Source organism: Pecten maximus, chromosome 18, assembly GCF_902652985.1.
Source record: "Pecten maximus chromosome 18, xPecMax1.1, whole genome shotgun sequence".
Lineage (NCBI taxonomy): Eukaryota > Metazoa > Mollusca > Bivalvia > Pectinida > Pectinidae > Pecten > Pecten maximus.
Genome location: NC_047032.1, coordinates 1981942 through 2270299, shown reverse-complemented (window position 1 = coordinate 2270299; position 288358 = coordinate 1981942). Strand labels below are relative to the sequence as shown.

At 36.9% G+C, this 288358-nt stretch overlaps 8 protein-coding genes and 7 non-coding genes across 16 annotated transcripts; 3 read left to right on the top strand and 12 right to left on the bottom strand.

Moving 5' to 3' along the window:
* Positions 1 to 2480: 2480 nt before the first annotated feature.
* On the bottom strand, positions 2481 to 2551 carry Trnag-gcc. Its single transcript has one exon. It is a non-coding gene; the product is annotated as a tRNA-Gly (tRNA).
* A 2237-nt stretch (positions 2552 to 4788) lies between these two features.
* Trnag-gcc lies at positions 4789 to 4859 on the bottom strand. The gene has a single exon. It is a non-coding gene; the product is annotated as a tRNA-Gly (tRNA).
* Positions 4860 to 6799: 1940 nt separating this feature from the next.
* On the bottom strand, positions 6800 to 6870 carry Trnag-gcc. The gene has a single exon. It is a non-coding gene; the product is annotated as a tRNA-Gly (tRNA).
* A 2669-nt stretch (positions 6871 to 9539) lies between these two features.
* Positions 9540 to 9610, bottom strand: Trnag-gcc. The gene has a single exon. It is a non-coding gene; the product is annotated as a tRNA-Gly (tRNA).
* A 6800-nt stretch (positions 9611 to 16410) lies between these two features.
* On the bottom strand, positions 16411 to 16481 carry Trnag-gcc. The gene has a single exon. It is a non-coding gene; the product is annotated as a tRNA-Gly (tRNA).
* A 3383-nt stretch (positions 16482 to 19864) lies between these two features.
* Trnag-gcc lies at positions 19865 to 19935 on the bottom strand. The gene has a single exon. It is a non-coding gene; the product is annotated as a tRNA-Gly (tRNA).
* Positions 19936 to 21498: 1563 nt separating this feature from the next.
* On the bottom strand, positions 21499 to 21569 carry Trnag-gcc. Its single transcript has one exon. It is a non-coding gene; the product is annotated as a tRNA-Gly (tRNA).
* A 22117-nt stretch (positions 21570 to 43686) lies between these two features.
* On the bottom strand, positions 43687 to 46053 carry LOC117317072. Its single transcript, XM_033871859.1, has 2 exons — positions 45351 to 46053; positions 43687 to 43948 (listed from the first exon to the last, which is right to left on the bottom strand). Exons 1-2 carry the CDS (start codon positions 46011 to 46013, stop codon positions 43946 to 43948), a joined length of 666 nt encoding a protein of 221 aa, XP_033727750.1. The 5' UTR covers positions 46014 to 46053; the 3' UTR covers positions 43687 to 43945.
* Positions 46054 to 46984: 931 nt separating this feature from the next.
* On the top strand, positions 46985 to 59929 carry LOC117316749. The gene is made up of 3 exons (XM_033871511.1): positions 46985 to 47816; positions 55065 to 55214; positions 56022 to 59929. Exons 1-3 carry the CDS (start codon positions 47624 to 47626, stop codon positions 56285 to 56287), a joined length of 609 nt encoding a protein of 202 aa, XP_033727402.1. The 5' UTR covers positions 46985 to 47623; the 3' UTR covers positions 56288 to 59929.
* A 6971-nt stretch (positions 59930 to 66900) lies between these two features.
* Positions 66901 to 86224, bottom strand: LOC117317169 (perlucin-like). The gene is made up of 6 exons (XM_033871968.1): positions 86101 to 86224; positions 85066 to 85157; positions 83971 to 84067; positions 82688 to 82796; positions 80830 to 80958; positions 66901 to 66989 (listed from the first exon to the last, which is right to left on the bottom strand). Exons 1-6 carry the CDS (start codon positions 86138 to 86140, stop codon positions 66956 to 66958), a joined length of 501 nt encoding a protein of 166 aa, XP_033727859.1. The 5' UTR covers positions 86141 to 86224; the 3' UTR covers positions 66901 to 66955.
* Positions 86225 to 99488: 13264 nt separating this feature from the next.
* LOC117316946 (uncharacterized protein K02A2.6-like) lies at positions 99489 to 102590 on the bottom strand. Its single transcript, XM_033871725.1, has one exon. The coding sequence runs from the start codon at positions 102588 to 102590 to the stop codon at positions 99489 to 99491; it is 3102 nt and encodes a 1033-aa protein (XP_033727616.1).
* Positions 102591 to 113881: 11291 nt separating this feature from the next.
* Positions 113882 to 121245, bottom strand: LOC117316705 (perlucin-like). Its single transcript, XM_033871457.1, has 6 exons — positions 121112 to 121245; positions 117930 to 118039; positions 117448 to 117541; positions 115815 to 115929; positions 114307 to 114435; positions 113882 to 113958 (listed from the first exon to the last, which is right to left on the bottom strand). The coding sequence occupies exons 1-6, from the start codon at positions 121149 to 121151 to the stop codon at positions 113934 to 113936; spliced, it is 513 nt and encodes a 170-aa protein (XP_033727348.1). The 5' UTR covers positions 121152 to 121245; the 3' UTR covers positions 113882 to 113933.
* A 20069-nt stretch (positions 121246 to 141314) lies between these two features.
* LOC117317093 (perlucin-like) lies at positions 141315 to 188938 on the top strand. Of its 2 annotated transcripts, none has more exons than XM_033871881.1 (6): positions 141315 to 141435; positions 146378 to 146469; positions 147510 to 147606; positions 151605 to 151716; positions 156721 to 156849; positions 157933 to 158018. In XM_033871881.1, exons 1-6 carry the CDS (start codon positions 141390 to 141392, stop codon positions 157970 to 157972), a joined length of 516 nt encoding a protein of 171 aa, XP_033727772.1. In that variant the 5' UTR covers positions 141315 to 141389; the 3' UTR covers positions 157973 to 158018. The 2 variants fall into 2 exon arrangements, 1 of the variants encoding a protein (XP_033727772.1); XR_004530093.1 differs by lacking the exons at positions 146378 to 146469; positions 147510 to 147606; positions 151605 to 151716; positions 156721 to 156849; positions 157933 to 158018 and adding exons at positions 168987 to 169075; positions 174607 to 174697; positions 175525 to 175632; positions 177214 to 177342; positions 188796 to 188938 and having other exon boundaries at positions 141339 to 141435.
* Positions 175849 to 214701, top strand: LOC117316945 (sporozoite surface protein 2-like). The gene is made up of 5 exons (XM_033871724.1): positions 175849 to 176266; positions 177214 to 177342; positions 209597 to 209649; positions 212691 to 213179; positions 213481 to 214701. Exons 1-5 carry the CDS (start codon positions 175849 to 175851, stop codon positions 214699 to 214701), a joined length of 2310 nt encoding a protein of 769 aa, XP_033727615.1.
* A 405-nt stretch (positions 214702 to 215106) lies between these two features.
* LOC117316548 (DNA mismatch repair protein Msh6-like) lies at positions 215107 to 280896 on the bottom strand. Its single transcript, XM_033871186.1, is given in 36 exon segments — positions 215107 to 216507; positions 218021 to 218088; positions 219324 to 219458; positions 220064 to 220218; positions 221425 to 221514; positions 222602 to 222689; positions 224228 to 224359; positions 225000 to 225098; positions 226564 to 226696; positions 227969 to 228198; positions 228902 to 229002; positions 229478 to 229532; positions 229810 to 229900; positions 230600 to 230676; positions 230678 to 230696; positions 231118 to 231198; positions 232062 to 232224; positions 238530 to 238638; positions 241087 to 241213; positions 244638 to 244707; positions 245666 to 245870; positions 250949 to 251020; positions 251171 to 251239; positions 252113 to 252255; positions 252837 to 252972; positions 255770 to 255844; positions 261925 to 261984; positions 263535 to 263622; positions 265462 to 265550; positions 266549 to 266722; positions 267195 to 267328; positions 271237 to 271354; positions 271668 to 271747; positions 276397 to 276596; positions 277206 to 277374; positions 280662 to 280896. Coding segments are annotated over 36 exon segments (4101 nt in total). The 5' UTR covers positions 280861 to 280896; the 3' UTR covers positions 215107 to 216440.
* Positions 280897 to 288358: the final 7462 nt, after the last annotated feature.

Sequence of the window (288358 nt, the reverse complement as noted above, 5' to 3'; positions counted from 1 at the left end):
TGTACTGGTGTGAGATGATGTTGTGTTGGTGTGAGATGATGTTGTATTGGTGTGAGATGATGTTGTACTGGTGTGAGATGATGTTGTACTGGTGTGAGATGTTGTGTGGGTGTGAGATGATGTTATGTTGGTGTGAGATGATGTTGTACTGGTGTGAGATGATGTTGTACTGGTGTGAGATGATGTTGTGTTGGTGTGAGATGATGTTGTACTGGTGTGAGATGATGTACTGGTGTGAGGTGATATTGTACTGGTGTGAGATGATATTGTACTGGTGTGAGATGATGTTGCGTTGGTGTGAGATGATGTTGTATTGGTGTGAGATGATGTTGTACTGGCGTGAGATGATGTTGTGTTGGTGTGAGATGATGTTGTGTTGGTGTGAGATGATGTTGTACTGGTGTGAGATGATGTTGTGTTGGTGTGAGATGATGTTGTATTGGTGTGAGATGATGTTGTACTGGTGTGAGATGATGTTGTACTGGTGTGGGATGATGTTGTACTGGTGTGGGATGATGTTGTGTGGGTGTGAGATGATGTGGTACTGGTGTGAGATGATGTTGTACCGGTGTGAAATTATGTTGTATTACTGTGAGATAAAACAAAGATGATGTTGTACTGGTGTGAGATGATGTTGTGTTGGTGTGAGATGATGTTGTACTGGTGTGAGATGATGTTGTACTGGTGTGAGATGATGTTGTGTTGGTGTGAGATGATGTTGTACTGGTGTGAGATGATGTTGTGTTGGTGTGAGATGATGTTGTGTTAGTGTGAGATGTATTGTGTTGGTGTGAGATGATGTTGTGTTGGTGTGAGATGATGTTGTACTGGTGTGATATGATGTTGTACTGGTGTGAGATGATGTTGTGTTGGTGTGGGATGATGTTGTGTTGGTGTGAGATGTTGTACTGGTGTGAGATGAGGTTGTGTTGGTGTGAGATGATGTTGTGTTGGTGTGAGATGATGTTGTGTTGGTGAGAGATGATGTTGTACTGGTGTGAGATGATGTTGTGTTGGTGTGAGATGATGTTGTACTGGTGTGAGATGATGTTGTACTGGTGTGAGATGATGTTGTGCTGGTGTGATATGATGTTATACTGGTGTGAGATGATGTTGTACTGGTGTGAGATGATGTTGTGTTGGTATTAGATGATGTTGTACTGGTGTGAGATGATGTTGTGTTGGTGTTAGATGATGTTGTGTTAGTGTGAGATGATGTTGTGTTAGTGTGAGATGATGTTGTATTGGTGTGAGATGATGTTGAACTGGTGTGAGATGATGTTGTACTGTGTGAGATGATGTTGTGTTGGTGTGAGATGTTGTACTGGTGTGAGATGGTGTTGTACTGGTGTTAGATGATGTTGTACTGGTGTGATGTGATGTTGTGTTGGTGTGAGATGATGTTGTACTGGTGTGAGATGATGTTGTGTTGGTGTGAGATGATGTTGTGTTAGTGTGAGATGATGTTGTGTTAGTGTGAGATGATGTTGTACTGGTGTGAGATGATGTTGTGTTGGTGTGAGATGATGTTGTACTGGTGTGAGATGATATTTTACTGGTGTGAGATGATGTTGTGTTGGTGTGAGATGATGTTGTGTTGGTGTGAGATGATGTTGTACTGGTGTGAGATGATGTTGTGTTGGTGTGAGATGTTGTACTGGTTTGAGATGATGTTGTACTGGTGTGAGATGATGTTGTACTGTGTGAGATGATGTTGTGTTGGTGTGAGATGTTGTACTGGTGTGAGATGGTGTTGTACTGGTGTTAGATGATGTTGTACTGGTGTGATGTGATGTTGTGTTGGTGTGAGATGATGTTGTACTGGTGTGAGATGATGTTGTGTTGGTGTGAGATGATGTTGTGTTAGTGTGAGATGATGTTGTGTTAGTGTGAGATGATGTTGTACTGGTGTGAGATGATGTTGTGTTGGTGTGAGATGATGTTGTACTGGTGTGAGATGATATTTTACTGGTGTGAGATGATGTTGTGTTGGTGTGAGATGATGTTGTGTTGGTGTGAGATGATGTTGTACTGGTGTGAGATGATGTTGTGTTGGTGTGAGATGTTGTACTGGTTTGAGATGATGTTGTACTGGTGTGAGATGATGTTGTACTGGTGTGAGATGATGTTGTGCTTGTGTGAGATGATGTTGTGTTGGTGTGAGATGATGTTGTGTTAGTGTGAGATGATGTTGTGTTGGTGTGAGATGATGTTGTGTTGGTGTTAGATGATGTTGTACTGGTGTGAGATGATGTTGTGTTGGTGTGAGATGATGTTGTACTGGTGTGAGATGATGTTGTGTTGGTGTTAGATGATGTTGTACTGGTGTGAGATGATGTTGTGTTAGTGTGAGATGATGCTTTGACAAAAAAGTGTTGATAACTATTATTTCAATTCTGAAAAAAAAATCGCACATTTTTCGTAATTTGACTTGAAATACATATTTACAAAATTTTGGGGTATTTAAATTTAATAAAACATGCATCGGCCGGGAATCGAACCCGGGCCTCCCGCGTGGCAGGCGAGAATTCTACCACTGAACCACCGATGCTCGATAACGATTCGTTCGACTTCATATGACAACATGATTCAATCTCGTTTACATTTTTAAACTGTGTTAATTATGCATTACGTCAAATGTCTGAACAATGTCTGATAATTAACATAACTATATTTGTCATGAATAATAATCAATGATTATTTAAATCATTTTAATTTGCAATTAACGTGAGATGATGTTTTTTTACAATTAATTTCAATTTACAGTTGATGTCGGACATTGAGTTAAAGCAGATTTAACACATTAATTTCTCATTACGAAGAGTTCCCTTATCAATCCGACATAGGTCATGATGATATAAATACTGGTCTGTCGTCTGCATATTAAATTCATTTGATGATATTGCTGTACTTAAACTACTGTAGGTATAATCGTAGATATTGCTATACAGGTAATCTTATATCGAGGGCGGGAGTGACAGTAAAACTCAGGGATACACGAACGGACATGCAGTCACGTGACAAGACATTAACATGACAATACAATACAGGTGATATATACTCAGGTGGACATGTGAACTGGACAAACAGGTTTGACGGCTACATTTATTAATATAGAAAGTGGTCGTAATACCTGTTATAAAATGATGGTAATTACAACTTTGGTAATATACAGAAAGTCTGGAAGGTATAATCAAACTGTATGGTGTTAAACACTTACTTAAACATTGTTTTATTCTCAAGTTATATCTGGACAATTTCAATACCTAGAGCAACGTTTCGGTTCATCCCGTCCAGAATTCCGAGCATTGCCGGAAATGCCCGAGATATAGCAATATTCCTCCATAGTTCTTCATTTCGATAATTCGACATTTTTTCATGTTAGGCATACATTCGAATTCAGTACATTGATATTTTTCCAGCATTTTTGTAAATATTGTCAAAATTTGATGTTTTTCCGACCTGCATATCTGAATTAATCGGGGGAAATGTTACCTTTTACTACTGATTTTGAAATGCAAACCAGATTCGATTTGTTTGTTTACTGGGTTTATCGTGCCGTGAACTGCCAGTGTCCATTTTTGAGGTGAAGTCCCCTTGTAGTAGCTGGTGGCTACCTCACTAAACAACATACCCGTCACGTTCAATCCAAAGCAATAAGGATAAAGCGTATTGCACAAGGACATAACCTTATCAGCATTACCCTGTCCATTACTCAGCTTCCAGAAAAAAACACAAACCGCCACGGATAGGGAGCGTCGAACCCAAACTGTTATATGGTACATTCTGATTGGCTGTGGACTATACTGTACATTCTGATTGGTTGTGGTCTATACTGTACATTCTGATTGGTTGTTGACTATACTGTACATTCAGATTGGCTGTGATCTATACCGTTTGTTCTGATTGGCTTTGACATATACTGTTTGTTCTGATTGGCTATGGCCTATACTGGACATTTTGATTGGTTGTGGCCTGTACTGTACGTTCTTATTGGTTGTGGTCTATACTGTACGTTCTGATTGGTTGTGGTCTATTCTGTACGTTCTGATTCAATCTATAATATCCATGTGACATCCGTGTCTAACGTTTAAATATTTATTAATTTGGCACTGTATGCATTCATAACAATCATTGATAGATGTCTATCACTTTTTAAAAAAAAACATCTTACCATGACACTAACGAATTCTCGTCACCCATGATTTTTCTTGTCTGGTTCTTTAAAAAATTCAAATTTTCCGCGAAAACAAACGTATCGGATTAAATTGCATTGTCACATTCGGAACGTCTCTAATCAGGGGACGCCACTCTAATCGCTCTCCACTGGGACGTTGCTTTCGCTGTCACAAGTTAGTAAGTGGCGGTAATTTTGAACTTAAATGTTGCGTTGGACTATATAGACATCGTATATATGCGATTGAGTGATATGTGCATGATAATGGATTATCAGAGGACTGACATGTCACTGTGACTCAAGGAAAAAAGGTATACTATTGCGAAAAAAATAACTTTATTCGAGGCGGGGGTAAAAATTTCAAAATGGCGACTGTCGTCCCTTTTTCTGTTTTATTAGTAATTATCTCGATTTTTTAATAATTTTTTAAATCTCGATTTTTCTAAAAAAAAAATCATATGGTCGTTAAGTATATTGACCAGTCCATCCAGTAAATACGAAATATGTATGGTAAATTCCATTTTCATTGAGTTAGCCCCCTGTGGTATATATATGTTGAAATGTATTAAAATTGAATCCATTAAAAAAAGACGATATAATTATAAAATAGGTGCATCGGCCGGGAATCGAACCCGGGCCTCCCGCGTGGCAGGCGAGAATTCTACCACTGAACCACCGATGCTTGATATTAATACCGAACAATTTTCTGAGGGTGTCGTTTTATACTTGATATATTTTGATACGTACCAGATTAAAAAGGCAGTTTTGAAGTTAAATGATTTTGTCGACTACGTAATTAATTGTTGACGGAAAAAGTCAAAAGGTAAAAATAAGCAATTTTCATTTTATTATTTCTTTACCGGATGTTAGCCATATTCTGACGTAAATGTCGAGGTTTGTCCTAGGGGTCTTGTTTAACTGCAGACAAGACAAGAGACAAACATGTTTCTATGGGAGTCAGGTCAAAAGGAACCACCAGTACGCCATGTTTTACTACCCTTCCTACGCTTTTATAATCTCGATGTCTTACCAACGTTAATAGTTTAGGGTTTTCTCACAAGCCTTGACATTAAATTATCACTATCTTTCCGACAATCTGATTAATTCCATATCTTGATATATGGTGAAAGAACGCGAGATAGAGTTTCATTAGGAATGACGTTTAAAATCAAACTCCTTATAAACAGGTTCATGAAAATGCAAAAATTTATTGATCTAACACCAACAAGGTTTATTATATCGTGACATGCATCATCTGGGTGTCTTCGGCAGTATGTTTCAGTGAGATTGCACTATAAATCGGCAAAAGTTCCGGCCTATCATAAGGAGACATAACACGAACATACCGCAGCCTCCCAAAACACACATACGCACTCACCACACGCATGCATGTCGCACACACGGGAGGCCGTCCTTAAATGACCTTAGCTGTTAATAGGACATTAAACAAAATAAACTAAACCAAACCAAACCAAACTAAACCAAACCCAAACTGAACCTGATCATTCTCTGTTCTGGGTAAAGTGAATGACATCACAAACATAGGAGCGTAAATAATATATTAATATATTTTCGAAAAACCTTAAATAGGCGAAATACACGGAAAGTGGCATCATTAGATTATGGAGCTCGAGTATATGTTTCCCAATAGATTCAAGGTTGTTTTGTTTTATATGAGATTTACAGAAGATATTCTGGTTACGTCAGTGATAGTGGGAAAAAACTAACAGCACATGGTTTCGAATGATGACACACGTTGTTTAAGACCATAGTAAAGTCTCATTGTCGACAACGTGATCTCATCTTGGAATATTCTGTGTCCTTGTCAAGTCAGACATGTTCGATATTTGTTATACCTAGTGATTCCGTTGTCACCACCCTAGTTTTGATGTAAGAATATGACGTAACTCGGATTTGATCTAGAATTTATTTGGTCGGTGTCGTCGGTGAAGGAGAAGAAGCTGACTTTACAGGAACATTTGGCCTTACTCTATTTATTTATTCATTTATTCATTTATTCATTTATTTATTTATTTTTATTTGTTTTTGTTTTTTTGTCCTATACTTTTCGTTTTTTTCCCCGTTTTGTCGTATTCGACTTCAAATTATTATTAGTTTCTTTTCGATGTCGGTATTCTCCGCTTTTAAATAGCAAGACCTTTATGTACATTGCGATGGTATAAACCCTTCGAAATTTCAATTTGATGGATACTTTAGAAGAACTGCTAAACCAAATATCTCGTATAACCTGAATCTGATCTATCTAATAACACTAATACATTAGTACGTATATATACTTGTTTATTCCATACAGCAAATTACATGTTAAAAAATATATGCTTATCTTGATATTCGAACGCTTATAAACAAAATATAGTTACATTAATGTTTGAGTTAATCCAGGCAGCTACTAATTGCCAATATTGCCAAGATTTAGACACAATGCTGAAGTATCAGCTTGAGGCAAAACAAGTGTAGATAATTAAACACCTCGAATGTGATGTAAGAAATCTGTTTGCATTAACTATCAACAGTTCTCCCTTATCTTCCGTCTGGTAATATTGATATTTTATACATTTTCGTTTAACAAAATGAAGTTATGAAAAAAATGGAGAAAAAAAGTGCATCGGCCGGGAATCGAACCCGGGCCTCCCGCGTGGCAGGCGAGAATTCTACCACTGAACCACCGATGCTTGATATCGGTATCGTTTTTAAATTTCCATGATCTATTTAGTCGACGATGTAATAAATGATAACAGGACAAAATATTAAAAAGTAAAAATAACCAATATTAATTATTTCTCATCCGGAAGTAAGCCAGATATCGATGTTTGCCCCGACAGAAGCGATCGAGGGGTCCGGGTTATACTCGGAGAAAATTGTTTTAATACTCACTCCTGAAATGATCTTAAGACGCTTCCCAATCTCTACAGCTTACAGCTGGAGTGATCAGCGGCACTGAATGTGTACTAATGTAATAAGAAGAGTTTAAGTTCTTCATGGACAAAAGGAGTAAAACGAACGAACCATACAGTTGATTACATTGTATCACGTACATCGATAGAGATAAACAAATTTGTCATTGAAAACTGAACGTAAACAAAGTGAATATTCAATTAGGATGACAAAATGATGAGTTTTTACGTTTTATGTGTTATTGAGAAGGATTGACATATCACAAGCCGGCTCTTGGTACATTATGTATCTTCATGCAAATCTAACCCCTCTGCTGAGGTGAAATTCTCACCAGCTGGTAAGCCAACATGTTCACTAAACTTCTACACTGTAATTCAAATATCAGTGTAAGTCACCCACGAACCAAACGAAATACACGGAAAGGGGCATCATGAGATTACGGAGTTCGACTATGCATTTCCCAATAGATTCTAAGTATTCCAATTCGAGCATTTGGTTGTCTTGTTTTATATGAGATTTACAGAAGACATTTGGATTACGTCAGTGATAGTAGGAAAAACTAACAGCACCAATTTTCCAGTGATGACACACATTGTTTAAGACCATAGTAGAGTCTCATTGTCGACAACGTGATCTTATCTGGGAATATTCTGTGTCCTTGTCAATTCAGGCGTGTTCGTTCCTTGCTATACCTGGTGGTTCCATTGTCACTACCTTAGTTCTCACTTTGGGAACGTGACTGGACCTGGATTTACGATGAAACTGAAGACTTTATTCAGGAACATCTGCCATTATTCCATTTGTATATTTAAAGGATCCGTGTATTTTCCCCTGAATTTGACGAATTCGACTTAAAAGAGTTAAGATTCGTTTAAAGTCGATATTATCCGGTGTTTCTAAAAAGCAAGCACTTCATTAACATGGCGATGGTACGAAAATTTTGGAATTTCAATTTGATGGATATTTAGGAAATGAACCACGATACCACAAAGCTCTATTACGAACTACCGTGTAACCATCATCTGAATTATCTAGTTATAACACCAATGAATGAGGACGTGTATACATGTTTCTCCAGACGGCAAATAACATAGAGCAAATGATATGCTGACCATGACATTCCAATGCTTATCGTGACATTCTTACACTTATAAACATAATATTAATGGTCAGTGATCGTCGGGGCAGTTTCTAATTTCCAAGATTCGGCAAGGTTTAGGCAAAATGCTTAAGTAACAGGTTTAAGCTAAAACAAGTGCGAATCGTTATACACCTTGAAATCTGTTTGCATTTCTCCCGCATCTTTGGTCCTATAGTTTTAAACGCTACCTAACCATCCTTCTGTGTTACCATCTTTCGGAATGTCATGAACGTTTACAAATTAGGGTTTAACTCATAAACTTTTACACGAAATTATCACTATCATTGTAACAGCTTGATTAAAAATCTTATCTTGATCCGTTACACTCATGCTAAGTGGTCATTAAGGTAGTTATTACGTTCGAACATTTTGCAAGGTGTAGGCGAAATCCTGAAGTATCAGTTTTAGGCAAACCAAGCGGAAATTATTTTAACTACGAATAAAGTAAGAAATCTGTTTATATTTTTACCTTTCTCTCCCAGGTCGTTCGTCCTAAAATTTTGATAGTTTATGCATTTTTTAAAAATTAAATGTAATTTCAGGGAAAGAAATAAATGGATTGAAAAAAATGGAAGCGAGCGAGGAGTCAATGTTCAACGACTGGATTTGTTCAAGGATGGATTGATAGGGATATCACGAAAAGGTTTTTAATTAACCTTCTGTGTTACAATCTTTCGGAGTATCATCAACTTTCACAATTAGGGTTTAACTCACAAGCTTTTACACGAAATTATCACTATCAATGTAACAGCTTGATTAAACATCTTATCTTGATCTACGTGTTCCCATTCCGTTAACTACCCACCGCTACATCAAACCGAGTGTTGTTTAAGGAACGGGAGGTCATATCAAGATATGATGTTAATCAGACTACCACTGTAATTATATTAACTATTAAGACACCAGGATGATAGAATGTGTGGTACAGTTTCATTAGGACTGGCCTTTTAATCAAATTCCATAGAAATAGATTCAAATAAACATCATGTAGTTACATGAATACTTATTGAAAATCAAGTCAGTAACTAATGTCCAAGATTACAAAATTCTGAAGTACCAGCTTTAGGCAAAACAAGTGTACATTATACACGTAATATAGTTACATTAATGCTCAGGGATCGTCCAGACAGTTTTTAATTTTCATAATTTGGCAAGGTGTAGGCAAAATGCTTAGCAAAGTGAAGTAAGAAAACTGTTTGCAAAAATTTTAACATCTCTCCCTTATCTTCCGTCTGATTATTTTGAAAGTTAATATATTTTTTATATGAAATAAAATGATGGAAATAAAGAAAATGGGAGAAAAAGTGCATCGGCCGGGAATCGAACCCAGGCCTCCCGCGTGGCAGGCGAGAATTCTACCACTGAACCACCGATGCTTGGTATTAATACAGAACAATTTACTGACCGGATCGTTATTAATTGTCATAATCTATCGATAGCTACCAGAATGAGAAAGGCAAATTTGAAGTTAAATGACTTTGTCAATGATGTAATCAAATGTTACAGGGAAAATTAAATAGAAATCAAAATTAATGAATGTTCAATTAACTATTTCTTTAAGGGAAATTAGTCATATTCTGGCGCAGCTGTCGACGTTTTGCCAGGGGTCTTGTTCAGCTGCAGGCAAGACAAGAGACATACATGTTTTTATGGGACTCAGGTCAAAAGAAAACCACCAGTATGCCTTGTCCTACGCTGACAATGCCAAATTTCTTACCACTAAGGGCAAATACGACATTCACTCACAAACATACACTGTTATAGGGGGGGGGGGGGGGGGGGGGTTAGCTAGTACTGCCTGTAGTAGAAAGGACTATTTTTTTGGGGGGAAATTCTTTCAATAAACTACACCCTACTACCACATCCGAATGTAGTTTACGGAAAGGGGACTTATATTAAGATATGATTTTAATCAGACTACCACTGTAATTAGATTAGCTACTACGACACCAGTGTTATAGAAGGTGTGAAAATATTTTTCAGAGTGTCATCAACGTTTACAATGCAGGTTTTCTGATTAAACAATCTGATTAAAAATCTTATCTTGATCTGCGTTCCAGAAAAACACGGAAAGTGGCATTATGAGATAACTGAATTCGACTATATATTTGCCAATAGATTATAAGTATTCCAATTCGAACATTAGGTTGTCTTCTTTTATATGAGATTTACATAAGTACGTCAGTGATGATGGAAAACAAACTAACTCCACAAGGTTTCAAGGTTTCTGGTTTCGAGTGACGTTGATGACGACCATATGAAAGATTCTTTGTCGACATTATGATCACATCTGGGAATATTCTTTCTCCTTGTCAAGTCCGACGTGTTCGATCCTTGCTATACCTGGATGGTCACTACCTTAGTTCTCACTTTGAGAACGTAACTTAACTGGATTTGACCTAGATGTGTAACTGGCCAGATGGCTGCGCCCTAAGCGGACTGGTTATGGTGAGCTCCGTATTCGATTGACATTTATATACATTTCTGCTTTACATTTTGTGTCTCGATTCGGCAGTTAGGGAGGGTCAATCTGCAATGATGCTATGACACGATAGTGGTGTAAATTTGGATTTGTGAACGTTTGAAATTTTCAAATACATTGTATATATATTGCATTACACCTGTGTTAAACTTTGACCCTCCACTTACCTGTATTGAGCACTTGTACATGACGTGTATGCTATATATAGACTGGTCATCGCCAAAATCTCGTCACGCTCTAGCGATTTGACAAAATGACTGGTATTCGTCGGCGTATTCGCACGGTGTTGAATCTATACCCCATTTCTACAGTATGGGCAGTATTGTCTTTTCGTGTAGTAACGGCTGTGGAAGCCGTGTTTACGCTGAACTTACACCTGTCTACACCTTATTCACTTGGCAGAATGGTCAAAGTGAAACTGAGGAATCATTCATATATACACCGAATGATCATGAATGTTCCCAAACATCATTTTACGAACCCCCCAGTAATCATTCTAATGACATACCGGGGTACCTCAATGAACTGAAGTTCGTTATAGCCAAACACAGGTCATTATTGTTGGAACAAATTCGAAACATAACCCCACGACAACGAACCTGATCTTGAACAATTAGGATATGAACTATTTAAGCTAGCTTCCAGTAAGGACGATTTTCCTGTCAAAGAAGGTGTACTTCATAAGAGGCTCAGAGCTCGTAAATCTAGCGATCAGCCAATACAGTCTAAATTAGCCGGAGATTGTTTTGTGCTTCTTCGCGCTGCCGTCGGTAAATTCACTGAAGAACTTAATGAAGTTGTAGCCACCCGGAAAAAAATACGTGAACAGCCTCCTATACTACCTTCCATTGAAGGACAAAATGGCATAAAACTCTTCAAGAAGCAGTTGCGGCTCTGAAAACTGATGTCCATAACTTAAAAGCTAGTAATATTTCATATGTTTCTGATCTTGAGTACCTTGCTACACAGTTGAAAACACTACACAAATACAAAGATAACACAAGGGAGAGTGCAAAGAAATAAACAGATCAGATATACCGGCGAGACAAAAAATAGTCCTACACAATTGACTCTTTAAATTTATTCATTTCGTTAAACACAGAACTTACAACAAGCTTTTCCCATTTAATTTATAATAGAAAAAAATGTCCATAATGATTTGAAACAATGTCGAAATTATTTTAATTTGGCAGAGCCTTGGCGACTTATTTTGATGTGACGCTGTCGTGACGTCATGTGATATTGGATAATGTAGGTTTGATATCATATCTCCGTAGCTGTCGCGGATCCTCATGCCTCTTCTCTTATATTTCCTCCAAATATCTTTTTTCCAGTCGACCTGGTTTTTCTTTTGTTCTTTTTCTGTTCCTAATACATCTTTGCTTTTCTCTTTTCTCAAATTTCTGTTATCTCTCCATCTCTTCCTACCCAACAAAACTGATTAATCGGATGGTGCATTACCCTTATGAATATGTAGCTACCTCTGGCCACCTTCACACGTATTTCTCTAGTTATTATTTTTATCCTCCTTAGTGGGTTGTTGCACTGATACGTGGAGGTGTTCCATTGGTACCTTTTACAGTAAAACACATGGTATTGGTAAACGGTTATACTTTACCGGCAAGTGTGATTCTTTTTTTTATTTGTTTAAAACAGCTGTGTATTCAAGTGTACTTTTCGTTTATCTAACATGTATGCAAGTCTTTGTGAAGCAGAACAGTATAGTTTTTCTTTTATTACTTAAATTTGTGCTGTCATGTGATGACTTTGACAGTCGTGGTCCGACTGTAAGTAATTCTACACCTCCTTATTCAAGTAGATATCAAAGTCAAACGGTTAACTTTGACCATTTAAAAAAGTGCATTAATTCACTAATTATGTTTGTGTTTTTATGCTTTCGAAATACCCAGTTCTCCTTAACTCTTTTGCTTCTTTTATTATTATGTATGGATATCGAATCTAATCCTGGCCGGGTTTTGACGAGCTTTCAGTATTTCACTTAAACGTACGAAGTATCAGAAACAAGTTGAATTATATTGAAGATATTGCAGGTGAATACGATATTTTGTGTCTTACCGAAAGTCACTTGCATGACCAAGTTTGTACAGAAGATTTACTCATTTCAGATTTTCACACTCCTTTTAGATTAGATAGAAATTTTGCGGGTGGTGGTATTCTTGTCTATGTAAATGACCTATTAAAAGTAAACCGCTTAGTAGGATTAGAACATCCGGGTGGTGAAGTAATATGGATACAGGTCAAACTAAAACATACTGATTTTATTATTTGTGCCGTATACCGGCCTGAAAATTCTGTTTTACCATTCTGGGATAACATGAGAGTATCTATATATGACGCCTTCGACATTTCACCAAATTTGATCATCACAGGTGACTTTAACGTTGACTTGCTAACTGTTGCACCGAATCATGTTTTCCTTGACATCATTAATTCTTTTAGTTTATCTAATATTATACGGGAACCTACACGGATAGGTCAAACTAGATCCTCTTTGCTTGATCTAATATTGTTGAGTGATTCTGTACTTTATATTGATGCGTCAGTCTTAAATAATGATAGATCTATAAGTGACCATGAAGGTTGTGTAGTTAGTGTTAAATTGCCATGTGGATTTGGATGTATAAAAGAGCTGATTTTATAAAGTTAAATACTCTTATATCTCAATATGATTGGGAAGGTTCCTTACATAATGCTGATTCAGTACATATCGCATGTGAGATTTTTACCAAACTTTTGATTGATTTTGCAACTCAGTGTATACCTACTAAAGAGGTTGTAATCAGGCCAAATGACAAACCATGGATGACGTCAGAGTTAAGAAAACATATCAGAATTCGAGATCGATTACACAAAGTATCAAGAACATCTGATCATCCTCGTGATATACAAAAATTCAAAAGTCAGCGCAATAAGGTCAACAATATGAAAAAGTATAGTCGTCAAATTTTTTATGACAATGTCCATGGCATCATCGATAATTATTTTTCTTCTGATCCCAAGGCTTATTGGAGATTGATCAAAAGGCTTATGAAATCATCCCTACCCTCATTGATCCTGCGAGTGAAAATTTAGTTAATAGTCATGAAGATAAATCCAATTTGTTGAATGATTATTTTTGTAGTATAACTCGTATTGATGATAGTAACACCCCTCTTCCCGAAGTACTACCCAAAACCAATACAACTCTTAATTTTGTCAGGTTAGATTATAGTGAAATTAAACATGTGTTAAAAACTTTGAAACTCGGCAAGGCCTCGGGTCATGATGAAATAAGTCACTATATGTTAAAGAATGTTTGTAACACTATTTGTAAACCACTTGAAATATTATTTAATATGTCACTACCTAAGGGTGTTTATCCCAGGGAATGGAAACTAGCAAAAGTTATGCCTTTATTTAAGAAAGGTGATAGGCATTCTCCATCAAACTATCGTCCAATCTCTCTATTATCCACTGTTGGTAAAGTTTTTGAGCGTGTTATTTTTAAACATATCTATAACTATTTTCTAGAGAACTCATTGTTTTATAAATACCAGTCTGGTTTTCTACCTGGCTATTCCACCGTATATCAATTGATAGAAATGTATCATAATATTTGTTTAAAGCTTGAAGAGAAAAAACATACCTGTATTGTATTCTGTGATATTTCCAAAGCTTTTGATCGTGTCTGGCATGAAGGTCTATTAATAAAATTAAAATCATATGGAATAGGAGGTGAACTGATCGTTTGGTTAAAGGATTACTTACATCAAAAGCAGCAAATGGTATGTATTAATGAGTCCGTTTCAAAATTGAGCTCAATTGATGCCGGGGTTCCGCAAGGTTCTATCTTAGGGCCTCTATTATTTTTGATATACATTAACGATATAGCAGATATTTTTATTCAGCTTCTCGTCTTTTCGCTGATGACACCTCTCTTCAATGTTCCTCCTCTTCTTGTATTCAAATTCAAACTATTCTTAATAGAGATCTGGAATCTCTTAATACCTGGGCCAAAACCTGGCTGGTCACTTTTAATCCTGATAAAACCGATGTACTTTTTATCTCGAATAGAAATGAAATAGATGAAATATTAGAGCTTGAATTCGACGGAAACATTTTAGACTTTACAGATAGCCATAAGCATTTGGGTGTTACTTTAAACTCTAGTGTAAAACGGGGTGATCATGTAGAAGCTATATACACTTCTGTTATGAATAAAATAAATGCTCTGAGAAATATTGAAATTTATACTAAGACGAGACGCTCTATTGAGAATTTACCTAACTTTTATTTTACCAATCTTAGAGTATGCTTGTGAATTGTTGTATGGATGTACTAATTTAGAATCTGAAAAGTTAGAAAAAGCCCAACGCGAAGCGGCAAGAATTATCACGGGTCTTCCATCATATGCAAGTGTTTACGCCTTACAATTTGAAACTGGTTTAGAAACTTTGTCTGTTAGAAGAAAGAGGAGAAAACTTCAACTTTTGTATAAGATGCATAACGATCAAACTCCAGAGTATCTTTCTTCTTTACTTCCCTCTACTGTTCAAGATATTGTTAGGTATCCATTGAGAAATGTATATGATTATAAAATCCCATATTGTAGATTATCGTCAACTTCCTCTTCATTCTTACCGTCTACGCTTCGTTGTTGGAACTCCCTTGAAAATTCTGTCAGATTGTCAGCTTCTCTTAGCATTTTCAAAAATTCTTTGAAAACTAGAAATCAGATTTCTCATCCTCCCTTCTTTGGTATCGGTGACCGCAAAATTAACATTAGTCACACGAAGCTTAGAAACCAGTGTAGTTCTTTAAATTATGATTTATTTCGAGTGAACCTTGCGGAAACTCCGAGCTGCTCGTGTGGACATTTGTGTGAGAATGCTTATCACTTCTTCTTTGAGTGTGGCCGTTACATTATTCAAAAAAACATTCTCTTTCAGAAGTTAAATGATTTAAATTTACTTAGATTTAGACTTTCTGTTATATGGTAATCAAGAAATGTCTTTTAATATTAATTCTGAAGTATTCTTATGTGTTCAACATTTCATAAAGGACAGTAACAGGTTTTAAGAAGTCAATCGATTTATATTTTAAAGTAAAACGTGTATCCATTGTGTCTTAAATGAGAATGTTTATCCTTACAACTTGTTTGTTATATGCGTTTTACGTTATTGAATGTATTCCATTGTTGCTTGTGTACATTTTTGTTATTGCCCATCCATTAATTATCTCTCTCTCTCTCTCTCTCTCTCTCTCTCTCTCTCTCTCTCTCTCTCTATAAAAATATATATCTATTATTCAATACTAAATATGTATTTTATAGCATTTTGCAATTATTTATATGTCATTGTGTTAGGAGAGGGCGTTAATAAGTTGTAATAACTTGTGCCCAATCCTGATGTAAATGTGTTACAATAAAATACGTTTAAACTCAAAAGCTGTCGCGTGAGAGAGTGTGGGAGTTGTCGTTATTGTTTATAGTCTTTGTTGTCTCGTTATTATTTAATAAATAGTATCTAACTGTTTAACTTCATCGTTTTCAGTTCACGAGTTCTTTCAATTTCATCCAAATCCTCGGGTCCGTAATGGGTTTATTACACGATGTATCTCGGTAGTAATATGATTCATGTAAGTTATGAAAAGATTAAAATAAAAATATCAAATAAAAAACGAAAACAAAAACAGTGCATCGGCCGGGAATCGAACCCGGGCCTCCCGCGTGGCAGGCGAGAATTCTACCACTGAACCACCGATGCTTGATATCTGTTCTTTGCATTTATGTATTCAAAACACTCATGTTATCACCAAAAACTAAAAGAATGCAGAAATTTGTAAGCAAAAGCAAAATACGTGTGTTAGTGATAAGATAACCAAAATATAACAATAAATGTCACATCTAAATCAATATATAGATTCATTATTCTTTTCCCGATATCACAAGTATTTTACTTTACCGGAAGTAAGTCATATCCTGACGCAAATGTTTGTTTGGCCCAGGGTCTTGTTCAGCTCCAGGCAGGACAAGGGAGAAACATACTACCGTGGTAGTAAGATCACAGGAAATTCACCAATATGTCATGTTATATCCTATGAATATTAACAAAAAGCATTCCTGAAATGTTTTTTATCATTCCATTCGCACCACACTCCGTATTTAAAAATAAAACGTTTTTATTTATTTAAACATATTTTATCGCGTATACATGTATGTGTATCAAATGGATCAGTTATTTCAACAGACCCTTTCCACAAAGAATTGTATATCAATTACGAAATAGCGTAACTTGATCACAATATATGTCATATTTCCTTACAATATTTAAGGATTAACTTGAATATAAACTTGATGTTATGGAAGTTTAACAGACAAATAAATAAACTGCGAAGCGGAATGTAGTCTAAAGTGAAAGGGAACCGGGTTTTTTTAATGTGTTATATCATAAGAAATGTATTCAAGCTAATCCTTATAATTAAATCTATACCCAACAAAACTGGACTGATAACATAAAGGTAGGGTTTCCGACAATGTTATTTACCCCTAGGAGTCGCCCTAAAGATTTTGTTATACTTAAAAACCACTCATCAATACATTACTTTGTGTCATAAAATTTGGTTTTCCTTGGCTATACATTTAACCCAAATTAATTGATGATGCACTTGCCTAATTTACTAATTACGTAACTTAATTACTAAACTGAGAAAGCAGATTGTCACAAAACAGAAAAAAAAAATATATTTTAACAGAATAGGAAAGTTTAAACCAGTTAGTATACCGCCGATAATAGATATTTTAAGCATTTTTGTGAATATTCAGTCCATTTGAAATTATTAAGTGTATAGAGGCTTTATCACTTACCTTTATCCTGTCCAAAGATCAAAGCTTCACCATTGGTGCAAAGTGTTAAATGTTGGCTTTGATGTGTGTCACCCCAATGACTTGTTGAACTATATCACGCATATCAGTAATACCGAGGTATAGAGGCCACGTCTTTAAATGATCATTGTTGTTTATTATATTTAGGACGTTAAACACGATATATTGCACGACTCATACCGACTAGACAAATCTTACAACAATATATCCCATATACCCCAATCTCATTGTTCTTTTGCCATTACTTTTTACATTTACTTCATAATGAAAAAATGGCTTCTATGTCAATGATTTGAAATATTATAATATTAAAGCGCTTCTATCCTGGTAATAAAATCGCGTTTGACGGGTTCTTTAAACATCTAATACGTCACCGTTCCCACAATGAGAGAAAGGTGTGTAGGTTCGGGTTGTAAAGTTGTCTTTAGGAGAGACATCAAAAACCACAACATTTGCTAGAAACCTAAGACAGGGGTGATTTTCCTCAACTCTGTGTTTCACCTCTCTGGAGCCGCGGTGGTCTAGTGGTTAAGGTGTCCCGACACTTTATCACTAGCCCTACACCTCTGGGTTGCGAGTTCGAATCTACGTGGGGCAGTTGCCAGGTACTGACCGTAGGCCGGTTGTTTTTCTCTGGATACTACGACTTTCCTCCACCTCCAAATCCTGGCACGTCCTTAAATGACCCTGGCTGTTAATAGGACGTTAAACATAACAAACCAAACCAAAGCCTGAAAAGGTTGGACAAGAACACAGCTTCAAGAAAGCATTTCACATTGTTCTTCCTCTATTGACACTGGTATTTACACTTCAAACTAGAGGATTCACTACTGTTTTTCTTTGTAAAAGTGAAGATAGACATTTTACCAAAACATTTTAGTTTCCAGTATATCGAAAACATTTCATTCCATAGTAAAAGCTTTACACATAAGGATTGTTCCGTTGTTCCTTGGGCATGAACATCTTACAAGAGAAAAAGTTCTGGAGCACATCACAGTGTTCTCCGAAGCATTTCTTGGCAAGCGGGCGACGGTCATGCTTGACGGTACATATATTTTTATTCCTAAGAGTTCTGATCAAAAGCTCCAGAGAATATGTGGCCTGAAGAAGCGGAACTATCTGAAGTTCATGAACATAGTCCTGCCTTATGGTTTCCTTCATGACACATTAGGACCTTTTCCTGGAAGCAATAATGAGGCAAACATTACAAAAGAATCATGGATAGTCTTTCCTGGCTGGAGAAAAATGACAATATCACTGTTAAGCGAGGGTTTAGGGATTTTTTTCCAAAATATGGAATCATGTGGTTTGCCAACAAGGATGCACTCCTGCCTAAAACCTGGCCATGAACATGAAAACCTGCAAGCTAATATTGATAGACCCATACCTGATCCAGATGGGTAGTGGAGTCATATCACGGACACTTCAAACAAAGACTGATTTTCAACACACAACTTGCCTTCAACCATTTCATTGGTGTTATTTAGGCAGTTGCCAGAATAGTAACAGCCTGCCTAAATGGAAAAGATGGAATGGATAGAGTACTGGCTGACAAAATAATAGCGATTTAGTGTTCACAACACCTTAGCTCAGCGTGTTAAAGATGAGTCAGATCTTACCAGAAAGGCCAAGTCACTATTTGTCAAACAAGGTGCAACTGCGATAAATTGTGACTTTTCAAAGTTAGACATGGAATGCCTTCGGACAATCTCCTGTGACACATACCAAATATCAGTGGCATCTGGCTACATCAGTGAACACCTCAGTGATGATGGTGACAATGAGATCTCGATCCATTGGCACTCACGGGACATTGAACGATGTCAGGTCCAGGCCAGGTATAAGAGCAATGTAAAACCTGTGTTTGGATTCAGCATGACAGCTCCGACATCATTAATCCCATAGTCTTTACACGGTGATCTACAGAGACGGCCCAACGTTATGCCTTATGATATTGATGGAATACGCTGTTTGATACTAAACTTTGATTCCTAACCTGTAATCAGATTGAAGATCAAATAGCTATACCTACTTTCATGATTTTTGTGAAATATGTCAACCTTACTGGGATCCCCGAGATAAAATTCCATTTCAACATATTCCTCGTCGTTGAAAAATGTCATATTTTGATGCTCGTGAAAAGAGGGAAATATGAAAAGGGAAACTGTTATAACATAAATATGTGTATGAGTGTTTAATCATAGCATACACCTGGGATGATAAGTGTATCAATTTCATTTTTTATTTTAGGAAAATTAAAAAGAGTGCATCGGCCGGGAATCGAACCCGGGCCTCCCGCGTGGCAGGCGAGAATTCTACCACTGAACCACCGATGCTTTATAACGATAACGTGGATTTATTGATCCAACAGCACATAATGCTTATCACCAAGATTAAAAAAAAATAAAAAAAAAAGGTAAGCGAAGACAGGATTCGTATGTTAGCGACGAAATAATCAAAATATAACAATAGATAGCACACACATATATATATATTCAAACATTCATTATTCTTTTTCCGGTATCATTACAAGCAATATTTTACTACACCGGAAGTAAGTCATATCCTTACGCAAATATACCTATGTTTGGCCTGAGGTCTTGTTCAGCTCCAGGCAGGACAAGGGCGAAACATACTACCGTGGTAGTAAGATCACAGGAAATTCATCAATATGTCGTGTTATTTGAATGTCTTGGCCTTTCCTATCCTATGAATATTATGAAGAAATAGTATTCCTGAAATTGTTCATTACTTCATCGTTGTTTCATTCGCACCTTGGTATAAACAAAGCTATTTTTCTGAAAATATCACGTTTTTATTTATCTAAACATATACTTTAGCTGTCATAATAGATTTTTTACATTTTGTGAAATATGAACCCTATAAAATAAATGTAGTTTTTTCCCTATTTTTGAAAAAAAAAAAAAGTTTAGAAAAAAAGTCATGATAATTTTATACTGTAAACAATCTATTTTTAGCGTATAATTGATTGTAAACAGAATAGTTAACTTATGGATTAGCGCACACAAAACACGTGCCGTAGAAAACAATGGAGAGAAATTTTAATTAGCGCCATTATAAATTAGCAGAATGCTTCCAACGCGAAAGAGGGCCGTAGTGGTTAAGGTGTCCCGACACTTTATCACTAGCCCTCCACCTCTGGGTTACGAGTTCGAAACCTACGTGGGGCAGTTGCCAGGTACTGACCGTAGGCCGGTGGTTTTTCTCCAGGGAATCCGGCTTTCCTCCACCTCCAAAACCTGGCACGTCCTTAAATGACCCTGACTGTTAAAAGGACTTTAAACAAAATAAATCAAAAACGCGAAAGCACAACAATAAGTTTATCGCTGATGTAAGTTTAGAAACATAATGTTTGAATTGGTAAATGTAACGGTTCCATTCTTATGAGATAGTAGGTATTAAAGAGTTAATCATGGCTGGTAACAAGGACATGGTCAATTCTTGGTGAAATTTCAGATCAATCGATAACGTGTTGTCTTTAAATTAGACATTTTCTGTCGATAACGTCGGCCACATGCCGAGCCCAAATAGGTCCTATTTAGTATTTATTTCCTTACACAGTGACGGCCCGCCGCAGTGCCATAGTAAATTTTGATTCTGATGTTTACCTTGCGTAAAGCATTTCATGTTGCAGATCAAATTGTCATCACGATATACATGAAATAAGTTAACCTGAACGGGATTCCAGAGATACAGTTTCATTGTATCATATTCTTCGCCATTGGAAAATGTCATATTTTGATGCTCGTTTGATGCTCATAACACAAGAAGGAAATGTGATCTGGAAAAATACGTGTATGGTGGAGGACTCATTTTCTACATCTGAGAATATCGGTGTAATCATTTCAATTGTAATTAAAAAAATTAGACAAAAAAAGTGCATCGGCCGGGAATCGAACCCGGGCCTCCCGCGTGGCAGGCGAGAATTCTACCACTGAACCACCGATGCTTGTTTACGGATTACGATATTTACCTTTAGCACCCAAAATTATACATTAAATCTTGTTATGAATATGTACAAGAAGCATTCCATCACTAAATGACAGTTTACGAATCATACACACGAGACAGGTGTCTGACGGAATCAACCATACAATTTCGTTTGTTTTTGTTTAACGTCCTATTAACAGCAAGGATCATTTAAGGACGTGCCAGGTTTTGGAGGTGGAGGAAAGCCGGAGTACCCGGGGAAAAACCACCGGCCTACGGTCAGTACCTGGCAACTGCCCCACATAGGTTTCAAACTCGCAACCCAGAGGTGGGGGGCTAGTGTTAAAGTGTCGGGACACCTTAACCACTCAGCCACCGCGTCTTGAGTTTGCAAGGAAGAGAAGATTAGAAGGGCTTAATAACCAACAATTGTGTATAGTGATATAATGTTTCTCACACATCATTTTTATTACTTTATTAGTAGTCGATCTGTCTCTATGGGCGATTCCAGTACAGATCTATGATATGATACTGTTTATGATGTCAATAGTAAATTAATTGTTATATACATGTACAGTGTATATAATATATATGAATATGTGTGAGGGTATATATGCATACAAGTGTATATGTATATATGAGTGAACAGGCACATATATATTAATACATGTGTGTGTATTGGATGAAGATATAATTAATATACCTACATGATGTCTACTTGGTATTTACATTCTGAGAATTAACAAAATACCAGTTAATGTATCAATATTGTAATTTACTATAATAATGTTATGGTCATTCTCTCCACTAAACGTTTGATATCACGTTCATTTGCCGGTGTGGGTGTGGTGCGAAAGTGATCAACGATTTTCTTATAATATGAATATTCACATGTCTACAGATGAGCCGAAAGGCTTAAAGTAATAAAGAACTTGAACTTGAACTTGACGCGCCTCTGACTTACATACGATGTGTATTCCTGCTAGCCTTAGGCTATATCCAGCGTCCAACATGTACTTTAAGGTGTTTAGGTAAACTGCCATAGTATATTTGCTCCCGGCAAGACATAATCCGATAAAACTGACCATAATCGCAGGTTCCAAAATCCACATTGGTCGCCTCTTTACGAAATCTAAACAGACATGTGCTCTGGTGCAACTTATTGATTAGATACAGTAAAGTAAACTGAATTAATTCAATCATTATATTTTTATTTCTTTGTTTTCTTTGTTTGTTTGTTTGTTTGTTTGTTTAAACGTTCTCGTACTAGCCAGGGTCGTATTATGGGGGTTGTCAAGGATATATGAGTAAAGGACACTTAAGCAGGAATAAGATCATACGTTTTGCAATACCGGCATACTAATTTTCTTACTTTGTAATAATTAGAACTCACAAATAAATCCATCATAATAGAGAAACCAACTTAACTGTCCCTTACGACCACAAACACTTATATAGAGTTCTCGCGTTCTGTCCAACCCCCCGTCCACTGGTCGCCAGCTGAGATCTATGTGTTTGATGTTAAGGGACAGTGTCGTCACAGTGACGTCACAGTGCCATAACAACACGGCCGCGGACACTTTATGGCTACTATACATATATATATGTACAATGATATATAGATATGTGGTATTCTATGTTCCGTTTCATAAATACCTGTTTATGCCAAGACTATGTAAATAACAAATATTTAGAAATAATGGATAACCCGAATTTCTTCAATGAAGTCATACCAACAGATTTGGAGAAACCCAGCCGCGGAGCTAAGAAAGAGTAGTGGTAGCAAAACTAGGCAATATTTGCCACCCTCATGGTATCTCAGAAGAAATAACCCACTTGATGTATTTTCTGATAGGACGCTAAGCGCCAACTGTTTACTAAACCTTTAAACACCGACCCACTTAGATCACTGGTTACTATCACAAAGGTTTGACCCCTCCCCACAGGGGGAAAGGGTCCTATCGGAGAGAAAAGGAAAAAGGAAAAACGAGAGGCCCAGAGGGCCTGTATCGCTCACCTGGTTACATTTGACCAAACATCAAAATAATCTTTATGTTCAATTCGTACAATCCTGCCTATGGTTTAGCGTGGGGATCTTAACTGCTTTAAAGGCATCACCTAGAAATGAAGTCCAGACTCCCTACAGGTGTGGGGGGAAAAACAGGGATTGTTTTTACAATATGATTGTATTTAAAGAAACTAAATCCCTTGGGGTGGGGAAAGACCTCTGGGGTCTATTTTAACATCAGTATTGTGTTTGTCTCTTAATTCTCAAAAATGCTATACATGTATATAGTTATGGGATGGGAATCTCAATGGTATCAAAAACACAAGTAGATTTTGAAAGAACTTCTGTTTCCCCTACTGGGCCCCACCCTTCTCGCCGCAGAGATTCAGAGTCCCCCAATTATGCAAAATCTGTTCCCCTGCCCCTAAGAATGTTTCTGATCATATTTGGTTCAAATCAATTCCGTACTTTACGACAAGTAGCGATTCAAAGGATTTGCTTCTATTTCCACTATTGGGCCCTGCCCCTCTGGCCCCAGTGAGGTCAGAGTCATCATTTATGCACAATCTGCGAGAATGCGAAAACGCGACGGCAAGGGAGCGAAAACGCGAGAATGCGAAAGACCGAAAACTCGAGAATGCGAAAACTCGACGGCGAGAATGCGAAAACGTGTCGGCGAAAACGCAAGATTAATCTCGCATTCTCGCCGTCGCGATTTCGTTCCGTCGCCGTCGCGTTTTCGCATTCTCGCGTTTTCGACCGAAGGTCTGATTCTGTGGTGGGACTTTTAAATACCAGAGATAGCATCAATTCAACGTCTACAAAAGGCCACAAGGGATATCACCTCACACGCAAAATTGAGTCAGAGCAGTAGCGAGTGTAACTCGCCTAGTGGCACTTTTGTTACCAATAAAAGATTCTGAATTGGTTTTATTAGTTCATATATCATTCCCCTAGGTAGCCTCATAACCATTTCAACAGTGTTAAGTTTAACTCCCCAAATTCCAAGTGTGTACTAAGCCCCACAGTTTTGTCTTCAGATGATAGAATCCAAATCTCTTAATATTATCCCTGAATTGTACAAGCTAAAACACGAAGAAAGCAATATTAAAAACAAAAAATTATCCGAAATAATCAGAATTATATTTGGATTTGAGAATACTTTAACTATCAGACAGTTGACAAATGTTCTAGGGTTTAAAACATCGCAGAGCTCCTCAATGCCAAAATGCTAAGCACTTGTCAAAGTAATATTTACACATGTACCTTCAAAACAAAAACCAAAGAGGTCAAACTCACTCGGTGAATTAGGAAGTCGCGTAAAAAAATGATTTAATATTATCCTGAACCTCAGGTGAAAATAACACTATAATAACACTTAGTGCGATTTTCACCTAGGGCCGGGGATGATTAAATATCTGATTTGGCGAACATAGACCCTTGTCCCAATCTAATTAAATTTAGATGGTCATTCTCACTACGTTACATGAACATCTAACAACATCCCATAATGGATCACGCTCTGATGACCTTTGAGATGTGTATATTTGACTTTCAGTGCGAATTGTCAATTTGTCGATGTCATGGAAGCAAACCAATTCGTCACAGCATATATATGTCTATATGCTTTGTGGGACGAAATGACTTTAAACAAATTGACATATTATACCAGATATGCAGTCTAGTCGTGCTGATGCGGACATATAAATTCACTTCAAAGATTCTGGAAGTAGTCATTTGATTGGCTAATCCAAAAGGTCTCACCCCGACGTGACCCCTTATGTAACGTAGTGAAAATGACCATCAAGATCTTAATTACATTGCCCTTGTCCTTGTATCAATATTATCAGCTCCAGAGTGAGACACTTTTCAAAGGAAATCGTTGGCTGGAGAGTTGTTCTCGGTATGACAAAGGAAGCATCATATACAAATCCATATCTTTTAAGATGATATTTGTTATAGCGCACGTGGGGGGGGGGGGGGGGGGGGGGGGGTAATGACCTGGTATCTGCCCAGCTGTTGATTAAATTTTCAGAGTTTTTGGGTTCTTCTTCGTGCAAATAAAATCAATTTAACGACTTGGGGGGACTAGTCTGTTGAAGATAGAAGCCATTTGTAAATCTCATTTCAAGGTTTATACCTCTAGGTACATTTCTTAAGAAAACTGAAAAGTTTGGACTACATATTTCGGAAGTACCCAGACCAGAGAATACAGACTACCAGCCCCGAGTACCTTATCAGGCCATTTGGGTACATATTGGGAAAGATAAAAACAACACAGAGAAAAGGGTGGTGTTGAGAATTCGGGGAGTTATCTCCTCTGATTGGAACCACCTTCCGTCCCGACATCTTGACTACTGACCAAACCTTTGCCCCTCAAATGTCCAGTTTAGAAGCCAGAAATAATTAGTCGAAGACTTGTGATCTTAACAGAGGGGAAAACATGTAAAACCACTTGCATGTAAATAAAGGATGTGGCTGACTGTTCCAGACAAACCGGTTTAACGTCTGAAAATCCTCGGTAAAGCCTCTTGGTGGAGTCTGATACCAGAGAAAATTATGTGTCCATGTCTATATCAAGGCCTGCAATGAATTCAACATTTATCGTATACCCATCATTTAACCACGCCAACGTCGACATGATAAGGAGGACGGCACACACCGTAATATTTACCCGGCAGACATGTCGTAAACAGGTATTAGTGACAATTATTTTATTATTTCCTTTATTCAGAATCGATGAACAAAAAAACGAGCAGATAAAACCCTGCGGGCTCCAGAGTAGCGATCCATCATTGCTATTTGTCCAACTAAATCAAAGACAATAAATCCGGCAGTGACATTTATCGCATTACGTTCGCGATAGGATGAGCTGTTATTCCTCTGTGGGAGTGAGCTGGCCATTTTATGGATTAACTACCTCATAGATAAAGAAAAGTTGTTTACTCAATAGATATATAAGACAGTGGAGTTATATATGCATGGAAGTGGTGTAGGTATCAACGATAAAAATAGACAGATGGACAGGTGATGTAGGTATTAACGATAAAAAAACAGGTGATGTAGGTATCAACGATAAATATAGAGAGGATATTGAACTGTGATGTACAAGTGATGTAGGTATTAAAGATAAAATACCAGATATGTAGGTATTAACGATAAAATACAGGTGATGTAGGTATTAACGATGAAATACAGGTGATGTAGGTATTAACGATGAAATACAGGTGATGTAAGTATTAACGATGAAATACAGGTGATGTACATGTAGGTATTAACGATAAAATACAGGTGATGTAGGTATTAACGATGAAATACAGGTGATGTAGGTATTAACGATAAAATACAGGTGATGGAGGTTTTAACGATAAAATACAGGTGATGTAGGTTTTAACGATGAAATACAGGTGATGTAGGTATTAACGATAAAATACAGGTGATGTAGGTATTAACGATCAATATACAGGTGATGTAGGTATTAACGATAAAATACAGGTGATGTAGGTATTAACGATAGAATAAAGATATGTAGGTATTAACATTATTCGTATTGAATCTACAATGGTAGGCGTGTGTTTTCGATTCAGCCAACAAAAAAATGAAGCCCAGAGGAAAGTTTGCATGTAATTAAGCACATTAATCAAACCATGACCTTTAAATGTTATTGTTACGCTGTCTTTCCGTTTGATGCGTTGGTTTTTCCCCAATAAGATGCCTGTTTGGGATTAAACACTATCTGGTATTGGTTATAGTCTATTTCTGAAATCGCTCAAAATGACAATCAGTTGACGAACGTGGATATTTAACATGAAGAGGATAATTTTTAAACGGAACATTTAATCAAGATAAAATCATTGCACTGCTGTGACTGGTTGCTATGGGCACTACTGAATTGATGTTTTGGGAGTGCTCAAACATAGACAGCCTGATTTTTGTTAGATTAAAGTGCAAATATCGACAAAAACCTTCAAAAGCTACGCTATATTTTCTGTTTCATCTGGACGCAGCCATGTTGGATAAATTCAAACACACGAATCCGTTGCAGATTCAATACAGTGTTAATAATGAAGCCCGGTACATGTATGTAAGATGTCGGTGAGGACGACAAACGCCAAACTAAATCAATATCAGTCAAAACGTGTAATTATTCTTCTGTTTTATTTCTTTCTTTCTTGTCTTTCTTTTTCATCTATTTATTTATATATTTTTTTGTGTTATTTTTCTATATATATATATATTTATATATTTATTTTTAACAAAAAAAATTACCCTGGCTGTTAATAAGACGTTAAACAAAATAAACCAAACCAAAATAATTTTCAACTGGTGTTCAAAACGTGTTCTGGCGATATATTTTCTTTTAATTATGCCTTCAACAAGAATAACTGTCTTTGAGATTTGCTGATTGTTTGATAAACATGTACACCTGCCTCAGCCCGAGGCTGTCTAGACGCTATTAGAAGAAAGCTGATGTTAAAATGGTGGTCTAATGAAGCGACGGCTTACGTCGAGTTAAACGATTCGCCTTTGTACGACAAAGAAACATAATATACCGTATCACGTGATTGATGTCGGAGACAACAGGAAGTGACGTCAAAAACAGGAAATTACCGCTGGCTGTATACCACTGACATATCAAAGCGATTAAAGAGTAAAGGCCTTTTTGGAATAGACTGTGTGTCTGGTCTCTCATTGGCAATTATGTGAATGTTTTGATGACCCCTCGAGAATCTGCAGCTTCCGGTCAAGTCCCAAGGCCCCTTGGGTAATTTCCAGCATTTATTCATATCACGCTATGTACGTGTGCAAGACAATGCTTTTAAATCAACCGTAGAATTCCTATAGTAGTCAATGGGGAATTACTAATAATACTATATAATATAATTTTAGGCATGGCCTATGTGAGAGCGCAGCAATCCCGGTGCCCATGGAATTCGAGAAACAAGCACACATAATCTAGTCTACTAGAATAGTAAATCCCACGTGATTTGTTTCATCTATGCGGAACGTAGTACAGTTTCCGATGGTGTGAAATGTAAAACAGACTGGTCGTATCACTGCCTCAAATATCATGTGAATTTAAATACATGCTTTATTTAGCGTAAGATATATATATAAGATATATATAATATTGTAATGTAACTCGAGGATCAAGGCCGTGATTTCGATGCTAATCTATTTACGGTGGTCACGTGACTCCTCGAATACCGCGAGATCTGCCGAAGTTTACCGAGTCCTCACATCACGTGGTATGCAACTCGAACGGACCGGAGCTGCACTCGTAAAACACCGGAAATATTTTCGTTGAAAATTATACCGTTACGTTTTGAATATAAAAAATTAAGAAATTGTTCGAGATAAATTTTATTAACAAATTCTAACTAGTGTGAAGTCAAACATTTGCATATTTTTAAAATGTTGATATTTTGTAATCTCCCGAGAATGTGACTTTGAATACAGTCTTGCGCAACACTGGATCTTGTCGTGACTTCCTGTTTCCGGTTACTGAGAAAGTTTTTGAACTCTAAGTATATTGGGGGGGAAAGGGGGGGGGGGGGGGGATTCCGAGACATCTCTACCATTAAGTTCGCTACGCGAACGGGCGAAGCTCTCTATTAATACCGGAATAAACAATTGTAATTACACGCATACTCGAATCTGATTGAATAAAACATGGACATATAAAGAGTTTTTTAATTAATACTATCACAGAATATCGGTCGTTTAAAAACTGATTTACGTTGTAGTAGATTACGGCATGACGGTTTGGGAATACATCACACAAGAACTCGATCTAAGCTTGGCAGTGACAGATCAGACAACCGTTTTCTTTCCTTTGCAAACTTTTACTAACTTGTTTACAGGAGAGTTCCACAAAGGGAGACATGTACACATGTGGATGTTATAAATAATATATGTGTATTTATCCTGCAACTGCCAGCGCATTGTCGGAATACACCCACCGTATATATTTTCGCTGTATACGGCAGTGACGGGAAACAGCTGTATTTTGGAATCTTAGCACGTGCGTCAGTTCGACTGACCTACATCAAAGTGCAACTACGTTTAAAAGGCGAACATTTTTCTGTCATACTTGACAGCGTTTCACTTCAAAATGATTATTTTGATGATTATTTTTATGACTGTTGCAGGATAAATAGAATACACGCCAAGGCTCGCCACTTTTGTTTTTCTTTACCCTCGTCAAAATACAGCTTATATTTTAAGACACTGACCATGTATTCTCTATATATATGTCAAATATATAACAACGTCATTTCTGATGCGCGCTGAAAACTAGGCAGGTGGGATCGCGAATTTCTCCAGCAACCAGCAGACCAGGGCCGAGTTAAGTGATATGAGTCGGCCTCGACCAATCAACAATAAAATTGGTTTGTGTGTGTATTCTTCATACGCGCACGTATATATATATGTTTTAATTTAGTTATTAATATGAAACGTTCTTCAAAAAATATTAAGAACTGAATCAAAGAGTTTTCCGGTGTTCGTACAGATAAACAGCCATACAGAGCGGGCTAATACAAGTCTCAGGCCTGTATGGTAGGTCAGAATTGTCTACTTTATAGACATGTTACATATTTCAGGAATATTTTAATGATAGAAGACTATATATACTTGTCCTTGTGACTATACTTTAGAACTGTTCGAGATTTGTAATATTTACTTAACAAGACGTATGAAGGACTTTCTATGGAACGCGAAAGCCGCCTTATATGACAAATGTTACATGGTATATAAACCAAGGATCAGCAGGCGCGGATCCAGGAATTTGAAAGGGGGGGTCCAGTAATTTAGTGGTAATGCGAGCGCCGTAGGCGCGAGCTGATTTTTGGCGAGGGGTCTGGGGGCCAAAATTTCGGAAAATGAAATGATTATAGCAAATTTTGCAATCTTTCGGGGATAAGATCTTCGATAAGCCGGGGGGGGGGGGGGGGGGGGGGCATAGGCGGTTTTTTTAAGGCTATGAAAAAATTTTCCTCATCCGAAAAAGAGGGGGTCTTGACCCCACTCAGACCATAACTTTGTCAATTTAATCAAAATTAGTCTTGTTATTTCCATTTATTGCCCCGTGAGCTGCCAGTCATTTTGAGATATTTCCATTTATTGCCCCTATACGTTTGATGAAGTCGTTTTATTTTGAAATACAGGCAAATACAAGTAGTTACCATTTTAAATGCAAATACATGTAGATTATATATGTATATATACTTGTAATTAATTAGAGATTTTGTATTCAATATGTATCTATATTTACATTTGCAAACTTTTTTTTCTTCTTCTTTTTTAATGAAAGATAAACTTTATATAAATTTTTTTTCTTATCTTTTTTTTGTTTACTCTTACCTGCTAAAATGCTTTTTCGCAATGCATCAAATGGAACGAAACTAATATATTTGGGTTATTTTTGCCGTTGTGTTACAATAACAAAATCTATATCGATACTGTAAAAGGTCATGAGTCACTTATCGCTGGCATATTGGGGTCTGGAACCAAATACCGTAGGGTGTTACGGACAATGTAGCTTGTGCTGTATGCGCAGGAAATATGGACATTTTTCGGCATAGCCATATAATATTCTTTTGGCCCCAGATATGACGCGACAGGTTGCGTTACTGGTCAAGATGAAGTATGTGATTGATCAATGTAAAGGTAGATGCAAAATGTAGATATGCAGTTAAAAACGAAACTAAGTTAAGATTGAATGGAGGCTGAATAAGTACATGCATATTTTCAAATGACACATTAATAAAATCATATTCCTGATTCAAATGCAGTCTTATTATCACCAAAAATGATTCAAACCGATATAATTTTGTTATCCGTGCTGAAACGCATTAATTTATTTCAACAGCAGATTTACATTATAATCACCAGCATTAAAACTATGCAGTTTATCTTTTTTAAAGATATTTCTTGTTTAGTATTATATAACCCGCGTTGTGATTGGTTGACTGAAAGGAGTTCCCTTCCTATTTTGGTCTCGTAATAGATGATTGGTTGGGAGCTGTTCATCTTGTTTCATTGCGTCTCGATGTAGCTATAGGACACACTTAAGAAATTCAATTGTTGAAAACGACATTGTGTACATGTTTGTAATAATTTTGCATTAATTTAAATCTATACATGTAAGATATTATCGGCAAGTCCAAACAATGTTAAAGATGTAGTTACGAAGAATGCTAAAACTATCACAATATTTATGGGAGGAATTACCCGAACTGTGGCAAGAAAGAGAATTACAAAAGTAATTTAAATAACAGAAATATTATCATTTTTTGTCAGGGTGACGCTCTTCTGAACCCTACCATATTCCCAAACATAGCGTGGTCCTTGTAAGGGTTAAAAAAAATTCATCCATATAATCTTCAAAGGAGATCGCTAATTTCGATGTAACTGATGAAAACAATACCCTGTTGCTCATTTGAACCGTGAGGTTTGGGAGCCAGAGATCGTAAACAGAAACGCTAATTAACATACAATACATTAATCATTTATTGTAATCCATCAAAGTGGCGTGATGGCAATTTTAAATTTGAGTGTTTAGATAATCTCGTCAATTTTGTAATGAATGTTTCATGTGATCGACGGAATGGATTCATAAACACAATTCTCGTCATTGATTTATGGGGTTGGATGCATTTCTACATATTAATGAAGATAATTTATGTGTTTTCTGTTTTATTTCCTTTCCTTTCGTTTTATATATAAATAATATATGCTATTTCGGAATGATTACAGGCGCTCCCATCACCTGATGTTAGGCGACTTCCCGGAGAATACTGGTTACTGGGTAATAATGGTTATTTGATAGCCTCTATCCTCTGTGGTTACTGTGACGTAACAATCACACGAGCTTTCATGGTCCGTCACACATGGAATGTCCGAATGATTTATTGACCTTAAGGAATAAAGGCCGATAAGAAGGACCTTACTCGTTAAGGCGCCATTTTTTTTTTTTTTTTTTTTTAGTATTGTTTCTTGGTGTGTTGTTTTTTGAGTGCATTTTCGTCTATTTGTAAATTCAGTTTTGTTTGCTTGATTGTTGTTGTTTTTTTTCGTTTTTGTTCTTTGTTTGTTTTTTTTGTTTTTTTTCTTTCTTTTTTTTGTTTTTGTTTTTTTTTTTGCTGACAAAATTCTAATGCATCTTTAATAACACGATTACTGACAAAATGACAACGTTTGACGTTAGCCATATACCCAAAAGACCGAAATCATTCCAATTTCTTTCATATCAATTTGAATAATCAAAACATTTAAACAAATGGGGAGATCAGCTTAATCAGTTGCTCTATTAATGAATCAATCGATCAATTAACGTAATTTGAAATAAACAATTGAAGACATGTGTTCCTATTTTACTTATTTACTTTTCAGCACCTGTTGTATATTGACAAGGTCGGCCAGATATACCCTAAACAACATGATAACTTAAGACACTGCCCTATAGATTCTTCAATGTCTGCCACTTATAAACCACTAGGGGCCGCGGTGGCCGAGTGGTTAAGGTGTCCCGACACTTTATCACTAGCCCTCCACCTCTGGGTTTCGAGTTCGAAACCCACGTGGGGCAGTTGCCAGGTACTGACCGTAGGCCGGTGGTTTTTCTCCGGGTACTCCGGCTTTCCTCCACCTCCAAAACCTGGCACATCCTTAAATGACCATGGCTGTTAATAGGACGTTAAACAAAAACAAACCAAACAAACCAAAATCTCTGTACTATTGCCACTGTGAGATAGTTTAATAATTATTAATTATTGTGGGGCCGCGATGGCCGAGTGGTTAAGGTGACCCGATACTTTATCACTATATCCACCTCTGGGTTGCTAGTTCGAAACCTTTGGTGGGCAGTTGCCTGGTACTGAACATAGGCCGGTGGTTTTTCTCCGGCTTTCCTCCACCTCTAAACCTGGTACGTCCTTAAATGACACTGGCTGTTAATAGGACGTTAAACAAAAACAAACCAAATTATAAACCACTTATTTTAATGTTTTGCGAGATTCACTTACAAACATCTTTCATACAGCAGGTTGATGAGTATTTACATAATTAAGACGGGTATCCGTCCTAATAGAGACTGATCCTTGTTAGATATGTATGACGTCACTACCGTGTTAACCTGACGCGGCAAGGGTCAATAGAGGAGGGTGGGTTTATATCTACTGAATCTAGTTTAATTTCAATTTTGATGTCTGTCTAAACTTTCCTATTAAGGAAATCCCAAGAGTGGCATATCCTTAACTTCTGAACCGGCGTTATCCTTATTCTTGACCGGATAGCCGCAGAGGTTTTGTTGTTTTTTGTTGTTGTTTTTTTTCATTATATATATTTATATATATGTCAAGTAGTAATAACGACAGTACATACAAGTAAATTGTCTCCATGACGTCATGGAGACAATTTACTTGTCTGTACTGTCGTTATTACTACTTGACATTTATATGTTGTCGGAGATATACGGCAGGGCGGGGGATAAGGGAGGTAACTCGTGCGGAACAGAGAGGTTTCTTCTGACCAGCCAGAGTTACTTCCCTTCAGAAGGCAAGAAGTTGACTTATTGATGTTGTCAGCAAAACAGACGTCATGGAGAGTTTCATCAACATAAACAACGACGAGTTCCTACAAACCATTCTTGGCGTCTTTACACGTTAACTGTATTATTTGTTTCCCTTGATAAGTTATTTTTTTTATTTTTATTTTTTTTACAAATTACAAGTTCTTCATTATATTCGACTCTCTCAACTGATGATGATGATGATGATGATGATGATGATGATGATGATTGCGGCAGAATGTGTTGTGACGTCATATTGTATTTGTTGTCATATTAAAATGATTAAAAATTAAAAAAATTAAAAAAATCAAAAAAATCAAACATATATAATATAGACAATTGTCATAACAATGACAATAGCAATACAATAATAAAATTAAATTCACCCTCCTCTCAAGCTTCCATCATATCGTGGTATATTGTATATTCAGAATCAGTTGTTACGTTACGCTGAAACAATACCAGTCTCATGTTCTATTGATAATGTAGATAATATATAATATATGTCTGGTGTAGGTTTATGGTGTCTGGGTCAGAGGAAACTCGGGCTAGTGCTTGTTGCGCGGGCAATGACACGTGAGAATAAATTAATACCGATAGCTTACTTTAATCAGAGGCGTTTGTATCTCCGGACATCTGCTGGTCAATTAGTCATTGAATGACCAAAGTTGTCGGTAGGATGGTAAAGATTACAAAACCAAACCTGACCTAGACTGAAACTATGTTAAAGTCACACCGAGTGACAGAGACCGTATTTAACACTATGTACAAGTCAAACCGACCCGGTCCCTCAGTTGAGTGACAGAGACCGTATTTAACACTATGTACAAGTCACACCGACCCGGTCCCTCAGCTGAGTGACAGAGACCGAATTTTACACTATATACAAGTCACACCGACCCGGTCCCTCAGCTGAGTGACAGAGACCGTATTTAACACTGTGTACAAGTCACACCGACCCGGTCTCTCAGCTGAGTGACAGAGACCATATTTAACACTATGTACAAGTCACACCGACCCGGTCCCTCACCTGAGTGACAGAGACCGTATTTAACACCATGTTCAAGTCACACCGACCAAGTCCCTCAGCTGAGTGACAGAGACCGTATTTAACATTATGTACAAGTCACACCGACCCGGTCCCTCAGCTGAGTGACATAGACCGTATTTAACACTGTGTACAAGTCACACCGACCCGGTCCCTCGGCTGAGTCACAGAGACCGTATTTAACACTATGTACAAGTCACACCGACCCGGTCCCTCAGCTGAGTGACATAGACCGTATTTAACACTATGTACAAGTCACACCGACCCGGTCCCTCAGCTGAGTGACATAGACCGTATTTAACACTATTTTCACTCATTAACAAGTTCCGTATAACGGCCTTTGAATACAACACCATGTTTCAGAATTTGAGTCACCTAACTTATAACTTGAAGTGAAATTGGCTTAATTACCATGACATGACGTTTACACATGTACTCGTAATTATAAGCAATGTTACAATACCTGGGTTTATTATCATAAACCACAGCACCAATACACGTGTACCTTTAACGTTCACACAAAATAAAAAGTAATTATTATCAAATTGTACATAAATACCAGTCAATTATATTTCACCATTGAAAATCACGTCATTTAAAAGAAATTGGATTTAAACAATAATTCTGCTATTGGTTTTAAAGACCTGTTTCCCATGAGTCTAGATGAATACATGTACGTACATACATGTACTTGATGATTATCATATACACATTGGGCGTGGACCCAGCATTCAAAAGCGCAAGTGTCGTACACAGAGATTAAGTGCGCATGCGTGACACCCGTAGTGGCTTCACACCTTCTAACCGAACCTTGGCCCAATACACAGCGGTAATGCGGCCTTGATCGAGAGTGACGTCACAGGCCAGATATGTACCTGATGATTATATATATGTAGACCAGAGTTTTACTGGATGAAAGAAACCAATACAGTGTCAACACCGGCTCGCCGTTCACTTTAAATCTGCCTACTAGGTGAGGACCAGATTTCGGGGGACCCCGAGGGGTGTTCGGTGGTATATGACGAAAGTACTCGAATACATTTGATACCTGTAACAAACTATGTCTGGATTTACCAATCAATATGTTCTTTTTCAAGAGATGAAATAAAGAGTCTGGTTAAAAGTAGATTGCAGGATCAGTTTATACAGAAAGGGTTTCATGATATTGATAATTCTTTAAGACACAATTTGGCATAGAAAAGTATTTGTTACAGCTAAATGAAAAAGATAGAAAGAAAAAAAAAGTGTAAATTTCGATCCTCTAATATTAAACTACCAATAGAATCAGGACGATGGCTTGGTATACCTCGTCACGAGAGAATATGTAATTTGTGTATATCAGATATTGGTGATGAATTTCATTATATATTTAAATGTGAACATGAATCTGTAATACGTTTGAGGAAGAAATATATTCTAAAATACTACTATATTTATCCGAGTCGAGAACAAATGCAAGGGATGTTCACTATATTAAATCGTAAAGTTTATATAAGAATGTGTAGCTTTATAGAAAAACTAAGTAAATTGATTCTAAATTGATTTTTGTACCAAGCAGTGCTCCTCCATTCTTTAAAATTCTTTGTAATTATCACATCATTGTTATTTATGTATATGTGACCTCTTGTTCCACACGTTAGTGTGTCAGAGTGATATCAATAAAACCTTGAAAACCTTAACACTATACTGCCACATATACATGTAGGTAATAATTGTCCCGTAAAGTCAGTTTTTATCATCTTCTTTTTTAATTTTAATTTTAATTTTTTTTTATTTAATTTTTTTTTTTTTGTCAATAAGTTAATCAATTTTCTATCAACTGTAATTTTTTAAGAATTAAGTAATATGGGCAATTTTTTATACCAAGCATCTTTGCTACGTTCTACTCTGATGGCTTCTAGTAACTAGTAGTTTGATCCATACTATTCATTTAACGTTATTGAATCATGTTACATATATATATACAAGCTAAACTGTCATATGCCAGTGCATTGCTCTACCCGAGCTGACTTGAATTATGTTCTAGTATAATGTCGGTGAGATATATACTCTCAAGACTAATAAAGAATTGAATTGATAGATATACATGTACATGTATATGCGTGACTGTCATTTTATGAGCTGTAGAAACTTTAAGGAAATGTAAAACTATATTATCTATTGTTATTTTTCTTGTATTACCATGGTGTCATGGTTAATAACATGACGTCACCATCACTTCAGTATATTTCATCGTATTGTATTTTATTGTGGTGCAGGATGTTGAGTGGCGTCGCATCGCATCGCATAGCATAGCATCAGTTAGTATTGTATTGTTTTTTTTTTTGTATTTGTTTTATTTTTTCAGAGATTTTCATACAGTGTAAAGTACATAGTATTCAATTGTATTCATAATAATCATTATTACAGCACCATAGAATTGTAGATGATCCAACACAAATACACACATCTTAATCCAGATTCATAAAATCATTTACTTTTGATGAATTTTCTAAATGTTACTTTCCCACTGTATTTAAAGAAAGGAAGAAAGCAGAAGAAAAGGTGTAGAGCAGACAGAAAAATCATAGCAATAAAGCAATAGGGACGAAACAAGAAACATGGACAAAGACATATATATAGTAACAAAGACAGACATAGAGACAGAGACAGAGGGAGAGAGAGACAAAGAGAGGTGTCAGAAAATCAAATATTTACAGTATGGTCTGTAGTCTAACCCAGATGTACACAGGATAAACAGAATTGCTGGTAAGACAATTTAGGTCTGACTTATAATTAGACCAGCCTTACTGTATATGAATGAAGACTGGCAAGGGAAAGACAAGAGGATTTAAACATGTATTGTCGTCAGCAAGTGTCACCACATATGATTATAGCAATAAAATTTTATTTTGAAATCTTATAGAAACAATAATATGTATTAACTTTGGTTACATATAACATTACAAAGTATAGCAGTAAACAAGAATCTAAGAACAATAATCAGCAAATTGAAGTTCTAAGAGATATTAAGTAATTTTTGCCATTTTTTCCATTCATTTTGAAAATTTTCCTTATACTTGTCCCCTTTACCCATTGCAATATATTTTTGTGTAACATAATGATCTTTAATAGTTTTTTTGAGACCAGTCAAAGATAAATTAATTTGTAGACACCTTGTTGAATAAATATACTGTTTAATAATTAAAATGATTGTACTGTCTATTGGTGTTCTTATTCCATCTTGATTATATAGTCCAAAAATAAAAGTTTCCTTATTATATGCGAAAGGTATCATTAAAGAATCTAATAAAAACTCAAAATTTTGTAACATAACTTGCACCTTATCACATTCCCAAAGTGTATGTTCTATTGTTTCAATATCAGTTTTGCACCAGTAGCAATACGGATTTTCTGCTATTCCTGCCTTAAATAGAAATGAATTTGTTGTTAAGATGTGTTGATTAATTCTATATTGTAGCCACTGTAGTTTTGAATTTTTGGTTATATAAAAAGGCAATTTGTATATTTTCCTCCATGTTTCATTATCAAAGTTGAAGATATCCCATTTTTTTCTTCCAGTGGATATTATGTTATTTTTACTGAGTAAATAGTAAAAGTCTTTTGTTCCCTTTTTACTGCGAAAAAGAATTTCCATATCAATTGGTATAAATGGGTAGATAGGAGATGATAATTCCTGTTTCTGAATATGTTTTCTAATAGCTGAGATAAGTCCTCGATATTTAAGGATGTTTGTATTAATATCAAAGACCCATTGAAATTCTTCGAAGGAGTAAAATGAATTATTGTTTTTGTTAATTAAGTCACTAATTACAATAATTCCTTTATTGTACCAATCTTGATAAAAAATATTCTGATTATCTACTTTAATTAATTTATTATACCAAATTGGTGTTTTAGCCAACATATCTGGGGATTTATATAAGTAGTTTTTATTAGATAGTTTTATCCATGCTTTAAAGACATCTTTCCAGAATAGATTTTTACATTTATTGTGACATATTGAGATATATTCCATCCCACAGTTAGCCATAAGGTGATCATCAACAAAAGATCTAAGAATTAACTGCCATTTACTTGAACTTGTAAAAAGTCTCCTTAACCATGTTAGCTTCAAAGATTCAATGAATGACTTCACATGTAACATTTTTAGCCCCCCATCAATGTATTTTTTAATAGTTACATCTCTTTTCACCTTATCTATTTTACTTTTCCAAAGAAAACAATACAGTTCTGTGTTTAATTTTTTCAAGAAATTCTCATCTGGATTTGGCAAAGAGATAAAGAGATGATTGAACTGAGAAATTAATAAAGCCTTTATAATATGAATTCTACCGATTGGAGTTAAGACTCGTCGTTCCCAAATTCTAATAAGTGCCTTTAACTTTACTAATTTCTTATCATAATTTAGTTTAGGTATTCGATGAAGGTCAACATGAAATTCGATTCCTAAAAGTGTAAATGTTTGATTTCCCCACTGTAGATTCAGTTCAGGGTAGACAACTTCATCACTATATTTTTTGCTTCCAATCCAAATAGCCTGGGTTTTAGATATATTTATTTTCAATCCTGATATTTTTGCAAAAGATTTTAATTCATCAATAGATTCTTTAAGGGATTCCTCTGTTCCATCCAAGATCAGTGAAGTGTCATCAGCATATTGAGACAGTAAAATAGGAATATTATCAACATCAATACCTTTTATATTATTATTGTTCCTTATTCTAATAGCTAAGATTTCAGCACACATTATAAATATATATGGTGCAATTGGGTCCCCCTGCCTACAGCCTCTCTCTATTTCAAAAAATGGAGACAGATTTCCCCCTTGATTAATCGCTGAGCTTGAATTGTTTTGTAGAACCTTCACCCATTTCTTAATATCTTCCCCAAATTTAAAAAAATCAAGAACTTTATCAATAAACTTCCAAGAAACAGAGTCAAAAGCCTTTTCAAAATCAATAATCAACAACATTCCAGGTATATTTTTATCTTCTGCATATTGCATAATATCATAAACAATTCGAGTGTTTTCCCCAATATAACGTCCTGAGATGAAACCCGTTTGATCAGTATGAATTAATTTGTTCAAAACTATTTTTATTCGGTTAGCTATTGATCCTGATGCAATTTTATAAATAATATTGAGTAAAGAAATTGGTCTCCAGTTTTTAAGATATTGTCGAGGCTTATCTCCCTTAGGTATACATGTTATTATGCCCTGTCTTTGTGTAATTGATAATTGACCCTGATTGAACCCATAATTAATTGATCTGACTATAAAAGTACCTAACTGTTTCCAGAAGCATTTAAAAAATTCCACAGTGAACCCATCAGAGCCTGGGCTTTTATTATTTTTCATAGCTTTTAAAGTATTTGATGCTTCATTAAGAGTAATTATACCTTCTAATTTGTTAGATTGTGCCTCTGTTAATTTTGGATAGTGGTGTGCAATATTACCGGCAATACCGGTTATTGCGGTATTATTGTCGGCGATGATATATCGCGATATTTTTTTTAAATACCGGTATTTTCACTTTATTTTTAAACACTTACATAACGAAAGTACATCGTAAAAGGACATCGTTTTTTTCACTTGGCATGTTCGCGTCAACCGGAAAAAAACATAACAGGAAGTATCTTAACCTATACTAAATTTAAAACCAGCTGAAGACTATAATGCTACGTTCCGGTAGGATTAAAAAAGATATTATCTCCCCGAAAATTATTTAATAAATGTAGTTTAAAATCTAATTATTTCTTCTTCTAAAAGATCGTTTCACGGTTTGTAAAAAATAATGATCCGGCCGTGAACTGTTCGTGAGAGAAATATTCATCTATAGCACAATTTTACGAAATCCGGAATTTTGTCCGCCATTTTTTCTACCTTTATTATATGCTTTCAAACATCCGTCAAGCATGGCGGAGAAAAACAAGTTTGATATTGTGACCAACCGAAAAGCAAAATCAACGGTTTGGGAACATTTTGGACTGAAAAAAATTGAAGGCAAGCTTGTTGAAAATGTTGCCGTTTGTAGGATGTGCATGGCATCTGTTAAATACTCAGGTGGAACGACAAATCTGTCGTCCCATATCAGAGCCCGTCATCCAAATCTACGTGAGCGTAGTAATGACGACACTGACAGTAAAAATACACAACAATCTGGTTCCAGTGGCTTAGCTTCTACTACAAAGGAAACTCAAGTTCACGACAGAAAGACGTCTCAGTGTACCTTGCCAACAGTAATAGCAAATAAAACGCCATATCCTCCAGGCTCAAGACGTGCAACAGAAATAACGGAAACCATTACCAATTTCCTTATTAATGACATGAGGCCATTTAAAACAGTTGACACAGACTGTTTCAGGAAGATGCTACACACATTAGATCCAAGGTACAAAGTTCCAGGTCGGAAGCATTTTTCACAAATTGCAATTCCAAAAAAATACGAACAAGTAAAGGGTGTTGTGAAAGGAGAACTCCAAAGGGCTGATCAGGTGAAATTATTTTTTAAAATGGAAATTACATGATCATAAATATTTAATTCCAGATTTTAATTTTTGAAAATAAAATTAAAAGTATTTGATGAATTATGGAATATAATAAATTAATAATGTATATTGTATCAAAATAAAATGTGATCTAGTGTTAAATTTATATTATTTTAAATTGTTTTTATTTCATTCAAATTAAAGAAGAAACTAATCAAATTACTTGATTAATGGTCAGTTGTGATTTATAAACAAACCGAGATTTGTTAGGTTTTTTTTTAGAATCTAGTCCATTTTGTACTTACCTGTGATCTCAAAATTTATTTTTTTCAAAGCATAATATGCTATGTTTACCCTTGTTTTGTTTTGTTTAATGACTTGTGGAAGTCTATTAAAGTTATTGCTACATACCCTTGTCTTCTGTTTTTATATTCAGGCTAGCAAATAATTTCTGCAATATATCGCAATATATTGCAATATCAGGTCAAATATTGCAATATATCGCAATATTGAAAAAGGTGGCAATACCCATCCCTAATTTTGGAATATCAATATCTTTTAAAAAATCACCTAGGTGAATATCCTCTATATAATGATCAGTTGTATACAATTTTTTGTAAAAATGTTTTACCTCATCGAGAATTTCTGCTTGTTTAGTTATTTTATCACCATTTTCTTTCTCTATCATTGGTATTAACTTTGAGGTGTAATTTCTGTTTTCTAAATTTAAGAAATAATGTGTTGGTTTTTCACCCTCTTCTACCCATTTAGCTCTAGATCGAATTAAGCTACCTTTTAATTTATTCAATCTTATATTTTGTAATTCTTGTTTTTTTTCATTCACCCTGTCTATATCAACCTCATTACTATCTTCTAGTTCATGTATAGTTTCTATAAGTCTACTTTCGTTCAAATTCTGTATCTTCTTTTTATATGACGAGTGGGAAATGGTTTTGCCTCGAATTTCTATTAAAAGTGTTTCCAAAAAAAGTTGATCGCTTATCATAAATTGTATATCAGAATCAGGTATATTGCTGATGTTTTCTAAATGATAAACTGGAAGAGCATATTGTCTTTTAATGTCTAAAATAAGTTTATTTATAAGTTCTAAGTAATCTAAATCATGTAAAAGTGAATTGTTAAACTTCCATAATCCTTTTCCTTTTCTGAATTCGTTAAACTTTAAAGCAATTACAGGAAGTGAATGATCTGTTCTATAGCCTGGTTCAATATTTGAATAATGAATGCTTGGTAATAGATTGTCCGAAATAAGAAAAAAATCTAGCCTAGCTTGTTTAACAGGATTACTTCTCCTCCAGGTGTATCTTCTATTTTCTGGATGCTGTTCTCTATATATATCTACCATTCCAAATTCTTCTATAAGTTCAATTATTTTATCCCTGGCTTTTGGGTTATTTATATTTTTATAGCTTTTATCATAATCCACTGTAGGGTTCAAAACTAAGTTAAAATCACCACATATTATAAAAGAATCATTGCCAAATAGATTAATAGTTTCAGTTAAGTTTTCATAAAATTCTGGATTGTCTGAATTAGGGCCATATAGTGTAATTAATGTTACTTTTCTACCTTCTATCCTCATATCAAGTGCCAAAAAATTACCAGACAACTCCCTTTTTACCTGCAATACTTTTACTTCAAAATTGTTATTGAGTAAAATTGCTACCCCCCGTGCATTTGATCTGAATGAATTAAAATAGCAGTCATAACCCCATTCTGCTCTAATTATATTTTCAAGTTCAGGAGTGAAATGTGTATCCTGTAAACAGAAAATATTATAATGCTTATTTTTCAAGTAAGAAAAAACATCTTTTCTTTTATGTCTATCTCCTAGACCTTGACAGTTTGCTGATATTATCTTTATACACTCAACAAGTTACATATCTAAACCGTTTATCTTATTAGAATCATTGACCATATATGTGACACAGCCTAAGACAACGCGAGAGGGCAGGAGCTCTAGCGGAGCCCTTGCCAGCAGTAGAATAGTAATAAATCTGACACTCAAGAAGAAAAGGAAAGGAAGCAGTGATAGACATAAGGAAAAAACACAGAAAAACATAGATGAGATCAAACAAAAAATAAGAAAAAGATAAAGAAATGACACACTATCGACTATACCTAAATCATATTCTACTTGCTTTACCTGTACTCTTACACCTTGCACATTTGTTTCCTTTTCATCCATGCATACTTTCACAATATTCCACTCCGCATAAATAAAGCAAGAAGTGAAACCGGAAGTCAGCAGTACTACTATAACATAACCAGAAAAGAAACCTGGTGTGGCGGATCATATTATCCGTCTTGCTATATGTATTTAAATATACTATTCATGTATGTTCAGTTGCATTGGTTAGTAGGATATATCATAAAAAATTCCTAACAGGGTGGCGAGTATTTCCCACCTACACCAGGTGTTACAAGTATATTTTTATACCGGTACTATTTACAGGCCTATGATGATATACAAGTGAATTCGGAATTCAGCAGTATTACTATACCATTACCAGAAAAGAAACCATCGATCATATCATCCGTCTTGCTATATATATATATATATAAACATATATATGTGTCCAGTAAGCAAATAATTATAAGATATATGTGGAATATTGATAAAAAAAAAAAAATTTCTTTGGGTCATACATAAGTGATGTAGATTCAACCATATATATGTTATGGTGATGCACTATAATACATTGATATAAAATACACACTTTGGTCATCCGTATGTGCATGACCATTGATATGTACGATATATATGTGAGCATATGTTGAGATTTATACAGAAGCTTATCTGGGTGGCGGGTAGATTCCCACCTACACCAAGTTCTTAGTAAATCCCTTATGCACAAGGAGGCACAAATACATAAGAATGGTCATTTACACATACGCATGTAAATGTGTTTTAATTATGTATTATATGTAGGATACTAATAATGTCTGGGTGGCGAGTATTTCCCACCTACTCCTGACATTTATAGATATCCAGCATAAACAGACAAATAAAAAGGTGTACAAGTAAATGTGAATATATATAATAGGTATTAATACACTTGATTACAATCTTGTAGCCTTCTTATTATTGTTGTGAAGATAAATTAATGAAACAATATTTGCACTGTTACACTTTCCACATGTCAGGAATGGTAATCTATTACTGCAAGCAACATATTATTTAATTTATCTTGATTATAATGTCATGTAGGAAAGAGACCCAGCTTATATGAATATTATATACATAATTCATTATAATATAAAAAAAAAAAAAAAAAAAACCGCACTCAGTATTATAGAATTGTAATAGCACCATGTAATTACAGGTGCTAGCACCATACATCACAAAGTATCATAAGTAGTTTCATCTTTCATTCACTTTCGACTCTTTCATGCATTTATTAATGTGCAGTAAATATCTGTCAAAATTATAACACTGCACCTAATAATAATCAAATAGAAAATATTAATAATACTAATACATAATCTAGACACATATAATATTCCGAGTCGGTTAATATTTCATTGTCAGATATAAAGAAAGTCAATCAATACCTGATCAATCAACATGTACAAAAGTATCAAAGGGTTCACTATGTATGTCAAATGAGATCATTTGTACATATAAAGTCACTGATTATCAGATATGATTACTTACGCGGAAATTGTTATCGTCCATCAAAAAGGCCTCCGACAAAATTGTATCAGCATAAATTCTCCTTTTTTTTCCAGATTTCAACAACACAAACAGTTTTCCATCCATACTCCATGAACGCTCAACACATTGGAGTTCGAAAGCAGCCTTTAGTCTCTGTTGATTTATTCGAGTCAAGTCCTCTGTGATGTATATCCCAGATCCCTTCAACACTTTCCTTCCCTGGATAATCTCTATCTTCTTCCTTCTGTGAGTGAACTTGCAGATAATGCTACGTGGTTTACCTCGCTGAAAAGGCCCAAGTCTGTGTGCAATGTCTATGTCAGATTTGCAGATCGCAACTTTCAACTTGTCCTTCACAAAACTCACAATCTTTCCAACACAATCTTCTACAGTCTCATTTCTATTAGAATCTTCCAGTCCAACTATCCTGATAGAGTTTTTTCTCCCGTGCTGCTCCAGATCATTTTGTTTGATTTCCAATTCTATCCTTTTATCTTCCGAGTCTGATAAATGTTGTTCAAGCTTGGTAACTGTTTGTTTCAAGTCCTCATTTTGCTCCTCTAAGTCGAACACACGACCCTCCAATCTCTCTATCAGTTCTCTGTTTTCTCGTCTGATTTCTTCTCTTAAACTTATCATCTGTTGACACATATCCTCCTTCATCGTTGACAGTATAGTGAATATATTGTCCAGTTTCTCATCAGTAGACATTTTCCCTTTGGATATATCACTGAGTCTTCCAGAATGAAAACCCTTGGATTTATCTTTACTACTACTTGTACTCATACTCCTAGTTGCAGCCATTTCAAAGTAACAATTGTCAGTCCAGTATTGTATTGTATTGTATTGTATTGTATTGTAATACGATTTCCTCTTTATGAGATATAATTTCATTATTTTGTTTATATCTTGCCTTTTCAATAGCAATTTCATTCATAGGGCTATGAACTCTTTTCTTCCTGACTCTTAAAAACATTTAGAAAATGTTTCGCTACTCTTTAAAACATTTAGAAACATCACAAACTCAGTTAATCAAAAATTGATAATTAAGAGTTGTTCATTTTCCTGAATTATCTGGCAAAAAGTTTTATTTAATAGTCCGTTTGAATCCAAGTGAATTTCAGTGTATTTTTTTTAATTGATTGTAATTTAATTACTGTACCTACTTTTCTACCTAATCATTCCAAACCTGTTAATTTTTAACTAGTTAGTAAACAGACTTATCACGTGTAAACATGTTAGATTAGTTTACAAACCCGTCAATACTTTATTTTATTTTATTCATTATCTACGAGTTATCAAATATGCATAGTTCTGCAGTCCCCCTCCCACACTCTAGACGTTCGATAGAATTAGATTTTTAACATGACATCTGTATTTCTCCATTTAAATTCTGTTTAAGTTGTGGAAATACTTTATCGTGAATATCTACGAATAGATTTAAATCCATAAACACGTGTTTAAACTGAATAGACATTAGCATAATTCAATCAAATGGGTTAAATACCTTTTTCGACATATCGCTGATATACACACTGTACTTTGACCTAGAAATACCCCGTTTGGGCCCCTCTCTGATCAGGAAAGGAACTTGGCACGATTTAATGTTTAAATACCTATACACCACTGCCAGACATGAGCTGTCATCGACTCATTGCGGCAAATTTACGTATGAATACCCACGGACTAAAATTTTAAAACTTGAAGATTACAGACAGGTTTTATAATGATACAATTCAAATCGGGGATAATAAATTTGAATTTTAGGACCATTGAAGTTTGGTGTGGCTACCTGGACATTTAGATTCTGACCACCCGGACGGTTGGTTGCCGAACTAGTCCAGGTTTCGAGGTGTGTGCATTTCACTCTCTCCTTGTGCCACAGTTCGGCAGAATGACATTGGACAAATATTGGTGAAACACTTCAATCTTAAGTCGGAAAGCAGTCATTGATTTCGACGGGGCTATATTTCATACAGACACGTTTGTGAATATGATGGAGTTTCTTAAGGAACCTACTTAGTTTTAATTGACGACCGATGTGCAAAATCTTTTTAAAAATATGTGATGGATTCAAAAATTGGGGAGAAATTGCCCCTCGATTCGACATCGGCTTGTGATTTTAACCAGCACTGGATAAACCAGGCATCAAACAGGTGACTTGGAGACGATCGGTGATATTGGAGTTTGAAGACATTATCCCGGAAACTGTTATAAGGCGTTTTGTGTCCGGCTGGTCAGTAAGTGTGTCCTGTAACTGAAGCTGGACAATCATGCCTTGTCGTGTCGAAATCGACTGGATAGCATGCCTGATAGAACTGTTAGGAACAGTATTTTTTATCATTGGACTAGCAACTGACCACTGGTCAGTTTCGGACGATGGCTCGGCTCACTCCGGCCTCTTCACGTCCTGTACAAGCTCCGGACTATGTTACGACACGCATGTGTTTTATGACCAATATGCGGGTAAGTGTTTGACCATTATGACGTCATATTTGTGCATTTTGCATTCCCTGTCAGAGAAGTTTCCTTATCGAAGTAAAATCGTGTAGTCTTACATCTATATTCAAAAGACCACAAAAACCGATCCTCCCTAAATGCGGATCATTCATATTTAAATATCTCTATTTATTTATCAGTTTAATCATTTATTTCTTCATTCATTTTTCTATTTTACTATATAAAATACTTGTATATTGAAACGTCGTAGTTTCCGCATGGACACAAAAGCCAGGAAAAAATTACAGTGGAAAATTTGTTTAGTTTTTAATTTCATATCCAATTTTAAATAAATATTATAAAAGATTGAATTAGATACACACAAGTGAGAAAAAGTTTTAAATACGAACTTATTCAAACATGTAGCTACATTAACTGAGAAATATTGACCATGGAACGTTTGACCTACTCCGTCCATCTCGGAATCGTCAGTAGGGACGAAATTTAGGGGGGGGGGGGGGGGGGGGGGGGGGTGAAAGCCGGAAAAAATAAGTTGTAATACAGATCTCCCACACAATCAAATAGAACATTTCTGATATAAAATAATCGTGATGTTTAAATGGAAATTGTGTTGATCTCGAATATTTAAACTCAATACCAGGCAACGATTGATTCAGGCATTAGTGTTCGAGTGCCATATTTTATCTAGCTCGGTCTGACAGCAAAGTTGTGTCACCTTAAATTTGCCGTGATATGTAAGCTTATCTGGCCGTCTGTTTGTCTTTCCTATGACGTTTTCTGATGGGTTATTTTCCATATTAAACATTTTTTCCGATCGGTCTATTTGATCACAAACTATCTCCCGTCATCAAATATAGCTAAGTATACAAAAAAAACAGTTTAACGGCGTCCTGTCTAGGGACACAGATGTTTTAGTGCAAAGACATTTTAAAGAAAACCAACAGACAGATTTCAATCTTAATCTAAATCTCCTGTTTTCTCTGACTGGTAAGATGTCCTTAAAACATTGTCTGTTTGTAACTGAATGAATATCTCAACGTTAACTATAAAATGTTAATGCTTATCAGTTTAATCGACCCCCCTCCACACCCCATCAAAATGTCTCAGCCTCTCCCATTACAGCTTGTATATTGCAGCTGTATAATTGTTTATAATGTATCTACACATGGATATGAAATTGTATCATATCAAAATTTATAATTAACATCTCAGATTCAGAAACAGGTTCCTTTATTTCCTTGTGTTTTTCAACACATCAGAGAGACATTACCAAACAATACAATGTAATATATTATAACACAATACACAATTACAAAAGTGCATGTCCATTACGTTTAATATACACATATATGTATACGTACACTTTAGTATTACTGAGTTAAATAACAACTGGTCTTTGTTATCAATAAACAATCATGATAATTATAATGATATACAAACAAAACTATTTAATTCCGTGGGTTGGAAATTTACTCAGAAGGTAATTTTTTTTTACATACAAAAGCCTCGTATGCTTTTACCTCTTGCTTATTCTTTCTCGCCAAGGCGGTTCTATAAAATGGGAAAATACGTATAGGATGGCTGACTTCTGTAAACCCTCTATATACATGAAATAGAAGACTTCCACAATGATCATGTCAGGGTATCGGGCCGACCATCTCTGCGCCATTGAAACGTTCTTTTTTCAGAACGCCGAGGTGATGCAGCGGTATAAGCTGCGGGTAGTTCTGGCTAGGCGATTGGGTACCGTAGATCGTGAGTTCGAGGCCCGGTCAGGGCACGAGTCAAAAAGTTGTCTTCCTTCGTCATTTGTGTTGCTAAGTTATACATGAAATAGAAGATATATATATATTTAATGCCTAAATTATGCATTTCTACACAAATACATTTATATGATTAAACTATTTATTCAATTTCGTTAAAACGAACTAATTTTAGTCAGTAATATGGGATTTGCCACCCGATATTGTCACTGCTACCCGCTGTTTGGGCCGAGATTTGCGGGACGAAATGAACATACCGCGTAGAAAAATAAAAACAAAAACATTCACTACATAGCACGAGCTTCCATCACATCGATTCAATTCGAGATGTTACTTTTTTAAACCTTTTGGTTATATTATTTATTTATTTATTCATTTACTTTTACCATCTGTACACCACCTAAGATGTTTTCTAGTTAATCATAATGGGCCCTCGGCGAATTAATTATCGGTCGAGGGGGATCGTTTTCACAACATAACGATACTTATTGTTGTTTATACCCACTATATTTGTGTAACTATTCCATGTTCTATGTCTATATGTGATCGTTTGTAATTTACCTGTGTCTTGATAAGTTGATAAAGGGGCAGATTGCCTCGAAAATTCGACAATTTACTTGTCTGTACTGTCGTTATTACTACTTGACAATTATCTATTTCTAGTAATACGCATCCAACGAACATCTGTTTGTTAGGATCCAGTACCTATATTGGATTATACCGTCGTTATTACTTACTAGACCCTATACAACACTATGTTAGGATCCAGTACCTATATTGGACCATACCGTCGTTATTACTTACTAGACCCTATACAACACTATGTTAGGATCCAGTACCTATATTGGATTATACCGTCGTTATTACTTACAAGACCCTACTTATATATAGATAATATATACCTATATAAACATCATAACACGAACCTGTTGTGGCACCATTCCTATTCAAACCACTAATTAATTAATTACCAATAAATTATAATTGGCTCTGAAATCGACCTCCTGTCGTAAAGGTAACCGATGATTGACATGTGTATATTATCTTATATTTACATATGTTCCTGATTTAATACTCTGATAGTATCGATACAGAATTCCAGACCTTGAGGACGCTGGCCAGGGTTTTAAAAAATGTGTGAAAATAAATCAATTGTATATACTGTATTTTTACACGTAGCCCCGAGTACAGAATATGTTGGGTTTTTTTTAATTTAAACCTTCCTTGTGGTCATAAATACGGATTGATTTCACACCGTTTTTCTTCTGACAGCGAGGAAGTGTTTTAAGGCAATCTTTCCTATTTCAGCCTTATGCGATGTTTTTTTTTTTTTTTTTTTTTACCTTGTGTTAGTAAACCTTAACCTTTTCAAAATCATGCTTCTGAAGAAATATGAAATGATGTCAGACAGTTCCCAAAATATTCATATTTAAAAGTAGTCCAGTACATTATCAGTCTGTTTCCCATCCTAATACCAGGCGTTGAACAGGAGGCAGCATGTCCCATCTCAATGACTTTGGTATAGCGAAGTCTGGCAAAAACGCAAACGCCCAAACAAAGTTTAAAAGTGAGACCTTGTCAAAACAAAAGAGACATAAAGAAAACCAAAAATAGAAAAGATAAAATGGGGACTTAAATTTGGTCGCCCCTCAAGAACCATGCAATTGTGCCAACAGGTAAAATCCGTACGCCTCTCCTTTCTTGGCTGACTAGAGCGAACATATACGACTTCAGATAATTTTCACAGTTTAAATCATTAAATTTGTTAAATGGAAATGACCTTCATTTACTCATCTAATTTTGAAACTACGTAGAATTGATAAAGTAAATCGCTGTCATGTGACACAGAGTTCTGTATAATTAGAGAGTATAGGTTTGCGGTTTCTATACTGGTCAAGGCAAAACTGCTTATAAACCAATCGGACCAACGTGTCATCGTCATTAGGCCTGGAGAGCTCCAACCCAATACACCTCGCCAAGACATCGTGGGGTGTAACTTTCATTCAAGATTTCAAGATTTCTTTATTCACTCTGACACACAGCGTGTGTAACAAGAGGTCACATTTTTTTTTCATGTTGCAAGCATGACAGGCAATATTAATACATGTAGTGTTCTTACAATATTGGAATCATTTAAAATATTATATAGATAGAACAAAATACTGAATGCAAAAAAGGAAAACAGTACCACTAATTATTGTGATGTCATAAACTATCTTATTATTATACATGTAATATACTTGTTCTATTGACATCTTCGTATTAAATCTAATATTACGCTATTTTTTCTGGTTATTTCGTTATCTGGTTATAAATAACGCATGGAAACTCCGTTTTATATGGTGTTGACCCTATTTCTCTTTATATAATGTATATTTTTGGCTTTGGGAGGGCCAACGTGACTTTCGCTCACGTGCCTGTACAACTATAATTAATTATTATATAGGTAACGTTTATCTATTAGGAATGATGTAGATTTAAAATTAATGCGCATTTCTGTTATTTTACATTAATAGACCGATTTATTTTCTAATCAATTCCTTTAAAGGCAAATATGATATAGATACATGTAAATCGAAATAAATATGTTTTATATTGAAATGTAAGCAACATTTTATTTCTAAATCAATTAAACATCCAAGCAAAATAATAATTAACCAAACTATAGTCGGTTTGTAATTGTTGGTGTGAGCCAAAATAATAATTAACCAAACTATAGTCGGTTTGTAATTGTTGGTGTGAGCCAAAATAATAATTAACCAAACTATAGTCGGTTTGTAATTGTTGGTGTGAGCCAAAATAACAATTAACCAAACCTGTAGTCGGTTTGTAATTGTTGGTGTGAGCCAAAAGTGATTTGTTATTTATGAGAAAACCAAGGAAGTTCGTTAGTTATATAAATTACAATCGTATATATATATATATTTTAGAAAATCAGGCAATCACTGTTAATGCTATTCGATTCGCTAGTAGAACCGATTTTGTTACTGTATACGGAGCTGAAATCTAGGGATTTGATGATCTGAAATCTCAATAACAAACCTTAAGTTTTGCAAGATTTCAAGATTTTTATTGATACACTCAGACACATGAATATGTGTAACATGAGGACATTTGTGACAAACAATAGAAATAAGCATGACAAGATGGATACATACAGTGCATAATACAAGTAACTGCACATGTAGATATAGATTTACATTCAAATCAAAAGCATCACCTTTCTTAGAAACAGTGCTAGATTGTTCATAATTTGGATATTGCAATTTTCAATCAGACGTTCTAATTTCAACATAGTTGGTTTTTTGAGAAAGTAGTGAGGTACATGTTTTTCCCTAATACAAGTGATTTCTTCATTTTGACATTTAAACAAATAGTGAAATTCGTCCCCGATACTACTAAAACATAAATTACACAGCCTATCTTCTCTTGGAATACCATGCAACCGTCCAGTTTCAATGGGAAAATTGATATTTGAAGTATGCAAAAGAATATTAAATGATTTACGGAGAGTTGGGAAGATACCCATTAGAACTGAAAGTCAAGGTAAGAATATTGAATTTTTAGAATCAACTTTCGACAAATTAAATTGAATTAAGCAAAATATTATATAGGCAAATGTCGAGTTTGAATCTCAATAGACAGATGAGGTTTAAGCGGTTAGATAATGAGATACATATTTTAACGATACTTGATATACATGTACGTGTGCTTTTATAAACATGAAGTCAGACAATGTCCACGTGACACATTTATACAAAAATTGTTTTGTAGATCTAGAAACTTCTTCGAAGGGTAAGTTTTATTCCAAATTTGAAAAGGGAGTTTACATTTCAAAGTTATTTAACAAAGTTATCAGATCAGAATAGAATCACTATTATAAAACTGCATACTTCAAAGATTAAATTTCCCGTTGAAACTGGACGATGGCATGGTATTCCAAGAGAAGATAAGCTGTATTATTTATTACATTTTTACCAGTGAAATATCAAAAAAAATTCATTCTATAAAAGTGATATTTTTCACTTGTGAAATCTTGAGTGCGATAAAGTGATTTGTTAGTTAAATGAATTACAATCATATATATATTTGAGTAAGATAAAGTGATTTGTTATATAAATTACAATCATATATATATTTGAGTAAGGTAAAGTGATTTGTTATATAAATTACAATCATATATATATTTGAGTAAGATAAAGTGATTTCTTACTTATATAAATCACAATAGTATAAATATTTGAGTAAGTTAAAGTGATTTGTTATATAAATTACAATCATATATATATTTGAGTAAGATAAAGTGATTTGTTATATAAATTACAATCATATATATACTTGTAAACATGAATCGAGTTGTGGTATTGCATAAGGTATTAAATAAAACGTTTTAAGCATTAAACACTTTTTATCAAATCGCTTTTGTGTATCCTATAAGCTTTAAAACCTGTCCTGGTCGCGTTCTGCTCTAACATTTAAAAAACAATCTCCGTCGTTATTAAAATCTTAAATTAGGACATGGTTCTTTTAAGTTTAAACTACAACCTGTATGTTCGTTCTAGGTGATCTTTTGATGTGAATAGTTTCAGATATAACAGTTTGTACAAGTAAACATGATTGGAATCCAAAGATTAGCTATTGTGTGTTCCTACTCTGACATATAAATATCATTCCGTGGTCCATTAGTCTAGCTAATATTTGTCCTTTATGCTTTAAAATGTACCTACCGGAGGTGAATAGGCCTACATATTGAAGCATATGAAACATTTGGGGAATTCCTTTAAGCGTTAAAATGTCACAAAGCACTGAATCACATGTGTTACCAGATTTTATTCATTTATTTACTTTAGAAATATATCACGGTACACATCCTTGCGATTTAATTTCTTTCTCTTTATTAAGAGGAAAAGAACTTTACGACGAGAATAGATCGTTCACAATATAGTGTTAATCCCTAATTAACTTTGTTAACTGTATACTGTAAATCCCATTTTCGATTGTCAAAATTTCAGTTCGCCAAAACATTTTTGTGTTTGAAGAGTTGAATTTAGCCTGCTTATATTACGTATAATTGCATTTTACTGAACGTTTTGTAATCAGTTATACTTTGTTGGTGTGATTGATAGGTATTGATAAGATGACGCTTAACATTCCTAAACCTGGTCCTGTTCTCCTGGTAGCTGTTAAAGTGTCTCTGTATAAACCCGTATTTTCCCCTCGTTTTGTTGATCTTTATTTAGAAATACAGTCTCGTTTGCATCTTGTTGTCGTTGTTTTTGTCGTCGTTGTTTTTTGTCGTTGTTGTTGTTGTTGTTGTTGTTGTTGTTGTCGTCGTCGTTGTCGTTGTTGTTGTTGTTGTTGTTGTCGTCGGCGGCGGCGGCGGCGACGGTGATGGTGGTGTTGTGGTGTTGTGGTTTTTGTAGTTGTGGTTGTTGTTGTTCATTTTTGTGCCGATTCCAGTATCTTACCTATATTTATGTTTCTGTTCCAGAAAAGGGCCAGATTATTTTTGCGGCCGTCTTCATTCTCCTGGTAATGGCGGGTTTCTGCCTAGTTTTGCTCTTCATGCTTCTGTACATGTGTGGCCTTTTCGAGGAGAAATCAGTAGGATTGTTGGCCGCTATTGCCTCCTACGTATCAGGTACGTTCAAACTCTATGTGTAATTTGTTCGCTTAAATATTTCCCGATCGAAGTTTTCTTGATAAGACTCATTCCTACTCTAAAGAACAACATATTCATCTTTATTTCAAAACTTGGTCTGTACCACTTCTTGATTTCAGCTGTCGCCTTTAGGCATTTTTTAACGAGAAAAAGATTTTTATGTTGTGTACGCCAGTCTTTTGATATTCCAGAAAACGTGTTAAAATTAACTTTACGTTAAATATGACATGTCTGGTAGCTGGCAACCAGTACTACACGCAGACTTTTAATACTTTGTTTATTCTATTAACTAGCTTATATCAGTAGATGCTGGCGGTTTTTTTACTTTAATTATTAAAGTAGCCTTTGTCATGTAATTTAAATATATAAATGGAATATTTAGCTGCGCTTCATTATGATATCACATGACACCTAAGACAACTGTAAACCAGTTTGCAAAAAAATCACATCACTTCAATAAAATTGTAACAAGGAGTTAAATTTATAATTGATGTGTATAAAAGTGGTCGGGTGGCACAGTGGTAACACACTTGCCTTTCACCTAGGCAGCCGGGGTTCGATTCCCCGATCGGACGTGAAAAGGTATGGGGTCACCTGCCCGACCACGTGGGTTTCCCCGGGTACTCTGGTTTCCTCCCACAGATAGACCCCTCGCGCGCTTCTATCCGGGCCAACAAGCGTGATTAATATAAGTTAATATAACTTGTTTCGCAATTGTTTTAAAATAAATAAAGTTTACAAATGTATAATTTGTATTAAAGTAAATGTATTTTTTGTCTGTTTCAGTGTTTTTCGGTTTCATTGGGATTATTGTGTACGGATCCGCTATAAACAAGGTGTCCCAATCGGTCAGTTGGTCGTGTGGTATGGTGATAATGGGACTACTTATAAACTTGGCTGGTGGTGTACTGATGCATGTCGGGAGTCAGAGATTCAAACCTAACCCTCCACTACTGCCACCCTTCCCAAAGAGAAGGGGACAGCCCTTTACGATATCACAACATCGACTAAGTCGGAGACTGATTAACAAACGTGCAATATTACCTCGATAACAATTTCGTCGTTTTACAATAAAACTTAACTTCTAACATGTGGAGAATCAGAGGTGCAAGGAACATCTGAAAGGACCGGAAGTACTTCAGAAGTGAATATCAATGCGAACCGGAAGTCGTATTAGGAAATGTGTCTTATTGGACAATTTCAAACAGTTGTTAATTTCAGCTGTGACAAAGGTAACTTTACCCACAAGTGTTCATGAGCAGCAGACGTCAGAAACCAGGAATATACATAGCAGATGTCCTGATTATAGAACTTAGACTGATCAGGAGTCACGTGACATCTATTTCGTTGAATAACAATTTGATAAAGGTTAGAAGAGTCATTGCCAAAACATTGAACTATAAGAAGTGGGTTTTTTTCATCTTACTGCAACATTACAACAAAAATGTCGTCTGTTTTTATCGAACAACACACCCGTCCTCAAGTAAATTTAGAGACGTATGTTTACTTTATTTATCGCCATGTCATGTTGAAGTGTGCCACGTCTTCTTTCGTAAACCTGTCTCACCTTCAGCATTATCAACACCACAAAAAAAACTACCGAATATTCTTCTTCTTCTTCTTCTTCTTCTTCTTCCCCATGGTGTGGATGACCATATATGGGCCTGTTTTCAATGGAAGTATATATCGTAAAATATAAAATACTTAGATACACAGTCTGTTTGAGGCCATCCATCGTTAACAACTGTATGTTAACATAGGAGAACATTTTATTAATCACTGCCATGGTCAGCTGTTCAGCCAAGATGTCCATTCTACTTCGATGTGTGTTTTGCATCTGTTTAGCCAAAATGTTCATTCTAAATTACTGTGTGTTCTTATACATGTTCAACAACACTGTTCACTTTACTTCAACTTAGTATGTTCTTATAACTGTTCAGGCAAAATGTTATATTGAACATAAATGTAACTCTTAATAATGATGTGTTCTAATATATGTTCAACAAAACCTGTTCGCTCTAAATTACTGTTTGCTATCGTACTGAAACTGTTCAGCGAAATGTCCAGTCTAAACTTACCGTGTGTTCTAAATTATGTTCAGTGGGATTTTCATTCTGTATAAACGTGCGTTCTGGAATCAAACGTGTTTAACTTTAATATAATCATGTTTTTTTTCTACTTTAATGTGATCATGATTATTTTCAACTTTAATATGACCATGCACACAGAACTATTTAATATCACCATTAAAACATACTCTACAGTTTGTGTCCAATTCCTGCCAGTCATACACGATTAATATACGTGTTCTTAACCCCGTTCAGTCGTCGTTAATGTGTTTAAACTAACGATTAGGTATACGTGGCGGTGAATCTCTAAATCCTATTATACTACAAAGGATTTATTTTCAAAGATTTTCTTTCGGATTAAAATTTATCGAAACGAAAGTATTACAACACTTTAAAACGGCTTAATACCATATACCCTTGTCACCTGTAAGACGTTTTTTATGAAAGCTGTTCCAGTAGAAAATATGTTCATAAAATGGAGAAAAAAAATATGGTTTTTATTATCAATATCTCCAAGAATTTGATTACTCTCTTGTGTTAATTAGTCGTTGTATTTCCTTTTAAGATTAATTATAAATGATGTTTTAAAACTAGAATTTTACAAAAAAATAACTCATAATCTTATAATCAATATACAGATGCTCTTATGCCTCGAGCTTAAACACCGTTCCCGCGTAAAAGAAACGTAATGGTTAATAAGATAATGGTTAATTTTTCTTATTTGTTATTCTTCATTATCTTCATCATGCTCGATAAATAATCATGCCTTAATATTTAGACTATTTTGGTTTTTGATTAAGTGCTCATTGAACATAAAAACCGTACATGCGGCTGTCTTTCAGAGAGAGAGAGAGAGAGAGAGAGAGAGAGAGAGAGAGAGAGAGAGAGAGAGAGAGAGAGAGTATGTAAGTCAACATCGATGTGATGTATCACGCCATTTTTTGTGACTTGACACTCCATCCTTTGTGATAGATTCCATTGTTTTTATTTGTTATTATTGTATATTTCTGTTGTTATTGTGATAAACAACACTGTTTTCTGTGATATATCGCTGTGATACTGTGTTAGTTAAATGTGATAGACAACTAAGAGAGCTACGACATCAGGTATGAATTGTGTATAACCATGTTCTCGAGATTTGAATACTTCTGTAATCATACGCTGGACAGTGGTCAGTTTGAATACTTCTGTAGTCATCATACGATGGACAGTGGTCAGTGAACGAGTTGATACTGTCAGTGTTAATAGCAACTTGTCAACACTCAACCAGGCTCAAGTAAAATAAAACTTTCAGAATTAAGTTTTCTTACTTCTAACCTTTTTAATAGCTTTTTATTTGTATAAATTAATGTTACAAAAATATTGATAGTTTAAAAATCAGTGAAAATCGGAATCTTGTTAAACAATTTAGAAAAAAAAACATGATTTTGAACATAGTTTTTTTTCGAGATGTTTGAGCTGCGGTTACAATTGTGGTATATCTCAACTTCTCGATCGGCTGTTCTCGGCTGCTTTCGGCTAATTCCGGTACTTTTCATTTATACGGAAGTAGTTCCGGCATCACCCGAGTTATGACGAGTGATAAACCCCTATGTTTCGTATGTATCCGGTTATTACACGGAAGTTTTCGTAGGGTGTTATCTCGATATTGACTTAACGTGGTAAGTCACATCAGTTTAGCGTACTCACATAAATATACTTGTGGGGGAGAATTAACGATTCGTTAGGTGCAAATATCTTCTTCGCCTATAGCAGATGACATTTAAAGTAATTTTGTGTTTTTCCCAAATTCGTCATCAAACCTCACTGCGCATGTGCTTTTTTGCGACGGAATGAACGGAAATTAAATGCGTTGTACATAGCTCATTAAAACTTGTGCGTTGCACCCCACAAGTTCACGGACACAAGACTACACCCCATAACTCAATCTTGTCTGTACGTCCGAGATGTTGACCCCCTACTAAGTAGCTGGATTAATGCATTATATATTTCACTCGCCGAATTGTGCGAAAATTCTGTAGCCCTGCCAGGTTTATAACAGTATATATATAGTATATATATGGGTGTATGTGTAATTAGCATATAAGCAATCCACAACCGACGTTTGTTAGAGAAAACAAACTGAATTTAAAGACAACTCGTATTTCATCTTAGTGTCATATTTAATTAACTTTTTTTATGCAGACAGTGATAAGTGTTTGTTTAAATGTGCCAAAGTAGGTTATTGTTATAGAAATGTTATTGTTCAATCATTATGCTATCTCATTTGTATGTATCCCTCCGCCATCATATTAAATAGGCTGTTTGTCGTACAGGTAAAGTTACAAAGTGTATTTATAATTTTCGTTCTACGACGGAAACGTTTATAGTTTAAAAATAGTATTTATTTGTAGATCTATTGTGTTCCATTCTAGTATATTAGTTTGTTGCAGGACGTTGTCATGGCAACAAATGCTCATAAGGAGACCATTGTGTTGTTCCACACTTTTCACCTAAAGTCTATATTACCTGTTTGTCACTTTGTAATATTATTTATTAATATTTACTATACCTTCTGTAAACAAATATAGATCCTTGTTTTGTTAAATTTAATATTACACAATGAAAAAATAAACAAATGTTATCTTTGATTTTGTTTGTGTTGACCTCTTACTTCTTTTTCTTTTTTTTTTGTGGTTTTTTTTTTGTTTTTGTTTTTTTTTAGGAGGGGGGGGGGGGGTTGTTTGGTTTTTTTTTTGTTTTTTTTTTGTTTTTTTTTTTATATAATTACTTTGTATATTACTTACTTTAACCAATTATTCCTACATTGATGTTATTTCTAACATACCCCATATAGACGAAGCTAATTTTGATACCACGGACTTTAAATAATACATGTCATATACACAAGACAGGACGACGGTTTTAAGGGGGTAAATGTATGGGTGTTAACACTGACGATCTACACTGTATTCAGAGTTCACTACAAACACCGGGACAAATTCGTTATAAGTAATTATAGACTCATAAGTACCCAACAATGGCATTCATATCGCAATGAAAGCAAACAGGGACCCCACTGGACTGTGGGAGACACCGAGGATGTGTATCTACGTGTTGGTGGTACATCACAGGGTATTGATGCTATCGTAACAAATACCAATTGTTTAGTACTTTGTCAAGCAATGAATTAGTTTGTTGTTTCTTTATTTAATTTAGCTGTATATTTGAAAGGTGTTAATCGGTTTTCCTATATCGGCTTATCTTTTGGTCTAAATGTTTGTATCCCACACAATAATGGTAGCCGTACTTAAGTCTGATTTAGATGCTTTACTGGGAAGGTACTCATTGTCAGCTTACCACCTCGCTAAGCAGTAGTTTTATCATTAATTCACATTCTTTTTCTGCCAGAATGATCATTTCGAATCATTAAACATCCTTTTACGGCATAACCGTATAATATTCTTTTGGCCCCGGATATGACGCGGCAGGTGGCGTTACTGGTCAAGATGAAGTACCTGGTATGTGGTTGGTCAATGTAGCGGTAGATGCAAAATGCAAATATGCAGTTAAAAGCGAAACAAAGTTAAGATTGAATTCAAGCTGAATTATTGGATGTATCTTTTTAAATGACACATTAATAAAATGTTATTCCTGATTCAATTGCAGTCTTATTATCACCAAAAATGATTCAAACTGATATAATTTTGTTATCCGTGCTGAAACGCATTAGTTCGTTAATTTATTTCACCAGCAGTTTTACATTATAACCATCAGCATTAAAACTATGCCGTTTATCTTTTTTAAAGATATTTCTTGTTATATTTGTTTTCCTTTTGCAAGGAGAACCCTTTCCACAACATAGGCATTCCGTTCAAAACTAAATGATGTATTAAATCGTTTTCCAAACTTGTACACCTAACTGTTCATGTTAACGATGATAACTCAGATATGTAACTCGGATGTGTAATTCTTACTTCTCGCAAAAACGCGGATAGGACGTGGCATAGGAGCATTGGGTGCGGGGAGAATAAAACCACGGGTTTCTTGAGATATATTGTTCGGTTTCGAAACTTTCAACAATTAAAAGCTCAAAGCATTTTGAAAACACATCAAGCCTTTCCATTTAAAGTGTCATTTTGACATGCTTATAATGGTTATGAAGAGTGACCTCAGTTTAACTACCACGTGTCCTCGATCTGGGTACCACTGAATACTTTTATAAATGAATTTATTGATATTATAAGTTACAACTTCTCCTAAGGACCGCCTTGGCCGAGTGGTTAAGGTGTCCCGACACTTTATCATTAGCCCTCCACCACTGGGTTGGGAGTTCGAAACCCACGCGGGGCAGTTGCCAGGTACTGACCGTAGACCGGTGGTTTTTCTCCGGGTACTCCGGCTTTCCTCCACCTCCAAAACTAGACATATCCTTAAATGACCCTGACTGTTAATAGGACGTTAAACAAAAACAAACCAAACCACACATCATTTTTATCCTTCAAAATGACTTTAATGTTTATATTTGTCCTTCACCATTGGTATACGAGACATTTATATAAGTGTATAGAGATGAAAGTCATATAAACAAATTAATTATCATTTTTGAGACAATAGAAGATTCTATACGATCAGCTGTTCTTCACTGATAACAATTGTAAATTGAGGTCGTATCCAAACTTTAGACCATTTCTATTGTTCTGTCTTCGCGGAAGTGATGAAAGTGATCCACGCAACATTCAGCGCACATTGTAGAATTATTTATCAAAGGGTTTTATAAGTTTAACTTTTTTTTTTAAAGGGGCATTCCTTCGTTCGGACATCAGAAACATGCAAAATTTCTATTGATGAAATCTATGTCCGAACGATGATAATATGAGTGTTTGTGTCTACAGGTAATGAAATCAATACCGAAACGTACAGGGAAAGGGCGTATCGTATACAAATACCGAATGCTTTTGCGGTAATTAGTGATACTTCGGGTCGAATTAAGAATGTTCAGGACTTAATACTCCCAGAACTTTGTATTAATGTAAAAATTATAACTTTTACTACTTATATACGTATTTTCCATTAAGTTTATTTTTGACTACCTAAACTTTATTCAAACGAAAAATGCCCCTTTAAGTAAAGAATAAATTCGCGAAAGAAACAGATGGTATATAGGTTTGCATGGAGATCATTAATAAGTACAAAGAATATAGGATTAGGGGTTCCAGAGAGTAAGCGTTTCCTGTTTTTGATAAAGTCACATCTTCAACACGAGACACTCAGTGGTTTGTTTAAAAGTTATATGTCTCTCTCTCTCTCTCTCTCTCTCTCTCTCTCTCTCTCTCTCTCTCTCTCTCTCTCTCTCTCTCTCTCTCTCTCTCTCATTAAATATGTATTGAAAGTTGAAAGTGCTTTTGCGAAATGAAATAGCAATGTATGATATTACATAACCTCATAAATCAGACACGAAAAAGGACTATTAAAATCTATAAGGTGTTGGTTTATAAGTCACAACAAAGAAACTATTCTTTTCCGAGTAGGTCTAGTTTTGTATGTATAATTCTAGTACGTTTCAAATGCTCCACAATGCCATTAAGCTGGTCAAAGCCATAATTACGGTAACATAATACCTGACTTTTTGTGTATTGTCTGTCATGTTTGGCTTTTGTGAATTCAGCGTGAGATGGCCTTGGCTGATATTTAAACAACAGACACATAATTCAATAAAGATTATATAACCTACATTCACGATGATTGATCGCACTTTGGACGTTGAAACTTTTCGAGGATTTGTATTATGATTAATTAGGGGAAAAACAGCATTGTATATCATGTCTAAGGAAATTCAAGCTTAAGACAAATAATTTTACAGACCTAAAACAGATTCTAATGCAGCAAAAGTATGGCTATTTCAATCACCTATCATTGGTTTGGTTTGGTTTATTTTGTTTAACGTCCTATTAACAGCCAAGGTCATTTAAGGACGGCCTCCCGTGCGTGCGACATGCATGCGTGTTGTGAGTGCGTATGTGTGTTTTGGGAGGCTGCGGTATGTTCGTGTTAAGTCTCCTTGTGATAGGCCGGAACTTTTGCCGATTTATAATGCTACCTCACCTATCAACAGGAATTGGTAATAATGTAAGTAAATCAGGTCTCCCCTGAATCGCTCTTCATTATCTAGCGATTTGCTTGATCCTTACGGAATCGCCGTTCCGATGACCTGTCCTAATTACCATACATATGTAGGTCATTGCATACAAGGTACAAATTAATTCATCGGTGTATAAATTGGTACATATGTTGTGGTCTGGTCTTCAAAGGCTAAACGACGGAAGTGACCATTTTATCCTAATATTTGCGACCTTGAAGGGGCCGCGGTGGCCGAGTGGTTAAAGTGTCCCGACACTTTATCACTAGTCCTCCACCTCTGGGTTGCGAGTTCGTAACCTACGTGGGGCAGTTGCAAGGTACTGACTGTAGGCCGATGGTTTTTCTCCGGGACTCCGGCTTTCCTCCACCTCCAAAACCTGGCACGTCCTTAAATGACATTGGCTGTTAATAGGACGTTAAACAAAAACAAACCAAACCAAAACAAATTGCGACGTAAATCCGACATATTGGTTGAATAAGAAACTACCGCTCGATACTCTCGGATAATTTTTAAGAGTATATGCGATCCATTCCGATTTTTTTTTTTTCACTAACCTTGCACAGGTACATTATTTTATATATATATGATTGTTCCCTGTTTTTTACGAAAGTTACATTCAATTTTCAACAGTTTACGAGGGAGTATAATTTATAGTATGACAAATTCATACTATGAATGTATGAAAGTATATAAAGCATATTATGACAACATCATACTTTGAATGTATGAAACTATATAAAACATAGTATGACAACTTCATACTTTGAATGTATGAAAGTATATAAAACATAGTATGACAACTTCATACTTTGAATGTATGAAAGTATATAAGAACATAGTATGACAACTTCATACTTTAAATGTATGAAAAATATATAAAAACATAGTATGACAAATTCAAAACATAGATTACATACATTGCTTATGAATTGTTGACGTAACTGAGCCGGTTTCAAGGAAATTAAACGAAGATAAACCCATATGGGATTATGAAGTTTAACTTGGTAAAGTTTTATACATACGCCTATAAAAACACAGAGAGGCTTAACGTGTCAAACTAGCTACATTTTCATTAGTATCTTTACGTAATACAAGAACACTTTAAGTTAACCCGAAACCCCTGACATAATACTATGTATACAGATGTTTTTTGTCTCGAAACTTAGTTGTTGTAGACGGCTACAATCTCTCACAGAGTGCATTGCGGTTCCCTTCATGGAACCGCAATGCACTCTGGGGGAGATTGAGACGGCTAGATAGTGTTTAACTTAGGCGATTCAAGGGAAATAACTCCAATATAATCGGCGAAGCTATACCATTTGATTTTTCTCATTTTATACAGTTAAATGGGAGTGAATTAGTTAATGTGAAACTTGAGAAGTATAATAAATTCTAAGTTTAGAAGCAATGTGTTAAGTGATCACGTTGAAATGATTTAAATCCCGCAAGGCCATTCAATGAACACAAATAAAATGTCGTGACAACCCCGTGGTTAAAGGTCTGTTCAAGGCAAAACTGGTCACGTATGGCTTTCAACATTTTGTCTTTTGTAGTAAACATACAATTCTAGTGTTTCTAACCATAATGGTTGGCCTCGAACCTTAAATTATCTTAATCCTTTAGAAATAAGTTGATGATTCCAAAAACATGTATTAAACCAAAAAGAATTAAAATTACAATACTTTAACAAACTCTCAAGGACTAGTCGGTTAACAGTAAAAGTCTGTTAATAATCTCACACACATGCATACTAAAGTTTGTTTTTTTTTTTTTTTTTTTTTTGTAATGATTTTATTTTTTAAGTTTCAGATATTCACGTTAACCTAGAATCTTCAGCAATTCATAGTATTTTTTCGCGGAAAGTATGAAAAATAAAACGGCCCATATTTGTTTTATTAAATCAATGATACATTATTTTATTAATTTGTTTTGTGTTTATACCGGAAAATTGTTATCAATTTTTATGTCAAAACTACTTCTTAATAATGTCGTAATTACAACTTAGTTATATCGTAATTACAACTTAGTTATCTCCAAGTTACGACTTAGTTGTCTCGTAATTACGACTTAGTTATCTCGTAATTACGACTTAGTTATATCGTAATTACGACTTAGTTATCTCCAAATTACGACTTAGTTGTCTCCAAATTACGACTTAGTTATCTCGTAATTACGACTTAGTTATATCGTAATTACGACTTAGTTATATCGTAATTACGACTTAGTTATATCGTAATTACGACTTAGGTATCTCCAAATTACGACTTAGTTATCTCCAAATTACGATTCGTGATATCGTAATTACGACGTAGTTATGATATAATCTGCGGAATCGTAGAAGGCCGTGGTGGTTTTCCGGTACGACCGACAGTGGTGTGTCTGGAACCAAATCCGACCATATGTATTAATCAACTGGTCATTAGTTATCGAAAGTGTCCAGTAAGGAAACCACACGTAATCTCACCTTCCTCCAGGATTATACGGCGGTTCTAGTGTCAACACTATTGAGGATTTAAACCACTTATACAAAACAGTTAAAATTAGGGTTTGAGTTCAGAGAAAAAACACAGGGTTTAAACACACTTACAAAGATGTCTTTTGTGCCTTGCTCTTGTTTCAGTGACACACGATATGGGGAGGGGGGGGGGGGGGGGGGGGGGCACGTGAACATTTTTTTTTTTCATAAATCATTGCCGATATGGATCCTTTTTGGCCTTAAACACACATTATTACCTTATTACATTTGTGAAGTAAAAGGAGGTTGTGTAAATGCTATAAGAAAATATATAATCAAAAGTTTATTTAAAACAGTCGCTTATAACGGCCCGTATCGGAGATTTTGTTTGTCTTTTTGTCCATCCGTCCGTCCATCCGGAGGAGGCCGCGGTCGCCGAGTGGTTAATGTGTCCCGACACTTTATCACTAGCCCTCCACCTCTGGGTTGCTAGTTCGAAACCTACGTGGGGCAGTTGCCAGGTACTGACTGTAGGCCGGTGGTTTTTCTCCGATACTCCTGCTTTCCTCCACCTCCAAACCTGGCACGTCCTTAAAAGACTCTGGCTTTAATAGGACGTTAAACAAACCAAACCAAACCAAACCAAAGTATGAACAGATACTTGGCAAAAGTGTCCCCTATCGAGTATACTATCACTACTAATAAAGTTCTAAAAGTGTTCGACAACCGTGTCTATCACTACAGCAGGGCTACCGTGTTCACAGCTTATTCTATCATGAATTAGCCTTTTCTTGATAGTAGCATCCCTCATTTTAAATCTTTGCTGTTACCTTGCTGAAAGAGGAAGAGATACCTGTCGAACTGTCGACAGAGGCCGGATGTTATCGCCGCTTCTCGGTTGACAGATAGCGTACTGTTTGTGTGTAGAACATCTTAATCGAACTCATTAGTATACCTAACATTGTCGTGTCATCACCAATACTATCTCCATGGTTTTAATCATAAAATACAGACCCAGTATAACGAGAGTACTGTTTATTTGTATTTTTATCAAAACAAACCCTAGTACGACTGTTTATCCAATAATTGTGTCGCCGTTCCACTCATTGCTGAAAAAATATTAGACAACAGGTAAACAACCTGAATCTGATCTTTGTTTACATCTGGAGAGTCTATTTGTGTTTATATATATAGACAAAACTCAGACAGTTACTTGGAGTTGATATAGGTCTCTATTGTAAACGTAATGGTTACCGATTCAATAACCGTGTACAAGGCTTTCACATGGTAAGGGGAGATAACTCGTACGTTTACCAACTAGCCGAAATATATTTTTTATCATTTTCAAAATTCCATTTAAGGGTGCTGTTTTTATTTTATTTTTATGTTTTTATACTGTCATTTAATTGATATTTTCTCGAAAAGAACCGAAATAATCTTATGAGAGAAATATTTTTCAAATCCATTGAGAGATGAGGACTATAATGTATCCAGAGAAAGAGAAACACATTTGTATAATTTATACCGATGAAAAACCCCTGATTGATTAGGAAACGATGTAAATAATTTAAAAGTTTCGCTTGTATCAATCTTATTTGGCAATGAAAACACTAGTCTATCACACAAAGACTGCTTTTTTTTCTTTCTGGATATCAGACACTGACCGACACCATTACCGTCCCTACCTAGATATCAGATACTGACCGACACCATTACCGCCCTACCTAGATATCAGATACTGTCCGAAACCATTACCGCCCTACCTAGATATCAGATACTGACCGACACCATTACCGTCCTACCTAGATATCAGATACTGACCGACACCATTACCGTCCTACCTAGATATCAGAGACTGACCGACACCATCGCCGCCCTACCTAGATATCAGATACTGACCGACACCATTACCGTCCTACCTAGATATCAGATACTGACCGACACCATCGCCGCCCTACCTAGATATCAGATACTGACCGACACCATTACCGTCCTACCTAGATATCAGACATTGACCGACACCATTACCGCCCTACCTAGATATCACAGACTGACCGACAACATTACCGTCCTACCTAGATATCAGATACTGACCGACACCATTACTACCCTACCTAGATATCAGATACTGAACGACACCATTACCGCCCTACCTAGATATCAGATACTGACCGACACCATTACCGACCTACCTAGATATCAGACACTGACCGACACCATTACCGCCCTACCTAGATATCAGATACTCACAGACACCATTACCGTCCTACCTAGATATCAGAGAGTGTCCGACACCATTACCGCCCTACCTAGATATCACAGACTGACCGACACCATTACCGCCCTACCTAGATATCAGAGACTGACCGACACCATTACCGCCCTACCTAGATATCACAGACTGACCGACACCATTACCGTCCTACCTAGATATCAGATACTGTCCGACACCATTACCGTCCTACCTAGATATCAGAGGCTGACCGACACCATTACCGTCCTACGTAGATATCAGAGACTGACCGACACCATTACCGCCCTACCTAGATATCAGATACTGACCGACACCATTACCGCCCTACCTAGATATCAGACACTGACCGACACCATTACCGTCCTACCTAGATATCAGAGACTGACCGACACCATTACCGCCCTACCTAGATATCAGAGACTGACCGACACTATTACCGTCCTACCTAGATATCAGGTACTGACCGACACCATTACCGTCCTACCTAGATATCAGAGAGTGTCCGACACCATTACCGCCCTACCTAGATATCAGATACTGACCGACACCATTACCACCCTACCTAGATATCATATACTGACCGACGCCATTACCGTCCTACCTAGATATCAGGTACTGACCGACAACATTACCGGCCTACCTAGATATCACAGACTGACCGACACCATTACCGTCCTACCTAGATATCAGAGACTGACCGACACCATTACCGCCCTACCTAGATATCAGGTACTGACCGACACCATTACCGTCCTACCTAGATATCAGAGAGTGTCCGACACCATTACCGCCCTACCTAGATATCAGATACTGACCGACACCATTACCACCCTACCTAGATATCAGATACTGACCGACACCATTACCGTCCTACCTAGATATCAGGTACTGACCGACACCATTACCGTCCTACCTAGATATCAGATACTGACCGACAACATTACCGCCCTACCTAGATATCAGAGACTGACCGACACCATTACCGCCCTACCTAGATATCAGAGACTGACCGACACCATTACCGCCCTACCTAGATATCAGATACTGACCGACACCATTACCGCCCTACCTAGATATCAGATACTGACCGACACCATAACTACCCTACCTAGATATCAGATACTGACCGACACCATTACCGCCCTACCTAGATAGCAGATACTGTCCGACACCATTACCGTCCTACCTAGATATCAGACATTGACCAACACCATTACCGCCCTACCTAGATATCAGATACTGACCGACACCATTACCGTCCTACCTAGATATCAGATACTGACCGACACCATTACCGCCCTACCTAGATATCAGACACTGACCGACACCATTACCGCCCTACCTAGATATCAGACACTGACCGACACCATTACCGTCTTACCTAGATATCAGACACTGACCGACACCATTACCGTCCTACCTAGATATCAGATACTGACCGACACCATTACTACCCTACCTAGATATCAGAGACTGACCGACACCATTACCGCCCTTCCTAGATATCAGAGACTGACTGACACCATTACCGTCTTACCTAGATATCACAGACTGACCGACAACATTACCGTCCTACCTAGATATCAGATACTGACCGACACCATTACTACCCTACCTAGATATCAGATACTGACCGACACCATTACCGACCTACCTAGATATCAGACACTGACCGACAACATTACCGACCTACCTAGATATCAGACACTGACCGACACCATTACCGTCCTACCTAGATATCAGGTACTGACCGACAACATTACCGTCCTACCTAGATATCAGATACTGACCGACAACATTACCGCCCTACCTAGATATCAGAGACTGACCGACACCATCACCGCCCTACCTAGATATCAGAGACTGACCGACACCATTACCGCCCTACCTAGATATCAGATACTGACCGACACCATTACCGCCCTACCTAGATATCAGATACTGACCGACACCATTACTACCCTACCTAGATATCAGATACTGACCGACACCATTACCGCCCTACCTAGATATCAGATACTGTCCGACACCATTACCGTCCTACCTAGATATCAGACATTGACCGACACCATTACCGCCCTACCTAGATATCAGATACTGACCGACACCATTACCGTCCTACCTAGATATCAGATACTGACCGACACCATTACCGCCCTACCTAGATATCAGACACTGACCGACACCATTACCGCCCTACCTAGATATCAGACACTGACCGACACCATTACCGTCCTTACCTAGATATCAGACACTGACCGACACCATTACCGTCCTACCTAGATATCAGATACTGACCGACACCATTACTACCCTACCTAGATATCAGAGACTGACCGACACCATTACCGTCCTACCTAGATATCAGAGACTGACCGACAACATTACCGCCCTACCTAGATATCAGAGACTGACCGACACCATTACCGTCCTACCTAGATATCAGATACTGACCGACACCATTACCGCCCTACCTAGATATCAGAGACTGACCGACACCATTACCGCCCTACCTAGATATCAGAGACTGACCGACACCATTACCGTCCTACCTAGATATCAGAGACTGACCGACACCATTACCGTCCTACCTAGATATCAGAGACTGACCGACACCATTACCGCCCTACCTAGATATCAGATACTGACCGACACCATTACCGTCCTACCTAGATATCAGAGACTGACCGACACCATTACCGCCCTACCTAGATATCAGATACTGACCGACACCATTACCGTCCTACCTAGATATCAGACATTGACCGACACCATTACCGCCCTACCTAGATATCAGATACTGACCGACACCATTACCGTCCTACCTAGATATCAGATACTGACCGACACCATTACCGCCCTACCTAGATATCAGACACTGACCGACACCATTACCGCCCTACCTAGATATCAGACACTGACCGACACCATTACCGTCCTACCTAGATATCAGACACTGACCGACACCATTACCGTCCTACCTAGATATCAGATACTGACCGACACCATTACTACCCTACCTAGATATCAGAGACTGACCGACACCATTACCGCCCTACCTAGATATCAGAGACTGACCGACACCATTACCGTCCTACCTAGATATCACAGACTGACCGACAACATTACCGTCCTACCTAGATATCAGATACTGACCGACACCATTACCGTCCTACCTAGATATCAGATACTGACCGACACCATTACCGACCTACCTAGATATCAGACACTGACCGACAACATTACCGACCTACCTAGATATCAGACACTGACCGACACCATTACCGTCCTACCTAGATATCAGGTACTGACCGACAACATTACCGTCCTACCTAGATATCAGATACTGACCGACAACATTACCGCCCTACCTAGATATCAGAGACTGACCGACACCATCACCGCCCTACCTAGATATCAGAGACTGACCGACACCATTACCGCCCTACCTAGATATCAGATACTGACCGACACCATTACCGCCCTACCTAGATATCAGATACTGACCGACACCATTACTACCCTACCTAGATATCAGATACTGACCGACACCATTACCGCCCTACCTAGATATCAGATACTGTCCGACACCATTACCGTCCTACCTAGATATCAGACATTGACCGACACCATTACCGCCCTACCTAGATATCAGATACTGACCGACACCATTACCGTCCTACCTAGATATCAGATACTGACCGACACCATTACCGCCCTACCTAGATATCAGACACTGACCGACACCATTACCGCCCTACCTAGATATCAGACACTGACCGACACCATTACCGTCCTACCTAGATATCAGACACTGACCGACACCATTACCGTCCTACCTAGATATCAGATACTGACCGACACCATTACCGACCCTACCTAGATATCAGAGACTGACCGACACCATTACCGTCCTACCTATATATCAGAGACTGACCGACACCATTACCGCCCTACCTAGATATCAGAGACTGACCGACACCATTACCGTCCTACCTAGATATCAGACACTGACCGACACCATTACCGCCCTACCTAGATATCAGAGACTGACCGACACCATTACCGCCCTACCTAGATATCAGAGACTGACCGACACCATTACCGTCCTACCTAGATATCAGAGACTGACCGACACCATTACCGTCCTACCTAGATATCAGAGACTGACCGACACCATTACCGCCCTACCTAGATATCAGAGACTGACCGACACCATTACCGTCCTACCTAGATATCAGAGACTGACCGACACCATTACCGCCCTACCTAGATATCAGATACTGACCGACAACATTACCGCCCTACCTAGATATCAGATACTGTCCGACACCATTACCGTCCTACCTAGATATCAGACATTGACCGACACCATTACCGTCCTACCTAGATATCAGATACTGACCGACACCATTACCGCCCTACCTAGATATCAGACACTGACCGACACCATTAACGACCTACCTAGATATCAGAGACTGACCGACAACATTACCGACCTACCTAGATATCAGAGACTGACCGACACCATTACCGTCCTACCTAGATATCAGATACTGACCGACACCATTACCGTCCCTACCTAGATATCAGAGACTGACCGACACCATTACCGCCCTACCTAGATATCAGAGACTGACCGACACCATTACCGTCCTACCTAGATATCAGAGACTGACCGACACCATTACCGCCCTACCTAGATATCAGATACTGACCGACAACATTACCGCCCTACCTAGATATCAGATACTGACCGACACCATTACCACCCTACCTAGATATCAGATACTTACCGACACCATTACCACCCTACCTAGATATCAGATACTGACCGACACCATTACCACCCTACCTAGATATCAGATACTGTCCGACAACATTACCGCCCTACCTAGATATCAGAGAGTGTCCGACACCATTACCGCCCTACCTAGATATCAGATACTGACCGACACCATTACCGCCCTACCTAGATATCACAGACTGACCAACACCATTACCGCCCTACCTAGATATCAGACACTGACCGACACCATTACCGCCCTACCTAGATATCAGACACTGACCGACACCATTACCGCCCTACCTAGATATCAGACACTGACCGACAACATTACCGTCCTACCTAGATATCAGGTACTGACCGACACCATTAACGACCTACCTAGATATCAGAGACTGACCGACAACATTAACGACCTACCTAGATATCAGATACTGACCGACACCATTACCGCCCTACCTAGATATCAGAGAGTGTCCGACACCATTACCGCCCTACCTAGATATCAGATACTGACCGACACCATTACCGCCCTACCTAGATATCACAGACTGACCGACACCATTACCACCCTACCTAGATATCAGACACTGACCGACACCATTACCGCCCTACCTAGATATCAGACACTGACCGACACCATTACCGCCCTACCTAGATATCAGACACTGACCGACACCATTAACGACCTACCTAGATATCAGGTACTGACCGACAACATTACCGTCCTACCTATATATCAGAGACTGACTGACAACATTACCGACCTACCTAGATATCAGATACTGACCGACACCATTACCACCCTACCTAGATATCAGATACTGACCGACACCATTACCACCCTACCTAGATATCAGATACTGTCCGACAACATTACCGCCCTACCTAGATATCAGAGACTGACCGACACCATTACCGTCCTACCTAGATATCAGAGACTGACCGACACCATTACCGCCCTACCTAGATATCAGATACTGACCGACAACATTACCGCCCTACCTAGATATCAGATACTGACCGACACCATTACCACCCTACCTAGATATCAGATACTGACCGACACCATTACCACCCTACCTAGATATCAGATACTGACCGACACCATTACCACCCTACCTAGATATCAGATACTGTCCGACAACATTACCGCCCTACCTAGATATCAGAGTCTGACCGACACCATTACCACCCTACCTAGATATCAGATACTGACCGACACCATTACCGTCTACCTAGATATCAGAGACTGACCGACACCATTACCGCCCTACCTAGATATCAGAGACTGACCGACACCATTACCGCCCTACCTAGATATCAGAGAGTGTCCGACACCATTACCGCCCTACCTAGATATCAGATACTGACCGACACCATTACCGCCCTACCTAGATATCAGACACTGACCGACACCATTACCACCCTACCTAGATATCAGATACTGACCGACACCATTACCACCCTACCTAGATATCAGATACTGTCCGACAACATTACCGCCCTACCTAGATATCAGAGAGTGTCCGACACCATTACCGCCCTACCTAGATATCAGATACTGACCGACACCATTACCGCCCTACCTAGATATCACAGACTGACCAACACCATTACCACCCTACCTAGATATCAGACACTGACCGACACCATTACCGCCCTACCTAGATATCAGACACTGACCGACACCATTACCGCCCTACCTAGATATCAGACACTGACCGACAACATTACCGTCCTACCTAGATATCAGGTACTGACCGACACCATTAACGACCTACCTAGATATCAGAGACTGACCGACAACATTAACGACCTACCTAGATATCAGATACTGACCGACACCATTACCGCCCTACCTAGATATCAGAGAGTGTCCGACACCATTACCGCCCTACCTAGATATCAGATACTGACCGACACCATTACCGCCCTACCTAGATATCACAGACTGACCGACACCATTACCGCCCTACCTAGATATCAGACACTGACCGACACCATTACCGCCCTACCTAGATATCAGACACTGACCGACACCATTACCGCCCTACCTAGATATCAGACACTGACCGACACCATTAACGACCTACCTAGATATCAGGTACTGACCGACAACATTACCGTCCTACCTATATATCAGAGACTGACCGACAACATTACCGACCCTACCTAGATATCAGATACTGACCGACACCATTACCACCCTACCTAGATATCAGATACTGACCGACACCATTACCACCCTACCTAGATATCAGATACTGTCCGACAACATTACCGCCCTACCTAGATATCAGAGACTGACCGACACCATTACCGTCCTACCTAGATATCAGAGACTGACCGACACCATTACCGCCCTACCTAGATATCAGATACTGACCGACAACATTACCGCCCTACCTAGATATCAGATACTGACCGACACCATTACCACCCTACCTAGATATCAGATACTGACCGACACCATTACCACCCTACCTAGATATCAGATACTGACCGACACCATTACCACCCTACCTAGATATCAGATACTGTCCGACAACATTACCGCCCTACCTAGATATCAGAGTCTGACCGACACCATTACCACCCTACCTAGATATCAGATACTGACCGACACCATTACCGTCCTACCTAGATATCAGAGACTGACCGACACCATTACCGCCCTACCTAGATATCAGAGACTGACCGACACCATTACCGCCCTACCTAGATATCAGAGAGTGTCCGACACCATTACCGCCCTACCTAGATATCAGATACTGACCGACACCATTACCGCCCTACCTAGATATCAGACACTGACCGACACCATTAACGACCTACCTAGATATCAGAGACTGACCGACAACATTACCGACCTACCTAGATATCAGAGACTGACCGACACCATTACCGTCCTACCTAGATATCAGATACTGACCGACACCATTACCGCCCTACCTAGATATCAGAGACTGACCGACGCCATTACCGCCCTACCTAGATATCAGAGACTGACCGACACCATTACCGTCCTACCTAGATATCAGAGACTGACCGACACCATTACCGCCCTACCTAGATATCAGATACTGACCGACAACATTACCGTCCTACCTAGATATCAGATACTGACCGACACCATTACCGCCCTACCTAGATATCAGAGACTGACCGACACCATTACCGCCCTACCTAGATATCAGAGACTGACCGACACCATTACCGTCCTACCTAGATATCAGAGACTGACCGACACCATTACCGCCCTACCTAGATATCACAGACTGACCGACACCATTACCACCCTACCTAGATATCAGACACTGACCGACACCATTACCGCCCTACCTAGATATCAGACACTGACCGACACCATTACCGCCCTACCTAGATATCAGACACTGACCGACAACATTACCGTCCTACCTAGATATCAGGTACTGACCGACACCATTAACGACCTACCTAGATATCAGAGACTGACCGACAACATTAACGACCTACCTAGATATCAGATACTGACCGACACCATTACCGCCCTACCTAGATATCAGAAAGTGTCCGACACCATTACCGCCCTACCTAGATATCAGATACTGACCGACACCATTACCGCCCTACCTAGATATCACAGACTGACCGACACCATTACCACCCTACCTAGATATCAGACACTGACCGACACCATTACCGCCCTACCTAGATATCAGACACTGACCGACACCATTACCGCCCTACCTAGATATCAGACACTGACCGACACCATTAACGACCTACCTAGATATCAGGTACTGACCGACAACATTACCGTCCTACCTATATATCAGAGACTGACCGACAACATTACCGACCTACCTAGATATCAGAGACTGATCGACACCATTACCGTCCTACCTAGATATCAGATACTGACCGACACCATTACCGCCCTACCTAGATATCAGAGACTGACCGACACCATTACCGCCCTACCTAGATATCAGAGACTGACCGACACCATTACCGTCCTACCTAGATATCAGAGACTGACCGACACCATTACCGCCCTACCTAGATATCAGATACTGACCGACAACATTACCGCCCTACCTAGATATCAGATACTGACCGACACCATTACCACCCTACCTAGATATCAGATACTGACCGACACCATTACCACCCTACCTAGATATCAGATACTGACCGACACCATTACCACCCTACCTAGATATCAGATACTGTCCGACAACATTACCGCCCTACCTAGATATCAGAGTCTGACCGACACCATTACCACCCTACCTAGATATCAGATACTGACCGACACCATTACCGTCTACCTAGATATCAGAGACTGACCGACACCATTACCGCCCTACCTAGATATCAGAGACTGACCGACACCATTACCGTCCTACCTAGATATCAGATACTCACAGACACCATTACCGTCCTACCTAGATATCAGATACTGACCGACACCATTACCGTCCTACCTAGATATCAGAGACTGACCGACACCATTACCGCCCTACCTAGATATCAGATACTGACCGACACCATTACCGCCCTACCTAGATATCACAGACTGACCGACACCATTACCACCCTACCTAGATATCAGACACTGACTGACACCATTACCGCCCTACCTAGATATCAGACACTGACCGACACCATTACCGCCCTACCTAGATATCAGACACTGACCGACACCATTAACGACCTACCTAGATATCAGGTACTGACCGACACCATTACCGCCCTACCTAGATATCAGACACTGACCGACACCATTAACGACCTACCTAGATATCAGAGACTGACCGACAACATTACCGACCTACCTAGATATCAGAGACTGACCGACACCATTACCGTCCTACCTAGATATCAGATACTGACCGACACCATTACCGCCCTACCTAGATATCAGAGACTGACCGACACCATTACCGCCCTACCTAGATATCAGAGACTGACCGACACCATTACCGTCCTACCTAGATATCAGAGACTGACCGACACCATTACCGCCCTACCTAGATATCAGATACTGACCGACAACATTACCGCCCTACCTAGATATCAGATACTGACCGACACCATTACCACCCTACCTAGATATCAGATACTGACCGACACCATTACCACCCTACCTAGATATCAGATACTGACCGACACCATTACCACCCTACCTAGATATCAGATACTGTCCGACAACATTACCGCCCTACCTAGATATCAGATACTCACAGACACCATTACCGCCCTACCTAGATATCAGAGTATGACCGACACCATTACCACCCTACCTAGATATCAGATACTGACCGACACCATTACCGCCCTACCTAGATATCACAGACTGACCGACACCATCACCGCCCTACCTAGATATCAGATACTGACCGACACCAGTACCGTCCTACCTAGATATCAGATACTGACCGACACCATTACCGTCTACCTAGATATCAGAGACTGACCGACACCATTACCGCCCTACCTAGATATCAGAGACTGACCGACACCATTACCGTCCTACCTAGATATCAGATACTCACAGACACCATTACCGTCCTACCTAGATATCAGATACTGACCGACACCATTACCGTCCTACCTAGATATCAGAGACTGACCGACACCATTACCGCCCTACCTAGATATCACAGACTGACCGACACCATTACCACCCTACCTAGATATCAGACACTGACCGACACCATTACCGCCCTACCTAGATATCAGACACTGACCGACACCATTACCGCCCTACCTAGATATCAGACACTGACCGACACCATTAACGACCTACCTAGATATCAGGTACTGACCGACACCATTACCGCCCTACCTAGATATCAGACACTGACCGACACCATTAACGACCTACCTAGATATCAGAGACTGACCGACAACATTACCGACCTACCTAGATATCAGAGACTGACCGACACCATTACCGTCCTACCTAGATATCAGATACTGAATGACACCATTACCGCCCTACCTAGATATCAGAGACTGACCGACACCATTACCGCCCTACCTAGATATCAGAGACTGACCGACACCATTACCGTCCTACCTAGATATCAGAGACTGACCGACACCATTACCGCCCTACCTAGATATCAGATACTGACCGACAACATTACCGCCCTACCTAGATATCAGATACTGACCGACACCATTACCACCCTACCTAGATATCAGATACTGACCGACACCATTACCACCCTACCTAGATATCAGATACTGACCGACACCATTACCACCCTACCTAGATATCAGATACTGTCCGACAACATTACCGCCCTACCTAGATATCAGATACTCACAGACACCATTACCGCCCTACCTAGATATCAGAGTATGACCGACACCATTACCACCCTACCTAGATATCAGATACTGACCGACACCATTACCGCCCTACCTAGATATCACAGACTGACCGACACCATCACCGCCCTACCTAGATATCAGATACTGACCGACACCAGTACCGTCCTACCTAGATATCAGATACTGACCGACACCATTACCGCCCTACCTAGATATCAGATACTGACCGACACCATTTCCGCCCTACCTAGATATCACAGACTGACCGACACCATCACCGCCCTACCTAGATATCAGATACTGACCGACACCATTACTACCCTACCTAGATATCAGATACTGACCGACACCATTACCGTCCTACCTAGATATCACACACTGACCGACACCATTACCGCCCTACCTAGATATCAGATACTGACCGACACCATTACCGCCCTACCTAGATATCAGAGACTGACCGACACCATTACCGCCCTACCTAGATATCAGATACTGACCGACACCATTACCGCCCTACCTAGATATCAGAGACTGACCGACACCATTACCGCCCTACCTAGATATCAGAGACTGACCGACACCATTACCGCCCTACCTAGATATCAGATACTGACCGACACCATTACCGCCCTACCTAGGTATCAGACACTGACCAACACCATTACCGCCCTACCTAGATATCAGAGACTGACCGACACCATTACCGCCCTACCTAGATATCAGACATTGACCGACACCATTACCGCCCTACCTAGATATCAGAGACTGACCGACACCATTACCGTCCTACCTAGATATCACAGACTGACCGACACCATCACCGCCCTACCTAGATATCAGATACTGACCGACACCATTACTACCCTACCTAGATATCAGATACTGACCGACACCATTACCGTCCTACCTAGATATCACACACTGACCGACACCATTACCGCCCTACCTAGATATCAGATACTGACCGACACCATTACCGCCCTACCTAGATATCAGAGACTGACCGACACCATTACCGCCCCTACCTAGATATCAGATACTGACCGACACCATTACCGCCCTACCTAGATATCAGAGACTGACCGACACCATTACCGCCCTACCTAGATATCAGAGACTGACCGACACCATTACCGCCCTACCTAGATATCAGATACTGACCGACACCATTACCGCCCTACCTAGGTATCAGACACTGACCAACACCATTACCGCCCTACCTAGATATCAGAGACTGACCGACACCATTACCGCCCTACCTAGATATCAGACATTGACCGACACCATTACCGCCCTACCTAGATATCAGAGACTGACCGACACCATTACCGTCCTACCAAGATATCAGAGACTGACCGACACCATTACCGCCCTACCTAGATATCATATACTGTCCGACACCATTACCGCCCTACCTAGATATCACAGACTGACCGACACCATTACCGCCCTACCTAGATATCAGATACTGACCGACACCATTACCGCCCGACCTAGATATCAGAGACTGACCGACACCATCATAACAACATTACCGTCCTACTTAGATATCAGTAACACAGTACCGCCTTACCTGGCCTCACAAATGAAATTCTGTCTTGTATTACAATCCAGATCGTTCCAGAGGATGTTGAAAGAATATCGAATCTCTAGACAGTTTTCATGTACTGCAGCATTGTCCGGCTGTCCAGGGGCCCAATTCCTGTCAAACAGACCAGATGTATTTTATAGTAATTCTGAGCCAGATGAGTTCATCGCTAAAGAAATGCACTGTATGGAAACATACTTAGAAATTCTGAAAAAAATGCAACACCTTTAAAAGGCAATGTGATTATTTTTATCATTGGTGTGCCGAACATGTTAACAATTTTTCTTTTTTTTTTTTTTTTTTTTTTTAATTTGCCTCCATTTTTACTAAGGTATATAGTCCTACAACTAAACCACCATTGCTGAACTAAAACACATCTGCTTAACTAAAACACACATGTAAACTAAAACACATATGCACTCGGGTGTTTCCGCCGAGGCAATAAGGCGAGAGATGGGTGGAGCCTGTTACCGAACACGCCGTCAGTTGCTAAGCGACGCGAGAGATGGGCGGAGCCTGTTACCGAAGACGCCGTCAGTTACTAAGCGACACGAAGAGTGGACTGAGTTGGTATTGTCGCGGTTTTCTGATTAAGATGAAGGTGATTTCGCAAAATTTCACAGTTTTTCCTAATATTTTGTCAAAATGCATTTTGGCCGCATATTTTGACCACGACCATATTCCGTCCAATTAATTTTCTGGCAATTACTCGTTTTCTTCTAAAAAGAAGTCATCGTTGCCGACATATGCCAATGAAGCATATCACTTGTGGGATCATTTGGACGCTTGTTTGTAAAATGTCAATACAATTCAAGCGGTTCGATGATATCGTTGTGACATACCGTATAAACGGGTTATCAACGGTACCCAAAATTACGACATTACGATTTAAATTAAGTGCTTAAATATTAGGGGAATGCACAGGAAAATGAGAATTTGTTACAGTCTACGTGTATTTAGACCTTCCCTAGTGTGTATCACAGGGACCTGGGGATTTGTTACAGTCTACGTGTATTTGGACCTTCCCTAGTGTGTATCACAGGGACCTGGGGATTTGTTACAGTCTACATGTATTTGGACCTTCCCTAGTGTGTATCACAGGGACCTGAGAATTTGTTACAGTTTACGTGTATTTGGACCTTTCCTAATATGTATAGCACATTTTCAGACGTTTTAGGGGTGCTAGATTAAAATTCGGTAAAAATGCTACCCTCGGCGTAAATAATAAAGAGAAGGGTGTAAAGTACTGTGACAAAGAAAATAGACCCCGCCTACGTTTTTGGGAAAAAAATCACGTTGAAAGGATCGATCATTTTCTTTTCAGTAGCATCGTATGTACACGTAGAATGCATTCTTATTCCGTCGAAGACATTCTGTCTCATCCAAATCCACACGCAATTTATGCTAATAGGGAAAAAAATCCGACCAATGGTGACACGGTTGATATTCATGAGCTCTAGCAGCAATTTCATTGGCTGGCTATTTTGTATATTCTATGGGTTTAAAATATCTGGGAGAGTTGTAATGATATTAGTAATTTAGTAGATTCCGTTGTTGTACCAATAAGCTGTCAATTTGTTTCCGCTTGAACTTGTACCGCGAAGTTTGATGTCAGTTACGTGTGAGGGTGTGTGCATGTGAGTGTGCGTGTCTGTGTGTGGGTGTGGGTGTGGGTGTGTACTCTACGTGTGTATGCAATTATATAGGTTTAGTGTTATATCATTGTTTTTTTGTGAAGTTTGAGGGCGATTGTTTTCTACAGCTTGTGTCAACTGTTGAAAAAGATATCCGCCCATAGCATGAGAGTCACGTGACACATTTAGGTCCCTAACGCATCACTTACGTGTAACCGGAAATGGGAATGGAGTTTCCGTTTTTTCCCATCCATCGGAATTCCCCTTCCTTTACAACGTCAGTTCCGTCTAACCAATAGTTTTCGGGGAAAATTCTTCCTTGAAAAAGAAGGCAATACTTGTACATGTACTTCATTAAAACTAAGCACATCAAAACGATACGTTGATGTTGGTGTGATAATCAGATTTATCCTGCAACTGCCACCGCATTGTCGGAATACACCCACCGTATATATTTTGGCCTCTTGTCTAAAACATACTGTACATAATACTCAACGGAGGACAACTGTGACAAGGACGTCTCGACCCAACCAAGTCCGTAGAACAGTAAAAAGATGGCGATAAAACGTCTCAAACAAACTCTTGAGCTTCTCTCAAAGAGCGGCCAAAACTGGGAACAAAGAACTAGAAATGGCGACCAGTGTAAGAACATAAGACGGAGGTCACATTGGTAATGCAATGTCATCAAATTATCTCCTAAAAGTTCCTCTTTCTTACCGGATCTAACGAAAATCAAGCGATGGCTCAGAGAGGCCATATACCTATATGAAAAGGAAGAACTGGAAGACAGATAATAGGTAATGACTTTGCTGGATATCTCCTTTATCCGTCAAACTATGATGTCCTTTCTATTCATTTCCCATAGAATCACGTGATGTAATGTTGACACTTTTATTCTGAGCTATCGTTAACCTCTCACACTTTCGGGCATCATTGACCCCTTATACTATCACGTGATTACCTTTAAACCTTTATACTATCACGTGATATAACGTTACTCCTTATACTATCACGTGATTACCTTTGACCCCTTATACTATCACGTGATATAACGTTACCCCTTATACTATCACGTGATTACCTATGACCCTTTAAACTATCACGTGATATAACGTTAACCCCTTATACTATCACGTGATTACCTTTGACCCTTTATACTATCACGTGATATAACGTTACCCCTTATACTTTCACGTGATTACCTTTGACCCTTTAAACTATCACGTGATATAACGTTAACCCCTTATACTATCATGTGATTACCTTTGACCCTTTATACTATCACGTGATATAACGTTACCCCTTATACTTTCACATGGTGTACTGTTGACCCCTTTTACTATCACGTGATGTACAGTTAACCCTTATACTATCACGTAATGTTCCACTATCATATTTTTTGTTGCTTACCCTAACATAACCAGTGTATGTCCAATGAACCATTAATCTAACACTCTGTATCCTTACCTGTGGCGTCACTCGGTACCCTTACCTGTGGCGTCGATCTGCTTCAACAGGTTCACCAGGTATATTTCTTCCTCTGATGACTCAACTACAGCCAAGTCGCCTCCCATCACATCGCAGTATTTCTACGTCAGAAAATATAGACAGTCAATAATATTTATATGTAACAGAGGAGGAAAAACTGCAATGACGAGACCGGGGCTCGAACCTGGGACCTCAGACCTATAGACGGACGCCATATTTGAGCTACCTGGCCAACGGCGTTCATAGCAGTTTCCCGTCACATCACAGTAATTCTAAGTCGAAAAAAATACAAACAATAAATAATGTTTGCATATGTATATACAATGATCATGTCAGGGTATCGGGCCGACCATCACTGCGCCATTGAAACGTCCTTTATTACATTTTTACCAGTGAAATATCAAAAATTATTCATTCTGTAAAAGTGATATTTTTCACTAGTGAAAAATATCACTTTTGCTGATTTGACCAATCAAATTAATTATTAGAAAATACCAAAATAATTGACCAATCAGAAAGCCCGACATATATGTCAGCACCTGGACAGGGGAAACTACTTTTTTTGTTTACAAATTATCGCTGTAGGCCTAGTTAGCATACGGGGTAGGTTTTTCGTTGATAAAAAATGTAATAAACAGAATATCTAACAGTGTCTTCAGTAATACCAAATATATTTCACTCCTGTGCGCACTCGTGAAAAATATCAAAATATTAGCCCCACTCATGAAATATATTTGGTATTACTGAAGACACTGTTAGATATCCTCTATTTTTTAAAACCGATGTGGCGCAGCGGTATAGGCTGCGGGTATTTCTGGCTAGGCGATTGGGTGCCTTAGATCGTGAGTTCGAGGCCCGGTCAGGGCACGAGTCAAAAAGTTGTCTCCCTTCGTCATTTGTGTTTCTAAGCTTTATATATATATAAACAGGAAAATAAACAGTCTGAAGAGTCCCCTAGACGGGACGAAAACGTTAGATGTTGTCTGAGTCATTTTTTTAATTTTTCCATATATTTTCTTCCACAAGGACTACTATTATTTTTTCTCTATATATATATATATGTATACTTGCAGGAATGGATTAAATTTCTCATAGATACCTTAGCTTCTATCCACGTTGAATTCAGTCCCACAATTAAGTAGCAGGAGTCACCATGGGCAGTGAATCCGTATGGACAATCACAATACGCCCCTGTACCAAAAAAACACCATACGTCATAAAATAGTTTAAATTCCTTTGAATAATAGGATTACATGTCCCAGACGGGTGTATTGATTCCGTACGAGGGCCATTGTAATCATTGTTAACCTCGTTTCCTTAATTTTGAATGAAATGTACACGTAAATCAGTATTTCATTTATTATATTTTATTTTTTTTTATTTTTTTGGAGAAAGAAGTTTTCTGCCATCAGTATAAATCCAGTTTTATTTTCTTAAGACTCGGTTATCCTTAAAACCCATGGAGAACTGTTGGTGAATGTTTTGCTTTCCCTGCTGTTGAAACAATACACATCCACGGCGGGGAATCACGTGGTCAGAAGATACGAATTCAAAATGGCGGCCGCTATAGTGCAGAAAACATAAAATGAGGTAAGATATTGAAAATACTCATTACATAGGTTTTTTTTATCGTAGCGAGCATATGTCATACTATAATCTCGGCATACCTCATGTGTGCTGGGACAGCTTGTAGTTTTCCGTAACATCCTTACAAAAATTTCGAATCGAAAGGATTCCACTGACGAATTCGATTCAAAGTTTTGGTCAGAATGTTACGGAAAACTACGGACTGTTCCAGCATACATGAGGTATGGATATGTCTAAATTATAGTATAGAATATGCTCGCTACAATGAAAAGCCTATGTAATGAGTATTTTAAGTGTCTTACCTCATTTTATGCTTTCTAGACTGATGGCCACCAATTTGAATTCGTATCTTCAGATCACGTGATTCCCCTCCGTGACATCAAATCATGACAATTAACACATACCGACAGGATAATATCACAATAGATATCAGCTATATATCTTTACCCATAATACCCCAACCAGGTCTAAAATATGTCTTCCTTCACGACTACGTAAAATTTTATCTACAAATGTATGTATCTTATTCTACAGTACATAAACTTACCTATAATACAGGTTGATAATATGTATATTACGGCCAGCATTCTTCACCAAGTGGACTGTGTATGATAGATGGTTCTAGTCAAATCGATGATAAGGCTGTGTACATGTAGTCACATTACACTAGAACAACCTTGTCAGGTATGTAGGCTGGTTTGTGTGATTACGTAAAACTGGTCATAGGAGATTACAGTGGAACTTCGTTAACTCGAACTCGACGGGACCACGAGAAAACTTCGAGTTATCCGAGTGTTCGAATCAAACGAGTTGTCATTTTGGTGCAAAGTTTGGTCAATATTTGTCAACACTAAATAATCATTATAACTCCGCTCTGTCGAGTTTTCCTAATTCGAGTTTTCCGAGTTTGTTAACTAGGATAAAGAGAGAATTCGGCCGGAACTGACGAAGTACTTCGAGTTAAGCGGGGTATTCTAATTTTTCGAGTTCGAGTTAACGAAGTTCCACTGTACTTTAATATCATAAATACAAGTAACTAGAGAGAAATATAAGACATACAGACTTATAGCAGTAATAAAGCCAGATTGTGGAGTTATTATAATAACGGAAGGATGAGGTGTGTGGTAACGTTACAGTACTCCGATAATTGACAACAGGAAACTTCCTAGTGGACATTAAAATGAAGATTTCTTCTGGTTCCAACCAAGCAAACTTGGGTGCTGAACGGTTGATGATGTGTTCATTTGGACTAGACAATGTTTCATAATCAAATTGTGTGGCTATATAAGTGGAGGGGCTATATAATTGGGGGGGGGGGGGGGGGGCTATATTGTTTTTGTTTAACGTCCTATTAACAGCGAGGGTCATTTAAGGACGTGCCAGGTTTTGGAGGTGAGGAAAGCCGAAGTACCCGGAGAAAAACCACTGACCTACGGTCAGTACCTGGCAACTGCCCCACGTAGGTTTCGAGTTCGCAAACCAGAGGTGGACGGCTAGTGTTAAAGTGTCGGGACACCTTAACCACTCGGCCACCGCGGCTATGTAAGGGGAAGGGGCGCTACATTTCCATTTTTACAGTATATAAGGGGAGGGCTGTATAAGGGGAAGAGCAATATAAGGGGAGGGACTATATGAGGTGAAGGGTTATATAAGGGGAGGGGCTATATAAGTGGAGGGACTATATAAGGTGAAGGGTTATATAAGGGGAGGGGCTATATAAGAGGAGGGACTATATAAGTGGAGGGACTATATAAGGTGAAGGGTTATATAAGGGGAGGGGTTATATAAGGGGAGGGGCTATATAAGTGGAGGGACTATATAAGGTGAAGGGCTATATAAGGGGAGGGGCTATATAAGGGGAGGGGCTTTATAAGGGGAGGGGCTATATAAGAGGAGGGACTATATAAGGTGAAGGGTTATATAAGGGGAGGGGCTATATAAGAGGAGGGACTATATAAGGTGAAGGGTTATATAAGGGGAGGGGCTATATAAGGGGAGGGGCTATATAAGGTGAAGGGTTATATAAGGGGAGGGGCTATATAAGAGGAGGGACTATATAAGGTGAAGGGTTATATAAGGGGAGGGGCTTTATAAGGGGAGGGGCTATATAAGGTGAAGGGTTATATAAGGGGAGGGGCTATATAAGGGGAGGGGCTATGTAAGGGGAGGGGCTATGTAAGTGAAGTACAATATTTTATGAATTCAGCTGAGCTGATTATGCTTATTAGAAGTTATCAAGTTCTACCTTGCGCCTGCTTTCAAGGATAACTTATAAGGGCCCGATGGTCAAGATCACTGCTACTAAAGAACGTATTTGCTTAGAATACTACATATAGCTTCAGGCTTGAAAGTCAAAGGTCATAGATAATGTTACGTCATTATCTATGATAATAGCACAGTAGTCAATATGAGGATTGATAAAACAGTTAAAAAACCTAATACAGGAAGTCTGGCTTAAAAATGGTCTTATCTTTTTCATTTTAATTTGACATGAGATTTTTCTACATACATTTGAGACCTGGTAATCCCAGGACATACAATCATCAACTGATACTCCTAACAACTTTTCGTGTTTTACATTTTCTATATTGACATTGTTGATGACAACAGATAGTTCACCTTTTAATTTACATTTCCTCTGTGAGGTAGACACAAGCATAGCTTTGGTTTTGTCAGTATTAATACACATTTTGTTAACATCACACCATGATGAAACTGACTTGGCATCCTCATTGAGGTTTTTATTTATTTTTATAAATAGGGAAAAAAATCTAAAAAATCATGCACATCACTTTTTTGTTGGATTCTATGCACTCAGACTTTGTCCAGTGCTTTATCGCAGAAAGACTTTATTTTCCCTGAATAAAAAACTATCTTACACAGATTTTGTTATTCTTCAATGAACACAGGTGATAGATACGGTAGTTTTTTTAAAATATATAAATACTTATTACCGGTTAGCTTGTAATAATAATAATAATAATGGTCTTTATTTATACTTGATAACAAGCTTACAAGCTCGTCTTACACATGGTCAAGATAAGTAATAGAATATACAATATTTACAACATATAAAAGAATAATACTATAACATATGGTATAAAATACAACATAATTTTGGAGCTGTCATTAAATGTAAAGGATAAAAGTACAACTACGGCAAGTTACAGATTACTCCATAAAAAAAGTTCTTTGCTGCTTTCTTAAAAGATAAAAGTGTTCAACAGTTTCTCACATTACTTGGAAAAATATTCCATGTTTGAGCTCCTTGATATTTAAACGACGTTTTGAAAGTATTTGTATGGTGAGATGTTAAGTAAAAAACATTTGTGTTTGAGAATCTTGTAGACCTACAATGGACATCAGATATGCTAGTAAAACAATTTAAATTTTGTGGAGCTAGATCGTTAAGTATCTTGTACATAAAAACAGACTGACTATATAAAATCCTTTTGCTAAAAGGCAGCCATCTTAGTAATTTAAACATGTCATTAGATGGAGTTAAAATGTCACAATTTAAAATAATTCTGGCTGCTCTCTTCTGAAGGCGCTCCAACTTAACAATATTCTTGTTTGTACTGTTGCCCCAGACAGTAGCACAGTACTCAATATGAGGATTGATAAAACAGTTAAAAACGTAATACAGGAAGTCTGGCTTAAAAATGGTCTTATCTTTTTCATTTTAATTTGACATGAGATTTTTCTACATACATTTGAGACCTGGTAATCCCAGGACATACAATCATCAACTGATACTCCTAACAACTTTTCGTGTTTTACATTTTCTATATTGACATTGTTGATGACAACAGATAGTTCACCTTTTAATTTACATTTCCTCTGTGAGGTAGACACAAGCATAGCTTTGGTTTTGTCAGTATTAATACACATTTTGTTAACATCACACCATGATGAAACTGACTTGGCATCCTCATTGAGGTTTTTATTTACATCATCAATAGATTTCGCATGGGTCTGAGCTGCAGTGTCATCTGCGAACATATACATATCACTCTGATTAGTAACTAGGGGGAGATCGTTTGCATACAAAATAAACAACAAAGGCCCCAATATTGATCCCTGAGGGACGCAACTGAAAGGAGGAGAAAATCACTTAGTGCTTAGATGTCATGATATGACAAAAAATTAAAGTCATCTTAGAGATTATTTCAAGGTATGAGGGGGTAAAGTGGGGGTCATTTTCCCGATTGGCACAATTTTGACAAAACGAAATGATATTTTTAGAATCTTTTTCGGCTGATCATAAAAGGTGACAACGACAGATGAGGATCATCATCAACAACAACAGCAGCATCAGCAGCAGCATCATCATCATCAGCAGCATCTTGATCATGATGATGAAGTGTCGAATCGGTGGAGCAAAATACGACAAAGGTATGGTGTTTTGTATCTAATTATACAGTTTACATGTAACTACAATATATATGGCAATTACATCATTTACTTACATTAATACAAATTGTATATGCAATACTTTCTGTAAACAAATATAGATCCTTGTTTTGTTAATTTTGATATTACAGAATAAAAATGTAATCAAATCTTATCTTTAAATTGATTTTGTTTGTTGACATTTTGCTGCCAATTTTTTTTTTTTTTTTTTTGTAAGATATTTTTAAAACGATAATTTCTATGTTTATGCTGTTTCATTTAAAGGTTCCAATTTCCAAACATACAGAATGTTTCGCGCTATATGTATTGACTACGTTCATGTGACACCTGGCGAGATCTTGCGTGACATAGGGTAATCCTCATGCTATAATTAGATTTCTGCGAGACTTTAATGACGTGATACACATTTTAAATATGGCCGCGAAATGATTGTGATATGTGTGGTGACATGTATGTTTGTATGGTCACGTGTGTCGGAAAGTGATCGATGTTTCAATATGTGTGTGTTTTCTATTTACAGATGTACAAGACGGCATTGGGTAGTTGAACAATACACAGAATTGCCAACCCGAAGGCGGGTCGGTTTTACTCCCGTTTTTACTATGATAGGATCAGAAATGTCTTTGATAACTGTCCAGAAATCTAAAGTTCATGTAAGTATGAACTGTCTTTGGTAGCTGTCCAGAAATCTGAGGTTCATGTAAGTATGAACTGTCTTTTCTTACTGTCCAGAAATCTGAGGTTCATGTAAGTATGAACTGTCTTTGGTAGCTGTCCAGAAATCTGAGGTGCATGTTAAGATGAAGTGTCTTTGCTAACTGTCCAGAAATCTGAAGTATATGTAGGTTTGAACTGTCTTTGGTAGCTGTCCAGAAATCTGAAGTACATATAAGTATGAACTGTCTTTGGTAGCTGTCCAGAAATCTAAGGTTCATGCAAACATGAACTGTCTTTGGTAACTGTCCAGAAATCTGAGGTTCATGCAAACATGAACTGTCTTTGGTAGCTGTCCAGAAATCTGAAGTACATATAAGTATGAACTGTCTTTGGTAGCTGTCCAGAAATCTGAGGTTCATGTAAGTATGAAATGTCTTTGGGAACTGTCCAGAAATCTGAGGTTCATGCAAACATGAACTGTCTTTGGTAACTGTCCAGAAATCTGAAGTACATATAAGTATGAACTGTCTTTGGTAGCTGTCCAGAAATCTGAGGTTCATGTAAGTATGAAATGTCTTTGGGAACTGTCCAGAAATCTGAGGTTCATGTAAGTATGAACTGTCTTTGCTAACTGTCCAGAAATCTGAGGTTCATGCAAACATGAACTGCTGTTGGTATTTGTCCAGAAATCTGAGGTTCATGCAAACATGAACTGTCTTTGGTAACTGTCCAGAAATCTGAGGTTCATGTAAACATGAACTGCCAGTGGTAACTGTCCAGATATTCGAGGTTCATGTAAACATGAACTGTCTTTACTATGTGGCGGACGATTTCAGTGTAGAAAATTTGAATGAAGTTCATTAGTATACATAACATTGTCATGTCATCAACGAATATATCTCAATGGTTTTAAATACAAAATACAGACTCACGTTAATGAGAGTATTTTTTATTTTTTTCCCAAAGCAAACACTTGTGGGACTGTTTATCTCAAAGAGCCTTCGTCGCCCTTGTCATTCCTGAAAATTAAAAAAAATACACAACAGGTTAACAAACAAAATCTGATCATTTTTGTCATATCTAGTAAGGTTTATACTGTATATATAGACAAAACACAAAAAGTATTGTATCATTACACAGTTACAGTTTGTATAACTATTCATGTTAAACTGTAAACGATATGGCATATTTGTTATGGATTTAGCACTGGTTACAAACGTATTCAACAAGGTTCACTGTGAGGCAACCTCATCAGCCACATATACTGTCTGGATTCTAACTGTAGCTGAGAGGTACACGTATGTACATTTGTTATCTATATTTACAAGTAAACAGTAAATAAACAAAAAAAGGAAAATAGAGAGATGTGTGTCGAATGAATCTTATCCTGCGTGAGGACACAAATGTATACTTTATTCCATGCCTGCTTTTGCTAAATAAAATTATTTTGAACCTGAAAAAACAAGGTTCACTAGGGATGAGAGATTACCTGTACGTAAAACATCCAATCTAAATATTTCAGTAATTCCCAAATATCCAGTTGAAAGTCATTTGCGTTGCTGTTTTTTTTTTTGTTTTTTTTTTTTTTTCTTTTGATTTTTTTTTTTTTTTTTTTTTGAGTAGAATATCTTAATATATACATGTAGATAGGGACACATGTATTCAGAAATAGGAATATAATTTATTTTTATTGATACATATTTAATATTTACATATGTAAAACCCTCGTTCATTAACCAAAAATTTGAATGTTTGAGAAGTTTCGTCCGTTTATATATTATTTGGTTAAAAACCATCAAAACACCACCTATACCACAATGACCTATTCATGTGAAATACCCTAATGGCACGGAAATGAACACATTAACATCATCACTACCATCATAACAACATTAATCCTCTACTTTTATACCTACATGGCATTTTCACCCACCTGGCCTCACAGATGAAATTTTGTCTGACGTTACAATCCCTATAGCTCATACTGACGCTGCAGAATATCGCAACTCTAGACAGTTCGACAGTGCTTTGGTGTTATCTGTCTGTCCGTCGGTCAATTTCCTGTCAAACAGAACAGATATATTTCAATAATAATCCTGAGCCAATCTGAGGATATCGCTACAGAAATGCGCTACGTGTGAAAACATATAGAAACAATGCAAAATGGCTTAGTGACTTTTTTCCTCATTGGCAGAGAGCGACAACGGGTAGTGAGAAAGAAACAGCCGTTCCGGTGTAACGTGAAAAAATGACCCTGAGTAGCTTTTAGCTCGTATAATAATGATCCCGGGTACTTTTTCTACCCCGGGTCATTTTTTCAAGTTACACCGGTACGACCGAGATCGACCCATTCTCCGGCCTGGAAATCGACTCTTTGAACGCGAGACGACTTCCGGTTTTGAAAACGAGGCTGAGGGTACGGAAATGTACGAAAAAGATCTGTTCGACATGCCGGTTCAGACAGTCTCGGAGGCTGGTAACAAGAACAGGGAACTGAGAATGTGTTACAGTGTACGTGTATTTGTATATTTAATTTTTCGAATCCTTGTTCCCCTAATTACCTTTTAACAAATATTTATTGGGTTATTCTATTTTTGTCGGTAACTAAAGACATCAACTGAATTTTGTCTCAACATCTGGTTCTTTATAAAACTCAACAGAACATAATTTGTCCTGTTCACAAATCAGTCTTATTTTCTGCATTGATTTCGCAAGAGTTTTATTTTTCCAGAAATTATACACCCCTTTGTCTTCACACAAATATGTTGTTTTTAAGTCCAACATTTAAGAATTAAACAATGTAGGCTTTAACAGCTGCATCTCATATCGATATCATGATTTTTTATTTTCAAAGGCTGAAGTTGGGCTTGCATACAGCTATATTGTACTTACATAAAATTAAAAATTAAAAAAAATAATAATGATTAAATCTGACAGCTTGTTTCAATTGTTATACATGAATGTTTGGACATTTCCTTGCCAGCTGTTTTGGAGCCTTGTCAGCCATAATTTACTGTCATCATAATGTGTAAAAAAAAATGTATGTTAGTGATCCATTGCATTGCAAAGAATTTTAATATTTAAACAGAAAATACATATTCAACATTAAAACAAAAAGACTAAAGAATCAAAATCATACAATAAACCGGAAGCCCATGGACCTAAACAGTCATCTGACAAACACTTACAACCCCTCAATCCGAAGGGTTCAAACCAGCATCCTTACCATAAATTGTCTGTTCACAGCCAGGTAATGTTTCAGATCAAATTTTGTTTTTATTCATTTTGGCTTGAAAAAAGAGTAGCATCTTAAATCTTAAGTTCAGACAAGTTAATGGATCGGACCAGCCTTATTTATATAAATTATGATTGCCCTCCCCTTAGGATGTTTCTGACTAAATCTTGGTGTTGTCCATGAAGGCATTAAGACAGAGTAGCATTTTAAATAAAAATTTCAGCTAATCCCCTCCTTGGTTGGAGCGGCATCATTTATATTAATTATCATTGCCCTTCTCCGATGATGTTTCATACTGAGTATGGTTATAAATAATTAAAGAGGCTTACCCGAGACGGACCGGTAAACGGCACATCTCCGATCACTAAATAAACTTCAGTACACGTTTCTATTGACAAAATTAGAGGCTTTCCGACTTTATTTCTTGAAAACAATTACAGAATATGTATTTAAAAGACGTTTTAAAACTCAACCTGAGAGGGAAATGTATGGAATATAACGGCAAATCTTCTTTGTAAATCGCCGCTGCCTTTGAAGTTATCACTGTGCGGCACTGTGCACGTGCTTGTTTCTTTGATGTGTCAATCAAATAAGACTTATTGCGGGTTGCGATTAAATAAATAATATTTAAAAATGAGGTTTTAATATCACTTTTCAGCGTTTTATAAGGAAAATAAAATGAAAAACTCAACAATTCCAACAATCTGTCATGTGTAAAAAATCTTTTTCTATTAGCCAATTTTTCTGATCTCTCTTCGGGCAAGCCTCTTTAAGGCATTAAGGGTGAATAGGATTTTAAATCAAAAATTCGCCTAAGTTCTTCTTTTAGGCCCCTCAACTCTGTCCCCAGGGGTCTGACCTACCTCATTTATATAAATTATAATTGCCATCGCCCCATGATGTTTCAGACTAAATTTGACTTTAATCCAATCAAGGGTTAAGAAGGAGTAGGTTTTTTAATCAAAATTTCAACAAAGTTCCCCTTTTTAGGTCCCGCCCCTCTGCAGTTTTACAACGGTGTAAGAATATGTAATACATTGTATATGGCATTTTACAACGGTGTAAAAATATGTAATACATTGTACATGGTATTTTACAACAATGTAAGAATATGTAATACATTGTACATGGTATTTTAGAACAGTGTAATAATATGTAATACATTGTACATGGTATTTTACAACAGTGTAATCATATGTAATACATTGTACATGGTATTTTACAACAGTGTAATAATATGTAACACATTGTACATGGTATTTTACAACAATGTAATAATATGTAACACATTGTACATGGTATTTTACAACAATGTAATAATATGTAATACATTGTACATGGTATTTTACAACAGTGTAAGAATATGTAACACATTGTACATGGTATTTTACAACAGTGTAATAATATGTAATACATTGCACATGGTATTTTACAACAGTGTAAAAATATGTAACACATTGTACATGGTATTTTACAACAGTGTAATAATATGTAATACATTGTACATGGTATTTTACAACAGTGTAATAATATGTAATACATTGTACATGGTATTTTACAACAGTGTAAAAATATGTAATACATTGTACATGGTATTTTACAACAGTGTAAGAATGTGTAATACATTGTACATGGTATTTTACAACAGTGTAATAATATGTAATACATTGTACATGGTATTTTACAACAGTGTAAGAATGTGTAATACATTGTACATGGTATTTTACAACAGTGTAATAATATGTAATACATTGTACATGGTATTTTACAACAGAAAAGTACGGGAGGCGTGAATCTAAATACATTGTAACTGTAGGGTTATACAGGTATGAGAATTATGAGATTAAAGTCTATTTGATATAGAGTGATGTTGGAACATGTATCAAATGAGCACAGAGTAAAATTAGTTAAAATTATAATATTTTAAGTAAATTAGCCTATTGCATATTATAATTCATTTGCAAGAGTCCAAAGCATGAAGAGCAGTATAAATATGTAATGAAAGTATAAATTGATCACATATTATAACTGGTCTTTTGTAAATTTATGGAGGAATCCCAGGCTAGTTCCCCTAGCCCAACTCTGGCTTTCCTTCCTGATTAAAATTTCTAGTCGAATAAAAAAAAAAAAAAGGACTTTTTTAATCTAACTATTAGGCCAATCTCTTTAATAGAAAAATAATTCTCTTTGGGTGAATGCTATACCTTGAGGATCAAACTACACTTCTTATGTTAATTAAGCACGTGTGATTGTAATTTTTGATTCTGCTACAGCTGTATCTTGCACCGAGTCGATTGTATTTTTCGTTCAGGACTTGAGCAAGACTACTTTCGTCCAAGCGGATATTTTTCGGCATAGCCGTCTAATTTGGTTTTGGCCCCGGATATGACGCGACAGGTGGCGTTCTGGTCAAGATGAAGTATGTGATTGGTCAATGTAGCGGTCAATGCAAAATGCTGAATATGCAATGTTGTGACATATACGGAAACAAAAATGGCTTCCAATGTGAATCGACTGCGGTTGAAAACTATAACAGCTTCCGCAATGAAGAGAATAATAGGAAAATGGGTCAAACACAATCCTAGAATTAAACTTGGGAAGCAGTACAATATATTGTAACAGTTCAAACATGAAAACAGCAGTAATACGGACGCCGCTCGTATTCTGCTTGATTGTTTGATAGTAGGTCATGATAATCTCGGTAATATTTACACAAATACAGTCTGTACCAGTACATCGCTACTGTCACTATACTATATGAACAGTGTTTACACTTATTTACACATACATATGTGTGCCGTAATATTTACAGAACGTGTTATTTAACATTTAAACCACTGTGTATAATATCGTTATCCAACTAACCCAGATGGAATATAGATATCGCCTTGTAAACTATCGTGTGTTTGTGTTGCCACGATTTCAAAACAGTCACGTAATGATCTAAAAATAATTTCCGCGCTAAATTTAGAGGGGGATTCCCAACTAAATCGAGTGGTCAAGCTGGACATAGGGATTGACTGTGAACATTGGAACAGCACAGAAACATAACTGGAAAGGAACAAAACGCGTACATTCAGTGAAAATTGCAACGTTTTTACCGCGATGTCCCTTTTAAATTGAATGCAAGCTGAATAAGTGGATGAATCTATTCAAATGACACATTTGTAGTCTTATTATCACCAAAAATGATTCAAACTGATATAATTTTGTTATCCGTGCTGAAAATGCGCATTTATTAATTACACCGTAGTTCGTTAATTTATTTCACCAGTAGTTTTACATTATAACCACCAGCATTAAAACTATGCCGTTTATCTTTTTTAAAGATATTTCTTGTTTAAAGTAATATATTGAATACTGGCTACTGTCTAATGTATATATAACATATATAATGCACGTGTAGGGTGTTCACATTTGTATCGTGTGTAGTGACCCTTGTGTAGTGACCCGTGTGTGTTGATCCGTGTCGTCTATATAGAGTATTTGTTATGTACTTGTTTAGTGTCTAATTTTGGTGGGAATGTTGATTGACTATTTTATGTCATCATTTTGGTTGTAAGTTATTGTTTCACGAGAGTCACGTGACACATGCATCTGCCTTAAATCCACTCGAACACCATTATTTAATATAAGACTTACGTGGAGTTAGAAACTGGTTTGGAGGTTCCGTTTTTTCCCATCCATCGGAATTGTCCTTCATCTCAGATCCGTCTATCCAAAAGTTCATTTGGGACTTCGTTCTTGAAAAACAAAGCAATAATTGTTATTCACTTATTATACTCACAACATAGGAAAAGGGTGTTTACCACGTAAAAGGTAGGGTAACTACATGTTAACAAACTAAAGTTGATAATTAGTTTGTGGTAACAATTATCAAACAAATATCCTTACTATCATGTTCTGGTCATTTATGGAGGGCATTGTCATAACACCACACCGTATTCCTGGAACAAGTCACTTTATTATACGTCGATCATGGTCATACAAACGCTTAGCATAGTAGGACAGTATTGCTATAGTATACAAACATGTGAGTGACTTCCGTTATACTAATTGACCTACAGTATGGACAATAGCGACAATTACCGACTGGTAAAATACATACATGACATCCTCCCTTTTTTACATTTGATATTAAGTATATTACCATAACATGTAACATAGCTGAATGTACAAGATAACCATTATTATTATAATATAAATGTCAATTCAACTCAAATACAGTTGATCTTTATATGTTATGATGTCACGCATTAAATTGTACTATTAAATCATTTCAAAATTGAACTTCTTAATTGTTGTCTGTTATATTCAAGATGTTAATTTATATATATATGAATACCAATAACATATACATTTGTAGGTGTTGGATACTGTCCAATTATCAGCAGTTCATAAATGACCAATTATTATTATGAATTCTTAACACATGATAAATGAATCCAAATAATGTTCATCCGGATTATTTTTTCAGTTATTATAGTCAAGTCTGATCCTCTCTCCCTCTTTCATGAATGGAATTGAAGAATGGCAATCGAGCGGATATAATTCTTCAGCGACACAATCTTTCAAGCAAATACAAATTGATAAAACTGCGAATAACACATTTATGCATATTTTGCACAATTTAAAGAATATATGCGACACATAATTCTCACAACACTTCAAATGCACTTTTCACTGATTTTGTTTCATTTCTTTCCTGTGTGCATTTTCTCTTTTCATATAATTTTACTATTTTCACAGAATTTTCACCAATTTTCACTAAATTTTCACAAAACTTTTACTGGAATTTCTTTGGTAATTTTACACTGCGGCCACATCTTGTTGCTATTGGTTCTTTTACATAATCTTTAGACTTTTCCTTCCTGGGAACTCTATCTACAGGTATGTTGACCGATCGCGACACGGTTTCATTGTTTTCAGGAAACGACGCACGTGTTGGTTTGATATCCTTTCGGTTCCTCCTGTATTTCTTTCCTTTTCTAGTTTCGACAATGTAAGATCTTGGATTTGAATGTTTCGCAACAACTTTGGCCGGTATCCATTTTTCATTCTTCTGAAACATGACAGTTTCACCGTTGTCCAAGGGAGGTAATTCTTTACCTGCATGCTGATCATAGTACAGTTTGGCTTTTTCCTTTCTGATTTTCAGTCTCATCTTGATATCAGATGTTGGAATTTTATCAGGTGACAACAGTGGAGCTGTTGTTGGTATATCTGTTTTTAATCTTCGACCAAAAAACATTTGAGCTGGTGAAAGTCCTAGATCTTCAATGACTGTGTTTCTATAAGCTAACAAGCCTTTATATGGATCCTCAGATTTCTTTAAAAGGTTTTTTACTGTCTGCACAGTTCTTTCAGCTTGTCCGTTCGCCTGCGGATATCTGGGACTTGATGTTGTATGTTCGAATCCATATGTCTTTGAGAATTTCTTGAATTCCTCATTAGCAAACTGTGGACCGTTGTCTGTAATGAGCTTGTCAGGGATGCTATATCTCGACATTTGGCTTTTGAGATATAACATAGTGTTCTTACTACTCATATTGTCTAATTTGGACAACTCCGGCCACTTTGAATAATGGTCAATCGTGACCAAATAGTTATGTCCCTGAAATTCAAATATGTCAGCGGAAATAACAGACCATGGCCTGTTCGGATTTTCCGTCATTATTAATGGCTCCTTTGGATTTTTTTCTAGAGTTAGTGGCACATGTTGAACATTTTGACACTGTGTCCTCTATTTCAGAACTCATCCCCGGCCAGTACAGTAGTTCGCGTGCCCGCGATTTGCATTTTACGATTCCAAGGTGTGAACTATGGATTGTTTTGAGCATTTCACGACGTAATGTTTTGGGAACAATGATAGTATGGCTCTTGAACAGTAGGCCATCTATACATGATAGCTCGTCTCTGAATGGCCAATAATGATGAGCTGTCTCTGGTATTTCATGTTTGTTCTCTGGCCATCCATTGATGATAATTTCTCTGAGCTGTGACAATGCTTCATCTTTTGAGGTCTCGCGTTTGAACTCTTGATATTTCTCTGGTGAAATTGGTAAGTATGACACAATCTGGTTTACTTCAATATCAATATCTGGAACAAGGTTCTCTCTGGTCTCCTTTAGGTAGCTCCGACTCAATGCATCGGCAAGATACATGGTCTTCCCTGGCTTATACACAACATTCAGAGTATATTTCTGTAATGTCAACAACAGTCTCTGTAGTCTTGGTGGAGCACGGTTGAGTGGTTTTCGGAATATCGCTTGTAACGGTTTGTGATCCGATTCGATTGTGACCTCTCGACCAAATATAAATTGGTGATATTTTGTACATCCAAATACTATTGCCAATGTTTCTTTTTCTATTTGCGCGTACCTCTGTTGTGTTTCTGTTAACGCACGCGAGGCATAGGCAATCGGCTGTCCATCTTGGATCAATGCTGCTCCAAGTCCTGTAGAACTAGCATCAACAGTTAGCGTTATCTCTTTACATGGATCATAGTATCGGAGAACTGGTGCTTCAGTCACAAGTTGTTTCAATCTCTGGAAACTATCCACTTGTTCCTTTTCCCAAATCCACTCGGTGTCTTTTACTAGTAGTTTCCGAAGTGGTGAACTTTCCTCCGAGAGGTTAGGTAGGAATTTACCAAGATATGTAACAAATCCTAGGAATGTTTGAAGTTCTTTCTTGTTTTCAGGTTGACACATTTCTTTGACCGCCCGGACTTTCTCGTCATCTGGTTTTACACCTCGATCTGTCAGTTTATGTCCGACGTAACTTAGCTCGGTTTGACGGAATCGGCACTTATCTGGGCTCAATTTCAAATTGTATTCTCGTACTCGGTTAAGAACTTTTTTCAAACGTTCATCATGTTGTTCAATGTTTTCACCCCATATCAACAAATCATCGACGATTGCATCACATCCTTCTAGGTCATTTACCATTTCTGAAATGGCTCTCTGGTACACTTCTGGCGCTGATTTTATACCAAATGGTAATCTTCTGAAACTGTACCTCCCAAATGGGCTGTTGAAAGTGCAAAGTTTACTACTCTCCTCATCAAGTTTCAGTTGCCAAAAACCAGAAGTAGCATCGAGTTTTGTGAACACTTTGGCTTGAGGCATGTTCGCGATAACATCCTCTACAGTTTTCATCGGAAAATGTTCTCTCAATATGGCGCTGTTTAAGTTCTTTGGGTCTATACAAATCCGTATCTTTCCGTTAGGTTTTACTACAGTCACCATAGAATTAACCCATTGTGTAGGGTCTTCCTGTTTCACGATTACACCTTCCTGTTCCATACGGTCCAACTCCTTTTTTATTCTGTCCTTGAGTGCAAACGGAACTTTACGTGGCGCGTCAACAACTGGTGTAACGGTACTATCGGTCTTGAATGTGTGAGTGCCTGGCATACACCATAAACCTTTGAATATATCTCCATAATCATGCTTAATATCATCTGGGATAGACGTTTCCCTGATTTCATTCACCTGAGACGGTTGTTTTCTGTGTACTAATCCCATCTTTGAGCAGGTTTGAGCTCCCAATATAGCTTTATTATTTCCTCGGACAACCTCAAATGTCTGATGATAAATTTTATCATTCACTGTGTATGGTAATGTTATTTTACCTTCAAATTTTATCTGATGTCCTGAGTATGACCTCAATGTAGATTGTGGTTGTTTCACTTCACAGGTTTTTGATATCTTGTTGACAAAGTTGTACGGAATTATGTTGCACTGTGCACCTGTGTCTAATTGGAATTTTATATTCTGTCCACACACATCCATATTTTCTGACCAATCGTCTGAAGTTACATTGTTTATTTCAATGTGTCCGACCAAGAGTTCGTCTGATGATGCCTCACTGTTGTCCGTGTCATAATAGACTGCGGCTACCTCGACAGCGTGTACTTTTTTCAATTTAGTTCTACACATACAAGAGAAATGATCTTTCCCTTTACACTTGTTGCACGTTTTTCCTTTTGCTGGGCATTTATGTGGTGTCGACCTCATGACATAACCACATCTTGAACATTTCGACTCTTGCTCTGAAGGTGTGCGAGTGTTTTTACGCGAGGGCTGAACATGTGTTGTATTGCCATTGCCTCTTTTATTTTGTTTACTTCCAAAGTTCTTTCCTTGTATGGCGTTGACTTCAGTTGTAGAGCTAACACACGCCATAGTTTTAGCTTGATTGTGTGATACTTGGTATGTTCTCACAACATCTATAGCCTTGGCTAATGTCAAATCAGATCCTATGTTGATCAATTTCTCGCGAATTGTGGGGTTTCTGATTCCTATCACAATTCTATCTCTCATCATTTCTTCTCGCATTTCATTGGTATATTGACAGTCTTTCACTTTAATCTGTATATCTGTCATAAATTGTTCAAAGGGCTCGTCATTGCCTTGCATTCTTGTTTGAAATTTATATCTGTTATATATTACGTTTGACCTGGGCTTTACATATGCCTCAAAGTTTGTGTAGTACGAGGTTAACTTTTTTGCATCATTATCTGATAGGTTCCACGTTGAATAGATACTTCGACCTTTCTCTCCAAGCCATATCATCAGGTAACTACATTTTTCAAGTTCGCTTTTACCTTTTAGTGGTCCAGTCAACATGAACTCCACGTGCTGCTTGAATGTTTTCCATTCCGTTTCCAAGTCTTCGGAATTCCAGTCCATCCTTGGGACTTCGCCAGCCAAATTAAACATAGCCATGTTAAAGTCGTTTTTAAGGACAATTCTGGACTATTTGATATGCATTTGCTGGTATCTGGGCGACGATGTTCTTGGATTCTGACACCATGTCATAACACCACACCGTATTCCTGGTACAAGTCACTTTATTATACGTCGATCATGGTCATACAAACGCTTAGCATAGTAGGACAGTATTGCTATAGTATACAAACATGTGAGTGACTTCCGTTATACTAATTGACCTACAGTATGGACAATAGCGACAATTACCGACTGGTAAAATACATACATGACAGGCATACCAAGTGTGAGATATATGGGTGTACCTGTACTCAATGTTATACATTTTTTAATAAACATATATAAACGACAGTTCCCCGTCACAGGTCACAACACAGTATTTCTACGTAGGAAAATATATACGATAGTTCAACGTCACAACACAGTATTTCTACGTAGGAAAATATATACGATAGTTCAACGTCACAACACAGTATTTCTACGTAGGAAAATATATACGATAGTTCAACGTCACAACACAGTATTTCTACGTAGGAAAATATATACGATAGTTCAACGTCACAACACAGTATTTCTACGTAGGAAAATATATACGATAGTTCAACGTCACAACACAGTTACAGTAAATTTGTTTTGCATATATATAGCAGGTTATATGATATATCATCTTTCTGGAATGGATCAATTTCTCAAACATACCTTAGCTTCTATCCACGTTGATCCATTTCAACTATTAGGAAGCAGGAATTCGAATCGCCACTGACCATGAACCTGTACGGACAGACCCAATACGCCCCTGTACCAAAGAAACAATAGACGTCAGTTGGTTTCAGATAAGTTCAAACTCTTTGCTTCATTGAAGCATTGATGATATGAACCTTCACATACGAGATTTTTGTAGAAATGTTCGGGGCTGCGGACGGGAGAGAAAAGCGATGTAGTCAAGAACTTTTCGTTCATCCAGCATTTTCATGATGATTATTATGGGAACAGGGGTGGGTTTTATACCGAGATTCGAGTGTAGTGTTTGGCTGGGAACAGAGGTAGGTGTTATACCGAGATTTGAGTGTAGTGTTTGGCTGGGAACAGAGGTAGGTTTTATACCGAGATTTGAGTGTAGTGTTTGGCTGGGAACAGAGGTAGGTTTTATACCGAGATTCGAGTGTAGTGTTTGGCTGGGAACAGAGGTGGCTTGAACACCGAGTCCTGAGTGATGTTGTTGGCTTGGAATAGAGGTGGCTTGTTTACGATTTGTTTTTGGTTTGTTTTTGTTTAACGTCCTATTAACAGTCAGGGTCATTTAAGGACGTGCCAGGTTTTGGAGGTGGAGGAAAGCTGAGTAACCGGAGAAAAACCACCGGCCTACGGTCAGTACCTGGCAACTGTCCCACGTAGGTTTCGAACTCGCAACCCAGTGGTGGAGGGCTAGTATTAAAGTGTCGGGACACCTTAACCACTTGGACACCGCGGCCCCGAGGGTTGTATACCGGGACTCGAGTGTAGTTTTTGGCCAGGAACAGAGTATGGTTGCCACCGAGACTCGAGTGTAGTTTTTGGCTAGTAACGGAAGTTACTTGAATACGGAGACTCGAGTGAAACATTTGATAAATGTCTGTATTGGATTTCAGTTTAAAATGCATCGCACAACCCAAATAAAAACAACAAACCACCAACAGGGCGTTTTAACAGTATGTAATCACTGCCATTGCGTGGAAGTCGTCTTTAATTCAGATTTCATAGCATGAAGGATATCAGTTTGATATTCGTGGTACGATTCATATAAAAATTATCTGAACAGGTGGTTGAGTCAGATTCATGTGATAATAACGAAACAGATAATGACATAATCTCCTTAACGAGTCTTCATTAAAAAATAAACTCAAATAAAGATTTCTTAACCAGCAGATAAGTCACACCACCAGAATACATTAATTTCATAACGTGCTAAGGAATTCGGGGAACAACAATGTTTCTTGCTGTTTAATCAGCACAATACACGTATTTGTGGTGATGAATACATACACGTTGATATTTATATAGTTTAACCGTGAAAACCTGATAAAATCAACTTGGTAGGTCTCATAATCACGAGTTGTTGATGCGACGATTTCGAAGGTCATGGGGACCCTTGAAAAATACAAGGAAAAAGAGGCCAGGCGTACCGGAAGGGTATGTATTTGCTTCATTAGCGACATTCGACATTCAACTCTAGGTAAAATCCAGATTAAAGGGGCAATCCTTCGTTTGAATTAAGTTTAGGGCGTCAATATTCAACTTACTGGGAAATACATATTTTTCCTGGTAGTAAAAGTTATAAGTTTACATCATTAAGGCAGCTTTACTCTCAAGAGGTTCTTCGAGTATTAAGTCTTGAAAACTCTTATTTCGTCCCGAAGTATCACCAATTACCACAAAAACATACGGTATTTGCATACGATACGACTTTTTTCGGTACATTTCGGCGTTAATTTCATGATTTGTACACACAAACACTCTTATAATTATCGTCTGGACATAGATTTCATCAATATAAATTGTGCATGTTTCTGATGCCCGAACGAAGGCATTCCCCTTTAAGTAACAATGTCAAATGAGAGTTTGGGTGGAGACAACGGAACCAATTGGGATATCAACTAACATCGAACAGATCGGAATTAATATCGCAAAAGGAAATATGATATTTCTAAATGAGATGATGATGTCGACCATTAAACATTTTCATGGTTTTCGTCAACCTGCATCTCAGGAATATTACTATCAAGAAATGGAAAATTCAAAATTTGGAAAATGAAATTATCATGCAGCTTAGTTCGGATGTCAATAGAGATACGTTGCTTACGTTGAAGTATAAATAGTATACATTGTCTTATTATACACTGCCTTTAAGATGAATTAAATCATATCTTGTTTTAGACATATTAATCACAGTTACATATTTTATTATTGTATTTGTTGGAAAAGTTGCTGTGATATGTGAAGCTAAATCAGCATTGTATTGTATTGTACAACGGCTTTCTGGTAGTATCACCGAATACATATCAAATATTCACACAATATATACACAAATAAAACAACATAGAAAACTATTTATTGTATTTTTACCAGTGAAATATAAACAAATATTCATTCTAAAAAAGTGATATTTTTAGAAAAATATGATATTTTATCACTTTTACTGAATTGACCAATCAAATTAATGATTAGAAAATACCAAAATAATTGACCAATCAGAAAGCCCGACATATATGTCAGCACCTGGACAGGGGAACTACTTTTTTTAAGGGAACTGTAGGCCTAGTTAGCATACGGGGTAGGGTTTTCGTTGATAAAAAATGTAATAAACAGAATATCTAACAGTGTTTTCAGTAATACCAAATATATTTCACTCGCGTGGCTAATATTTTGATATTTTTCACTCGTGCTGCGCAATCGTGAAAAATATCAAAATATTAGCCCCATTCGTGAAATATATTTGGTATTACTGAAGACACTGTTAGATATCCTCTATTTATTGCATTTTTGCCAGTGAAATATAGAGATATATCAAACTAATACAACTTATATTTTCACTGCAGCGATGAGCAGTGAAAACATAAGATTTTGTAGTGAAAATATAAGATTTTGCAGTGAAAATATAAGATTTTGCAGTGAAAATATAAGTTTTCCGTTTTTGACCAATGAGAGCGGACCTTTGTATTCAACTCGTTGAAACTTGCCGATTTTTCCAATCGAAGTGGAGATAGATACATTGGTTATTTTGCTGTATTTCTGAAATATTCAGACTAGGTTTTGACAAAATACTTACTCGACGTTAGCTATTCATGCACATATTATCCGATAACAGCAGGAAACGCTTACATTGTGTTGATCAGTCCTTTCAAAATGGCGCCGTTAAGTTGACGTGGAGTAACGTCACAAAGATATGACGTCATTACTGATTCCCGCACTTTTCGATGTTTTTAATTTTGTTTATTTAAGGATTGAATCTTGATTTGATCGATTTCATGGGGTCTTGAATTGAGTTGCTCTTGAGACAAATTTAATGAACTGCGAAGAGCATCTCAATTCAAGACCCCATGAAATCGATCAAATCAAGATTCAATCCATATATGTCATTTTTTTTTTTTTTTTTTTTTTTTTTGAATAAAAAAGTCGGTCTAGATATTAATGTCTCGAAGCACGTCCAAATGCGGAAAAGCCCGAGGAGTTCCGGATTGTGCATGTCTAGTCGGTCGAGTAAAATAGTCCGCTATTTTAGGATTAAAAACAGCATTATTTTGTCAAAATAAAAGTATATAGCATATCTTGCCTTTCATAAAATACAAGAATACATTATAAATTTGATAATTTTAATAATTATTCCATGTTTATAACAACAATGTAGAAAAAGTGAAATCGTTCCGCGGAAGGATTTTAACCATGTATTCATACGCACTGATCAGTGTAAATTATCATATATTATATATTATTATATTATTACAGCCGCTAAAGGATGATACCTACAAAACAAGTAGATATTGTATATCTGAAACCTAATTATAATCAATGTTAACCTAAAAGGCATGAAGAAAGTAGATGTTATACTTCTATCTGATATGTAATATTTACCTACACAACAAGTAGATATTGTATATCTTATACATTCTGTACCTAATCATGAAATACTTTAATATCTAACTACACAGCAAGTAGATATTGTATATCTAATACCTAATTATAATCAATATTAACCTAAACAATACGTAGATGTCGTGTAGATATCATACATCAAGTGTCGAATGTATGTAATACGTCTATACCTACCGATCCAACAGATAGATATTATATAAATCAAATTTCTAACATTCCTGTAATTAACGTATTTCTTTCTTACTCACCTACAAGACATGTTGATATAATATATATCTGGATCAGCATGATTTACGTGGAGTATGTCATCCAATCAGATCACCGACCTGGCTATGTATGACAGATCTAGTCAGATCGACTATGTTTGTCGTTCAGACCACTGAGGTATTCTGGGTAAAATGACGTCATAGTGAGTACCTTATATAGCCTTGCGTTGGTATAACACAATTTAATTCGTCCATAACTTTTACGTGCATGGAATAAATAAATGCCCGGGTGCTTCTGATATACTACAAAAGACCTTTAGTTCTTTTCAGGTGCTTCCCATTGAATAAGCAGCTTATTCCAAAGGTGTTTTCTATGATGACACTCTTCAAATTCGGAACAGTTTCTAGAAACTGTACACAACTGGTATCTTATTCTGATTTTTTTTTTAAACTCTAGCCATTTTAATTTGATTTACTATAGGGATTTTCAAGGAATCATAAACTCATTTTTCTGTTAAACATAGAATAATGGAGGTTAAAAGAAAACTAAACATTTTGACGGCGTGAATTGGTGTCAATCAGCTTAAAATGGCTGCCATTTTGTAAATGAGAAAAAGCTGAAGCCTTGTAGAACATCGGAATCTGAACTATGCGGTTCTAACACAGAAAAAACGAGCTTCTCTATTTTTACTGACATTGTGTATGATTGTCGGAATTTCAAATATTCAATATTTGGATATTTCAGTTAAGTAACAAGTATCGATGATTCTTTTTAGTATTTAGAATTTCTATCTGTTTTGTGAAGTAGTCAAAATCGCCTTTGAATTTAAGGATTTCGTAGAGAAATGATAATCTGAAAAATGCTTCTGAGGTATATTAACGTACCACAGTCTATCTACAAGCCCGCTTATTGACTGTAACATATTTTGGTAAGGTACAACATTCTATATATAGGTTCTTAGAAATTTTATGTACATATAGCCCTGTCAAGCAGTCAGGAGATACAGTGTACATTTGTATGCACTATGCATTTCCTTAAAGTCTCATGCTGCCATTCTGACACGGGCCATCTTATGTCACACGAACCGGGAGGACGGGGAAACCGAAGCTGGCCTTGAGGGAGAATAATGCTAATGTGCACTGAGGCGCTTGTCATTGTGATTTCCTAGATAGGTATTTTCACATTTATGATAAAATGTTGTAATATGAAACAAACTTGATTACCTGTGTGGCCTCACAACGCTTAAACAAGAGTCTCGGTGTTAAGGTAGACGCTCGTTTCGCTTGGTACATGCCACGTCTACCCAAGAACATCTCCAACTCTGTCGCCTACCCAATATATATTGTTTTCCCGACAACGTCAAAATTTATTTGTGTACAACAAACAATTCATAATTTTTTAGAATTCGTCGAAAAACATCACTCTTTCACCAACATCCAATTAGAACTTCCTTCTTCGCTTTATTTTTTTATTATATATATTTTAGATGATAAAAGATTATGGCCGAGCTAGCACAAATATGTAACTGTCAAAATCATTTTACGTAGTGAGATAAACATGTGTCTCGAACCGGTTTTCCCAATCTAGAACGTGTGTAACTCTTTCCGTCACCCGACCCACGCAACACGACGGCCTTCTAAGTATAACGAATATCAAGCAATAACCACGCCGAGAAAGGAACAAGACGTGTCTGAGACAAGAGTAAGACGTGTCTGAGACAAGAGTAAGACGTGTCTGAGACAAGAGTAAGACGTGTCTGTGACAAGAGTAAGACGTGTCTGAGACAAGTGTAAGACGTGTCTGAGACAAGAGTAAGACGTGTCTGAGACAAGAGTAAGACGTGTCTGAGACAAGAGTAAGACGTGTCTGAGACAAGAGTAAGACGTGTCTGAGACAAGAGTCAGACGTGTCTGAGACAAGAGTAAGACGTGTCTGAGACAAGAGTCAGACGTGTCTGAGACAAGAGTCAGACGTGTCTGAGACAAGAGTAAGACGTGTCTGAGACAAGAGTAAGACGTGTCTGAGACAAGAGTAAGACGTGTCTGAGACAAGAGTAAGCTGTGTCTGAGACAAGAGTAAGACGTGTCTGAGACAAGAGTAAGACGTGTCTGAGACAAGAGTCAGACGTGTCTGAGACAAGAGTAAGACGTGTCTGAGACAAGAGTAAGACGTGTCTGAGACAAGAGTAAGACGTGTCTGAGACAAGAGTAAGACGTGTCTGTGACAAGAATAAGACGTGTCTGTGACAAGAATAAGACGTGTCTGTGACAAGAATAAGACGTGTCTGAGACAAGAGCAAGACGTTTCCGTGACAAGAGTAAGACGTGTCTGAGACACGAGTCAGACGTGTCTGAGACAAGAGTAAGACGTGTCTGAGACAAGAATAAGACGTGTCTGTGACAAGAATAAGACGTGTCTGTGACAAGAGTAAGACGTGTCTGAGACAAGAGTAAGACGTGTCTGAGACAAGAGTAAGACGTGTCTGGGACAAGAGAAAGACGTGTGTGGGACAAGAACAAGACATCGCCGTGACTAGAAAATGACGTTTCCATGACAACATCAAGACGTGTTTGAGACAAGAGTAAGACGTTTCCGTGACAAGAGTAAGACGTTTCCGTGATTAGAACAAGACGTGTCTGAGACAAGAGTAAGACGTGACTGAGACAAAAGTAAGACGTGTCTGTGACAAGTGTAAGACATATCTGTGACAAGAGTAAGACGTTTCCGTGACAAGAGTAAGACATGTCTGAGACAAGAGTAAGACCTGTCCGTGACAAGAACAAGACGTGTCTGTGACAAGTGTAAGACGTGTCTGAGACAAGAGTAAGACTTGTCTGAGACAAGAGTAAGACGTGTCTGTGACAAGAGTAAGACGTGTCTGTGACAAGAATAGGACGTGTCTGAGACAAGAGTAAGACGTGTCTGAGACAAGAGTAAGACGTGTCTGAGACAAGAGTAAGACGTGTCTGAGACAAGAGTAAGACGTGTCTGAGACAAGAGTAAGACGTGTCTGTGACAAGAGTAAGACGTGTCTGTGACAAGAGTAAGACGTGTCTGTGACAAGAGTAAGACGTGTCTGAGACAAGAGTAAGACGTGTCTGTGACAAGAGTAAGACGTGTCTGAGACAAGAACAAGACGTTTCCGTGACAAGAACAAGACGTTTCCGTGACAAGAACAGAACGTGTCTGAGACAGAGCTCGACGACGCCGAAACTGAGTTAAAAAGGGAAAGAAGAAACAGATCAGCCTATCATATATTTAATTCCTAGAATCCAATCATACCTGCTCTACAGACTATTTTACATATCAAGCTCTGGCATTTCGGAACGTTATCTGCCGTCCCGTTTGAACTTTCTATCCGAGATACCGTTAAGGGTCATCTATATTACAGAGTAATGTTGGATTTCAAACACGAATGAATATATATATATATTTGTAAAAAAAAAATTGTCATGTAATATACCAAAATGAATGTTTGGACAGGAAGCTTCTTACGATCACCAATAATTTGCTGTAGATGCTAACAGTTTCTTCTATAGGGTAACTTTGTGGTAAGATGTAGCATGGAAAAATTCTATGTCACGCAAATGACCAAACCTGAAAAATAGCCAGACTGTTATGCCCACAAGTGTCTATAGCACATGGTAGGAGCATTTGTTTGACCGGATTTATACTTTATGTACGTATAAATGCTTATTTTGTTTTGACCTTGAAATGTAAATGGCGGCTGTGAATAATATTACACAAATATGGCTTAAAAGGAGTCATTTCAGTTAATAAAAATGCTCCAATATCATCCTTTAAGACTTCTGATCATAGTAAGAAGGACCTTTTTAAGTCAAATTGATTGCCATATCTGTGCGATATCATTCATGACAGCAATTTGCATTTCAAGATGAAAATAAAAACAGTGTTTATACATATGATAACGTCAAAGCTGGTCAAACCAATGCTCCTATATTGTGCTTAAGACACTCGTGAGCAAAACGACATGGCAAGTTTGTGTAATATCTGCGATACGAATGAGTTAATTATCTCCCCTGAAACATGCATTTTCGTATGTTTTGTTGAAATTTACAAACAGCTTAACAAATAACATGTCAACAGCAAGTCCCATGATTTGTCATGATACATACTAAAAGTTCATCATGTTACTTGTGTTAAATTACACCTCAATAGGGATTTATAGGCTTGTAAAACATCACTGTTTTGACTGGATTTGCTGTTTAGATGCCCCTTAATTTAAATGTTTCAGCTATACTTTGGTCATAATATTATGTATAGAAGTGGTCAAATATGTTGGGTTTGCTATGCTGGTATGGGCATTAACGTTCAGTATTAACAGAGACATTCCATGTCAGGTTGAGCATTGCAGCCCAATTATATTAAAATATTCTTCTATTAATTTTATGAAATTAATTAAATTCTTACGGGCATAGAGTTTGTCACATGGTCTATCTTTGAACTTTTCCCCATTTTCATTAAAATGCAGGAGTTCTGAAGTAAATTGGACCATATATATGTTCAATCCGTCCCTAAAGTCACACTGAAATCAGCGCCTGGACGCCCAATACACCATAATTACCTCCCCTTATAATAAACAATAGCATTACGTCATAAAGAAGGTCGCCATGTAGCGTAACTATGGTACAGACGTAGTCGCCTAAAGATAGAGGAAAGGCATGAAAAAGTTAGCGATCTTAATACGGAATTTCCGTTGTCATGTTGATTATTTCTTTTTTAAGTATATGTAAGTATGAACTGCCTTTGGTAACTGTCCAGAAATCTGAGGTTCATTTAAGCATTGAACGGCTTTCAGTTGTCATTCATAGTCAATATGACAGAGGCAAATTCCATGAAGCGCGCTAGCGCTTCATGTTGAATTTGCCTCTCTCCAGTTGGCATTCATATTGACTATGAATGCCAACTGAAAGCCGTTCAATGCTTATATTTACCATCTACGATTTTTTATTTGTCGTGCGATTTTTTTTTTGAAATGATCAAATTCAAATTTCAGTTGGCAGTTCATAAGCTGGGTGAACTCGCAACTGAATTGGTAGGGTTATATAGTGGCAGTGCCAAACAATGGTAAATATATAAGTATGAACTCTCTTTGCTAGCTGTCCAGAAATCTGTAGATCATGTAAGTATGAACTGTCAAGAGTTGTCGGCAACCATGTGTATCGTTATATCATGACTACAGTGTTAACAGCTCATTTTGATACCTGATTGTCTATGTAACTGTAAATTAATTGTTTGGGCTGTTGACCAGTTAATATTTTACAGTTGTTTGACTGTTTTGACTGTTGACTGATGAGGCATGAGACAACTGTTTTGTTATCTGACCATTGAGGAGAATAAATTACAACAAACAAAAAACAGTCTGAAATTCAAAATTTAATAATTCACAGAACCCTTGATGATATTCCTGGTATAAGCTGAGTCTCTGTTCTCTATGAGATTTAAAAGCTCGTCATCGTTTATGTCTTCAAACCTAAAAGTCATGTTTACAGTCGACCGATGTTTACAAACCTGTCGACGACAAGAAGTGTAGTCACTGTCATCTGTATGCTTGTAATTATTCACGTTCGATTGGGCAGCGCGTGCTCGAGCAACAGTTCATGGTTTAGCATGTTTCAGTATTGGAAAACAGTCAAATTTGGTTAATATTCATTTATATAGTGAGTCAGATAACAATTTTGACTGCTATCTGGCGAGGAACATCCGCAAGTGCCAAACCACATAAATGATTATTCATTATGAAGCGTCTTTCTGATTGTGATTTGCAAACAGTATCTTGAGCAACGCCTAGCGATGACTGCCAATTCAATGTCAGAATGGATCGAATGAATCTCCTATCAAGTTTTTTTTTTGTATCTAAATGAATGCAATAAAATTGTGTGTAAGAATTCATACGGCGTCTGCGAGGCCAAAGGAAAATCAACTCTGGAGTTCGAAAATTCACCAGAGCCGGAATTAACAGATTGTTAACGCGTTCCTCGGTCAAACAAAATAGTATAGTAATGTGAAATCTTGTGGATTATTCAGGTAAGAAAACAGTTGTTTCATGCCTTATCAGTCATGCCTGATCCGATGAAGTGTTTCTCTGGGCCTACAGCTTCTGAAAACATTTCATCGTGTTGGTCCGAACGCCTCGGGGAAAAGTGTTGACTGTTAACTGATAAGGCATCAAACAAATGTTAACTATCATGAATTAGCCTTTTCTTGATAGTAACATCCTTCATTTTGAAATATTTGCTGTAACCTTGCTGAGAGAGGAAGAGACACCTGTCGAACTGTCGACAGAGGCCGCATGTTACCGTCGCTTCTCGTTTGAAAGATAGCGTACTGTTTGTGTGTAGAACATCTTAATCGAGCCCATTAGTATACCCAATATTGTCGTGTCATCACCGATAATATCTCCATGGACTAGAATATAAAATACACACCCATTTAAACCAGAGTACTGTTTATTTGTATCAAAATAAACACTTGTAGGACTGCTTATTCCTCGTTGTCGCTATACTTGCTGAAAACAAAATTAAACAACTTGTTAAGAGTTAGAATCTAAACATTTTAACATCTAGTAAGTATTGATTTTGTTTGTTTTACACAATTTTATATATATATGGAAAAGAACACAGAAAGGTATCGTTACGTTTCACTGTAAGTTGATATAATTTTGTTTTTAATGTAAACGTTTTAATATGTCTATAATAGGTTAAGCACTGGTTAAAATTTTCCGCATACGAGACTTTGTGGAAATTCCAGTTAATATTTCTGTTATTATATTTCTATACCCACACTTACCGACACCATCATAACAAAATCACCGCCCTACCTACATGTATATACATGTCACACATTTTCGCCCTACCTGGCCTCACAAATGAAGCCCTGTTTCATGCTACAGTTCTGGTCGCTCATGCCAAAGTTTCTATTACTTCCTAGCTCTAGACAGCTTGACAGTAAATTGGCGTTGTCCGTCTGTCCGTTCGACGATTTCCTGTCAAACAGAACATATTTGTTTTACAGTAATCCTCATCTAAGTGTGTATATCGTTACAGTAATGCACAACGCTCATAAAAGACGATATGGTTTTTGATGTTATTTTCATCATTGTTTAATCGAGGTCGCTAACATCTTTTGATATATCTCTTTTTTTTTTTAGATGAACATAGCATGTTAAATTGATTATATCCCTTGACTTCTGTTAGATGCGGATTAGTCAGGGATCGAGTATTACGAAACATTTGAGAACGAGGCTGGAGTTAGCTTACAACGTTGCAGATGCTGAAGCTGAGAAGAAAGAGATAAAATATCAGGCGAATTATGATTCTAAAGTGCGACAATCAGCACACGGAGTACAGGACAGAGTTTTAGTGAGAAAAGTGTTGACAAAATGAAAACATAAGAGGATGGAGCAATGGGGAGACTATCCCTACATAGTATTGGAGATTCTGGTGTACGGTGTACAGAAGGAGTATGGGAAAGGGCCCGTGTGAAGTGACCCGTGTCTATGCAAGTGAAGTGTTTGTATCGTGTTTAGTGACCCGTGTCTATGTAAGTGTAGGGTTTTTATCGTGTTTAGTGACCCGTGTCTATGTAAATGTAGGATTTTTATCTGGTGAAGTGACCCCTGTCTATGGAAGTGTAGGGGTTTAACGTGTGAAGTGACCCGTGTCTATGTAAGTGAAGGGTTTTTATCGTGTTTAGTGACCCGTGTCTAGGTACATGTAGGGTTTTTATCGTGTGAAGTGACCCGTGTCTATGTAAGTGTAGGGGTTTAACGTGTGAAGTGACCCGTGTCTATGTAAGTGAAGTGTTTTTATCGTGTTTAGTGACCCGTGTCTATGTAAGTGAAGTGTTTGTATCGTGTTTAGTGACCCATGTCTATGTAGGTGTAGGGTTTTTATCGTGTGTAGTGACCCGTGTCTATGTAAGTGAAGTGTTTGTATCGTGTTTAGTGACCCATGTCTATGTAAGTGTAGGGGTTTTATCGTGTGAAGTGACCCGTGTCTATGTAAGTGTAGGGTGTTTATCGTGTGTAATGACCCGTGTCTATGTAAGTGTAGGGTGTTTATCGTGTGTAATAACCCATGTCTATGTAAGTGTAGGGGTTTTATCGTGTGAAGTGACCCTTGTCTATATTGTATACTGTCGCAGTCTTGTTGCAGTGTCCAGTTCTGGCGTGACTGTTCATTGGTTTGTTTTAGTGTCACATGTGTCTAGGTACAAGTGTTAATTGGCTATTTTTTGTCATTATGTTATTTGTTGGTAATTTGCCCTTCGGATTGTGTCCACTGTTAAATAAATGTCTGTTGAACAAGAGATATTGCTTTGCCTTTTGCGACCCTGAGAGTCACGTGACAAACGAACACTCACTTGTAGTAGGAGACTCGTTCCTGGTTTCCATTTTTTCCCATCCAATAGAATTTCCCCTTCTCTATAATGTCAGTTCCGTCTACCCAAAAGTTCATTTGGAACGAACTCTCTCCCTCTTGAAAAGCAAAGACATTATTTTAACATGTACTTCATTTATGATACACACAGGGAAAATATGTTAATTTTGTGTTAGGTAAGGGAACTGAAAAAAAATTAACGTGGTAACATTATGGTAACCTCATTGTAGACACCCAGCAGGTTACCCCATCCGGTCACATTATAGTGCTACCTCACTGAAGACACCCATCAGGACACCCCACTCGGTCACATAATAGTTTTACCTCACTGAAGACACCCATCAGGACACCCCACTCGGTCACATAATAGATTTACCTTACTGAAGACACCCATCAGGACACCCCACTCGGTCACATAATAGTTTTACCATACTGAAGACATCCAGCAGGACACCCCACTCGGTCACATAATAGTTTTACCATACTGAAGACATCCAGCATGACACCCCACTCGGTCACATAATAGATTTACCTCACTGAAGACACCCAGCATGACACCCCACTCGGTCACATAGTAGTATTACCTCACTGAAGACATCCAGCAGGACACCCCACTCGGTCACATAATAGATTTACCTCACTGAAGACACCCAGCATGACACCCCACTCGGTCACATAATAGTATTACCTCACTGAAGACACCCAGCAGGACACCCCACTCGGTCACATACTAGTATTACCTCACTGAAGACACCCAGTAGGACACCCCACTCGGTCACATAATAGTTTTACCTCACTGAAGACACCCAGCAGGACACCCACCCGGTCACATCATAGCTTTACCTCACTGAAGACACCCATCAGGACACCCCACTCGGTCACATACTTGTTTTACCTCACTGAAGACACCCAGTAGGACATCCCACTCGGTCACATAATAGATTTACCTCACTGAAGACACCCATCAGGACACCCCACTCGGTCACATAATAGTATTACCTCACTGAAGACACCCAGCAGGACACCCCACTCGGTCACATAATAGTTTTACCACACTGAAGACATCCAGCATGACACCCCACTCGGTCACATAATAGTATTACCTCACTGAAGACACCCAGCATGACATCCCGCTCGGTCAAATACTAGCTTTACCTCACTGAAGACACCCATCAGGACACACCACTCGTGATGTATCGTTAACACCTGATACTATCACGTGATGTATCGTTAACACCTGAAACTATCACGTGATGTATTGTTGACCCCTGATACTATCACGTGATTTATCGTTAACATCTGATACTATCACGTGATGTATCGTTAACACCTGAAACTATCACGTGATGTATTGTTGACCCCTGATACTATCACGTGATTTATCGTTAACACCTGATACTATCACGTGATGTATCGTTAACACCTGAAGCTATCACGTGATGTATTGTTGACCCCTGATACTATCACGTGATTTATCGTTAACACCTGATACTATCACGTGATGTATCGTTAACACCTGATACTATCACGTGATGTATCGTTAACACCTGATACTATCACGTGATGTATCGTTTACCCCTGATATGTGTATGCCTCGTAAATATTAGGCTTGTTACCTGGGAGGAACTCCTGCAACATTTTTCTCACGGGCGACATTTCGTCTTCTGTCTCAAATGCAGCCAAGTCGCCTCCCAGCACATCGCAGTATTGCTACGTCAGAAAATAAAAACAGTCAATAACAGTTAATGTGTGTAACAGTGAGATGGAAAATTACAATGACCAGGCAGGTAATCGAACGCAAGACCGGCGAAATCTGACCATTTCAATTACGTTCATAACACCCGTCACCTCTACGTAGAAAAATATACATACAATCAATGGTATTTGATACATAAGAAAGCTACCTGTCACAGCACATTATCTATACGTAGCAAAATATGTATATCAGTGATATTTTTATGTATGGCAGTTTCCATTGCAACACAGTATTTATACTAAAATGTAAACAGTAAATGACATTTGCTTTTTTTTTTTTTTTATTGATAGCAGTTTATATGATATATTATCTTTCGGGAATGGATCAATTTCTCATAAATACCTTAGCTTCTATCCACGTTGAACTCATCTCCACTATTAAGTAGCAAGCATTCGAATTCGAATTCGAATTCTTGATGACATCGAATCCGTACGGGCATTGACAATACGCCCCTGTACCAAATAAACAGCAGACATCAGTCGGTTTCTCAAATCAGTTCAAATTGTATGTTTCATTGAAATGATATTGATATGTTCATTCACACACGACAGTTGTTCGGAAATATTCGGGGCGACAGCAGGGTAAGGGAGGCAATATATTCAAAAATGCTTCGATCACATGCTGTTTTTTGGCCGGAACAAGAAATGTCTAGAACACCAAGATTTGAGTGTAGTTATTGGCCGGAAACAGAGGTGGTTTGAATACCGGGATTCGAGTGTAGTTATTGGCCGAAAACAGAGGTGGTTTGAATACCGGGATTCGAGTGTAGTTTTTGGCCGGGAACAGAGGTGGTTTGAATGCTGGGACTGGACTGTAGTTTTTGGCCGGGAACAGAGGTGGTTTGAATACTGGGACTGGAGTGTAGTTTTTGGCCGGGAACAGAGGTGGCTTGAATGCTGGGACTGGAGTGTAGTTTTTGGCCGGGAACAGAGGTGGCTTGAATACTGGGACTGGAGTGTAGGTTTTGGCCGGGAACAGAGTAGGCTTGAATACTGGGACTGGACTGTAGGTTTTGGCCGGGAACAGAGGTGGCTTGAATGCTGGGACTGGACTGTAGGTTTTGGCCGGGAACAGAGGTGGTTTGAATGCTGGGACTGGAGTGTAGTTTTTGGCCGGGAACAGAGGTGGTTTGAATGCTGGGACTGGAGTGTAGTTTTTGGCCGGGAACAGAGGTGGCTTGAATACTGGGACTGGAGTGTAGGTTTTGGCCGGGAACAGAGGTGGCTTGAATACTGGGACTGGAGTGTAGGTTTTGGCCGGGAACAGAGGTGGTTTGAATACTGGGACTGGACTGTAGGTTTTGGCCGGGAACAGAGGCGGATTGAATACCGAGATTCGAATATGACAGCAGCGAAGCAGTAAAGTGATCTTGACAGGAAGAAATAGAAGACGTTTGATAAAGACGTAGAAGATCCTGGAAACATCATTAAGTGGCAGTGTGGAAAAGAAGATAGAGTTAATGACGAGACTGGCGTATACCGTCGGGAAAGAACGTTTTGGTGAATACGAAGTTAAAGGTTTGCCCGCAGACGGTCCAGTTGAAACACCCAATAGAGAGCAACGAAAACTTGTCAAACAGTACAGACGGTCAGCAGATGAAGAGCAAGCAATACTAAGTCAGCTGAGAGGTCACGTGACGAAGGGTCTGAACGAGCTGAGAAAAGCCGAGTCATACATAAGAGAGATGGGATCAAGAAAATGGCAGTGTTTATAGCAATACAAGTTTACGGTAGACGTGGAGACAACACTGCGACCAGAAGGAGAACAGAAGTGGACATGGTGAAACTGACTGTGCCATTGGAGACGAAGACACGGCACATGAAAGGAAGAAGTGCAAGTATGAAGTTTTGTTTGTTTTTGTTTAACGTCCTATTAACAGCCATGGCCATTTAAGGACGTGCCAGGTTTTGGAGGTGGAGGAAAGCCGGAGTACCCGGAGAAAAACCACTGTCCTACGGTCAGTACCTGGCAACTGCCCCACGTAGGTTTCGAACTCGCAACCCAGAGGTGGAGGGTTAGTGTCAAAGTGTCGGGACACCCTAACCATTCGGCCACCGCGGCCCCTTGCAAGTATGAAGAGCTGACAGAGGAGTGTGGCAGGAAAGGCTGGCAGGCATGGAACTTTCCAGTGGAAGAAGGCTGTTGAGGATTTCCGGCTAAATCATGCTGGAGGATGTTCGGAGCCCTCGGCATTGCAGGAGGGGTACGGAACACTGTAGTCTGAAAGTAAGGGCAAGAAGCGGAGCGAGCATCACGATATGGTGTTGGCTGCGGCGTGGAGAAAGTAGGTGGAAGCCAACCGTCGGAGAGTAGGGACTGATCACCTATGCTAATCCACCATGCGCAGAGAGTTCAATGACAGGGGTTTAAACCCTCGACGATAGATGGACCTGGCTGATGACGACGACGGTTGAGCAGCGATAGCAACAGCTGTATTAATGTATATATTGTACTAGTCAAATAGAAGCACCCAAACAACAGGGCGTTTTAAGTGAAGTCTATCTTTCATAGGAACAGTGAACCCTTTTAAAGTTGCATTTGTTTTAAAATATATGTATAAAACACATACTTAAACTCATTAATTACATCCCTGCAAAATGAGTTTAACCAGTAACTTCAGTTTAACATTATGTCAATACTGCCATTGAGCGATATATTCACCAGGAGAATTTTGGGTATCAATCCCTCTCATCTTTAGCTCATAATTCACAACATAAAGGATAAATGTTTTAAATACATGGTACGATCCACAAACAAAATTATCTAAACAAATGTTAGAGTCAGATTCACATGATAACGACGAAACTGATAATGACATGATATCCATAACCAGTCTACCATGAAAATCTCAAAATTGATATTTCTTCAACGGCAGACAAATCACACTCCCACAGAACATGAATTTCATTTCGTGCTAGGAATTTAGGGAAAGATTATTTCCCTTACTGTTAAATCAGCACAATGCACGTGTTTATGGGGAGGATTTCATGAATATTGATAGTTATATATAGCTTAACCGTGAAAAAAAAATCGTTATCGTATATATTGTACATTTTCAGTATATGTTATTTTGTAGTTCATGCCAAACATCTAACATGCCATAAGAATGAAGTTTTCTTGAAACTAAATATAACACAAAAAGAATAAAGTTTTTTTTTATTTACATACTGACCAACACAACAAATATATATTATATATATATAATACCTAATTATATATTATTTTAATACCTACACAAATAGATATTTATTTTATACCTAATTATAAAATACTTTAAAAACTTACTTATACAACATTATATATTATACATCATATACCTAATTATCTATTGTTTTAATACTTACCTACACAACAATTATACATTATATACCGTAATATACATTGATATTAAAATAAAAAGCGTGTGGAAAATATATATTACAAATTTAGTGTCTAATGTATGTAATACTTTAATACTTACATACAAAACAAATAAAATATGTATATATAATATCCATGAAAGTATCGTATTTTTTCATACTCACCCACAAGACATGTTGATAATAGATAAATCAGGACAAGCATGATGTAGGTGGGTTATGTCCGACAAATCTAGTCAGATCAAGGATCAGGCAATGTGTGACAGATCCAGTCAGCTCGACGATCAGGCTATGAATGTCATTCATTATGGCGGCTAAGAGATTATATACAACCACAGAGGTATTGTGGGTAAAAAGTGACATCACAGTGAATATTTTACATCATAATTATAGCCATTCGATTTTGATTCGTCCATTACTGTCACCTGATATATGGGGTTTAATTGCCCAGATGTTTCTGTTGTACCAAAACAAGACCTTTAGCTATTTTAAATGCTTCCCATTAGATGAGCAGCTTATTACAAAGATGAATTATGGGGTGATTCTCATCAAAGTGGAACCATTGTTTAAATCTGAACACAAATAGCATTTAAGTCTGAAAAAATAACTTCTCGAGTATTTAAATCTGATTGACGGAATTGTAAACCTAAAATACGGGAATTGAAGAAAACTTGATCATTTAGACGTTACCAATTGGTGTCAATCAGTTTGAAATGACCGCCATTATGTAAATAGGAACAAGCTTAACACATTGGAATCTGAACTAGAAGCCAAAACACAGATACATCGAGTTTCTATGTCTTTACGGACACTTTTGATGATTTTAGGAATTCCAAAAACATAGAGGATATCTAACAGTGTGTTCAGTAATACCAAATATATTTCACGAGTGGGGCTAATATTTTGATATTTTTCACGAGTTTATTACATTTTTTATCAACGAAAACCCTACCCCGTATGCTAACTAGGACTACAGCGATAATTTGTAAACAAACAAAAAAGTAGTTTCCCCTGTCCAGGTGCTGACATATATATCGGGCTTTCTGATTGGTCAATTATGTTTGTATTTTCTAATTATTAATTTGATTGGTCAAATCAGCAAAAGTGATATTTTTCACTAGTGAAAAATATGATATTCTTCACTAGTGAAAAATATCACTTTTATAGATTGAATAATTTTTGATATTTCACTGGTAAAAATGAAATAAAAATGTATTTCATATTGTGACATTTCTTTGTAGTAACAATTAACCACAGTCTATCTACAAGCCTAATATTGACGGTAACATAATTGTCTGGGTTTGGTTTGGTTTGTTTTTTGTTTAACGTCCTATTAACAGTCAGGGTCATTTAAGGACGTGCCAGGTTTTAGAGGTGGAGGAAAGCCGGAGTACCCGGAGAAAAACCACCAGCCTACAGTCAACACTTGGCAACTGCCCCACGTAGGTTTCGAACTCGCAACCCACAAGTGGAGGGCTAGTGATAAAGTGTTGGGGCACCTGAACCACTCGGCCACCGCGGCCCCTTCTGAGTTATAAGTACAGATACCCATTTACACAAAGTCCTGGTTGTTAAGCTTACGTGAGCCATCTTATAATTACTTATTAATTAGTTTTGAAAAAATCAACTGAAATAAGTTGTCCTTTAACCATCAACATAATAATAGTGGTTGACCATCTAAGAATAACATTTGAGAGTAGCTCTAGTCGTTCCCACGCGATCTACAGAACTTGAAACATCTGATAATTGTGTATTTGAGTAAGTTTAATATGCATTGCACAACCCAAAGAAAACATCAAGTTCCTCTCATCTTTAGTTCATAATTCATAATATAAAGGATGTTAGTTTAACATGTTTGGTACGATCTACATACAAAATTATCTAAACAAATGTTTGAGTTAGATTCAAATGATAACGACGAAACTGATAAAGACATGATATCCATAACTGGTCTGCCATCGATAAAAAAAACTCAAATAAAGAGGATATTTCTTAAACGAAAGGATAAATTACACTTCCACAGTACATTAATTTCATTACGTGCGACGAATTCGGGGAACGAATATGTTTCTCGCTGTTTAATCAGCACAATACACGTGTTTATGGGGAGCATGCTGTGCATATTGATATTTTATGATATTCAGCTGGTCCGTGAAGAAAAATTAATTCTATTATACACTTTAAGTATACGTTGATTTTGTATTCCATGCCAAACATCGAACATGCCATAACAAGTTGAGATCTTGGTGGGCTTCAATATTATATGTTTATTCGACGATTTCTTAAGGGATCTTTGTTTATTTCAGTATGTTTATGTCCCCTTTTTAATTTTTGAATAAATTTCAAACTTTATAATCATAACGCATGCTGGTAGGTCTCGCCCAGCAGCACTTTTATTTAATTACATTCGTTGCTAATGGTCTGTTTATCAGATGCCAGCAACTTCCTGTAGGGAACTTTCACATGGTTCAAATATATCAAAATTTTAAATGTTTGAATTTGTTTTGTAAATCTAGATGGAAGAACTCTATTGAAATTATGTCATAGGAATCCATTTTACTATAGATTATGTCCAGTTACAACCGTCAGTTAGGGGTCTAACACCTGGTCTCTGGCCAATGTCCTGTGAAGGAACCATGGAATCAAATGATTTCCCATAGGAGATAATGTTAACGTTTACCACTGTCCTGCTTACATGGAGTTTTCAACACTGGTCCACTAGCCATAATTTTGAATAATGTCATCTCGGAAATCTGTAAAAATAATGTTTTAAAATTCTGCCAATTTGAACTCTTTTTATATAGGGGCCATCATCTTGTATTGAATTCAGCACCAAAAGTTCATCTAAATTTAGAACAAAATACACATTAGATTAACACCCCCTGTCAAAAACAGGCTAAAAATTAACCTTTTTACTATATATTTCACATCTACATGTATTGCCCAGCCCACACATAAAACTTTGGAAACTTCTCTCACCTAAATATCCAATCAGTAGGCCCCGATGAAATCACCTTCCTATGAAATCTGCCCAAACGGGGAAAACCCACAATCTATTTTTGATTTGGTTCTGTGGTCTCTGAAGGCTACTGACATAATAACAAAACCATAATTACGATAACGGCAAAATAAAAACTAAATACAAAGGTGGTGTGAATGAGGCTTTGAAAAGTACAAGGAAAACAAGGCCAGGTGTTACGGAAGAACATGCGTTTTCTGTCCCATCACTGACACCCGTCATACAAACTTAGGTCAAATTCAAATTGAGTAAAAATTTGAAATGAGAGATAGGATGGTGACAACAGAACATCTAGGGATATCAATTAACATCGAACAGATTTACTTCATATCGCAAAAGGAGATATAATATTTCTTAATGAGATCATGATATCGACCATTTAACATTTCAGTGGTTCTTATCAACTTAAATCTCTCGAAACTTGTGTTGTTGTGTTCACCATCAATACCTGACATCTGTAATGTAAATTGTGATATGGGAACAAACCTTTTGAATATCGTGTCAAATGAGACATATTAACACTTCAGGTAAGGTAATCAGAACTGTTACTATCTAGAAATGGGAAAATAAACATTGGAAAATTAAAACCATGACGCTTATTATGCAGATGAGTTGAAACCTGTCCCTGTTGGTTAGGTTGTAAGTACAGATCGAGGTAAGCGGCTGGCATTGAGATAGGGATATAACACCCTGGCTTAAATTCAAATTTAATTATATCTTGTGATATATGACACTGAAACAAACAGCAATGTATTGTTATGTATTGTATTGTATTGTATTGTATTGTATTGTATTGTACTGTATTGTATTGTACTGTATTGTATTGTATTGTATTGTATTGTATTGTATTGTATTGTATTGTATTACATTGTGTTGTGTTGTGTTGTATTGTATTGTATTGTATTGTATTGTATTGTGTGACAGATCCAGTCAGATCGACGACCAGGCTATATGTGACAGATCTAGTCACATCGATAATCAGGCTATGTGTGACATATCTAGTCACATCGATAATCAGGCTATGTGTGACAGACCTAGTCACATCGATAATCAGGCTATGTGTGACAGATCCAGTCACATCGACGATAATCAGGCTTTGTGTGACAGATCCAGTCACATCGATAATCAGGCTATATGTGACAGATCCAGTCAGATCGACGATAATCAGGCTATGTGTGACAGATCCAGTCACATCAACGATAATCAGACTATGTGTGACAGATCTAGTCACATCGATAATCAGGCTATGTGTGACAGACATAGTCACATCGATAATCAGGCTATGTGTGACAGATCTAGTCACATCGATAATCAGGCTATGTGTGACAGACCTAGTCACATCGATAATCAGGCTATGTGTGACAGACATAGTCACATCGATAATCAGGCTATGTGTGACAGATCCAGTTACATCGACGATAATCAGGCTATGTGTGACATATCTAGTCACATCGATAATCAGGCTATATGTGACAGACCTAGTCACATCGATAATCAGGCTATATGTGACATATCTAGTCACATCGATAATCAGGCTATATGTGACAGACCTAGTCACATCGACGGCCAGGATATATGTGACAGATCTAGTCACATCGATAATCAGGCTATGTGTGACAGATCTAGTCACATCAACTATCAGACTATGTGTGACAGATCTAGTCACATCAATAATCAGGCTATGTGTGACAGATCCAGTCACATCGACGATAATCAGACCATGTGTGACAGATCTAGTCACATCGACGGCCAGGCTATATGTGACAGATCTAGTCACATCGATAATCAGGCTATGTGTGACAGATCTAGTCTATTCGATAATCAGGCTATGTGTGACAGATCTAGTCACATCGATAATCAGGCTATATGTGACAGATCTAGTCACATCGATAATCAGGCTATGTGTGACAGACCTAGTCACATCGACGGCCAGGCTATATGTGACAGATCTAGTCACATCGATAATCAGGCTATGTGTGACAGATCCAGTCACATCGATAATCAGGCTATATGTGACAGATCTAGTCACATCGATAATCAGGCTATATGTGACAGATCTAGTCACATCGATAATCAGGCTATGTGTGACAGATCCAGTCACATCGATAATCAGGCTATATGTGACAGATCTAGTCACATCGATAATCAGGCTATGTGTGACAGATCTAGTCACATCGATAATCAGGCTATGTGTGACAGATCCAGTCACATCGATAATCAGGCTATATGTGACAGATCTAGTCACATCGATAATCAGGCTATGTGTGACAGATCCAGTCACATCGATAATCAGGCTATGTGTGACAGATCCAGTCACATCGATAATCAGGCTATATGTGACAGATCTAGTCACATCGATAATCAGGCTATGTGTGACAGATCTAGTCACATCGATAATCAGGCTATGTGTGACAGATCCAGTCACATCGATAATCAGGCTATGTGTGACATATCTAGTCACATCGACGGCCAGGCTATGTGTGACAGATCCAGTCACATCGACGGCCAGGCTATGTATGATAGATTCACGGAGGTATTGTGGGTAAAAGTGAAGCCATAGTGAGTACCTTACTATCATATAGCCATACATAGGTAAAACACATTAAAGATCTAACGTACATCACAAAAAAAATCGTGCATCACTTTTACGTGCGTGGAATAAATAAATGCCCGGATGTTTCTGATGTACTACAAAAGACCTCTAGATACTTTAAGATGATTTCTATTGAATACATAGCTTATCACAAAGAATTTTACATACATTAAGGGATGACACTCTTCTAATTTGAACCAAGTGTTTAAAAAAAAATATAAAACTTTACACAAATGACACTTTAGTTTGAAAAACGTCTTTGAAATATTGGCATTTAAATGTGAAAATATTTTCGTTTGAATTTTAATTATAGAAACATGGAGGTAAAAGAAAATTGAATGAATCAGCTGATACACGGAGCTTCCATATCTTTGCAGACACTGTTTTTGGGAATATCATATATTTAATATTTTGAGATTGAAGTTAAGTAGCAATTACCCATTGTACAACAGTCTACCTACAAGCCCATTATTGACGGTAGCATATTTCGATTAATATGACGGTAGCATATTTCGATTAATCTTCGTTATATTCCAGACAGGTATTTTAACATTTAATATAATATATTGATATACAAAACAGGCTTGTCTACTTGTGTGGCCTCACATCATGTCAACAAGATTCCTGGTGTCAGTGTATACACTCGGTGTCACTGTATACACTCGGTGTCAGTGTATACACTCGGTGTCACTGTATACACTCGGTGTCACTGTATACACTCAGTGTCTCGTTCTGATCGGTAAATAGGTCTACCCTAACTCAGCCCCTGCTTACATGTAAATGTATATACACAGTCGAATCTGTCCAAACGACCATCTCTATTTAGCGACCCTCTGTTCTAAGCGACCATTGTGTTTCCTCCCGAGCATTTTCGCTATATATTTTAACTCTATTAAGCGACCCTCTGTTTACGCGACCAGCGACCACAATTTTTCATTCCCGTGATAACAATAACTCTCCAATAAGCGACCAGAAGTCAGTCTCCAAAATGCCTTCCATTACCATTTTCGCCTGGATAACACCCAAGTTGTTTTACTTTACGTGCAAAAGGATGGGAGAGGAGGCGAAGAGACGGTCTAGAATTGTTATTCTGACAATTTTCAGACGTTTTATGTATGATATATCAATTTGCATGAGAAATATAACAATAAAGGAATGCATAGTTTTTCCAGTCGGCAATAAAATAAAGTAATTATCAACCAACTTTTTAGATTACCTGATAACAATAACTCAATAATATTATATTAATCAGAATGTGTATCGGAACTGGAACTTGATGTCCGGGTTCGAATCCTAGCCTGGTCGTTGCACTTTTCCTCTCCCTAAGGCTTATGATCAATGGCTGCCCAATAAATAAGTGGATGTATCTTTTCAAACGACACATTAATAAAATCATATTCCTGATTCAAATGCAGTCTTATTATCACCAAAAATGATTCAAACTGATTTAATTCTGTTATCCGTGCTGAAACGCATTAGTTCGTTGATTTATTTCACCAGTAGTATTACATTATAACCACCAGCATTAAAACTATGCCGTTTATCTTTTTAAAGATATTTCTTGTTTCTAATTCTTATTGATGATACAAATAGTGTTTCACTTTCAGTAATTTTCATTGCAGCGGTGGTAAAAAAATATTGTTTTCCCATATTTTAACGAAACATCACATCCATGTTTGCACTGAACAACATTATATTGCAGCTATTGATAAATTGTTACGATCTAGGTCAATGTTCTAAAAATAGCATCAATCTAGAACGTTATATTTTGTTCACATAAGATATGTTAATTTGTATCTTACAAAGCACAAATCAGAAGTTATCTTAGAAAAGTAATGATTTTGTCACAAATGCCAGGAGAGTAAATCGTGTCATTTAATATAAAATGTATTTAAGGTACAATAGCTCTAATATTGTCTGGTGATGTGACAATGCTTAACATGGATTTAATGCCACTGTTCCCATGTGTTGACTAACATCATATTTTGCTTCATAGATTAATTCAAGAATATCATCAGATTTCACAGATAACATTACCATCCACCATGATAAATCTGTTGGTGTGGTATTGGGTTAATTGTAAAACCCCTGATATGTAGTTCAATGGAATCGAACTGTAGCCATTTTAATACCCGTGTTGGCACTGATTATACAACAATTTCACTTGTTTAGATCAATTTTTCCTGTGAACAGTTTTTGTCATCACTAATGACTGCATAAAGAATGTTATCATTTCATTTAATACGATACACAGGCAAAATGGCTTCAGGTAAGTTTGATATGGAAATTTTTTGACCTGAAATTGACCTAATTTTTTTCATGTCAAATTCATGTCAATTTCAGGTAAAATTCAGGTCAGTTTCTTGACATGAATTCAATTTTTTGCTCCTATCAGGTCAATTTGACCTGAAAATATTGACATGAAATTGACCTGAATTTTAGCTGAATTGACATGAAGACATTTTGCCTGTATAGTGTACATGCATTGCTATTAGGGAGAAAGGGAGGCGATATGAAAGAAAGAGAAGCTGATATTAGGACAGAAATGAGACAGAAGGAAAGAAAAGAAAAGGACATATATCGGAACAAACATGTCATGGAAGGAAGTCAATACAGAGCTAGATACATACTAAATAAGGTTAGATCACTGGATAGTGACTGAATAATCAAAAGTTTAAAGGGACATTCCTTCGTTTGAATAAAGTTAAGGTCGTCAAAATTAAACTTACTGGAAAATATGTATTTTTTCCAAATAGTAAAAGATATCTTTTCATTAATAAGCCATTTTTCTCTCAAGATAAACCAAAGTTCTTCGAGTATTAAGTCCTGAAAGTTCTTAATTCGACCCGAAGTATCACTAATTACCGCAAAGACATACGGTATTTGTATACGATACGCCTTTAACGTGTACATTTCGGCGTTAATTCCATTACATGTAGGCACAGACACTTATATTATCATCGTTCGGACATAGATTTCAAAAAAAGAAATTGTACATTGTTCTGATGTCCGAACGAAGGAATGCCCCTTTAATTGAGGAAGAGAAATGTGTGATCAGCGTTATTCGTGTCAGATTTAGCAAATATCGACTGGCTTCATCCATTTCATCAATTTCTTCCATCATTTAGAAAAAGAAATTGCAGACATTGGTCACTTTTACTACATAAGATACATCTTTAAACCACACATTTATCATTTATTACATTCACTTAAGCCACCAAGGAGAGCGTACCGTATATTTCTGGTTCTGTAGATATCAGATTTAATCAGAAGAACAATTTCATGTGATCAATACGATTATAAAATCCTGTACTATTTACCACAGAATGATTTTATATTAATCTGTTATATAACTGTCTTTTTGTTTTCGGGGCGAAAACTCGAAAAAACCAGAATTAAAGTCACTAACTTGCGTACATTTATTTCATCTATTCGCGTATGATGTTTCCGAAAAAAACGAAAATTAAGTTTTGTTAATTTTCGTCTTTTCGGGTCGAAAAGACGAAATGACAAAAATCAGCAACCGTAGTTAGGGCATCTAACAAATTTTCAAGACTCGCGGAAAAATCCTAGAGTTATTAGATAATCATACTTCATACGCATAAGAGTTAATCGTAAGAATATCGTAATCAACCTTAATTTTTAGCCATTAGAGTATAGAATTTTGAGTTGTTCGAAAAGTCATACTGTAGGTTTTTGTCCATTCTCTTCATTCCAGTCAAAGATATTCACCATTCATCACTAGCCCTCCACCTCTGGGTTGCGAGTTCGAAACCCACGTGGGACAGTTGCCAGGTACTGACCGTAGGCCGGTAGTTTTTCTCCGGTTACTCTGGCTTTCCTCCACCTCCAAAACCTGGCACGTCCTTAAATGACCCTGGATGTTAATAGGACGTTAAACAAAATAAACAAAATAAAAATTTGCTAACCAGTTATGTTAAAAAAAATTCAAGAGTCAAAGTAAAGTTAAAATTTTCAATTTATGCAAACCAACCTTTAGTAGGTAATGATCTGATAAACACCAAGATGAAGCTAAACTTTTCATTGTTATGTAAAGGGAGATCACTCCAACAAATTTAATCAAATTACTCCCTTGAACTTAATTCATTTTTTATGTTCATGTATTCGTCTCACAGAGAACCTATTCCTTTTTTGAGATTCAAATATGTCTTAAAGCCACATACTCCCTAACAACCTAAACTTCCAGTTGAACATGTGTATTAATGGCAATCCAAGATGCTTTGAAAATTTTACCTTTACGTTGAAGGTTCGCGGGGAGGATGTCCAATATGCATACAACAAAACATCGATAAAATTTTAGATCGGTGAAGTTAACAATGTTCAAAAGCTAACCAGCAATCCAATAGACGTCCGGGAAAAATCAGAATTCTAGTCTATTCCCTTTTCTTTTCCCGCTAAGTTCAAACGAATCAATTTCTTTCCTAAGGAAATACTCGGGTTTTGCCGATTAATCTCACTTTTGTGTCTTTTTTACGCTGGTGGTGTTCCGCCATTTTGTATGGACTGTAAAACCCGCCGTTGCATTGTGGGACTAATTTTTCAGAGAAACTTTGTCCGGCAGCCGCAGTTATTATTTTTGGGAATTCCCCGTATACTTTCATAAATACACATTTTCTTTCATTTTCTGATTCACGATAATCTGTTAGGTATGTATCAAGTCAGAAAACAATAAACAGCTCAAAATGTAAACATTGATATATGTTAATTCGTGCGTATGTGGCTTTAACAGGATAATGAATTAATTTTCATACTCAACAATATATCCAGGACCCTAATCGATCTTAGAATTCTCTCTTCCATAATGATGATGAAAAAACAAGGGGCCAAAATAGGGGGAATGGTCGCGACATGTGTAATCGAGAGAGTAAATGAATCTAATGCGTTCGGATTTTCAGTCTTAACTCGAAATCATGAAGTGAAAACCTAACAGGGGTCCATATGTGGCTAAAACCCATATTACATTTATATTGTTATACCTCGTACAAACCCTTTACCGACACCATATCCAAAACAACACAATGATGTACCTCGTGCACAACACATTGATGTACCTCGTACAAACCCCTCATCGGCACCATATTACATTTATATCATTTATACCTCGTACAAACCCTTCACCGACACCATATTTAAAACAATACAATGATGTACCTCGTACAAACCCCTCACCGACACCATATTACATTTATATCATTTATACCTCGTACAAACCCTTCACCGACACCATATTTAAAACAACACAATGATGTACCTCGTATAAACCCTTCACCGACACCATATTTAAAACAACACAATGATGTACCTCGTACAAACCCTTCACCGACACCAAATTTAAAACAATACAATGATGTACCTCGTACAAACCCCTCACCGACACCATATTACATTTATATCATTTATACCTCGTACAAACCCTTCACCGACACCATATTTAAAACAATACAATGATGTACCTCGTACAAACCCCTCACCGACACCATATTACATTTATATCATTTATACCTCGTACAAACCCTTCACCGACACCATATTTAAAACAACACAATGATGTACCTCGTATAAACCCTTCACCGACACCATATTTAAAACAACACAATGATGTACCTCGTACAAACCCTTCACCGACACCATATTTAAAACAACACAATGATGTACCTCGTACAAACCCTTCACCGACACCATATTTAAAACAACACAATGATGTACCTCGTACAAACCCTTTACCGACACCTTATTTAAAACAACACATTAATGTACCTCGTACAAACCCCTCACCAACTCAATCTCTCTCTTTTTGTATAACATTTAAGCATGTGTTGATATACTCTTCAATATTTTCAACTTCTGTTTCAATGAAAGTGAAATACCACATGAACACGTAGTCAGCGTTTTAAAATGTATGCTGTATTTTGGCGAGGGTCAAGAAAGACGAAAGTGCCGAGCCTTGGCGAGCCTGGGCGAGTCACTTCTGTCTTTCTGTCCCAAGCCAAAAATACAGCTTATATCTTAAGACACTGACCATGTATTCTATTTATCGTGCAACAGTTACCAAAATAATAATTTTGAAGAGAAACAGTATCAACAATGTCCCAAATATGGTCACCTTTTAAATGTTGTTTCATTTGAAAGTAGATCAGTCGAATTGACGCACGTGCTAAGATTCTAGAGTACATCTGTTTTCCGTCACTGCCAAATACAGTAAAAATACATATGGTGGGTGTATTCCGACAATGCGGTGCCAGTTGTAGGATAAACGGATATATTAGGTCAACGCTTCTTGCCGCCATCGCAGCTGCTTGGATCACCTCTACTCTCTGTATAATATCGTTAACAACAGGAAATCCTCAAATCTACCCACATGTTTTGTGGACGTGACGAAAACCTTCGAAACTGTCAATAGAGACTGTCTTAGGTACAAACTGAAAATCATTGGAATTGATGGGGTGTTCTTGAACGCTATGAAATCGTTATACAGTGACGTCAGTGTGCCGTTCGATTAACAACTACGTAACGGATTAATTCAATGTTAAGCAGGGGGTAAAACAAGGCTGTAACATCTCCCCACCGAACATCTTGGATTCTGGTTCACCGAACATCTTGGATTCTGGTTCACCGAACATCTTGGATTCAGGTTCACTGAGCATCTTGGATTCTGGTTCACCGAGCATCTTGGATTCTCGTTCACCGAGCATCTTGGATTCTCGTTCACCGAACATCTTGGATTCAGGTTCACTGAGCATCTTGGATTCTGGTTCACCGAACATCTTGGATTCTCGTTCACCGAGCATCTTGGATTCTCGTTCACCGAACATCTTGGATTCTCGTTCACCGAGCATCTTGGATTCTCGTTCACCGAACATCTTGGATTCTCGTTCACCGAGCATCTTGGATTCTCGTTCACCGAACATCAAGTATAAACTATACAAAATCGCGCCTGCAGATTCTTCATTTCGACAGGAAAAAACGGCTCAAACGTCGCTTCGCGAGGCGATTTAGGATCGAACTCGTGCTTCGTAAACCAAAAGGTTGAAGTCTGTAGGTTCTGGCTGAGACTTAATGCCGGATAGCTGCCTGGTTAAGAAACTCTTTGATTGGTCTTCAAGTGTAAACCGTAGTTGGGAAATGCGTACCAAAACATTCCTGATAGATCGTCATTTGGACAACATATTAGTTATACACCTAGATAGACATTCCGCTTTAAATCGTGGAAAACAAGTTATAATTCAAGAAGACAATACAACGTGGTACCGAGAACTGTGGAATGATACAGGACAGGTAAACGGAAACAAACTACGTACCTACAGGCTTTTTATACTGTGTGAAAACTGAACACTATGTATCCTCTTTTATGTCTTTTAAATATAGACAGGCTATTGCAAAATTACGATTTGGCAACCTTAAATTAAAAATTGAACAGGTCGGTATTCTCGTACACCGCTAGAGGAACGACTATGTACCCTATGTGATGAACGACTGTGTACCCTATGTGATGAACGACTGTGTACCCTATGTGATGAACGACTATGTACCCTATGTGATGAACGACTATGTCCCCTATGTGATGAACGACTATGTACCCTATGTGATGAACGACTATGTACCCTATGTGATGACTGTGTACCCTATGTGATGACTGTGTACCCTATGTGATGAACGACTATGTACCCTATGTGATGAACGACTGTGTACCCTATGTGATGAACGACTATGTACCCTATGTGATGAACGACTGTGTACCCTATGTGATGACTATGTACCCTATGTGATGAACGACTATGTACCCTATGTGATGAACGACTATGTACCCTATGTGATGACTGTGTACCCTATGTGATGAACGACTATGTACCCTATGTGATGAACGACTATGTACCCTATGTGATGAACGACTATGTCCCCTATGTGATGAACGACTATGTACCCTATGTGATGAACGACTATGTACCCTATGTGATGAACGACTATGTACCCTATGTGATGAACGACTGTGTACCCTATGTGATGAACGACTGTGTACCCTATGTGATGACTGTGTACCCTATGTGATGACTGTGTACCCTATGTGATGAACGACTATGTACCCTATGTGATGAACGACTGTGTACCCTATGTGATGAACGACTATGTACCCTATGTGATGAACGACTATGTACCCTATGTGATGAACGACTATGTACCCTATGTGATGATCGACTGTGTACCCTATGTGATGACTGTGTACCCTATGTGATGACTGTGTACCCTATGTGATGAACGACTGTGTACCCTATGTGATGAACGACTGTGTACCCTATGTGATGAACGACTATGTACCCTATGTGATGAACGACTATGTACCCTATGTGATGAACGACTATGTACCCTATGTGATGAACGACTGTGTACCCTATGTGATGAACGACTGTGTACCCTATGTGATGACTGTGTACCCTATGTGATGACTGTGTACCCTATGTGATGACTGTGTACCCTATGTGATGACTGTGTACCCTATGTGATGAACGACTATGTACCCTATGTGATGAACGACTGTGTACCCTATGTGATGAACGACTGTGTACCCTATGTGATGACTGTGTACCCTATGTGATGAACGACTGTGTACCCTATGTGATGAACGACTATGTACCCTATGTGATGAACGACTGTGTACCCTATGTGATGAACGACTATGTACCCTATGTGATGAACGACTGTGTACCCTATGTGATGACTGTGTACCCTATGTGATGAACGACTGTGTACCCTATGTGATGAACGACTGTGTACCCTATGTGATGAACGACTGTGTACCCTATGTGATGAACGACTGTGTACCCTATGTGATGACTGTGTACCCTATGTGATGACTGTGTACCCTATGTGATGACTGTGTACCCTATGTGATGAACGACTATGTACCCTATGTGATGAACCACTATGTACCCTATGTGATGAACGACTATGTACCCTATGTGATGAACGACTGTGTACCCTATGTGATGAACGACTGTGTACCCTATGTGATGACTGTGTACCCTATGTGATGAACGACTATGTACCCTATGTGATGAACGACTATGTACCCTATGTGATGAACGACTATGTACCCTATGTGATGAACGACTATGTACCCTATGTGATGAACGACTATGTACCCTATGTGATGAACGACTATGTACCCTATGTGATGAACGACTATGTACCCTATGTGATGAACGACTATGTACCCTATGTGATGAACGACTGTGTACCCTATGTGATGAACGACTATGTACCCTATGTGATGAACGACTATGTACCCTATGTGATGAACGACTATGTACCCTATGTGATGAACGACTATGTACCCTATGTGATGAACGACTATGTACCCTATGTGATGAACGACTGTGTACCCTATGTGATGAACGACTGTGTACCCTATGTGATGAACGACTGTGTACCCTATGTGATGAACGACTGTGTACCCTATGTGATGACTGTGTACCCTATGTGATGACTGTGTACCCTATGTGATGAACGACTATGTACCCTATGTGATGAACGACTATGTACCCTATGTGATGAACGACTATGTACCCTATGTGATGAACGACTATGTACCCTATGTGATGAACGACTGTGTACCCTATGTGATGAACGACTGTGTACCCTATGTGATGAACGACTGTGTACCCTATGTGATGAACGACTGTGTACCCTATGTGATGAACGACTATGTACCCTATGTGATGAACGACTATGTACCCTATGTGATGAACGACTATGTACCCTATGTGATGACTATGTACCCTATGTGATGAACGACTGTGTACCCTATGTGATGAACGACTATGTACCCTATGTGATGACTGTGTACCCTATGTGATGAACGACTATGTACCCTATGTGATGAACGACTATGTACCCTATGTGATGACTATGTACCCTATGTGATGAACGACTGTGTACCCTATGTGATGAACGACTGTGTACCCTATGTGATGACTGTGTACCCTATGTGATGACTGTGTACCCTATGTGATGAACGACTGTGTACCCTATGTGATGAACGACTGTGTACCCTATGTGATGACTGTGTACCCTATGTGATGAACGACTATGTACCCTATGTGATGAACGACTGTGTACCCTATGTGATGACTGTGTACCCTATGTGATGACTGTGTACCCTATGTGATGAACGACTGTGTACCCTATGTGATGAATGACTGTGTACCCTATGTGATGAACGATTGTGTACCCTATGTGATGACTGTGTACCCTATGTGATGAACGACTATGTACCCTATGTGATGAACGACTATGTACCCTATGTGATGAACGACTATGTACCCTATGTGATGAACGACTATGTACCCTATGTGATGAACGACTGTGTACCCTATGTGATGAACGACTGATGTACCCTATGTGATGAACGACTGTGTACCCTATGTGATGAACGACTGTGTACCCTATGTGATGAACGACTATGTACCCTATGTGATGAACGACTATGTACCCTATGTGATGAACGACTATGTACCCTATGTGATGAACGACTATGTACCCTATGTGATGAACGACTATGTACCCTATGTGATGAACGACTATGTACCCTATGTGATGAACGACTATGTACCCTATGTGATGAACGACTGTGTACCCTATGTGATGAACGACTGTGTACCCTATGTGATGAACGACTGTGTACCCTATGTGATGAACGACTGTGTACCCTATGTGATGAACGACTATGTACCCTATGTGATGAACGACTATGTACCCTATGTGATGAACGACTATGTACCCTATGTGATGAACGACTATGTACCCTATGTGATGAACGACTGTGTACCCTATGTGATGAACGACTATGTACCCTATGTGATGAACGACTGTGTACCCTATGTGATGAACGACTATGTACCCTATGTGATGAACGACTATGTACCCTATGTGATGAACGACTATGTACCCTATGTGATGAACGACTGTGTACCCTATGTGATGAACGACTGTGTACCCTATGTGATGAACGACTGTGTACCCTATGTGATGAACGACTGTGTACCCTATGTGATGAACGACTATGTACCCTATGTGATGAACGACTATGTACCCTATGTGATGAACGACTATGTACCCTATGTGATGAACGACTGTGTACCCTATGTGATGAACGACTATGTACCCTATGTGATGAACGACTATGTACCCTATGTGATGAACGACTATGTACCCTATGTGATGAACGACTGTGTACCCTATGTGATGAACGACTATGTACCCTATGTGATGAACGACTGTGTACCCTATGTGATGAACGACTATGTACCCTATGTGATGAACGACTAGTGTACCCTATGTGATGAACGACTATGTACCCTATGTGATGAACGACTATGTACCCTATGTGATGAACGACTATGTACCCTATGTGATGAACGACTAGTGTACCCTATGTGATGAACGACTATGTACCCTATGTGATGAACGACTATGTACCCTATGTGATGAACGACTATGTACCCTATGTGATGAACGACTGTGTACCCTATGTGATGAACGACTATGTACCCTATGTGATGAACGACTATGTACCCTATGTGATGAACGACTATGTACCCTATGTGATGAACGACTATGTACCCTATGTGATGAACGACTATGTACCCTATGTGATGAACGACTATGTACCCTATGTGATGAACGACTATGTACCCTATGTGATGAACGACTATGTACCCTATGTGATGAACGACTATGTACCCTATGTGATGAACGACTATGTACCCTATGTGATGAACGACTATGTACCCTATGTGATGAACGACTGTGTACCCTATGTGATGAACGACTGTGTACCCTATGTGATGAACGACTATGTACCCTATGTGATGAACGACTATGTACCCTATGTGATGAACGACTATGTACCCTATGTGATGAACGACTGTGTACCCTATGTGATGAACGACTATGTACCCTATGTGATGAACGACTATGTACCCTATGTGATGAACGACTATGTACCCTATGTGATGAACGACTATGTACCCTATGTGATGAACGACTATGTACCCTATGTGATGAACGACTATGTACCCTATGTGATGAACGACTATGTACCCTATGTGATGAACGACTATGTACCCTATGTGATGAACGACTGTGTACCCTATGTGATGAACGACTGTGTACCCTATGTGATGAACGACTGTGTACCCTATGTGATGAACGACTATGTACCCTATGTGATGAACGACTATGTACCCTATGTGATGAACGACTATGTACCCTATGTGATGAATGACTGTGTACCCTATGTGATGAACGACTGTGTACCCTATGTGATGAACGACTATGTACCCTATGTGATGAACGACTATGTACCCTATGTGATGAACGACTATGTACCCTATGTGATGAACGACTATGTACCCTATGTGATGAACGACTATGTACCCTATGTGATGAACGACTATGTACCCTATGTGATGAACGACTATGTACCCTATGTGATGAACGACTGTGTACCCTATGTGATGAATGACTATGTACCCTATGTGATGAACGACTGTGTACCCTATGTGATGAACGACTGTGTACCCTATGTGATGAATGACTGTGTACCCTATGTGATGAATGACTGTGTACCCTATGTGATGAACGACTGTGTACCCTATGTGATGAACGACTATGTACCCTATGTGATGAACGACTATGTACCCTATGTGATGAACGACTATGTACCCTATGTGATGACGACTATGTACCCTATGTGATGAACGACTATGTACCCTATGTGATGAACGACTATGTACCCTATGTGATGAACGACTGTGTACCCTATGTGATGAACGACTGTGTACCCTATGTGATGAACGACTGTGTACCCTATGTGATGACTGTGTACCCTATGTGATGAACGACTATGTACCCTATGTGATGAACGACTATGTACCCTATGTGATGAACGACTATGTACCCTATGTGATGAACGACTATGTACCCTATGTGATGAACGACTATGTACCCTATGTGATGAACGACTATGTACCCTATGTGATGAACGACTGTGTACCCTATGTGATGAACGACTGTGTACCCTATGTGATGAACGACTATGTACCCTATGTGATGAACGACTATGTACCCTATGTGATGAATGACTTCGTACCCTATGTGATGAGAATGCAATCGAAGATGAGACTCACTTTTTAATAGATTGTATATTTTATTCAGATTTTAGATTTCAACTTTTTAGAGCAGCATCGGAATTTGAACTAGGTTTTATGAATTTTAACTCTAATATGAAAATGAACTTTTTAATGAATTGTGAAAACCTTCAGTGTTTACTTGGTTGGACAATATGTAAGATGTTTAGCTGTAGGCAATCCATACGTGTATTATAGATCAATAACAGGTTATCTTATTTTTACAATGTATCATAATGTATTATACAATTAATTGTTTAATATTACACCAGCAGTGTTTCATAAGCCGATCCTGGCTGGGTATCAGTTCGTAACTTGTACCTATTTTACTCTACTCTTTTATAATAATTTTTCCATGATGTAAACAAGTACAGTTTTATATAATCTGCCATGAACTGTTATACGTGACACTTTGATAAAATAAATGGTATTGTATTTTGTTGTATTGTATTGTATCGTATTTATTGTATTGTGATGTATTGTATTGTATTGTGTTGTATTGTATTCTATTGTATTTTGTTGTATTGTATTGTATTGTGTTGTATTGTATTGTATTGTGTTGTGTTGTATTGTATTGTATTGTATTGTGTCGTATTTATTGCATTGTATTGTATTGTGTTGTATTGTATTGTATTGTATTGTATTGTATCGTATCGTATCGTATTGTATTGTATTGTATTGTATTGTATTGTATTGTATTGTATTGTGTTGTGTTGTATTGTATTGTATTGTATTTATTGTATTGTATAATTTGTAAAGCAATTCTCATTTATATAAATACTAGTCAGGTTTCCAACCAAGTCAATCTACTGTTCAGCAGCTTACAGACATTTCAAAAGATCATCATCCACAATATCCATAATAAATAAACAACCATATATATGTGACAGTATGGAATACATTTCTAGTCGTCCGTGACATTTCCAAGACATTTGACTTTTTGTGGCGCAGGGAATCGTAAGTAAATATATCTCTCTTGTACAACTTATACCGAACCCATTGTCAATAAAAATAATGAAATATGTTTATCACAAATCAAGGTATCGGGCCGACCACCACTGCGCCATTTAAACGCTTTTTTTAGAAAATGAGAAAGAAATCATTCACATCTCCCCGTGATTTCAAACATGGTGTCCCCTACTGGGGGCGCGAGACTATTCCCGGGGGACATGCTTTTAAAGTTCAGGGGGTATAGATTTGATAGGAGATATAGCTTATACACGCTATGGTAAGGAGGGCTTCGCTCTTATTATTTATGGTTTAACTCTCAAGGGTATAAATTTATTGATTCATAAAATATAAAGCCAGAGTATTCACTAAACCAAACAACAAATGCAATGCCGAAGTCTATGACAAAGAGGACATGGTTTAGCAATCGAAACGGGACCTCTGGATTCACAGAAAATATCTGAATAGTTCTTTGGGCAAACGTGTGCTACTTATAAGTACCACATTCCATCTTCTGGAAAGTCGAGATAAAGTTTTGAAGATTCAAACAACGTGTCCTCTAAACCGTTAATATACTATTGTTAGGTACCGTAGGTCATACCGGGTTCTATTTATAGACCTGATAAGACAATAGAACCGATAAAGGTCACCTCCACAGAACTCGATCAGATCGTCAACATGAGGATCCCTCTTTTTTTCATCACGTTATGTATAGCATTACAAGGTAGGCTGGTTAATCCATGCTTGTATTTAATATGTGTATTTCTATATGTCACTATATAGGTATTATAATGAATATAGATTGTCGCTTTGAGCGAGCAATATTGCTTTTTCTAGGTGAGGTTCTGGTTTCAGATCTTGAGACTCGACAATTGGAAACTTTTGTTACAATATCTTTATGGCATCACGTGCAACTGATATCAAAAAGTGCCAAAGTATGTTTATAATGTAGAAATATTATCATAAAGCTATATATAGTAAAGTATGTAGATAATGTATAAAACTATATATAGTAAAGTATGTAGATAATGTATAAAACTATATATAGTAAAGTATGTAGATAATGTATAAAACTATGTATAGTAAAAATATGTAGATAATGTATAAAACTATATATAGTAAAGTATGTAGATAATGTATAAAACTATATATAGTAAAGTATGTAGATAATGTATAAAACTATATATAGTAAAGTATGTAGATAATGTATAAAACTATATATAGTAAAGTATGTAGATAATGTATAAAACTATGTATAGTAAAAATATGTAGATAATGTATAAAACTATATATAGTAAAGTATGTAGATAATGTATAAAACTATATATAGTAAAGTATGTAGATAATGTATAAAACTATATATAGTAAAGTATGTAGATAATGTATAAAACTATGTATAGTAAAGTATGTAGATAATGTATAAAACTATATATAGTAAAGTATGTAGATAATGTATAAAACTATATATAGTAAAGTATGTAGATAATGTATAAAACTATGTATAGTAAAGTATGTAGATAATGTATAAAACTATGTATAGTAAAGTATGTAGATAATGTATAAAACTATGTATAGTAAAGTATGTAGATAATGTATAAAACTATGTATAGTAAAGTATGTACATAATGTATAAAACTATGTATAGTAAAGTATGTAGATAATGTATAAAACTATATATAGTAAAGTATGTAGATAATGTATAAAACTATATATAGTAAAGTATGTACATAATGTATAAAACTATATATAGTAAAGTATGTAGATAATGTATAAAACTATGTATAGTAAAGTATGTACATAATGTATAAAACTATGTATAGTAAAGTATGTAGATAATGTATAAAACTATATATAGTAAAGTATGTAGATAATGTATAAAACTATATATAGTAAAGTATGTAGATAATGTATAAAACTATGTATAGTAAAGTATGTAGATAATGTATAAAACTATGTATAGTAAAGTATGTAGATAATGTATAAAACTATGTATAGTAAAGTATGTACATAATGTATAAAACTATGTATAGTAAAGTATGTACATAATGTATAAAACTATGTATAGTAAAGTATGTACATAATGTATAAAACTATGTATAGTAAAGTATGTAGATAATGTATAAAACTATGTATAGTAAAGTATGTACATAATGTATAAAACTATGTATAGTAAAGTATGTAGATAATGTATAAAACTATGTATAGTAAAGTATGTAGATAATGTATAAAACTATGTATAGTAAAGTATGTAGATAATGTATAAAACTATGTATAGTAAAAATATGTAGATAATGTATAAAACTATGTATAGTAAAAATATGTAGATAATGTAAAATCTCATTATAACGTTTTATAGATATATATGTCGATGATGTAATATGTCATTATAAAGCTTTATAAAGTATAGTATGTAAATTATGTAAAAATATCATAAAACAATATATGGTTAAAATATGTAGATAATATAAAAATACATTATAAAGCTTTATAAAGTAAAGTATGTAAATTATGTAAAAATATCATAAAACAATATATGGTTAAAATATGTAGATAATATAAAAATACATTATAAAGCTTTATAAAGTATAGTATGTAAATTATGTAGAAATATCATAAAACAATATATGGTTAAAATATGTAGATAATATAAAAATACATTATAAAGCTTTATACAGTAAAGCATGTAGATAATGTAAATTTAAAAAAAAACAAACAAACAAACAAACAAAAACAAAAAATTCAATACTTTCCGCATGGCATTTCTGCCCTCGCCGGTTTCTTCCAGCTAGTATTGGAATTGATTTCTTAATAGTGTATACAATGTGCGTTATAGTAAACAAACATAATTGTTTTATTTACAATGATTCTTTTATTTACACATGAATACACAACAGCATATAAATACTGTTGTTTGTTTTAATCGCCTAAAACACCCTGGACATGGATTACCAAGCTACTAAACTCGTCTGTACATTATTGTCAACTTATACCATTTTAAATTTTAACAAAGAAGTCGGTCAACTTCGGTCATTGTTCGGCCCCTCAGTGATAAGCCTACTTTGTCACATTTAACCACACAATATTTTATATATGTATGAAGCTGGTCTAAAAATAGCCTGGGTTTATTCTGGCCCTGTCACCATGTCTGGTGTAGGGCCAGAGCGCACTACTATATGAAAACGTGGAATTATCCAACACCGTTTGGGTCGCTAAGAATTTGGTGCAAATACAATAAAATCGGGTGTGACATAACACCTGCCTTACATATATGGATAAATGAGATATTTATTTAGCCCAGAACACCCTTTTAGTCACATGTAGGTGTTTTATTCGTCCGTATAGACCCTCGCTTTACGCTAGTCAAAATCCCATACACCTAATGGTGTCGGAGAATCCAAGGTTTTCATATAGTAGTGCGCTCTACACCAGACATGGTGTCAGGGCTAGAGGAAACTCGGGCTACACCAGACATGGTGACAGGGCCAGAGGAAACTCGGGCTACACCAGACATGGTGACAGGGCCAGAGAAAACTAGGGCTACACCAGACATGGTGACAGGGCCAGAGGAAACTCGGGCTACACCAGCCATGGTGACAGGGCCAGAGGAAACTCGGGCTACACTAGACATAGTGACAGGGCCAGAGGAAACTCGGGCTACACCAGACATGGTGACAGGGCCAGAGAAAACTAGGGCTACACCAGACATGGTGACAGGGCCAGAGGAAACTCGGGCTACACCAGACATGGTGACAGGGCTAGAGGAAATTCGGGCTACACTAGACATGGTGACAGGGCCAGAGGAAACTCGGCCTACACCAGACATGGTGGCAGGGCCAGAGGAAACTCGGCCTACACCAGACATGGTGACAGGGCCAGAGGAAACTCGGGCAAAACCAGACATGGTGACAGGGCCAGAGGAAACTCGGACTAGTCCAGACATGGTGACAGGGCTAGAGGAAACTCGGGCTACACCAGACATGGTGACAGGGCCAGAGGAAACTCGGGCTACACCAGACATGGTGACAGGGCCAGAGGAAACTCGGGCTACACGAGACATGGTGACAGGGCCAGAGAAAACTCGGGCTACACCAGACACGGTGACAGGGCCAGAGAAAACTCGGGCTACACCAGACACGGTGACAGGGCCAGAGAAAACTCGGGCTACACCAGACACGGTGACAGGGCCAGAGGAAACTCGGGCTACACCAGACACGGTGACAGGGCCAGAGGAAACTCGGGCTACACCAGACATGGTCACAGGGCCAGAGGAAACTCGGGCTACACCAGACATGGTGTCAGGGCCAGAGAAAACTCGGGCTACACCAGACACGGTGACAGGGCCAGAGGAAACTCGGGCTACACTAGACACGGTGACAGGGCCAGAGAAAACTCGGGCTACACCAGACATGGTCACAGGGCCAGAGAAAACTCGGGCTACACCAGACATGGTCACAGGGCCTGAGGAAACTCGGACTACACCAGACATGGTGACAGGGCCAGAGGAAACTCGGGCTACACCAGACATGGTGACAGGGCCAGAGGAAACTCGGGCTACACCAGACATGGTGACAGGGCCAGAGAAGACTCGGGCTACACCAGACATGGCGACAGGGCCAGAGGAAACTCGGGCTACACCAGACACGGTGACAGGGCCAGAGAAAACTCGGGCTACACCAGACATGGTCACAGGGCCAGAGAAAACTCGGGCTACACCAGACATGGTCACAGGGCCAGAGGAAACTCGGACTACACCAGACATGGTCACAGGGCCAGAGAAAAACTCGGGCTACACCAGACATGGTCACAGGGCCAGAGAAAACTCGGGCTACACCAGACATGGTCACAGTATCCTCGTACGAAAATAGGATTATCAACAGTGACCCAAATTAATATCCCTCTTTTTATTAATTTTGTTTCATTAACAGGACTGAGTCTTAGAATTGTCTAATGTCATATCTCTCCTTTCTACTGATGAAATGGATATTAAATATGTCTATTTGTACGCCAGTGTTACAACAGAACCTATCAATCATCTGTCTGTATTTAAGACCTTTCAAACCAATTTTACCATCATAAAACCTATTAAGTTGTAGAAGACAATTTTCGAATGCATTTAACGAGACCTGTAGCGATTTACCTTCTGAAACTTGTCAAAAGTTGAATTAAATATTTCAATTCTGGTATCGTAACTAATCGCCTTCAAACCCGAATATGGATTTCCTTCCCTCAGATGCAGGGAAAAATAATAATTAAAAAAAGTTGTTTATCATGTAGACACACTTCTGGAGAATAAATACATTGGATTTCTTATACATGTACATTCCTTTTGCTAATACATGTGAAGTTTAAATATCTAAATCCATCATGAATGATCCAAATTTAGTGTAGTATTTTATTATATACCAAATTCACTGTTTGAGCTTTATTTGAGACACGTGTAGAGCAGGCAGTAGGTTTTAACTGACTTGTCTGTAAGTGTCCTTATAGATAGATAACATCACTGATACAATTAAGAAACGTGAGAAATCCTGAAGGAATATTGTTGGCCTCCCTCGTAAATAACACCGTAGTAGGACGTACATAGGCTAGTACAACCTCGTCCTCCGACCAAACTCACACAGAAAGCTTTCAAACATACAAACTTGTCATTCCGTTGATCTATGAAGGTTCGCGGGGAGGATGCCCGATAGCATTTCAGCAGTACGGCGAAAGCTGTTATAAAGTCTTCACGTTCCCATCGTCCTGGATAGACGCCAAGGTAGGTTATCACGTGACATAATCATATTACACATAAACACGTGACGTCATCTAGAATGTACGTAACATCGTATACATGCAACCATGTGACATCATCTATAACGAACGTAAACACATGACATTATCTATAATACATGTGATCACGTGACATCATCAAATTACGCGTAACCACGTGGCATCATCTATACTACATGTAACCACGTGACATTATCTATAATACATGTGATCACGTGACATCATCAAATTACGCGTAACCACGTGACATCATCTATACTACTGTTAACCACGTGACATCCTTTATAATTCATGTAACCACGTGACATCATTTATAATACATGTAACTACATGACATCATCTATAATACATGTAACCACGTGACATCATCTATAATGCATGTAACCACGTGACATCATCTACAATACATATAACCACGTGACATCATCTATAATACATGTAACCACGTGACATTATCTATAATACATGTAACCACGTGACATTATTTATAATACATGTAACCACGTGACATTATTTATACTACATGTAACCACGTGACATCATCTATAATACATGTAACCACGTGACATCATCTTCACTATATGCGACCACGTGGTTTTCAAAACATAAAGTACTCGATAATTGTATTAGAGTTTGTGCATGAAGACTTCATATCGTTTTTGACGTATTATGATATTATACTAAGGTAGTTGATCAGTCTAGCCTGAGGTCAACCTATATCTGTATTAGAAAAAAAATGTCTTCGACAGGAAGGCTATACCAGTTGTATTCCTGCAATATTGAAATGATTTGCCTAGGTGTGTATTTGTCCAATTTCATATGAAATTAATAACTTGTTCATGCAATTAAGTCCTCACTCATGATTGACATTAACTTACAGTAGTTATATAGGCTTTCAATAGTTCTTGTCATAAATATTCTTCTATTCTGGTACTTTATTGCAAAAGTCATTTTATCAATTGATTTCGATCGACCAGATATTTATGGAATAGATCATAAAGAGAGATTGTGTAACTTCATTTTCAGAAATTCTGTATGGTTTTTGGTGGAGACCTCGTAAAGATAGAAACCCAGAGTGAGGAGACAATGCTGGAACAGGTGCTAAATGATGTTCACGTTAACAGTACGTATATTTACCTACATTACAGACGTACATGTAACTACAGTACGTATATTTACCTACATTACTGACGTAACTACAGTACGTATATTTACCTACATTGTATTACTGACGTAAATACAGTACGTATATTTACCTACATTGTATTACTGACGTAATTACAGTACGTATACCTACCTACATTGTATTACTGACGTTACTACAGTACGTATATCTACCTACATTGTATTACTGACGTAAATACAGTACGTATATCTACCTACATTGTATTACTGACGTAAATACAGTACGTATATCTACCTACATTGTATTACTGACGTAACTACAGTACGTATATCTACCTACATTGTATTACTGACGTAACTACAGTACGTATATCTACCTACATTGTATCACTGACGTAACTACAGTACGTATATTTACCTACATTGTATCACTGACGTAAATACAGTACGTATATTTACCTACATTGTATTACTGACGTAACTACAGTACGTATATCTACCTAAATTGTATTACTGACGTAAATACAGTACGTATATCTACCTACATTGTATTACTGACGTAAATACAGAACGTATATCTACCTACATTGTATTACTGACGTAACTACAGTACGTATATCTACCTACATTACTGACGTAACTACAGTACGTATATTTACCTACATTGTATTACTGACGTAAATACAGTACGTATATCTACCTACATTGTATTACTGACGTAACTACAGTACGTATATTTACCTACATTGTATTACTGACGTAAATACAGTACGTATATCTACCTACATTGTATTACTGACGTAATTACAGTACGTATATCTACCTACATTGTATTACTGACGTAACTACAGTACGTATATTTACCTACATTGTATTACTGACGTAAATACAGTACGTATATCTACCTACATTGTATTACTGACGTAACTACAGTACGTATATATACCTACATTGTATTACTAACGTTAATACAGTACGTATATTTACCTACATTGTATCACTGACGTAACTACAGTACGTATATTTACCTACATTGTATTACTGACGTAACTACAGTACGTATATCTACCTACATTGTATTACTGACGTAACTACAGTACGTATATTTACCTACATTGTATTACTGACGTAACTACAGTACGTATATCTACCTACATTGTATTACTGACGTTACTACAGTACGTACATATTTACCTACATTACTGACTGAACTACAGTACGTATATCTACCTACATTGTATTACTGACGTAAATACAGTACGTACATATTTACCTACATTGTATTACTGACGTAACTACAGTACGTATATTTACCTACATTGTATTACTAACGTTAATACAGTACGTATATTTACCTACATTGTATTACTGACGTTACTACAGTACGTACATATTTACCTACATTACTGACTTAACTACAGTACGTATATCTACCTACATTGTATTACTGACGTAAATACAGTACGTACATATTTACCTACATTGTATTACTGACGTAACTACAGTACGTATATTTACCTACATTGTATTACTAACGTTAATACAGTACGTATATTTACCTACATGGATTTACTGACGTTACTACAGTACGTATATTTACCTACATTGTATTACTGACGTTACTACAGTACGTACATATTTACCTACATTGTATTACTGACGTAATTACAGTACGTATATTTACCTACATTGTATTACTGACGTAAATACAGTACGTATATTTACCTACATTACTGACGTAACTACAGTACGTATATCTACCTACATTGTATCACTGACGTAAATACAGTACGTATATTTACCTACATTGTATTACTGACGTAACTACAGTACGTATATTTACCTACATTGTATTACTGACGTAACTACAGTACGTATATCTACCTACATTGTATTACTGACGTAAATACAGTACGTATATCTACCTACATTGTATTACTGACGTAAATACAGTACGTATATTTACCTACATTGTATCACTGACGTAACTACAGTACGTATATCTACCTACATTGTATCACTGACGTAACTACAGTACGTATATCTACCTACATTGTATTACTGACGTAACTACAGTACGTATATCTACCTACATTACTGACGTAACTACAGTACGTATATCTACCTACATTGTATTACTGACGTAACTACAGTACGTATATTTACCTACATTGTATTACTGACGTAACTACAGTACGTATATCTACCTACATTGTATTACTGACGTAACTACAGTACGTATATCTGCATACATTGTATTACTGACGTAAATACAGTACGTATATCTACCTACATTGTATCACTGACGTAACTACAGTACGTATATCTACCTACATGGATTTACTGACGTAACTACAGTACGTATATCTACCTACATTGTATTACTGACGTAAATACAGTACGTATATCTGCATACATTGTATTACTAACGTAACTACATGTACATATATCTACCTACATTGTATTACTGACGTAAATACAGTACGTATATCTACCTACATTGTATTACTGACGTTACTACAGTACGTATATCTACCTACATTGTATTACTGACGTAAATACAGTACGTATATTTACCTACATTGTATTACTGACGTATCTACAGTACGTATATCTACCTACATTGTATTACTGACGTTACTACAGTACGTATATTTACCTACATTGTATTACTGACGTAATACAGTACGTATATTTACCTACATTACTGACATAAATACAGTACGTATATCTACCTACATTGTATTACTGACGTTACTACAGTACGTATATATACCTACATTGTATTACTGACGTAAATACAGTACGTATATCTACCTACATTGTATTACTAACGTTACTACAGTACGTATATTTACCTACATTGTATTACTGACGTAACTACAGTACGTGTATTTACCTACATTGTATTACTGACGTAACTACAGTACGTATATCTACCTACATTGTATTACTGACGTAACTACAGTACGTATATTTACCTACATTGTATTACTGACGTAAATACAGTACGTATATCTACCTACATTGTATTACTGACGTAACTACAGTACGTATATCTACCTACATTGTATTACTGACGTAACTACAGTACGTATATCTACCTACATTGTATTACTGACGTAACTACAGTACGTATATTTACCTACATTACTGACGTAACTACAGTACGTATATCTACCTACATTACTGACGTAACTACATGTACAGTACGTATATTTACCTACATTGTATTACTGACGTAAATACAGTACGTATATCTACCTTGTGATGGATATACATGTACATAAAATTAAATACAAAATCACTAGCGCGTTCGCTTACTTTCAGGGCAAGCTCTTCACCTGGAGAGCTTGCTCTGATAGTAATGTGATTTGATGGTTTGTGTTTTTATTCAATTATATATTTACTGTATATACATATATAACATAGTAACACAAATGACGAAGGAAGACAACTGTATATACATGTACATAAAGAGAATACATGGTCAGTGTCTTAAAATATAAGCTATATTTTGGCGAGGGTAAAAAAAGAAAAAAAGTGGCGAGACTTTGGTCTTTCTATCCCGAGCCAAAAATACAGCTTATATTTTAGTACACTGACCATGTATTCTATTTATCCTGCAACAGTCAACAGATAAACATAAAAATAATCGTTTTGAAGTGAAACGGTGTCAAAAATGACAGAAATGTGTTCGCCTTTTAAACGTGGTTTCACTTTGAAGTAGGTCAGTCGAATTGACTCACGTGCTAAGATTCCAAAATACAGCTGTTTTCCGTCACTGCCGTGTACAGCAAAAATAAATATGGTGGGTGTATTCCGACAATGCGGTGGCAGTTGCAGGATAAAAACGTATATATGTGTTTGTGTGACCTAATTACGTATCAGCGTATTGAATACTCTTTGCTTTAATTTGGTTTACGCTCTTGACGCCGTATAGTATTGGTAAGATCAAACTTCACTTGATGTCTGGATATGAATCATCTATTGAAGGAACGGCCAAGGTTGAGAATTATTGGGTTGATGGGTCGGATGTTTTATCGGAGGGAGACTGGATGTGGGTAGGTACCCCAGGGTACTCCCAGTTCATCGACAATGGCTATACGTAAGTAGTAACTCCTGTTTTGGAATATTCTATTTTTAGCCATATTCTAATTTTAGGAAAATCTTTTTAAGAATATTCTTTTATTAGGAATATTCTATTTTTAAGAATATTATATTTTTAGGAATATTATATTTTAAGGAATATTCTATTTTAAGGAATATTCTATTTTAAGGAAAATCTTCTTAGGAATATACGACTTTTAGGAATATTCTACTTTTACGAATATGCTATTTTTAAGAATATTATATTTTTAGGAATATTTTATTTTTAAGAATATTCTATTTTTAGAAATATTCTATTTTGATGAATATTCGAAATTTTAGGAACATTCTATTTTTTGGAATATTCTATTTCTAGAAGACAGATGTGCCCGATGCTTGTTGTTATGCCGATTGGTTCCGCTGTCACTACTCTAGTTCTCATTTTGAGAATGTAACTTACATGTAATCCGGATTTGACCGGATATGACGCGTGTCCTCGGTTTGACCTAGAAGTGTGTGGCGGGTGTCCTCGATGAAACCTATATTTGTATGACGGGTGTCCTCGATTTGACCTAGATTTGTATGACGGGTGTCCTCGATTTAATCTAGATTTGTATGACGGGTGTCCTCGATTTGACCTAGTTTTGAATGCGGGTGTCCTCGGTTTGAGCTAGAACTTTATGGCGGTATCATCGATTTTACATAGATTAATATGACGGTGTCCTCAATTTGACATAGATTTATATGGCGGCTGTGCTCGATTTGACCTAGATTTGTATTGCGGATGTCCTCGATTTGACCTAGATTTGAATGGCGGATGTCCTCGTTTTGATCTAGATTTGTATGGTGGGTTTCCTCGATTTGACCTAGATTTGTGTGGCCGGTGTCCTCGTTTTGGCCTAGATTTCTATGGCGGGTGTTCTCGATTTGACCTCGAATTGTGTGGCGGGTGTCCTCGATTTGACCTAGATTTGTATGGCGGGTTTCCTCGTTTTGACCTAGATTTGTGTGGCCGGTGTCCTCGTTTTGGCCTAGATTTCTATGGCGGGTGTTCTCGATTTGACCTAGATTTGTATGACGGGTGTCCTCGATTTGATCTAGATTTGTATGACGGGTGTCCTCGATTTGATCTAGATTTGTGTGGCGGGTGTCCTCGATTTGACCTAGATTTGTGTGGCGGGTGTCCTCGATTTGACCTCGATTTGTGTGGCGGGTGTTCTCGACTTGACCTCGATTTGTGTGGCGGGTGTCCTCGATTTGTGTGGCGGGTGTCCTGTATGAAGTAGAAGACGGATTATACTCTGGATCACATGGTCCGAATTATTAGTGGGTTTTTTTTTTTTTTTTTTTTACTTTTTTTTAAGAGTCGTTATACAAAATAGCTTTGTTCGTATATTGCCTTGTGGTGTTGATTTTAAATCAGACGTACGTTATAATGCCACAATAGGTTATTTACAGAACAGCTTGTGCAGGTTGACAGATCTAGGTCCTAGATAATATGACATAAATGACAATTCGTGACCAAAATTCGCGGTAGAGTAAAAAGAAGGGACGTAACTGTGGCAGATCAAAATCCTATAATCCTATATCTGTCTCGTAAAAATGGGTTGCGCTGACAGAAATTGTCTTCAGAAGCAGTGTATTAACGCAGACATTTCCAAAAAAAGTAATTGCTTCCAATTAAGGATTGAATCTTGATTTGGTCGACCAAATCAAGATTCAATTCTTATATTTCAATTTTTTTTTTTTTTTTTTTTTGTTGTTTTTTTTTTTGAGTAAAAAGTCGGTTTAGATATTAATGTCTCGAAGCTTGTGCGAGTCCAAATGAGGAAAAGCCCGAGGAGTTCCGGATTGTGCATGTCTAGTCGGTCGAGTAAAATAGTCCGCAATTTTAGGATTAAAAACAGCATTATTTTGTCAAAATAGAAGTATCTAGCATATCTGGTCTTTCATAAAATACAAGAATACATTATAAATTTGATAAATTTAATAATAAATCCATGTTTATAACAACAATGCAGAAAAGGCGAAATCGTTCCGCGGAAGGATTTTAACCATGTATTCATACGCACTGATCAGTGTTAAATACATGATCAAATGAAACATATTAAGTTTGGTAGTTTCATCGAGTCCAACTTGAGTAGAAATTGAAATATTTAGCGATGGATACAGAATGTAACTTACATTGACAATGATATTCTGACCTAGGCCACGTACAGCGATCTATCACGTGACCTATTATGATGTCCACAGTACCAAAATAGATCGCCATTGACAAATTGAATAGAAAGTTTACACCATCCATGTTTGTTTCTTGTCGACGCTGCTGTTTGTTTGTTGTTTTTTTTTTTTTTTTTTTTTGTGTGTTTTTTTTTTTTACATTTAATATGAACATTTCTTTAATCTCTTTTATCCTAGTGAACATTTTCTATCTCAATATTTGCATCCTTATACTACATGTACATACTTCATATTAAATACATTTTAAATGTTGGCAATATCTTTCACAAACATGAAAAAGAAAAATTAAATGATATTTCGAGACATAACAAAATATGAAAAGATAAATTCAATTTGAAACCTTAAAAAAATTGTAATACATATTGATATCATCCTGTTATAACACTATTACGAGAATAGGCTAGATGATAATTTAAACAAGCGCAGACATCTGAAGTTTAAAAAAAGGGAAAATTGATGTCGGGGTTACCCTATTCCAATCGAAGCCAAGATAGATTATAAGACTCTTTCATATGTGTATATGTAGGATAGGGATATTCCACCCGAGGGGTCACAAAATGTGGTGAAACCCGAGGCTTGCCGAGGGTTTTACCACATTTTGTGATCCCGAGGGTGGAATATCCCTATCCTACATACACACATAATGAAAGAGTCTTTTTCTCTCATATCATTACCGAATTTCTGGCGAAAGTGTCCCTCAGCCATCCATTTTCTTCAATTTTTTAATTTCTTTATTTGACATTTTTACTAAATATACTTGTGATATTCTGAAAGATCATACCCTATTTTGACAAACTATGTTTGAACACAAATTTCATTCATTTTGTGGTTAAGTGATGAACGAATGAACAATTCGCCGATAAAAATTACCGTAACTTGACCGACTTTTACGTGGCCGTGATCAAATTGTCAACATCCGAGAAAAAGAAGTTCTATCAACAATACTGAAAGCCAACGCTGAAATGAGTTTTCCAACTTCACATATAATTTGATTTGCACCTCGACATATTTAATCATTTCACAGAACACACTGTACTTTTAAATGTCAAGTCAAATTTTTTATTATAAAATACTACGTCACTGCATGACGTCACGACTGTCATTGGAATTCCATTCATAGTTCAAGGATATTGAGAGTGATGTCGATCTCGATCGCCATGACGCGGCGATGTTTCGTGGCTGGTAATTTTAAATTCACTGTGATTTTGGCAACTTCGTGTGTGAACCAGCGAACAGTGACTCTATACGAGTATTCGATCTTTTCTGACACACATATGAAAGAGTCGTATAATCTTACATAGCTATCTTACATGGGCAAACTCTATCCAACATGGCGAGATATGAGAGAATAATTGGTTATTTTGCTGTATTTCTATAATTTTCAGACTAGTTTTTGACAAAATACTCACTCGACGTAAGCTATACATGCCCAGATTCTCCTATTACAGCAGAAAACGCTTAAATTGTGTTGATCAGTCCTTTCAAATTGGCGCCGTCAAGTTGATGTGGAGTAACGTCACAAAGAGATGACGTCATGAATTATGTTACAGATTCTCGCACTTTTTGACACTATTGATTTTTCGATGTTTTCAATTTTGTTTTTAAGCATATAAAATGCAATAAAAATAATAATTGAATGGTTTCCCGTTTAATATAATATATATTTCACGAGTATGAGAGAATATTTCGATATTTTTCTCTCGTGCTTCGCACTCGTGAAAATATCGATTTTCTGTCATACCGTGAAATATATGTTATATTAACTTCGCACTCGTGAAATTATTGATATTCTGTCATACCCGTGAAATATATGTTATATTAATTCGCACTCGTGAAAATATCGATATTCTGTCATACTCGTGAAATATATGTTATATTAAACGGGAAACCCTTAATATCCTCTATATACTCAGTACATATTTCATACACTGTATATCACAGGGGCATTAAGAATCCTACCGAAACCGTACGACATAGCGACAACATACAGGAACCTGGTATTTTTTACAGTCTAGATATCTTTTCAAATGTTTTATAAGGGTTAGATAAACATTCGGTGAAAATGACACCCGTCAGTAATAAATATATACCCAGACTGTAACAAATTCTCAGGTCCCTGTGCAATAGAATACTTCCGGTGCGATCGGGATATATAGTAACCATGTACAAATATAGCCTTTTAGTAACGTTGATAGATGGTTTTATTAACATGAAAAAAATAACGTTCTAGTTTGAAGTCCGAGGTAGATATACTTTAGGTTAATAAACCACGTATTAACCGAAATCAAAAGGTAATAATGGTTTTATTATAAAATGACTTTTGATTTCTAAACATGACGCAATGCATCCAAGTTATACTTGTACATGTTACGAGAGAGATATGAATATCTTAGTATATCTTTTAAATACAACACAATCAAAAGTAAACAATTTCATTAAAATGCATTTTGTGCACCAATTAATAATTTAAAAGTCAAAGTAATTGCTTGTCATATTACAAAAGCATTCAAGATAGTGTACACTGTTTCACAATGCCAAGAAGAATTAATTAGTAATCAATATATTTTTAAAAACACCCAGGCAACCAGCTTTTTTGCCCGACAGGTCAACATGACTTTTTGCGGGGAATCACGTGATACTATTTTAGCCAAACAGAAAGGATGAAAAATATTATTTCATAATTATAAACATTGCTCTTATCTCAACAGCTTGAATCTTTGAAAATGATATTCTGTGTGTATGTAAGCGATTTAATATCATATCGGCTTGATCTCTGCTTCAGTCACTGGGAACAGGGCCAGCCGGATAATTACGGTGGCGCAGAAAACTGTATCCAGATTAGATATGACTTCAATCTGTTCTGGAATGACGAGGATTGTGATGACAAAGATAGCTTCATCTGTGAGGCTGAGTAAGTATATCACGTGACAAAGGTGGACAGGTCTAGATAGTTACATCTGTGAGACTAGGTACGTACCTCACGTGACAAAGGTGGACAGCTCTCTAGATAGGTACATCTGTGAGGCTGAGTACGTACCTCACGTGACAAAGGTGGACAGAACCCTAGATAGGTACATCTGTGAGACTGAGTACGTACCTCACGTGACCAAGGTGGACAGCTCTCTAGATAGGTAAATCTGTGAGGCTGAGTACGTACCTCACGTGACAAAGGTGGACAGGACCCTAGATAGGTACATCTGTGAGGCTGAGTACGTACCTCACGTGACAAAGGTGGACAGGACCCTAGATAGGTACATCTGTGAGACTGAGTACGTACCTCACGTGACAAAGGTGGACAGGACCCTAGATAGGTACATCTGTGAGGCTGAGTACGTACCTCACGTGACAAAGGTGGACAGGACCCTAGATAGGTACATCTGTGAGACTGAGTACGTACCTCACGTGACAAAGGTGGACAGGGCCCTAGATAGGTATATCTGTGAGACTGAGTACGTACCTCACGTGACAAAGGTGGACAGGGCCCTAGATAGGTAAATCTGTGAGCCTGAGTACGTACCTCACGTGACAAAGGTGGACAGGACCCTAGATAGGTACATCTGTGAAACTGAGTACGTACCTCACGTGACAAAGGTGGACAGGGCCCTAGATAGGTAAATCTGTGAGACTGAGTACATACCTTACGTGACAAAGGTGGACAGGACCCTAGATAGGTAAATCTGTGAGACTGAGTACATACCTCACGTGACAAAGGTGGACAGGACCCTAGATAGGTACATCTGTGAGACTGAGTACGTACCTCACGTGAACTTATTTATTAATTTTTGTTTTAACAAATGTGAAGCCTGTATGTACTTCTTTATAATGAATATACCAATTATATTGTACATTTATTTTTCCATTGTGTATGCATATCATAATACAGGAGTTATTTCATTTACAAAAATATCGCCCATTACCAGGTAGTCTTTCTGTGTCTACTACCTTAGCTTTTAAGACATGAAAGTCAATATCGATTTATTTCTTTATTTTACAGATATTCAGATGGAATCATCACAGGACAAGTTATTGGCTGAAATGTGGATGTCATCTATACAATTCAATAAACACGAAATTAACATTTGTTGTCCTCCTTTGTTTTTCGAGTTGCTCACAGAAATAGCTCCTTCTTCGGCATTGACATGTTGCGTTGCTGTCGTCCATAAATCTGGATGATAAGATGTTTTAACAGAATTTTCAAAAATCTATATTGTATGAAAATAATATGACGTTATTCTGACAACATGTTGACCTACGTCATGTCGACGTTTTGCTCATCGCCTCAGATTCGTAACTAACATTATAACGGACGGTCGATTGCATACTATCATGAAAAAAATATAATTTGTCTATTTCATGGACGCAATTAAAGCAGCAACGCAACTCTTCCTGGGTTTGAGTACTATTCAAGTATATAGGCCCGAGTCATGCTATCCCGGGTAGAGGTCGAACCCCACACCTCAGGTCTTCAAGTATATAGGCCCGGGGTATGCTATCCCGGGTAGGAATCGAACCCTACACCTCAGGTTTTCAAATATATAGGCTCGAGGTATGCTATCCCGGGTAGGGTTCGAACTCCACACCTCGGAAACGGAGAGTCATATATGTTTCTTGTTTACAGTATAAATTATGGAATATAGAATCGAGTGATTGCATTGATAGTAAATATTCAATGGGTGGTGGAGAAAAGGGGCGGATGAATGGTCGTATCATCCATTAAAGAATGTGCGTCCTTTTGAGCTGTAATGTTTGATAACCAGGTGGTTTTAAGTATCAGCAGAAGATATGTTTTCTCCGTATTTCCGTAAATACTAATAAACATCCACCTTTCAGTATATCGAAAACTGTAATAGTGTGAACGATTTGCGCGGGAAAACGTAACATAGCGTTTTCGACTCTATAGGTCTATTGACGGGTAGAATACAATCGGAACGCCTCGTCATTTTCTCCGAAACTAGACGTTCGCAGACGTGAGGTGAGGTGTTCCGATTGGGGTAGAATATAGACCAAAGTGTACTCCGAATGAACAACGAGGCGATAGTGTTAAAGTATCTATCCGACATTTTAGAAACATTCGGAATACTCTACAATATTGTTATCAGTGTTACTTTCAGTGCGAAAATTTGTGAATCATTTTAATACAATTTCCAAAAAAAAATCCCCTACTAGACTCTGTCCATCACCTCTACAAGGTGGTTTGTATTTTTTGAATAGTAACATTTGAAAATCGGAAATTGTTTGTTGTTTTTATAAATACCGAAAGTCAACATGATGTGCCAGTTGCCTAGGAGGTTAGTGTGTGTATATAGTTAATGATAATTAGTATAATGAGGCCCGGCGTAAATAGACAATGATTAAGACAAATCTGCGATGAAATTAATGAATTGAAATGAAGTATGATATATCATTTATTCAGTGAGTTCCAAAGTTAAGACATATCATCAACACAATAAAATCCATAGTTATGACATATTATCATCACAATTAACTCCAGAATTAAGACATATCATCAACCCGATGAAGCCTATAATTAAGACATCAATTAAATGAAATCAAGCAGTTGCAATAGTGATTAAAAATCGTTAATGTTAATATCAGTATGTTTTACTGTTATGTTAATATCAGTATGTTTTACTGTAATGTTAATATCAGTATGTTTTTACTGTAATGTTAATATCAGTATGTTTTTACTGTAATGTTAATATCAGTATGTCTTACTGTAATGTTAATATCAGTATGTTTTACTGTTATGTTAATATCAGTATGTTTTACTATTATGTTAATATCAGTATGTTTTACTGTAATGTTAATATCAGTATGTTTTTACTGTAATGTTAATATCAGTATGTTTTACTGTAATGTTAATATCAGTATGTTTTACTGTAATGTTAGTATCAGTATGTTTTACTGTTATGTTAATATCAGTATGTTTTACTGTAATGTTAATATCAGTATGTTTTACTGTAGTGTTAATATCAGTATGTTTTACTGTAATGTTAATATCAGTATGTTTTTACTGTAATGTTAATATCAGTATGTTTTTACTGTAATGTCAATATCAGTATGTTTTACTATAATGTTAATATCAGTATGTTTTACTGTAATGTTAATATCAGTATGTTTTACTGTAACGTTAATATCAGTATGTTTTTACTGTAATGTTAATATCAGTATGTTTTTACTGTAATGTTAATATCATTATGTTTTGCTGTAATGTTAATATCAGTATGTTTTTACTGTAATGTTAATATCAGTATGTTTTACTGTTATGTTAATATCAGTATGTTTTTACTGTGATGTTAATATCAGTATGTTTTTACTGTAATGTTAATATCAGTATGTTTTACTGTCATGTTAATATCAGTATGTTTTACTGTAATGTTAATATCAGTATGTTTTTACTGTTATGTTAATATCAGTATGTTTTTACGTCAATGTTAATATCAGTATGTTTTACTGTAGTGTTAATATCAGTATGTTTTACTGTAGTGTTAATATCAGTATGTTTTACTGTAATGTTAATATCAGTATGTTTTACTGTAACGTTAATATCAGTATGTTTTTACTATAATGTTAATATCAGTATGTTTTTACTGTGATGTTAATATCAGTATGTTTTACTGTAATGTTAATATCAGTATGTTTTACTGTAATGTTAATATCAGTATGTTTTACTTTAATGTTAATATCAGTATGTTTTTACTGTAATGTTAATATCAGTATGTTTTGCTGTAATGTTAATATCAGTATGTTTTACTGTAATGTTAATATCAGTATGTTTTACTGTAGTGTTAATATCAGTATGTTTTACTGTAGTGTTAATATCAGTATGTTTTTACTGTAATGTTAATATCAGTATGTTTTTACTGTAATGTTAATATCAGTATGTTTTTACTGTAATGTTAATATCAGTATGTTTTTACTGTAATGTTAATATCAGTATGTTTTTACTGTTATGTTAATATCAGTATGTTTTTACTGTAATGTTAATATCAGTATGTTTTACTGTTATGTTAATATCAGTATGTTTTTACTGTAATGTTAATATCAGTATGTTTTTACGTCAATGTTAATATCAGTATGTTTTACTGTAGTGTTAATATCAGTATGTTTTACTGTAGTGTTAATATCAGTATGTTTTACTGTAATGTTAATATCAGTATGTTTTACTGTAATGTTAATATCAGTATGTTTTTACTGTAATGTTAATATCAGTATGTTTTACTGTAATGTTAATATCAGTATGTTTTACTATAATGTTAATATCAGTATGTTTTACTGTAATGTTAATATCAGTATGTTTTACTGTAACGTTAATATCAGTATGTTTTTACTGTAATGTTAATATCAGTATGTTTTTACTGTAATGTTAATATCAGTATGTTTTTACTGTGATGTTAATATCAGTATGTTTTACTGTAATGTTAATATTAGTATGTTTTTACTGTAATGTTAATATCAGTATGTTTTTACTGTAATGTTAATATCAGTATGTTTTACTGTAGTGTTAATATCAGTATGTTTTACTGTAGTGTTAATATCAGTATGTTTTACTGTAATGTTAATATCAGTATGTTTTACTGTAACGTTAATATCAGTATGTTTTTACTATAATGTTAATATCAGTATGTTTTACTGTAGTGTTAATATCAGTATGTTTTTACTGTAGTGTTAATATCAGTATGTTTTACTGTAATGTTAATATCAGTATGTTTTACTGTAGTGTTAATATCAGTATGTTTTTACTGTAGTGTTAATATCAGTATGTTTTACTGTAATGTTAATATCAGTATGTTTTTACTGTAATGTTAATATCAGTATGTTTTACTGTAATGTTAATTTCAGTATGTTTTTACTGTAATGTTAATATCAGTATGTTTTACTGTAATGTTAATATCAGTATGTTTTACTGTAATGTTAATATCAGTATGTTTTTACTGTAATGTTAATATCAGTATGTTTTTACTGTGATGTTAATATCAGTATGTTTTTACTGTAATGTTAATATCAGTATGTTTTTACTATAATGTTAATATCAGTATGTTTTACTGTAATGTTAATATCAGTATGTTTTACTATAATGTTAATATCAGTATGTTTTTACTGTAATGTTAATATCAGTATGTTTTACTGTTATGTTAATATCAGTATGTTTTTACTGTGATGTTAATATCAGTATGTTTTTACTGTAATGTTAATATCAGTATGTTTTACTGTAATGTTAATAACAGTATGTTTTACTGTAATGTTAATAACAGTATGTTTTACTGTAATGTTAATATCAGTATGTTTTTACTGTAACGTTAATATCAGTATGTTTTTACGTCAATGTTAATATCAGTATGTTTTACTGTAGTGTTAATATCAGTATGTTTTACTGTAGTGTTAATATCAGTATGTTTTACTGTAATGTTAATATCAGTATGTTTTACTGTAACGTTAATATCAGTATGTTTTTACTATAATGTTAATATCAGTATGTTTTTACTGTGATGTTAATATCAGTATGTTTTACTGTAATGTTAATATCAGTATGTTTTACTGTAATGTTAATATCAGTATGTTTTACTTTAATGTTAATATCAGTATGTTTTTACTGTAATGTTAATATCAGTATGTTTTGCTGTAATGTTAATATCAGTATGTTTTACTGTAATGTTAATATCAGTATGTTTTACTGTAGTGTTAATATCAGTATGTTTTACTGTAGTGTTAATATCAGTATGTTTTTACTGTAATGTTAATATCAGTATGTTTTTACTGTAATGTTAATATCAGTATGTTTTTACTGTAATGTTAATATCAGTATGTTTTTACTATAATGTTAATATCAGTATGTTTTTACTGTTATGTTAATATCAGTATGTTTTTACTGTAATGTTAATATCAGTATGTTTTACTGTTATGTTAATATCAGTATGTTTTTACTGTAATGTTAATATCAGTATGTTTTTACGTCAATGTTAATATCAGTATGTTTTACTGTAGTGTTAATATCAGTATGTTTTACTGTAGTGTTAATATCAGTATGTTTTACTGTAATGTTAATATCAGTATGTTTTACTGTAATGTTAATATCAGTATGTTTTTACTGTAATGTCAATATCAGTATGTTTTTACTGTAACGTTAATATCAGTATGTTTTACTGTAATGTTAATATCAGTATGTTTTACTGTAATGTTAATATCAGTATGTTTTACTTTAATGTTAATATCAGTATGTTTTTACTGTAATGTTAATATCAGTATGTTTTGCTGTAATGTTAATATCAGTATGTTTTACTGTAATGTTAATATCAGTATGTTTTACTGTAGTGTTAATATCAGTATGTTTTACTGTAGTGTTAATATCAGTATGTTTTTACTGTAATGTTAATATCAGTATGTTTTTACTGTAATGTTAATATCAGTATGTTTTTACTGTAATGTTAATATCAGTATGTTTTTACTGTAACGTTAATATCAGTATGTTTTACTGTAATGTTAATATCAGTATGTTTTTACTGTTATGTTAATATCAGTATGTTTTTACTGTAATGTTAATATCAGTATGTTTTACTGTTATGTTAATATCAGTATGTTTTTACTGTAATGTTAATATCAGTATGTTTTTACGTCAATGTTAATATCAGTATGTTTTACTGTAGTGTTAATATCAGTATGTTTTACTGTAGTGTTAATATCAGTATGTTTTACTGTAATGTTAATATCAGTATGTTTTACTGTAATGTTAATATCAGTATGTTTTTACTGTAATGTTAATATCAGTATGTTTTTACTGTAACGTTAATATCAGTATGTTTTACTGTAACGTTAATATCAGTATGTTTTTACTGTAATGTTAATATCAGTATGTTTTTACTGTAATGTTAATATCAGTATGTTTTTACTGTAATGTTAATATCAGTATGTTTTTACTGTAACGTTAATAGCAGTATGTTTTACTGTAACGTTAATATCAGTTTTTTTTTACTGTAATGTTAATATCAGTATGTGTTTACTGTAACGTTAATATCAGTATGTTTTTACTGTAACGTTAATATCAGTATGTTTTTACTGTAATGTTAATATCAGTATGTTTTACTGTAATGTTAATATCAGTATGTTTTTACTGTAACGTTAATATTAGTATGTTTTACTGTAATGTTAATATCAATATGTTTTACTGTAATGTTAATATCAGTATGTTTTACTGTAATGTTAATATCAGTATGTTTTACTGTAATGTTAATATCAGTATGTTTTTACGTCAATGTTAATATCAGTATGTTTTTACTGTAATGTTAATATCAGTATGTTTTACTGTAATGTTAATATCAGTGTGTTTTACTGTAATGTTAATATCAGTATGTTTTTACTGTAACGTTAATATCAGTATGTTTTTACTGTAATGTTAATATCAGTATGTTTTACTGTAATGTTAATATCAGTATGTGTTTACTGTAACGTTAATATTAGTATGTTTTTACTGTAATGTTAATATCAGTATGTTTTACTGTAACGTTAATATCAGTATGTTTTTACTATAATGTTAATATCAGTATGTTTAACTGTAATGTTAATATCAGTGTGTTTTACTGTAATGTTAATATCAGTATGTTTTTACTGTAATGTTAATATCAGTATGTTTTTACTATAATGTTAATATCAGTATGTTTTTACTGTAATGTTAATATCAGTATGTTTTACTGTAATGTTAATATCAGTATGTTTTTACTGTAATGTTAATATCAGTATGTTTTACTGTAGTGTTAATATCAGTATGTTTTTACTGTAATGTTAATATCAGTATGTTTTACTGTGATGTTAATATCAGTATGTTTTTACTGTAATGTTAATATCAGTATGTTTTACTGTAATGTTAATATCAGTATGTTTTACTGTAACGTTAATATCAGTATGTTTTTACTGTAATGTTAATATCAGTATGTTTTACTGTAATGTTAACATCAGTATGTTTTACTGTAATGTTAATATCAGTATGTTTTACTGTAATGTTAATATCAGTATGTTTTACTGTAACGTTAATATCAGTATGTTTTACTGTAACGCTAATATCAGTATGTTTTACTGTAATGTTAATATCAGTATGTTTTACTGTAACGTTAATATCAGTATGTTTTACTGTAACGTTAATATCAGTATGTTTTACTGTAACGTTAATATCAGTATGTTTTACTGTAACGTTAATATCAGTATGTTTTACTGTTATGTTAATATCAGTATGTTTTTACTGTAATGTTAATATCAGTATGTTTTTACTGTAATGTTAATATCAGTATGTTTTACTGTTTTGTTAATATCAGTATGTTTTTACTGTAATGTTAATATCAGTATGTTTTACTGTTATGTTAATATCAGTATGTTTTACTGTAATGTTAATATCAGTATGTTTTTACTGTTATGTTAATATCAGTATGTTTTACTGTTATGTTAATATCAGTATGTTTTACTATAATGTTAATATCAGTATGTTTTTACGTCAATGTTAATATCAGTATGTTTTACTGTAATGTTAATATCAGTATGTTTTACTATAATGTTAATATCAGTATGTTTTTACGTCAATGTTAATATCAGTATGTTTTACTGTAATGTTAATATCAGTATGTTTTTACTGTAATGTTAATATCAGTATGTTTTTACTGTAATGTTAATATCAGTATGTTTTACTGTAATGTTAATATCAGTATGTTTTACTGTAATGTTAATATCAGTATGTTTTTACTGTAACGTTAATATCAGTATGTTTTTACTGTAATGTTAATATCAGTATGTTTTTACTGTAGTGTTAATATCAGTATGTTTTTACTGTAATGTTAATATCAGTATGTTTTTACTGTAATGTTAATATCAGTATGTTTTACTGTAATGTTAATATCAGTATGTTTTTACGTCAATGTTAATATCAGTATGTTTTTACTGTAATGTTAATATCAGTATGTTTTACTGTAATGTTAATATCAGTATGTTTTACTGTAATGTTAATATCAGTATGTTTTTACGTCAATGTTAATATCAGTATGTTTTTACTGTAATGTTAATATCAGTATGTTTTACTGTAATGTTAATATCAGTATGTTTTTACTGTAATGTTAATATCAGTATGTTTCACTGTAATGTTAATATCAGTATGTTTTACTGTAACGTTAATATCAGTATGTTTTTACTGTAATGTTAATATCAGTATGTGTTTACTGTAACGTTAATATCAGTATGTTTTTACTGTAACGTTAATATCAGTATGTTTTTACTGTAGTGTTAATATCAGTATGTTTTACTGTAATGTTAATATCAGTATGTTTTACTGTAATGTTAATATCAGTATGTTTTACTGTAATGTTAATATCAGTATGTCTTACTGTAATGTTAATATCAGTATGTTTTACTGTTATGTTAATATCAGTATGTTTTACTGTTATGTTAATATCAGTATGTTTTACTGTTATGTTAATATCAGTATGTTTTTACTATAATGTTAATATCAGTATGTTTTACTGTAACGTTAATATCAGTATGTTTTACTGTAATGTTAATATCAGTATCTTTTACTGTAATGTTAATATCAGTATGTTTTTATTGTAACGTTAATATCAGTATGTTTTACTGTAATGTTAATATCAGTATGTTTTGCTGTAATGTTAATATCAGTATGTTTTACTGTAACGTTACTATCAGTGTGTTTTACTGTAGTGTTAATATCAGTATGTTTTACTGTAATGTTAATATCAGTATGTTTTACTGTAATGTTAATATCAGTATGTTTTACTGTAACGTTAATATCAGTATGTTTTACTGTAACGTTAATATCAGTATGTTTTTACTGTAACGTTAATATCAGTATGTTTTTACTGTAATGTTAATATCAGTATGTTTTACTGTAATGTTAATATCAGTATGTTTTTACTGTAACGTTAATATCAGTATGTTTTACTGTAATGTTAATATCAATATGTTTTACTGTAATGTTAATATCAGTATGTTTTACTGTAATGTTAATATCAGTATGTTTTACTGTAATGTTAATATCAGTATGTTTTTACGTCAATGTTAATATCAGTATGTTTAACTGTAATGTTAATATCAGTGTGTTTTACTGTAATGTTAATATCAGTATGTTTTTACTGTAATGTTAATATCAGTATGTTTTTACTGTAATGTTAATATCAGTATGTTTTTACTGTAATGTTAATATCAGTATGTTTTACTGTAATGTTAATATCAGTATGTTTTTACTGTAATGTTAATATCAGTATGTTTTTACTGTAATGTTAATATCAGTATGTTTTACTGTAATGTTAATATCAGTATGTTTTACTATAATGTTAATATCAGTATGTTTTTACTGTAATGTTAATATCAGTATGTTTTACTGTGATGTTAATATCAGTATGTTTTTACTGTAATGTTAATATCAGTATGTTTTACTGTAATGTTAATATCAGTATGTTTTACTGTAACGTTAATATCAGTATGTTTTACTGTAATGTTAATATCAGTATGTTTTACTGTAATGTTAACATCAGTATGTTTTACTGTAATGTTAATATCAGTATGTTTTACTGTGATGTTAATATCAGTATGTTTTACTGTAACGTTAATATCAGTATGTTTTACTGTAACGCTAATATCAGTATGTTTTACTGTAATGTTAATATCAGTATGTTTTACTGTAACGTTAATATCAGTATGTTTTAATGTAACGTTAATATCAGTATGTTTTACTGTAACGTTAATATCAGTATGTTTTTACTGTAATGTTAATATCAGTATGTGTTTACTGTAACGTTAATATCAGTATGTTTTTACTGTAACGTTAATATCAGTATGTTTTACTGTTATGTTAATATCAGTAACGTTAATATCAGTATGTTTTACTGTTATGTTAATATCAGTATGTTTTACTGTAATGTTAATATCAGTAACGTTAATATCAGTATGTTTTACTGTTATGTTAATATCAGTATGTTTTACTGTAATGTTAATATCAGTATGTTTTTACTGTTATGTTAATATCAGTATGTTTTTACTGTTATGTTAATATCAGTATGTTTTACTGTTATGTTAATATCAGTATGTTTTACTATAATGTTAATATCAGTATGTTTTTACGTCAATGTTAATATCAGTATGTTTTACTGTAATGTTAATATCAGTATGTTTTTACTGTAATGTTAATATCAGTATGTTTTACTGTAATGTTAATATCAGTATGTTTTTACTGTAATGTTAATATCAGTATGTTTCACTGTAATGTTAATATCAGTATGTTTTACTGTAACGTTAATATCAGTATGTTTTTACTGTAATGTTAATATCAGTATGTGTTTACTGTAACGTTAATATCAGTATGTTTTTACTGTAACGTTAATATCAGTATGTTTTACTGTTATGTTAATATCAGTATGTTTTACTGTTATGTTAATATCAGTATGTTTTTACTATAATGTTAATATCAGTATGTTTTACTGTAACGTTAATATCAGTATGTTTTACTGTAATGTTAATATCAGTATGTTTTACTGTAATGTTAATATCAGTATGTTTTTATTGTAACGTTAATATCAGTATGTTTTACTGTAATGTTAATATCAGTATGTTTTGCTGTAATGTTAATATCAGTATGTTTTACTGTAACGTTAATATCAGTGTGTTTTACTGTAGTGTTAATATCAGTATGTTTTACTGTAATGTTAATATCAGTATGTTTTACTGTAATGTTAATATCAGTATGTTTTACTGTAACGTTAATATCAGTATGTTTTACTGTAACGTTAATATCAGTATGTATTTACTGTAACGTTAATATCAGTATGTTTTACTGTAATGTTAATATCAGTATGTTTTACTGTAGTGTTAATATCAGTATGTTTTTACTATAATGTTAATATCAGTATGTTTTACTGTAATGTTAATATCAGTATGTTTTACTGTAATGTTAATATCAGTATGTTTTTACTGTAATGTTAATATCAGTATGTTTTTACTGTGATGTTAATATCAGTATGTTTTTACGTCAATGTTAATATCAGTATGTTTTATCTATAACAGGTGTGTTGAGTTGTCCGGAGGGTTTCGAGAGACATAGATACCGTTGTTACAAGGTGTTCGCGGACCATGTCACGTGGATCGACGCCAAGGTGAGATACACGTGTTACTGGGTATTACCTGTGCGTTCGTACCAACTGTACCGGTAAGAACCTGTTTCAAGTTTAAAATTAAGGTTTTATTAATAACTTTAAGTCATCGGCTCATCAGAGTAACAGAGTAAAAAACAATAGAAGGACAATGCAAAATAATAATAGAGAACAAATCTCTAATAAGATATAATACACAACATACAATTATACCAGAGGGTCCTAACTTATTAATTCGAAAATATATTTACCTAATGCACATAGTTTATTAATAATTCGCGAATTTAGAAGCTGGGTAGCCTTATCAACTTAGGTATTTTTTCCAAGACTTGTTTTATATGTTTCCGAAATTTGTTACAAATAAGTAAAAAATGGAATTCATCCTTCATATCAAGAGGGTTACATTGTTAATAAAGTTTTGCGTCTTTCGGAATGTGGCAGTATCTTGCTGTTTCAATTTCCAGTGATCGAGCCGAATTACGTAATTTAATGGGACAAATTCTATTTTTGACAGGTTTATATTTAGATAGATAGAATTGAAGAGAAAGTTTATCCTTTGCTATACTCGTAATGGAACGCGCCGAATCAGCAGAACTGTACTGGTTCGCATGGCTCGTATTCTGAATCGAACCACTTAATTGGGTCCAAGATGGCGGAGCTGTGGTGCTTTAAACCACTTTTCGTTGTAAACAATGCGGGGAATCTTCATCTGCTTCTGACATTGTATGATTTTGCTTTTAAAGATATTTATTGTCAATCAACAATGGATTATAACAAATTATCATAACTTATCTACGTCTTCTTCCAAATATGCTTTTACATATAGAAATCTGCATTGTGTATCATGAAATCTGTGGCTGAATTCTATGAACATTTGCTCATAATTTAATTTATCTGGGTTAAGGTCCCCCGTAACATGAGAACACATAAGTGGTTCCAAAATGAATTCCTTAAGAGTTTTTAAAAAATGGCGAAGAGTGTTTCTTTCATTTGTAAAAACATGACATTTTTAAAAGACTAACATGGATTACAACAATACATGATGCATTGTTTACAAAGTTCTTTTCTATTTATATTTGTGCCGGAGCCTAACATGCAAAATATTCAACTTACGATCGCCGGCCCCAAACTATAGAACAAGGTTAGACTGTATATCTCTGACTTTAACGAATATCTTAACAATTTAACGATGGTAGCGAATGTACTGCATCGTCTAAGGTTATTGACCCTGGCTGTTAATAGGACGTTTAACAAAATCAAACCAAAACATCTATGGTATTCCATCTGTGAAGAGTAGAAAGTATAAAGGAAGCTACAAGCACAAGAGGCACAAGAATGATCAGTTGAATTTACACGATAAAAATAATTGTTTAATGCACTACAATTGTGTCTTAGCTTAGTATGTAGAATATCAAGATAGCGTTGACAATGGTTAAAGAATATCGGAGAATATCTGTGATATTGATGTAAATAATTTTTAAAGTATTCATAGTTGGCTGGTTACTAAAAGTTTCTACGAGTCTATCCCAGAATCTGGTGGTTGATGGTATAGAGGACAATGTAGGGCTTGTAAGACTATTATTTGAAATAGAATAATTGGTATAATTTCTTTAAAAGTATAGGTTTCTTTCTCAAACTAAATAAGGTAATACTGAATACAGGTCAGAAGGTGTTTGTGTGTTATGCATTTTGTAAAATAAGTCTTCTCGTGTATTTGTCAAAGTTTTTTATCCTGTTTCTATATACAAAGATTGTTTACCGACATAACTAGGCGGCAGTCCTGTTACAATTCTAGCTGCTTCTAATTGAGTTTTTTTTCTAGAAAATAAACATGAAATTGAGAGCAACTCCTCCAAAGTTCACAAGCATATTCCAAAGTTGGAAGCAGGAAATAATTTTACTGAGTACTTTTCTATTTACTATGATAAAGACATAAGCTAATTTCCATGTTTGGGAAAACCTTTATTCGTAAAGAGGAGTACAAACATGATGTGAATTTCATAACATATGGTGACTGACTTCATTACCCTTGGCCATGCCACGCTCCAGCATATCGAGTATTTAGGTAGAATTTATTTTTATTTAATTAATTTGCTCATCGTTTTTTGACTCAACACCAGGAGCAACAGTGTTACTGTCTTTTACTTTTGCTATACTACAAGAAGAATCATTCATAATAGTTCGTTCCCTTTTCACTTGTTGCAATGATATATAAGAAAATACATTGTAGATATGACCCGTTGATTTAGTTAACCGTTTAATAAGGTTCCAATATGATTTTTGATTTGAGTACAAATGCCCATCAATAACTTCAACGTAAATGCCATACTAGATTTCGTTATGAATACAATTATAAAAAGAGATCAAATATGATGACTCCGGGTCAAAATTCGCACCTACCACCTGTATGAAAATGTTCAGAAAACTCAAATGTCTCAAAACCATTTCTGAATTGTGGAGAATGATATGGTGCACTTTTCCAGAACGTTAAGGATTATACAGAAGTTGTATTGCCTAAGTGCATATGTTATTCTCAATGGTACAGGGTACTGGTTATATTGTTACGTGTCCTCGTGGCTCCCAGTCCAGTAGAATACGGAGGGTAATAATCATGTATAGGATTGATACTAACAGAACAATCGTGTCCTAACGTGGTACTTTGCCTACCCTTTGTGCCGTAAGCGGATCTTACAACGCAGATGTCCGGTATATCTATATCAGCAAGGTGCTCACTTATCTAACCAGCTGTCAAGGGCATTCGATATATGACACATAATAAAGATTTCAAACTTTGGAAAATCACAATTTCCTTCCGTAACATCCAGTTTTGATAAACAATTAAGGTCTTGTCTCGTCTTCATCCGGAACTCCTCGGGTTTTTCTTCAAATTACAGCAACCCAAGGCATTCGGAACACCTCGCCCCGATTACAGTACCTTCCATCAAAGGTTACATGACCGCAGCGAATCGACCGAGGTGTTCCGAATGCAACCCAAGGATGATCCGAACGGTCTCGTCTAATGAGATATGTTCACGTGACAAAGTTGTTGTGCACTCGAAGACGACTTTTCGTTTTCTCAGGAGTTAATCCTTTGTAGATTTTCTGTGTTCTTACATAAACGGTCCTCCGATATCAATGAGGCAAGTTGTAACGATAACTCAAAGACATGGGACGTAACCCGTCTTGATGAAAAGATGGACTCATAATATTTAATTGGTATACATATCATCCGTAATTTGTTGGAATTGATATCGATTTACAGAGACATTTTATCAACATAAAGTTCATTAGGGCACATATTTTCGGTACTTGCCTAATCGAAAATGCGTTAGTTGACTAAATAGTCCCTTTAACTTCACTAGCCCTCCACCTCTGGGTTGCGAGTTCGAATCCCACGTGGGGTAGTTGCCAGGTACTGACTGTAGGCCGGTGGTTTTTCTCCGGGTACTCCGGCTTTCCTCCACCTCCAAAACCTGGCACGTCCTTAAATGACCCTGGCTGTTAATAGGACGTAAAACAAAAACAAACCAAACCTTTAACTTCTAGGGATTCTTTGATTATTTCTCAGTCTTTATAAGGGGGTCTATAATGTCGAGTAAATTTATCTTTTTTTCTCTTTTGGTGAAAAGTGTAGGCTTCACCTATAATATGCCCTAGTTAGAACATAATAGATAAATGTTACTTAATCACGAATTCATTGGAGGGAGGTAAAGATTATGTTTAAACCATATTATCGACAATACATTACATACGACGCATGGGTATTAGAAACAAATATTTAAAAAATGGCAGATATAGTGCATATAAAGTGTATGTTGATTTCAATTTATTAGACAATTGTATATCGGACAAGCCACTAAAATCCACATCCGAGATATATTGACACGATTGCTTTGAAATAATTTTGCATTAAAATTTCGAATATGTCATCTAACTACTTGAATAAGGTTAAATTATGATGTTAACAATGTCCTTGCGGCGTTTAAAGGAGGGATTAAGGGGGTTGTAAACACCAGCTGATCTTACTTACAATGCAGTAATGGCGTCCTCCATGAGCTTTGCATTTGCTGCGCATGTCAACCGGAAGGCGAAAAAGCTATTTCGATTTTTCCCTTTTTCGTGTTAGTTTAACGCGAAAAAGCGAAATTTTAACATTAGATTTTCGCTTTTTCGCGGTTTTTCCATGGCGAAAAAGCGAAAAAGCGAAAATGGCACAAATCAGCCACCATAATGAAGGGACAAGCCGTGATTTGAAGGAGGCCCATTGTAAAAATCTCCCCCCATGGACGATACTACTACCAGTGATGTAAGATGTATGCATATTGTTTACTCACGGGAAATAACTCTTACGACCTTATACGTAAATAGTACTATCCGGAATGCAAGTGGTTGTTTACAAGAAGTTTGTTAGAAAATTCCAGAAATGAGATGGTTAGATAATGTACTTGAAAGTTTTGGCATTATAGTATAAATACCACGAGAGGCAAATTGTTGTTCAGAACTTATTTACAATTGTCACGGAGAGTTATATGAATTCTATTGGATTATTAATTGCCTGGAACTGTGATCTGGTGGATTCGAAAAAAAATATTTAATTCTGGAAAAAACGAATAGGCCAATGACAGCTGTTATAAGATAAGTAATTAACAGTGTTGATTTAATACATCACCGTGTACAGCACTTCATTGTAACTGGGAAGTATCTCTGAACTTACTTAGTTTTGTCAATAGTGTTAACACTTTACCTTAATATATTTACCAAGATTAGTTTGTATGTGACAGCTTAGCCTTTAGGTAAGATTGTAGTTTAGTTTTGTTATCAAGTCATGCGACTCTTGATCTGATAAAACATCACTAAATCTGCTCTAAACAACCGCATTATCCTCCTTCTCAATTCAGGACAATCAATGATAGTCTTTGTAACATTGGCATCATTGTCGACACCAGGATATGGCCGTACCCTGTCTAGAATGTAACCATCAGCCAATTCTATGAATTTTACATATTTACTTTTTACGTTACGATTCGCTTGTAATCTGATTTTTTTTTTTGGTATGTTTATATACCAAGTGACCTTGGAGACCGAAATTGTTTCTAAAACACAGTGTTTTAGTCTAGAATGTTTCCTGATGTGAGATACGCATGACAAAGAAACGTCGGTACAGCTACTTTGTCTAATGTCTTTATCACAGAATAAAATGTTAAATACAGTGTTGACACACTTGATGTCGACATAGTAAATAGTCTAGTACTTTTGCCATAATACATCAGTCTTTACTTTGACCAAGAACAGAAGCTTGCGTGCTTTTGTTTTTATTTGTTTGTTTGTTGTTTTTTGTTTTTTGTTTTTTTTTTTTTATAAATACCAATGATAGGAACATTGTGTTTCATCATTTGCTATACCCTGTATATGTTACCAATTTTTGGCATCACCATTGTTGTCCAGTCGACACTCAAATCTAGAGGTCACACTAAGGAATAATCTATTTCCGCGTAGCTGAGTATCTAATACATGTTTAAAACTATTCATTCCAGGAATACTGTAAGATATACGGTGCCGACCTGTTGGAGGTAGAATCGGCAGCGGAGGAATCTACTATAGAAGGCATGCTGAGGAGGCTCCATGGTAAGTCAAGTGTTAACTGAGGAGACTCCATGGTAAGTCAAGTGTTAACTGTTTCTACGTCAGTATGATTTGGTATTTCATCCATAAACACGTGACCTACGCACCGCCCTGTAACTACATATACCAGTTAATCCGTACGTCTTAAATTAAATAAGTTATTTTAAATCAAACACCGTCACATTATTTGGGGATTAAATTCAAACACCATAACACGACTTTGAAAAATTGGGATTTAAAGATATACTTCAAAATATTAAACTTACGCAATTATCCGACTTTTAAGTACAAAAAATTATTACTCTTAGAAAACATTTTCTTCGTGTTGTTTAGTGTGTATGTATTTTCATGTCACAACCATTATTTGATTTTATGTGTCGGTATTCTGTGTAATCCGACAAATGGCCAACGAAGCGTCTATGTCCATTAGTGTGTACGACATCGTGACCGACTGATCTTTTCGACTTCATTATGGTCATATTTATTGGACGAAATTGCGGTGAAAAATTGTCGACTATGCTTTGTTAAAACCGGATCATATTATCGCGAGAATTTATGGGCCCTCTCGCCCCGATTAGAACGGCATCCTTAGATGTTTTCTGAAGAAGATATTTCGCTTTTCTTCACATTGTGTACTTTTTGGGAAAAGAAACAAAAGTTCATACTGGCAAACATTTGAAAAAAATATTGAAATTAAGTTTAAATACTTCAACTTTTTTTCAGAAACAACATCAAAAATAGTTTATGTTATTACTGACTGTACAACGAATATAGATAAATAATATATGTATATTCAATCATTTATTGTAAACATTTTGACAATACAACAGGTAGTGTTGGGAAGGAGGTTTACTGGACAGATGGAGTGGATCTCCTCACTGAGGGGAATGGCGCTGGGCCGGGCAGGCCGGGGAGTCACGCTTAATACAGGGATACACGTAAGTCTATCTACGGTAACAAGGTCAGAGGATACTCGGGGTGGGGTGTGGAGGGCGTGGATGGCGTGGGGGGGTGTGAATGGTGTGGAGGGCGTGGATGGTGTGGAGGGTGTGGAGGGTGTGAATGGTGTTGAGGGTGTGTGAATGGTGTGAAGGGCGTGGAGGGTGTGAAGGGTGTGGAGGGTGTGGATGGTGTGGAGGATGTGAAGGGTGTGAATGGTGTGGGAGGGTGTGGAGGGTGTGAAGGGTGTGGAGGGCGTGGATGGGTGTGGAGGGTGTGAATGGTGTGGAGGGCGTGGATGGTGTGGAGGGCGTGGATGGTGTGGAGGATGTGAAGGTGTGGAGGATGTGAATGGTGTGGAGGGTGTGAATGGTGTGAAGGGTGTGAATGGTGTGGAGGGTGTGAATGGTGTGAAGGGTGTGAATGGTGTGGAGGGCGTGGATGGTGTGGAGGGCGTGGATGGTGTGGAGGATGTGAATGGTGTGAAGGGTGTGAATGGTGTGGAGGGCGTGGATGGTGTGGAGGGCGTGGATGGTGTGGAGGATGTGAATGGTGTGAAGGGTGTGAATGGTGTGGAGGGTGTGCGGGATGAAGGAAGATATGGGATGAAGAAGAGTGCGAGGGTGAAGGAGGGTGGGTGTGATGGCGAGGGGAGGGTGGGTGTGATGGCGAGGGGAGGGCGTGTGGGATGACGAGAGGAGGGTGGGTGTGATGGCGAGGGGAGGGTGGGTGTGATGGCGAGGGGAGGGTGTGTGGGATGACGAGGGGAGGGTGGGTGCCATGGCGAGGGGAGGGTGGGTGTCATAACGAGGGGAGGGTGGGTGCCATGGCGAGGGGAGGGCGTGTGGGATGACGAGGGGAGGGCGTGTGGGATGACGAGGGGAGGGTGGGTGCGATGACGAGGGGAGGGTGTGTGGGATGACGAGGGGATGGTGGGTGCGATGACGAGGGGAGGGGCGTGTGGGATGATGAGGGGAGGGTGGGTGCGATGACGAGGGGAGGGCGTGTGGGATGATGAGGGGAGGGTGGGTGCGATGACGAGGGGAGGGCGTGTGGGATGACGAGGGGAGGGTGGGTGCGATGACGAGGGGAGGGCGTGCGTGTAAAAGGTGTCCGATAACACAAGGGATGCGGTGTCAGGGTTAATGAGATTATCAGTATGTATGCTTTGAGTGAATTTGAATGTATTCCTATGTCTGTAAACAGCATATCTGAGAATGCCGTCAATGATTATTTTTATGTAACTGAACAACTGATTTCAATAATAACTGATATGTTAAAGTGGCTGAGTCGTATGCTCCTGTGAATAATAATCATGAGTTACTTAAATGTTAACTAAAGTGCAATGGGCTTCCTACAGTAACTTGTGGCACCTTTGAATTGCTAGACATTTTCGAGAGAGAAAACGCCGTATTTGACCTGCAGCTGACATAACTTGAAAATAAGCCGTTCTCTGAAATTTTATCAATCGAATCCTTACAAATTTGAAACCTTATTTTCATAGAATCGCTTGATTACGTAATTTGACCCCGTCCATCTTAGCGATAGTATTATTGACATGAGTTTCTTTTCTCCGTCAGACATTGGGCTGATGACCAACCTGACAACGCTGACGGGGGAGAAGGCTGTTTGGAGATCAGAGCAGAATTTGGGTTTGAATGGAACGATGATCAGTGTTGGGAAAAAAAGGCCTTCATCTGCGAATCCCAGTAAGTGATATAGGGATAGTTTTTATCGTGGTGAGAGGGCTTATTTACATATTTAGAATCATACGAACGGTTGCCAACAAGTAGTTCTTTGTTAGAAAATATGCGTATGATTTTTTTTGGGTCATTTGAAAATATTAAGATATCTCAAAATATACGTAACAGAAAAAGAGATTGTTGGTGGTACTGTAAACTCAGTTTAGAAGTACACGTATTTGTCCTCAATAAAGCGAAAAAGGAAAGAAGGCATCAGCATATTTGAGTGCCAAATAGTGAGTACCTTTATGTTTTCTCAGTTTACATGCCTGCTGCATCCAGATCAATTGATGTTTTATTAGATCAAATAGATATTTTAGAATCTATGGTTTCTGTATACTCCGAGAAGGGAAAGGTTGTTATACTCGGAGATATGAATGTGAAAAGTCAATTCAGAGGCAGACCAAGAGGGAATAATCAAATGTTCTTTGAATACAAGGCTGTGAAAACAAAATTCAGACGAAATCTTCGTGATGCTTTTAATCTATATATGAAAGAGCAATTTGCCGAAATAGATAAATCTGGAGACGTTGACCAAAACCTCTTTTGGAAACTACTTAAAAATCGTACAAAAATAATGGTTGTTGTCAAACTGAAATGAAACGCAATGGTACCACACTTCGCGAACCCGAACAAATTGTAAATGCATCATTTTAGTAAGTTGTTCAAGAATGAGATACTTGATTCGTTTGATGAAAACTTTTTTCAAGATGTACTACTTAAAGTTAATGAAATTCAAAATCAGTCTTATCAAGAAAAAGATATCTTTTTGTCAGAAATGTTTACCACGGACGAAATGCGAGAAGTATGTAAGAAACTTAAGAGCGGCAAAGCTGGCGGGTATGATAGCCTGGTTTATGAACACATTAAGTTTGGAGGTGATAGACTATTGCGCTTCATTACCAAACTGTTCAATTTAGTTGTAAAATATGAGCATATACATGAAGACTGGAAAAGAGGAACAATTTTCACTTTGTATAAGGGTAATGGAAAACAAACCCAAAGACGACCCAAATAGTTATAGGGGTATAACTCTTATACCTGTCTTTTTTTTAAATATTCGAGTCAATTTTATCTGTCAGAATGGATTTTTTACTAGATACTGAAACATTTCCAAACAGACAACAATCAGCGTATATGAAAAATGTATGTAGTCTATGCACTTCCTTCAACTTACAGGAATGTGTGAGATATAATCTAGAAAATGACTCTTTCGTAGCATTTTTAGATAGCAAAATAGCTTTCGATACTGTTTGGCACGAAGGGTTATTGCTCAAACTGTACAAAATGGGATTTAAAGGCATAATTTGGACTATATTGAGAAATATGTACACTTGTTTGTAAGTCATGTTGCCTTTAAGGGTTATCAATCTTCACCTGTTCTTATGGAGAGAGGGATCTTGCAAGGGGGGTCCTTATCTGCTAAAATGTACCTGGTTTTTATCAACGATCTATTAATTGATGTCGAATTGTCGGGAAAAGGAGCCTTTGTTATTGATACCAGGGTTAATATCCCCACACAAGCGGATGACATATGTTTGATCAGTAACACAAGTATTGGTTTACAAGATATGGTTACAATTTGTGAAAGTTATAGTTGTAAATGGAGATTTTAATTCTCTGTAGATAAAGTAAAATTGTTGTTTTTACAAAAGGCAGAAAACAAGTTTTGGTAAAAGATGTGTATTTATATGGTAAAGCATTACCAGTTGTTGAGAATATTACGCACGTTGGTGTGGTTTTGAATTTTAAACTGTGTTCATCAGACAGAACGGAGTCTGCATGTAAGAGAATGAAAAGTGGAACCATGGCTCTTGTTCGATCTGGTGCTCACCCTAGGACCCTTAATCCTTTAACTGTTTCAAAGATTATTAAGACTAAAGTTTTTCCGTCTGCACTGTATGGGTGTGAACTATGACAATTATCGAGAACCGAATTAATCAAATTAGAGCGCGCTCAAAATTTTATTGTAAAATCCATTCAAGGGTTAAACATTAGAACTAGAACTGATATGGTCATTTCCCTAATTGGATGGACCACTATAGAAGGTTATATTGACATCAGAAAACTTTTATTTCTTGGTCGTCTTTGCAGACTGGGCAGTTAATACTTAACTCATACTATATTTCTCAAACGTCTATTCATGTATCTTTTGAATGAATGATGGCAAACTGGTTTTATTCCTGATATCGTGAGAATACTTCGCAAGTATGATTTGTTTAATCAGTTGTTGCAGTATACTTCAGATACAATTTTTCCAAGTAGTTGGAAATGGAAGTCAATCGTCTATAAAGCTGTTTTTAATTGGGAAGAATTAATGATGTACAATAGAATGAATAACGATTCAGATTTCAGTAGGTTTATGCTCATTCAAGATGTAATTTCTCCACATATTTTATGGACAGTAGCACTAAAATTCCCTGAACATCTCAGCAAGTTAAGTAATATAGTTCGACTATGTACGGATTTAAGATCAACGAACCTTATAGAATTGTGCCATTTCTGTGGTATTTTACATGATGACCGTATATCACATATAGTACTCCATTGTACAAAAACTGAAAGTCTTAGAGACGATCTCTGGTGTCTTATTAGTGCTGTTTTTGATATAGAATTTAGCGTGTTCTTACATTCCTTATCGGAATATAACTTAATTCATGTACTACTTGGTGGTAGTCTTCCCTACAGATTAAGTCCATCTGATCATGTGATATTTGTACTGCATAGTGCTATTTTTGTTGATAAAATGTTGCTGTTATATCAGCATTAATAGTGTAATACACGTATGGCATACAATGTTGTTGTTTTTTTACATGAGTAGTGCCAAATTAATAACTGTTTAATTGATTTATCAATTATTTATCTATTATTATTATTATTATATAACCCCTTCGTGTATGTTAATGCCTGTGAAAGCCTGAGAGGACTTTGCTGGTAGGGCTCTCCCCAACCGCTGGAAACCTCAGGCTTCACATGCATTGTAATGATTTTGTATCATTTGCTACTTTCGTGACCTTTCATTATGTAGTTATTTAACTATTTCATTATGCATTCATTTACCCGGTCATCTCTGTAAATAATTGATGTGTTTATTTTTGACAACAATGTATATTTCTTTTTGTAACTCTTCAATTTGGAGGAAATAAAGAAATAATAATAATAATAGATAGATATACATAGATAGATTATAAACAGTATATTAGATGTTTCGTATTTCAAATCCACAGTTCAGTAATCTAAGAATCAAATTAGAATTTGGATAGAAAGTTGGGAATTTCAAATTTGCCAAAATATAATAACATCAAGGTTATGGTATGTACTAAACCCATAAGTCGATAACTTCATGCTGATTATTATAAAGTATTATAAAATGCAATACAGTTTAATAAAACATTATAAAATATAATACAATATCAGAGAATATAATACAATATAATAAAGTATTATAAAATATGATAAAATATTATAAAATATTATAAAATATCATACAATATTTTAAAATATAAAATTTAATACAATATCACAAAGCATAAATTTAATACAATATTATAACGTATTATACACATGTAAAATATTATGAAATATCATAAAATATTATAAAGTATTTTAAGTCATCATACAATATTATAAAAAATCTTAAAATATAGTACAATATTATAAAGTATTATAAAATATCATACAATATTATAAAATATTATACAATATTATGAATATGCAATAAAATGCAATATTATAAAGTATTAAAAATATAATACAATATTATAGAATATAATACAATATTATAAATATTATAAAAGTATACATATTCAAGAAATGAAATATTGATAACGTTTATGGTCGCATATCATTTAGAAATATTTGAATATGTTTATATTTTGTTCGTTGATTTTTTAACTTAGGTTAGTCTTTGTAACTAAAAATTGAAATATGGCCCTGTCTGGTCCTGGAAATGTATCGAAAAAAGGCATTTGTTTTTAATCCAATCGTAAAGCTAAATTTAAGCTTTATATAAGATCAGAAAACACAAGCATGTAAAGCATTCTAAGTCACAAAGTCAAATTATGTACAAATATACATTAACACGAGGTAAAGTACAAGGGTCGGAGGGGGGGGGGGGGGGGGGGGGGGCGTCCTCTGCTAATCCTATAGTAATAGCATATTGTAGTGTCCTAGTGGTGTGGATATCGAAAACTTTTAGGGGAATATGTGTTCAAAATAAGGAAACATGACAAGCCTATCTTATGTAATTGAACTTCCTTTATTACATTTTTACTAGTGAAATATCGAAAACAGATATTTTAACTAGTGAACAATATCACTTTTTCTTATATTTTACACTAGTGAAAATATCACTTATTTGTCCAATCAAAACACTGCTTACAAACGGCAACGGAGAAAAGCAAACGTTGACCCAGTATATTGTGCTATAAAATGTACTTGAGAAATTAAAAAAAATAGATAAGCCTCTACCATGATTACTGAACACACTGTTAGACATCTTCTGTTTATGTTACCATCTAATGAGAAACCTAATTCAATAAATTTGTCACAATAATTGTTATATATATTTATCCCATAACCACGCCGGTTTCACAACTGATATGCCATGTGATAAACTTCGTTACAATGTGTTATTGTTTTTGTTTACAAACTGCAATATGTACGCATTCTCAAAGCCTCAAACTAGTCGCCTCTGACCTTCAACGATTCTGAATGCCTATCCTCAAAAGAGAATCAATGTTTATTCTTTCATAAATTCAAATTCGGTCAAAAAATGTTCTCAATGCCTGCGATAGACACTTGTGAAGTTGTGAACATGACGGCCTGGCTTTTTTGTGTGCAATATACGTGATCCACATAAACTTGCTGTGTTCGCCTGAAACCTGCATTCTACGCATGCGTTGCCGAAATTAACAGACAAATTAACAGATTAAATGTCAACAGCAAGACCCATGGTTAGCTGTGATACATACTATCAATTGATGAAGTTACTTCTGTTTAATTGCAGCAGAGTCGTGATTTATAGGCAAAATATTATTGGATTTCTTATTTAAATGAACCTCAACTCTGCTGTACTCAAAGTTGAAATGTTTCCTAAACACAAACCAGTGTCCAGTTGTTCGAAAGGCTATTAGCTTAATCACTGGATTAGTGAGCATTTTCCTTCTCATTTACTCTAAAACCGATGTATTTAGATTCTTTAAAATATGCAGGCAGGAAATGACTGACAAATGATATAGATTCATTAAATTTTGTCAAGTTAGTTTCACCAGGAATGTTTTATCAGGATTATAGAACTGTTGTTACACTGTGATTAGCCTGATAACCTTTTGAACGACTGGGCCCAGGTGTGAAAAGCTTTGTTAATTGATCATCTAGTCCCCATACAAACATCATTCGCTTCATACAGATAATTATTATTAGTTTGGGTCGTAGATCAGTTGATCAACGATTCAATTTAGAATTGTAATACAACCCGCCGTCAGTGCGTAAAGGTGACACATATCGTGTGTGTTTTAGTATAACATATTGTATACGGAGTTTATACAAACATTACGTGTTTTAGTATAACATATTGTATACGGTGTTTATACAAACATTGCGTGTTTTAGTATAACATATTTTATACGGTGTTTATACAAACATTACGTGTTTTAGTATAACATATTGTATACGGTGTTTATACAAACATTACGTGTTTTAGTATAACATATTGTATACGGTGTTTATACAAACATTGCGTGTTTTAGTATAACATATTGTATACGGAGTTTATACAAACATTGCGTGTGTTAGTATAACATATTTTATACGGTGTTTATACAAACATTACGTGTTTTTAGTATAACATATTTTATACGGTGTTTATACAAACATTGCGTGTTTTAGTATAACATATTGTATACGGTGTTTATACAAACATTGCGTGTTTTAGTATAACATATTGTATACGGTGTTTATACAAACATTGCGTGTTTTAGTATAACATATTGTATACGGTGTTTATACAAACATTGCGTGTTTTAGTATAACATATTGTATACGGTGTTTATACAAACATTGCGTGTTTTAGTATAACATATTGTATACGGTGTTTATACAAACATTACGTGTTTTAGTATAACATATTGTATACGGTGTTTATACAAACATTGCGTGTTTTAGTATAACATATTGTATACGGTGTTTATACAAACATTGCGTGTTTTAGTATAACATATTGTATACGGTGTTTATACAAACATTGCGTGTTTTAGTATAACATATTGTATACGGTGTTTATACAAACATTACGTGTTTTAGTATAACATATTGTATACGGTGTTTATACAAACATTGCGTGTTTTAGTATAACATATTGTATACGGTGTTTATACAAACATTGCGTGTTTTAGTATAACATATTGTATACGGTGTTTATACAAACATTGCGTGTTTTAGTATAACATATTGTATACGGTGTTTATACAAACATTGCGTGTTTTAGTATAACATATTGTATACGGTGTTTATACAAACATTGCGTGTTTTAGTATAACATATTGTATACGGTGTTTATACAAACATTGCGTGTTTTAGTATAACATATTGTATACGGTGTTTATACAAACATTGCGTGTTGATAGTATAACATATTGTATACGGTGTTTATACAAACATTGCGTGTGTTAGTATAACATATTGTATACGGTGTTTATACAAACATTGCGTGTTTTAGTATAACATATTGTATACGGTGTTTATACAAACATTGCGTGTTTTAGTATAACATATTGTATACGGTGTTTATACAAACATTGCGTGTTTTAGTATAACATATTGTATACGGTGTTTATACAAACATTGCGTGTTTTAGTATAACATATTGTATACGGTGTTTATACAAACATTGCGTGTTTTAGTATAACATATTGTATACGGTGTTTATACAAACATTGCGTGTTTTAGTATAACATATTGTATACGGTGTTTATACAAACATTGCGTGTTGATAGTATAACATATTGTATACGGTGTTTATACAAACATTGCGTGTGTTAGTATAACATATTGTATACGGTGTTTATACAAACATTGCGTGTTTTAGTATAACATATTGTATACGGTGTTTATACAAACATTGCGTGTTTTAGTATAACATATTGTATACGGTGTTTATACAAACATTACGTGTTTTAGTATAACATATTGTATACGGTGTTTATACAAACATTGCGTGTTTAGTATAACATATTGTATACGGTGTTTATACAAACATTGCGTGTTTTAGTATAACATATTGTATACGGTGTTTATACAAACATTGCGTGTTTTAGTATAACATATTGTATACGGTGTTTATACAAACATTGCGTGTTTTAGTATAACATATTGTATACGGTGTTTATACAAACATTGCGTGTTTTAGTATAACATATTGTATACGGTGTTTATACAAACATTGCGTGTTTTAGTATAACATATTGTATACGGTAGTTTATACAAACATTGCGTGTTTTAGTATAACATATTGTATACGGTGTTTATACAAACATTGCGTGTTTTAGTATAACATATTGTATACGGTGTTTATACAAACATTGCGTGTTTTAGTATAACATATTGTATACGGTGTTTATACAAACATTACGTGTTTTAGTATAACATATTGTATACGGTGTTTATACAAACATTGCGTGTTTTAGTATAACATATTGTATACGGTGTTTATACAAACATTGCGTGTTTTAGTATAACATATTGTATACGGTGTTTATACAAACATTGCGTGTTTTAGTATAACATATTGTATACGGTGTTTATACAAACATTACGTGTTTTAGTATAACATATTGTATACGGTGTTTATACAAACATTGCGTGTTTTAGTATAACATATTGTATACGGTGTTTATACAAACATTGCGTGTTTTAGTATAACATATTGTATACGGTGTTTATACAAACATTACGTGTTTTAGTATAACATATTGTATACGGTGTTTATACAAACATTGCGTGTTTTAGTATAACATATTGTATACGGTGTTTATACAAACATTGCGTGTTTTAGTATAACATATTGTATACGGTGTTTATACAAACATTGCGTGTTTTAGTATAACATATTGTATACGGTGTTTATACAAACATTGCGTGTTTAGTATAACATATTGTATACGGTGTTTATACAAACATTGCGTGTTTTAGTATAACATATTGTATACGGAGTTTATACAAACATTGCGTGTTTTAGTATAACATATTGTATACGGTGTTTATACAAACATTGCGTGTTTTAGTATAACATATTGTATACGGTGTTTATACAAACATTGCGTGTTTTAGTATAACATATTGTATACGGTGTTTATACAAACATTGCGTGTTTTAGTATAACATATTGTATACGGTGTTTATACAAACATTGCGTGTTTTAGTATAACATATTGTATACGGTGTTTATACAAACATTACGTGTTTTAGTATAACATATTGTATACGGTGTTTATACAAACATTGCGTGTTTTAGTATAACATATTGTATACGGTGTTTATACAAACATTGCGTGTTTTAGTATAACATATTGTATACGGTGTTTATACAAACATTGCGTGTTTTAGTATAACATATTGTATACGGTGTTTATACAAACATTGCGTGTTTTAGTATAACATATTGTATACGGTGTTTATACAAACATTGCGTGTTTTAGTATAACATATTGTATACGGTGTTTATACAAACATTGCGTGTTTTAGTATAACATATTGTATACGGTGTTTATACAAACATTACGTGTTTTAGTATAACATATTGTATACGGTGTTTATACAAACATTGCGTGTTTTAGTATAACATATTGTATACGGTGTTTATACAAACATTGCGTGTTTTAGTATAACATATTGTATACGGTGTTTATACAAACATTGCGTGTTTTAGTATAACATATTGTATACGGTGTTTATACAAACATTGCGTGTTTTAGTATAACATATTGTATACGGTGTTTATACAAACATTGCGTGTTTTAGTATAACATATTGTATACGGTGTTTATACAAACATTGCGTGTTTTAGTATAACATATTGTATACGGTGTTTATACAAACATTGCGTGTTTTAGTATAACATATTGTATACGGTGTTTATACAAACATTGCGTGTTTTAGTATAACATATTGTATACGGTGTTTATACAAACATTGCGTGTTTTAGTATAACATATTGTATACGGTGTTTATACAAACATTGCGTGTTTTAGTATAACATATTGTATACGGTGTTTATACAAACATTACGTGTTTTAGTATAACATATTGTATACGGTGTTTATACAAACATTACGTGTTTTAGTATAACATATTGTATACGGTGTTTATACAAACATTGCGTGTTTTAGTATAACATATTGTATACGGTGTTTATACAAACATTGCGTGTTTTAGTATAACATATTGTATACGGTGTTTATACAAACATTGCGTGTTTTAGTATAACATATTGTATACGGAGTTTATACAAACATTACGTGTTTTAGTATAACATATTGTATACGGTGTTTATACAAACATTGCGTGTTTTTAGTATAACATATTGTATACGGTGTTTATACAAACATTGCGTGTTTTAGTATAACATATTGTATACGGTGTTTATACAAACATTGCGTGTTTTAGTATAACATATTGTATACGGTGTTTATACAAACATTGCGTGTTTTAGTATAACATATTGTATACGGTGTTTATACAAACATTGCGTGTGTTAGTATAACATATTGTATACGGTGTTTATACAAACATTGTGTGTTTTAGTATAACATATTGTATACGGTGTTTATACTAACATTGCGTGTGTTAGTATAACATATTGTATACGGTGTTTATACAAACATTACGTGTTTTAGTATAACATATTGTATACGGAGTTTATACAAACATTGCGTGTTTTAGTATAACATATTGTATACGGTGTTTATACAAACATTACGTGTTTTAGTATAACATATTGTATACGGTGTTTATACAAACATTGCGTGTTTTAGTATAACATATTGTATACGGAGTTTATACAAACATTGCGTGTTTTAGTATAACATATTGTATACGGAGTTTATACAAACATTGCGTGTTTTTAGTATAACATATTGTATACGGTGTTTATACAAACATTACGTGTTTGTAGTATAACATATTGTATACGGAGTTTATACAAACATTGCGTGTTTTAGTATAACATATTGTATACGGTGTTTATACAAACATTGCGTGTTTTAGTATAACATATTGTATACGGTGTTTATACAAACATTGCGTGTTTTAGTATAACATATTGTATACGGTGTTTATACAAACATTGCGTGTGTTAGTATAACATATTGTATACGGTTTTTATACAAACATTGCGTGTTTTAGTATAACATATTGTATACGGTGTTTATACTAACATTGCGTGTGTTAGTATAACATATTGTATACGGTGTTGATACAAACATTGCGTGTTAGTATAACATATTGTATACGGTGTTTATACAAACATTGCGTGTTTTAGTATAACATATTGTATACGGAGTTTATACAAACATTGCGTGTGTTAGTATAACATATTGTATACGGTGTTTATACAAACATTGCGTGTGTTAGTATAACATATTGTATACGGTGTTTATACAAACATTGCGTGTTTTAGCATTATATATGTGTGCTTATATTATTTGATTATTTTGCTATTTATCTCTCAGTACCATATTTCTAACCGTTGGGTTACACCAATTCAGGTCCGGCAGATATTTCTAACCGTTAAATATTTGACAAATAATGGCTATGTAGCTGTGTTTCGACATTTTAATGAAACCCCATGCGTCCATGCGTGAAATGAGATATGAGACTTTAGTGAATTACTTTTCCATTAACATATTTCACAACTGCCTTGGCTGGGATTTGACTCGGCGAATGTCATTATCATCAATTAAACTGACAGGTGTCAATCATATTATCTATTGCGTCGGCTGGCAACTGTTGATGTCTTTTATTTTAAAAAAATCGCGTCATTTGGAAATGTTCCGTAAAACGGAGCTTCCACTTAGTCCCAACATCTTTAATTGGCTCGGCCGAAATAATCGAGTGAGGTTATTTTATCTCTGCGAGAGAGTTTCTAAACTAACCCATATGACTAAATATTGCTAAATGAAGTCGAGGAAACAGTGGTGAAATATTCGATTTCTCCAGTTTCTTATACACAATGAGACTTCAGTTAGAAATATCTGCCGGGCCTGAATTGGTGAAGAGAAAATAATATAGAGTTGTATTAAAAGAGCGTAAAAGGTGCGAGAATATGGTTACAAAAATTGGTGTACAAATGACTATAAGTATCAATTAACCTTTAAATAATTAAATTATTCTTTGTCATTTGATATATTCATTTTTTGTTTCAGATACGAAACCGGACAGATTTCAGTCATCGGTTAGGAGAAGAGTGATGATCAAGGGAGACAATCCACAACTGAGACTGTCCTTGTTTAACTCGATACAAACCTAAAGTGAAAACCACATTTCAGCCAATAAATATAGACACGACTTTCTGTAGTTGTGGTGCTTAACATGTTTTCTTTCCTTTAGAGTGAAGCGCCAAAATAAAACACTAAGATTTCATTAGTACAGTTAAAACAAATCGTAATTGAAAAAGATAACAAATCTTAACAGATCACCAAAAAAATGATAAACAAATAGATAAATAAAAATAAAATCCCAACAGATCAACAAAAAAAGGAATGTCTCGCGTAATAAGCCAAAGCAACTTCTTGAACAGTTTGATCGTGACCTTTGACCTTTAACGATGGTCGAATGACTCCTGTTTTTATTAAGGGTAAGCCTCTCTCTCTCTATTTTTAGTTTATGAGACGATTTACAAACTGCCCAATCGGATTTATGATCTCATACATTAAACAAAATCAAATGTTGATTCTTAATTCTACAACATTTTCTTTCAACAGCAACATTACTCATAAAGTCATATGCATATAATACCCTGTCTATTCTACGTTCATACTCAACATTATTTTGACGATAAGAGCCGTCGAAACACAGCTAAACCCCGCCCACTTTCTCTTTGATCACAAAACAATGATCTCGCTTTTGAAATGTTATTTCATTTACATAATATTACAACACTTTATTTATTACAACGATTTCACTGTTGGCCTAGAAGTAAGATAAATAATTCCATGTTGATATGAAAATTAGACATGATAGTTGTTAGTAATTTAATACTGACACGTGGTTTACGGAAAGAAGTCCGCCAATATTTATACTGTATACCTGGTATTTTTCGCCCCAGGTTATTTTCGCCCTTGAGCAACACAAAAGATATTCGCCCCGTTTTAATTTCGCCCTAAACTACTTTTAAGAAATGTATTTACCTCGTTCAAAATCGGAAAATTCCGTTCGGAATTCTCGATACAATTGCACTCGGAACACTCGGGATTTATCCAGTTCCCCCATTTTCTTTTCTTCGCATATCCCGCTGAGGTGTGAAATGTAATCAGGTGTGAAATATACAACGTTTACCTGTGTTCAGATTTACTTTAGCCTATATTGATGTAAGGTCATGAGGTATACAGTATATATTCATGCGCGGCGAACTGGGTCACGTTCTTCACTCAAGCTATTTAGAGATCAACATACTTCCTCACACGTGGGTTATAGATTCAGAAGCAATGGTAATTTTAAATAATTCCTCTTAACTTTAATCCATAATGTAACGAAGAAATATCAACTAGCTCAGAAGAAAAACATCTAAGCTAGTCCCCTCCAAAATCTTTCTCCTGAGGAAAAACTACCTGGCCCGTTGGTGCCAGTAAGGAAATAAGTGAATACAACATATCTTAAAAGAGAAGACGCAATCAGAACTTAAACCTTTAAGAAAAATCACCATCATTTAAAAGGTGATTTAGAAACACTATCATATAGATAAACAATGCCTCCAAAAGGTCACTGGTCCGTTCGGAACATAAGTTACTGATGTTAAACTTCTGTGATCGAAAATCCAAACAAACGTTCTCACTCAAGCTATACGAGACAACATTATTCTATACAAAAAGACATAAGTCGGATAAACAGAAAATTTGTGTTACTTTTTCAGTAGGATATGTAAACTGTACTACATCTATAATCATCAAATGTTCCAATTCTCGGGAATGAGTAGTTCATGGAAATCTATATCGATCTCCCTGAGAATCTGAATGAAATGATCAATTTAAACACAGACAGTAACTGAGTCTGGTCTAATTTCCCGGCAGACTTTTAACTGACGCTAACTTTTTGTGAACATAGGACTGTGTTGGGGCATATCTCTCAAGTACCGTGTGTGAGTGTAATGACTCGATATATACCATATTTCTCCAATACAGCTACAATCTTTGTAGCTATGGTAACCGGATATATACCTGAGACTAAGGGCACTTACAGTGACTGGATATATACCATATCTCTCCAAGGCCTCTAAGTTCTTTGTAACTATGGCAACCGGGTAAATACCTGAGACTAAGGGTACTTACAGTGACTGGATATATACCATGTCTCTCCAAGGCCTCTAAGTTCTTTGTAACTATGGTAACGAAATATATACCTGAGCAATAATGATAACTGGATATACTGTAAGATTTGTTACTTTAGTGACCGGATATTAAGCATGCCTTTCTCTGGGACAATACCTCTCTTTAGACAATAGAAATATCTTTAATGCAATAGACAATGGTACGACATTCCTAGCACAAACGCCCTATAACTGTTGCCCAGATGTACCGCGTCGGTTGATACCCCTAAGTGGGCGGGTCCAGGAGATACCAATTGTGTGAGAATTGTTGCTAGTGTGGTGAACCACTGTTCTGTTGTGTGTTATGTTACCTGTCGTTCCGGACTGTCCGTCTTCCACTTTGTTTATTAGCCTCAACGTCAGGTAGACGTTTGTAAGTAATATACACCTAGGAGGTTTAGAAGCGTTCTAAAGATCCTGATTTTATAATAGGTGGCGCTAGTTTCCCTTTCGCGAGAGTATAAAAGGCGGCGGTCGAAATTAGATAGTGTTCACTTCTTCGTCTGACACGAACGAGATAAGGCCGGGCAAAAAGGTATTAGCAAAGATATAGACGTGCCTGAACAAGGCTTCCCTATATCAAAGTACTGTATTGTGTATGTAATAACTTACGGTAGAGTACGGAGGTAGATGTGCCTGAGTAAGGCTTCCCTTCTCCGTGGGGACTCTAGTTAGTCTATGTGATCGGTACATCACATACGTTGTAAGTTTATCAATATCAATAGCCTTGGGTCTGCTCGTGGTTTATAAGAAAGTGTCTTAGAGCACAGAGTGTGGTACGTTCATGCCTAACGTTAATTATATGCTAGGGAGTACTCAGTGAGTGCTCGGTATTTTGAGTGCTCGGTAGCAGTGAGTACTCAGTGAAGTGAGCGCTCGGTAAAAGTGAGCACTCGGTCATAGTGAGTGCTCACTCGGTCAAGGAGTGTTGAAACTCTCTTACCCTCATAGTAATTAAGGATTCAATAAAGTTATGTTGAGGTGTATGGGGGTATAAACCTCAATAGGTCTTGAGACAAATTTATTATGAACTGCTTCGCAGTTCATAAAATTTGTCTCAAGACCTATTGAGGTTTATACCCCCATATTTATATTTATATGTTTTTGATATTTGGTACAATATTTTGTCTTTGACAAATAGGGACTTGTGCAAGTCTACCGCAGAACTTACCGAAATGTACGTCATCACTCTTCGTCTACATATGGTTAATACTTTTAGGATTTCTTTCGTGAACAAACTTAATAGCGAATTAAAACAAATATTAGTTTTAAAGGAATTTATTTCATATAAATATGATCACTTTTGAAAAGGAATTAAAAAAAATATAGTCCGAGCTCAACAAATGTATTCCTACGCCGGACTTGATATAGTTCATTGAAAAATGACTCGAGTTAACTGTGGTAGGTTCATTGAGTCTGAATTGAGTGGAAATATAAATATTTATAGTTGTATAATGTGATATTACCCTGAATAAACCCCAGATAGGGAAGATTCATTTTGGTCAGGGAGCACTCATTATTTCATGTAGGATATTATTCTGTTCTGTTAATATAAATAGCTCTCTGTTTAGGTATATTTGTATTTCTACTGTAGGATTACTCAGAGGAACTGATCAATCATTGTGTTATATTTCAACTGTATAGCTAGTTGGTACTTTATGAATATTACATAAACACAGCCAGGTCAGCTGTATATTTCTGTATATTTTTGCACTGAGGACTCGAGTAACACTAATTATATGTATTATATGTTAGACAATATGGATCATCAGTAGTGACTGATACGGACCCTGTAAACGTCACACTGTCTCCGCAATATCAACATCAAATATCTTAACATTACTCTATCGATTGTGCCTCGGGAAAGTTCCATCCAGTGTCAGTCATGAATCAGGTGGTTCGTCAATTGACACGTAAATATATACCCGGACACATATGAAGCAACTCTCACTCTCTGGATATTTGTTTACACTGTTGACGGGTAACTTCTGTGGACGGACGTAACACGTGATTATCCCAACAACCAATACGGTAGGGATAATATTGTGATATAAACTATATAACTTTTCACAATTATATATATGTCAAAACTTTCATTCATTAATTTCCATGCCTCAAACATATAACGCTTTGGTGAGAGAAAATGGCCGTTTTCGTTTTTGAGGTCCAAACGGACGGACCAGATGGACCGGTGTTGTTCGTTTATTAAATAAAGACGGACAAGATGATTTTATAATGTTTTCAGACGAGCCTTGACAAAGACATTCAAGGACTGTATTAACATTTGCAGGTTTGAAACATTACATTTAAAACTGACGAACCTGTTTGCTCGCATACACGAAGAGGCCCAAAACCTTCGCGGGGTTAGCGATTGGTACCGTTACAAGCATTTCTGTGATCTAAAGACGATCTGAAAAACGCTTGTTCACCATCATGGCTACCACAGAGGAGACAGTTTACGTTTGTTTTATGTGCATGGCTGGGCTTGTGATTGTAACAGGAAATAGCTTTCTGATATACATCATGTGTACCAAACGTAGTCTGAGAAATGTCAGCAACTTCTACATGACCTCTATGTCCATCGCCGATACAGGTGTGGGGATATTTGTCATCACAGCTATTGTCATCACCATCACAAGAGTCCCGGTACCGGACGGATGGTGCTATTTCTCCCCTTATTTCGAACTCGCAACCTTGTCTGCTGGGATATTCTCATCTTTACTGATATCTTACGATCGCCATATTGCCGTCTCTATGGCAATGACGTACCGCCCGACAAAACGGGCGGCGACCATATACTTGTTGACGGTGTGGATCTCAGCGTTTGTTTATAGTTTACGTATATTTCTGCAATACGAAGTCGCTAAGATATTGAAAAGTAATTCTGTTTTAGCAGAGGAAGACGACGAAAATGCCACAACCTTTACCGACGACGATGAATACCAAAGCGGATTTTGTAATGTGTTAGTTGAGGCAGATTATAATGATTTGATCTTCAGATGTGTCGATTTCGTCGTCCTTTTCATCATCCCAATCGCTTGTATGGTTTACTGGTACAAAGGAATAATAAAGAAGCTATGGGCTGTTAATATCACAACGACGTCAAACCTACAGAAGAAAAGGAGAGTCATCAAACTTCTCATCATCAACATCGTCGTCTTTTTCATCTGTTGGATCCCTTTCTATTTGTCTGACATCATCAGCGACACCTACGCAGTAGTGATTAGCAACAAAGACGGCGGCTATGAAGAAAGTGAAAGTTCACAGCCCATCCGACTCTGTCTTATCTTTATTGCAGTGTCGCATAGTTATTTACACCCAATCATATTTTTATCCTTCCATGCCGATATCAAAGCGGAAGTGATGTCAACAGTTATATTCAAGTGCTTTTTTTCAAGGCGCGTGCGCGATGAAGGACAGAATGAGCAGAGAGCAAACACTATCCGTTAACGGCTCTAGCCTACATATCATAGAATAAAAATTATTTCAAGAAAACAATTCTTAACCAGTATAAATAATCGGATACCAGTTTGACCGGCCTTGCACGCAGACAGCGGGATTTCATTTCCGAGAGTCGATGTGACAAAGAATGTTGGACAAAGTGTTCTCTTCTATCCAACACATCTGATTATGATATTAAGTTTTCTGAAACTGAAGTAACAGTATTTGTGGTCGAGCCAGACCACTGAGTATAGAAAATACCACGCGGTACGGTAGCGTTGCTTGGCAACATTCTTTTGCATCCAAATATTTCAAAACTATTATTCGACTAATTTGATATCAATAGTTGTTTTTGTTAAACTAGGAAGGACAAAATATCACACCACAAGGAAAGATAATCATAATGATGGAAGAAAAGTCAGTGTCGAAAACTTGGAAAAGAATAATTTTGTTTGGTATCTTGGCAATTGGTACCCGAGTATATGTACATTCACAAAACAATACGGTGATAGAAATAGTCTCCATTGACAAGCAGACATTCCGAAAACTGGACAGCTGCCAGCTGGGGTTTCTTCCCTCTAGTCGACATCCCAAAGAATGTCCGACAAAATGTTTTCTTCTGTCTGCACGACTTTAATAAACTTGTTTGTGATTATAAAGTTTTCTGATGTTGGAGTATGGAGTGTCTCTGATGTTGGAGTATGGAGCGTCTCTGATGTTGGAGTATGGAGTGTCTCTGGTGTTGGAGTATGGAGTGTCTCTGATGTTGGAGTATGGAGTGTCTCTGATGTTGGAGTATGGAGTGTCTCTGGTGTTGGAGTATGGAGTGTCTCTGATGTTGGAGTATGGAGTGTCTCTGATGTTGGAGTATGGAGTGTCTCTGATGTTGGAGTATGGAGTGTCTCTGATGGAGTATGGAGTGTCTCTGATGTTGGAGTATGGAGCGTCTCTGATGTTGGAGTATGGAGTGTCTCTTGTGTTGGAGTATGGAGTGTCTCTGATGTTGGAGTATGGAGTGTCTCTGATGTTGGAGTATGGAGTGTCTCTGGTGTTGGAGTATGGAGTGTCTCTGATGTTGGAGTATGGAGTGTCTCTGATGTTGGAGTATGGAGTGTCTCTGATGGAGTATGGAGTGTCTCTGATGTTGGAGTATGGAGCGTCTCTGATGTTGGAGTATGGAGTGTCTCTGGTGTTGGAGTATGGAGTGTCTCTGATGTTGGATTATGGAGTGTCTCTGATGTTGGAGTATGGAGTGTCTCTGGTGTTGGAGTATGGAGTGTCTCTGATGTTGGAGTATGGAGTGTCTCTGATGTTGGAGTATGGAGTGTCTCTGATGTTGGAGTATGGAGTGTCTCTGATGTTGGAGTATGGAGTGTCTCTGATGTTGGAGTATGGAGTGTCTCTGGTGTTGGAGTATGGAGTGTCTCTGATGTTGGAGTATGGAGTGTCTCTGATGTTGGAGTATGGAGTGTCTCTGATGTTGGAGTATGGAGTGTCTCTGATGTTGGAGTATGGAGTGTCTCTGATGTTGGAGTATGGAGTGTCTCTGATGTTGGAGTATGGAGTGTCTCTGATGTTGGAGTATGGAGTGTCTCTGATGTTGGAGTATGGAGTGTCTCTGATGTTGGAGTATGGAGCGTCTCTGATGTTGGAGTATGGAGTGTCTCTGATGTTGGAGTATGGAGTGTCTCTGATGTTGGAGTATGGAGTGTCTCTGATGTTGGAGTATGGAGCGTCTCTGATGTTGGAGTATTGAGTGTCTCTGATGTTGGAGTATGGAGTGTCTCTGATGTTGGAGTATGGAGTGTCTCTGATGTTGGAGTATGGAGTGTCTCTGATGTTGGAGTATGGAGTGTCTCTGATGTTGGAGTATGGAGCGTCTCTGATGTTGGAGTATGGAGTGTCTCTGATGTTGGAGTATGGAGTGTCTCTGATGTTGGAGTATGGAGTGTCTCTGATGTTGGAGTATGGAGTGTCTCTGATGTTGGAGTATGGAGCGTCTCTGATGTTGGAGTATGGAGCGTCTCTGATGTTGGAGTATGGAGTGTCTCTGATGTTGGAGTATGGAGTGTCTCTGATGTTGGAGTATGGAGTGTCTCTGGTGTTGGAGTATGGAGTGTCTCTGATGTTGGAGTATGGAGTGTCTCTGATGTTGGAGTATGGAGTGTCTCTGATGTTGGAGTATGGAGTGTCTCTGATGTTGGAGTATGGAGCGTCTCTGATGTTGGAGTATGGAGTGTCTCTGATGTTGGAGTATGGAGCGTCTCTGATGTTGGAGTATGGAGTGTCTCTGATGTTGGAGTATGGAGTGTCTCTGATGTTGGAGTATGGAGCGTCTCTGATGTTGGAGTATTGAGTGTCTCTGATGTTGGAGTATGGAGTGTCTCTGATGTTGGAGTATGGAGTGTCTCTGATGTTGGAGTATGGAGTGTCTCTGATGTTGGAGTATGGAGCGTCTCTGATGTTGGAGTATGGAGTGTCTCTGATGTTGGAGTATGGAGTGTCTCTGATGTTGGAGTATGGAGTGTCTCTGATGTTGGAGTATGGAGCGTCTCTGATGTTGGAGTATGGAGTGTCTCTGATGTTGGAGTATGGAGTGTCTCTGATGTTGGAGTATGGAGTGTCTCTGATGTTGGAGTATGGAGTGTCTCTGGTGTTGGAGTATAGAGTGTCTCTGATGTTGGAGTATGGAGTGTCTCTGGTGTTGGAGTATGGAGTGTCTCTGGTGTTGGAGTATGGAGTGTCTCTGATGTTGGAGTATGGAGTGTCTCTGGTGTTGGAGTATGGAGTGTCTCTGGTGTTGGAGTATGGAGTGTCTCTGATGTTGGAGTATGGAGTGTCTCTGATGTTGGAGTATGGAGTGTCTCTGATGTTGGAGTATGGAGTGTCTCTGATGTTGGAGTATGGAGTGTCTCTGGTGTTGGAGTATGGAGTGTCTCTGATGTTGGAGTATGGAGTGTCTCCGATGTTGGAGTATGGAGTGTCTCCGATGTTGGAGTATGGAGTGTCTCTGATGTTGGAGTATGGAGTGTCTCTGATGTTGGAGTATGGAGTGTCTCTGATGTTGGAGTATGGAGCGTCTCTGGTGTAACAATACTGGTGGGAACAGGAAAACACGCGAAACGGCAGCGTTGCCTAGCAACCATTTGTATCCAAGCATTCCAAATCTATCACTCAACCAATTCGATAAAATAGTCTTTTTCTAAACAAAAAAGGGAGAGGTATTCGGTTTTAAATCATATGGCTGATGTAGAGTTTTCCAGTTGAAGAGGATGTTCTTACAAATGTGTAATGAATGGAATCGCAGGTTGATATCAAATTAAGTCGTAATGACTTCAGCGATGTATTTTTTGCCCCGGATATGACGCGACATGTGGCGTTACTGGTCAAGATGAAGTATGTGATTGGTCAATGTAGCGGTAAATGCAAAATGCAGATATGCAGTTAAAAACGAAACAAAGTTAAGATTGAATGCAAGCTGAATAGGTGGATGTATTTTTTCAAACGACACATTAATAGATTTAAAATCCTGATTCAAATGCAGTCTTTTTTTTCACCAACAATGATTCAAACTGATATAATTTTGTTATCCGTGCTGAAATGCATTATCTCGTTAATTTATTTCACCAGCAGTTTTATATCATAACCACCAGCATTAAACCTATGCCGTTTATCTTTTTTTTAAAGATATTTCTTGTTGGTTTTGCGATGATCTTGCGGCGGCATACGACTTCCTTCCGGTTGCGCAATGTACTGAATATTATTGGCACTACAAATTAAGGTTCTAAAAAAACACTGTCTTAACAGAGTTTTAACACATATTTACAGATTTGACAAGTCAGTTCACACGATGCTGACGGAGTCATCTTTGTTTTATGACACGATTTTATTTTATTATTGTTCTTTTAAATGCTTACACTTTCGATTAGACTAAATATATGTGGATTTCGGACTCCATTAAAAGCTAGTTTGGCTCCCCCTTATCTGTGTCAGGACAGGTATGCTTCGTGAGATGTTTTATAGTTTGTTGTCCAACATAACAGGTCATTTAGCTGTCACTTTGTACGTGTGAGCCTTTCAAAATTCAGTGACATGATGTACTTTACACATCCTTCTCAATAATGAAATAACTGTTAAGGTTATTTATTTTCCGTCGAAAATTGATGAGAATTGTTAATGAGATGTAGTTTTATCGTTTCTAAATTAGTACCTCGATTTAACGATTTCTCTTGCTACTTTTTCGTATTTTGTTTTTGGTTTTTTAATACAAAACGCTGTGACATTTGCCTATAATTATCGGACGGGTGTATATTGGGCAAGAATTTTCCCTCGCTTTTCGAGTCAAAATTACGGTTTCGTTATTATGTCGGTATTCTCTGTTGTTTTTTTTGAGTTAGAATTACGGTTTCGTTATTTAAGGATTAATATCAATTATTTTTTCTGTTATACAGTCATAACAGAAAAAACTGGAGTGTACTCTAAATAAACCGCGAAGCGGTTTATGAAGAGAGTACACTCCAGTTTTTTATGTTATGACTGTATAACAGAAAAAATAATTAATGTTAATCCTTATAATTTAATTTCGTCTTATACACACCAAGATATTTCACTTTCTTTGGCGAACTCTTTTCTGTGATAAATTATTACGCAACGTCATCAGCCAATCAAAAATGACATTACATTTCGCAACGTCAAAAATTTTGTTATGGAGGTATAACAAAATTATTTCAGCCAATGAAAATGCGTGTTTCATACAAAATTAAATTATGATGTCGGTATTCTCTGTTGTTTTTTAGTTAGAATTACGGTTTCGTTATTATGTCGGTATTCTCTGTTGTTTTTTAGTTAGAATTACAGTTTCGTTATTATGTCGATATTCTCTGTTGTTTTTGAGTTAGAATTACGGTTTCGTTATTATGTCGGTATTCTCTGTTGTTTTTGAGTTAGAATTACAGTTTCGTTATTATGTCGGTATTCTCTGTTGTTTTTGAGTTAGAATTATGGTTTCGTTATTATGTCGGTATTCTCTGTTGTTTTTGAGTTAGAATTACGATTTCGTTATTATGTCGGTATTCTCTGTTGTTTTTGAGTTAGAATTACGGTTTCGTTATTATGTCGGTATTCTCTGTTGTTTTTGAGTTCGAATTACGGTTTCGTTATTATGTCGGTATTCTCTGTTGTTTTTGAGTTAGAATTACGGTTTCGTTATTATGTCGGTTTTCTCTGTTGTTTTTTAGTTAGAATTACGGTTTCGTTATTATGTCGGTATTCTCTGTTGTTTTTTAGTTAGAATTACGGTTTCGTTATTATGTCGGTATTCTCTGTTGTTGTTTTTAGTTAGAATTACGGTTTCGTTATTATGTCGGTATTCTCTGTTGTTTTTGAGTTACAATTACGATTTCGTTATTATGTCGGTATTCTCTGTTGTTTTAGTTAGAATTACTGTTTCGTTATTATGTCGGTATTCTCTGTTGTTTTAGTTAGAATTACGGTTTCGTTATTATGTCGGTATTCTCTGTTGTTTTTTTAGTTAGAATTACGGTTTCGTTATTATGTCGGTATTCTCTGTTGTTTTTGAGTTAGAATTACGATTTCGTTATTATGTCGGTATTCTCTGTTGTTTTTGAGTTAGAATTACGATTTCATTATTATGTCGGTATTCTCTGTTGTTTTTGAGCCAGAATAAAAGTTTCGTTATTATGTCGGTATTCTCTGTTGTTTGTTTTTAGTTAGAATTACGGTTTCATTATTATGTCGGTATTCTCTGTTGCTTTTGAGTTAGAATTACGGTTTCGTTATTATGTCGGTATTCTCTGTTATTTTGAGTTAGAATTACGATTTCGTTATTATGTCGGTATTCTCTGTTGTTTTTGAGTCAGAATAAAAGTTTCGTTATTATGTCGGTATTCTCTGTTGTTTTTTAGTTAAAATTACGGTTTCATTATTATGTCGGTATTCTCTGTTGTTTTTGCATTAGAATTACGGTTTTGTTATGTCGGTATTCTCTGTTGTTTTTAAGTTAGAATTACGGTTTTGTTATTATGTCGGTATTCTCTATTGTTTTTGAGTTAGAATGATGGTTTTGTTATTATGTTGGTATTCTCTGTTGTTTTTGAGTTAGAATTACGGTTTTGTCATTATGTCGGTATTCTCTGTTATTTTTTAGTTAGAATTACGATTTCGTTATTATGTCGGTATTCTCTATTGTTTTTTAGTTAGAATTACAGTTTCGTTATTATGTCGGTATTCTCTGTTGTTTTTGAGTTAGAGTTACAGTTTCGTTATTATGTCGGTATTCTCTGTTGTTTTTTAGTTAGAATTATGGTTTCGTTATTATGTCGATATTCTCTGTTGTTTTTGAGTTAGAATTACGATTTCGTTATTATGTCGGTATTCTATGTTGTTTTTGAGTTAGAGTAACAGTTTCGTTATTATGTCGGTATTCTCTGTATTTTTTAGTTAGAATTACGGTTTCGTTATTATGTCGGTATTCTCTGTTGTTTTTTAGTTAGAATTATGGTTTCGTTATTATGTCGATATTCTCTGTTGTTTTTGAGTTAGAATTACGATTTCGTTATTATGTCGGTATTCTATGTTGTTTTTGAGTTAGAGTAACAGTTTCGTTATTATGTCGGTATTCTCTGTATTTTTTAGTTAGAATTACGGTTTCGTTATTATGTCGGTATTCTCTGTTGTTTTTGAGTTAGAGTTACAGTTTCGTTATTATGTCGGTATTCTCTGTTATTTTTGAGTTAGAATTACAGTTTCGTTATTATGTCGGTATTCTCTGTTATTTTTGAGTTAGAATTACTGTTTCGTTATTATGTCGGTATTCTCTGTTGTTTTTTAGTTAGAATTATGGTTTCATTATAATGTCGATATTCTCTGTTGTTTTTGAGTTAGAATTACGATTTCGTTATTATGTCGGTATTCTCTGTTGTTTTTGAGTTAGAATTACGATTTCGTTATTATGTCGGTATTCTCTGTTATAAGGTCACCTGAGACGAAGTCTCAGTTGACCTATTGCAATCGCCTTTTGTCCGACGTCGTGCGTCGTGCGTCGTCCGTCGTGAGTCGTAAACAATTTACATTTTCAACTTCTTCTTAAAAACTGCTGAACCAAATTCAATGAAATTTTACAAGAAGCTTCCATGGCTGAGGGTGAACCAAAATTGTGAATTATATGGTCCCCACCCCCCAGGGGCCTGAGGGGCGGGGCAAAAAAAGGGTCAAATTGACTAAAACTTCAAAAATCTTCTTCTCTACTCTCAGATAAGGTGGAATCAAACACTCTTCATAGATGAAAGGGTCTTAAGGTGCTTTACCAAAATTGTGAATTTCATGACCCTGGGGTCTCACGTTTGCCCCTGGGGAGGGGGTAAACTTTGCTATAGTTTATATAGGGAAATCACATTTTTGACTATTATTTGTTGGATTTTTATTGGAATTCATTCTAACTTGTATCAAATTATCAGCATGGGAAGACACTTTGATGGTATGTACATGTTGGCCCTAGTTGACCCCCAGGGGCTGGTGGGCGGGGCCAAAAAGGGTCAAATTGACTAAAATTTCAAAATCTTCTTCTCTACTCTCAGATATGGTAGAATCAAATACTCTACATAGATGGAAGGGTCTTAAGGTGCTTTACCAAAATTGTGAATTTCATGACCCTGGGTCTCATGTTTGCCCCTGGGGAGGGGGTAAACTTTACTATAGTTTATATAGGGAAATCACATTTTTTGACTATTATTTGTTGAATTTTTATTGGAATTCATTCTAACTTCGTTAACATTATCAGCTTGGGATGACAGTTTGATGGTATGTACATGTTGGCCCTGACTGACCCCCAGGGGCTGATGGGAGGGGCCAAAAAGGGTCAAATTAACAGAAATTTTAAAAATCTTCTTCTTACAGCCCATTTAAGGTAGAATTAAATACTCTTCACAGATCGAAGGGTCTTAAGGTGCTTTACCATAATTGTGAATTTCCTAGCCCTGGGGTCTCGCGTTTGCCCCATGGGAGGGGATAAACTTTACTATAGTTATAGGGAAATCACATTTTTGACTATCGTTTGTTTTATTTGTTTTTAAATTCATTCTTTCATTCAAATTTACTGAAATATTTCAAAAATCAGGTGACCGTTAAGGCCCATGGGCCTCTTGTTTTTTCGTTAGAATTACGATTTCGTTATTATGTCGGTATTCTCAGTTGTTTTTGAGTTAGAATTACGGTTTCGTTATTATGTCGGTATTCTCTGTTGTTTTTGAGTTAGAATTACGGTTTCGTTATTATGTCGGTATTCTCTATTGTTTTTGAGTTAGAATTACAGTTTCGTTATTATGTCGGTATTCTCTGTTGTTTTTGAGTTAGAATTACAGTTTCGTTATTATGTCGGTATTCTCTGTTATTTTTTAGTTAGAGTTACAGTTTCGTTATTATGTCGGTACTCTCTGTTGTTTTTTAGTTAGAATTACAGTTTCGTTATTATGTCGGTATTCTCTGTTGTTTTTGAGTTAGAGTTACAGTTTCGTTATTATGTCGGTATTCTCTGTTGTTTTGAGTTAGAATTACAGTTTCGTTATTATGTCGGTATTCTCTGTTGTTTTTTAGTTAGAATTATGGTTTCGTTATTATGTCGGTATTCTCTGTTGTTTTTTAGTTAGAATTACGGTTTTGTTATTATGTCGGTATTCTCTGTTGTTTTAGAGTTAGAATTACAGTTTCGTTATTATGTCGGTATTCTCTGTTATTTTAGTTAGAATTACGGTTTCGTTATTATGTCGGTATTCTCTGTTGTTTTTGAGTTAGAGTTACAGTTTCGTTATTATGTCGGTATTCTCTGTTGTTTTTGAGTTAGAATTACGGTTTCGTTATTATGTCGATATTCTCTGTTGTTTTTTAGTTAGAATTACATTTTCGTTATTATGTCGGTATTCTCTGTTGTTTTTGAGTTAGAATTACGGTTTCGTTATTATGTCGATATTCTCTGTTGTTTTTTAGTTAGAATTACAGTTTCGTTATTATGTCGGTATTCTCTGTTGTTTTTGAGTTAGAATTACGGTTTCGTTATCATGTCGGTATTCTCTGTTGTTTTTGTCCTCGTTTTGACGATTTAGAGTTAGAATTACGGTTTCGTTATTATGTCGGTATTCTCTGTTGTTTTTAGTTAGAATTACGATTTCGTTATCATGTCGGTATTCTCTGTTGTTTTTGTCCTCGTTTTGACGATTTAGAGTAAGAATTACGGTTTCGTTATTATGTCGGTATTCTCTGTTGTTTTTGAGTTAGAATTACGGTTTCGTTATTATGTCGATATTCTCTGTTGTTTTTTAGTTAGAATTACATTTTCGTTATTATGTCGGTATTCTCTGTTGTTTTTGTCCTCGTTTTGACGATTTAGAGTAAGAATTACGGTTTCGTTATTATGTCGGTATTCTCTGTTGTTTTAGTTAGAATTACGGTTTCGTTATTATGTCGGTATTCTCTGTTGTTTTTTAGTTAGAATTACGGTTTCGTTATTATGTCGGTATTCTCTGTTGTTTCCACACCAGGGTACTCTTGATAATCTAACGTGTAATTATCGTTACTATAATGTGATATCTCGTAAAATCTATAGGAAGTAATCCGTATTGTAACGTACCTTATAAACAATTGATGTTGTAAATGGAGACATTTTTATATATATGTGAAAATGAACATTTGTGTCTCACAGGCTAGCAATGGATGCCATTATTAGGAACTGCGAAGGGTGATAACTCTAATTGCAAATATGAAAAAACTACAAAAAATAAATTATGTTGCTTCCTAGCATCAACTTACTAATACAAAAAAAAGTAGTCTTCATTATGATCAATTGAATGATATTCTAGGAATAATTTTTAATATGTGAAAATGAAAAAAAAACATATGTATGAATTATACAAGATAAGATTCTTAAACAGTAACAAGATGTCACACAAAGAACAATGTCATTGACAACACTGCCAACATGAACACATATGAAAATACCAGTATTGGGAACTCATTACTTTGAAGACAGATGGCTTAAATACCCATTATTGGTTGTTGTTGTTTTTTTTTTTAATAAATGTCCGTGACTAGAACATATAAAAAGAAAGTTAAAATTATCTTCAATGATCTTCAATGTGACATCGCGTTGTGTCCCTGTTTGCTGGCGATATATATATAGTAACATGTATGTTGTTCAGTGAGGTAGCCACCAACTACTACATGATGACCTCGTCCCAGCATGACCCTGACTGTTCAAAATACGATGTAGCGATATTCTAATATCTAATGTTTAACACCCTTCCATGTCAATGTATGTGCCTTTCTCAGCCTATCAGTTCTAATGAGCAATCCCCAACGGGCTCAAAACGCCTTAAAATGTGACATTTCGTCACGTTAGATAGCAATATACCGTATTTTCAAAATCTTGTTATTATGCTTAGTTCATTAATCCTCCGCCAGGGCGACGCTCCGCTTAACAAGGGCCACTATTGAGCAACCATAGGTTTCCTTAATTTGACTGGCGGCCTTATTGTGACTTCAAACTCTTTACATTTACAAGACTTACTTCCAGAATACTGCGCACGAAAGATGCGCATAGCTGCAGTAAGAACTCCTACCTAGGATAGTAAAGCGGATTCCCTGGACGTACATGTAGATTATCAAAACGAAGGCCGAGAACCAGTCTGTACTTTATCACGTTTGAGTGCTGTATTATTGTACCGTTGAATGTTCCGTTTCCGTATTCCAGTCGACTCAGCTGTAAATGAGTACGTGGTAGGGCCCGGCAGTGTAATGAATGTGAGCTGTTATAGCGCCGAAATGGCAGCTCCGGCGGCATGCTCCTCAGGGAGTTGAGAAAGACATTGGCCGGTTGTTAAAGGCCTAATATCCACGGATAGTAATGGTCCTGTTGCTGTGATATAACTGTATATAAAACGCCAAATTATTCTGGTCCGAAATACATCGGGGTTTACTTCCAGGGAAATAAGAAGAAGTCCACGGAAGTGGATGTGTCGTCTGCACAGCAAGCTAGGATTTGAATTTTAAAAATCAAACTGATCTGCTTTGCAAATCAAAACAAGTTTCATGCAAAATTTAAGTGTTTTTCATACAGAAACCAGAAAGCACTATATGAAATTTGAGGTTGATTGACCCAAAGGGAACTGGGACAGATTTTCTATTTATTTACAGTGACCGTGACTTTCGAACCTGAAAAGCTCGAGTTATCAAACAGAAACCAAGTTTCTATTAATAGCAACAGTGACCTTGACCTTTGACCTTTGAACATAGAAACTTAAAGCAATCCCAAGCAAGCACTTCCTATAAGAAGGCAATGCATCAAGTTTGAGTTTGATTGGCCCAAGGAATCTCAAGTTATCGCAAGCAAACCTATTTTATATCTATAGTAGCAAGGACCTTTGACCTTTGAACCTGAAAAGCAATCCCAAGCAAGCACTTTTGGTAAGGAAGCACTGTGTGAAGTTTGAGTATGATTGGCAGAAGGTAAATCGAGTTATTGCATGGAAACCAATTTTCTATTAATAGAAACAGTGACCTTGACATTTGAACTTGAAAAGCAATCCCTAGCAAGCACTTTTGATAAGGAAGCACTGTATGAAGCTTGAGTTTGATTGGCCAAAGGGAACTCAAGTTATTGGACGGAAACCATTGTGCGAACGACGCCGCCGCAGACGACGACGACGCCGACGGCACCGACGACACCGACGACGCCGACATAGTAATACATATATGTCACCTTTTCAAGGCGACACAAAAACTTGAAGGAAGGCCAATGTTAAACGAATAGAAGACTCCAGAGGGTATCCTATGAACATTTCTATATCGTTTGTCCAAATAGTATGTAATCATCAGTGAGTGATTACAAGTATATTTATCAGCAAATATTATCATATAGAAAGTAAGACCAATATTCCACTTGAACATACTTCGTGTTAATTAATAGAGTAATGATTAAAATATCATTTTGTTTCCTTTTCGTTTGTCACATTAGCAAATATATGTTTACAAGCATTCGTTTTCATGCGAGTACGTCCTATAATTAGCAATCTACAATGGTGATGTTTTTACTCTTTACCTTTTTCATACTGACGTCGAAAGTGTCGGCGATTTCCGAATGTCTATAAATATTTAAAGGGCCATTCCTTCGTCTGAATACAGTGTAGGTCGTCAAAATTAAACTTACTGGAAATATGTATTTTTTCCTAGTAGTAAAAGTTGTATTTTTTACAATAATACGGCAGTTTTACTCTCAAGATAAACCAAAGTTCTTCGAGTATTAAGTCATGAACATTCTTAATTCGACCCGAAGTATGACTAATTACCGCAAAGACATTCGGTATTTGTATACGATACGCCTTTGTCCTGCACACTTCGGTGTTTATTTCATTAATTATAAGCATAAACACTCATATAATCATCGTTCGGACATAGATTTCACCGATAGAAATTGTGCATGTTTCTGATGTCCGAACGAAGGAATGCTCCTTTAAAGGCGTTGATGAGTTTTATACGCCGTCGAATAAATTTTCTATCCGATTGTCTCGAATTGTTTTATTCACTGAAGACAATATCACATGTTGAAAGGCAAATGTTTACCGGGTAAAACCAGACGCTCGCGACCCGACTCCAACTTCCGTTTATACAAGTATGTATCGTCATAATGAGGATCATGGTTCAGACATGTTATGATAGCATGGTGATGGTGTCTTTCATGTCACCAGGAAATCGTGCAAGGCATTGTCTAATCTTTTAGGTTTATTCAATAACGACTGATTACAGAAAAATGTCAATCATCCTTCATAAAACCAGAAACTCTTATATGGCAGCAACCGACTGTGTATACCCGACAAGTCATCCGAACGCTTGTAAGGCTTTGGCCGTTTGACGTTTTGTGTTATTCCGTTCAAGCGCGTTATCAACGACGACTTTATAAAACGCGGATCTGCATGATAAAAACACCATCTCAATCATCGATAGATTAAAACATTGTGTTGACTTTTATTTCTACACTTGTGTAAATAAAGGAGGTTTCCATTCATCATCAAGCCTTTCGTGAATATCGATTTGCATTGAAGTTGGCGTAGGAACTAGGTATAGACTCTATATGCAAGGGTAGGTTACGTTTGGCCTGCTATCTCCGCCTCATTCAATTAGTGAGCGTGATTATTTCATCAACGTTTATTGACAAAGTTGTTACCAATCAATTGGATAGGATAAAAAAACAAAGTTAATATAAACAATCTCCGAAATAATGAGAAAAAAATTAACACCAAACACAAGGGTAAGGGGACGTAACTCCTGAAGGAAACATATCACACATTTCAAAACACATAATTAAAAATACATTAAATTCAGGATATCTGCATGAACATTTTCATAGACAGTTGTTGGCAGACAGATGGACAAAACGTATATATCGCACAGGGCCCTGACACCAACAACTGTTAAAGTCACGAATAATAAATTCATTGATAAATATGGAGTATACATGTAGTTATTTACAATGTCAAGATATGTGCGTGTTATAGCAAGCAGCCATGCTCAACTAAAATCTGCTGTATGTAGTTTAGACTAGTTTTAGCTAGTTTTAACTAGTATATCAGTCATATACAATTTAAAAAGACGGGATTTCTCAATAAAACAATGCACGTCCTCAAATATTCGTCTACACTTTTTTTGGTTTGTTTTTGTTTAACGTCCTATTAACAGCCAGGGTCATTTAAGGACGTGCCAGGTTTTGGAGGTGGAGGAAAGCCGGAGTACCCAGAGAAAAACCACTGACCTACGGTCAGTACCTGGCAACTGCCCCACGTAGGTTTCGAACTAGCAACCCAGAGGTGGAGGGCTAGTGATAAAGTGTCGGGACATCTTCATCTACACTACCATCCATACAAATCTTAATACACTTATGACTCGTTGAAATTATATAAATGCATCACAGAATTTTACTTTGCAATTTCTTGAAGATAATAAATTCATCAGTGACAATGGCAGTTTGTTGTGAAAGCAATTTACCTTGATAAAGTTTCATTAGGGTCAATGAAGTGAGCTACTTTCCAAGGTACCCCAAAAATTAATAAAAAAAATTTTTTTTTTTTTTTTTTTTAAATCTGTATCAAAACATTATCCTTTTCAATAATTGTTATTCTGAAAGAATACACTCTCAATTTAACAAAATTTTCAGAAGACGTAATATTGCTAAGATGTTGCATTTTGAGATTTGGATATCATTTTAAAATAACCTGATTGACTATTGGTAGACTATACAAGAATTCCACGGAAGTGGATAGTGTCGCCTGCGCAGCAAGCCAGATGAATTAAAAAAAAACAGCTTAGATATTCATTGTATCTATTCCAAGTGTAATTTGTATGATTTGCCGGAGAGATTCCGATGCAATGAATAAACTATCGAATGATACAGTGCATTCCTCTTTATATCATGTTGCATTTGTCAGTCAGGTATGTGACATTAAGAGAAACATGTTTTTCCCCACTAACTCTAGTACATTCCCATCTCCATAACTAAAAGTTAGCTATTCAATGTACATATACATTGTATATACATGAAGATGTTTCAAAATTTGAGTGGTTTTCATACAGAAACCAGTATATTTTTTTTTACAGTTTTACGCATGGAAACCAATTTTCTATAAATAGAAACAGTGACCTTGACCTTTGAACATCGAACCTGAAAGCAATCCAAAGCAAGCACTTCCTGTAAGAAAACAATGCATCAAGTTTGCATTTTTCCAAGGGACCTCAAGTTATCGCATGTAAACCAATTTTCTATTAATAGTTACAGTTACCTCGACCTTTGACCTTTGAACCTGAAAAGCAATCCCAAGCAAGCACTTTTGGTAAGGAAGCGCTGTATGAAGTTTGAGTTTGATTGGCCAAAGGGAACTCAAGTTGTCGCACGGAAACCATTGTGTGGACGGCGCCGACATAGTGATACCTATATGTCGCCTTTTTCCGGCGACATAAAAACCAGACAAAACACTATAATAAACAATAATATATTCATATTTACTGAATTTAAAAACATTACCTGTCAAGTGTATAGCAACTTATGGAGGTCGGGATAGTTGTAGGCCCTAAGTTTATAGCAATGTGAGTGTGGTTGCCTAACTATTAAGATGAGTAATAATTTTTGTTTATTTATTATTTAAGAGGAGACATTCCAAAACGGTAATGGGATACTGTTTCATGTTCAGCAGAGCAAGGTACGAGCTGGACTATTAATAAAATTGTGATGGTTATAATTAAAATTTGAATTTTCACAAGATTTCCAATTTAATAAAAAAAAAAATCCAGATGGTCATTCTCACCGAACATCTAACGACATCTAATAAGGGGTCACGTCATGATGACCTTTTGGATTAACCAATCATATTACTACTCACAAAATCTTGGAAGTGAATTTTGTACATGTATGTACGAAATGGCATGACTAGAGTGCATAGCTTGCATAATCTGTCAATCTGTTTCAAGTCATTTCGTCCAACGAAGCATATAGCTATGTTAATTATATACATGCTGTACCGAAATGGTTAGCTTCAGATACTTGATGGGACAAATGGGTGAGATCGAAGACATATCGAAAAATTGACAATTCGCCCTGAAAGTGAAATATTGAGGTAACAAAGGTCACCAGAACGTGACCCATTATATGATGTCGTGAGATGTAACGTAGTGAGAATGATCATCTATATTTTAATTAGAGTTTCGAAATTAATAGAGTAATATTTGCTCTTCTGTTACGTTCTGATTTGAGAATTGACGGATTCACACATCATTGACAATATTTCTTCCCAGGTATATTGTAATTCTGCACGAGGGAGAATTAAAAATACCAGAATTAACAAAATCGATCTATCACCTCAATTCTACCAATATTAGTCAAATGTTGGTGGGACAAATACATTTTTCCCAAATACTATATTTTTTTCATCACTAACTATACAGATATTTTTATGTCCTCACACTACCGTCTTCAGTAATGACCAGGTGTTTTTCTCAAACTTCATGCACTGACAACTATCAACTTGTGTACGAGTTCGTAGTTCAACTACTCGAGGTCAAAAATGAGGTCATCGTTAGTATAAATAGATTTTGATGTCCTCGCTCTACTTACTTAATGAGATGGCCCAATTGTCCTGAACTTCATCTAATGAAACCGCCGAGGTCAATATTGAGGTCACTGTCACTACAAATAGATTTTTTTGAAGTTCTCACTCTACCAACTTCATTAATAATCAAATTTTCCTGAAACTTCATAAACTTAAATACAACTATGACCTCTTGTATGAAATTGCATCTCACCCATCTGGGGTCAAAATTGAGGTCTCTGCTAGCTGTTACTATAAATAGATGTCCAACATCCACACTCTGTCGACTTCTTTAATCATGTATACTTGTCCTAAAACTCCATACACTTACAACTATGATTTCTTGAATTAATTTGCATGTTAATCTCCTTGAATCCAAACTGAGGTCTTTCTTATTATAGATTTTTCTACTATCTTCGCTAATTATCATATATAAACAGTTATGCTGCTTTAAAATCTTCCACAACTGTTATTTCTTGTTATAATATAAAGTAGCTTTCCCGAGCGACATTGTGATTAGACAATTCTTACCAGCTTTTGTTGGGTATTGGTCAATGTTTAATGGCGAGAGGTTTCATATCGCTCGAGGTTCCTTCTATTGTGTGATATATAGGGTACGGTTGAATTTTAAAATGGACTTCTGAACCATGTGGAAGAGAGATTATACATACAGAGTCAATTACTGTATTGTAACTTACCAATTTTGTTTTTATCATCGATTGACTGAAACACGCCATTATTGTTTAGACATCCGTCCAAACATATCGATATATTGTGTCAAATATCTATGATTTTTGAAGTTTCATTGCTTGTGCATTAGTCACACTAAGTTAATCTAAAAACTCCCCATTGGCACTCTAATTACAACAACTTAGAAATCCGAGATAATTGTCTCTGAATGGATGAAACTTGTCCACGGGATGTTGGTAACAATAGATTATGGGGTTGAGGGATACAGCAAGAATGACCGGGATTTGATTTTACAACAATTTGTCGTTGATGGTGATATCATGTTTATAAGTGTAAGAAGCTTCAATAAAATTGGATCTTTAATAAACTCAGAAGAGGAGAACATCGACACTTTTCAATAACAGTGACCTCGTTTTTTGACCTAGAGTGGTTGATGAAAGAAGTTTTACAGGACATTAGGGACAATGGTCAGTAAATTGAGGACGTCATTTAGTTAAAGTACATACTTATACCCTATCCATCACCACCCTTACGAGGATCATAGAAGAGGCCCAGAGGGCATGTTTCTCTCAAATGGATATTGCAGTGATTATGGCAAAATACTCTACTTATCTACAGATGGATTTCAAAGAACTTTCTATATTTCCCCTATTAGCACCCTACTCCTCGGGCCCATGGGAGTCACGGGGGTCGAGTGGTTAAGGTGTCTCGACACATTATCACTGGCCCTCCACCTCTGGGATGCGAGTTCGAAACCCACGTTTGGCAGTTGCCAGGTACTGACCGTAGGCCGGTGGTTTTTCTCCGGGTACTCCGGCTTTCCTCCACCTCCAAAACCTGGCACGTCTTTAAATGACCCTGGCTGTTAATAGGACGTAAAACAAAACAAACTAAAACATAAGACATTTTATACAAATTCGAATTCGTATCTCTTTTTCCGAGGATCCTTTCAATCCTTCAGAGGTAGGATTTTAAAGAATCTGCTATTCCCCCCCCCCCCCCCCCCCCCCCTTTAGGGCCCCACCTTTTATGGGGGCAGGCAGTTTAAACAAAATTGGTTCCCCTTCATCTAGGGATGCTTATGACCAAATATACTGTAGATCAAATCCTTTCCCTTTTATAGAAGAATCTATAACAATTTGCAAAATTTGCGTTTTGGTCCCCTCCCCCCAGGTCACTATGGGTCATACTCTACAAATTGGTTCCACTTCACCCAAGGATACTTCAGACTATATCTGTACCAAAGTCATGTCCATTATTAAAAGATTGGGCCCCGCCCTCATGCCCTACCTACAGGGGCCAGTCACTATTCATGCAAAATTTGTCCTACCCAACGGATGCTTCTAAAGAAATTTTACAAATTCCATTTAAATATGGTAAAAATCCATTGACTTGCTCATGCATATGACTAGTAGTGATTTAAAGGACTTAACTCTATTTCCCCTACTGGGCCCCACATCCTCCAGCCGCAGGGACCAGAGTCAATCTCAACGTCCCTCCAGCCCAAGGGACCAGTCAACCCCAACGTTCCTCCAGCCCCAGTCAATCTCAACGTCCCTCCAGTCCCAGGGACCAGAGTCAACCCCAACGTCCCTCCAGCCCCAGGGATCAGAATCAATCCCAACGTCCCTCCAGCCCAAGGGACCAGAGTCAACCCCAACATCCCTCCAGCCCCAGTCAACCACAACGTTCCTCCAGCCCCAGTCAATCTCAACGTCCCTCCAGTCCCAGGGACCAGAGTCAACCCCAACGTCCCTCCAGTCCCAGGGACCAGAGTAAACACCAACGTCCCTCCAGTCCCAGAGACCAGAGTCAAGCCCAACGTCCCTCCAGCCCCAGGGACCAGAGTCAACCCAAACATCCCTCCAGCCCAAGGGACCAGAGTCAACCCCAACATCCCTCCAGCCCAAGGGACCAGAGTCAACCCCAACGTCCCTCCAGTCCCAGAGACCAGAGTAAACACCAACGTCCCTCCAGTCCCAGAGACCAGAGTCAAGCCCCAACGTCCCTCCAGCCCAAGGGACCAGAGTCAACCCCAACATCCCTCCAGCCCAAGGGATCAGAGTCAACCCCAACGTTCCTCCAGTCCCAGAATCAACCTCAACGTCCCTCCATCCCCAGGGACCAGTTAACCCCAACGTCCCTCCAGCCCAGGGGACTAGAGTCAACCTCAACGTCATTCCAGCCCCAGGGACCAGATCAACCCCAAAGTCCCTCCAGTCCCAGTGACCGGAGTCAACCTGAACGTCCCTCCAGCCCCAGAGTAAACACCAACGTCCCTCCAGTCCCAGAGACCAGAGTCAAGCCCAACGTCCCTCCAGCCCCAGGGACCAGTCAACCCAAACATCCCTCCAGCCCCAGGGACCAGATCAACCCCAACGTCCCTCCAGTCCCAGGGACCAGAGTCAAGCCCAACGTCCCTCCAGCCCCAGGGACCAGAGTCAACCCCAACATCCCTCCAGTCCCAGAATCAACCTCAACGTCCCTCCAGCCCCAGAGACCAGAGTCAACCCCAACATCCCTCCAGCCCCAGAGACCAGAGTCAACCCCAACGTCCCTCCAGTCCCAGGGACCAGAGTCAACCTCAACGTCCCTCCAGTCCCAGGGACCAGATCAACCCCAACGTCCCTCCAGTCCAAGAATCAACCTCAACGTCCCTCCAGCCCCAGAGACCAGAGTCAACCCCAACGTCCCTCCAGCCCCAGAGTCAACCCCAACGTCCCTCCAGTCCTAGGGACCAGAGTCAACCTCAACGTCCCTCCAGTCCCAGGGACCAGATCAACCCCAACGTCCCTCCAGTCCCAGAATCAACCTCAACGTCCCTCCAGTCCCAGGGACCAGAGTCAACCCCAACATCTCTCCAGCCCAAGGGACCAGAGTCAACCCCAACGTCCCCCCAGCCCCAGTCAACTCCATCGTCCCTCTAGCCCCAGGGACCAGTCAACCCCAACGTCCCTCCAGTCCCAGAATCAACCTCAACATCCCTCCAGTCCCAGGGACCAGTCAACCCCAACGTCCCTCCAGTCCCAGAATCAACCTCAACGTCCCTCCAGTCCCAGGGACCAGAGTCAACCCCATCGTCCCTCTAGCCCCAGGGACCAGAGTCAACCCCAACATCCCTCCAGTCCCAGGGACCAGAGTCAACTCCATCGTCCCTCCAGTCCCAGGGACCAGAGTCAACCCCAACATCCCTCCAGTCCCAGGGACCAGAATCAACACCAACGTCCCTCCAGTCCCAGAATCAACCTCAACGTCCCTCCAGTCCCAGGGACCAGAGTCAACCCCATCGTCCCTCTAGCCCCAGGGACCAGAGTCAACCCCAACATCCCTCCAGTCCCAGGGACCAGAGTCAACTCCATCGTCCCTCCAGCCCCAGGGACCAGAGTCAACCCCAACATCCCTCCAGTCCCAGGGACCAGAGTCAACCCCAACATCCCTCCAGTCCCAGGGACGTCCAGAGTCACCAATTTACAGTAAACATGATTTGTTTCCCTTCCTTAAGGCTACTTCAGACCAAATTTGGTCCAAATCCATTCACTCGTTCATGACTACTGGGATGAAGCTATTTAAAGGAAAAGTTGACAGATGACGAATGAATTAAAAGGACCAACGGACGTCACACAATGCCATGAGCTCAATGACAACATATTGTGATTTTGTTTGGTTTGTTTTTGTTTAACGTCCTATTAACAGCCAGGGTCATTTCAGGTGGAGGAAAGCTGGAGTACCCGGATAAAAACCACCCGCCTACGGTCAGTTCCTGGCAACTGCCCCACTTAAGTTTTGAACTCGCAACCCGGAGGTGGAGGGCTAGTGATAAAGTGTCGGGACACCTTAACCACTCGGTGATATAAATGTGGTAAATAAAGACGAACACACATCGTATGTTGAACGGTGGTATCACCTTCATTTATAAAATGATCAAGATATTGTAACAATTCATATACATTAACAGTTCAACCTAGCTATCTCATGCACTCAGGGTAAAACTTTTAACTTTTAATTCATTCTGCTACCAAAACTACATTGTATATAGATTTTAAGCAGCATTTTAACAACCTTTGAGATAGCGTAACGTCTTCTAAGAAAAGTCTCCCCGTACAAAATGTACCGTTTACGTCTCCCGGATCAAATAAATTCCGAAATGCACTCCTCCTTACAATGCAAAACATCTTCCTAAGGATCAAAGTTAATCAATAATATTGTTTTATTTGTAAACCAACAAAGTTTCTCATGTGAGTTTACTGTAGCACCAACGGATGTCGGCCTTGGAGCATTGATCTGGTCAAACCAAACTCAAGGCCGTTTTTACACACAATTTTTTACAATAATCATAGTACATTTCACTTTTCATTGTTCAGTGCTCATTTGACCATTTTCTTGAGGTCTTTGAATTCACAGACGCATCTCTTCCAATTTGGAGAAAGTACATGTACATTTCGAATATCCATATCTCTTCGTAATTTTCCATATGAATGAAACACAGATTCGCATTATGACGACTTTTCAAGACTAAATACATCATTGATTATCGCAAAACAATCTTTATCGTATTGAATACTACTGTGAATATCTTCAAAATTTTGTTTACTTTGACAAACTCGTCCAAACATCAAGGATTTCCATTTCATTCCAACAACTTCAAAACCAATGTTGACATAATCCTAGCCCAATGTTACGTTCAGTGGTAATGTATTGGTTCAAACAAATTGTTCTCGTTGCTGAATCATCGCATCCATTTGTTATGTTGTTGGTGAGATCTGTAGCAGATCAAAGGGTAAGATTGTCGAATGAACCTCTCTTTTGTAATCGTAGAAAATCAGCATTGTATCATTATACATGTGGATTTTAAGCCAAAATCATCAAGTTGAAGCCCTCGTGGTAAAATCCTGTATCCACGTCTTGGTGAAATACTATCTTTATCATTGGTGAAACACCTTCACAATCTGTCACAATCACACACAATTCTAATGAATTGTTCACAAGTAAAAACTACAGAGATTCGCGTGTGTTTTGTCACACAGTAATCATAGATTTACTGTGCTGTAGTCAAGTTCCCATGTCATTCAGATCACATTCGCAGATTTGGCGACAGATGACATCAATATTCACAGACCTCGGTGTCGACAGATGGCGTCAATGATCACAGGCCTAGGTGTCGACAGATGGCGTCAATGATCACAGGCCTAGGTGTCGACATATGACATCAATGGGTTTCACACATCCCGAATCTGTTGTTGTAGGCTAACTAACTTTTCCCCTGAACATTCCTGATAGAGTGATCTGAAACACAAAAATATTCTTAATTACTTTTTAATTAACCTGTTATCATTGACATAACACCCGTCACATAACTACCCTGTTATCAGTGTAATAACACCCATCACATAACTACCCTGTTATCAGTGTAATAACACCAATCACATAACTACCCTGTTATCAGTGTCATAACACCCATCCCACAACACATAACTACCCTGTTATCAGTGTCATAACACCCATCCCACAACACATAACTACCCTGTTATCAGTGTTATAACACCCATCACATAACTACTCTGTTATCAGTGTCATAACAACCATCACATAACTACCCTGCTATCAGTGTAATAACACCCATCACATAACTACCCTGTTATCAGTGTCATAACACCCATCACATAACTACCCTGTTATCAGTGTCATAACACCCATCACATAACTACCCTGTTATCAGTGTCATAACACCCATCACATAACTACCCTGTTATCAGTGTCATAACACCCATCACATAACTACCCTGTTATCAGTGTCATAACACCCATCACATAACTACCCTGTTATCAGTGTTATAACACCCATCACATAACCACCCTGTTATCAGTGTCATAACACCCATCACAAAACTACCCTGTTTTCAGTGTAATAACACCCATCACATAACTACCCTGTTATCAGTGTTATAACACCCATCACACATAACTACCTTGTTATCAGTGTTATAACACCCATCACACATAACTACCCTGTTATCAGTGTTATAACACCCATCACACATAACTACCCTGTTATCAGTGTTATAACACCCATCACATAACTACCCTGTTATCAGTGTAATAACACCAATCACATAACTACCCTGTTATCAGTGTAATAACACCCATCACATAACTACCCTGTTATCAGTGTTATAACACCCATCACACATAACTACCCTGTTATCAGTGTTATAACACCCCTCACATAACCACCCTGTTATCAGTGTTATTACATCCATCACATAACTACCCTGTTATCAGTGTAATAACACCCCTCACATAACACCCTGTTATCAGTGTAATAACACCCATCACATAACTACCCTGTTATCTGTGTAATAACACCCATCACATAACTACCCTGTTATCTGTGTAATAACACCCATCACATAACTACCCTGTTATCAGTGTTATAACACCCATCACATAACTACCCTGTTATCAGTGTCATAACACCCATCACATAACTATCCTGTTATCAGTGTAATAACACCCATCACATAACTACCCTGTTATCAGTGTTATAACACCCATCATATAACTACCCTGTTATCGGTGTAATAACAGCAGTTTTTCAATTTTATTTCAATCATTTTCTGTACGGGTTAAAACGACTTCAGTAATTAAGGTACAATCATTTTCTGTACAGGTTAAAACGACTTCAGTAAGGTATAATCATTTTCTGTGGAAGTTAAAATGATTAAAATCATGGTGTTAAGTTTTAAAATATTTAACCTCAGAACGAGAAATCTCTGTCCACACAGTCCTGTTTACCCACCTGACAAGCCGGAGTCGTGTTGTGTTCTCTTCGAACTCCCTCGATTTTTTTACTGCCACTCGGATTATCTGTAGACATAGAAAATAAATATTTAACAAATTCTCAGGGGCCTTTTTTGACAGGCCTTTGAAACATATTTTTTAAATTTTATTTTGTGACCTTGAAATATTTTCATTTTCAAAAAAACTTGGTTTTAATTTTGTTCATCGTCGTTGTCGTCATCATGATTAAAGGTCTTTATCTTATTCAGAAGAAGTTGTTAGAGTATTTAACTAGGTTGTCTTCTATAACCTTGAATACATGTGTCAAGGTCACTTATTTAGAAAATTTCCCCGGATTCATGCCTGGAACAAAACCAAATAGAATGATCCTTGACCTTGTGGTTCATTAGAAGAAGTTGTTTGACCTTTTCAACATATTAGACCTCTGTGATAGATGAAAGACCACAGGTGGATGAGCTGATGTGAAACAGATTTACCCCAAAGCTTGGTCTACGTGATATAAACAGATTTACCACAAAGCTTGGTCTATGTGATATAAACAGATTTACCACAAAGCTTGGTCTATGTGATATAAACAGATTTACCACAAAGCTTGGTCTATGTGATATAAACAGATTTACCCCAAAGCTGGGTCTATGTGATATAAACAGATTTACCACAAAGCTTGGTCTATGTGATATAAACAGATTTACCACAAAGCTTGGTCTATGTGATATAAACAGATTTACCACAAAGCTCCGTCTTTGTGATATAAACAGATTTACCCCAAAGCTCGGTCTATGTGATATAAACAGATTTACCCCAAAGCTCGGTCTATGTGATATAAACAGATTTACCCCAAAGCTTGGTCTATGTGATATAAACAGATTTACCCCAAAGCTTGGTCTATGTGATATAAACAGATTTACCACAAAGCTTGGTCTATGTGATATAAACAGATTTACCACAAAGCTCGGTCTATGTGATATAAACAGATTTACCACAAAGCTCGGTCTATGTGATATAAACAGATTTACCCCAAAGCTCCGTCTTTGTGATATAAACAGATTTACACCAAAGCTCGGTCTATGTGATACAAACAGATTTACCCCAAAGTTTGGTCTATATCATATAAACAGATATACCCCAAAGCTCCATCTTTAATGTGATATAGCCCTGTCTACCTGTGACCTGGTATTGTTGGTATGATAGCAATCATTCACATCTAGACAACAAAAACATAATTCATAAATGAAGTGGCACACATTATTTCTATGTATTCTAGGTCATCAACCATCAAAGGCTTTTTCATAGATCCTTACCTCGTCAGGGATGTTGGCTAATTTTGCTGCGTTGAAGCCGTAACTTTTGGGACATGCTCCGTGAGAGAGTTTGTAGAGGAAGGTGATGGTCTCCTGGGTAGGGTCGGTCTCATCTTCATTCTCCACCATACATGCCTAAAATGTACAGGATTTGTGTGTAAACATTCCTCTAGAATTAGTTAGTCATGATACCTAAATCATTTTTCCTTCAATGTCAATATTAATAAGTTTCTTTATTTGCTGGATGTACACCTCAACAACATATGTGATGTTAAGGTAATTTTGAGACAGGGTTTCCTTGTAGTAGCTGGTGGCTAGCTCGCTTAACAAGATATGGAAAGTCAGAGTAATTTTGAGACTGGGTTTCCTTGTAGTAGCTGGTGGCTAGCTCGCTTAACAAGATATGGAAAGTCAGGGTCATTTTCAGACTGGGTTTCCTTGTAGTAGCTGATAGCTAGTTCGCTGAACAAGATATGGAATGTCAGGGTAATTTTCAGACTTCATTTCTTTGTAGTAGCTGGTGGCTAGCTCAATGAACAAGATATGGAAAGTCAGGGTCATTTTCAGACTTCGTTTCTTTGTAGTAGCTGGTGGCTAGCTCAATGAACAAGATACGAGAAGCGTATTGCAAGCTATTCAGAGCATCAGTGTAACATGGACACCATCACAACAGCACATGATGCCATGTTAATGTTAGACAATCTTCGTAATACATGTAACTACGTGCTCCCGATACATACCATGTGACCCAGTCGGATGTTAGGGTCATGTGAAAACTCCTCAACCAATGAATGGTAGTGTGTGGAGAAAAGCGTGCGACAGCAAACTCGTCTGGAGAGCTCATTAACAACGGAACAGGCAATAGCCGTTCCATCATAAGTAGCTGTGCCTCTTCCTAGTAAAAAAAATATAATTTCACCAAGTATTAATTCTCCACACATCACAGTAAAATACAATATCCCTCGAGTGTTAATTCTCCACACATCACAGTAAAATACAATATCCCTCGAGTGTTAATTCTCCACACATCACAGTAAAATACAATATCCCTCGAGTGTTAATTCTCCACACATCACAGTAAAATACAATATCCCTCGAGTGTTAATTCTCCACACATCCCAGTAAAATACAATATCCCTCGAGTGTTAATTCTCCACACATCCCAGTAAAATACAACATCCCTCGAGTGTTAACTCTCCACACATCCCAGTAAAATACAACGTCCCTCAAGTGTTAATTCTCAACACATCACAGTAAAATACAACGTCCCTCAAGTGTTAATTCTCAACACATCACAGTAAAATACAACGTCCCTCAAGTGTTAATTCTCAACACATCACAGTAAAATACAACGTCCCTCAAATGTTAATTCTCAACACATCACAGTAAAATACAACGTCCCTCAAGTGTTAATTCTCAACACATCACAGTAAAATACAACGTCCCTCGAGTGTTAATTCTCAACACATCACAGTAAAATACAACGTCCCTCGAGTGTTAATTCTCAACACATCACAGTAAAATACAACGTCCCTCAAGTGTTAATTCTCAACACATCACAGTAAAATACAATGTCCCTCGAGTGTTAATTCTCCACACATCACAGTAAAATACAATATCCCTCGAGTGTTAATTCTCCACACATCACAGTAAAACACAACGTCCCTCAAGTGTTTATTCTCCTAAGCCTCGTTTATGTAAAATATGGCTGCCTTCCCCAAATGATTTTCAAGCAAAATTTCGATATAATCCATTTAGGCCTTAGAGAGGAGCAGTATTTTAAAGTTCCCCTTTTAGGGCCCCATGCCACTGTCCCTAGTGGTCAGACCAGCCTCATTTACATAAATCATTACTACCCCACCGCAACGGTATTTCAGACCAAATTTGGTCAAAACCAGGTTTGGCATTTAGGAGGAGTAGCAATTTTGAAGTAAAAGTTTACGCACGGCGCCTGTCAACGCACACGATGACAAACGACACATAATGGCTATAGGTCATCTTAAACCTTTGGGTCAGATGACTGAAAGGTAACGGAAAGAAAATGAGAGAAAAGATCACGAAAACTGAATGACATCCACACAGAAAGGAAAAACAGACTTACCTAGTTCATCCATGAGTACTAAGGAATGTCGTGTGGCATGCTGTAAGATAGCCGAAGTCTCGCTCAACTCCACAAAAAAGGTGCTCTCACCTACAAACAGACATTTTTTGATATCTAAGAATTCTTCCTCAACATTTTAGCAGATATTTTGCAGGATGAATGTCCCGAGATAATTCCTACAGTGAAACAGTTATACAAGTCAGGAGCAAGAGGCCCAAAGGACCTGAATCACTAAAATGGCCAGTAATGAAAAATGGTAAAATTACTACAGTCAAACCTCGATGATTCAAACTTCCTTGATTAAAATATCTCGCTTTATCAAACTTTTTGCTTGGTCCCGAATTTCCTAACTATATAACGCTACTAACGAACCTATGTCTGATTCAAATTTTTACAAATCAAAGTTTTCAATGTATCAAACTTTTTTCTTGGACCGTTATGCATGATATTATAGGTAATTGACGTCTCATGATTCGAACAAAAAATTTACCTGTACTGACCACTAGACAGATGTTCTAGGAAATGGTTTATTGTAACATAACATGTCAGTGATGTTTTAGGAAATGGTTTACAATATTTCTTACAGAGGTGATATGATTCCCTGATGTATTTGTGAATCATAATACAGGGCTTTGTATAGTGACATAGTCAGTTAATGGCATTGAAATACCAAAAAAATACCTGTTCTTATAAAGATCAGTACCCTTGGTCTGCAAACTTGAAAATAAGATTCACACAGGAACTATTAACTATTTGGCCCTCGTGACCTTGAATAAGTCAAGGTCATTTATATGAGGAAACTTTATACTGTTCTGTCCTGGGTAACTACAGGAAAAATATCCAGCCTCTGGATCTTCTGGAAATAGAGAAACTTATTCCTGAAGTTTTTAACATATCCGGCTTCTGTGACCTTGAAATAAGGTCATGGTTAGTTATATGAGGAAATTTTAAGTTAGTCTTCCCCCGTGTTCGTCCTGCACAAATATTAGTATATAGTTGCTTATGGTTTTCAAGAAGTTAAAATCTGGCAGACGATTGGATGAGATATCCACTCCTACACCATACTAAAAGCTAGCTGGTACATTGTGCCATGTGAGCTACGAATCCTCAACCGTTTGGAAGTCTTTACTTCTCAGGAAATAATTTTGATCCACAATTAGACATGTTTTATACCAACCAGCCATAATTCTGTCTGTGGCTCCAAGTCTGGTAAATACACGATCCACAGGCGTCATACGGCACTTCTCAGCTGGTACGTAACACCCCTACGGCAACACAGAGAAACAAGCATTCTGAGAGGATTGCTAAAGCAATACATGTCCCCTAATGACCCCCGCTAAAAATAGTAACAATGACCTTGAGCTTGACAAAAAAAACCTGGAACTTGAACTTGATCTGTAGCTACTCATACTGAAGTTACATACCAACTTTCACATACATACCTTGAAGAGACAAGTACAGAAAACTGCGTGAACGGACTGACAGACGGACGGATGGGGAGAAAACCAAAAGTTCCCCCGGTTTCATGGGTAGAGGACTAATAAGAAATTATTTTTAAATAAGATTTAAGAAAGGTGAATGATCAGAGCCTCCATTAATACAAGTTAAGTCTCCTTCATCATGGGTGCTGACCAAATTAAACAATATCAATGCAGCTGTTCTGGACAAGTCCAAGTTTTAAGAAAGACTAGCAATAACTAGGGATGATGATTTTGACAGCATAGTGCTAATCTACCTGTCGTGTGTATCGGGGGAGAAAAACATGTCCAATGATTACGGTACAATACTCTCCCCTTACTACAAACTCTGATGATTACGATAAAATACTATCCCCTTACTACAAACTCAGATGATTACGATACAATACTATCCCCTTACTACAAACTCACGATTACGATACAATACTCTCCCCTTACTACAAACTCTGATGATTACGATAAAATACTATCCCCTTACTACAAACTAAGATGATTACGATACAATACTATCCCCTTACTACAAACTCAGATGATTACGATACAATACTATCCCCTTACTACAAACTCATGATTACGATACAATACCTCCCCCTTACTGCAAACTCTGATGATTACGATACAATACTATCCCCTTACTACAAACTCAGATGATTACGATACAATACTCTCCCCTTACTACAAACTCAGATGATTACGATACAATACTCCCCCCTTACTACAAACTCCGACCATTACGATACAATACTACCCCCTTACTACAAACTCCGACCATTACGATACAATACTACCCCCTTACTACAAACTCCGACCATTACGATACAATACTATCCCCTTACTACAAACTCACGATTACGATACAATACTCTCCCCTTACTGCAAACTCTGATGATTACGATACAATACTATCCCCTTACTACAAACTCCGATGATTACGATACAATACTATCCCCTTACTACAAACTCCGATGATTACGATACAATACTATCCCCTTACTACAAACTCCGATGATTACGATACAATACTCTCCCCTTACTACAAACTCCGATGATTACGATACAATACTATCCCCTTACTACAAACTCCGATGATTACGATACAATACTCTCCCCTTACTACAAACTCCGATGATTACGATATAATACTATCCCCTTACTACAAACTCCGATGATTACGATACAATACTATCCCCTTACTACAAATTCCGATGATTACGATACAATACTATCCCCTTACTACAAACTCCGACCATTACGATACAATACTCCCCCCTTACTACAAACTCTGACCATTACGATACTATACTCCCCCCTTACTACAAACTCACCATTTGGGCTATTACGGTAATGAGACCCACTTGTCTCATCAGCGTTGATTTACCGCCCATATTTGGTCCGGTCACCAGAATCACTTGACTGTCAGCATTGTATTCTTCTTCCTCGGTCTCCATTTCATTGTCCTGTAACAGTTAAAGTCATCAGGATCATTACATCACACCCGACAAAACGTTTTGTACATCAGACCTCGACAAAAACAAAACAAGAGGCCAAATGGGCCTGTATCGCTCACCTAGCTCTACAGCAACTTTGAAGTTGATCTAGGTCATTTCTGCAGATACTATGTCTGCCCCCCCCCCACAACAAAGCTCACTAATGAAATATTCAACCCCAGGGACAGACCCCCAGCTCAGTGAGCTCACTAATGAAATATTCAACCCCAGGGACAGACCCCCAGCTCAGTGAGCTCACTAATGAAATATTCAACCTCAATTTTCAACAACCAGTTCACTAATGAAATATTCAACACCAGGGTCTGACCCCCCAGCTCACTAATGAAATATTCAACACCAGGGTCTGACCCCCCAGCTCACTAATGAAATATTCAACACCAGGGTCTGACCCCCAGTTCACTAATAAAATATCTATTGAATTAAATCATTTTTATGTTAAACATTGCATTACAAAACCATGTACTGTAATCAACTATGTTAGGGATTGACCTTCATAAATGTCCAGTCGACAACCAAAATTTTGCCCTGGATACTGAATTAAAGTAATACTCCAGACCAGATACCGGACAACAAGATTTCGTACACTCACATCCTTCAGGCCGATAAGAGTATCGTTAGGTATGAAGTCTCCACCAGTAAAGGTCTTCGCTATACATGGATGACGTCCATCTCGGATCTCCAGGAATGGCTGAAATATAGTCAAACACATTATAACAGTATCAACAGTATTTACCCATCTCGGATCTCTAGGAATGGCTAAAATCAACAGTATTTACCCATCTCGGATCTCCAGGAATGGCTAAAATCAACAGTATTTACCCATCTCGGATCTCCAGGAATGGCTAAAATCAACAGTATTTACCCATCTCGGATCTCCAGGAATGGCTAAAATCAACAGTATTTACCAATCTCGGATCTCCAGGAATGGCTAAAATATAGTCAAATACATTATAACAGTTTCGACAGTATTTTACCCCGGCTAAAATTAGTCTTAAATTTAATACCTGATGTACAATTATAACTCGGAAAACATGGAGTTTTACACTCCCTGGACCATGTCTTATTATTCGGAGAAGAGTGTCAAATGATTTTATATGACCACAGATTAGTGTCAGAGATTCTTCTTTCTATTTACTAAACTATACAGCGGAAGTAAACATACATAAATCATGTGCGAACAGCAGACAGAAGAATCTGTATATCATTGACAAGTTTTCTAGATAGGATCAAAAAGCCACTAGTGGAATATAACCTTCCGGTCGTTTGATTGGTCAAGAATTCGATGTTATTGACGTCATCAATAATCGAATGACGTCACATCAACGGGTCCCGGCCGTCACCTGTACACATCATTTGCATGCATGAAATAATACTTGGCCACGTTTTCCTTTGATTCAAGCCGATATTATTGTGGTAGAAACAGGTCACACGACTCGTGATTTTTGGATATGGAATTTATTTCACACTTGTACATTATTTTTTAAAAGTTACAAAAGACACTAAGAGCTAAAGCTCGTGTCTTTTGTAACTTTTAAAAAATAACGTACGAGTGAGAAATACATTCCATATCCAACAACCACTTTTGTAACCTCTATATATTTCAAACTTGCAGAAAAACTTTGATCTAGCCACCCGGCACCAGTGTGATTCTAATAGCCATACCTCATCCCACCTCAAAGGAGAGCTAAAAATAAATGATTACAGATTTAGACTTTATTTAGACCTTCACAGGAATTAACAACAAAACCTACGTTAATTATCACCGACGTATTACCTGTATGTCGCCATGAGGGGAGATAACTTCTGGTCGACACATGACTCCGTCCCCACACCGACTATAGGAGGCCAGTGACATAAGAACTTCTCGCTTTAATATACATTAATTATCACCGACATATTACCTGTATATCGCCATCAGGGGAGATAAGTTCTGGTCGACACATGACTCCATCCCCACACCGACTATAGGAGGCCAGCGACAGATAAAAACATCTAGCTTTAATATACATTATCACTGACGTATTACCTGTATATCGCCATCAGGGGAGATAACTTCTGGTCGACACATGACTCCGTCCCCACACCGACTATAGGAGGCCAGTGACATAAGAACTTCTCGCTTTAATATACATTAATTATCACCGACATATTACCTGTATATCGCCATCAGGGGAGATAAGTTCTGGTCGACACATGACTCCGTCCCCACACCGACTATAGGAGGCCAGCGACATAAGAACATCCAGCACCGATATACACTGAAGAGCCACTTCCCACGCCTTGTACCTACAAGTAGAAGTGATAGTGATACAACAATTACTCGAAATGTTAGATCGGAACTTCTCAGAAGTTCACATAATCTGTCGGTGCCTTGATATATCCATACTACAATGTAACTATATTCCAGGCATATACCGATTTTTTAGAGGAACAGTGACGTATCTCCAACATGGAGTGCTTGGAAGTAAAGAGTTGTATCTCAAATTTATCAATTTTTTTATTTTGATAAATTACATTTCCGACTGAGCATTTCTTATTGAATATGTACTTGATATCAATGGAAATTGTCTAATTCTTTTGAATCACATAGTATTTTAACAAAATTAGACCATCTCAATTGATATAATGTACAAATTCTATAAGAAAATCTCACTCGTAGTTGTAATTTGTTAAAATCTAATGGATAAATTTGAGATACGGCCCTTTACTTCTGAGCACGCCATGTTGGAGATACGTCCTTGTTCCTCTAAACAATCGATATGACCAAGTGTTAAACAAAGCATTGCCGATTCGACTACTGTACATCATACCATCTCGTACACTTGTTGGATTCTATTTCATTTTTACCATCTTGTCACACTATTTTCGAACTTGGTGTCAAAAGGAGCATGATTAAGACAAAACATCCTTCAGAGTAGATCGAATATTTTGCAACCATCTCAGAAACTACATAAGACAGTGCTAGTACGCTTCACATTCGTCATTAGTCTGATGAAGGTGACAGTGTAGTCATCGAAACGTCACAATTTAAGAGATCATATTGGTTGTGTCATATAACTTCTATCATATTTACTTTACCAACCCAAAGAAAATGTTCCAGAATATATTACAGGTTTGGTAGGGATAATGCCAACACTTTTCAAGAAACAAGGCCAAAAAAGTAGAGCAAAGGTCACGGTCAAGGTCAGCAGGTGTGTAGTACCAACAGAAAGGTCACAAAAGGTCACAAGGAACACGCGTCAAATATGAAAGCCCTATCTTGCATAGTTATAAACATACTGTGGCCAAGGTTAAAGTTTTTTAAAAGAAGGTCAAAGGTCAAAGGTCTGCAAATGTAGTACCAATGGAAAAGTTTTGTCTCATGTAAATATGGTTACAGTTAATGACCTCTGAAATTGAATAAAGCCTTAAATTTCAACCAATCAGAGGGTACAAAATATCTGTTCAGATTTTCCAGTTTTTTAACATAAGATATATCCTACTCCAATAATATTAGAGGTTAACACGACATATACGTATAGGAGTAAAGATATCGTGTTATACTCATCAACAAGCTACCTCTCGTCAAAACTGTGGAAGATTCTTCGCATCGTATCTTTTAACGCTGAATCTTTTCTTTCCTCAGCATCCGCGAGTTCTGACAAATATTCGTCTATTTCTGATGTCCTGTACCGCTTCCATCCCTTCTTTGAGGAGAAAAGCTCGTAATTATCGGGAACTCTCTTTAATGCACTCTCAGGGACTTCCATCTGATACCGATTCTTTCCCGTACCCCAGAATGTCATCGCCTGTAAAATGGAGTTTAGTTTATTTTATTTTAACGTCCTATCAACAGCCAAGGTCATTCAAGGACGTGCCTGGTTTTGGAGGTTGAGGAAAGCTGGAGTACCTGGAGAAAAACCACCGGCCTACGGTCAGTACCTGGCAACTGCCCCACACGGGTTTCCAACCCAGAGGTGGAGGGCTAGTGATAAAGTATCAGGATACCTTAACCACTTCGCAGTCCAACCCCCTTATAAAACGGAGTAAATCACAATGAGTCCTGCTTTTATTTCTACGTCACTTGTCGGTATAATTCAATTTTGTTTGCAACAATGGTTTGAACTGTTTTTTTCACTGTCAAGTGAAAGACTAAAATATTAAGTACGTTTTAATGACCTATTATTTCACCAGACACTGATTTTTCATGACTAACACAAAACAATATTGACTACTGATTTTTTCAATATCAGAGTTTTCCTTTTCAGTTTTAAATCAAAAGGACTAGAACTAGATACTAAATAGGTCTATCGATGTAAAGAACGAAAATGGAAGTGGACTCCTTACACAAACCGCTTTATAGTTTACGACGAGTGTACCTTGGTTTTTGGTTTAAATATAGAAAGACCAAGTTATAATCTAATCCTCATCTAACAATTTATCAAAGTTATACCAAATCAAAATATTCCAGCAATTTGAACCAGTGGAGAACTGCCCCTGCATCACACTGACCTTACAGCCCAGTCGAGTCCGCTGTCGGTCAAGATAAAGATTGAGTGACCGCTCAGTGGCCTGAATGTCTGAAATGGCTTGATCATAGTCTTCATCCACACCTAAAACAGAAAGCAGATCAAGAGTTACTTCCCCTTGGTCTCACAGCAGGAGATAACTTACCTTTGCTTGGTACAATACTCCTCCTCACACAACAGGTGTCAGTATAGAGTTACTTCCCCTTGGTCTCACAGAGATAACTTACCTTTACTTGGTACAATACTTCTCCTCACACAACAGGTGTTAGTATAGAGTTACTTCCCCTTGGTCTCACAGAGATAACTTACCTTTGTTTGGTACAATACACCTCCCCACACAACAGGTGTTAGTATTGAGTTACTTCCCCTTGGTCTCACAGAGATAACTTACCTTTGCTTGGTACAATACTCCTCCTCACACAACATGTGTTAGTATAGAGTTACTTCCCCTTGGTCTCACAGCAGGAGATAACTTACCTTTGCTTGGTACAATACTCCTCCTCACACAACAGGTGTCAGTATAGAGTTACTTCCCCTTGGTCTCACAGAGATAACTTACCTTTGTTGGGTACAATCACTCCATCCTTCTTGGCTTTATTATGGTCAAATGAATGCTACAAAATAATACAATAGACATGTAATATATATGTATCATTGTCTCACTATCAGACTGTCCGATCCTTATGTTGTATAATCTACAGATTACTTCACCACACAAAATACAGTTCCAAAAACTACTTCTGACATTCTTAATGTGACATAGTTGTTCTTGATTAATTATAAGTGTTGACAGATCGAAAATTTCATAGTGCACATTCAGGTTCTTTAAAAGAAGGAATAGCAAAATAAAATTTATCTTTAAATCTATTCCAGTTAGTCTCTTTATCTCACCTCAAAGAACTCTATGTCGTCATGGAGATCAGGAAAACATCCTTCGCTCTCATCGCCCTGTAGCGTCATAGTCTTTGATAACAATTTGGACCTGTTGAGAAGGAAACACCCAAACTGGGTCAGTAAAAAATTCCAACTTTTCCAGTCATTTATTTATTGTCATTTTATACAAAAGAATAATCCCGCCATAGGTGGGGTAGGAGTGAACTTACATAAGATCAGTCGTGTGTTTGACGAGTAAACTGACGTGAAGGAGACAGAAATCGAAGAGTCTGGTTGAACATGACTAAACAGAAATCTCTTCATAAGTCTTAACTGGGCTAAAAGTGGCGCCTATTTTAGTGGCCATGGCGCCTTAAATTCGCCATTGGCGACCAGTTATTGACCAATAAAGCACCTGCATGGCCACTAGAGAATTGTGTAAATTTGTAACTCGGTTAATTTTGTTAAAGTTTGTAGTCAGTGCTAAAATTACTTTCACAATAGAGATTTTAAACTGAACTAGAGAATTAAAAGCCTTTTTTTAAAATGTAAGACAACTTGGCCAGGCGACTAACTTTTCAAATTGGCGCCTAGATTGTATGACTTGGTAGCCAAATAGGCCATCTGGAAAAAATATCCACTTTGAGCCCTGCTTAACATAAAAATTAGCAGGGATTCGTGTAGATAAAAAACCCAATCTCATTGTTGTTTTTATTTTGAGAGAAGCATGAGCTTTATTTGATGTTTAACCTTGATAACGTCCTCTAATCTGACTGAAGCTACAAAGTGTCCTATCTACGTATCTTACTTGAAGTTCTTGGTATGACCTTGAAACTTCTTGGCCACTTTAGATATGGTTCTGAATCCCTCTATCGTCAACAGGAAAGTCTTCAATCTTTTTCTTACTGTGAGAAAAAAAGGTCATTTTCTCATTTTCAACAGCTTGTCAACATATTTATAATCATATATACTACAGCTAAAAAAAAAAAAACAAGAATATTCGACTTAAGAGCATTTGATTTTACATCAACGAACAAATTTTAGTATGTTGGCCACTTTCACTCTGATTTGAGGAAATTAAAATTTCTACATTATTATATCATAGCTTAATTTTGAATTATTTTTTTTTTTTTCCCCCTCAGGTTGATTAATTTTGTATAGTTCACAGCATAACTTCATGGATTTGAACCTGGAAAGTTTTACAGAAGGAAAGAAACAAATACAAATTCTGTGATTAGGCCTCACTCTTTAACTTGTTATGGGGCTAATAACCAGACGAATAGTATTTTTGATACCTTTATACTTTGCCATCATTATTAAATTTACCTGTATTTGGCCTCATCAAACATAATAGCACGGGAATCCGGATGGTTTTTACTCCTGGACGCCGATCCTAAACTGTGGATTCTGTAAAACAGAAGTGTTCGTTTAGTCTCTTTACATAAAATCGTGTGGCCAGAATTCAGCCTCAGTCAGAAAAGCAGAATGTTTCAACCTCAGTCTTCTTATTAAACAAGAGGCACAATGGTCTTGTATTGCTCACATGCTTCTAATGCAGCCTTGAAATAGATCAAAATGCAGATGCTAATTAGCTGATTACCACTTTTTCAAATATCAGAGTAGACTAAACTTTTGATAGCCCTTCATTCAAGCACACCACTGGCCCAATAGCAGGTCATCACTCAGAGTAGACTAAATTTTTGATAGCCCTTCATTCAAGCACACCACTGGCCCAATACCAGGTCACTGTATCTCTTGGGTACTGACAAATACTTTTTTAAAGATTTCAACCTATTTGACCCCTGTGACCTTGAATAATGGTCAAGATCATTCATTCGAATAAATTTAGTAGCCGTTCACTCCAGCATGCTACAGGCCAAATATCAGGTCTCTAACCTTCTTGGTTATCTTAGGACAGCAGACACTGTACCATGGCATAAGCTCACTCGCCCTTCGGGCAGGTTAGCTTATGAATGTTGTATTTTGCTATCAACTTTACTCTTCTGATTAACCAATATTAACTTAAACATGCCGAAATCAATTATATATCTATTTTGAAATCATGTGTTCTTGTCAAGAGTGAAAGCAAATCAAATTGTAACATGTGAAATAAGTAAATTGAGATACAATTGTTGATAAAAAGTCAACTTCAATTTCAGGCTGTCCCTTGGCAAATTTAAGACAACAAGAAATTTAGGTACAGACTCACAGTATCTGAGAAGTGTTTTTTCAAATTATCAAATTCTATCAACAAATAAATTACTCTTTACCTATTTAATAATCGCTCCAAGTCAGGTAATTTTTTTATAATTTCTGCTGTCGTAGCAACTAAATCTGGACAGCCAATCAGATCATCAACAGCGTCCAGACGATCATTAATGGAGGCTGGATTACAAAGCGGAGCACAGAGCCACTGTCGGAACAAACGACGGCCTAAAACAATGAAATCAAACAAATATCATCAAAAAATCATCAGGATTTTGTTAAAATAGTTTTTTCCTTACCAAATTAAAAAAAAAAAAAAGGAACTGTCAGATAAAAAATACAGAAACGATTACAACTTTACTTCACATACATGTGTATAGTGTACAGGTATAATCTGGAAAGAAATGCAAATTGTGCTATCAACTCTTTAGTATAAAAACTTTCAAAATAGATTATTGGACACAGACAGACAGAGGGGACAAATACATTGTGATGGAATGACATATAGACAGACAGACAGAGAGGACAAATACATTGTGATGGAATGACACACAGACAGACAGAGGACAAATACATTGTGATGGAATGACACACAGACAGACAGAGGGGACAAATACATTGTGATGGAATGACACACAGACAGATAGAGGACAAATACATTGTGATGGAATGACACACAGACAGACAGAGGGGACAAATACATTGTGATGGAATGACACACAGACAGAGGGGACAAATACATTGTGGTGGAATGACACACAGACAGACAGAGGGGACAAATACATTGTGATGGAATGACACACAGACAGACAGAGGGGACAAATACATTGTGAAGGAATGACACACAGACAGAGGGACAAATACATTGTGGTGGAATGACACACAGACAGACAGAGGGGACAAATACATTGTGATGGAATGACACACAGACAGACAGAGGGGACAAATACATTGTGATGGAATGACACAGACAGAGGGGACAAATACATTGTGATGGAATGACACACAGACAGAGGGGACAAATACATTGTGATGGAATGACACACAGACAGACAGAGGGGACAAATACATTGTGATGGAATGACACACAGACAGACAGAGGGACAAATACATTGTGGTGGAATGACACACAAACAGACAGAGGGGACAAATACATTGTGATGGAATGACACACAGACAGAGGGGACAAATACATTGTGGTGGAATGACACACAAACAGACAGAGGGGACAAATACATTGTGATGGAATGACACACAGACAGACAGAGGGGACAAATACATTGTGATGGAATGACACACAGACAGACAGAGGGGACAAATACAATGTGATGGAATCACACACAGACAGACAGAGGGGACAAATACATTGTGATGGAATGACACACAGACAGAGGGGACAAATACATTGTGATGGAATGACACACAGACAGAGGGGACAAATACATTGTGATGGAATGACACACAGACAGAGGGGACAAATACATTGTGAAGGAATGACACCCAGACAGAGGGACAAATACATTGTGGTGGAATGACACACAGACAGACAGAGGGGACAAATACATTGTGATGGAATGACACAGACAGACAGAGGGGACAAATACATTGTGGTGGAATGACACACAGACAGACAGAGGGGACAAATACATTGTGATGGAATGACACACAGACAGAGGGGACAAATACATTGTAATGGAATGACACACAGACAGAGGGGACAAATACATTGTGATGGAATGACACACAGACAGAGGGGACAAATACATTGTGATGGAATGACACACAGACAGAGGGGACAAATACATTGTGATGGAATGACACAGACAGACAGAGGGGACAAATACATTGTGATGGAATGACACACAAACAGACAGAGGGGACAAATACATTGTGATGGAATGACACACAGACAGACAGAGGGGACAAATACATTGTGATGGAATGACACACAGACAGAGGGACAAATACATTGTGGTGGAATGACACAGACAGACAGAGGGGACAAATACATTGTGATGGAATGACAGACAGACAGACAGAGGGGACAAATACATTGTAATGGAATGACACACAGACAGAGGGGACAAATACATTGTGATGGAATGACACACAGACAGAGGGGACAAATACATTGTGATGGAATGACACACAGACAGAGGGGACAAATACATTGTGATGGAATGACACACAGACAGACAGGGGGACAAATACATTGTGATGGAATGACACAGACAGAGGGGACAAATACATTGTGATGGAATGACACACAGACAGAGGGGACAAATACATTGTGATGGAATGACACACACAGACAGAGGGGACAAATACATTGTGATGGAATGACACACAGACAGAGGGACAAATACATTGTGATGGAATGACACACAGACAGACAGAGGGGACAAATACATTGTGATGGAATGACACACAGACAGACAGAGGGGACAAATACATTGTGATGGAATGACACACAGACAGACAGAGGGGACAAATACATTGTGATGGAATGACACACAGACAGACAGAGAGGATAATTACATTGTGATGGAATGACACACAGACAGACAGAGGGGACAAATACATTGTGATGGAATGACACACAGACAGACAGAGGGGACAAATACATTGTGATGGAATGACACACACAGACAGAGGGGACAAATACATTGTGATGGAATGACACACAGACAGAGGGACAAATACATTGTGATGGAATGACACACAGACAGACAGAGGGGACAAATACATTGTGATGGAATGACACACAGACAGAGGGGACAAATACATTGTGATGGAATGACACACAGACAGACAGAGGGGACAAATACATTGTGATGGAATGACACACAGACAGACAGAGGGGACAAATACATTGTGATGGAATGACACAGACAGACAGAGGGGACAAATACATTGTGATGGAATGACACAGACAGACAGAGGGGACAAATACATTGTGATGGAATGACACACAGACAGACAGAGGGGACAAATACATTGTGATGGAATGACACACACAGACAGAGGGGACAAATACATTGTGATGGAATGACACACACAGACAGAGGGGACAAATACATTGTGATGGAATGACACACAGACAGAGGGGACAAATACATTGTGATGGAATGACACACAAACAGACAGAGGGGACAAATACATTGTGATGGAATGACACAGACAGACAGAGGGGACAAATACATTGTGATGGAATGACACACAGACAGAGGGGACAAATACATTGTGATGGAATGACACACAGACAGAGGGGACAAATACATTGTGATGGAATGACACACAGACAGAGGGGACAAATACATTGTGATGGAATGACACAGACAGACAGAGGGGACAAATACATTGTGATGGAATGACACACAGACAGAGGGGACAAATACATTGTGATGGAATGACACAGACAGACAGAGGGGACAAATACATTGTGATGGAATGACACACAGACAGAGGGGACAAATACATTGTGATGGAATGACACACAGACAGACAGAGGGGACAAATACATTGTGATGGAATGACACACAGACAGAGGGGACAAATACATTGTGATGGAATGACACAGACAGACAGAGGGGACAAATACATTGTGATGGAATGACACACAGACAGAGGGGACAAATACATTGTGATGGAATGACACACAGACAGAGGGGACAAATACATTGTGATGGAATGACAGACAGACAGAGGGGACAATACATTGTGATGGAATGACACACAGACAGAGGGGACAAATACATTGTGATGGAATGACACACAGACAGACAGAGGGGACAAATACATTGTGATGGAATGACACACAGACAGAGGGACAAATACATTGTGGTGGAATGACACAGACAGACAGAGGGGACAAATACATTGTGATGGAATGACAGACAGACAGACAGAGGGGACAAATACATTGTAATGGAATGACACACAGACAGAGGGGACAAATACATTGTGATGGAATGACACACAGACAGAGGGGACAAATACATTGTGATGGAATGACACACAGACAGAGGGGACAAATACATTGTGATGGAATGACAGACAGACAGAGGGGACAAATACATTGTGATGGAATGACACACAGACAGAGGGGACAAATACATTGTGATGGAATGACACACAGACAGACAGACAGAGGGGACAAATACATTGTAATGGAATGACACACAGACAGACAGAGGGGACAAATACATTGTGGTGGAATGACACACAGACAGACAGAGGGGACAAATATATTGTGATGGAATGACACACAGACAGACAGAGGGGACAAATACATTGTGGTGGAATGACACACAGACAGACAGAGGGGACAAATATATTGTGATGGAATGACACACAGACAGAGGGGACAAATACATTGTGATGGAATGACACACAGACAGACAGAGGGGACAAATACATTGTGGTGGAATGACACACAGACAGACAGAGGGGACAAATACATTGTGATGGAATGACACACAGACAGAGGGGACAAATACATTGTGATGGAATGACACACAGACAGACAGAGGGGACAAATACATTGTAATGGAATGACACACAGACAGAGGGGACAAATACATTGTGATGGAATGACACACAGACAGACAGAGGGGACAAATACATTGTGGTGGAATGACACAGACAGACAGAGGGGACAAATACATTGTGATGGAATGACACACAGACAGAGGGGACAAATACATTGTGATGGAATGACACACAGACAGACAGAGGGGACAAATACATTGTGATGGAATGACACACAGACAGAGGGGACAAATACATTGTGATGGAATGACACAGACAGACAGAGGGGACAAATACATTGTGATGGAATGACACACAGACAGACAGAGGGGACAAATACATTGTGATGGAATGACACACAGACAGACAGAGGGGACAAATACATTGTGGTGGAATGACACACAGACAGACAGAGGGGACAAATACATTGTGATGGAATGACACACAGACAGACAGACAGAGGGGACAAATACATTGTAATGGAATGACACACAGACAGACAGAGGGGACAAATACATTGTGGTGGAATGACACACAGACAGACAGAGGGGACAAATATATTGTGATGGAATGACACACAGACAGAGGGGACAAATACATTGTGATGGAATGACACACAGACAGACAGAGGGGACAAATACATTGTGGTGGAATGACACACAGACAGACAGAGGGGACAAATACATTGTGATGGAATGACACACAGACAGAGGGGACAAATACATTGTGATGGAATGACACACAGACAGACAGAGGGGACAAATACATTGTAATGGAATGACACACAGACAGAGGGGACAAATACATTGTGATGGAATGACACACAGACAGACAGAGGGGACAAATACATTGTGGTGGAATGACACAGACAGACAGAGGGGACAAATACATTGTGATGGAATGACACACAGACAGAGGGGACAAATACATTGTGATGGAATGACACACAGACAGACAGAGGGGACAAATACATTGTGATGGAATGACACACAGACAGAGGGGACAAATACATTGTGATGGAATGACACAGACAGACAGAGGGGACAAATACATTGTGATGGAATGACACACAGACAGACAGAGGGGACAAATACATTGTGATGGAATGACACACAGACAGACAGAGGGGACAAATACATTGTGATGGAATGACACACAGACAGAGGGGACAAATACATTGTGATGGAATGACACACAGACAGACAGAGGGGACAAATACATTGTGATGGAATGACACACAGACAGACAGAGGGGACAAATACATTGTGATGGAATGACACAGACAGACAGAGGGGACAAATACATTGTGATGGAATGACACACAGACAGAGGGGACAAATACATTGTGGTGGAATGACACAGACAGACAGAGGGGACAAATACATTGTGATGGAATGACACACAGACAGACAGGGGACAAATACATTGTGATGGAATGACACACAGACAGACAGAGGGGACAAATACATTGTGATGGAATGACACACAGACAGAGGGGACAAATACATTGTGATGGAATGACAGACAGACAGACAGAGGGGACAAATACATTGTAATGGAATGACACACAGACAGACAGAGGGGACAAATACATTGTGCTCCATTAAGTGTAGTTGGGGTATAACAAGCATGATCCAGCTATTGTCACCACGGTTACATACCAAATGGGGTATTACAGTGGTCAAGCTGTTCCAGATATTGTCACCATGGTTACATACCAAATGATATAATACAGTGGTCAAGCTGTTCCAGCTATTGTCACCACGGTTACATACCAAATGGGGTATTACAGTGGTCAAGCTGTTCCAGATATTGTCACCATGGTTACATACCAAATGATATAATACAGTGGTCAAGCTGTTCCAGCTATTGTCACCACGGTTACATACCAAATGGGGTATTACAGTGGTCAAGCTGTTCCAGATATTGTCACCATGGTTACATACCAAATGAGGTATTACTGAGGTCAAGCTGTTCCAGCTATCGTTACCATGGTTACATACCAAATGGGGTATTACAATGGTCAAGCTGTTCCAGTAGGGTCCCCTCCAGTGTCCCACTGGCCGAGTTCTCCGTGATGTCCAGGTTAGCTAGGGTCACTCCATCCAGCACCTGTACAAGTAAAGGAAACAAACTTCATGAGGCTTCGTAAAAACTTTTACAGTTATTAGTTGTAATGAGTCATTAGATATTTTTCAGAGACTTACAGAATTTTACATTGGTCTGTTCTGTGGACAGTGATATCTTACATTGGTCTGTTCTGTGAACAGGGATATCTTACATTGGTCTGTTCTGTGGACAGGGATATCTTACATTGGTCTGTTCTGTGGACAGGGATATCTTACATTGGTCTGTTCTGTGGACAGGGATATCTTACATTGGTCTGTTCTGTGGACAGGGATATCTTACATTGGTCTGTTCTGTGGACAGGGATATCTTACATTGGTCTGTTCTGTGGACAGGGATATCTTACATTGGTCTGTTCTGTGGACAGGGATATCTTACATTGGTTTGTTCTGTGGACAGGGATATCTTACATTGGTCTGTTCTGTGGACAGAGATATCTCAGCCTGAGTATAAGCGTTTGACAGCATGATGATTGCTGAGTGATAGCCAGTCAAACTCTTACACTCGGGTTGAGATATATCTCTGTCCAAAAACCAGACCTGTGATTGATTTTATTTCTCACATACAAATAATCAAATTTGAGTGAGAACATCAATCTAATTCACCTGCCCTCCAAACAAAAAAAACAAAAAAAAACAAGAGGTCCCAAAAGGCCTGTATTGCTCACATGGATATTAGTTAAATTTCAAATATTTCCTATTGTTGAACTGCCTCCCCAAACAATGGTTCAAACTACAGGTGGACCAAAAAGAATAAGGATTTTAGAATGTTTTATTTTTTTCATTTTTGGCTATATTTCCTTTTTTGGCCCCTTTCTCCTGCCCCAAGAGGGCCACATCCTTATTGTTTATGAATACAACATTAAATTCCATTGGCTCAATAATGGTCCAGACCATATATCATCAAAATCCATTCAGTTGTTCAGGACTAGTAGGGATTTAAAGGATTTACCATAATTTCCCCTATTGGGCACCATTCCTCAGGCCACACCCTCTGTTTACATGTTATATCTTCTTTGCCCAATAATACTGTCTCAAGACCAAATTTCAGCAAAATCCATTCAGGCGTTCTGGACTTGTATGAGTTTATAAAATGTTGATGGACGTATGGATGACGGGCACTTCGCCATGTCATTTGCTCACTGGCCCTTTGGGCCTGCTGTGCTAACAAGTGGCCCATAAGACCTGTATCACTCACCTGGTTGGATTTGACAAAACATCAAAATAATGTTCAATTCATTAAAAGCTTTTTTTGTTGATGTTGATGGCATAGGGATCTAGACTGCTTGAAAGATATAACCCAGAAATGAAACCCAAACTCCCTAGGGGTGTGAAAGATATAACCCAGAAACGAAACCCAAACTCCCTAGGGGTGTGAAAGATATAACCCAGAAACGAAACCCAAACTCCCTAGGGCCCGTAGGGGTGTGATAAACCCATGGATTGTTTTTACAACATGATTGTGTTTAAAAGAACTAAGTCCCTTGCAGTGGGGAAGGAAAGACCCCTCAGCCTATTTTTACATCTCTATCTATGCACAACAATGCTTAATAACATTATAGGGTGAAAAGACCCCAGGGCCCATATTTATAACAGGATTGGTGCCCAGCAATGCTATACATGGTTATGGGTTGGGGATCTGAACAGTTTCAAAAATATAAGTATCGATAAAAGGACTTCAACTTGACCCCGCCCCTCTAGACCACGGGGGGGGGGGGGGGGGGGTCATAGTCACCATTTATGCAAAATCTGTTCCCCTAAGGTTGTTTCTGACCATATTGATGAAAATTCATTCAGTACTTTGTGACAAGTAAGGATTTAAAGGAACTACCCCTATTTCCCCTATTGGGCCACCCCTCTGGCCCTTTTGGGGTTCAGAATTGACCATATTGGGTTAATATTGATTTGGTATTTTATGACAAGTAGCGATTTGAAGCTAATGTTGACGGACGACAGTCGGGCAATGGACGCCGCGCCATGGCATAAGCTCATAAGACCTTTAGTCCAGGTGAGTTAAAAATCAAGGCACCGAAAAGTAACAAACACTTGGTCAGAACAATCTCTGAATGATTTCAGGCAAGTCTGAGTTCAATCCTACAACTGGAACTTGAGAAGTTCCAATTGAGGTTTTGAAGGTGACGGCCATCTTGGATTTCAGACGGACTCAAAAAATAATACCAGGTCAGACAATCTTTGGATCATTTCAGGCAATTTTGAGCCGAATTTCAACAGTGGAACTTAAGAAGTTTGAAACGTTGAAAGTTAACAGAAAGTGCATAGCAAATGGCGTATGATGACAGACAAAGCACAATGGCTATAGGCTATAAGTCATCATAACCCTTCAGGTCAGACAAACTATTTACCAGTTATCTCCCTTGATTCAGAACACAAATGTTAAAAGAAATCAATGGAATCGATCACACTTATAACCCACCATGTGTTGACGACCTCCAAATGTCTCTTTTTTACACTCCTTCACTTCAGCATCATCCAAGGGAGAGTACTCTTCAAAATTGTTCATGGAGAGGAGTTCCTGGTCCAGCAGGCTGTATTGAAGGTACCTACAGACAAATGTACTCGACAATGAAGCTTCAAACAAGCTACAGTTTGGAGGTTACTAAACTTGGTCGTAAAGTGAATTAGCTTAGTAGTGGAGTTAACACTGTAGTACACTGGAGTTAACACTGTAGTGTACTAGAGTTAACACTGTAGTACACTGGAGTTAACACTGTAGTGCACTGGAGTTAACACTGTAGTGTACTGGAGTTAACACTGTAGTACACTGGAGTTAACACTGTAGTACACTGGAGTTAACACTGTAGTACACTGGAGTTGACACTGTGGTACACTGGAGTTAACAATGTAGTAAACTGGAGTTAACACTGTGGTACACTGGAGTTAACACTGTAGTATACTGGAGTTAACACTGTAGTACACTGAAGTTAACACCGTAGTACACTGGAGTTAATACTGTAGTACACTGGAGTTAACACTGTAGTGTAATGGAGTTAACACTGTTGTACACTGGAGTTAACACTGTAGTACTCTAGAGTTAATACTGTAGTACACTGGAGTTAACACTGTAGTGTAATGGAGTTAACACTGTAGTACACTGGAGTTAACACTGTAGTGTACTGGAGTTAACACCGTAGTACACTGGAGTTAATACTGTGGTACACTGGAGTTAACACTGTGGTACACTGGAGTTAACACTGTAGTACACTGGAGTTAACACCGTAGTACACTGGAGTTAATACTGTAGTACACTGGAGTTAACACTAGAGTATACTGGAGTTAACACTGTAGTACACTGGAGTTAACACTGTAGTATACTGGAGTTAACACTGTAGTACACTGGAGTTAACACTGTAGTACACTGGAGTTAACACTGTAGTACACTGGAGTTAACACTGTAGTACACTAGTAAACACTGTAGAACACTGGAGTAAACACTAGTACACTGGAGTTAACACTGTAGTACACTGGAGTTGACACTAGAACACTGGAGTTGACACTGTAGTATACTGTAGTACACTGTAGTACACTGTAGTACACTGGAGTTAACACTAGAGTACACTGGAGTTAACACTGTAGTACACTGGAGTTAACACTGGAGTTAACACTGTAGTACACTGGAGTTAACACTGTGGTACACTGGAGTTAACACTGTGGTACACTGGAGTTAACACTGTAGTACACTGGAGTTAACACTGGAGTTAACACTGTAGTACACTGGAGTTAACACTGTGGTACACTGGAGTTAACACTGTGGTACACTGGAGTTAACACTGTAGTACACTGGAGTTAACACCGTAGTACACTGGAGTTAATACTGTAGTACACTGGAGTTAACACTAGAGTATACTGGAGTTAACACTGTAGTACACTGGAGTTAACACTGTAGTATACTGGAGTTAACACTGTAGTACACTGGAGTTAACACTGTGGTACACTGGAGTTAACACTGTAGTACACTGGAGTTAACACTGTAGTACACTAGTAAACACTGTAGAACACTGGAGTAAACACTAGTACACTGGAGTTAACACTGTAGTACACTGGAGTTGACACTGTAGTACACTGGAGTTAACACTGTAGTACACTGGAGTTAACACTGTAGTACACTGGAGTTAACACTGTAGTACACTGGAGTTAACACTGTAGTACACTGGAGTTAACACTGTAGTACACTGGAGTTAACACTGTAGTACACTGGAGTTAACACTGTAGTACACTGGAGTTAACACTGTAGTACACTGGAGTTAACACTGTAGTACACTGGAGTTAACACTGTAGTACACTGGAGTTAACACTGTAGTACACTGGAGTTAACACTGTAGTACACTGGAGTTAACACTGTAGTACACTGGAGTTAACACTGTAGTACACTGGAGTTAACACTGTAGTACACTGGAGTTAACACTGTAGTACACTGGAGTTAACACTGTAGTACACTGGAGTTAACACTGTAGTACACTGGAGTTAACACTGTAGTACACTGGAGTTAACACTGTAGTACACTGGAGTTAACACTGTAGTACACTGGAGTTAACACTGTAGTACACTGGAGTTAACACTGTGTACTGGAGTTAACACTGTAGTGTACTGGAGTTAACACGTAGTACACTGGATTAACACGTAGACACTGAGTTATATTAGACACTGGAGTTAACACTGTAAACGAGTTAACACTTAGTACACTGGGTTAACACTGTAGTACACTGGAGTTAACACTGTAGTACACTGGAGTTAACACTGTAGTACACTGGAGTTAACACTGTAGTGTAATGGAGTTAACACTGTAGTACACTGGAGTTAACACTGTGGTACACTGGAGTTAACACTGTAGTACACTGGAGTTAATAACACTGTAGTATTAACTGGAGTTACAACAAACACTGTAGTACACTGGAGTTAAACACTGTGAGTACACTGGAGTTACTGATTAACACTGTGTACACTGGAGTTACACAACTGTAGTACACTGGAGTAACACTGTAGTACACGGGAACACGTAGTGTACTGGAGTTAACACTGTAGTACACTGGAGTTAACACTATAGTACACTGGAGTTAACACTGTAGTGTACTGGAGTTAACACTGTAGTGTACTGGAGTTAACACTAGTACACTGGAGTTAACACTAGTACACTGGAGTTAACACTGTAGTACACTGGAGTTAACACTGTAGTGTACTGGAGTTAACACTAGTACACTGGAGTTAACACTAGTACACTGGAGTTAACACTGTAGTACACTGGAGTTAACACTGTAGAACACTGGATTTAACACTGTAGTACACTGGAGTTAACACTGGAGTACACTGGAGTTAACACTAGTACACTGGAGTTAACACTGTAGTACACTGGAGTTAACACTGTAGTACACTGGAGTTAACACTGTAGTACACTGGAGTTAACACTGTAGAACACTGGAGTTAACACTGTAGTACACTGGAGTTAACACTGTAGTGTACTGGAGTTAACACTGTAGTGTACTGGAGTTAACACTAGTACACTGGAGTTAACACTGTAGTACACTGGAGTTAACACTGTAGTGTACTGGAGTTAACACTAGTACACTGGAGTTAACACTAGTACACTGGAGTTAACACTGTAGTACACTGGAGTTAACACTGTAGTACACTGGAGTTAACACTGTAGTACACTGGAGTTAACACTGTAGTACACTGGAGTTAACACTGTAGTACACTGGAGTTAACACTAGTACACTGGAGTTAACACTGTAGTACACTGGAGTTAACACTGTAGTATACTGGAGTTAACACTGTAGTACACTGTAGTACACTGGAGTTAACACTGTAGTACACTGGAGTTAACACTGTAGTACACTGGAGTTAACACTGTAGTACACTGGAGTTAACATTGTAGTACACTGGAGTTAACACTGTAGTACACTGGAGTTATAACACTGTAGTACACTGTTATACCTGCATTAGTGCCAATCTATATATATAGCTACCTACCACGTAACAGCTCCCAATGCCCGTATAGCCAGATTGTAGTCATCTCCAGGGGTCAGTCCTAGAGCGTCCGCTGTAATGGAAATCACCAGATCTTATCTAATGTATGTAATATCATGTGTACTATACATACCTTGGTATAGTTCGTGGGACGTAAAATAAGGCATTTTTAATTTTTTGTCAAATAAATTTCAGAAAACGCATACAAGCAGATTGATCAGATTTATCAGATTTATCCAGATTTATACTATTACATTAATATATGTGTATATCAGAGAGTACATGTACTTGGCATATGAGCCAGTCCAATATTTTGCTATGATTTCAATGTGAAGAAAATTAAAATTACTTAGAGTTGTTGTGTAATGTTGATCAGTCATTACATGTATCAACATCATTTTGTATGTAGCTAGTGAATTGTGTGGACATACACAAATTATATACTTCTAATGAGACAAATGTACTTTGAAAGTCTTACAAACTTCCAACATACTGTATTTTGAAGACCTACAAATTAAACTTTCCACAGACTGTGGGATCATCACTTTTTTATATAGAATTCCAGGCCTTTGTCTATTCATTCATTTTCAATATCATTTCACAGCTATCTTGATCAATTTAATTTAATTAAGTGTAAAAGGAGCTATTGGAGGGGGAGAGTTCAAGAGTTCAAGAAAAGACATCTGAAATCTTTCACAGCTTTCATATTGGATTATCTCTAAAAAGAATTCCACATATTTAATTTTTCGGCCCTTTCCCCATTCTCATGCCAATTGGTTTTTGATTTCATATTCTTTTTTTAGGCTTTCCCAATATTTTCCCATAGATGTTTCTCTCTGCAGATTGTAAACAACTCTGTTCTAGGTGACATGTTAATTTTACTTTCTCATGACAAAATAACTTAATTGCTTTCTACTCATCCATGCTTTAGCTGTTAAAAATGAAATGTTGCTGAACATAACTCTCATTATTGTTTATTTAACACTTAATCCTCATAGTGCCATGGTCATCAAAATAAACAAATGTCTTACTTTCAGAAATCATTTTCTTGATAGTAGCCGGCCACACAAACTTGTCGTTAACTTTGAAATAATCCTCCTCAGCCAGGCGTTTGAGGGTTTTGGAACTGTCCCAGAACTCTGACCCAGATGTCAAGCCTTCCTTCGACACAAATGTCAGGTTGTTTTTAAGTACCAATTGTGTCTTTGGTGTCATTTTGTTCCTTTCGAATAAAACCTGTAATCAAACATTAAATATTAATCAAAGTACTGAAAGTACTGAAGACACAAACGAAAACAAATTATTTTAACTGCTTTTTTTTAGTGGGGACATGGTCAACTTTGTATGGAACATCACCAATACCTGATTAGGACTAGGACAAAATATTGGCAAGAAAAGAAATTCATATCTACTTTTGATTGCAAGTGCGTCTTGGCAGCTAATTGTCAGAATAGGTACTCGGGTAATCTTATTTGACATCTTCAATGGGTTAATGTATACGTAGTTGTAGATGTAATATGAAGGTCCTAGATTACCTGTAAAATTAATGAGGCCTTTCTTTTCAAACTTTTGAGGATCCCATGCCTATAAGCGCTTCACAAATTATCATTATCATTAGCATTTGAAAAAATATTTATACATTTGATGTAGCGCCCCATCTAGCTACCAGCTTTTAGATAAGAGAGAGCTCAGGTTAAAAACATTTGTGTGATTGTTTTAGGATTTTATCGTGTGTGTGAGCCCTGGTTTGAATGATGTTATGTCAAGGTTTTGAATGATATTTTGTGGCAGATTGTTCTATCCCTTCAGTTCCTTCTGTAAAATAGCGATAACAAACTTCAATTGTCAAAATACAATATGGCTGCCTGTCGGCCATGTTGTTTTCCGATTAGTCTCAAAATGCAATATCCATAACTAGGCACCGAGGGAAACCTACATATAAAATTTGAGAAAGATCCCTTCAGCACTTTCTGAGAAATAGTGATAACAAACTTCAATTGTCCAAATCCAAGATGGCTGCCTGTCGGCCATATTGTTTTCCGATTGGTCTCAAAATGCAATATGCATAACTAATGTAAGCACCAAGAGGAACCTACATATGAAATTTGAGAAAGATCAATTCAGTGCTTTCTGAGAAATAGCAATAACAAACTTCAATTGTCAAAACCTAAGATGGCTGCCTGTCGGCCATATTGTTTTCCGATTGGTCTCAAAATGCAATATGCATAACCACCCACCAAGGGGAACCTACATATCAAATTTGAGAAAGATCCCTTCAGCACTTTTTGAGAAATAGCGATAACAAACTTCAATTGTCCAAATCCAAGATGGCTGCCTGTCGGCCATGTTGTTTTCCGATTAGTCTCAAAACGCAATATGCATAACTAGGCACCGAGGGGAACCTACTTATGAAATTTGAAAAAGATCCCGTCAACACTTTCTGAGAAATAGTGATAACAAACTTCAATTGACAAAATCCAAGATGGCTGCCTGTCGGCCTTATTGTTTTCCGATTGGTCTCAAAATGCAATATGCATAACTAATGTTAGCACCAAGAGGAACCTACATATGAAATTTGAGAAAGATCAATTCAGTGCTTTCTGAGAAATAGCAATAACAAACTTCAATTGTCAAAACCTAAGATGGCTGTCTGTCGGCCATATTGTTTTCCGATTGGTCTCAAAATGCAATATGCATAACTAGAAACCAAGAGAAACCTATGAAATTTTAGAAGATCCCTTCAGTACTTTGAGAAATAGCGATAACAAGAATTGTTTACGGATGGAGGGACGGACGGACCACTGACGCAGGGCGATTTGATTGATGAATAGCCCACCATCTGATGATGGTGGGTTAAAAACACCTGGGTCTGATAAACAGACTCTGGAGGCGCAGAATGCGGATGTAGACAGGGCAGGGTATACCATCACGACGAGCACATTAAACTAAGCACTATATTCAAAACTTAGAATTACATGCTCATATCAGCTCAGACTTGAGACAGTTTCTTAATCGCTCATTAGAGTGAACATGATTTTCATATAGCACTCTACGTTATATGTTTACACTCCATACTGTGTAGCTACAAATAATCTATACAACAAAAACACATTCATTCACATGAACAGTTCAAATCAATTTGAAGTGGAATTTTGTTTTTCACTTATGTACATTGCATCAAATATTCTCCGCAATAGTATATGTACCATATACATAACTGTAACTGCATGATACATATATATATGTATGTATGGTATATATATCATGTTAATTAATGTTAGTGAGATGTGAATGTAGCTATATGTATTGATATCATCGATTTCAAAATCAGAGGTTTTTTTTTAATCTGCAGCATCTGTCAGATGAAAATGTAGTTCGAATGCCCAAACTGGATGAACTGTACATGTAGTAGCATTCTTCAAAGTCCATTATGAATGCTTTTCATACAAATGTATTTCTTTCAATTGTTCATGTGTTTAAATTATTAGAACACTGAAGTAGTTTTTATTTTCATAAAAATGGAAGTACTGCCTATCTTTAAAACTAAATTGGATATTGACAAGATAAATTTGCCAAAATGTTAAAAATCAAACCTTATTAAGTAGAATCTAAACAGTTGTAAATGGCTAAGCCCACTATTCTTAACAACAAAATTACTTATTTTGATTCTCTGTCAAATATAATCAGGTTACTTGAAGACTTTGTCAGAAAAGTTAACACATATGTACATTATTAATAGTTGCTTTAATTAAATTAATCTGAATTTGAACATTAAACCGACTTAACAATTTAAATGAAAAAAATGTGTTTTCACCATTTACCATAATTGACAAGAAGAAAATAATTATTTAACTCAACCTATGATATAGTATGTAACAGCCATCAAGACAATACTATTATCTTTAGTTATTTCACAATAGGATATATGCACAACACAAAAAAGTTTTACAAATTTTTGTTGTTTAGAAGAATAATGAACTTAGTAATTTTTGCTGTTCTTCTCAAATAATATGTACTAGTGTTGTAAAGAAAAAAAGATTAAATAATAATAATAAATCTAAGTTATAATAAATTATTTGCATTGATTTATCAATACTTTACTGTGCATTAGTTTAAAGGTTAATTTAATTCAGAAGCTGAAATGATTTAAGACAGAAAAAACCGCCGATGTAGGAATATAACATTTCCACTGCCTTTAAATATCTCTGGTTAAATTTAGCAATCAGTACATTTCCATGAAAAATGGTGTTTTCTAAAGAGTTACTGCCCTTTAACCGTCCCTGAAGCGTTCAAAACTCCACCAAACATAATAAAGGTCTATGTAGATGTACATCGTAGACCCCTTTCTTTTTTATAATATGCTTCGACTGTTATGTAATATTTCAAATGATAATGATAGATCATTTTCTATTTTTTTTTAAACCATCACGAATATTAGAAAAAAAGAATCAGTCGCTATAATTAGAGATGAAATTTTCAGTGACGTCTACATCTGCATGCAGACAGCCACGTTAATGCGGTACGCGTTCTGTAAACGAAAAACTTCATGTGCATTACGTAGGATATAATCAATAGATCCGAAGTCAATAATAATATTCACAAGTCCATTTGACATTTCGAAACCCTATTCAGTGAGAATTTATTTAACTTTTTATTTGCAAACATGCGTATGGTACTCGACTGCCGTTGTTGTGATATTGTCATGATGAATAGACAACTTTTTTTCTTTCGTAAAAAAACATCTAGGCCTATATAATCTAACCATCTGCAGACTACATCAATCACATGCAAGTTAATATTTCAGTGAGAAAATGACATTCAAAGTTGGGTTTGATCACCTACTCTTTCTTTTATTATTGTTTACATTACTGAAAGATGGCGGACAAAATCGGATGCTGGATGAGTGATTTTTCAATGTACAAAATAACACATCGATGTCGATGATGAAAATTCAGCGTGATGTTAGTAGATTTTTCTTCCTGGTCACAGGTAAGCAGCAATATGGCGCCAGCGAAAAGTCGATTGTATCATTCCGCGTGAAATCTAATGCGTTCAACGCGGAAAAATATTCTTACGTATCATCGACAGAACATACTTAAATTAAATACTTTGAAAACTATCTATTTGTGAGGTTCTGTTGTTTTGTCATATATCTAACGAAACTGCAGTGTTGCATTTGACTCCGTAAGTCACGGGACTATTTTTTTTTGCGATAGAATATGATTGTGAAGTGGCAGTGGAAGTTGTGTCAGAGCGAACGAAAATGCCAAAAAAAACAACACATTGTCCTGTCAGCTTCTAAAATACAACAAAACAAAAGGTGATTTTTTTTAATAGCTGAACTTCACTGTATGTCATTTTTTATCGTGAAGTTAAACAAATATTTACTGCATAACATTACGGAGTTACTGTAAAGCAACGTTTAGATTGGCCAACAGCAGTATCCGCCAGAGCCCTCAAAAGCGCTGACATAGACTCAAACTTACGTTTGTGTCTACGTTTGTGTCAACAAAACAAAAGGTAATTTTTTTATAGCTGAACTTTACTATATGTCATTTTTTATCGTGAATATTTACGATATTTACAAATATTTACTGCATAGCATTACGCAGTTACTGTAAAGCAACGGTTAGATTGGCCAAGGCAGTATCCGCCAGAGGGCATCGTAGATTTTGTCAGCTACACCTCAAAAGCGCTGACATAGACTCAAACTTACGTTTGTGTCAAAAACTGAAAATTTCAAGACATCATTAATAATTGTTGATATTTATTTTTGCAGCACAACAACAGTAAGTATATGTAATTATGATTAAAACATGTCAAGAGGTGAAGTGGGAGAGTCCAATATTAACTGTGAGGGGTGTTGTGGGACAGGCAAACATTTATCTGTGAGGGGGTGTAGTGGGACAGGCAAACATTTACCTGTGAGGGGGTGTAGTGGGAGAGTCAAACATTTACCTGTGAAGGGGTGTAGTGGGAGAGTCAAACATTTATCTGTGAGGGGGTGTAGTGGGACAGGCAAACATTTATCTGTGAGGAGGTGTAGTGGGAGAGTCAAACATTTATCTGTGAGGGGGTGTAGTGGGAGAGTCCAACATTACCTGTGAGGGGGTGTAGTGGGAGAGTCAAACATTACCTGTGAGGGGGTGTAGTGGGAGAGTCAAACATTACCTGTGAGGGGGTGTAGTGGGAGAGTCAAACATTTATCTGTGAGGGGGTGTAGTGGGAGAGTCAAACATTTATCTGTGAGGAGGTGTAGTGGGAGAGTCCAATATTACCTGTGAGGGGGTGTAGTGGGAGAGTCAAACATTTACCTGTGAAGGGGTGTAGTGCGCTATCAGAGTTCGCAATCTGGAGCAGTGCCGGTCATCAGCAAACTGACCTACCTGTAAGTAGACATGAATTACCTACTTTATAACTGATAAAATAAGCACAAAAGTATTTAGACGCCTGTCCACGTCTATAACGGACACCTGTCCATGTCTATAAGACACTTAATTTTCAATATCCTATATAGGTCAGTCAACCATACTCACGTAGAATTTCCCTATAGACGTGTCTACAAAACAGACCCCGAAGATACTGCAGCCTTCTACAGCCCCCTCCTGTAAACAACAATATCATTATTTAGTAAACACAGATACAAAATGTACAATTTTAAAATCAAAAAGATACAAAAGTTGATGACTACTTGATTAAACATTCTATAGACTTAGAACTCCTTTTTCAGGGCACTTACAGGAATAACTGGCAAAACAGAAATTGTATAATTATGAAATTAATTGTAGTCTTGTTACACAGGGTCAGGGTCAATTTACCTTTCCTAAACGGGGAGGTAAATTCTACCTCTTACAGATTACACACATCTACAATGTATAAGGATTATTGCTGGTAAATTTAGTTGAAATCCCATTGCATTGATATGACAAGTACTAATTATAATGGGAAACCATTACAATAGTCTCTCAAGCACCTATATTCCTGAAGATGCAAATGTGGTCTCTATCACTATGGCAACAAAACCTATGCAGTTGAATTTGCAGTCTCAAAAAAAAATTTTCATAGAAAATTTTCACAGAAATCAAAAAACATCTATTTAAAATTCTGACCAGTCAGAACCTCCATGTGGTTACTTCGGCAGCCAAACCAATTAGGTTGAATTTGCCATACCCTAATACCCTTATATACAAATTTTCATCGAAATTGACAATATTTTAATTTCAACCAATCAGAAGCCTTTGAGTGGTTACTATGGCAATGAAACTCATGCAGTTGAATTTGCAGTACCCCTACAAACCTATTATAAAAGCGCCATTGTTTTTGCAGTGCCGTACTACAACTTCAAACTAAATTTCATTGAAATCAGACAATATCTAGATCTCGACCAATCAGAAGTCATCTCTATGGCAGCCATTTTTATAAATGAAGTACGAAGACTGAAAGAAAGCCATGCCAGGTAGGTAGGTTGGGACATATACCTTCTCTGCAATGGCGAGGAGGAAATTATTCTGAGCACCACTGCAGTCACCGTCCATGAAGCTGAAAGTCTGTGTACCTTTGGTTGTTACACGACAAACCTCTCGCTTTACAACTTTGTCGAACTTGGTTGTTTGTTTGGATGCTGTAACAAACATAATTAGATACTTTATTGTCAGTTGATTTGATCTCCCTGGATTTCTAAAGCCTTTTTAAAAGTTTGTGATACATTTGAATTTCCCACTACTTACAATTTTTGTCCAACGCTTTTGTTTTAAATTCAATACTAAGGACCATGGGAAACATACATATGAAATTTGAGAAAGATCCATCAAGTAATTCTCAAGAAATAGCAATGACAAATTTTCATTGTCAAAATCCAAGATGGCCACCTGTTAGCCATTTCGTTTTTCTAATCAATCACGTAGCTTTTTGTTTTATATCCTACAACCTACTTACAAACTTATCATTTATTTGATATAATACAATGTACTTACAATCTTAGCCTTTTGTTTGATATCCTACAATATACTTACAAGCTTAGCCTTTTGTTTGATATCTACAATATACTTACAAGCTTAGCCTTTTGTTTTATATCCTACAACCTACTTACAAACTTATCATTTATTTGATATCTACAATATACTTACAAACTTATCATTTGTTTGATATAATATAATGTACTTACAATCTTAGTCTTTTGTTTGATATCTACAATGTACTTACAAGCTTTGAGGCGGTCATTCATCATATCCGGAGTCTCCGTCTGCTCGATGCGGACCACCTTGTACCCTTTCTGTATAAGTGTTTCTGCGTATCTGTTATAGGCAATCTCGGGAAATCCTGAGTGTGCTTGTTCTCCCTATCATAAACAGGTAAATGTGATTATCTTCATTACGCTGCCCTCCAAAAGTCCTGTTACATTTATTACGTAACATACAGCGAAGTTAATCTCAAAGTCTTTATTACCATTATTACGTAACATACAGCCAAGTTAATCTCAAAGTCTTTATTACCATTTGTTAGACATAACTTCTTCGGATGTTTTTGTTCATGATTTCAAATCTTCATGTTCATTTTTTCAACAGTGCATATGTTTTGTTACAATGGAAATCCTCAAAATGCAACATTCTGGAAATTTCCCTCCCTGTTTAACATAAACTTCAAATATGCATTTCTTACATTTTTTTTTCACTGTTAATCAATTAAACAATTACTTTTATTTGTGTCAGTAAAAAAAAACCCATATTTTTATTCATTTTTTAACATTTTGGAAAATACGACCCTCCATTCCCTCTCCCTGCAACTTCAAAGAAGTGAGGTATTTTCCAAATAATTTGCAATCGTCACTTACAAATGGACTATCTTACGGATATTACAACACTTTTTCTCAAATTTTGTTGGCTAGCCATTCGATTTAAATGTTTCAAGTGTAACAGAACTTTTGGAGGGTGGTGTGTATATTTTGCGTTAACTTAAATACAGAACAAATAATATAAACATTACTTCGTCAGTTGGGGTCAAATTTCAGCGCTTTTAGTATCAAGTGCTAATTCATGTTCACCTCAACTCTTTCCGAAATCATTCAAATTTCCGGTAGTGATCCTGTGTTGGTCCTTTGCGCATGCCGCTTTTCCGAGCACATGGCTATGACTTCCAGCATAGATAAAAAGATATTTTACGACTGTGGTGCTTAAAATACCAGTATCTCACCAAATGGTTTCTGCAAAATTATTTGTGGAATGAGTAGAGACTGTTTATTGCTATCTTCATAGAAATACGGAGAAATCGTTCAATCGTAGATGGAAATATGGAGAAATCGTTCAATCGTAGATGGAAATACGGAGAAATCGTTCAATCGTAGATGGAAATATGGAGAAATCGTTCAATTGTAGATGGAAATATGGAGAAATCGTTCAATCGCAGATGGAAATACGGAGAAATTGTTCAATCGTAGATGGAAATATGGAGAAATCGTTCAATCGTAGATGGAAATATGGAGAAATCGTTCAATCGTAGATGGAAATACGGAGAAATCGTTCAATCGTAGATGGAAATATGGAGAAATCGTTCAATTGTAGATGGAAATATGGAGAAATCGTTCAATCGTAGATGGAAATACGGAGAAATTGTTCAATCATAGATGGAAATACGAGAAATCATTCAATCGTAGATGGAAATACGGAGAAATCGTTCAATCGTAGATGGAAATACGGAGAAATCGTTCAATCGTAGATCGAAATACGGAGAAATTGTTCAATCGTAGATGGAAATATGGAGAAATCATTTGAGAGAAGATGGAAATACGCAGAAATCATTCGATTGTAGACAAGAAATAAGACTTTTGATCTGCTCAATGTGTCACTCAATTGTTGCGTGCTCAAGTTATATATATTCTTGTTTCATTTTAATGATAGTCTTTCCTGATTTGTTGATATTTATAAACCTTTTGTAATAGTTTTATTGTGTTTATCTTGTCAACAATGCCACAGAAAACGAAAGTAAAATCAGAGTCTGCCATTTTTGTTGTCCTATTTTTAAAGCTTTCGTTTGTCAATTCCTACATACAACTATGCTTTACTGGTGAGTAACACGAACATGTTTCACGACATCTTAAGACGCCACCAAGGAATGAAGGCACGTTTGCCACGACGACTCGAGACATCATGAAAGATATAGAACCATTTTTCTATGACGTCTCTAGCAGGGATCAAACAAAATTTCAAGCCATTTGCACCAATGCAATTTCTTATTGCCCATACTGTACCGTATGCATTTCAAAAAAATATATAAAAAGTTCTTAACAAATCCAGTAAAATTCATAGGTGTGGTCAAACTGACCAATGGAATCATAAAGGCCCAGTAAAATTCATAGGTGTGGTCAAACTGACCAATGGAATCATAAAGGCTCTGTAAAATTCATAGGTGTGGTCAAACTGACCAATGGAACCATAGGGGTCCAGTAAAATTCATAGGTGTGGTCAAACTGACCAATGGAATCATAAAGGCTCTGTAAAATTCATAGGTGTGGTCAAACTGACCAATGGAACCATAGGGGTCCAGTAAAATTCATATGTGTGGTCAAACTGACCAATGGAATCATAAAGGCCCTGTAAAATTCATAGGTATGGTCAAACTGACCAATGGAACCATAGGGATCCAGTAAAATTCATAGGGGTGGTCAAACTGACCAATGGAACCATAGGGGTCCAATAAAATTCATAGGGGTGGTCAAACTGACCAATGGAACCATATGGGCCCAGTAAAATTCATAGGTGTGGTCAAACTGACCAACTATGGAACCAAAGAGGCCCTGTAAAATGCATAGGGGTGGTCAAACTGACCAATGGAACCATATAGGTCCAGTAAAATTCATAAGTGTGGTCAAACTGACCAATGGAACCATAGGGGTCCAGTAAAATTCATAGATGTGGTCAAACTGACCAATGGAACCATAAAGGCCCTGTACAATTCATAGGGGTGGTCAAACTGACCAATGGAACCATAAAGGCCCAGTAAAATTCATAGGTGTGGTCAAACTGACCTAATATTAAACCATTGAGGCAGATTAAAATTCATAGGGCCTCATGATGATCAATACCCACAATTGTACACAAGGTTCAAACTCTAACCCTAACTGCTGACAGTGGTAAACTCACCTTCATGAATATTATTCCAAGCTCATTCACCCCTATTACAGCATCCATGTGGAAAAGCTCGTAAAATTTTCCCATCTGTAAAGAAATCATTATAATCATTAAAGATGAGAACCATACAAAAATCCCCATACATCACATTACTGAACATTCACTCAAGACCCCCAAAAAACCAAAAGTGCATTTTCCAAATTTTGTGTACGGAAAAAATGTACCTCAAAATATATCTTTGCAGAAATATTCTCGACGCTCCAACCAGATTTGTGATTTTTTTTGTATTTCGTGAAATACTGCAAACTATCATTTTGTACAAATAAGCGCAAAAAGTGTCATAAAAAACAAGAGGTCCAATAGGCCTGCATCGCTCACAAGGTATTTGATGATTCTTCGCCTTCCATTCTAGGCTTTTTATATAATCAAAAGAAATCCTTCATATGTTTGAACAATTTGACGTCTGACCTTGAATGTATGGCTATTGGGAAGTATGTCATGTTATCTGGAAGTCTGAGTATTACCTTATCGAAAGGTATAAATGTCATATTAGGTATGAATGTCACGTTATAGTGAAGTATGAATGTCAAGTTATAGTGAAGTATGAATGTTACGTTATAGTGAAGGAAGAATGTCACGTTAGAGTGAAGTATGAATGTCACGTTAAAGTGAAGTATGAATGTCACATTAAAATGTCACGTTATAGTGAAGTATGAATGTCACATTATAGTGAAGTATGAATGTCACGTTATAGTGAAGTATGAATGTCACGTCATAGTGAAGTATGAATGTCACATTATAGTGAAGTATGAATGTCACGTCATAGTGAAGTATGAATGTCACGTTATAGTGAAGTATGAATGTCACGTTATAGTGAAGTAAGAATGTCACGTTAGAGTGAAGTATGAATGTCATGTTATAGTGAAGTATGAATGTCACGTTATAGTGAAGTATGAATGTCACGTTACAGTGAAGTATGAATGTCACGTTATAGTGAAGTATGAATGTCACGTCATAGTGAAGTATGAGTGTCATGTTATAGTGAAGTGTGAATGTCACGTTATAGTGAAGTGTGAGTGTCATGTTACAGTGAAGTATGAATGTCACATTATAGTGAAGTATGAATGTCACGTTATAGTGAAGTATGAATGTCACGTCATAGTGAAGTATGAATGTCACATTATAGTGAAGTATGAATGTCACGTCATAGTGAAGTATGAATGTCACGTTATAGTGAAGTATGAATGTCACGTTATAGTGAAGTAAGAATGTCACGTTAGAGTGAAGTATGAATGTCATGTTATAGTGAAGTATGAATGTCACGTTATAGTGAAGTATGAATGTCACGTTACAGTGAAGTATGAATGTCACGTTATAGTGAAGTATGAATGTCACATTAAAATGTCACGTTATAGTGAAGTATGAGTGTCATGTTATAGTGAAGTGTGAATGTCACGTTATAGTGAAGTATGAGTGTCACGTTATAGTGAAGTATGAATGTCACATTAAAATGTCACGTTATAGTGAAGTATGAGTGTCATGTTATAGTGAAGTGTGAATGTCACGTTATAGTGAAGTATGAGTGTCACGTTACAGTGAAGTATGAATGTCACGTTATAGTGAAGTATGAATGTCACATTAAAATGTCACGTTATAGTGAAGTATGAGTGTCATGTTATAGTGAAGTGTGAATGTCACGTTATAGTGAAGTATGAGTGTCATGTTATAGTGAAGTGTGAATGTCACATTATAGTGAAGTGTGAGTGTCATGTTACAGTGAAGTATGAATGTCACATTATAGTGAAGTATGAATGTCACGTTATAGTGAAGTATGAATGTCACGTTATAGTGAAGTATGAGTGTCACGTTATAGTGAAGTGTGAATGTCACGTTATAGTGAAGTATGAATGTCACGTTATAGTGAAGTATGAATGTCACGTTATAGTGAAGTATGAGTGTCATGTTATAGTGAAGTGTGAATGTCACGTTATAGTGAAGTATGAATGTCACGTTATAGTGAAGTGTGAATGTCACGTTATAGTGAAGTATGAATGTCACGTTATAGTGAAGTATGAGTGTCATGTTATAGTGAAGTGTGAATGTCACGTTATAGTGAAGTATGAATGTCACGTTATAGTGAAGTATGAATGTCACATTAAAATGTCACGTTATAGTGAAGTATGAGTGTCATGTTATAGTGAAGTGTGAATGTCACATTATAGTGAAGTGTGAGTGTCATGTTACAGTGAAGTATGAATGTCACATTATAGTGAAGTATGAATGTCACGTTATAGTGAAGTATGAATGTCACGTTATAGTGAAGTATGAGTGTCACGTTATAGTGAAGTATGAGTGTCACGTTAGAGTGAAGTATGAATGTCACGTTATAGTGAAGTATGAATGTCACGTTATAGTGAAGTAAGAATGTCACGTTAGAGTGAAGTATGAATGTCACGTCATAGTGAAGTATGAATGTCACGTTATAGTGAAGTATGAATGTCACGTTATAGTGAAGTATGAATGTCACGTCATAGTGAAGTGTGAGTGTCATGTTATAGTGAAGTATGAATGTCACGTTATAGTGAAGTATGAATGTCACATTATAGTGAAGTATGAATGTCACGTCATAGTGAAGTGTGAGTGTCATGTTATAGTGAAGTGTGAGTGTCACGTTAGAGTGAAGTATGAATGTCACGTTATAGTGAAGTATGAATGTCACGTTATAGTGAAGTATGAATGTCACGTTATAGTGAAGTATGAATGTCATGTTACAGTGAAGTATGAATGTCACGTTATAGTGAAGTATGAATGTCACGTTATAGTGAAGTATGAATGTCATGTTATAGTGAAGTATGAATGTCACGTTAGAGTGAAGTATGAATGTCACGTTATAGTGAAGTATGAATGTCACGTCATAGTGAAGTGTGAGTGTCATGTTATAGTGAAGTATGAATGTCACGTCATAGTGAAGTGTGAGTGTCATGTTACAGTGAAGTATGAATGTCACATTATAGTGAAGTATGAATGTCACATTATAGTGAAGTATGAATGTCATGTCATAGTGAAGTGTGAGTGTCATGTTATAGTGAAGTATGAATGTCACGTTATAGTGAAGTATGAATGTCACGTTATAGTGAAGTATGAATGTCACGTTATAGTGAAGTATGAATGTCACGTTACAGTGAAGTATGAATGTCACGTTATAGTGAAGTATGAATGTCACGTTATAGTGAAGTATGAATGTCACGTCATAGTGAAGTGTGAGTGTCATGTTATAGTGAAGTATGAATGTCACGTTATAGTGAAGTATGAATGTCACATTATAGTGAAGTATGAATGTCACATTATAGTGAAGTATGAATGTCACGTCATAGTGAAGTATGAATGTCACGTTATAGTGAAGTATGAATGTCACGTTATAGTGAAGTATGAATGTCATGTTATAGTGAAGTATGAATGTCATGTTATAGTGAAGTATGAATGTCACGTTACAGTGAAGTATGAATGTCACATTATAGTGAAGTATGAATGTCACGTCATAGTGAAGTATGAATGTCACGTCATAGTGAAGTATGAATGTCACGTCACAGTGAAGTATGAATGTCACGTTATAGTGAAGTATGAATGTCACGTTATAGTGAAGTATGAATGTCATGTTACAGTGAAGTATGAATGTCATGTTATAGTGAAGTATGAATGTCATGTTACAGTGAAGTATGAATGTCACGTCATAGTGAAGTATGAATGTCACGTCATAGTGAAGTATGAATGTCATGTTACAGTGAAGTATGAATGTCACGTTATAGTGAAGTATGAATGTCACGTTATAGTGAAGTATGAATGTCACGTCATAGTGAAGTATGAATGTCACATTAAAATGTCACGTTATAGTGAAGGAAGAATGTCACGTTATAGTGAAGTATGAATGTCACGTCATAGTGAAGTATGAATGTCACGTCATAGTGAAGTATGAATGTCACGTCATAGTGAAGTATGAATGTCACGTCATAGTGAAGTGTGAGTGTCATGTTATAGTGAAGTATGAATGTCACGTCATAGTGAAGTATGAATGTCACGTCATAGTGAAGTATGAATGTCACGTCATAGTGAAGTATGAATGTCACGTCATAGTGAAGTATGAATGTCACGTTATAGTGAAGTAAGAATGTCACGTTAGAGTGAAGTGTGAATGTCACGTTATAGTGAAGTATGAGTGTCACGTTATAGTGAAGTATGAATGTCATGTTATAGTGAAGTATGAATGTCACGTTATAGTGAAGTATGAATGTCACGTTATAGTGAAGTATTAATGTCACGTCATAGTGAAGTATGAATGTCATGTTACAGTGAAGTATGAATGTCACGTTATAGTGAAGTATGAATGTCACGTCATAGTGAAGTATGAATGTCACGTTATAGTGAAGTATGAATGTCACGTTATAGTGAAGTATGAATGTCATGTTATAGTGAAGTATGAATGTCACGTCATAGTGAAGTATGAATGTCACGTCATAGTGAAGTATGAATGTCACGTTATAGTGAAGTATGAATGTCATGTTATAGTGAAGTATGAATGTCACGTTATAGTGAAGTATGAATGTCACGTTAGAGTGAAGTATGAATGTCACGTTATAGTGAAGTATGAATGTCACGTCATAGTGAAGTATGAATGTCACGTCATAGTGAAGTATGAATGTCACGTTATAGTGAAGTATGAATGTCACGTTATAGTGAAGTATGAATGTCACGTTATAGTGAAGTATGAATGTCACGTCATAGTGAAGTATGAATGTCATGTTATAGTGAAGTATGAATGTCACGTCATAGTGAAGTATGAATGTCACGTTATAGTGAAGTATGAATGTTACGTTATAGTGAAGTATGAATGTCACGTCATAGTGAAGTATGAATGTCACGTTATAGTGAAGTATGAATGTCACGTCATAGTGAAGTAAGAATGTCACGTCATAGTGAAGTATGAATGTCACGTTATAGTGAAGTATGAATGTCACGTTATAGTGAAGTATGAATGTCATGTTATAGTGAAGTATGAATGTCACGTCATAGTGAAGTGTGAGTGTCACGTTATAGTGAAGTATGAATGTCACGTTATAGTGAAGTATGAATGTCACATTATAGTGAAGTATGAATGTCATGTTATAGTGAAGTATGAATGTCATGTTACAGTGAAGTATGAATGTCACGTTATAGTGAAGTATGAGTGTCACGTTAGAGTGAAGTATGAATGTCACGTTATAGTGAAGTATGAATGTTACGTTATAGTGAAGTATGAATGTCACGTTACAGTGAAGTATGAATGTCACATTATAGTGAAGTATGAATGTCATGTTATAGTGAAGTATGAATGTCACGTTATAGTGAAGTATGAATGTCACATTATAGTGAAGTATGAATGTCACGTTATAGTGAAGTGTGAGTGTCATGTTATAGTGAAGTGTGAATGTCACGTTATAGTGAAGTATGAGTGTCACGTTATAGTGAAGTGTGAATGTCACGTTATAGTGAAGTATGAGTGTCACGTTATAGTGAAGTATGAATGTCACGTTATAGTGAAGTATGAATGTCATGTTATAGTGAAGTATGAATGTCATGTTACAGTGAAGTATGAATGTCACGTTATAGTGAAGTATGAGTGTCACGTTAGAGTGAAGTATGAATGTCACGTTATAGTGAAGTATGAATGTTACGTTATAGTGAAGTATGAATGTCACGTTACAGTGAAGTATGAATGTCACGTTATAGTGAAGTATGAATGTCATGTTATAGTGAAGTATGAATGTCACGTTATAGTGAAGTATGAATGTCACGTTAAAGTGAAGTATGAATGTCACGTTATAGTGAAGTATGAATGTCACGTTACAGTGAAGTATGAATGTCACATTATAGTGAAGTATGAATGTCATGTTACAGTGAAGTATGAATGTCATGTTACAGTGAAGTATGAATGTCACGTTATAGTGAAGTATGAATGTCACGTCATAGTGAAGTATGAATGTCACGTCATAGTGAAGTATGAATGTCACGTTATAGTGAAGTATGAATGTCACGTCATAGTGAAGTATGAATGTCACGTTATAGTGAAGTATGAATGTCATGTTAAAGAGTGTATCAGTTCACTCAATAAAGGGGACAGAACCACAGCTCACCTTGAAGAAGAGAATGGAGTCGAAATACTTTGACTTCAGTTCCCACCACTGCCTCATTGCCTGTACAAGTCAAAAACACAAAACATATTAATTTACATCAAAAACAAACTTCATCAGGCTCAAAACCGATTAATTTAATTTCAGATTATGATACTGGTTATTTCCCATTTTGTCTTGGATTACAGAAATCCCAATCCCCTCATACGTATACATCCCAATACATACCTCAACATACAGACCTCACATCTTTATATAGACGACAAACACTTCACACCTATACATACAGACCTCACATCTTTATATAGACTACAAACACTTCACACCTCAACATACAGACCTCACATCACACCTCAACATACAGACCTCACATCTTTATATAGACCACAAACACTTCACACCTCAACATACAGACCTCACATCTTTATATAGACTACAAACACTTCACACCTCAACATACAGACCTCACATCTTTATATAGACCACAAACACTTCACACCTCAACAGACAGACCTCACATCTTTATATAGACCACAAACACTTCACACCTCAACATACAGACCTCACATCTTTATATAGACCACAAACACTTCACACCTCAACATACAGACCTCACATCTTTATATAGAACACTTCACACCTCAACATACAGACCTCACATCTTTATAGACCACAAACACTTCACACCTCAACATACAGACCTCACATCTTTATATAGACCACAAACACTTCACACCTCAACATACAGACCTCACATCTTTATATAGACCACAAACACTTCACACCTCAACATACAGACCTCACATCACACCTCAACATACAGACCTCACATCTTTATAGACCACAAACACTTCACACCTCAACATACAGACCTCACATCTTTATATAGACCACAAACACTTCACACCTCAACATACAGACCTCACATCTTTATATAGACTACAAACACTTCACACCTCAACATACAGACCTCACATCTTTATATAGACCACAAACACTTCACACCTCAACATACAGACCTCACATCTTTATATAGACCTCAAACACTTCACACCTCAACATACAGACCTCACATCACACCTCAACATACAGACCTCACATCACACCTCAACATACAGACCTCACATCTTTATAGACCACAAACACTTCACACCTCAACATACAGACCTCACATCTTTATATAGAACACTTCACACCTCAACATACGGACCTCACATCTTTATATAGACTACAAACACTTCACACCTCAACATACAGACCTCACATCTTTATATAGACTACAAACACTTCACACCTCAACATACAGACCTCACATCTTTATATAGAACACTTCACACCTCAACATACGGACCTCACATCTTTATATAGACTACAAACACTTCACACCTCAACATACAGACCTCACATCTTTATATAGACTACAAACACTTCACACCTCAACATACAGACCTCACATCTTTAAATCAAGGATTCTTTCTAACACAGTCAGTTTGGTGACATCACTGACAGCCTGTGTAGTCTATACAAGACAGACAATGTTGAGTCTGTGTACACTAGTAAGTTAACTTTTAGTCAGTAATACCTATCACCAGTGTTAGGTTCCGTTAACTCACCGGTGTAGTAGATTTTTTGAAACTCTCTGGAATGTGGAGTGTTTTGGGGTCGTATTCGGGGTCAGTTCTATCGTGCATCTTAGCATCTCTGTAAAAAACCCACATCAATAGTCATCCACATGATACAAGATTCAGTGCTTTTCTGACCTGTCCAGTAATAAGCCCACCCAAATCTATTGTTGTTGGTCAAACTAACACCTGACCTGCCCAAATCTATTGTTGTTGGCCAAACTAACACCTGACCTGCCCAAATCTTTTGTTGTTGGTCAAACTAACAAATATTTCGTTATTTATCTCCTGACTTTGAGACAAAGGCTGCCTGTTTATCCTACAATACCTAGCCCACTCGTATACTGTACACGACCGGCAGTAAACCCATACTTAGCCCCCATAATCATCAAGAAGACATCTGCCCATATATCTGAGGTTGACGTTTGACATTCAGACTGCAAAAATCATTGTATGGCATCAAAAGATACATTTCACATTTTGATTAACCATGATTTGACTCTTGTTACCTTCCACCTCCATATTTGCTGGGCTAACAGAAGTGTAAATAACAGTGCAATATTCATTGGTCAGTTTTGATTTGTTTTATCTAAACTTAAAAACCCCCTCTTCAAGAGCCAGGGTCATAGTCAGAGATCCACTTTAGTCTTTGACCCTAAATGACTTTGACCTTTAATCCAATGAGAGACCATGATAGATCAGCTGGTTAGAGCATCACATCACCTCAGGTGAAGATCTGAGGTGAATAGTTCGACACTCCCTACCCGTTGCGATTTGCGTTTCCCAAGAAACTGAGAAACGGTCAGGTCTGTGTTAACTGTGTCCATGTACAGGAAACTGAGAAACGGTCAGGTCTGTGTTAACTGTGTCCTTGGACATGAAACTGAGAAACGGCCAGGTCTGTGTTTACTGTGTCCGTTGACAGGAAACTGAGAAACGGTCAAGTCTGTGCTTACTGTGTCCTTGGACATGAAACTGAGAAACGGTCAAGTCTGTGTTTACTGTGCCCTTGGACAGGAAACTGAGAAACGGTCAAGTCTGTGTTTACTGTGTCCTTGGACAGGAAACTAAGAAACGGTCAAGTCTGTGTTTACTGTGTCATTGGACAGGAAACTGAGAAACGGTCAAGTCTGTGTTAACTGTGTCCTTGGTCAGGAAACTAAGAAACGGTCAAGTCTGTGTTTACTGTGTCATTGGACAGGAAACTGAGAAACGGTCAAGTCTGTGTTAACTGTGTCCTAGGACATGAAACTGAGAAACGGCCAAGTCTGTGTTTACCGTGCCCTTGGACAGGAAACTTTATCCTTATTGCTTTTATTCAATCAAACGAACTTCATGCTAGGCTTTTCAGGTAAACAGAAGTCCAAATGTTTGAACAATTTTACTTGTGACCTTGAATATGGCTGAAGGTCATTTCTTTTCGCAAACTTTGTGGGGCTCTATCATAGGACCATACCAGTCAAATATCACAATTCTTGGACTTTTGGTTAGTGAGAAATTATTTGTATGTTTTTTCAAAGGGGACCGACAACAACGATGGTGACAACATTGACAACTGGTACTAATACAATATGTCTCTCTTCATTCGAAGGAGAGGCTTTGGTTGATTGGTTTGGTTTGGTTTATCTTTTTTTGTTTAACGTCCTATTAACAGCCAGGGTCATTTAAGGACGTGCCAGGTTTCTGAGGTGAAGAGAAGCCGCAGTACCCGGAGAATAACCACCGGCCTATAGTCAGTACCTGGCAACTGCCACACGTAGGTTTCGGACTCGCTACCCAGAGGTGGAGGGCTAGTGATAAAGTGTCAGGACACCTTATCCACTCGGCCACCGCGGCCCCAAAAGGGGGGGTGGGGGACAAAATTATGACGCAGGAATAAACAAGTTTCTAGTAAAAGCTCATTGAATGGTTGACCTACTTGATCTTGTGTGGTTGGAGAAAGTCGAGTTTGAGATGAGGAAAGTTGGCCTCCTGTTCTGTAAGTGCAGGTTTAGATGTACTCGGACTCTAAAACAATAATATCAGTGTCGAAAATCACAATAATTTTACAGAATCAGCGACATGTCAAAAATCACTACAGTTTCTTAAGATATACAGATATCTGATAATCTGCTAATAATTTACAGTTTATGGTAAAGTTAAACTGCCCGTGGGAATTACTATTGTTATCTCAAAACAGCTATTGTTATCTTGTAACAGCCATTGTTATCTTGTAACATCTGTTGTTATCTTGTAACATCTATTGTTATCTTGGAACAGCTATTGTTATCTTGGAACAGCTATTGTTATCTCAAAACTATTGTTATCTTGTAACAGCTATTGTTATCTTGTAACAACTATTGTTATCTTGGAACATCTATTGTTATCTTGGAACATCTATTGTTATATTGGAACAGCCATTGTTATCTTGAAACAGCTATTGTTATCTTGAAACAGCTATTGTTATCTTGGAACAGCTATTGTTATCTTGAAACAGCTATTGTTATCTTGGAACATCTATTGTTATCTTGGAACAGCCATTGTTATCTTGGAACATCTATTGTTATCTTGGAACAGCTATTGTTATCTTGGAACATCTATTGTTATCTTGGAACAGCCATTGTTAACTTGGAACATCTATTGTTATCTTGGAACAGCTATTGTTATCTTGAAACAGCTATTGTTATCTTGGAACATCTATTGTTATCTTGGAACAGCCATTGTTATCTTGAAACAGCTATTGTTATCTTGGAACAGCTATTGTTATCTTGGAACAGCTATTTTTATCTTGAAACAGCTATTGTTATCTTGGAACAGCTCTTGTTATCTTGTAACAGCCATTGTTATCTTGGAACATCTATTGTTATCTTGAAACTATTGTTATCTTGGAACAGCTATTGTTATCTCAAAACAACTATTGTTATCTCAAAACAACTATTGTTATCTCAAAACTATTGTTATCTCAAAACTATTGTTATCTCAAAACTATTGTTATCTTGGAACAGCTATTGTACTGTTTTACTTACATCAGCTGCTGTAAATGCAGCCAGCCTCGACTTGGTCTTGTCTCCAACAGTTGGTGTGAATGTCGGTTTACTGCCGGAGGAAAAGCTGTTGAGGGAGGGAGTAGTTGTGTCTGGGCTATCATTCTGCTTGGCTGCAGGTTTAGATTTGGGCGGAGGTCGTTTTCTCTTCTGGGGCTGAGAAAATCAAAATCCTTGTTGTAACAGAAAACTTAAGTCTTTGAATTTCATTCTTACTTTTTTAACATATCTATGTGATTTTTATTTGTAAAATTATAATTAGTGTCAATGATATTAAGATTTCCGTGTATTTTTCAAACAAACTAGATTTTAATCCATTTAATTTCTTTAAAGATTCACCAAAACATCAGCGAATTGTATTGCTGCAGATGTATGAATGAATCACTTAAAGATCAGAGTTACATCAATTTACAAATTATCCCACTTTTCTTCGGCAATATACTAAACATACAATAGCTAAATCAGAGTGACCTTTGTTGACTTTCAACATTTTGTACAGAACTCACTACAGATAAGTTATTCAATTCCTGTTTTTTTTTTGGCTCTTTAACAGGAACATCATCACAATGATACAGGAGCCGTGATGACCTTATCCATGTTTATTTTAACACACAGTGTATATATTTACAGCCTTGATGGGAGATTCTGGTTCGGAGCCTGTTTCTATATCAGAGACATCGTCTTCATCGACACCACTGCTTTCCTCATCTTCGCTGCTAAAGTTTGCCTCATCAGAGTCCTCTTTAAGTTTGAATTCATCACCTTTAATAATGGGAAACATTGGCAGTGAAGAAAACGTATCAATTGTAACCTCTCTATAACGACCACCTGGCAACCGGAATGAAAGTGCTCTTTATAGAGGTGGTCAGGTCGCCTGACAGGGAGTGTAGTTCTGTAGTATACTGTACATCATATGTATATAGAGGTGGATCGGGTCGGCCGACAGGGAGTGTAATTCTGTAGTATACTCTACATCGTATGTATATAGAGGTGGATCGGGTCGGCCGACAGGGAGTGTAATTCTGTAGTATACTCTACATCGTATGTATATAGAGGTGGATCGAGCCGGCCGACAGGGAGTGTAATTCTGTAGTATACTGTACATCGTATGTATATAGAGGTGGATCAGGTCGGCCGACAGGGAGGGTAATTCTGTAGTATACTCTACATCGTATGTATATAGAGGTGGATCGGGTCGGCCGACAGGGAGTGTAATTCTGTAGTATACTGTACATCGTATGTATATAGAGGTGGATCGGGTCGGCCGACAGGGAGTGTAATTCTGTAGTATACTGTACATCGTATGTATATAGAGGTGGATCGGGTCGGCCGACAGGGAGTGTAATTCTGTAGTATACTGTACATCGTATGTATATAGAGGTGGATCGAGCCGGCCGACAGGGAGTGTAATTCTGTAGTATACTCTACATCGTATGTATATAGAGGTGGATCGAGCCGGCCGACAGGGAGTGTAATTCTGTAGTATACTGTACATCGTATGTATATAGAGGTGGATCAGGTCGGCCGACAGGGAGGGTAATTCTGTAGTATACTCTACATCGTATGTATATAGAGGTGGATCGGGTCGGCCGACAGGGAGTGTAATTCTGTAGTATACTGTACATCGTATGTATATAGAGGTGGATCGGGTCGGCCGACAGGGAGTGTAATTCTGTAGTATACTGTACATCGTATGTATATAGAGGTGGATCGGGTCGGCCGACAGGGAGTGTAATTCTGTAGTATACTGTACATCGTATGTATATAGAGGTGGATCGGGTCGGCCGACAGGGAGTGTAATTCTGTAGTATACTCTAACTCATATGTATATAGAGGTGGATCGGGTCGGCCGACAGGGAGTGTAATTCTGTAGTATACTGTACATCATATGTATATGGAGGTTGATCGGGCCGGCCAACAGGGAGTGTAATTCTGTAGTATACTGTACATCATATGTATATAGAGGTGGATCGGGTCGGCCGACAGGGAGTGTAATTCTGTAGTATACTCTACATCATATGTATATAGAGGTGGATCGGGTCGGCTGTCAGGGAGTGTAATTCTGTAGTATACTGTACATCATATGTATATAGAGGTGGATCGAGCCGGCCGACAGGGAGTGTAATTCTGTAGTATACTCTACATCATATGTATATAGAGGTGGATTGGGTCGGCCGACAGGGAGTGTAATTCTGTAGTATACTGTACATCATATGTATATAGAGGTGGATCGGGTCGGCCGACAGGGAGGGTAATTCTGTAGTATACTGTACATCATATGTATATAGAGGTGGATCGAGCCGGCCGACAGGGAGTGTAATTCTGTAGTATACTCTACATCATATGTATATAGAGGTGGATCGAGCCGGCCGACAGGGAGTGTAATTCTGTAGTATACTCTACATCATATGTATAAAGAGGTGGATCGGGTCGGCCGACAGGGAGTGTAATTCTGTAGTATACTGTACATCATATGTATATAGAGGTGGATCGGGTCGGCCGACAGGGAGTGTAATTCTGTAGTATACTGTACATCATATGTATATAGAGGTGGATCGGGTCGGCCGACAGGGAGTGTAATTCTGTAGTATACTCTACATCATATGTATATAGAGGTGGATCGAGCCGGCCGACAGGGAGTGTAATTCTGTAGTATACTGTACATCATATGTATATAGAGGTGGATCGGGTCGGCCGACAGGGAGGGTAATTCTGTAGTATACTGTACATCATATGTATATAGAGGTGGATCGGGTCGGCCGACAGGGAGGGTAATTCTGTAGTATACTCTACATCATATGTATATAGAGGTGGATCGGGTCGGCCGACAGGGAGGGTAATTCTGTAGTATACTGTACATCATATGTATATAGAGGTGGATCGGGTCGGCCGACAGGGAGGGTAATTCTGTAGTATACTGTACATCATATGTATATAGAGGTGGATCGGGTCGGCCGACAGGGAGTGTAATTCTGTAGTATACTCTACATCATATGTATATAGAGGTGGATCGGGTCGGCCGACAGGGAGGGTAATTCTGTAGTATACTGTACATCATATGTATATAGAGGTGGATCGGGTCGGCCGACAGGGAGGGTAATTCTGTAGTATACTCTACATCATATGTATATAGAGGTGGATCGGGTCGGCCGACAGGGAGGGTAATTCTGTAGTATACTGTACATCATATGTATATAGAGGTGGATCGGGTCGGCCGACAGGGAGGGTAATTCTGTAGTATACTCTACATCATATGTATATAGAGGTGGATCGGGTCGGCCGACAGGGAGTGTAATTCTGTAGTATACTGTACATCATATGTATATAGAGGTGGATCGGGTCGGCCGACAGGGAGGGTAATTCTGTAGTATACTGTACATCATATGTATATAGAGGTGGATCGGGTCGGCCGACAGGGAGGGTAATTCTGTAGTATACTGTACATCATATGTATATAGAGGTGGATTGGGCCGGTCGACAGGGAGTGTAATTCTGTAGTATACTGTACATCATATGTATATAGAGGTGGATTGGGCCGGCCGACAGGGAGTGTAATTCTGTAGTATACTGTACATCGTATGTATAAAGAGGTGGATTGGGTCGGCCGACAGGGAGTGTAATTCTGTAGTATACTGTACATCATATGTATATAGAGGTGGATCGGGTCGGCCGACAGGGAGTGTAATTCTGTAGTATACTGTACATCGTATGTATAAAGAGGTGGATTGGGTCGGCCGACAGGGAGTGTAATTCTGTAGTATACTGTACATCATATGTATATAGAGGTGGATCGGGTCGGCCGACAGGGAGTGTAATTCTGTAGTATACTGTACATCGTATGTATAAAGAGGTGGATTGGGTCGGCCGACAGGGAGTGTAATTCTGTAGTATACTGTACATCATATGTATATAGAGGTGGATCGGGTCGGCCGACAGGGAGACAACTCCACTGTTATATTCTATATGAATTTTACAATAAGGAAATGGAGGTTACAACAGCGACCTCAGCAAAATATAAGAATAGAAAACAAACCTTTTGCCTTAGAAAATTAAATTTAACAAGTGTAATATGTATTTATGTTTATATGCATTAAATGATATTAATTTCTACCACAATAGTAGGGTGTTATTCAACTCCCAAGGCATGAAATAATCATTACAACTGTTGAATAACATTCAGTTTATACCACATGTGGAATAAACCCCAAACGTGTTTTGATTGGTTGACAAGGTGACCTTTGACCCGAACTGCAATTGATATTAACATCATCAATAACCGAATGACGTCACATATCCGGGTGCCGGAAGTCACTTGTGCACCTTATTTGCATGCGTGAAATTATACTTGGCCACGTTCACCTTTGATTCCCGCCGATATCATTGTGGTAGAAACAGGTCACATGACTCGTGATTATTAGATATGGATTTATTTCACACTAAGAAGTTATGTTTTAAAATTTACAAAAGACACTGGCTAAATCTCGTGTCTTTTGTAACTTACTCGTGTGAAATAAATTCCATATCCAACAACCACTCGTGTAACCTCTATATCATATATAGGTATATACAGTTAGGAAGTGTTCACATGTTGTTTTAGTTTGTGTCTCACCCTTGTATTAATATATTACCTCAACAAAAAAATATCTTAACCAAGGTCAAACTGAGCTTACCCGATTCCTCCTCACTGTCATGACTTTCCACAATTCGCCTTCGTTTGGGTTTCGGCGTCCGTGTCGACCGTCGATGAGAATCTTTCTTTGGAGTTTTTCTTGGAGACTTGGATGGTTTCTGTTTGAAAGTGAAAGTACATAACACACTTGTTATATGACAGTTCTTAAACATTTTCAATACAACATTAAATTTCACACACAACATTATAAATACAAATATTTCTAATAGTAAACTTCACACTTCACACACAACATAACTAAGACAATTATTTCTAACATTAAACTTCACACACAACATAACTGATACAAATATTTCTAATATTAAATTTCACACACATTACTAATACAAATATTTCTAATATCAAATTTCACACACAACATTACTGAGACACATTAATTTTTAACTGAAAACCTCACACAAACATGTTTACCTTTTTATCATCCTCCGTTGTGCTGACATTTTCCTTGCTGTTGTCAGTCTCTTCATCAATTTCATCATCAAATATGTCCGCTGTCAAAATTATAGATATTATAGATACACGTGTATAATAGTTTAGTTGTAGCTGTATATCAAACCTATCCCGTAATAAGCCCAGCGGCCAACACATAAATACTGGGGGAGAAACATTTTCATAATTTGGTTTTTGTTTAACGTCCTATTAACAGCCAGGGTCATTTAAGGACGTGCCAGGTTTTGGAGGTGGAGGAAAGCCGGAGTACCCGGAGAAAAACCACCGGCCTACGGTCAGTACCTGGCAACTGCCCCACTTAGGCTTCGAACTCGCAACCCAGTGGTGGAGGGCTAGTGATACAGTGTCGGTACACGGCAACTGCCCCACGTAGGTTTCGAACTCGCAACCCAGAGGTGGAGGGCTAGTGATAAAGTGTCGGGACACCTTAACCACTCGGCCACCGCGGTCCCACACATTTTTATAACCCACATTGGGCTTAACATCATAGATCTTCTGTCAAATAAATATATTGCGTATATCTGTTTTAGTTATATTTCACAAAATTAAGGATTTCATTTTATTATCTAATAACATTTTCACAAAAACATCTACTTATGTTCATATGGAAAGTGTTACTATGCCCCAATTTATCATATAAACAAACATAATATTTAATTAGAGGAAATTCTTTATAGATCTAGCTAGATCTCAATCACAAATGTCCAAAAGGTCCTTAGCCTGCTTGCATCATAATTTACTTTCTGAAATATATCAATAATAAATTTCAACTTTCAAAATCCAAGATGGCCGCCTGTCACCCATCAACTTATATATGTAATTAACTTTGCACAACCAGGGACCAAACAGAACCTGCATACTGTACGAAGTTTAAGAAATACACTTTGAGTACTTGTTATAAAATACTGATAACCAATTTTTACTGTCAAATGTTCAAAATGGCTGTGTTCATCAGACTCAAAATTGTATGGGCTCAAATATGCACCATAGGGAAATTACATGTAAAGTTCCGAAATATCCCTCCAGTACATCTCAATATCCCTCCAGTACATCTCAATATCCCTCCGGTACATCTCAATATCCCTCCAGTACATCTCAATATCCCTCCAGTACATCTCAATATCCCTCCAGTACATCTCAATATCCCTCCAGTACATCTCAATATCCCTCCAGTACATCTCAATATCCCTCCAATACTTCTCAATATCCCTCCAGTACATCTCAATATCCCTCCAGTACATCTCAATATCCCTCCAGTACATCTCAATATCCCTCCAGTACTTCTCAATATCCCTCCAGTACATCTCAATATCCCTCCGGTACATCTCAATATCCCTCCAGTACATCTCAATATCCCTCCAGTACATCTCAATATCCCTCCAGTACATCTCAATATCCCTCCAGTACATCTCAATATCCCTCCAGTATATCTCAATATCCCTCCAGTATATCTCAATATCCCTCCAGTACATCTCAATATCCCTCCAGTATATCTCAATATCCCTCCAGTACATCTCAATATCCCTCCAGTATATCTCAATATCCCTCCAGTACATCTCAATATCCCTACAGTACATCTCAATATCCCTCCAGTACTTCTCAATATCCCTCCAGTACTTCTCAATATCCCTCCAGTACATCTCAATATCCCTCCAGTACATCTCAATATGATATCCCTCCAGTACATCTCAATATCCCTCCAGTACATCTCAATATCCCTCCAGTATATCTCAATATCCCTCCAGTACTTCTCAATATCCCTCCAGTACATCTCAATATCCCTCCAGTACATCTCAATATCCCTCCAGTACATCTCAATATCCCTCCAGTACATCTCAATATCCCTCCAGTACATCTCAATATCCCTCCAGTACATCTCAATATCCCTCCAGTATATCTCAATATCCCTCCAGTACATCTCAATATCCCTCCAGTATATCTCAATATCCCTCCAGTACATCTCAATATCCCTCCAGTACATCTCAATATCCCTCCAGTACATCTCAATATCCCTCCAGTACATCTCAATATCCCTCCAGTATATCTCAATATCCCTCCAGTACTTCTCAATATCCCTCCAGTACTTCTCAATATGATATCCCTCCAGTACATTTCAATATCCCTCCAGTACATCTCAATATCCCTCCAGTACATCTCAATATCCCTCCTGTATATCTCAATATCCCTCCAGTATATCTCAATATCCCTCCAGTATATCTCAATATCCCTCCGGTACATCTCAATATCCCTCCGGTACATCTCAATATCCCTCCAGTACATCTCAATATCCCTCCAGTACATCTCAATATCCCTCCAGTACATCTCAATATCCCTCCAGTACATCTCAATATCCCTCCAATACTTCTCAATATCCCTCCAGTACATCTCAATATCCCTCCGGTACATCTCAATATCCCTCCAGTACATCTCAATATCCCTCCAGTACATCTCAATATCCCTCCAGTACATCTCAATATCCCTCCAGTATATCTCAATATCCCTCCAGTATATCTCAATATCCCTCCAGTATATCTCAATATCCCTCCGGTACATCTCAATATCCCTCCGGTACATCTCAATATCCCTCCAGTACATCTCAATATCCCTCCAGTACATCTCAATATCCCTCCAGTATATCTCAATATCCCTCCAGTACATCTCAATATCCCTCCAGTATATCTCAATATCCCTCCAGTACATCTCAATATCCCTACAGTACATCTCAATATCCCTCCAGTACTTCTCAATATCCCTCCAGTACTTCTCAATATCCCTCCAGTACATCTCAATATCCCTCCAGTACATCTCAATATGATATCCCTCCAGTACATCTCAATATCCCTCCAGTACATCTCAATATCCCTCCAGTATATCTCAATATCCCTCCAGTACTTCTCAATATCCCTCCAGTACATCTCAATATCCCTCCAGTACATCTCAATATCCCTCCAGTACATCTCAATATCCCTCCAGTACATCTCAATATCCCTCCAGTACATCTCAATATCCCTCCAGTACATCTCAATATCCCTCCAGTACATCTCAATATCCCTCCAGTACATCTCAATATCCCTCCAGTACATCTCAATATCCCTCCAGTATATCTCAATATCCCTCCAGTACATCTCAATATCCCTCCAGTACATCTCAATATCCCTCCAGTACATCTCAATATCCCTCCAGTACATCTCAATATCCCTCCAGTACATCTCAATATCCCTCCAGTACATCTCAATATCCCTCCAGTACATCTCAATATCCCTCCAGTACATCTCAATATCCCTCCAGTACTTCTCAATATCCCTCCAGTACATCTCAATATCCCTCCAGTACATCTCTATATCCCTCCAGTACATCTCAATATCCCTCCAGTACATCTCAATATCCCTCCAGTACATCTCAATATCCCTCCAGGTACATCTCAATATCCCTCCAGTACATCTCAATATCCCTCCAGTACATCTCAATATCCCTCCAGTACATCTCAATATCCCTCCAGTACATCTCAATATCCCTCCAGTACATCTCAATATCCCTCTGGTACATCTCAATATCCCTCTGGTACATCTCAATATCCCTCCAGTACTTCTCAATATCCCTCCAGTACTTCTCAATATGATATCCCTCCAGTACATCTCAATATCCCTCCAGTACATCTCTATATCCCTCCAGTACATCTCAATATCCTTCCAGTACATCTCAATATCCCTACAGTACATCTCAATATCCCTCCGGTACATCTCAATATCCCTCCAGTACATCTCAATATCCCTCCAGTACATCTCAATATCCCTCCGGTACATCTCAATATCCCTCCAGTACATCTCAATATCCCTCCAGTACATCTCAATATCCCTCCGGTACATCTCAATATCCCTCCAGTACATCTCAATATCCCTCCAGTACATCTCAATATCCCTCCAGTACTTCTCAATATCCCTCCATTTCAAGAAATAGTGATAACAAAGATTGTTTACGGACAGAGGATGGACCACGGACAGAGGATGGACCACGGTCAGACGATGGACCACGGACAGACGATGGACCACGGATAGACGATGGACCACGGACAGACGATGGACCACGGACAGACGATGGACCATGGACAGTCGATGGACCACGGACAGACAATGGACCACAGGCCTTGGACCATGGATGCATGCATGGTTATTTGAAAAGCCCACCATCTGGCTAAAAAAATTTGACAAATTCAGTAGAAGTGGACACAGTTATTTTTTTCACTCGTTGGTGCTAATTAGATATATCACTTATAACATTGTTTGGACTCAGTTATTATTTTTTCACTTGTTGATGTGAATTATATATATTACTTATACTATTTTGATAAGCAGTGTATACACAGTTGGCACTGAAGTGTCCATATGTTTCTAATATCATTGCAGACTTTCCAACAACACAGATCTCGGTGACGAGACTTGGTGACCTGGATCTTGGTGACAAGACTTGGTGACCCAGATCTCGGTGACAAGACTTTCCAACAACACAGATCTTGGTGACAAGACTTGGTGACACAGATCTCGGTGACAAGACTTGGTGACCCAGATCTCGGTGACAAGACTTTCCAACAACACAGATCTCGGTGACAAGACTTGGTGACACAGATCTTGGTGACGAGACTTTCCAACAACACAGATCTTGGTGACAAGACTTGGTGACCCAGAAAACTTACGATCCAAATCCATACTCTCTTCTTCATCCTCGTTGTCCGAGGGCTGGAGCTCCACAACTAGTTTCAGTCTATCCTCTGTGGTCAGAGCCATAGCCTTGTCTGCCTCACAGGTGCCTTGCTTTACCTTCGGGTTGTGGGAGAAAAACTGACCGCCTCGTTGATACTCCTTGTCATCTGACCCTTTGAAGGGCTGGACATACCTGGAAAATTCAAGTTAGGAAAAAAGGGATAATTCAGATAACATACATAACATAGTCGTATAAGTCTGCAAATGTAACTGTCAGGGAAGGACAAAAAGTATTGTGAAATCTGCAAAGAATTCTGGTGCTGGGATAAATTAAAATAAGGCAAAACAAATTATATATTTAAATTATAGGTAGATCAAATCAAAATGAATTTCACTTTTAACATAATTTTATTATAATCTCTAGCAATTTACTGACAGTATCTTTTTTGTGTATTCATTACTTCAACCTTGAAATGACTGCATACTTTCCTCACATCAAACTAAAGACAATTGTGGTTGTATATCATTACAAACCAAAAACCTTTCAATGAGCTGAACATTCCTAAAGGTAGCTTAATTAAGGTCCTTACTGTAACACATGTAATAAGCAAGTGATTGTGGTGGACCATGTTTATAGAATACAGGACCTCGTTTTCAGAAGCACATTCAGGTATACTTTTTCCGAGGTACATGCATGCTTATATAATTACAATGTATATTAACAAGATACACGTTTATTTTGATTATAGATACACGTTTATTTTGATGATAGATACACATTTATTTTGAACACTGATCTTACTTGGCCTTTATCCAGGCTCTCGAGACAGGGTCGTCGAAGAACTGGACGTGGACCTGGGGGTTCTTGCCCTTTTTGTAGTGGATGTTATCAGTCGGGTGGGTACATACCAATGATGGCCACCAAGGGTAGCCTTCCAGTTTGGCCCAAACCAGATCACCACCAACAACACCTGAATGTATAACATAATTATATAATTTCACTGTAAACTCAAATCAATCATCTAGCTGACAGACAAATAGGAAAAAAAGACCTGAACAAAAAATACCTACAATTTATGGAATTCAGGAAATAGAAATATTATTACCTACAACAGATTCAACATGTTAAATATTCCATTGATATTCAATGTAGACTGATTAAATAACTGATATAAAGTTGACCAAGGTATGTACTAGAGCTGTAACGATTCACCGGTACATCGATTAAATCGAACCGTAAAGAAATAGCGATGTCAGAATCGTAATTTTTTCAAGAATCGTGATGTTTAGAAATGGTGGTGTGAGACCTAAAGTAACGAGTTATCGCCCCTGGAGCCGCTCTTTAGTTCAATACAATGGCGGCAATTGAAGCAGAAGCCGGCGGGTTAGTAACAGAAAATGCGCTAGGAATACCCACAGCAGCGCCAATTCATGTTGTCAATACACAGCCTTCTAATACCGATGATATAAATTTTCAAAAAAAAAAGACTTTAAACAATCAGAACTTGAAATGAATCTTTGTTGCGCCATTCGTTGACAATGAACTACAAACATCGAATCTGTTTTTTGTGGGTTTTTTCTTGCAGTAATTATGAAATTGATGAATTTGAATAGATGGCGATATAAATGATATTCTGGTTCAATTAGCACTTTCTATTGCTATGGATCCTAGTTTAGAGTGGTCTCTAGTCATTTAATTTTATTGTCATGACTGTATTATTTCTTCCTGTTTCTCAAGTACAGAAAAATATAATTTGGGTTATTTTATCTGATTGTTGTTCTGAATTCTAGTTGAAAGTGTTAAAGCTATTTAAATTTATTGATATATTTGTATAATTTAATTTTGCTTGTAACAAGCATTTTCATTGGCTCAAAAAATTATGTTATCATCTCATAACATAAATAATGACTGACGTCAGCGGAGTAATCGTTGTTCACGGGATTTATGTTCACGGGATTTTGTATTTATCGATGTGTTTTTAAATATCTGGAGCAAAATAAACATTTTAAACTTAATGAAAATGTTTCTTATCGTTGTTAATTAAATTATAAGGGTTAACTGTAATATTTTTTTTACGTTATTGAGCAATAACACAAAAAACTGGGGTGTACTCTTGTCATAAACCGCTTCGCGGTTTATTCAGAGTACACCCCAGTTTTTTGTGTCGCGGTTTATGACAAGAGTACACCCCAGTTTTTTGTGTTATTGCTCAATAACGTAAAAAAAATATTACAGTTAACACTTAAATCATTTGTTCATTAGAAAAATGGATATTTTAACTTATTAGTGAAATAACTCAGAGTGGAGAATTTTCTTACAGTGGTGAAATGGATAGTTAATATTCCATTTAAATATCCACTCTGATAGACTTTTTGATTATTGAATTCGGATTGATTCTGTGCCTTAAGTATGCATAACATTATACACATTGTATAATTAACAGTATTTAATACATTCCTTTTACTTGTGTCAGCTGTCATTTAGACTGAATAGAATCATTACCAAATTATTATTTTGTCTTATTAATAATTCATCTTTTATTTTCTATGTTTTATACTTAGTATGCATTTGTTTGAGTTGTTAAATTACATTATAAAGTAAATATAATCACTGAAATTACATCACAATCTTTATTGAATCATATTATTCACAGAATTATATGTTAAAGTCAACAAATTCCATTCCCATGCTTAATATCTTATAGGAATCGCAATGTATCACGATACTTATGGTATCGCCGATCTGTATCGTGATACGTATCGTATCGTGAGTTTGGTGGTGATTCTCAGCTCTAGTATGTACATATACATTGTAGTACAGCTAATATTATCACACAGAAAATGGACCATATTGAAACATTAATATTGGATATTTAACATACAAAATGTAGGCCCATACAGGACAGATGATATTTTAAATTTAATGCCGTTATCGTATAGACTTATAATTGAAAACCAAAGAACACGTACCATGGAGGTACCTTAACGATATAATTCACGCTTTATGTCGCATATTAACTTTTCTGGTAATGTGATTTGCTGCAGTTTTTATTCAAAGCTATATATATATATGGCTATTGCAGTGGACCATGACTTTAAAAGTGAAATCTAGAATCGTACTCGATCTGTCACAGGTATGTAGGCCTACAACTAAACCAATGAGACTGGGGTTCTTCTTAATTCGGGAAGTGGGGGGGGGGGGGGGGGGGGGGGGGGGGGGGAGCTGCGATAACGTGCGATAACGTAACTCTGGACGACGGACGGACAATTTCTGACAGATGGTTGCATTGTCGTCAGAGCTACGATTCCCTCCCATTGCTCGTAATGTAGCAAAACAGTGAACCTCGAAAATGCTACAAATAGCGGATATCGTTTAACTTTGGAGTAATAGTTTGTATAATTAAACATTTCTAATACAATTTTGCAATGTATTAGCCTACCGTCTAATCTAGAAATCTTTAATTCGCATATTCTGATATCATACTGCTCGGAGTTGTCTCCGTGATCCGCCATGATACTTCTCGAAGAACTCTCGCGAGGATTCTAACCCAAATATGGAACACGTGATCCATATATGGATGAAGCTACTATGATATATAAATACATAATCAGAGATATTTAACCACTGTTCTGTAACTCTTGTGAAGAAAGCGAATCTTACTTTGCATAATTAAATAATTTCAGAATGAATTGACCTTCCTCACCGAGGTATATAACTCTGAATCTGTTTTTCTGTTGAAATCTCGCGGGAAAATCTCATTAGCATCAATCTATTTTGATTTCCTTATAAGGAAATTGACCTTTACAACTGTATCAAAGATGGCGGTATGTTTGAACTGATATCTCCGTGTCTTGCTCGTTTTGGATTTTACTATTTATTGTCAAACAATTGACGTAATGTGCAGGTTTGTGGATTGAATATTGATAATAGATACCAGAACCATCAATTTATATGTGTTTTTTTATCCGAGAAAATTTTAACCACAGCTAATACTGCCCGATGCTACACTATCGGCAATGGGAGGGACTTCATACCCTGCCGGAGAGCAGCGTAGGCAGGGTATGAATATTCGTTCTAGGGGAGGGGGGGGGGGGGGTGTAGTTTCCGACATAAATTGAATCAGGCTCCTTGGGTCCCTGAACATTTACACAGCGATCGTTACCTGAAGACCTGTTCATCCCTAGTTTCAGACTTGGGGGTTAATAAGATCTCTACACAGTAAACATAAGTGATGTCACCAACAGAAAATACCCGTACCTCCGTCATCAGCTGTTTGTTTACTTGTCGGAGTCAGGGACCCTGTGCTCGTCGGGTCCTTCTGGTTGGGCGATCGCTTAGGTGACAATATGTCCGCATCACCAGTTTTGGGCGTGGAAGCATGCTTTACAGATGGACTTTTGTTGAAATAAGAAAACAGCGTGTTTCCCTTCTTTGCTGGTGTCTGTTTCGGACCCATGCTCGCGGTGTTGACAATTTAACTCCCGCGCTTTCAGTAGGTATTTCCGGTTTCCGACTTCCGTTTGTAGTGAGAGGCCTCAAAGGGATAACTCAAAATGTTGATAAGTGAGTTTATTGTACGAGGAAAATCGGTTGATACCATCTCTTTATGATTATATAACCAGTTATCTATTAATTATATTCAAAAGATCCAATGGTTCACTTAAAAATAACAATTCAATTTCTTCATTCACGATTTTTGTCCCACATGTGAAGGCGTCATTTTACTAGGTTTTAATTAAATTGAATTAAACTTTATTAGCACTTTTGAATGATGAAATTGATAACTAAACATTTACAAGATGGAAATACATGTGTACCAATAAAATGCATTTATAAGAAATACTAAATCAAACTGGCTACAGCTAGGTCTGTCTTCCTCAGTTATAATGACTATTTAGTAAATAAACATGTCTGAAGTATCATTTCGTTTTTGACGACGGCATGATATTGGTAAAATCTGGAGATAGAACATCAGTAACAACAATAAACATTTACACATTGAGAAAGGAATTAGTCCGTAAGTTTTTCAAATTATTGTGACGCCTTAATTAGGTACAAATACAACACACAATTTTCACACGATGGCATAAGAAGATAAAATTGCCATTTTTGATGTATTCAATAGGGAGTGGGTAATTTTAATTAGATTGACAGGGGTGGAGGTTGGAGAGAGAGAGAGAGAGAGAGAGAGAGAGAGAGAGAGAGAGAGAGAGAGTTAGTCGATTCTACCCGACCTTCCTACGAAATTCTGTACAGCTTTGGTCAGTTTTATATTATCAAATTGGTGATATATTGCGGTCATCTTCACAGTCTGTATTTTAATTCGGTAATGAGGGTTCTTCGTAAAGTTTTAACACAAAGGACAAAAATTAAAAAAAAAACGAAAATGATAACAATCTTCACATGGATACCCAAACCCATATCCAGCTGAATCTGTTAGGCTGCCTCTGAAAAATATCAATTTACTGAGATAGCTCGATTTCTAAGACGACAAAGGATTTGATAAGCTGTGGTTCCTGCAATAAATGTGCATTTCGCAAATTTGTATATAGTATTAATATACAAAAGTAATTTTCAGTAAGAATATCTGATGCCATGATATTAACTGTAGAATAAAAGTAGGAAGGTTTTCGAGTTAATATGAATTTATATTCACAGAACGTTCAATGGAGGTTTTTACGTCAGTGTCATGACTATGACTACACACGTGAAATTCATGTGAAATTCACGTGAAATTCATGTGAAATTCACGTGAAATTCATGTGAAATTCACGTGAATTTCACTTTTTTGCCTTTTTCACGTGAACTTCACGTGGATTTCACGTGAAGAAATATCGCCTGTGTATGTCTATAGTATATTGCCCAACTTCAACAAATTGAAGATAACTAACAAAGAAAGAGAGATAAAAAAAAAATACTGGTTGAAAATGGATAATAAATTTTGGTTTACTGATATGCTTGAAGAAGAGCCGATTTGAAAGAATCTAGAGAATCAAAGGAAGTGATTTGTGTTCGGTGGAATGACAGTCATTAGGTCATACTTGATTTTGAAAATGCAAGCCTTGCGTCTTTCCTTCTTTTTGATAAAGAGCGCCACTCTAGGATATTTAACATAACTCCAACACTAGAGCTGTTTCTAAATTTGTTTGAGACATAACGGGCAGCTCTTCGTTGAACCATTTCAATCTTGTTTACGCCAGTTTTCGAGTCTGGATCCCAGACAGGACAAGTAAACGCTAAGGTTGGTCTAACTAAGGAGAAGTTACTTCCGTTTTGACTTTTTTTTTGGAACCTATTTTGATATGTCTTTTTGCACAGATATCACTAATATGGGCTTCCGACTTGAGATTTGATTGGAGAGTATTTTGCTTCAAATCTAATTAAAATCTAGATGGTCATTCTCACTATGTTATATGAACATCTAACGACATCGCATAAGGGGACACGTTCTAGTGACCTTTGTTATCTCAATATTTCACTTTCAGGGCGAATTGTCAATTTTCGATGTCATCGTTCTCACCCATTCGTCACATCGTGCATCTGAAGTGAACAATTTCTATACAGCATGTATATAGCTGTATGCCTCGTTGGACGAAATGACTTGAAACAGATTGACAGATTATGCAAGCTATGCACTCTGGCCTCGTACAAACCCTTCACCGACACCACGAAGAGCACGAAAACATTTCTTCGGGACGCATTTAATTATTATTCCACTCTTATTAAATTTCCACAATAATAAAAGAAAAAATCAGAAGCTGAAACTTTCGAAAGGTGATAATAGTATTAAGTATTTAACTTTGGGTATTGTAACAAAGTATTTTAATTTCAATTGTTTTATTACTTTCGGCCGTACGGCCTATCAGTCACAAAAACATTGTACATGAAATACATAAATTACAGCATGGCGTATACAACAGTACATAACATATAGAGAATGAGACATCATAACATCAATGATTGGTTTAGTAATCATTTCTGAATTTAGTAGCTTCATGTATATCCTTTCCTAGATGACACGGTTCCTTTACATTTTCTACTCCGAATAGCTGAATTAATTTAAAAACAGATGGGTTATTCCAGTAATAAAGTTTGATGTACTGTTCTCCTTAAACTTTAACTATTACATTCAAGAATAAAATGATATTCATCTTCAATTTGTTGTCTGGTATTGCACACATTACAAACTCGTCTTAATCCTGGAGTATTATTATATCTACCAGCTTCAATGGCTAAACAATGCGCAGATAGACGTATCTTAGTAAGACAAATTCTAAATCTTTTTGGAATATATTTAGTAAAAAGGTAGTGTAACATTGGTGTAACATTGTCCACAAGATGTTTATATATATATATATATATATATATGACATTTTGAGGATGACTCTAATAAATATTGAAGGTGTGGTTGGGCTTGGTCCAAAAATTCTCTGCTTTATAACTGGCAAAATATTGTCGATATAGCTTGCATACATTTGCTGGTTTTCCTGCACATAAAAAAAAAAGCGAAAAAAGTTCATTTTTAACAAAAGTTACCCAGTGGAACCAATTTCTTGTATTACAATTTCTTAAAAATCCATATGCACTATCTAAAATACTATTTCGAGTAGTAATTAACTTAACCCAGTGTTTAAATATCCCGAGTTTCCTGTGATATTGAAGTGGAAAACGATCTAGTTTACAATATACCATCGCATTTGCTGTTGATTTTTTTTACCTAAGTATTCGTTTGCAAAAATGGGTGTGGACCTTTTCAATGTCACTTGCCTTTGACGATCCCCATATTCCAACATATGTATCGAAAAGATGAAGCTATAGTTTAAATATTTAATTTCATGTGATTACATTTTGTAAAAAGTGCAAACAATGCTTTCCGACCCTGATTTGATAGCTGTATTTGAATACAGTTTAATCTATTATTAAATTTCAGACTTTGGTTTTGGTTTGTTTTTGTTTAACGTCCTATTAACAGCCAGGACGTGCCAGGTTTGTGTGGTGGAGGAAAGCCGGAGTACCCGGAGAAAAACCACCGGCCTACAGTCAGTACCTGGCAACTGCCCCACGTAGGTTTCGAACTCGCAACCCAGAGGTGGAGGGCTAGTGATAAAGTGTCGGGACACCTTAACCACTCGGCCACCGCGACCTCTGATTTCAGACTTACTCCTAAATATGTGAATTCATTTACACAAGCAAGGTCACTACCTTGATATGACCATTTCTCACTGTACTGGACGACTCCACCTTTTCGGAAAACTACAACTTCAGTTTTTTTCTTTATTGACAGTCAGTTTCCATTGGTTTGAATACCTTTCTAAATTATCCAGTAGATCTTGCGACCCCTTGACAGTCTCCGAAAATAGCACAATATCGTCAGCGTAAAGCATGAGAAATAAACTAAGGTCTTGAAAATCGTATTGTGGATTACAATGCGATATAAAGAAAGATTCAAAATCGTTAACATACAAAGAAAAAAGTATCGGGGAGAGAATTTCCCCTTGGAAGAGGCCGATCTCATTATCGAAGAAATCAGAGATACGACCTTGAAGACACAAGATTTTACGTGTCCATATAAAGATGTGATCAAATTCAAAAGTTTCCCTCGTATTCCTAATTTTGATAATTTGTACCACAAATCAAAACGATCAACGCGGTCAAACGCTTTTTGAAAATCAACAAAACACATTTTATATTATCATATGTATTTAAAGGGTTATTATTACTACACTAAGATACAGTTTAGGAACCAGTGAGTAAAACTTTGCTTTAAAGTCACATTTCTACACTTCTCACCATTAATTTTTATTATCGATTATTTTGTAAACGACAGGAAATCTGTCACAGTCTGACGTTTTGTACTGGGGTCGCAGATTAGGATATTTTAGTAGAGCAAATAAGCGTGTCACGAAAATTTCGATTCTTCAGAGCGCGCTCAGAAATTTATGAGCGCGTTCCGAAAGATACCAATATGTTCCCGGTCAATATTAGAGATAATTATAACTTTCTAAATAGAAAAAAAAACAGCATCCAAAACTCATTTAAATAACAACATTTTCCCCGTCTCGCATGTCAGAACGGAATAGTCGTTCCCGTTTATTTCCTATTGTGACACCTATTTGATTAAAGCTATAGAATTTATGTGTTCCTAGCGATATTATCAATGCTTATACTCAATTTACTTGAAATCGATTAAACGAGGGAAAATTAAACAAAATATAGATTTGGATGAGGCTCCTTAGGGTACAAGGGGAATATAACCAGGTGTTCCGGAAGAGTAAACGTCTTCTGCTTCAACGACCTTCGAAACCTACTTGGGGACCACGGTGGCCGAGTGGTTAAGGTGTACCGACACCTTATCACTAGCCCTCCACCTCTGGGTTGCGAGTTCGAAATCTACGTGGGGCAGTTGCCAGGTACTGACTGTAGGCTGGTGGTTTTTCTCCGGGTACTCCGGCTTTCCTCCACCTCTAAACCTGGCACGTCCTTAAATGACCCTGGCTGTTAATAGGACGTTAAACAAAGACAAACCAAAACCAAACCTACGTGGGACAGTTGCCAGGTACAGACCGTAGGCCGGTGGTTTTTCTCCAGGTACTCCGGCATTCCTCCACCTCTAAACCTGGCACGTCCTTAAATGACCCTGGCTGTTAATAGGACGTCAAACAAAATGATAAAAACAAAACAAAAACAAAAAACAAAAACATAAAGATCTAGATCAAATCCGAGTAAAGTCACATTCTCAACTGATAGTTATGTTGGTGACAAGGGAACGACTAGACAAATCAAACATGGCAGTGTTTATAATGTTGGTTATGAATGGTAGAGTTTGGAAAATAAAACTTGTCTGCATCACCGCGAGAACATCCGTACCAAACCTCGCAACAGTGTTCTAACACCGGTAGAATAAATGAGTTGTAAACAATAAAAGTTTGTCAGTTTAAAATACATTTGAGTTTACTTTAAAGTATAACAAATTTCTATCATTTGATGTACGACAGAGTGACAAGGTTGGAAACCAGGCTGGTATCTATAGATAAGTGAGTTTTCAAGCAAATGATTATTAAAAAAATTCACAATTAATTAAGCACTCAAAAACTGAACTAATATTACTGAGTAATGACATAGGTCTATAATTTGAAGAAACATGTTTATCCCCCCGTTCAAATAATGACATAACTATTGCTAATTTCCAATGTTCTGGAAAGACACCAGTCTCCAACGAGTATCTAAAAATTAATGATTAAGGATATAGGCTACAGATACTGCAGTATTTTTAAATGGCTAATTCTATCATGACTGACAGCTTTGTATACCGATAAAGATTTAAGTACGTCGGTTATGTTGTTGGGTTGACATTCTATGTCTAATATAGTAGCGTCCATTCTCTCCATAATTATTTACAAGGGGTGGTATATAGTAGTAGTAGTACCAGAGGATTTTATTAATCTGCGGACAATTTGTCAAAAGTTTCTGGGAAAATTCGCTCCGTCGACAAACCAATGATATTCGTTCTGTCGGAAAAACAATGATACTCGTTCTGTTGGAATAAAGATAATATTCGTTCTGTCGTAATAACAATACTATTCGTTCTGTCGGAATAACGATAATATTCGTTCTGTCGTAATAACGATAATATTCGTTCTGTCGTAATAACAAAACTATTCGTTCTGTCACAATAACGATAATATTCGTTCTGTCGTAATAACGACAATATTCGTTCTGTCGGAATAACGACAATATTCGTTCAGTCGTAATAACGATAATATTCGTTCAGTCGTAATAACGATAATATTCGTTCTGTCGGAATAACGACAATATTCTTTCAGTCGTAATAACAATACTATTCGTTCTGTCGTAATAACGACAATATTCGTTCTGTCGGAATAACGACAATACTCGTTCAGTCGTAATAACGATAATATTCGTTCAGTCGTAATAACGATAATATTCGTTCTGTCGGAATAACGACAATATTCTTTCAGTCGTAATAACAATACTATTCGTTCTGTCGTAATAACGATAATATTGGTTCTGTCAGAATAACGATAATATTGGTTCTGTCGTAATAACGATAATATTCGTTCTGTCGGAATAACGATAATATTCGTTCTGTCGGAATAACGATAATATTCGTTCTGTCGTAATAACGATAATATTCGTTCTGTCGGAATAACGATAATATTCGTTCAGTCGTAATAACGATAATATTCGTTCTGTCGTAATAACGATAATATTGGTTCTGTCAGAATAACGATAATATTGGTTCTGTCGTAATAACGATAATATTCGTTCTGTCGGAATAAAGATAATATTCGTTCTGTCAGAATAACGACAATATTCGTTCTGTCGTAATAACGATAATATTCGTTCTGTCGTAATAACGATAATATTCGTTCTGTCGGAATAACGATGATATTCGTTCTGTCGGAATAACGATGATATTCGTTCTGTTGGAAAAGTACGAGAATGGTCGAGATAGGGAACGGTTTGTAATATAATTTTTTTGAAATAGAAATAACTTAAATAACAAATTACTCAGTTATAGAACACACGTTTCATATAAAATATAAATGTGATGTATAGAATACAAATGGAAATTCCTAGAATATTAATACAAAATATTGAACACCAAGGATTGTATTTAGGATACATGTGTGAAATATAATTGCCATGTATAAATAACGCCAAGCCGAACTTGCCTTACTAGGTGACGTCACACAATATTTGCAGCTGAACATTTTTTTTTTCAAAAATATGTATTTCCTCGATTTTCTTTCTATTCGAGAATGAACTTCGTACCAGACCTGTAAGATTTATTTCCCTTTGTTCTAATGAGACGTTAATTTGTTATTAAACTGGACCAGATGGTGTCATTTATTGAATTTGGATACAGATTGGAAAATGAAGTGGAGGACAGAATACAAATGTGATTTATAGAACACGAATAGAAGTTTTTA

Bases quoted from the DNA above. Each gene is read 5' to 3' on its own strand.
- LOC117317072 (XM_033871859.1), bottom strand. From the start codon at position 46,013: ATGAAGGAGGATATGTGTCAACAGATGATAAGTTTAAGAGAAGAAATC.
- LOC117316749 (XM_033871511.1), top strand. From the start codon at position 47,624: ATGCCTTGTCGTGTCGAAATCGACTGGATAGCATGCCTGATAGAACTG. The intron at 47,817-55,064 runs GTAAGTGTTTGA...TTTCTGTTCCAG, and splicing joins GTTTTATGACCAATATGCGG to AAAAGGGCCAGATTATTTTT. The intron at 55,215-56,021 runs GTACGTTCAAAC...TGTCTGTTTCAG, and splicing joins TATTGCCTCCTACGTATCAG to TGTTTTTCGGTTTCATTGGG.
- LOC117317169 (XM_033871968.1), bottom strand. From the start codon at position 86,140: ATGCTGGCCGTAATATACATATTATCAACCTGTATTATAG. The intron at 85,158-86,100 runs GTAAGTTTATGT...TTTTTGGTACAG, and splicing joins ATTATCAACCTGTATTATAG to GGGCGTATTGTGATTGTCCA. The intron at 82,797-83,970 runs GTAAGGGTACCG...TTCTTTTTCAAG, and splicing joins GAAGCAGATCGACGCCACAG to GAAGAATTTTCCCCGAAAAC.
- LOC117316946 (XM_033871725.1), bottom strand. From the start codon at position 102,590: ATGGCTATGTTTAATTTGGCTGGCGAAGTCCCAAGGATGGACTGGAAT.
- LOC117316705 (XM_033871457.1), bottom strand. From the start codon at position 121,151: ATGCTTGTCCTGATTTATCTATTATCAACATGTCTTGTGG. The intron at 118,040-121,111 runs GTGAGTATGAAA...TATTTGGTACAG, and splicing joins ATTATCAACATGTCTTGTGG to GGGCGTATTGTCAATGCCCG. The intron at 117,542-117,929 runs GTATTTATGAGA...TTTCTGACGTAG, and splicing joins CAACGTGGATAGAAGCTAAG to CAATACTGCGATGTGCTGGG.
- LOC117317093 (XM_033871881.1), top strand. From the start codon at position 141,390: ATGAGGATCCCTCTTTTTTTCATCACGTTATGTATAGCATTACAAG. The intron at 141,436-146,377 runs GTAGGCTGGTTA...TGATCTATGAAG, and splicing joins GTTATGTATAGCATTACAAG to GTTCGCGGGGAGGATGCCCG. The intron at 151,717-156,720 runs GTAAGTAGTAAC...TCTCTGCTTCAG, and splicing joins TTCATCGACAATGGCTATAC to TCACTGGGAACAGGGCCAGC.
- LOC117316945 (XM_033871724.1), top strand. From the start codon at position 175,849: ATGGTGTGGGAGGGTGTGGAGGGTGTGAAGGGTGTGGAGGGCGTGGAT. The intron at 209,650-212,690 runs GTACGAGCTGGA...CACATCCTCCAG, and splicing joins TTCATGTTCAGCAGAGCAAG to CCGCAGGGACCAGAGTCAAT. The intron at 213,180-213,480 runs GTAAACACCAAC...ACGTCCCTCCAG, and splicing joins CTCCAGTCCCAGAGACCAGA to CCCCAGAGTAAACACCAACG.